Source organism: Triticum aestivum, chromosome 7B (genome assembly GCF_018294505.1).
Source record: "Triticum aestivum cultivar Chinese Spring chromosome 7B, IWGSC CS RefSeq v2.1, whole genome shotgun sequence".
Lineage (NCBI taxonomy): Eukaryota > Viridiplantae > Streptophyta > Magnoliopsida > Poales > Poaceae > Triticum > Triticum aestivum.
The window spans coordinates 43,191,243-43,479,600 of NC_057813.1; the positions used below are offsets into that span (position 1 = coordinate 43,191,243).

Genomic DNA, 288,358 nt, shown 5'->3' on the forward strand with positions numbered 1-288,358 from the left:
CAATCATCATATATTCTTCCATGATTGCTACTACTCAAAGCATATTCTTATAACAAATGGCATCCATCGAACACAGAGAAAGATAGGGGCTTAATATTTTGCCTCCCAACTTATTTATTATAGAGATAATTGTTAACAATTATAAGTCATGATCAAATATATTTGACTGGTCATATGTTCCTAGATCTTTCCCCACCACATGATGCTTGCTAACTAGAGAATAATTGAGATTGAAATGAGAATGCATACTATTGACTCTTTGCATAAAAGTAAATACTGAAAAGTAAAAGATAGGCCCTTCGCAGAGGGAGGTAGAGGTTGTCATGCGCTTTTTATTTGGATGCCCAAACTCTTAATTCAAATGAATGTCACGTTATATTGCCCCTTATGATAGCAACCTTTATTATGCAGTCCGTCGCTTTTATTACTTTGCCATCAGAAGTTCGTACAATGCTCAATTTCCCTCACAATAAAAGATCAAACATATTTAGGAGCAATTTTTATTGCTTTATGCACCGATGATAACTTACTTGAAGGATCTTATTCATTCCATAGGTAGGTATGGTGGACACTCATGGAAAGAAACTGGGTTTAAGTGTTTTTGGATGCATAAGTAGTATCTCTACTTAGTACAAATTTTTGGCTAGCAAATGATCCTAGGGAAACACCACATGTTGGACGATCCATGACAATACAACTTCAATGCAAATGTACACAACCATAACTCATTACGTTGTCTTCCTTGTCCAACTTCAACTAATTTTCTCAAGTTTGAAAATAATTAAGGGGTGTTCACAATCATAGAAGATGTCCAAGATAATATGTTTGCATGTGAAAGTTCTCTTCCTTATACTAATTATTCATGAATTGCTTGTATGATAAATACTATGATTGTCAAGCTTCAAAGGGTTTCACTTTATATACCCAATGTGAAGCTACAATTAGTAATGATATAATTTCGACTTCATGATATTCAGTTCATTCAACAATTCTCTCATCGGATATAAGTTAAGCACAAGAGTAAATGACAAGCTACTCCAAAAAGATATAAGTGAAGATCAAACGAGTAGTTAAGTAAATGGGTAGCTATCTGAGGACTCTCTCTTATTTAAAAACTTGCTGATCTAAGTATTTTATTAAAACAGCAAGAAAAAAAACAAAATGACATTCTAAGAATGGCACACATCATGTGAAGAAGCAAAAACTTAGGATCAACCGATACTAACCGATGATTGTTGATGAAGGTGGGATGCCTACCGGGGCATCCCCAAGCTTAGATGCTTGAGACTTCTTGAAATATTATCTTGGGATGCCTTGGGCATCCCCAAGATTGAGTTTTTATGTCTCCTTAATTCCTTTTATATCACGGTTTCCCTAAATTTGAAAAACTTCACCCACACAAAACTCAGCAAGAACTCGTGAGATACGTTAGTATAAATCAACGCAAAACCTTATCATTCTCTACTGTAGCAAATCAATAAATTATTATTTAAAATTGCATACTAAATGCCTCTCCATATTTAATACTCCTATCCACAAATAGAATCGCTAAACAAGCAAACATATGCAAACAATGCAACCATAACAGCAATTTGCCAAAACACTACAATCTCTAAAGAATGCAAGAAAAATCATACTTTTGTAACTCCAAAAATTCTAAAGATTTATCACACTGTAGAAAATTTATCAAAACTTATTTTTCAAAAAGTTTCAACATTTTATCACATTCTTACTTTTCTCGGGAATTTTTGCAATAGCGATAAACTTTCTGTTTCCAAACAGCCACATATAGACTTGCAAAATAAGCATGGGAAAGGCTATAATTGACTTTTCTATTGAACTAAAAGATGCAACACATTATTATAGATATCAGCAAACAAAATAAAACATAATAAAATGCCAAGAATAACTCATATCATGTGACGAATGAAAACATAGCTCGAAGTGAGGTTACCTATAATGTTGGAGACGAAAGAGGGGATGCCTTCCGGGGCACCCCCAAGCTTAATTGCTTGGATCTTCCATGGATATTAACTTGGGTTGCCTTGGGAATCCCCAAGCTTAGGGTCTTATCACTCCTTATTCTCATCATATTGACATCTCACCCAAAACTTGAAAACTTCAATCACACAAAACTTAACGGAACTTCGTGAGATAGGTTAGTATGATAAAGAGCAAACCATTTCACTTTGGTACTGTCAAAGACAAGATTCATATTCCTACTGTAGCATATCATTTCTACAATTTATATTGAGAAATATAAGCCATAGAAACTAGAAAACAAGCAAACTGTGCATTGAAAACAGAATCTGTCAAAAACAGAACTGTCTGTAGTAATCTGTACTCCAATCATTCTTCTGCTACTCCAAAAATTCTGAATCATTAGGACAACACAGGTAGTTTGTATATCTGTCACCTGTAAAAAATTCAGATCAAAAGCACGTTCTAGTGAATTTTTAAATTTCCTGGACTGAGTGCTAAAGTTTCTGTTTTTGCACAGAATCAAGTTAACTATCATCAACGCTATCCCAAAGGCTTTACTTGGCACTTTATTAAAACAAAAGCAATAAAACATGATTATTACAGTAGCATAATCATGTGAACACACAAAAACAGTAGGTAAACCTATTGGGTTGTCTCCCAACAAGCGCTTTTCTTTAGGGATAATTAATTTGGTGCCCTTAGTTGTGTCCCACTCGGCAGGTTTACCCCTAGTTTCCGAAAACACTTGTTCCTGCCCAAACCACTTTGCTCCTCTTATGCTTTTGCCCTTTGACTGTTTGACCAACACTTTGAAAACTTCATAAAAAATTCATACTAAATAAGAAAAAATCAAATAAGATATCAAAATGTTCAGAAAATCATCACCTATATGTGCATGTCATTTGCATTCATGAAAAAAGTGTTGGCCAATCCCCATCTCGGTTTTAGCTCATATGATCTTAGCATGATCAGTAAAATCTAAAAACATTCAAAAAATTCAAAAAAAACTGGTGGCAAACTTTGACCAATGTTTTGAGTGGTTGCCAAGTTTCATAAGGGAATCACATTCGTGGAAGTCGTGGTAAAAAATGAAATTTTGGAGCTTTTATTTTTGTTTTTTTTGCCACGACTTCCATGAATGTCATTCCCTTATGAAACTTGGCAAGCACGCAAAACATTGGTCAAAGTTTGCCACTGATTCTTTTTCAGAATTTTGAGAATTATTTTTAGATTTTACTGTTCATGCTAAGATCATATGAGCTAAAACTGAGATGGGGACTGGCCAACACTTTTTTCTTGAATGCAAATGACATGCACATATAGGTGATGCTTTTCTAAACATTTTGATATCTTCTTTGAATTTTTTTGAGTTAGTATGAATTTTTTATGAAGTTTTCAAAGTGATGGTCAAACGGTCAAAGGGCAAAAACATAAGAGGAGCAAAGTGGTTTGGGCAGGAACAAGTGTTTTCGAAAACTAGGGGTAAACCTGCCGAGTGTGACGCAACTAGGGGCATAAAATCAATTATCCCTTTTCTTTATTGCCTTTTAGCTAGGCATGATGATTTCAATAATGCTCGCATAGAAGTAAAGAACTGAAACATAACGAGAGCATCATGAAACACATTGCAAGCACATTTAAGTCTAACCCACTTCCTATGCATAGGGATTTTGTGAGGAAACAACTTATGGGAACAAGAATCAACTAGCATAGGAAGGCAAAACAAGTAAAACTTCAAGATTTTCAACACGTAGAGATGAAACTTGATATTATTGAGATATATAAAAGCATATCTTCCTCTCTCATAATATTTTTCAGTAGCATTATGAATGAATTCAATAATATAACTGTCACATAAAGCATTCTTTTCATGATCCACAAGCATAGAAATTTTATTACTCTCCACGTAAGAAAATTATCCTCAATGACAATGGTGGGAGCAAACTCAACAAAATAACTATCATGTGATTGAAAATTAAAATCATGATGAAAAGTTTCATGTTTATCATTATTCAATATAGCATACATGTCATCACCATAATCATCATAGATAGCAATCTTGTTCTCATAGTCAATTGAAACCTCATCCAAAATGGTGGATTCATCATTAAATAAAGTCATGACCTCTCTGAATCCACTTCCATCCTTATAATCATCATAAATAGGAGTGATGTCTGCTAGAACTACGTTGGTATTTCCCAAAAGAGGAAGGGATGATGTAGTATGGCGATGGTAGGTATTTCCCTCGGTGATGAGACCAAGGTTATCGAACCATTAGGAGAACCTCCTAACACCACGTAAACAACATCTGCACACAAATAACAAACACTCGCAACCCAACGTGTTAAAGGGGTTGTCAATCCCTTCGGGTACGGCGCCTCAAGATAGGAAAAATAACGTGAGGTAAAAGTGGTAGATAGGATAAATAGATCGCAGAAGAAATAAATTGCAACAAGGTATTTTTGTATTTTTTGGTTTAATAGATCTGAAAATAAATGCAAAGAAAAATAGATCGCAAAGGCAAATATGATGAAAAGAGACCCGGTGGCCGTAGGTTTCACTAGTGGGTTCTCTCGAGAAAAATAGCAAACAGTGGGAAAACAATTACTGTTGGGTAATTGATAGAACTTCAAATAATCATGATGATATCGAGGCAATGATCATTATATAAGCATCACGTACAAGATTAGTAGACCGACTCCTGCGTGCATCTAGTACTATTACTCCACACATGGACTGCCATCTGGCATGCATCTAGTGTATTAAGTTCATGGGAAAATGGAGTAATGCAATAAGAACGATGACATGATGTAGACGAGATCCGTTTATCTATTGCGGAGATATGGATATCATCTTGTTATCCTTAGTAGCAGTAATACATACGTGTCGGTTCCCTTCTATCACTGGGATCAAGCACCGTAAGATCGAACCCACTACAAAGAACCTCTTCCCATTGCAAGATAAATAGATCAAGTTTGCCAAACAAACCCCAAATATTGGAGAAGAAATACGAGACTATAAGCAGTCGTGCATATAAGAGATCAAGAAGACTCAAATAACTTTCATGGATAAAAACATAGATCTGATCATAAAGTCAAAGTTCATCGGATCCCAACAAACACACCGCAAAAAGACTTACATCATATGGATCTCCAAGAGACCATTGTATTGATAATCAAGAGAGAGAGGAAGTCATCTAGCTACTAACTATGGACCCGAAGGTCTACAAAGAATTACTCACACATCATTGAAGAGGCACCAATAGAAGTGGTGAACCCCTCCGTGATGGTGTCTAGATTGGATCTGGTTGTTCTGGACTCTACAGTGGCTGGAATTGATTTTCGTCGACTCCCCTAGGTTTCTGGAATATTGGGGTATTTATAGAGCAAAGAGGTGGTTCAGGGGGCACCCGAGGTGGGCATAACCCACCAGGGCGCGCCTGGGCCTACTAGCGTGCCCTGGTGGGTGCTGCTCCCCTCGGACCACCCCCAGGGGCTTGCTTAGCCTACTGGATGTCTTCTGGCCCAAAAAATCCTGCAGGAGTTTTGCTGCATTTGGACTCCGTTTGATATTGATTTCCCGCGATGTAAAAACATGCATAAAACAGCAACCAGCACTGGGCACTAGGTCAATAGGTTAGTACCAAAAAATGATATAAAATGACTATAAAATGATTGTAAAACATCCAAGAATGATAATATAATAGCATGGAACAATTAAAAATTATAGATACGTTGGAGACGTATCAAGGAGGCATGCAAACATTATAACAAATTTGCACATCAAATCTTGGGGGACTAAAAATATCATCTTCATCAAATATAGCATCCCCAAGCTTATGGCTTTGCATATCATTTGCAACATGGATATTCAAAGAATTCATACTAATAACTTCGCAATCATGCTCATCATTGATGCCAAACATATTATTGAATTCTTCTTCTATGAATTGAGCACATGTCAGGACCCCGATCCTAAGTCACACCGATCTAGCATGTAACACATCATATCACTTTGCGGCCTCACACACGGTATTCCCATGGGTGCCACCTTACCTGGCCCGGGACCGTTTGCGCCTTTCGGCTCACGTATATGATTGTGTCGCTAGCATCCATATGAAAGAGAACCCGGGCCGACATGACTAGTCGTAAACCCAAGGTGGCGCTAACTTACAGGAATAGGCATACATGACCCAGCAACGAACGTGTCGATAATCAACGTATGAACCCAAGTCGTAGCAAGCTACAAGGACTTAAAGAAACAATGCGTGACATTTCCTTGAAGGGATAGACACAAGAACGAAGAAGGACACATGCCGGCCAGCCTAAGTGTTGCGGAGCAGTAGCAAGCTACCATGGCTCAGCAGAAGCACTAGGAGACATTTCCCCATAAGAGAGGCTACCAAGAATAAACAACTAGGTTGTCAGATCCCACACATACCAAGCATTTCAAAATCATACACACAATATGCTCGATATGTGAAAATACAACATGGCATCACAACAAAACTCTACGACTCAAAGTAATTACTCAGAAGGCTCCGAAGAGTCATACATAGTAAGAATTACAATCATGGGTCACATGACCCAACATATAGAGCATAGAAGCAACGGAAGAATAACATGTCTGAGTACAGACAACTACAAATGAAAAAGGCTAAGAAGCCTGACTATCTACAAGACCCTCCCAAGGGTACAAGATCATAGCTGAGGTAACAAGCTAAAAGCTGAAGTCCACGCGGAACTACTAGTGAGACTGAAGTCTCTCTGCAAAAATATAAATTAAGCAAGGTGAGTACAAATGTACCTAGCAAGACTTACATTAGAACTAGCTACATATGTGTGGGTGGCGGGGTTTAACTTCAGCAAGCCAGCTTTGACTCAGTGGCTATCCTGAACTACGTCTACAAGTAACTCTTTTGAGGTGGCGCACATGAGTCCACATATTCACCATATCAATACACCACTATGGATCCACAACCGTCTCCCTACAAGAAGGCCATCCATAGCAATCACACTTATCTTGCACATTTTAGAGTATCCACTTTCACTTGTCTATGAACTCCATAAGCAACCCAGTAGTCCTTTACCGTGGACACTGCTATTCGAATAGATCATGTTAACCCTACAGGGGTGTACTTCTTCACACATGCTCTCACCACTTACCTCCATGTACACGTCATGTATCTCGCCAACCTTCAAGCGGAAGCCTGGCGAGGGTGTCGGCCACGACCTGAGTAACCATACAAGTCTATAGTCCAGGTTTATCACCTATTCGAGTTCCATCCGCAAGGAAATCCGGCCGGGGTTTCCACTACGGCCCCAAATGATGTGTATAGGGTTCCCAAGCCCACCAAACGGGAGACGCTTGGTACACTCGGCCACGGTGCCTAGTCTGCCCCAACCCCACCTATACCGGGTGCCACTTGGTAGACTACTAACACAACCTACAAACACGAGAAACTAGTTGTAACTCTTGGACATAGATCAGGTTGATTAATAAGTCGAGAGAGCTTGGAGTGCCCGGAGCCCAATGTGTGGTAGTAGCTGTCTTGGATCACAGACACAGAACTCAGTTCCTAAGGATGGTTTCAATGAGAGAACCCACCATGTACTCCTACATGCCCTCTCACCGCTACCTTTACCAAATCGTTTTCACACACTTAGGTCTCGACAGTAGGACATGTTCAAAACATTCCAATTCATCCCCGATGAATCAGACCTGACACAACTCTAAGCAATAGCAGGCATGACAAACAAGCATGAATGAGTAGGCACACCATGGCTCAAACAACTCCTACTCATGCTAGTGGGTTTCAACTATTTACTGTGGCAAAGACAGGTCATGCAGAGGAAAGGGGTTCAACTACTGCAGCATGTAACAGTTGAATCGTTGTTGTCCTAATGCAGTAAAAGAGAGAAAGAGCGAGAGAGTGAGATTGTATCGGAATGCTCAATGGGGGTTTGCTTGCCTGGCCCTTTTGAAGATAGTACTAGCTCTTCATCGGTGTCAACGATCACAACGTCGGAACAACATCCACTGAGAGGGACCAACACCGGCAAACAGGAAAATGAAGACATTCAATGCAATGCACAACCAAATGGATGACATGATAAGTTAATGTGCTGAATTAACCTAATGCAATAGTTAGTCATTTTAAGTGAAGTGGAATTCAAACATATAGCAAATTCCAACTCCAAAACTAGTGATCATAATTGCCCTAAACATGATTTGTCATATTCAGTGAGGTTAAGTTGCTCAAACACGCATGAAAGTGCCATAAACAGATTCTTCATATTTTTTTTTGATAATTTTTCATATATAAATTATTTCCATTGGAGTTACAGATTATTTTCTATGAATTTTAGAAGTTTTAAACATTTTTCGGAATTTTCTGAATCAGTTTTAATTCAGAAAATCCTTTACTGCATCAGCATGACCTCAGCGTGACATCGGCAAGTTAACAGGGCTGGTCCAGATCAAACTTGACCTGTGGGTCCCAATGGTGAGTGTCACACTTCTTGTTAGGGTCGCCGACATGTGGGCCCGGCCAACAGCCATGTCAGCACAGTCAAAGCTGACACCTGGGTCCATCTGGGTTATAAACTAACGTAAACAGAGATAAAGCCCGAGTTAATTAGGTGTGGGGCCCATCCGTCATTGGCATAGGGACTAACTAATGGTGTCATTAGTGCTAATTACACCAGGGTTAGGCCGACGGCTAATCACCGGCGAGACCAGAGGCGGCCGAGGAGCTCAAGATTGATCCCGCGACGGCCAAAACGACGGCCGAGGCCATAGGCGGGACGAGGGGACCCGTCTGCATCGAGTGGCCGTCGGGGCCGGGCCTGAGGTGGCCAGAGTTGACGTTGGCGAGCACGTGAGCGGCGGCCAGAGCTCGGGCCGGTGCGGGGTTGGTGCTACGACTTGCAAGTGAGTTGTCTGTCGTACTAGAGTTGCGCGACGGCTACGCACGGGACCATTTGGTCACCGGGGAATCACCGGCGACGAGCCTATGCGGTGGCGGCTGCTGTTAGCAAGGGGCCGGCGGCTACAGGATTCAAACGGAGGTGGGGTTAAGGGGGAAATGACCTGGGGCTCACAGCGTGTTGATTGAAGTACTCGGCGGGCTCGGGGAAGGCCTGCAGACAACGAAGCGAAGGTGGCGATTGCCAGATCCAGCGGAAGAAGATGGCGGTGTTCAGGATAAAGTAGGGCTTCCCGGCCCGCGCAGATCAGCGAGAAGGAAGAGGTAATCGAGGCGAAGCTCCTGGACTCGGGCGAAGGGCGAGGAGGTGGCTCTGGACGCGACATCAGCGAGCGGTGGTGACCACTGTGCTCGGGCACGAGTCGCGGAGCGAGAGAGAGGCGGGGAACAGGGACGAGAGTGAGAGGGTGGGGCTTGGGAACGTGTGTGGCATCCTTAGCCAGCTCAAGGCTGTCGGCGGCAAGCAGGAGGTGGCGAGGCGCGTGCTCACGTGCGTCGGCCATGCGCGCGCTGTCCTCCTGGAAGGAGGTAGGCGATGACTAGCCTGGGCCAACAGTGCTGGGCCAGCCAACTGGGCTGCCAGGTAAGCCCAGGTGAGGTTCCTCTCTTCTCTGTTTTTTTGTTACCTATTTATTCAGTTTATTTGATTTGGTTTAACTACCAATTCACTTTATAAACTTCTGTAATTCAGTATGTGGACTTAGGGAGCTAGTCGGGAGCCACATACAAACTTTCACAATTGTTGGACCAATATTTGATATATAATAATATAAGTCCAATGCAAATAATTATTGGATTAACTCAAATTCCCAAAATAAATATTTTTGAGATTCCAAAAAATACTGGTTTGGATTTTACCTCTTGCCAATATTCTCACAAAATAATAGGAACATTTTCTTGGACTATTGAGAGGATTTTAATGTTGATCATTTTTAAAAGGTTTCCGAGGCTTTGAAAATTCCCTCAATTCAAATTCCTTGAATATAAACATGATTCAACATGCAAATCTAACCCAAGTGCATTACTGAACTAGGGTTGTGACAACTCACCCCCACTAAACAAGAATCTCGTCCCGAGATTCAAGACGTGAGGTAAGAAGACAGAGGGGACACAAAGCTAACACAATCCTCTCGATCCAATTATACTTCATAGGAACGTTGATTCCTTGCTTCATGTTGTCTTGACGTCTTTGCTTTTGAGAACTTCATCCAACACGATGACGACAGAAAGAAACTCTACAGAAATCGATCTCCTAGAAGATCGAGCAGTCAAGAACAACTCATGGAGTGAGGTATTAAAAACATCTCTTGAGCTGAGAGACAATACAGGCATCAGGGGTGATGGAAAAGAAACAAATGACGAAGGTTCAAGTTGGTAGGCAACAATTCCACGTTGAAGTAAGATGGTGCACGGGTTTCAAAGTAGTGAGGAGTTAATTGCCACGATTCCATAATGAGGCACCTTAGAGGAGGTGACTCGTAGGATTATTCCCTTAAGTGGAAAAATGAATTACTTTTGATACAAAGATCATTGAAACTCTTTATACTAGCCTAAGGCAATCACAATCGAGCATTTGAAGGAGTTCGAAAGAATGACATACTCGGACAAGAATGGATGACATGTGGAATACCTTGTTGAAGAACACAATGGATGATTTTTGCTTATCATCGGGAAATGGATGGGACCCCTGGTAGGACCACTTTTGAAGATGATCTTGAAAAAACAATTACTAAGAAGGGCAGCCCATGGGAAATTGGCACAATGGCAGTGCAAGCTGGGAACAAAATGTAGATGCTGGGAATGATTCTGGTAACTGGGGAAAACTCAACATTAGAGACTGAATCCACTGTTCGAATGGTTATAGCATAACCAAACAAACTGGAAGCACAAGAATCCATAAGGAACAACTTCTAGAATAAGTCGCACCACATCCTCATGGATAAGATGGTCAAATTGCTCAGTCAAGATGCTACAATACTAGATCTTCCGGCTAGGTGTGTCGCCCAAAACATCAACCCTGCCGGAGCCTACATCATAGATCTTGGAAAAGTTCCAACCATCATATCTGCCTGAGATTCAGATCTCGTTGGTAATAGGATATTTCAGACAACATGTCTGGAAAAGAAAGTTTGCAACACAACCCGACGGGAAGACGTTGCGAGATTCTCGGGAAATGGACTATGGTAGTAATCCCCAAAACATGAGCGGGTTCTGCTACACACATGTGAATACGCTATCCCAGACAAGCATGACCACGTAGTAGTCTTATAATAAAACACTACCGAGTTCAGGTTGGGAACCATCATCGAGGATATCAAAGTCCTTATGCACTGATCGATGAACTTCTTATCCTTGAACAAATAAGTCAGTGGCTTGGTGTGCTAGGAAATACATATGAAATGGAGGTAATTAATCTACCAAACCATAGAATACATTCACACAGTTGCATGACTGACATGGAATGATTCCAGAGGAAGAAAAAACAATCCTTCTCGAATCCACGGAGGCAACTTGAATCTGATGCACATGAATTCTAGGAAGTCACTTCTTCCATCAAAGCATAAGCTTCATGAACAGGACACAAAGAAAATGCTTACACAAGTTTCCAACACTAACTTGATGTTCACCATGAATCATGAATGGGATAAAATGCTACTGATGGGCTTAGAAACAAGTCATCAAGATTTCCATATAGATGGAATTCCATAACTATGTGAACAAAACAATATCATTGGTTAGAACAAAAGACATAATGGTGTATGCTCGAGGAGCATCCACGAATAAGACAACATTATGAACATCATTGGTTCTGATTTGATTTGATGATAGCCCACACTCAAATCAATGTTTTGACAAGATAATAGATCCAACAATTGATCATGAGGACCAATCGATGAAGATATCATCTTTCTTGAACACACACGCAAAAATATCCCTTTAGAATGAACTAAGTTAGACAAAGCTTTTATCATCCAACTTTCCAAGTTATTGTTCAAGCTTAGCCAACAAGATCGGGGGTATCCAACACAGATTCCTGGAGAAGGGGTTGTTTATGGGAAAACCAACTTGATCGTGAACCCAACATAACGGTCAGGGGACAACCTGGTAATACTTCCGAGAAGATATTCAGAAAATCACGAACTGCCAATATGTTACTAAGCTCAAGAACAACCTTGCTTTTCGGGGCAAGACGATATGATCAAATAAACAAGGATTGACACAATCCTAACTCATTGATCAAAGAGTGCACCACAAATAAGTACTAGGTAGCACGATCAACCTTAGGGTGATGAGTCAATAATCAATATGCTAAGAATGAGGTTATTCTCCACTAACTACCAAGCAACGGAGTTGCTAGGAGTATTGATTTCAGACATCGCAGCTCACTTGTCGGCATTCCGGTTGCAACAACACGGGGACCAAGGAATGAACAACGATGGCGAGAAGTACCACTGCATCAAGAATTCATAAGAGATGGTGCAGTTCTCATGACAATCCTGACATAAAGGGGGTAATACTCCAAGGTAGAACCAAACAAAAGCTGGATTGGCATTTTGATCTGCGGATTACAACTGCTTTGAACCAATCCTAGATATGGATAAGGTACTGGAGTTTGTTTCTCTTAGTCATTCCAGAATAGAATGGCTCGACAGACCACAAGAATAGTAGGCATCGATGAACACGAATGCACACATACTCTTGACTATCAATTGATAGATGATGGTAGGAATACAGTTGAGGAAGGACAACTCAAAGGAACATGTAACTGTTCGAGTTGTGGGCGCATGGATTAGCATGTCGAGCAAAGTTCAACATGTTTCTTCCGAATAATCCATGCAGAGAGGTAGGACTGGCAGAGCCACAATATAGAATGTGGAACTCATCAAGAGCACTCTTATTGTGATCTTTTGGTTCAAGAACTTCTGCCATAAGCGGTTCATTGTATTTGGAAAAAAGAAATACCATGGACCTCGAGGACTATTGCAAAGGTTACTAGTATCCTAAGGAACTAGCAAACACTATCAACATGAATGAGTAGGGTGAATCTTGGGTTCAAAAACCCAGGGGTAGAATGCCTACTAACTATATGGCATCACAGGATGCTTTCAAGAATGACGGCCAAAATCATCACACCAGGAACACAAAACATGGCTAGATTACTAGGTGATTCCCTAAGACACCTAGGGTCATACTAATAGCTCCGACATATATGTCGAGGCAATAGAGTACCTCAACTCACCGATTAGTGTGGTTAAACTAGCCCAAAGGGACATCAGGAACGGAAAGAAGGGACTTGCAAATGCATCAGACTATCTAGAAACATGGGATGACTCGGACAGCATAACGACAGTAAATGATCAAAAAGATTTGAGACATCCTGCAAAATGATGGCATAACCACTTAACATCACAATATCAAGGTTCTGAGGCCAACTATGAACACACGGAAGTAGTAGGAACTGAACTGAGGCTTGAATCCATCAATCCTATAAGTCTACAAATTAGTAACACGTGATCCTGATAGAAAGAAGAGAAGCCTAGTTCTTAATCCCCGCAGTAAAAGAAGAGCGTGACCTAGATCAGAAGGACATAAGGTAAAGGAGTAAAAAGAGCCTTACGTTCCCTTGCACAATCAATTCCCTTATATACCTAAAGCATTTCTAGACTCAACTTCGACTAGTTTGGCTTGGTAATCCTATAGGCAATCAAGCTTTGCTACCAAAGCTGTTGGGACCCCGATCTTAACTCACACCGATCTAGCATGTAACACACCATATCACTTTACGGCCTACCACACGGTATTCCCGCGGGTGCCACCTTACCTGGCCCGGGACCGTTTGCGCCTTTTGGCTCACGTATATGATAGTGTTGCTAGCATCTATATGAAAGAGAACCCGGGCCGACATGACTAGTCATAAACCCAAGGTGGCGCTAACTTACAGGGACAGACATACATGACCCAACAACGAACGTGTCGATAATCAACGTATGAACCCAAGTCGTAGCAAGCTACAAGGACTTAGAGGAACAATGTGTGACATTTCCCTGAAGGGACAGACATAGGAATGAAGAAGGGCACATGCCGGTCAGCCTAAGTGTTCCGGAGCAGTAGCAAGCTACCATGGCTCAGTGGAAGCACTAGGAGACATTTCCCCATAAGAGAGGCTACCAAGAATAAACAACTAGGTTGTCGGATCCCACACATACCAAGCATTTCAAAATCATACACACAATATGCTCGATATGTGCAAATACAACATGACATCACAACAAAACTCTATGACTCAAAGTAATTATTTAGAAGGCTCAGAAGAGTCATACATAGTAAGAATTACAATCATGGGTCACATGACCCAACATACGGAGTATACAAGCAATGGAAGCATAACATGTATGAGTACAACACTACAAAAAAAAGACACATCCATGACATTTTGGGCCGAACAAAAAAATTTTATGTCATACTTATGCCACTTCTATGACGATAATTGTGACAAAACCCGATATCTTCATAGATGTGGTGGGCTCCTAATTCTATGACAAAAAATTATGACAAAAAATGGGCTTTTCGTCCTGGGCGGGCCGGAGACGCAGCTGCATGACATTTTTTGGGCTGTCCATGACAGAAAGAACCATGGTAGAAGCGAGGGCGAGGAAAATTTCGGGGAGTTCCTGGTTACGGTGGGTGGTCGGGGGCCAAGCGATGCATGTTTCTCTCGTACACGTATGCGCGTGTGTGCGAGGCGTTGGGCTGTGACTGAACCCAAGCAAGGCGTTGGGCTCTAACTAAACCCGAGCGATTGCACTGCAGGCTACGCGTTACTGAACCCAAGCGATCGATCGATGGCTGTTAACTGAACCCGATCGAGCGATTCCTTCACTACTGCTGCTAACTGAAGCCGATCAATGCTGCCTCTGGATGAACAGTGAGCGTTGCAAGGGGGGGGATTAGATGAACAGTGAGTGGTGGGGGTGGATGAACAGGACCCCGTGGTGTTGCCTCTGGATGAACAGGACCCCGATCGATCGAGCTGGTTGGGGCTGGATGAACATGATCCCGTGGAGGGTTGGATGAATAGGACGACCCCGTGGAGGGTTGGATGAACAGTAGAAGGTGGAGGGGTGGATGAACAGTAGCCCGTGGAGGGGTGGTTGAACAAGAGCCCGTGGAGAGGGGTGGTTGAACAGTAGCCGGTGGAGTAGCGCACGGTGGAGGATGGATGAACAGGAGCCTGTGGATGAACAGTCGCAGGTGGAGGCTGGAGGAGGTTGATGTTGGACGAACAGTAGCCCGTGGAGGCTAGAGGAGGTCGACGGTGGAGATGAACATTATCTCATGGAGTCCCGTTTTGCGGTACGCCACACCCTTCCTGATGAACATGACCCCCGTTTCGACCGTAGCGCTCCAACACAAGTCTGTTTCCTCCATTTTATGGTACGCCACACCCCTCCCGATCAATAGGACCCCTTTTCGACCGTAGGAGGTCCAACATAAGTCCGTTTCCTCTGTTTTGCGGTATGCCAGACCCCTCCCGATGAACAGGATCCTGTTTCAAACGTGGCCGGTCGAACACAAGGCCGTTTCCTCCACTATGCGGTACACCAGGCCTCATTTCCATCGCCTGTTCCGTCCCAGCCCTCCCGATGAACATGACAACACATTCCGTTCCGACCCAGCCGGTTGGCTCCCCATGAACACGACGACGATGTTGTTTCTCCATTTCGACCCAGCCATGTACATGAGCCCTGGCCGTACGTATGCACGAGTAGGCATTCGAGACCCCACCCGTATGTACGTACGTGGCCGTATTTACTTTCTTGCACCCTGGCCGCTGTACGTACATGTACATGCTACGTGCATGCCTCTACATCGACCAGTATGTGCGTACACGTTCACGACCAGAATAACAACACTACGTACGCTTCGACCAGGTGGGTCCCGACTGTCAGGCACTTCCTTGCATGCGAAGATGTAGCTGGTGGGTCCCAACAGTCACGGTGGCGAATTGTTTTTTTGCCCGGACGCACTTCCTTGCATGTGAAGATGTAGCTGGTGGGTCCCAGCAGTTAGGGGGGAAACATTTTTTTCGCGAAATGCGGTGGCCCGACCAGTGGGTCCCCGCTGTCAGGTGGAGAAATAATTATTTTGCGCGTAATAAGGAGGCACTTCCTTGCCGTCTGCCATGGACCCAGCTGTCAGCCTCTCCACGTATAGTACTCTTCTGATGGAAGTCGTTCCTTGACCACGTTGACCACACTGCACCGAGAGCACCAGGGCGGTGGACAACAGCGAGGCCTAGGAAGGGGACGACGCGGAGCCGGGGAAGACGCGGCAGTGGAAGCCCACGCAGAGAGGAGTGCGAGGGTTCACTGGTTCAGCTGCGGTGTGAGGCTGCCGTCGCCGCAGGGCCTGGCCAGCAGTGGGAATAGTAGGGGGTGGTGAGGCCTCTGCGGCAGCACAGCCGGCCACGGGAGGGAGGAGCATGCGGCACGACCAGCGCTGCTTTGCGTGGCTGGAGCAAGAAGACCAGAGGTTGAAGAAGCACTACGGCCAGCTTGAATCGTTCATATTAAGTAAGTTGACAAAGCCCTCCGTCCCCGTCAACTTAGTAGGCCCACAAGTCAGTCTCCCACCAAGGAGAGTCCCAGCTAGTAGGGGGAGTATTCATTTTTTTGTGCATAAGAAGGAGGCACTTCCGGTGGGTCCGAACTAACAGAGGGGGGTACGTTTTTGTCGTGAAATACGATGGCCCAACTGGTGGGTCCCCGCTGTCAGGTGGAGGAATAATTATTTTGCGCGTAATAAGGAGGCACTTCCTTGCGGCCGCGATGGACCCAGCTGTCAGCCTCTGCACGTACAGTACTCTTCCAATGGAAGTCGTTCCTTGACCACATTTACCACGCCGTGCCAAGAGCACCAGGGCGGTGGACGACGGTGAGGCCTAGGAAGGGGACGACGCGGAGCCAGGGAAGATGCGGCTGTGGAAGCCCGCGCAGAGAGGAGTACAAGGGTTCACTGGTTTTGCTGCGGTGTGAGGCTGCCATCGCCGCAGGGCCTGGCCAGTGGTGGGAATAGTAGGGGGTGGTGAGGCCTCCGCGACAGCACAGTCGGCCACGAGAGCAAGGAGCATGCGGCACAACTGGCGCTGCTTTGGGCGGTTGGAGCAAGAAGACAAGAGGTTGAAGAAGCACTACGGCCGTTGGATGGACATCGCACGGTCACTAGAGCTAGAATCATTCATATTGAGTAAGTTGACAAAGCCCTTCGTCCACGTCAACTGAGTAGGCCCACAAGTCAGCCTCCCACCAAGGAGGGTCCCAGCTAGCAGGGGGAGTATTCATTTTTTTGTGCGTAATAAGGAGGCACTTTCGGTGGGTCCGAGCTGACAGAGGGGGGAACATTTTTTTTCACCAAATATGGTGGCTCATCCGGTGGGTCCCAGCAGTCAGCGGGGAAACGTTTTTTTTCGTGAAATATGGTGGCCCGTCCGGTAGGTCCCTGCTGTCAGGTGGATGAATAATTATTTTGCGCGTAATAAGGAGGCACTTCCTTGCGGCTGCCGTGGACCCAGCTGTTAGGCTCTCCACGTACAGTACTCTTCCAATGGAAGTTGGTCGTTGACCACATTGACCACGCCGCCCCGAGAGTACCACGGCGGTGGACAACGGCGAGGCCTAGGAAGGGGATGACGCGAAGCTGGGGAATACGCGGCAGTGGAGGCCCACGCAGAGAGGAATACATGTCAATTTCTTTTGTTTAGGGTACGCGTCAACTTAGTAGGCCCGCAAGTGTGTGGCAGAGAACTTATAGCCCATTTCCGATTTATAAGAATGTACAACCCATTTTTGAATTCTAATAGAATTTACTACAACCCATTTATAGTATGTTAAAAGTACAATCCATTTTCTAGCTAGGACAACGATTAATAATTTCAACCAACCGTTCAAGCGAGAATTCAATAAAATCTCCCATATTTTGATGGGATCCGAAATATTTTTATCCCAAAATTTCTAGTCAGATTAAATATAAATTTGTATTACATAAAAATCTAACGAAACATTGCTCGCGCAACAATTAAAAAATAAGATTTTCAAAATCCATAAATAATATTTTAGAAACTAATTTCGTGTTTGGTGCATTTTTTTATAGTTATTGTCCAGTATTCATAATTACATCCCATTTAATATGTTTCAAAGCCCATTTTCCTGTTAGGCCTAATGCATCCCTCCTAGGAAAGATTTGCAGCTCAGCGGGGCGGAGAATAACAAGTTGGCCTTGCTTGGGTATTCCTCAAAAAAACTTATAGCTGGGCTAGCCATTTTCATCTTGAAAAAAAATAATATCTGGGTTGGATATCTGCACTGGGCTAGACGGGCCACAGCCCGCCCAGTTAATACCCTGCTCTCCTCTGAACAACAACAAAAGCATCACCAAGAAAAACTCTGCAGTGCTCACGCCTCAAAAACACAAATACTGCTCGAGCCGCTTGGTCCCAGCTGTCGGCCGCACCTTGTGCAATTTTCTCGTTTATATTGACTACATGGTTGACAATGGTGTGGGACCATCAGGAAACCAGGAGGAAGCAAAAAAAATATAGTTACATAATAAGGAGGCACTTGCGTACGTACGGCTATGGCACTAGTGGGTCCCTACTATCATCCAGTCAGAATAAAGTCATCTCCTGAATCCTCATATTCGTTGACCATGTTAACAATGCTGGGCGCTACGGCGAGTGCAACAACTCAGAGGACGACGGAGAGGGCCTCGTGGGCCCTATGGATGGTCTGATACAGCGCTCGCTGCTCATTCAGGAAGGCAGGATCATGGGGCACCTATGAGCACCTTCGAGAGACTGAGGCGGCATGAAACGGTAAGGCCGCGCTTGGGAGCTCTGGTTTATTTCACACCTGTATTAAGATACAAGTGTAATTTACTCTTATCAGAAACAACGCGTGAAATACAGGCGTAATGAAACCGAGGGCCCGAGGTCTGTAAGTCAAACCGGTGGGTTAGGCATGTAATTTGAGAGACCAGTGTATATTTTACTAGTCAAAATCGACCAACCAAGCACTTTGCCCAAGACCATCTACTTTTATTTACAAGTGTTAGTTTTACAAGCAGTTTTGGTCGGAACAACGATCCAATCACGGCCTAAGATGATGAGTTGATCAGAAGATCATATGGTTTCATGTCTAACCTACCCGACTTATCGTATAGGCTATGAATGAAACATAAGACTCTTAAGCACGGAAACAATAGAAGAGGATGATCTTCTTAACAAGCAAATCACTGGCATTAGATCGACATGCAAAACAATAGAAAGCATTATTCCCAGGAGGCACGGTGAACAACACATCATGCCGCATGCCACAACATTCCAAGCTCAACTTTGCAATCAAACATAAGGCCTGACATTACATAGACAATATTCAGAACAAACTCTTAACATAGGAATATCTCAGCAGAGTAACTATTTACTTCTAAACTGAACACATGAATAGGAAAAAACGATCAATGCTGCTCACAACAAAGGGCGTCCCACTCAAAAATATCAAATGCATGTCTTTTGGCTAACATCAATGAGCAAATTTTGACAAGGTTTCCCAATTCCAATATATTAAACTAATGTCTTCTTGCTAACATCAATTATTAAACTTTGACAAGCTTTTCCCATTCAAAATATGTAATACCTATGCTCGTGGAGTCCTATCACGGCTTCTTGTACTTGTTTGGGCACGTTTTGCCCAGTGCACTCCACCTGTTGTAGAGTTGCCTATGCTCTATGCAGACTAGTCATGTCACCGACGCCTAATAATACTCTGTAAAGCTTCTCGGTCAATCCTTCCGCAATGTAGTGCAAACAGTGACTGCTTCTTTCTGCAAAGTGGAACGACCAACTGGACCCAGTAATGCAGCAGTTTGCCTTGGACACATTGGCTCCTTTTGTGTAGTTCAACTAAAATCAAAGTCGGAATAAAACCGAGCTTTAATTTTGATATCCCTGTAAGCAACAATAGGTATAAGGGAAACAATTACTGAGAAATAACGGTTGATGACTTGTACTCCCAGATGAAAAGCATCTACTAATCTACCTTATCTGGGAAACAAAGCAGGAGAGCAGCAATTCTCCATCAGTGTGATTCATTCATATTGATTGAGACATTATCTTAACAATGCCTTGTTTCAACATGTATAAAGAACGACAAAGCAGAAAAGGACCATTCCTAAAACAATGCGACTGATTCATTTTAACAGAGACATTATCTTAACAATACCTTGGTTAAACATGTAGAAAGAACTACAAAGCAAGATAGTACCATTCCTAAAACAATGCGACTAATTTGTTTTAACAGAGGCAAAAAAGGAATCAATTACTGGCCAATAAAGGAGGATGAAACATGTGGCCACAAAAATGGTAATCCCACCAATCCCTAGCAAGTGTTGCAGTTTTGAACTAAGATTCACTAGTTAATTAATTTTGAGAGTGGCATTACTTAATTTTACCAGCAGCATTAGATTAACAAAAAGCATAAACAGTTCCAGGGGAGAGTGGGAGCAACAACAACTTGTGCTTACATCTACTTATAAAGGGGGTGATGCAGAGTTTGTTGTAACAAAGCAACAAGCATCATGTCTGGGTTGGTACCATTTTTGTTCACTACTTAATGGGAAAAGACAACAATACAATATCTTCATTTCAACATGTATTTAAAACAGTACCAATACAAGTAGCACAACATCTCAAAGCAGACTGCACAATCATATGGATGAAGGCCTGTACTGACCTTTCATGAGAAGACCACCAACATAAAATACGAATCTACCAACACAAATAGGAAATACAATCTCGTTTTGTGCAGTTGCACTGAAATCAAGCAAAGTGTTTCACGTAGCACAGCAAAATGTCGCAATAGCAACAAGTTGAATAGATATCCCTATTTAAACAGAGGCAAAAAAGAAATCAATTACTGGCTAATAAAGGAGGATGAAACATGTGGCCACAAAAATGGTAATCCCGCCAATCCCTAACAAGTGTTGCAGTTTTGAAATAAGATTCATTAGTTAATTTTGAGAGTGGCATTGCTTAATTTTACCAGCGGCATTAGATTAATGAAAAGCATAAATAGTTCCAGGGGAGAGTGGGCACAATAAAAATATGTGCTTCCATCTACTTATAAAGGGGGTGATGCAGAGTTTGTTGTAACAAAGCAACAAGCATCATGTCTGGGTTGGTCACATTTTTGTTCAGTACTTAATGGGAAAAGGCAGCAATACAATAGCTTCAATTCAACATTTATTTAAAACGGTACGAATACAAGTAGCACAACATCTCAAAGCACACTGCACAATCATGTGGATGAAGACGACCAGGATAAAATACGAATCTACCAACATGAATAGGAAATCCAATCTCGTTTTGTGCAGTTGTACTGAAATCAAGCAAAGTGTTTCGCGTAGCGAAGCAAAATGTCGCAACAGAAACAAGTTGAATAGATACCCCTGTTTTAACAGAGAAAAAAAGGAAACAATTACTTGCCGATAAAGGAGGATGAAACAAACGGTGACAGAAAGAAGCATCTAAATTATCTTGATGGAAAACAAAGTAGGATAGTAGCATTTCTAAAATGGTTGCATTGATTCATATTAACCGAGACATTCTCTTAAAACAACATTCGTTAAAAAATGTAATTTACTTTTAACAGTGGCATTGCTTCAATTTTCCGGATGCATTCTTAGATTAACAACAGAAAAATAGTTGTATGGGACATGCTAGCACCACGTGCATCCACACGTACAAATGGGTGATGCAGAGTATGTATCCAAGTAGCATATCTGCGTTGGTCCCATATTTGTTCTCTTTGAACCTTTTTCCTATGTGAGGGCAGCAAATCTAGTCCTACACAAACTAACCGACCCCCCTGTTTCTTTCCCTTTTCAACAAAGAGATCGGTTCCTTATAGATGTGTGTACCGGGTTACCCCCTTTTTCCCTTTTCGACCAATAAAGCGGCTGGATAGCCAGTCTATACTACTTTCTGTCCCTTTTCCTCATTGAACCGCGTCCTAGATTCATGCTCCACCCCACCGCACCCTTCTTTCCTCTTTGAACCAAGACCTAGATTCGACTATAGATCGAAAAAGATCCACATGCAGCTAGAGCAACGACGGTTTCAAAGAAACTTATACGTTAGGGTCGTTGGGATGTGGCAAGGCATGTGGCGGGAGGCCGTATCTGCCCACACTACATATGGCAGCGAGGAAGAAGGGGTCGGTGGCCCTCCCGCACAAGAGCTGGGTGAAAGAGAACAGCGCATCCGGCAGTGGATTGCCTCCCTCGCCGAAGGCGATAGAGTGAATGCTGCACCTCCTTCCCTTCCCGGTGCGATGGGATCCGGACGCCTCCTTCACTAGCTGTGAGGGAGGAGAGAGAGACAAGAGGCCAACGCAATCTTGTTTACATCTGGTGAAGAGAGGGTGAGAGACTGTGAATATAGCAAACCCTAGCAAAGGAACCTTGAGCCTCTAGTGTGTATATATATATATGCAATGCGGCGAGAGTGTGGAGAGTGCAAACCCTAGCGAACAAGCAATGAGGCTCCAGCTTATATATATATGTATGTATATATATATATATATATATATATATATATATATATATATATATATATATACTGTAGTATGGACTGAGATCCGGTGCCTTAACTGCACCTGCTTTTGGGTGTATGACAGGTGGGCCAGCCACATTTTGGGCCCACCTGTCATAAACCCAAAGGAAGGTGCACTAAAGTCAATGAAGCTGCGTCCCTATAATACTCATGTATATATGACTAATATATAGTGGAGTGGTTTTCTTATTCTCTCCATAACAATCATTTTAAATTGTGTAAGTACAAAACGAAACTCTTTATTTAACGTACCAGTGAAGAAAACTACTGCTCCCTCTGGCTCTAAATAATTTTCTTTCTAGAGATTTCAACAAATGACTACATACGTTGCAAAATGAGTGAATCTACACTGTAAAATATGTCTATATACATCTGTATGTGGTAGTCCATTTCAAACCACTGGAAAGACAAATATTTAGTAAGGGAGGGAGTACTTCCTATGAACTAACGATCGACGCGTCCTAGTCGCACTTCCTGTCCTTCACGTGCGGTACACTACCCTCCCTTGAGTGAACAACCACACATGCGCCAAATTATCGGAAACGTGTGAGAGTGTGTACAAATAAAGAATTTTAATTTCAATTAACGGAAATGTTTGAGAGTATGTACAGTTTGCCCTCTCTAATAATTATGGTTTGTTGTGTTCAGCCTAAACTTGGTCAAAGTTTACAAAGTTTGACTTCAGTCAAATCTAATATGCGGAGTAAATAAAAATGGAGGGATACTACATCCATCCGGGTTTTTAGTCCACACCATTCTTTTAATCAAAGTTAATAGATGGACAAATAAAATTACAGGGGAGCTGGAGACAAAGTTGTGAGAAGGCTTAGAAATCAATACAAAACTTATGCTCTTAGTACCAACGTTGATCCTTCTTCGAGGAAACATTTGGTTCATAGCCAGTTGTGTGATAAAATTGCACCAACGTGAAAGACGACTGCGTCTCCAACGCAACCAAGGTGAACTGACGAAGGATATCATCTTTGTGGGCAACAAGCAAAGAACACTAATGGGAGACAACTTGTTTTTCATTGAAAATCGATCAGCTTCGCCAGCCGACGCAACCATGAGGCGCGACCATGAGCATCGATAGGTCATCGTCGTAATGCATCATCCATTTGGCATCAAGTTTGGGTGAGGCTCCTATGAAGTTCGACAATTCCTCAATGTGGTCTGTTTCTTCTCAGTAATCAAGCTCGAGGAAGGAAGAACCACGTGGCAGAGGACAGTGAGGTGGAACAACAATGGCCATCCAATTTTGTGCAGTTCCACTAAAATTGAGGAATACATGCCCGGGTATGGAGATACGCATCGCTGTTTCCAAAAATATAAAAATGGGATATAGTGTTGTTACTTTGTTTTACAAGATTAACAACGACATCTCAATTTTCAGTAAGAATTAATGAAAAGTACACCAACAAACAGAAGCATCATGATTATCTTGATGGGAACTAAACCAGGATACCCGAGAAAAAAGCATTTCTTCATTTACCCAGTGATAGTATTAGATTAGCAGCAGTAATAGGAGCAGATGGACAATGACCGCACAACCACCATGTACTTTTTGTCGAAACAACATGTATACCTCCATCGAGGCATAAATCAGGACAACTTTTCGAGTGGCATTTCCTCTATAATAGTAGGTGATATTGGAACAACCGACGAACCCTAGCTACTATACATGGGGAGCTGGGGAGTAGTCGCATAGAAGAAAACCCGCATGCATCGACCCGGGGAGCTGGACCAGTACAAGAAGTTATACCTCAGGTGGGCAAGATGTCGCTTAGGAGGGCGGGCGGGATCTACCCACACGACGGCAGCGAACAAGGGTGCGGAGGACCTTCGTCCGTGCCAGCGCCGGCTCCAAGAGGAAGGTGCACATCAGCTTCCTGCATCGCCGATGGCGACAACGTCAATGCTGCACCTCCTCACCTCCTGCAGCGGACGGGATTCTGACGGATCTGTGACCATCGGCGAGGAGAGAGATAGAGTGGACATCGTCGTCTTGTTTTGATATGGAGAGGGTGAGAGGGCGAGACGCGAGAAACTCTATCAAACAAGAGGCTATAATGGAGTAAAAAAATCTCTCCATAGCAGTGGTTTTAAATAGAATACGCGCGTTCGCGGAAAAAAGAAACAAAAACTGGCGAACTATTTTTTAAAGTACCAAGAAAGAAAACTCGATCAAAAACATGCCCCCGCTTCCAGGTCGCGAGAGTCATCGCGCACACACACATAGACATAGACATGCATATCCGTGTTTACGTAAAATTCCATTTCCATCTCCATCTCCAATCATATTTGTCCAACTGGCACATTATTTACGTTGTTAATTGTATACGCAGCAATATTAACACACAACATCTCTTGTTTGCGGGCGTCCGGACCGCTGCCACGGTCGCTCCTGACCAACCCGAACCCTCTACATCACCCGCACGTGCTTCCCGCCTGAAACGGTCAGTGCCACATTCATGCCCGGCCAGAGCGGACGCGACCTCTCACTGGCACCGGCATTGAAGCGGCGCGCCGGCTGAGAGAGCGTCGCCCGCGCTGCTTCCTAGTGCACGCGACTGCTCCATGTTCAAAGGTCACAATAGCCGGTCACAACATGCATGTAAAAAGTTCTTGGGAGTCCGTGCTACAGCTAGCTGTCCTCCCCCAACTCATCAATCTCTTCCAGTAGTGCTAGTACTCCATGGCGCGATCCATCGACAAGCAGGCGGGAAAGTTATCGTATACTCGGTTTGCGGTGAGTGGCATGCCGAGCGACCATGTGGGGTCGAGCCGTGGAGGAGGGTGAGACACGAACGCGACAGACGTGATTTAAACGTTGGTTTTGCTCGATGGCGCGATCCAATGAAACGAAACGTTGGTTTCTCTCCGTTTCCATTTTTTTCTCCGAAAAAACGGAAAATTTCCACTCCATTTTAATTCCTACTCCAAGGTTGCCCCATTACAACATTCCATCAAATACAAAGCAAAACTAACACGCATGCTGATGCATCTCAATGATTCATAGATCATAGCCAATATTTACTTCACAGCTAAACACAAAAGTTGTGAGAGCGTGTACGAAAGAGAAACTACTGATGGGGTCACTATGACTTAAACCTAAACCCTACACAGGATTTAATTTCCTGGCTAGGTAGAACCTGTCGAAGGAAAGACGGCTGGCACCCTCGGATCATACGATGCTTTCGTTCAGTTCCACTAAAATTGAGCTGAGCATCCCTGATGGCAAAGATATTGAAGAAGTGTGATTTGAATAATAGTACTGGCACTAGTTCATGAGACATAAACTCATCACAAGTACGCAGAAGCCGGTAGAAGTAGAGAAAGATCGACATGGAGATGGAGCTACGTGGGGAGCTGCGGCAGTGGAGCAAGCCGGCTCCAAAAGGAAGATGCACTACCTGGGATGTCGGGCTGTAGCTAGAAGGGCGATTGGGATGCGGCATCGGCCCATACCGTGGTGACCCCCGATTGGGACGCACCGACTATGGGTTTTCTCCCTCGCCGATGTTGACCGCGTCTATGCAGGATATTGGTCCCTTCCCCCAGCCGCGGGATCAGGCCGGATATGTGTCCAGCGGTGTGGCCACCGTCGCTCTATGCTTGTGAAGAGAGCAACCCACGCAAGCAGGCTTTTAGCTTATGCTCCTGCTAGTGTATATAAAGTGGTTTTCTTTTTCTCTCCATATCAACCATTTTATATTGAGTACGTGTCATTCAAGAGTGAAATGATGGTTGCTTCTTCCGACTAACTTACTATGTGATTTGACTGCTCCTTAGTGGCCCCTACACGTACTCCCCCTATGTGTATGCAACAGTCACACGTACACATGGACGCAAAAATGCGCGCCACGCCCTTAATGCATGCATGTCCAAGCACACGATGGAACACACACGGTCACGCTCAAGTGCTCAACCTACACGTGCATGCACACACATACTCTGCCAGGGAGCTAGTGACCGTATAAACACATGAAAATGTATATATTGAGTGCTATGAGCGTATTATGAAGTCCATTGACCGTATTTTTACAAATATACAGTGACGGATAGTGTATTTATGTCGTTTGAAATTATTCCATATTAACCGGAGAGGAGGCAGTATGGACTAGCATTACTTTGCTCTGTCCTGTCAACTTTCCGAACGAGGAGAAGCTTGCAGGACAGGAGAAGCGTGTGCGCGGTGGCTCGCAGGACAAGGAGAAACTTTTGACTAACGCAAGCTCTCCCTTGCTCAGGCAGTGGCGTGCAACAGTTAATTCGGTGTCAGATTGCCAGCAACATACACTATACTAGTATTATTATTGTTCAACTTCCCAAAGAGGCGAACAGCCAAGCGCAAAGTTTACTAGTACTAGTACTACTACTATAGTCTACAACCAACCGGATGGAGGAGCGTCTGCACTCTTATTATATTTTTAAAATGTGATAAAGCAATCTTCAACACATTTGGTTCTCTTCGAGGGTTCTAGCATGTGATAATGGAAGTTGATTGCATGGAACACTCACCACAATTCTCGCTTAATTCTGGCTCATATCCTGTTACAAATAGGAGCGCTCGGTAATATTTCCTCTTTTTTTGTTATTCAGCATGTAAACAGGTCAGCAAACCTTGCAGCGCATCTTTGTGCGAACCGCGCTTGCTGCACTATGAATGTGGCCGAGAGCTGGCTTGATGAAACACCTCGCTTCCTACTTCTTTTGTTACGGGGTCCCTCGGTTCCTAGTGACCAGTGTCTTGGGTGATCGTCCTAAGAATGCTTATATATGAATAAAGCTCTCTCATTTACCCGCAAAAAAACATTAAGCCATATTAACCGGAAAGGAGGGAGTATGGACTAGCACTACTTTTTTGGTGTGTCCCGTCAACTCGCATAATGAGGAGAAGCTCGCTTACGCCTTTTGACTAATGCAACCTACCCTCGCCCAGGCGGTGGACATGCATCATATCATTCAGTGTCAGATTGTCAGAGGCATACACTGTAGTACCCAACATGCGGAGTACCATCATTGTTCGACTTCACGAAGAGGCAAAGAGCCAAGCACAAAGTTTGGTAGTACGAGTAGTTCTACTACTAGAACCGCATGGTGGAGTGTCTGTACTCTATTTTTTTAATCTCTGATAAAGTACACATTTATTCCGGAGAAGGGCAGAAAACGGAAGCCCAACATGTAATGATGATATCGATCAACCATGCTCGAATATATCTTGGCCTCCGTGCGAGCCCGTCTATGTGTTCTCGCTCCTCATCTCTCTCAAGGAACAGCGGGTCAACCATTTTGCCGTCAATTGAGATCGGTTTGCTCACACTCCGGTCCCACATGCCAGTGATATGCCAAGAGGATGTGCATTGACCGACTGGCCATAAGTGTACTTGGTTTTGCACCTTCATACTCCCTCCTTTCCGGTTTATAGGGCTCAATTCAAAAATCTCACCAACCAAGGTAGATGGTGAGTGGTGGAATACTTTTTGTAATTTGAAAAAGCACCCAATTAATGCTCTTGTTTTCCTCAAAAATTATGTCTACCAATATATTAATTGCAATGCATGCATGCATAAAGTACATGCATTGGTCAATTTTCTCTACTTTCATGCAATGATTTAATGCACATTGAAATCTGAACTTGTGATGGGGAACAACCAAATTGAGCCTTATAAAATGAAAAATTAAGATTTTTAGATAAGCCCTATAAACCGGAAAGGAGGGAGTACTACTCCTCCCTTTGTCACAGTTTATAGGGCGCGCTTCATTATGATGGATTTCTCTCAATGCATTTCCACCACCAGAGAGACTTTAGACGCGTTTGGTTTAATGCTCAATTAATTAGGGCATGGTAACCGCAATCAAGTCCACAATTTTCTCTCGATGTACTACTACAGAGTGAAGTAAGTGCATGCAAGTGTGTACCTGGGGTGGGAGCACTGCATGCATGTGTACGCATTATTTCCTCTAGTAATAGACGCCGTGCTATAACTACCAATGCTATTTTTCATGCCGATCGCTAGTCGCCTTGGTCCCAGAGATTTTTTCTTTTTCTGAAGTGCGCTCTATAAACAGTGACGGATGGAGTAGTATGAGCGTATTCAAAGAAGAGTGTATTGATGGTTGCTTCTTTAGAGCAACTTACAGTGGGAAAGGTGGGGCTTATGATTTGACTGCTCATTGCTCACTATTAATGCGGCGCAACGACCAGGCTGAGTCTCCCATGCGGTTGTGCACTACCCCCTCGGTTCTTAAATATAGTCTAGAGTATTTGTCTTTCTAGAGATTTCAATGAGTGACTACTCAAATATTTGTCTTTTTAGAGATTCAAATGGACTACTAGATACCGATGTATATAAAGATATTTTAGAGTGTAGATTCACTCATTTTGCTCCATATGTACTCACTTGTTGAAATCTCTAGAAAGACAAATATTTAGGAACGGAGGGAGTACACATACGAAGCAAAATGAGTGAATCTACACTCTAAAATATGCCCAATTGAAATTTGTAAAAAGACAAATATTTAGGAACGAAGGAGTATAATTTTGTGCATGGCACGTGGACCCGGATGCTAAAGAGGCTTCTGGCAATGCTATCAAGCTTCCAACATTTGTTTACATAATTGACGTACTATACAAATAAAAAACTAACTTCCTTGCCATTGATGCTCTTTCAGGAACAATAAAAAACTAACTTCCTTGCTAATGCATCTCAATTATTAGTAGATCAGAGCTAATATTACATCACAACTGAAGACAAAGTTGTGAGAAGGTGTTAAATTAAAATTAATCCTTGCTTTCATTGGCAGCAACGTCCCCCCAGCTCTGTCTAAATAAACAAGGCATGTTGAGAAAAAATGTAGCTATCTGGAGCATGCAACATTCCGATCATTTTTTGCAGTTCCACTAAAATAGAGCTGAGCGTCCCTGTTCCAAAGATATTAAGTGTGATTACGATAATAGAGGACTACTGATGAAAGGATAAACACACAAAAAGAAGCCGGTCACCTTTGTAGTCTCTCTTAAGACTAACTAGTTGGAGCAGATTAGGCTCGGAGTTGGATGGGGAGGATAGAGCAAAACAAATCTCCCTTTGTGCAGTCGCACTGAAATGTAGAGACGTTGCCCGTGTGACATTTTAGCACAACTGCACAAAACACTCTTAAGAAAAAAGTGATTTGTGCAGTTCACCAAAAGGTCGCAATAGAAACAAGGTGAAATGGATAGCCCTGTTTGCAAAAAATAGGTAGAAAGGAAACAATTATTGGCGAATAACAGTTGATGACACATGCGACGACAAAAAAGAAGCATATTCCTTGTCCTAAGGGAAGATAACAACACGGTTGTGTTTGTCTAAAACGGTGTGAGGACGAGATTGCAATATGGAAAGTACGCCGAACGAGCTACGTTTTGGGCAAAGAGCTGTGGAAGATCCACATGCAGCAACGTGGGAAGACGGGCAGTGGAGCAACGCCGGAGGGGATACTTGGAGGTCGTCAGGATGTAACTAGGTGAGCGGCGGCAGGCAGAATCTGCCCATACTGCTGCAGCGAGCAGGTGGCGTAGGCCCTACCACGCCGGAGCTTGGTAAGAGAGAATGGCATGTACCGCATATTAGGACGTGTTGCCTCGGCGCCGTCGAACGGAGAAACGATGCAGTTCCTCCCTTTCCGCCGGCGGACGGGATGCGGCTGGATCAGTGACCAACGGTGAGAGAGAGAGAGAGACCACCGCAGCCTTGTGTGAGATACTCTAAAGAGACACAAAACAGGCAGGCAGGCTCCATTGTATATAGTGGAGCGGACTACCTTTTTCTCCATAAAAATCATTTTATATTCTGTGTACGTGCCATTGAGCGATATAACTTTGTTTAAAAATAACGCGGCAATGCATCAAGTCAAACTTTGTTTCGTGCACGCGTGGTACACGACCACCGTAGGTAAAAAACCGCTACACATGTTCAAATTAGCACGTGGGCTGCCATTTTGTACAAAAATGAGCTCCACCGTGTACCCGCGCGGGTGTGGCTGGGCACGAAGCGTGAGTGCGTGCATGGTGCACATATTCTCTTCTTGTATACATACACGACCTACGCGGGGTTGTGTGAGAGAGGTAGAAACGTAGAGAGATAGAGTGTGTGGGTTCATGAGATTGTATTTTGTGTGTGTGTGTGTGGGGGGGGGGGGGTCAATCAAAAAATGTAACATATGCAATGTGTGTGAAATAGAGTCCGGGATATATCATATATATAGAGGGGCAATCCACGAGAAGAGAGTGGAGGTATCATCGGCTTGAGGTGTCCATGGAATCGAAGAGAGGGATGATGTGTGTGTGTGTGCGCGCATGATCGATAAAGAGGGGCATCACATTTTTGTGTGCCCACGTCAAAGATATAGAGTGGCTAGCCTACTGGAACGTGAGAGAGGACATGTGCAGTTTGTCTCTGTGGCATGGATACCTACCTACAACGCTCGACTATTGGTGTGGGGGGGGGGAGGGAGGCCTAATTAACTATAGAGGTACAATGGTTGGTATATGTGTGGAGGAGGAGAGAGGCCTACCTCATGTATTAAGGGAGATTGATCTACCTCATGTATTAAGGGAGATCGATCGGCGTCCATGCATATGTGTAGGAGAGGAATAAGGTTTGGAGATAGACAGAGCTAGAGTGTTGGAGGGATGGTAGTGGAGTTGCTTCTAACAAATGGTGGGGTAGGCTTGCTAGACAACCGGAGGGCACGCCTGCAATATCAATAAAAGAGGGGATGGCTGCCTATCTGTGCACGTGCGTGTGAGAGACGGGTCAGGAGGCATGCATGAATGATGAGGGGGGACGATATGGCTGTGGTAAGCAGACGTAACTACATAGGAAGATCAATCATCCTTTGTCAGAGAAAGGAGAGACATAACTTGTGAGGTACGTTGATCGCTGGGGGGGGGGCTAGTTAAATTCGACCTAGATATATGTTGGGAGATCAATCGGTATACATGCATGTGTGTGTTAGAAGCAAATGAGGCATGATGAGAAGGATAGAGAGAGAGGGATGCATCTAGGAGGTGGTGCGAAAGGCATACTATATCGCAGGGGAAGGAGTGTGCGAGTACGAGATCGATGAAAAGAGTGGTGGGAGTGAGGCATGGACGGTGATAAGAGAAGAGGGGAAGCTTGTGTTTGTGCTAGGCACACCTGGCTAGAGAGGCACATAGATCGATGTGAGCCGTAAAGGAGCTGGGGGCCTACACACATCATGGGTGAACGATCTAAAGTGAAAAGACGAATTTGCACGATGGAGCTAGAGAATGTTGAGGGAGGGTGAGAGGGATGCGGGCGTGTGCATGCACGAGAGAAAGTTAGTGCTAGCTATAAAGATAAGAGGATTGTGTGGGTGTAAAAGATGAATAAAGATCATACTTCATTATAAAAAGCGAATTCGGATATTTGAAGAATTTATCATAGTGTTTTAAACCGACGCATGTGTGAATATATATAACGGTGATACACATGGTGTGTTTATGAACATGTTATACTACATCTAATATATTTTATCTCTACCCTTATAAAAAACGGAGTTGTTGATGATGGTGTGCCTGCCATCCTGTATTCAAAAAATAGAATTCGAGTTCATGTAGTACACATAGTTCATATCTATCTCTATAGTAATGATGTGGTGTATTATTAAGGTAATACATGAATGATGGTTGAAGTTGGCAACAATCATGATTGTAGATTCTTATTGAAATAGAGGAACAAATTCAAATTCAGTTCGATTTGCAGTGGTAGTATAGACATTTGGAATGCACTAAAATATTGGTATGAGTAGGTTACATGCATTATACAGCAAGCAAAAAAAATTAATTGGACATAACAAGGATTCATACTCCCTCCTTCCATCTATATAGGGCGTAATGGCTTTCAAAAAAAATATAGGGCGTAATGAGTTTTTTAAGACCGCCTTTGACGATTGACAAGATTAATAGTACATGACATGCACAATGTGAAAATTATATCATTGAAAGAACCTTTCACAGACGAATTTAACGGTGTGCTTTGTGTAAGTTGGATGTCATATATTATTTGCTCTAATATTTGGTCAAAGTTAGCATCGAAAAACGCATTAGGCCCTCTATAGATGGAAGGAGGGAGTAGGTTTGAATAGCATTTGTATAGTAAAATGGGGCAAGACTCTCTCTTTGTGTGGTGTGAATAGTTTTATTTTTTTCGTTTTCTTTTTGGTTGAGGGAAGTGCGAATTGATTCGGTACGTACAAGTACAATATTACTACACATTAGGCTTGTCCCTAAAATTCAATCTGCGTCTTGTTATATCCCAAAAACTAGGATATCGTGCTCCCAAAACTGGCGCCTTCAGAACCCGTGCCTTGCTACCCTGAAATTACAACGCGCGCGAAAACTCCCTCTAGCTGCGAAATCCCGACATGCGAAATCCCCCTTCTAACCCTGAGCCAAAAGGGCCGCTAGTTCAAATCGGTGGGGGGTACTTTTGTAACACACCCTACATTTTGGACAAGCGCGTCCTTGAGTCATGGTTCACCCCCTCCCATCGCCCACTTTTCGCCATTCGAAATCCCAGGCCGCCATAACCTCTCCACTCCAGCCGCGAAACCCCACCCTCCTCCGTCCGCCACCTCACCGCTGCCCAGCCGGAGCCTCTTCCCCGACAATGTCGTCAACCGCAACAGCTCGACGTCCCTCGTCCACCTCCCCGGATGAGGATCCTCGTCCATCTCATCATCCCGCCGGTTCAGCTACCCCGTTCCTCACCTCCAAGGAGCTGCTCCGATGATTGCCTCGTCTATCACGGCTGCTCCATCCCCACAGTGCCGCTTAACCTGCTCCACAAAAACCGCAGCATCCTCACCGACTCCTCGGACGAAGCCGAGGCCTACTCGGCGCCACCAAAGAGGTTGTACACTCATCGCATTGCACCTTCTCCTTAACTCGACCTCCCAGTGCCGACGGTGCTCCATCCCGCACCCCCATGGAGCGGCTACCTTGAAGCCGACGCCACGGGCGACATCTCCACGACGGCTCTCCCCCAGTGCAAGGCCCCTTCGGCGGTGGCGTCCATACCAGCCGGATCTGCTGCTGCTGCTCTGGCTCTTGCTCGCACTGCTGTTGCTGCTCTGGCTCTCGCTCGATCGCTCACTCGCCCAGCTGATGCTACTGCGGCTCTCCCCCTTCCTTGTGCTGCTGCTCTGCTCCGATTTAGCTACACTTTAGTAGACTGAATCGACTCTTGGGTCAGTCGATTTTCAGGGGTTGGGTGGCTCACTGGAGTTAAGGAAGAACCACCTGCAGCGGGAACGGGGGCTCGCCGGGGAGTTATCCCACTATCTATCTTAGGGTTCAGGGAGGGGGACGGGGGGCCTAGAGGGCTGGCCGGGGCGGCGGTGGACCGGTGGTGGGGAGTTGTTTCGGGGTGGCGAGGCAGCGCTGGGGCCGGCGGTTCAGGCGGTGGTGGCTGGCGGCTCAGGGGGGTGCAGGTTGAAGATGAATTGCAGGCCCTCCCTAAACTACATGTCAAGTGCCTCTTTGCTATCATTGAGTTCAGTTTTGACAATAACATTCAGATTCCACAGTAAATTTCAGTTTCGACAGTTAAGTTCAGAGTCAACAATTTTTACCTCATCTGTTGTAGTCAGGTGGTTTTTGGTGATGTAAATGTTACATCTATTTTACATCATCTATTGGAGATGCTATTAGAATCCCACTTGAGATTGACGATGTCTATCTTGTGCTGCTTCAGCCTTGACGTCTTACGGCTCACTGGAGCTGCTCCAACAACTGAATGATCCATCACAACAGAGTAGTGCCCTATACGTTGTCTACAGATTCCTCAGATCTTCCTCTACACCTCCGACAGCCACCTCCACTACAAAAAAAAGACACATCCGTGACATTTTGGGCCGAACGAATTTTTTTTCTGTCATACATATGACACTTCTATGACGATAATTGTGACAAAACCCGGCATCATCATAGATGTGGTGGGCTCCTACTTCTATGACAAAAAATCATGACAGGAAATGGGATTTTTGTCCTGGGCGGGCCGGAGATGCAGCTGCATGACATTCTTTGGGCCGTCCATGACGAAAAAAACCATGGTATAAGCGAGGGGGAGGAAAATTTTGGGGAGTTGCCGGTTACGGTGGGAGGTTGGGGGCCGAGCGATGCGCGTTTCTCTCGTACACGTACGCGCGTGTGTGCGAGGCGTTGGCTCTAACTGAACCCGAGCGAGGCATTGGGCTCTAACTGAACCCGAGCGATTGCACTACAGGCTATGCGTTACTGAACCCAAGCGATCGATCGATGGCTGTTAACTGAACCCGATGGAGCAATTCCTTCACTACTGCTGCTAACTGAAGCCGATCGATTGGATGAACAGTGAGCGTTGCGGGGGGAGGGGGTTTGAATGAACAGTGAGCGGTGGCGTTGCCTCTGGATGAACAGGACCCCATGGTGTGGAGGGCTGGATGAATAGTAGACGATGGAGGGGTGGCCGTGGAGGGGTGGTTGAACAGGAACCCATGGTGTGGAGGGCTGGATGAATAGTAGACGGTGGAGGGCTGGATGAATAGTAGATGGTGGAGGTGTGGTTGAACAGTAGCCGGTGGAGTAGCGCGCGGTGGAGGCTGGATGAACAGGAGCCCGTGGAGGCTGGAGGAGGCCGACGGTAGCCCGTGGAGGCTGGAGGAGGTTGACGGTGGAGATGAACAGTATCCCGTGGAGTCCCGTTTTGCGGTACGCCACACACCTCCCGCTGAATAGGACCCCCGTTTCGACCGTAGCGCTCCAACACAAGTCTGTTTCGTTCATTTTGTGGTACGCCACACCCCTCCCAATCAACAGGACCCCCGTTTCGACCGTAGCGCTCCAACACAAGTCCGTTTCGTCCATTTTCCGGTACGCCACACCCATCCCGATCAACAGGACCCCCGTTTCGACTGTAGGAGGTCCGTTTCCTCCGTTTTGCGGTACGCCACACCCCTCTCGATCAACAGGACCCCGTTCCGAACATAGGAGGTCCGTTTCCTCCATTGTGTGGTACGCCAGGCCTCGTTTGCATCGCTTGTTCCGTCCAAGCCCTCCCGATGAATACGACAGTGCATTCCGTTCCGACCCAGCCGGTTGGCACCCCATGAACACGACGACGACGCTATTTCTCCGTTCCGACCCAGCCATGTACACGAGCCCTCACCGTACGTATGCGCGAGTAGGCGTTCGAGACCCCGCTCGTATGTACACATACGTGGCCGTATTTTATTTCTTGCACCCTGGCCGATGTACGTACGTGTACATGCTACGTGCGCGCCTCTACTACGACACGTGCGCGCCTCTACAACGACTAGTATGTACGTACACGTTCGCGACCAGAATGACAATGCTACGTACGCTTCGACCAGGTGGGTCCCGACTGTCAGGCACTTCCTTACGTGCGAAAATGTAGCTGGTGGGTCCCAGCAGTCAAAGGGGTGAATCGTTTTTTTGCCCGGACGCACTTCCTTGCGTGCGAAGATGTAGCTGGTGGGTCCCAGCAGTCAGGGGGGCGAATCATTTTTTTTTGCCTGGACGCACTTCCTTGCGTGCGAAGATGTAGCTGGTGGGTCCCAGCAGTCAGGGGGAAACGTTTTTTTTCGTGAAATACGGTGGCCCGTCCGGTGGGTCCCCGCTGTCAGGTGGAGGAATAATTATTTTGCACGTAATAAGGAGGCACTTCCTTGTTGCGGCTGTGGACCCAGCTGTCAGCCTCTCCACGTACAATCCACATCCGATGGAAGCCGTTCCTTGACCACGTTGACCACGCCGCGCCGAGAGCACCAGGGCGCTGGACAACAGCGAGGCCTAGGAAGGGGACGACGCGGTGCCGGGGAAGACGTGGCAGTGGATGCCCATGCGTAGAGGAGTAGGAGGGTTCACTGGTTTGCTGCGGTGTGAGGCTGTCGTCGCCGCAGAATAACAGGGGGTGTGGGTGAGTAGAGGGATGGCCTGGCCAGCGGTGGGAGTAGTAGGGGGCGGTGACGCCTCCGCCGCATCGCAGATGGCCACGGGGGGCAAGAGCACGAGGCACGACCGGCGCTGGTTTGGGCGGCTGGAGCAAGAAGACCAGAGGTTGAAGAAGCACTACGACCGTTGGATGGACATCGTACGGTCACTGGAGCTAGAATCGTGCATATTGACTAAGTTGACAAAGCCCTCCGTCCCTGTCAACTTAGTAGGCCCACAAGTCAGCTTGCCACTATACTGGGTCCCAGCTAACAGGGAGAGTATTCATTTTTTTGTGCGTAATAAGGAGGCACTTCCTTGCCTGGGAAGATATAGCTAGTGGGTCCGAGCTGTCAGCGGCGGTAACGTTTTTTTCGCGAAATACAGAGGCCCTTTCGGTGGGTCCCCGATGTCAGGTGGAGGAATCATTATTTTGCACGTAATAAGGAGGCATTTCCTTGCATGCGGCCATGGACCCAGCTGTCAGCCTCTCCACGTACAGTCCACTTCAAATGCATGTCGGTTGTTGACCACGTTGACTAGGCCGCACCGAGAGCACCAGGGCGGTGGACGACAGCGAGGCCTAGGAAGGGAACGACACAGAGTCAGGGAAGACTCGGTAGTTGTTTCCCACGCGGAGGGGAGTACGATTGTACGAGGGTTTACTGGTTCGTCTGCTGTCGCCGGAAAATAACAACAGGTGTGGGTGAGTAGAGGGATGGCTAGGCCAGCGATGGGAGTACGATGGGGCGGTGAGGGCTGCGCGGCAGCACAGCTGGCCGCGGGGAGGAGGGATCGGGCAGTCCCGCCGACGCTTGTTTGAGCAGCTGGAGCAGGAAGAGCAGAGATTGAAGAAGCACGACGGCCGTTGGATGGACATCGTATGGTCACTGGAGCTAGAATCATTCATATTGACTAAGTTGACAAAGCCCTCCGTCCCCGTCAACTTAGTATGCCCACAAGTCAGCCTCCCATGATGGTGGGTCCTAGCTAGCAGGGGTAGTATTCATTTTTCTGTGCGTAATAAGGAGGCACTTCCGGTGGGTCTGAGCTAACAGCGGGGGGAACGTTTTTTTCATGAAATACGATGGTCCGTACGGTGGGTCCCAGTAGTCAGGGGCAAACGTTTTTTTCACAAAATACGGTGGCCCATACGGTGGGTCCCAACAGTCAGGTGGGAAACGTTTTTTCCGTGAAATATTGGTGGCCCGTCCAATGGGTCCCTGCTGTTAGGTGGAGGAATAATTATTTTGCGCGTAATAAGGAGGCACTTCCTTGCAGCTGCCGTGGACCCAGCCGTCAGCCTCTCCACATACAGTACTCTTCTGATGGAAGTCGGTCGTTGACCACATTGACCACGCCGCGCCGAGAGCACCATGGTGGTGGACGACGGCGAGGCCTAGGAAGGGGACGACGCGGAGCTGGGGAAGACGCGGCAGTGGATGCCCATGCAGAGAGGAGCACGAGGGTTCACTGGTTCAGCTGCAGTGTGAGGCTGCTGTTGCCGTAGAATAACAAGGGGAGTGAGTGAGTGGAGGCATGGCCTGGCCAGCGGTGGGAGTAGTATGGGGACGGTGAGGCCTCTGCGGTAGCTCAGCCGGCCACGGGAGGCAGGAGCATGCGGCATGACCGGCGCTGCTTTGGTCGGCTGGGTCAAGAAGACCAGAGGTCGAAGAAGCACTACGGCCGTTGGATGGACATCGTTGACCACGCCACACCGAGAGCACAAGGGCGGTGGACGACGACGAGGCCTACAAAGGGAACGACGGGGAGCCGGGGAAGACACGGCAGTGGCTGCCCACGCGGTGGAGAGTACGAGGGTTGACTAGTTCGGCTACCGTCGCCGGAAAATAACAGGAGGTGTGGGTGAGTAGAGGGATAGACAAGCCAGGGATGCGAGTATGATGGGGCCGTGAGGCCTACCCGGCAGCACTGCCGGCCACGGGAGGCGGGAGCAGGCGGTTCCGACGGTGCTGGTTTGGGCGGCTGGGGCAGGAAGATCAGAGACTGAAGAAGCACGATTGTCATTAGATTGACATCTAACGGTCTGACGCTGGTAGAGTCGATTGTTGACTAAGTTACTTTTTTGTGAAACCTTGTGTACGCATGAACTTGGTAGGGCCACAAGTCAGCCACCAGATATGTGGCAGACAACATAAAGCCCATTTGCTATTTTTTATAATTTGCAGCCCATTTGCTAATTCTTATGTAATTTATTAAAACCTATTTTCTGCCCAGGACCACGGTCAAAAAATTCAACCTTATTTTGCATATTTCGGTGGAGTCCGAACTGTTGTAATCCCGAAATGATAAACATTTTTTAAGAACTTATTGATTGGCCAAAAAAAATCATTTTGTTTTTGTGAGAAAATAAGACGTGGGACAATTGAGTTGGTTTAAGGGAAAACCAGTGGTAAAAAAATCAGCGCTGGGTGGGAAAAAACAACAAAAATAAGGATGTAAATATGAAAAGGGAATTTCATGTGTTTTCAATATAATGATACGTGTATATGAACTAGTAAAACTATAGGTAGAGATTAGAAAACGGATGTAGGACATGCGTTTCAAGAGGAAAATAGAACTGGGCTGTGTGTTTGATTCAGTAAAAAAATTGCCTGCGGATGTTGTAAGACAAAATATAACTAACGCTGGAGGGCCAGAGGCCAGTAGATACCTGCTGGATCTTTGTGCCCCGTTGTTGTCATGGACTGGGCCTGTTAAAAACAAAACCAACCCTGGGCAGTCCGTAGCCTAATTGAAACTTGCTCGACTTGAAAAAACAATATACGTGCTCAATAAACGAGAGAATTCTGCAAGTACAGACTGATAACTGGGATGCATCACGAATATTATTTTTTTTATCGTGATAATAAGTGCATGCACTTGTTTCGAAAAAATTGGAGAACTGGGAATTCGAACGGCGGGTGCTTATGCTACCCATCAAATAAAAATCAGGTGCCTGAAAATTCGTTTCGAAACAAATGATTCAGCTTTATATCCACGCCGACCCTTGGCATGATGGTTGGAAGCAAATGCAAGTTCATACCAAAAGATCCTTAAGAACAATACCAACTTGCGGATGACAAGGTAGTACAACTACCAATACCTAACTAACTTATAATCTTTTTACTCCTGGCCCTAGTGTTCGTCTGGTAGAAAATCTTGCAGAGGACCAGTTCCCGCTCCTTCTCTTTCTCCAGGTCCCCGAGGTGGTACTGGTGCATCACCCAGTTGGTCTCTGCTGGTCGAAGTTCTTGTTGGTGTGCAGCACCAGAACCCTTTTTGCTGCCCGTCTGCCGGCCGTTAACCATCACCCGCAAGATATTTCCAGTCTTGTGCCACATCGCGTGCATGCCGCACTCCGACTGTATCTTGTGACACGTCCACGTGCCCCTTTTGAATGCCCTGGAATTGCGCTAGAAGAATTGCTTCCTTAGGCCACTCAGTGTGATACCTGCAGTATTGTGGAATATAGGTTTTAGTGTACGTAGTTGGCATTTTCATAACATCTTTGGCATGTTGCAGTCACTTGTTTCACTTTTTATTAACTGTCAAATTGAAATTGCTTCACCAGGTTTGTGTCTAAAAAGAAAAATAGAGCTATAAACAAAGGAATATGTTTGTGCAAGTAGACGGACGATCGGTGACTTACCTGGAAATTTCTCAGGTTGGGTGTAGCATATGCCATGCGCGCTGTCGATGGTTGGTATGAACAAATCGATGAGAGACTGAAATCTCGCGCTGTCAGCACTCACTTTGGCCTCAAGGTGCTCGATCAGCTCCTGATCCATGGGATCAAACTTGACGCCAGCCGACAGCACCGGCCAATCCTTCTTCGACTTGCATTGGTAATTCTAGTTATATGGTACTCAATGTATGATCAATCGACTATTTTAAGTGAATGATGAAAGATTTCGACAGATAAGTGGTACTCCAAATCTGAAGTCCAGAATACCCGAACACGCCACCGGGATTCTTATGTCACCTCACACGCAACGTGTTGTCACGTCAATTCAATGTTTGTACATGATGAATAATTTGACCGACGTATACTAGTACTGCTACTGTACTACTTACTAGTCGTATTTAGTGTCACAATTTATACATAGGTTTAACTAACAAGTACGCACTTGAAGCCTAACTGATATATCAGCACATCCTACGCAGGTGAGTTAGGATGCACTTGATCCCAGGAAGGTATCTATCCTTCAAACCAGAGGAATGCTTCAAACTAACAAGAGTACATAATATCCAACAAAGGAGGGTCGTGCTACAGCAGCAGAATACATGGTAGTCTAGATATCAACACGAATCAAGTTGTGCATATTTGCTGTTGGCATGAACCTCATCGCTGCATGTCGGGTTTGTAAACGCCATCCATCGCATGGAAGCTTGATTCCTTTCACACACTGAAGATTACTTGGCAACAAGCTGTGTCGACGAATCTCTGGATATGTTGATTCATGAAACCCATGGTATGATGTGTAAACACAACCCCCCCTCACGAATGGAAGTTGCATAGCACAGTAATCATCGTCGGTGATATGATTGATGATTGGTTGGATGATCGGATAATTGAGCTCGAGGAACAAGGAGTGGTTGCCGAGGTTGTAAACCCGCCTGCAGTTGAATACGCCTGGCCCAACGGAGCTGGGATCTTTCTCGAACACGAAGCAGCAATAGCCATCAATGTCACGAATGCCCCACACATTGTACTGCATGTGGTTTGATGTAATGGTTTGGTCAATTTGGTATGTGCGAATGAGCATCAAATGACCGCCATCAGCTGAACGAGCGATAAACCACCACCCATCGGCTGGTATGATTCCAGGTCCTGGAATCATGAAGGCCATCGCATTTGTGTCTGCTGCAACAATTCAAATTGGAGACCAAAAGGACAAAAATAAATAATCATGTTCAGAGTATGTGTGGAATTAAGATTATTATAACAGTGACACATATCATAGACAGAGAATTGCAATGCCGTGGTCATAATCATACCCAAAGTTAAAAAAATAAGCCAATGGCTTTCATATTCTAGCAACATGTCATGGTTCAAACATCATGTAACAATGAGAGGAAAACAGCTATGACAACGCCTACTCGTATTCTACCATAGCACTTACTACTACTGTTCTCATATCAACTCTAAGCAATAACATGCGTTGTTATAAAAATCTTGTAAACGAAAGTAACATATAGCAATCATGATGTTATGCTCATAATATGTATTCTAACAATCATTATATGCCAATTATTCTCATATCAACTCTAACAATAACATGTGTGGTCATAAAAATCTAGGAAATGAGAGGAACACATAGCAATGATGTGGTTATAGACATGCTATGCATTCTAAATTTGTAACAAATGAACAGCCAGTCGTATTCATAAGGTAAAGATGAGATGAGATAGAACAATTACACGACGATAGATTCCACCAGTATAGGCAGCCAATCTGTGCATCGACCGCATAAACGATGCCATCGTGCACTATAGCATTAGACAGAAATGTTGCGTCAACATGATTGATGATGAGCCATAACCATGTATGGCGACCGGATTCCAGATAGACTAATCCCATGTTGAACAAGGCAATGAGCTTGTAATCCATGTAGTTTTCTGATGGTGTGGGCACTTCGCAGAGGTCGAGCCAAAAGCTTGACGTGTCTCGTGCGTAGTAGGCAGGAGTGTCCGGCGGGCCGCGAGGCTCGATGTCGGCGGTATCCAACGGTGGAAGGGTGATCTCTCGCTGTGTGTATATATCCACGAGACGCCACAGACTACCGGTGTGGTGGATGAGGATGATACAGTTGGCCTTCATGCCCTCCCAATAGTGGTCGCGCGTGAAGGACAGGTGGACGGGTAGTGGTAGCATGTCGAGGGGCACCACGGCAACCTCCGTAGGATCGTCAAGTCGGTGTCTGGGCCACCTGCGAGGATCGGGCATCAGCAAGCAGGGTGTCTTGAAAAGAGCCGGCCGGTTGTAGACGAGTAGACGGTACAAAGACACCGAGCATGCGGCCAGACGGACGGTGATGAGTAGGTCCATACGACTACAGATCTGCTCCAAGAGAACATAGGGGAGGGAATTCCAATCGCGGCACTGCGTGTCAGTCGGTTCTGCCATTGGGGTTTTCAGTGCCTGCGAGCCAGCGGCGAAGTGGATTCGGGCGGGTGAGTGAAGAAGCTTCTCCTCGTGTGGCCGAGCAGTGAGTGGGGGGATATGGTACGCGCGAGCTACCAAGGAAGATGGCGCGGGCGGGCGAGCAGTGAGCGGGGGTAAATGGTGTGCGGCCGACGATGGGGAAGAGAGGAGGAAGAAGAAGAGAGGAGGAAGAAGAGTGGAAGATGGGGAAGAAAGTGCATTAAATCTCAATTCTACTAGTACTACTACCAGGATATACCGTCCTTCGGAGTGTAAATAGTTACACCGATGACATGTGGGTCTACCACAAGAGGGCCCATATGTCAGTTAATGGAGGATAGAGGTGCGTAGGCGTCTTTTTGGAAGCGTGCTCTACTGGCAAACATGATGGCAGTACTGGGTAAGGCTGATTTAGTAACAACAACACTCTGGTTCAGCTTATTAATTACGTCTCCCATCTACTGCAGCGTGTATTGTCACTTCACTGCGAAGACTAGTTGAATAGTTCTCTCTGACCGAGATGGGGGAATAATGGATTGCAAGAACTTCCTTTCTACAGTATCCCTATGCCTCTACGCTCACTTCACTCATTTTGATCCATACCTAGTCACTTGTTGAAATCTGTAGAAAGACAAATACTCCGTATTTGGGAACAGAGGGAGGCTTTACTCCGTACTATTTGGGAACAGAGGGAGTATCACCATATGGAGGGAACAGAGGAAGCTTGAAATATGAACATGTCAATGGCAGGGAGTAAGCCCCATGCATGCATGCATGCAAGCAACATGCAACACTCACACGTACACATGGATGCACGCAACACTCACACACCCATGCGGCACACAACACACGACGCAACACACACAGCTCACGCTCAAGTGCTCAACCTACTCCCTACGTCTGTGAAAGACTGTACATTTAGAGATTTACACATTGACTAGGGCATAATTAACGCCCAAAAGTAGCAGAATTATGTGTGCATGCGACCATTGAGATAAGAAGATTAAATGAAGGCTGTTGCATGCTGTAATTAAGGATAGACATGTAGCCTATACCTACAGCACAAGTTGGTGCATTAGTCAATCAATATCGATTTAGATTAAAGGCTAAATGCATTGGAAGTGTAGATGTACATTATGTACCACACTCTTTGTTTTATAGACGATGTACACTCTTTGTTGGAAGACCGACGGAGGACACGTGCATGCACTCACATACACAGCCAGGGCGGTTCACGCGCAAGGGTTGGACTCGTGTCGCGCCTGCGTAAAGTTTTGTTTAACTGATTTCTTTGCTCTGCCAACTAACAGGTGGGACCCAGAAACCAGGTGACAATTTAACCAGTCAACAAAGTGCCACGTCGACTATGTGGCCGGTCAGTAGGGTGCAATACGGTGCTCTACGGTGAGCTAGTGATCATATAATCACCGCAAAACTATATATAGTGACCGTAAAGAGCGTATTGTTACATACATTGACCGCCAGTGTATTTTTCTCGTTTCAAATTAAGCCATATTAATCGAAAAGGATGCAGTATGGACTACTACTAGTACTAGTACTCCTTTGATGTGTCCCGTCAACTCGCCGAACGAGGATAAGCTTGCTTTTTATGCCTCTCCCTCGCCCACGCGCGCGGTGGTTCGCAGGACGAGGAGAGGGTTTTGACTACAGCGCCCTCTCCCTCTCCCTCCCTCTCCCTCTCCCTCGCCCTCTCCCTCACCCTAGCGGTGGACGTGCAGCAGTTCAATCGGTGTCAGATTGCCAGAAGCATATTGTACTATAGTATCATCATTGTTGGACCTTCCGAAGAGGCAAATAGCCAAGTGCAAGGTTAACACGAGTACGAACCGTTGAACCTCCCGAAGAGGCAAAGAGTCAAGCACAAGGTTTTATAGGAGTTGTCGTCCTAGTAGGAGTGTACTACAACTATAGCGAACCATGCTACTGTATGATGCTGCCATGTCACGTATATCCAAAGTTGTGCCACCTTTCTTTCTCAAAGAGCATGTTGGAGCCCGTGCAATGCTACGTCTTGACCTTGCGTTGGTTTTCCTCGAAGAGGAGAGGGTGATGAAGCAAGTGTAGCGTAAGTATTTCCCTCAGTTTTGAGAACCAAGATATCAATCCAGTAGGAGGCTCCTCAAAAGTCCCACACACCTACACAAACAAATTGAGAACTCACAACCAACGCAATAAAGGGGTTGTCAATCCCTTCACGGCCACTTGCGAAAGTGAGATCTGATAGAGATAGTATAATAAGATAAATATATTTTTGGTATTTTATAATATAGATGCAAAAGGTAAAGATGCAAATAAAACTAGATTGGAAGAAAATATGATAGGGGATAGACCCCGGGGCCATAGGTTTCACTAGAGGCTTCTCTCGAGATAGCATAAGTATTACAGTGGGTGAACAAATTACTGTCGAGCAATTGATAGAAAAGCGCAGATTTATGAGATTATCTAGGCATGATCATGTATATAGGCATCACGTCCATAACAAGTAGACCGACTCCTACCTGCATCTACTACTATTACTCCACACATCGACCGACTCCTGCGTGCATCTAGAGTATTAAGTTCATAAGAACAGAGTAACGCATTAAGCAAGATGACATGATGTAGAGGGATAAACTCATGCAATATGATATAAACCCCATCTTGTTATCCTCGATGGCAACAGTACAATACGTGTCTTGCAACCCTTTCTGTCAATGGGTAAGAACACCGCAAGATTGAACCCAAAGCTAAGCACTTCTCCCATGGCAAGAAAGACCGATCTAGTAGGCCAAACCAAATTGATAATTCGAAGAGACTTGCAAAGATAACTCAATCATACATAAAAGAATTCAGAGAAGATTCAAATATTATTCATAGATAAACTTGATCATAAACCCACAATTCATCGGATCTCGACAAACACACTACAAAAAGAGATTACATCGAATAGATCTCCACGAGAGAGGGGGAGAACATTGTATTGAGATCCAAAAAGAGAGAAGAAGCCATCTAGCTAATAACTATGGACCCGTAGGTCTGTGGTAAACTACTCACAACTCATCGGAGGGGCAAGGATGTTGATGTAGAAGCCCTCCGTGGTTGATTCCCCCTCCGACAGAGTGCCGGTGAAGGCTCCAAGATGAGATCTCGCGGATACATAAGGTTAATGCGGTGGAAATTGTGTTTCGTGGTGCTCCTGGATGTTTTCGGGGTACGTAGGTATATATAGGAGGAAGAAGTACGTCGGTGGCCGCCCGAGGGTCCCACGAGATAGGGGGGGCGCCCTCCTGTCTTGTGGCTTCCTCGGCAGCTTCTTGACTTGCACTCCAAGCTCTCCGGATCACGTTCGTTCCAAAAATCACGCTCCCGAAGGTTTCATTCCGTTTGGACTCCGTTTGATATTCCTTTTCTTCGAAATACTGAAATAGGCAAAAAAACAGCAATATGGGCTGGGCCTTCGGTTAGTAGGTTAGTCCCAAAAATGATATAAATATGTAAAATAAAGCCCATAAACATCCAAAAGGGGTAATATAATAGCATGGAACAATAAAAAATTATAGATACGTTGGAGACGTATCAAGCATATCCAAGCTTAATTCCTGCTCGTCCTCGAGTAGGTAAATGATAAAAAGAGAATTTTTGATGTGGAATGCTACCTAGCATAATTCATAATGTAATTTTCTTTATTGTGGCATGAATCTTCAGATCCAAATGAATACAAAATAAAAGTTCATATTAACATAAGAAATAGTAATACTTCAAGCATACTAATCAAAGTAATCATGTCTTCTCAAAATAACATGGGTAAAGAAAGTTATCCCTACAAAATCATATAGTCTGGCTGTTGCTCTATCTTCATCACACAAAGTATTTAATCATGCACAACCCCGATGACAAGCCAAGCAATTGTTTCATACTTTAATAATATCAAACTCTTTCAACTTTGACGCAATACATGAGCGTGAGCCATGGACATAGCACTATATGTGGAATAGAATGGTGGTTGTGGAGAAGACAAAAAGGAGAAGATAGTCTCACATGAACTGGGCGTATCAACGACCTATGGAGATGCCCATTAATAGATATCAATGTGAGTGAGTAGGGATTGCCATGCAACGGATGCACTAGAGCTATAAATATATGAAAGCTCAACAAAAGAAACTAAGTGGGTGTGCATCCAACTCGCTTGCTCTCGAAGACCTAGGGCACTTTTGAGGAAGCCCATCATTGGAATATACAAGCCAAGTTCTATAATGAAAAATTCCCACTAGTATATGAAAGTGACAACATATGAGACTCTCTATCATGAAGATCATGGTGCTATTTTAAAGCACAAGTGTGGAAAAAGAGATAGTAGCATTGTCCCTTCTCTCTTTTTCTCTCATTTTATTTTTTTTCTTTTTCTCCTTTTTCTTCTTCTTTTCTTTGGCCTTCTTTTTTTCTTTCTTTTTGGCCTTTCTCCTTTTTTTTCTTTTTGTAAAGTCCGAAGTCTCATCCCAACTTGTGGGAGAATCATAGTCTTCATCATCCTTTCCTCACTAGGACAATTCTCTAATAATGAAGATCACCACACTTTTATGGATTTACAACTCAAAGCTAGAACAAGATATGACTCTATATGAATGCCTCCGGCGGTGTACCGGGATATGCAATGAATCAAGAGCGACATGTATGAAAATTATGAAGGTGTCCTTGCCACAAATACGATGTCAACTACATGATCATGCAAAAAGCAATATGACAATAGTCATGTGTGTCATATGAACAGAATGGTGGAAAGTTGCATGGCAATATATCTCGGAATGGCTATGGAAATGCCACAATAGGTAGGTATGGTGGCTGTTTTGAGGAAGGTAAATGGTGGGTGTATGGTACCGACGAAAGTTGCGCGGCAGAAGAGAGGCTAGCAATAATGGAAGGATGAGGTGCGTATAATCCATGGACTCAACATTAGTCAAAAGAACTCATATACTTATTGCAAAAATTTAGAAGTCATCAAAAACCAAAGTACTACGCGCATGCTCCTAGGGGGATAGATTGGTAGGAAAAGACCATCGCTCGTCCCCGACCGCCACTCATAAGGAAGACAATCAATAAATAAAATTGTGCTCCAACTTCATCACAAAGCGGTTCACCATACGTGCATGCTACGGGAATCACAAACATCAACATAAGCATTCTTTAAATCCATAATCACCCAACTAGCATAACTTTAATATCACTACCTCCATATCTCAAAACAATTATCAAGCATCAAATTGATCATAGCATCCAATTCACTTCCTATATAGTTTTTATTATACCCAACTTGGATGCTCATCATTCTAGGACCAACTTTATGATAATAGCAAATACCATGTTGTTCTAAAAGACTCTCAAAATAATATAAGTGAAGCATGAGAGACTAGCAATTTCTTCAAAATTAAGACACCACCGTGCTCTAAAAGATATAAGTGAAGCACTAGAGTAAAAACTATCAAGCTCAAAAGATATAAGTGAAGCACATAGAGTATTCTAGCAAATTCTAATCAAATAGGCTTCTCCCAAAAGGTGTGTATAACAAGGATGATTGTGGCAAACTAAAAAGCAAAGACTAATATAATACATGACGCTCCAAACAAAACACATGTCATGTGGTAAATAAAAATATAGCTCCAAGTAAAGTTACCAATGAACGAAGACGAAAGAGGGGATGCCTTCCCGGGGCATCCCCAAGCTTAGGATTTTGGCTATCCTTGAATATCTTGGGGTGCCATGGGCATCCCCAAGCTTAGGCTCTTGCCACCCTTTATTCCATAGTCCATAAAAGCTTTACCCAAAACTTGAAAACTTCACAACACAAAACTCAACAATAAATCTTATAAGCTCCATTAGTGAAAGAAAACAAAACCACCACATAAGGTACTGTGATGAACTAATTCTTTATTTAATTTGGTGTTAAACCTACTGTATTCCAACTTCCTTATGGTTTATAAACTAATTTACTATCCATAGATGCATTGAAATAAGCAAACAACACACGAAAAACAGAATCTGACAAAAACAGAACAGTCTGTAGCAATCTGTAACTAACGCAAACTTATGGAACTCTAAAAATCCTACCAAAATAGGAAGTCCTGGAAAATTTGTTTATTGAACATCAGCAAAAAGAATCAACGCAAAATCACGTTTCTATGATTTAACAAAATTATATTCGTGCGTGCAAAGTTTCTGTTTTTCAGCAGAATCAAATTAACTAACATCGTAGGTTATCCTATAGGTTCTACTTGGCACAAACACTAATTAAAAGATAAAAACACATCTAAACAGAAGGTAGATGCAAGAATTATTAAAAACAGCAAGGAAAAATATTGGGTTGTCTCCCAACAAGCGCTTTTCTTTAAAGCCTTTTTAGCTAGGCATTGAGATTTCAATGATGCTCACATGAAAGACAAGAATTGAAGGATAAACAGAGCATCATAAAATATGTGAAAAACACATCTAAGTCTAACATACTTCCTATGCATAGGAATATTATAATCAAACAAACTATTAAGGCAAGCAAAAACTAGCATATGCAAGGAAGAACAAAGAGATGATAGCAATCTCAACATGAAGAGAGGTAATTTTGTAACATGAAAATTTCTACAACCATATTTTCCTCTCTCATAATAATTACATGTGGGATCATACGAAAATTCAACAAAATAGCTATCACATAACATATTCTCAACACGATCCACATGCATGCAAAGTTGACACTCTTCCAAGATAGTGGTATTAACATTAACTAAAGTCATGACCTTTTCGAACCCACTTTTATCAAAAATATCATAAGATTGAACATACTCCAAATATGTGGGATATAAAGTTGACACTCTTCCAAACCCACTTTCAATATTATTGCAAACACTATTATCAATCTCATATTCATCATGGGGCTTAAATAAATATTCAAGGTTATAAGAAGAATCACCCCAATCATGATCATTGAAACAAGTAGTAGACATAGCAAAACTAGCATCCCCAAGCTTAGGGTTTTTCATATTATTAGCACAATTGACATCAAGAGAATTTATAGGAAAATCATTGCAATCATTCTTTTTATTCAAGGAGTTATCGTGAATCTCTTCATAAATTTCTTCATCATAATTTTCAGACTCACAAATTTTGAGCAAAGTTTCATAAAGATAATCTAGTGCACAAAACTCACTAGCAATTGGTTCATCATAATTGGATCTCTTAAAAAGATTAGCAAGCGGATGAGGATCCATAGATCTTAGGTTCTCTATTTAGCAATAAATAAGCATCTAATCCAACCAAACGAGCAAACGAAAGGGCAAAGAAAAGAGAGAGAGAAGAAGAGATTGGGAAAGAGAGGCGAATAAAACGGCAAGGGTGAAGTGGGGGAGAGGAAAACGAGAAGCAAATGGCAAATAATGTAAATGCGAGGGAGATGGGTTTGTGATGGGTACTTGGTATGTCTTGACTTGAGCGAAGACCTCCCCGGCAACGGCACCAGAAATCGCACGTTGGCGGGAGGTCGAATCTTGACTTGACTTGGTGGAAGCCTCCCCGGCAATAGGGCCAGAATCCATCTTGCTACGTCTTGACCTTGTGTTGGTTTTCCTCGAAGAGGAGAGGGTGATGCAGCAAGTGTAGCGTAAATATTTCCCTCCGTTTTGAGAACCAAGGTATCAATCCAGTAGGAGGCTCCTCAAAAGTCCCACGCACCTACACAAACGAACTGAGAACTCGCAACCAACGCAATAAAGGGGTTTTCAATCCCTTCACGGCCACTTGCGAAAGTGAGATCATATAGAGATAGTATAATAAGATAAATATATTTTTGGTATTTTATAATATAGATGCAAAAGGTAAAGATGCGAATAAAAGTAGATTGAAAGCAAATATGATAGGAGATAGACCCATGGGCCATAGGTTTCACTAGAGGCTTCTCTCGAGATAGCATAAGTATTACGGTGGGTGTACAAATTACTGTCGAGCAATTGATAGAAAAGCACATAGTTATGAGATTATCTAGGCATGATCATGTATATAGGCATCACGTCAATAAAAAGTAGACTGACTCCTTCCTGCATCTACTACTATTACTCCACACATCGACCGACTCCTGCGTGCATCTAGAGTATTAAGTTCATAAGAACAGAGTAAAGCATTAAGCAAGATGACATGATGTAGAGGGATAAACTCATGCAATATGATATAAACCCCATCTTGTTATCCTCGATGTCAACAATATGATACGTGTCTTGCGACCCTTTCTGTCACTGGGTAAGAACACCGCAAGATTGAACCCAAAGCTAAGAACTTTTCCCATGGCAAGAATGACCAATCTAGTAGGCCAAACCAAACTGATAATTCGAAGAGACTTGCAAAGATAACTCAATCATACATAAAAGAATTCAGAGAAGATTCAAATATTATTCCTAGATAAACTTGATCATAAACCCACAATTCATCGGATCTCGACAAACACACCGCAAAAAGAGATTACATCAAATAGATCTCCACAAGAGAGGGGGAGAACATTGTATTGAGATCCAAAAAGCGAGAAGAAGCCATCTAGCTAATAACTATGGACCCGTATGTTTGTGGTAAACTACTCTCAACTCATCGGAGGGGCAAGGATGTTGATGTAGAAGCCCTCCATGGTTGATTCCCCCTCCGGCAGAGTGCCGGCGAAGGCTCCAAGATGAGATCTCGCGGATACAGAAGGTTACGATGGTGGAAATTGTGTTTCGTGGTGCTCCTGGATGTTTTCGGGGTACGTATGTATATATAGGAGGAATAAGTACGTCGGTGGCCGCCCGAGGGGCCCACGAGATAGGGGGGCGCCCTACAGGGGGGGGGCGGCCTCCTATCTCGTGGCTTCCTCGGCAGCTTCTTGACTTGCACCCCAAGCTCTCCGGATCACGTTCGTTCCAAAAATCACACTCCCGAAGGTTTCATTCCGTTTGGACTCCGTTTGATATTCCTTTTCTTCGAAATACTGAAATAGGCAAAAAAACAACAATATGGGCTGGGCCTCTGGTTAGTAGGTTAGTCCCAAAAATGATATAAATGGGTAAAATAAAGCCCATAAACATCCAAAAGGGGTAATATAATAGCATGGAACAATCAAAAATTATAGATACGTTGGAGACGTATCATGCAATAACCACACAAGTTGCACATACACATAACACATTTACTAGTAATAAATACTAAAGGACAAATGCCAGTATGCCACACAAGTTCATCTCCAATTCATTTGATAAATTTGTGCACGACTAGTCTACATATATTCGCAGCGCTACTGTTCACAATTACCGTACTCCACTTACACATTATAGATGGGCTACATGCATGTCCTCCTCCAGGTTCCAGTCCCAGGTGTTCTTCTTGGATGGCACGATCCATAGCGGTGGGCAACGGGAATTATTGTCGCAGCTTTCTAGTCCGGTTCCACACGATGGAGACTCATCCAAGCTGAAGCAGCATAAATCAGGGATAGCGTGTCCCAGCATGTCGTTCATCCGGCGGTGCACAATGAAGACACAACCATGCTTCATGAACGGTAGGCCTTCTATGTCATGCACGAAAGGTGGCATCCGCTTCACAATGGGGTAGCTGTCCCCGATGAAAAGTGAGTACTCTCCAAGAGTGTTCCTCGGCACCCACGTAGCATCACGGGGGTCGAACTCGGCGCCGTTCATCTGGTACACGCGGCATCCTAGATCTGGACACATGGTGACGTACATAGTCAAGGTGCATGCATAATAATGTTGTGCTCAAATATGGCGGTCAGTAATACTGTGCAGCAAATAGTACTACTCCGGTATAGATGAAGTAAAATAACCGGCTTATTATATATAGCCACTCTTGGCTACATGGATGAGATAGTAAGACATGGAAAAACAAAAATGGTGGCAGCTAGTGGGTTCAAGTCTTCAAGGGCCTAGCTAGCTATACGCGTCCTCCAAGGTAAAAAGTACTCCTACTAGTACTACTAAGTATACTACTAGTACAACAATGAAAGAGAATGCGAGAGGGTTAAAAAAATGGAATACCTGGGTAGATGGTGACGGTCTGATCGTGGTAGATTGTGTGACCATGTTGCACATCAGTGGTACCATGGGTAACGACTGCTAAGATAGTTGATCCCAATATGCCAAAGTCAGCTACAAGGTTCCAGGTTAGACCAAATCGCAGATGCAAATGCACATCCAGGATCGGCGATCTTATTTTGATCGGGGGATGACTGGTCCCTGCAAAATAATGGAGTACCGTTAGGGATGAAAATGATGGTTTGTGCATTCCGTTTGTAATCTCCCGTATCATAGGATGGCAACCAGATGAAACAAGTCCCCTGGCTTGTCACTGCGAAGATGCGGCCTAGATGGCGCACGGCGTCTTGGAACGTGTAGGGGTACAAATCTGCCGTCGCCAACATGCACCAGCCTGTGCCATTACTGCGTCTTGCATTGATGGCAATCCTTATGTCGAACACCGCGATGAGATAGTAATCATTGTAGCCACGTCGTTTTGTCGGCGGGTCTTCAATTGCTATCTTCTTCAATTTCATGTAGTCATCATCATAGTATTCAAGGCCAGCCAGTCCGGAAGGCCGATCCCAATGGTGGAGAGGGGGTCTACCGGAACGGCCGCACTGCTGTGGATGTTGTGCAAAATGATGGTGGTATCCGGCCGGAGGTATGCAAGCCAATCTTCATTGGCACCGACCCAGACCTATATATAAGATGGTGGGTAGCGGAGAAATTACGGGATGGAAATGGAATGACTAAGTACTACATGATCAAACTCCATTACTGACCTGCTCATCGGACAAAATTCGACTACCTCTCAACGTCGGCAACTCTAGGGAGTCAACGTGCAACAATGGCCAGGGAGCGGTGGACTGTTCGAAGGATTGTCCCATAGAAGAACCTTATCCTCGAGGACACATGGAAGACCAACAAGCATGGCCTTTTCCCAAGCCTGTTTAAGCAGCGTCTTGAAAAAGTTGGTGCAGGAAGCACCGAGTCTTGCGGCGGTGAGGATGTCGGAGCGGCATGCGATTTCTCCCAGAGGATCGTCATCCAAGGTCTCCCAGCCCCGACGAGGAGGTGAACCGCCTGGCGAATCCATGGGAGCAGCGACGAACTGCCTTCTCTTCGGGGGGAGGGGAACTGGCGAGGAGGAGATAAGAGCGTAGTAACCGCAGGGCCTCGTCCCTTCCAACTGTAGATCGTTCCTCAACAAAGGGGTGAGGCTATTATTTACTACTAGTACTAGCATTATGGAACGTTATGGGATTGCATTATACTGTAAATAATAGCACTAGTAAGAAATTTTTGGCACTAGGTAGTAGTTTTTGGCATGGATTAAGAGATTTTGGGTATGTTTTTGCCATTTTTTGTACACGCCAACTAGTGTCAAAAAACGTCTTACATTATGTGACGGAGGAGTACGTACTCGTACTGTATCAGTACCAGTACTACTTTTCTCAACTAATAGTGTGATGTACTGTACTTCTAGTCTAGTCTAGTATAGTGCACCAGTTTTGAACTCTTGATTCTCAGGGCCAAGGAGCTACAGTTGGAAGTGAAGGGTACTACTGTTCTCTAGAACCATCGATGTACTATCAATGCAGGGGAAGTACACCTGCGTAGTGGCCTAGTGGGTACTCTCGGTGCTATATTCAGCCGCTCCTCTCACGTAGGAGTAGCTGGCCTACTCAGCCACTCCTCTCACGCACACACTAGCAGCCTGTTTATCATCGACGATTACTGCGGGGGCAGAACATTTGAGTTATTTGATACAACGAGACTAGGCTTTTCGCTTCCATTTGTGGAGGTGTAATGGATCTCGTCGAAGTTTGTTAGTAGTTCCTTCTTTATGAATAAGATGAAGCAAATCTTTTGCCTCCGTTTAAAAAAAACACGTCAAGAGGAATTTCTTTTATAGTAGAGCCGATAATGGAGTTAAGTCCATGCGTGCAACGCCACAAGCTACAGAGTAGTAGTAGAGCACTTTATGTACGGAGCCATATTGCACAGTTCCCAATGCCCCGCCAGGCTTTTCCGGCTCCTCGGGCTTAATTGGGAGGCGCTAGTTTAAATATGCTACTAGCTGATGAGGAAGCTGCAAGCAAGGTGCGGCTAGAGCGAGCACGCGAGCCACGGGATGCTGGGAAGGAAAACCCGTTCACGTGGCTAGGCTGTCTAGTGCACCCAGATTGTGGGGCCGCACATCCGTTCGACTTCAAAACTCAAACTACCCATGTAAAATATGGCTCGCAGCAAAGTGTAGTAGTACTATTTTTTTAAAAGGCTGCCGTGCGTTCGGCCGGGATCGAACCCACAAAACGAGGTATACACTCTCGCGACCACTTGTAGTGCTCGTTGGAGTACAACGCAACCTAGAATCGCCTTTGTCGCTAGTAGTACGTACATTGTTCCTTACAAGAAACCCCTAATAATGCAAGAAACCACTAAAATGCCAAGAAACTACTACCACTTGCATAAGTGGCAGACTTAAGATAAGACTACCTTATCAACCATTGTACATGCTCTTACCAACAAAAATCCTCGAGTGACCTCCTACCTCCAGCCCGTCCACCTAGTCATCCTCGGCCATGGGAAGCAGCTACCGCCGCCGGCAGAAGGCGAGGTCAAAACCGACGGCGGTGTGGAACTCCGTCCGGCGCTCGCGGCCGCTAGCTAGCCAAGATAGCTCCGTCCAGCTGCTTGTCTGCAAGGTTTGCTAGCTAGATTGGCACGGCAGCACGGCGGCTTGCTCGCGCGCGCCGCGCTCAGGCCAGCCATCTGGCTCGAGCGAAGGCCAGCGCGGCGACTTGCTCGCTCATGAGTCACGTTCGGGCCAGCCTGCCAACCCGTGCGGAGGCCAGCACGACGTCCGGCCCGTCCGGTGGAGCGACGGCCAACTCGCTCATCACTGGCACCACCGACGAACACGCATCAGTACTGATTGAAGTAATGTTGAAAAATAATGATTTGAGGGGAATAACTGGATAGAAGGTCAGATGTGGGTCCCTCGTGTCAACGGTCAAACATAATGTGTTGGTTTAAGCTGCCTCGTCAGCACGGACATGTGGGCTAACCCTGTCATAAATGGGTTTAAATGAACCTAATCGGTAGGAGTTCTATGTAGTAGTTTTTGGCGTGGATTAAGAAATTTTGGGTATGTTTTTGCTATTTTTTGTACAATAAATTCTTCCTAGGGCTGGTTGAAAGTGGTAGTTTTTTTGTTAAATACTCTACATATTGTAAGTAGGAGTGAAAGTTAAGCTTTGGAAGCCAATAAGCAAGGCTAGTTACATAGTGCATATGTGTACATGATTGAAAGTAAATATCAACCATGAGTGACTAATATCTTGATGGAAAACTCGAAACAATGGAATACTAGGAAAAAATGCATGGTTGAAAATACTAGCAATGTTCATGTCCGTTGCAATGAATCATAATTAGAATAATAGTTATTCACAAACTTGGTACAAAACACGCTAATTTTGATATACATATATTTCAATTAGAATATATTCCTTGGGCTGCTTTGGTGAGGTCAGGGAGGGATGTGGTTGGTTTTAAGATACTAATTATGGGTTTTTCTGTAAATTGGTAGACAAGTGGGATGTTCGTGAGAAAAGGAAACATCTTACCTCACAATCGTTAGATGTAGATCTAATGGTCAGAAACAACGGATGGCAGACACACCAGCATCACCAACTTAGTCTTGTGTAGGAGTACTAGCAAGATCCGTGCATTGCACAGAACATCAAGATGCATTTTTTTATAAAACACTTGTTGTGATTGACCCTTGCGGGAGTAATCCCATGTGTGAGAACTAATGATATCTCGAGAAATATGAGATAAGGTGAAGAGGAGTGGGGTGTGGTGGTGGTTGGTGGTCGGACTGAGCGGAGGCATGGGGATTGACGACGCCGGCAGCGGCCACCAGGCCAGTTTGTTCCAGAGGCTTCCTTTCTTAATTGCTCAACAATGAGGTTTGTTGGAGATAGGGATGAACGAGGGAAGGCCTTGTCTGCAAATGTGGAGAGGGGTGCGGTTATCTTTTAGTTTAATTTCCATCCATCAGATATAGATCAGACGGTCTATATTGCAAGATGGCACACGTACCATCATCACCACCTCGGTTTTTTATAAGAGAAGAAATATAAGTATGGAGATACAAACATATTATCGATACTTGCTTCCGTAAACTAGCATCTACATTCTATTCAACGCCTCGGCATGTGGGGCCTTAGCACAATGACTTCTCGACTGTGTAAAACAAAGATTTTCCCGTCGCCAACAAGGAGGGGGTGACGGCGGTGCGCTTTTTGGCTTGCTCTAGTCCTAGTAGTCATACTAGGTGGTCTAAGCACGTGTAGATTTATTCTTTTTCACGTCTCGTGTTCGCCGTACTGCCACGACTGTTGATGAATACACGGTAAGTTATTCACGGGGAAACCCTTGATGAGCATGTTTGTGTGTGAGAGAGAGAGAGACAGTGTGCGTGTGTGATATGTTAGAGACTGAGGCAATGATAACAGATTCTTTGTGTCTATGTGTGTGGAGGATAGAGAGAGACATGTACATGGGGCTTTGTGTTGTGTAACGTGGAGACACATATACATAATTAGAGAGTGAGTGTGTGAGATACACATGCGGACATGGGGAGAGATGAGGATCCAGATAAATGGGTGTTTGTGTGTGTTTGTGCACGCGTTTGTGTGTGAGAGGTAGAGAGTGTACGTGGAGTAGAGAGACCACTGATGATGTAAACCTAGTACTCCCTCCGTTTCTTTTTACTCCATGTATAAGTTTTGGTCAAAGTCAAACTACACAAAGTTTGACCAAATTTATATTAAAAAATATAAACATCTACAATACTTAAACTATATAATATGGAAATACATTTCACGGTGCATCTGAAAATGTTGATTTCATATTATGAATGTTGATATTTTTTAATATAAAGTTAGTAAAACTAAGCAAAGCTTGACTTTGACCAAACCTTATATGCAGACTAAAAAGAAACGGAGGGAGTATAAGGGAAGGGGGAATGGTGTGACATGTGTAGTAGCGGGATAGCACGGGTGCGAGCTGGGGGAGCAGACTATTTGGAAGAGACATCAAGTGTGTGTGTGTGGGAGAGGGGTGTGAGAGCGAGAGAAAGAGAGAGCTAGCGATGGAGAGAGAGAGGAAGAGAGGGGGCGAGAGGGGTCGTTTGTGTCCATAAATGGCGTATAAATAGGGAGACAATGTTGATGTTGTCCGAAATTGGCCTATGAACGGAGACACAAGGGAAGCGAGTCATCGTGTGTGTGATAGGGACTTCATGAGAGATCTAGAATAGATGGTGTAGAGAACAATGTGCGAAATTGAGAACGATTATACAGTAGGGAGCTATGCAAAGAGTCACGCCATATATGTATGCAGGGAAGGAGCTGGGGCTCCGCATGTGGGAGAGATAGAAAGAGGAGAGTGGTGCACAAGGAGACAAAGTGTGCTTGTTTGCAGTGGGGGTGGTGTGTGAGGTGAGTGCGCGAGAACCACATAACTAGGGAGATAGACATTTGGGGGCGACGTTTTGTGTGTATGGGAAATATACACTCTACATAGTGCGTGTGCTTGGGTAAGAGAGATAGCGGGAGACCTAGAGAGTGAGGAAAGAGATGTGTGCATGCCCGAGAGACAAAGTGATAGAGACCTATGTTGGGGTCCGGACTTTACAAGAGAGAGGGGTGTTAATGTGCTCGTGTGTTGGTGTTTCGGGGAGAGAACGACTTCTCTATGTGTGTGTGTGTGTGGTGGTGGTGGTGGGGGGGGGGTTCACTTCAGATAAAGAGTGAGGTGTCTATATTTGAGGGACTTTAGCGTACTTGAGATATTGTTGCTACATCTTGAGCTTGCATTGGTTTTCCTCGAAGAGGAGAGGGTGATGCAGCAAAGTGTAGTGTAAGTATTTCCCTCAGTTTTGAGAACCAAGGTATCAATCCAGTAGGAGGCTCCTCAAAAGTCCCACGCACCTACACAAACAAACTGAGAACTCGCAACCAACGCAATAAAGGGGTTGTCAATCCCTTCACGGCCACTTGCGAAAGTGAGATCTAATAAAGATAGTAAGGTAAGATAAATATATTTTTGGTATTTTGTAATATAGATGCAAAAAGTAAAGATGCAAATAAAAGTAGATTGAAAGCAAATATGATAAGAGATAGACCCGGGGGCCATAGGTTTCACTAGAGGCTTCTCTCAAGATAGCATAAGTATTACGGTGGGTGAACAAATTACTGTCGAGCAATTGATAGAAAAGCGCATAGTTATGAGATTATCTAGGCATGATCATGTATATAGGCATCACGTCCATAACAAGTAGACCGACTCCTGCTGCATCTACTACTATTACTCCACACATTGACCGCTATCCAGCATGCATCTAGAGTATTAAGTTCATAAGAACAGAGTAAAGCATTAAGCAAGATGACATGATGTAGAGGGATAAACTCATGCAATATGATATAAACCCCATCTTGTTATCCTCGATGGCAACAATACAATACGTGTCTTGCAACCCTTTCTGTCACTAGGTAAGAACACCGCAAGATTGAACCCAAAGCTAAGCACTTCACCCATTGCAAGAACTACCAATCTAGTTGGCCAAACCAAAAAGTATAATTCGAAGAGACTTGCAAAGATAACTCAATCATACATAAAAGAATTTAGAGAAGAATCAAATATTTTCCATAGATAATCTGAATCTTAAACCCACAATTCATCGGTCTCAACAAACACACCGCAAAAAGAAGATTACATCGAATAGTTCTCCACAAGAGAGGGGGAGAACATTGTATTGAGATCCAAAAATAGAGAAGAAGCCATCTAGCTACTAGCTATGGACCCGAAGGTCTGAAGTAAACTACTCACACTTCATCAGAGGGGCTATGGTGATGATGTAGAAGCCCTCCATGGTAGATGCCCCCTCCGGCGGAGCTCCGGAACATGCCCCAAGATGGGATCTCATGAATACAAAAAGTTGCGGCGGTGGAATTATGTTTTTGGCTCCTGTTCTGATCGTTCGGGGATACGTAGGTATATATAGGAGGAAGGAGTACGTCGGTGGAGCGTCGAGGGGCCCACGAGGTAGGGGGCGCGCCCAGGGGGGCGCCCTCCACCCTCGTGACCACCTCTGGCACTGCTTGGAGTAGGGTCCAAGTCTCCTGGATCACGTTCGGTCGGAAAATCACGGTCTCGAAGGTTTCATCCCGTTTGGACTCCGTTTGATATTCTGTTTCTTCGAAATACTAAAAAAGGCAAAAAACAGGGATTCTGGGTTGGGCCTCCGGTTAATAGGTTAGTCCCAAAAGTAATATAAAAGTGGAAAATAAATCCCAATATAGTCCAAAACAGTAGATAAAGTCGCATGGAGCAATAAAAAATTATAGATACGTTGGAGACGTATCAAGCATCCCCAAGCTTAATTCCTAGTCGTCCTCGAGTAGGTAAATGGTAAAAAAGAATTTTTGACGCGGAGTGATACTTTGGCATAATTTCAATGTAAAACTTCTTAATTGTGGAATGAATATTCAGATCTGAAAGATTCAAGACAAAAGTTCATATTGACATAAAATAATAATACTTCAAGCATACAAATCAATGCAATCATGTCTTCTCAAAAATAACATGGCAAAGAAAGTTCATCCCTACAAAATCATATAGTTGGCATGCTTCATTTTCTCACATAAGATGTTCCACTTCTATACTCCCATGACAAGCTAAGCATTGTTTCATACTTAATATCTCAAACTATTAACCCGCAATACATGACGTGAGCCATGGATAAGCACTATGGGTGGATGAATATGATGATGGACGTGTGGAGAAGATAAAAATAGGAGAAAGTCTCATGTTGCGAGCTAATCAACGGCTTGGAGATGCCCACATTGATGTCACATGAGGCAGTAGGGATTGCCTGCACGGATGCACTAGAGCTATGAATGCTCAACAGAAAACTAGTGGGTGTGCATCCACTGCTTCTCATGAAGACCTAGGTGAGGATGCCATCGGAGAATACAAGCCAGTTCTATAATGAAAATCCCACTAGTATAAAAAACTTATGAGACTCACTACATGAAGCAAGGTGCTACTTTGAAGGGCACAATATATAGACCTACAGCGAACAGGTCTACTTTGAAGCCAAGTGTGGAAAAATAAATAGAGCATTGCCCTTTTCTTTTCTTTTTTGGCTTTCTTTTTTAGCCTTTCTCTTTTTTTATTTTATTGGGCGCGGACACAGATTTATTCCACTCTCTAACGGCCTACCTTACCTTGCATGATCAAGGTGGCATATGCACCTGCCACATCGTCTATGATCATCTATGGAGGTCATAGAATCAAAAGGAAAACAACAGATAGATGTGGACATTAAGAGTTTATATCTGATGGGATCTCCGGGGCACCCTTTCACTCTTGTCGATGTAAGATACGCCTACCCTCTGTCCTGCTCGGTGTAGGGTGCAGGACTCTGGGCCTTATACCTAATGGGTTGTGATTGCGGCATAACAAGGAAGAACAGCCTCGCGAGGGTCTGTTCTTGGCTGGTGCGACGAACTACTAAGGGGATTTCAGTCGCTCTCTCGATCGATCGGTCCGTTGTGATCTCTCTCTCTGTTGTTGTCCCCCTATTGTTATCTCCTTTGTAGTGGCTAGTCCTATTTATAGGCAAAGGCCCTGGGCCTCCTCCCATATATTGAGCGGGAAGGGCGCCAACAATTGGCCATTTTGAAGGGGAACATCTAGTACACTTATCCTGACTAAAGTTGGTCCTCGCCTGCTAAAGGCTCTTGTGGTGACGCCGGCTTGGGCTCCACGATGACCTCCATCCTGTCATTCTGCTGGTCTTGATCTTGTTGCACCGAAAATGATGCCTTTGCTTGATGCTCTCGCCTACGCTTGCTCCCTTTGCACCAAATAGGAAAGGGAGGACACTGCGCGGCCTGGCGCCCGCCTGGTGCCCTTGGTCATCATGGCTTGCGTCATGGGCACCTCGTGAGGTACCCCGCGTTGATCTCTTCGCCTCCTCGCGAGCCAGCCTGACGAGGCCGTGCCTGAGGAAGCCTCCTGTCGTCCGCCCCGCGAGGCTTGGCCCCTCGCGAGGGTCTTGAGCTCGTGCTGATGAAGATGGGCCATGCTGGGCCGCCCCTTGAGCCACGCCACAGGCCGCAGGCAGGCAAGTCTGGGGACCCCCGTTCCCAGAACACCGACAGTAGCCCCTAGGCCCAAGGCACGCCCGGACTTGGCTGAGCAGAGAGGCGAGGGGGCAAGTGCGAAGCGCCGCGGGCCCTAACAGCCTGCTGCCTCGGGCGCTGCGTGGCGGTTGATTAGACGTGGGCGGCTCCGCAACTGCGTGATCAACAAAAGAGCTGCATCTGCCTAGGCTTTGCTTCCCTTGCTTTCTCCGGTCATTGCCCAAATCCCCTTTCTTGCGCTCTTCTTTTCTGCCTCCGAAATCTTCAGATCTACCTTGACCGCGCGCCCTAGCAAGACATGGCGCCTCGCCAGACCCCGGTCGAATCTTGGTACTCGCCCTCCTTGGACTCGCCGAACGTGTCGGAGGCGAGCCTTGCCTGGATGCGCCGGATGGTGGCGGCGCAAGGCATCAACGGGACGAAGGTGTTCAAGGCCGGCTCCGCCCTTCCTGAGGCCCGAGGGAGCACCTTCTATCCGCTCTTCATAAGCGCCATTGCTGTCGGTCTGGTGCCACCCTTTTCTAAGTTTTTCCTCTCTATCCTCCACCATTCGACCTACAAGCTCTGCATCTCCACCCAAACTCTGTTCTTATTCTGGCGATCTTCACCTACTATTGTGAGGCTCACGTCGGAGTGCAGCCCTCAGTGGCCTTGCTGCGCCACTACTTCTCCCTCCGGCCCTCTCGTGGTGCCATCTCCGCGTGCGCGAGCTTTTTCGCGTATGGCGGCTCCAACGCCATCTCGAAGCCCGGGAAGAGGATTGAGGGCTTCAGGAGCAAGTGGGTCATGGTAGATGCTGGGCGCATCCACCCTCGGCTGACTCTGCCCACGGGGCAGCCCACGAGCTCCGATGATTGGTCTCGCGCAGAACTCGTGGACCCCTGCGCGAAGCCGGTGTTGGAGAAGATGAAAGCCGATCTGAGGCTGGGAAACATGTCGGCGGCGAAGCTGACTGGTGCGTCGCTCCTGAGGGAGTTCCTGGAGCACCAGGTGGCCCCGCTTCGTAAGTACTCGCTTCCGCTGTGGAGGCCCCGCCTGAGCCCCGCAGTCTTGGCCGACGAAGACCTGGTCGCGGTCCTCCAACCTTTGGTCGGAGGAGACGTGGCGAGGCTGGAGGGCGCCCCTGTGCCCCTGTTTCTTCGAGATGATTGGGAGAAGGTGGTGGACTCCATGCCCGTCTTCAATGGGGACGGGCCCGTGCCCACGGAGGCTCCCGAGGACCCGGCGGCCCAGGCGACGGTGGACGTGTCCTCCGGCGACTCCAGCGAAGAGGAGGAAGAAGAGGAGCGGGAAGGGGAGCCTGACTCCGAGGCTACCGACGGGGAGTCGAGAGCGCCTCTCCCCCGGCGCAGGACGAGGATGATGACGAGCGGGGCGGCGGGAGCTTGCCCCCGATCTCGAAGAAGGCCAGGTCTGGGCTGGTCCCCCTCGGGTCTGCCCCGGCTCCGAGGCGATCCTCAGACGTGCCTCCTACTTTCGAGCCTCTCAGGATGATCCCAGCAGCCGGTTCTCGGGCTTCAAGTATGGCCGGAGGTTGCTCGAGCTCGCGAGTGGCGACCAGTAAGTGCTCGATTCTTGTTTTATTCCTTGCTTTGTCGTTGAGGCTTGATGTCTGTATCTCTTGGCTAGGCTGGTGCCTATGGCGAAGAAACTGAAGGGGGCTCCTAAGGCTCCATCCGGGGCAGCGCCTCTGCCCACGAAAGAAGGTGGCTGCAAGGCACAGGCCTCTCTTGCCCGGTCGTCCTTGAGAGGCCTAGTGGAGCTCGCTGGGCGAGCTCAGCCCCCATGGCCCAAGCGACTCCTGAAGTATCCTTTCCTGATGCCATCGCCACAGCTGTTGGGGAGCAGCAGGTACTGCCTCAGGATGCTGTGGTTACGCTGCCGTCCTCTCCTCCTACTCCACCAACTGTTGTCTCTCCGACTCCTTCCACCATCCTCGATCGCGCCGCTGCCAAACTCGACCTGCTGCGGCAAGATCTTCTGGGCGCCGACCCTCGCTTGGTGGCCGGGCGCTTGGAGCTGGCTTCTGGCTGGATTTGCTCTGACGTTTCGATTCGAGCGGTGCTGGTTCAGGCCTCGACGGCCTGCGATGAGGAGAAGCAGGCCGTCCTCGGGGCAAAGGCCGCTCGAGACGCCGCCTTGGGAGAGGCGGCTGATGCCCAAGGTCGCTGCAAGGCGCTGGAGAGCGAACTGGAGGGCCTGCGGGACCAGCTTGCCGAGGAGGTCCGCATCCGCCAAGAGAAGGAAGAAGACATGAAGGCTCGCGAGATGACCATCAAGGACCGAGACGCCAAGCTTAACAAGCGTCGTGACCGCCTGGGCGTACTTGAGCAGGAGTTGGAGGCGTGGAAGGCCGAGCTGGATGGCAAGGCGCGGGTCCTTGCCGAGCACCGCGAGGCCTTCACGGAGACGGAGGTGAAGGTTCGCGGCTTGCTGAAGTCGTTCTACGACGGCGGCCTGGAAAGCCCGCTGGCCGGCGCCGAGGACGGCCCCGCCAAGCTGCTCCCCTTCATGGCCCGTGCTCTTGAAGATGTCACCCTTGGCCTTGGCCCTACGACTGAGGCTGAGGCGCGCGTCCTATTTTCAGCAGCGCTGACGCTGGTCCTTACCCACGTCTACCTTCGCGACCCCAACGTCGACCTCGACAGCCTGCTGGAGCTAGCGAGCGGCGAGCTTGCCGCTGCCACTGCTGAGGCCGTGAAGGGTCGTGCGGAGGCTCTACTGTCGAAGTTCCGGGCCTTCAGCACCAATCCGAAGCGAGGTGCTACCGGTCCTGTGGCTCCACGAGGCGAACCCGCTCCGCGCAGCTCCGCCGCCAACAAATGACTCCGTCGTGGCTCCTGTCCTGCTTTTAGCTTCTGCAACATGCATCATGCCTCGGGGAGGCATTTAAACTTGTGTTTGGTGTCGTGATAACAGTTATGGACTGTAATATTTGCTTTTGAATTCCTTGAAATTTGCGCTCTTCCTACTTGCTTATGTTCTACGCCGGCAGAGCCCGGCCCCGCGCATACCTCAGCCGCCGTTAGCCCCGACCGGAAACCAGGACGGGACCAAGGAGTGAGGGGCTACGTGACAAGTTAGGCTCCTGAGTCGCGATGCTCAGGAGTCCCCCTTGGCGCACGAACAGCAAGTAGGGAGGTGAGATGTGTGGGTGAATCTACCATTCTACGTCTGCAGAGCCCGGCCCCGCGCATACCTCAACCGCCGTTAGCCTTTCGGAACTAAGGAGTGAGGGGCTACGTGACCAGTTAGGCTCCTGAGTCGCGATGCTCAGGAGTCCCCCTTGACGCTCAAATGGCCTTCGTACCTTGGCTCCGCTCGGGGAGAGACGCGCGACGAACCAGGCCCGAGGGGCCTGGCTGGGTGGCGTACGTCTTGGCGTGACCCAGGCGCAACCCCCGTGCCCAGCCCCCTCGCGCGACACTCCCGAGGGGAGGCGTTGCGATGAGACCAGACACTGAGCTCTGGGCTCCCTAAGGCTGATGCGGCCAAGGGCCAACCTCAGTTATTTATCACCAGCGCGGAGCATAGCGCTTCCGTATGTGTACGGGCATAGCCGCTCCTCGGCAGTGTCGTCAGCCAGCGCGGAGCATGGTGCTTCCACTGGTGCGTGGGAGGGGGCTCCCCTTCAGGAGGAGCCCCCGGGGCGTATACAGCCCCATCCTGACACGTGGCCGACACGGTAGGGCATGAGGAGGTGTATCTGGGCACCCGCGAGCCAGCGCAGGACTCACGGGGCCCTACCTCAAGGCGGGTTGCGCCTGGCACTGGGCTTTAACTTGTGCTGTGTTCCTGCAAATTTGGCCAGATGTCGATGCTCTACGTCCTCGGGTCCCGGCCCTCGAGCTGGTCTCAGCCGTCGCTGGTTTGCCGGGGCGCGATGCCGTGGGCAAAGCCAGAGGGTGAGGGCTGGAGAGCCGGTAGGAGCCCTGAGTCGTGATGCTCAGGCACCCCCCCTTTAACGCACAAGCTTGGTTAGATATCGACGCTCTACGTCCTCTGGTCCCGGCCCTCAAGCTGGTCTCAGCCGTCGCTGGTTTGCCGGGGCGTGATGCCGTGGGCAAAGCCAGAGGGTGAGGGCTGGAGAGCCGGTAGGAGCCCTGAGTCGTGATGCTCAGGCACCCCCCCTTTAACGCGCAAGCTTGGTTAGATGTCGACGCTCTACGTCCTCGGGTCCCGGCCCTCGAGCTGGTCTCAGCCGTCGCTGGTTTGCCGGGGTGTGATGCCGTGGGCAAAGCCAGAGGGTGAGGGCTGGAGAGCTGGTAGGATCCCTGAGTCGCGATGCTCAGGCACCTCCCCTTTAACGCGCAAGCTGCCGACATCAAGGAAGAAGAGGTGCCATGGACAGGCACCAAATAACAAGCATGATGGGTCGAATGCATGGCCCGAAAATAAACACAAGAGGGGTACATGTCGCCGGGTCTGACCCGAGCGACTTGGGGATGATGTAGCCTGAGGGGCTCCCCCAACAAAGTAAGCTAAAAACACAAGCAAAAGGGATACACGCCGCAGGGACGGACCCATGCGGCCTGGGAATGATGCAGCCCTGAGGGCGCTCCCAGCTGGAAACGAAACTTGAAAGATGTCACCTGATAATGTTGGCGACGAAGGGGTGTCGAAGTAGCATACGTAGCGGGCTGCGGGAGCCGATCTTCACGAGACCCCAGGCCCAGGAGCCTCGGGAGGCTCCGGAGGCGCTGGTGGCTCCTCACGAACCATCTCCATCTCCGCCTGGACTGCAGAACGCCTGGCCTCCTGAGCCTCCTGGATGTTCCTCATGAGGCGCTGGCGCACCGCAGCCACGTTCGGCAAGCCGTAGGGCATGCGAACGTAGCTATGGGGTGGGCCTCCGCAGCGCCACACACGTGAGGGCCAGAAGCGCTCCTGAGAGGCGACTCGGTTGAGCCCTGGGATATCGATGTAGACTCGCAGCCCGCCATCCTCACCTGGATGGGGAGCTGCAGCGGGTAAGCGGCGGCTGCCACTCATGACTCTTGACTCCTGCAACTCTTGTGTGATCTGACTGGCGAACTCCTAAGGGTTCCCTCCTTGCTTTGCTCCTTCCTGAGGGAAACGTGTTCTGAAACACGCCTCCAAGTGGTGCCCAAGCGCCTCCCTCGTGACCTTAGCAAGGTCGGTGGCCCTCCAGGTGGGAGCCCCCGAGCCCTGCTTGAGGAGGGCGCCGAGCGCGCCTCCCTATGCGACAGAAGGAGGTACCCCCTGAGCAGGCGCAGACCTTGAGGGGCCTGCCTCCTAAGGGGTCGGGCCTGGCGATGTCTTCTTCTTCTTGGGGGCGGTCTCAGGGAGCCTCCCGCTCCCGCGATCTGGGTCTTCAAGTGATGCGGCCTGAAAAGCTCGTTCCAGGGAGCACACTGCGTCTTTTTCTTCACAAGGCACCGTGATGACTCCACCGCTCCCTGGCATCTTGAGGATGTTGTAGCCGTGATGATTCACGGCCATGGACTTGGCAATAGCTGGGTAGCCGAGGATGGCGTTGCACGGCAGGCGAATGTGGGCGACGTCGAAGTCGATGAGCTCGCTGCGGTAGTTGTTGCGCGCCCCGAAGGTGACGGGGAGGCGGACCTGCCCAATTGGAACTGTGGAGCCGTCGGTGACTCCGGAGAAATGCTTGGTTGGCTGAAGCTGATCGTAAGGCACTTGGAGATTGTTGAACGTCTCTACGGACAGGACGTTGAGCCCTGCCCCACCATCGATGAGGGTCCTGGTGACTTGCACATTGCTGATGACCCTGGAGCAAAGCATTGGGAGGACTCCGGCTGTGGTCGCGCACTTGAGCTGATCCGCTGAGCTGAACGTGATGGCACATGCAGACCACGTGAGGGGGCGTGCGACTTCAAGCTTGGGGAGGACTGCATTCACTTCGCGGGCGAACAGCTTGAAGATGCGTTGAGAGGCTGGGGCTTGAGCTCCGCCCAGGATGCAGGCGATCGCGCGCGGCTCCTGGAAGCCCCCAGCCCCCTCGTCCTAATGATGGTCCTTATTTCTCCTTGGCTGCGGCGGCAGTGGAGGGAAGCCTGCGTTTCCTTGTGGGCGATCCTCACGAGGCCGATCCTTCCAGTCTCCCTCGCGAGGCTGATCCTGCCAGCGATCCTCGCGAGGTCGGTCGCGCCACCCTTGGCGAGGGCCGCGGTCTTCCCAGCGTCCTGCGTTCCTTCCTCCTCCTCGGCCATAGCCGCGATCGTTGCGGTCGGGGCGTCGGCCGACCCTTCCTTCTCGCACGGCTCGGAGCTCTTGGCATTCGTTGGTGTTGTGGGTGTGGAGGTCGTGGTACACACAGTACCGGCTGCCCTTGAAAGACTCGGGCTGATCTCTGCCCCGCTTGGTGTCTGGTTCTGCCGCGAGCACGGCAGCCCCCTTGCGCTTCACGTCCTTGGCCTTGGATTTCTTCTCTTCTGGGTCAGCGGCTGGCAGCTCGAGGAGGGAAAGGTGCCCTTCCTCAGCCCTGGCGCACTTGGTTGCCAAGTTGAACAGCTCCAAGGAAGTGCACAGATCTTCATGCATCGCCAGCTCCTCCTTCATCTTGACGTCGCGCACGCCGTCGGAGAAGGCTGAGATGATGGCCTCCTCGGCCACCTTGGGAATCTTGAGACGTGCATTGTTGAAGCGCTGGATGTACTTCTTCAGGGTCTCCCCTAGTTGCTGCTTGATGCGGCGCATGTCGCTCATGGCAGGTGGCCGGTCGCGAGTACCTTGGAAGTTGGCAATGAAACGGGTGCGCATCTCGTCCCAGGAGGAGATCGTGCCTGGCGCCAGGTTTAGGAGCCAGGTGCGGGCCCCGTCCTTGAGTGCCATGGGAAACCATTTCACCATGACCTTCTCGTCCCTGTTGGCGGCTTCGATGCCCAGCACGTAGAGCTGGAGGAACTCCACAGGGTCGGCCGTGCCTTCGTAGCAAGGAGGCAGGTCTGGCTTGAACTTGCAGGGCCAGACGACGCTGCGCAGCCCGACGGTGAAGGCGCGGCATCCTGCCTTGGCCATGGGAGGCCTCTAGTGACGAGGAGCTTGGTCTTGCGGGCCCCCATGCGCTGCAGCTGGGAGCAGCATGGGGTCTAGGCGCGCTGGGACAGGAGCGTGGTCGTGACGGACCGGAGCAGGGAGCACTCGGGCAGCTTCTTGGGGGCGAGGAACCTCTTGGCAGCTTCGCTCTTGATGCGCTGGCGCCGGACGGGGTGGGTTCCGTCCAGGGGCCACGCGCCTTGGGGCCAGGGCGCCTTCTTGAGGAGGAGGCGGCTGAGGCGCCCCCGCAGCTTCATTGCCCGCGCAGGGCGGGGCGCGGTGCAGCGAGAAGGACGGCGCAGGGGAGCCCCCTACGGCGTGGATGAGCTTGGCGACACGGTCGAGCCACTCTTCATAGACGTCGTCGACTGGGCAGTAGCGCAGGAGCTCATTTGCCGCCATGAGTGCAGCTCGAGCCTCCATGGCTGCGCGGGGCGCGCGGGACGAAGAACCAGCCGGGGCGAGCGAGGGAGTGGCAGTGCGGTCGTCTCACCTCATGGATGGATGCTAGGATGATGCTTGCTGCTTGTTCCCCGCCGGGCCGGTGGCGGCGTTGATGGCAGGCGACGGGGAACGGCAGGGGTGGCCACTGACAGGGGCCGTCTGGGCGATGCGGGAAGCAAGAGCAGCTCAACGCTCGGCGCGGGCCTGGCGAGCGTCTGACATGGACGCGATGGTCGGTGAAGAACAGGGCAGCGGAAGAAGAATTCCGGCACACCCCTACCTGGCGCGCCAAATGTCGGATTTTGGGTTCTGGCAGCAGACCCTCTAGGTTCGAACTCTGGGGTGCGCGCGGAGATTTCACCCACTGCCTACCTGCACCTCACTGCCTCGCTATGATCTAAGCAATCAAAGGAACAACACAAGAGACACAGAGTTTATGCTGGTTCGGGCCACCATTGTGGTGTAATACCCTACTCCAGTGTGTGGTGTGGTGGATTGCCTCTTGGGCTGATGATGAACAATACAAGGGAGAACAGCCTCGCGAGGGTATGTTCTTGGCTGGTGCGATGAACTACTAAGGGGAGTTCAGTCGCTCTCTCAATCGATCGGTCCGTTGTGATCTCTCTCTCTCTTTGTCGTCCCCCTATTGTTATCTCCTTTGTAGTGGCTAGTCCTATTTATAGGCAAAGGCCCTGGGCCTTCTCCCAAATATTGAGCGGGAAGGGTGCCAACAATTGGCCATTTTGAAGGGGAACATCTAGTACACTTATCCTGACTAAAGTTGGTCCTCGCCTGCTAAAGGCTCTGGTGATGACGCCGGCTTGGCCTCCACGATGACCTCCATCCTGCCGTTCTGCTGGTCTTGGTCTTGTTGCACCGAAATGGATGCCTTTGCTTAATGCTCTCGCCTGCGCTTGCTCCCTTGGCACCAAAGAGGAAAGGGAGGACACTGCGTGGCCTGGCACCCTTGGTCGTCATGGCTTGCGTCATGGGCACCTCGTGAGGTACCCCGCCTTGATCTCCCCGCCTCCTCACAAGCCAGCCTGACGAGGTCGTGCCTAAGGAAGCCTCCTGTCGTCCGCGCCGTGAGGGTCTTGAGCTCGTGCTGATGAAGATGGGACATGCTGGGCCGCCCCTTGAGCCACGACGCAGGCCGCAGGCAGGCAAGTCTGGGGACCCCTGTTCCCAGAACGCCGACACACATCAACTAGGCGTATCAACGGGCTATGGAGGTGCCCATTAATAGATATCAATGTGAGTGAGTAGGGATTGCCATGCAACGGATGCACTAGAGCTATAAATACATGAAAGCTCAACAAAAGAAAATAAGTGGGTGTGCATCCAACTCGCTTGCTCACGAAGACCTAGGGCACTTTTGAGGAAGCCCGTCATTGGAATATACAAGCTAAGTTCTATAGTGAAAAATTCGCACTAGTATATGAAAGTGACAACATATGAGACTCTCTATCATGAAGATCATGGTGCTATTTTGAAGCACAAGTGTGGAAAAAGAGATAGTAGCATTGTCCCTTCTCTCATTTTCTCTCATTTTCTTTTTTTCTTTTTTCTTTTTCTCTTTTTCTTTCTTTCTTTTTTTTGGCCTTCCCATATTCATAACTCCAACTCTTGCCTTTTCCGGAGATGCTATATGATATTTCCTTCATTGGGTTTTATCTATTGTTTGGCATTTTGTTCTTGTTATGCATCTCGTCTCATGTCATCATGCGCATTGCATCGGCATCGTTTTCATAAAACTTGCATCCGTTCGTGTTCCACCAGTTCTCTCCGTTGTCAGTTCTGAGCCCGACAACACTTGCACGCGCCCGCGGCACCTCCGAAATATTATTTTATAAGTGGCATAAAAATGTTCTCGGAATGGGTTGCAACTTTTTGTGTGGTCTTATTATAGTGTAGATAGATCGCCTGCCAAGTTTCGTCGCATTCGGAGTCCGTTTGATAGCCCAACTGTTAAAGTTACAGCCGCACTATAGCCGGTCTAGCGTCGGACGTTTTTGGTATCCGGAAGCTGCCACCGGGTCGCTCTGTTTCTCTCTCTTCTCAGCTCGAGGCATTCTACACAGCCCACCTGCAGCCACCTAGTCCCCCTCTCTGTCCGGAGCGCACGATCGCGATCCGGTCCAGAAACCCCTCCTAACCCCCAACCCTAGCCCCTTTTGCTTTATATAGAGCCCCCCTTGCCATTTTGGGCATCCCTAGCCTTCCCCTACCTCCCAGCCTCCCTCCCTCGGATATGGCGCTGCCAGCCCCGCCGCTGCCACTTGGCGCCACCCAATTGGCCAGCTGTCGTCACAGAAGCCTCCCTCGCCCACTCCTTGCTCGCCACCTGTTTCCCGCGCTCCCCCTCAGCGCCGCAGGGCCCGTCCGGCCCGAGACCACGCCACCGCAGCCCGCAAGGGCCTGAGCGCCCCGCGCCTCCCGCTCCCGATCTGGATCGAGGGGAGGAGCCCCTCGACCCCGAGCCCTCATCGCCCCAGCGCCTCCTCGTCCGCGTCGCCTTCCCCGTCGTCCTGCCGGAGCAGCAAGCCGCCGCCAGGCCAGCGCCTCGCCTCCTTCCTCCTCCTTCTTCCCTCCTCCCTCCCTCACAGCTCTCTCTCCCTCCTTGCCGTGAACAGGAGCGCCGCCATCGCCAGGAACCGTCTTGACCCGACGAGCCGCTGCCGGATCCGTCCCCTGCTTCCTCCCCCGCGTCCATTCCCGACCTCCACGCCCGTCGCCGTCGCCGAGAGGACCTCCTGCCGCCGGTCTTCTTCTGCGTTGGAGGGTGAACGAGGCAGCGCTCACTGCCGTTGACTGCGCCGCCGCCGTGCTGGTCAGCTGCGTGGGCTGCCAGCCGCGCCAAGCCCCAGCCCACAAGATCTGCCGGCCTGCCAGGCCTCTCCTCCGACTGGGCCTGGCCCATGGGTGAGCAGCCCCCCAGCGCCCTCTTGTTTTTTTTCACCTGTCGGGCCAGCTAGTTTCAGCCCGTTTTGTTTTTTTCCCTGCTGCTGCGATTTTAACATTATCCGAGGATATACAGATTTATAGAAAACCCCCTAGATTTCATGCATATAATAACTCCACAACTGTGCATCGGATTAAAATGATTTATATATGTAAAATGCTCAGAAAATTGTGTAGATTAATAATATGCCACTTTCATCTATGTTAAAAATGTTTAACATGTTGTTTGTGTTTATTTTGCATATGCCATGTTAAAATGATTTATTTCATAACTAAATAACCGTAGCTCCATTTTAAATAAACTTTATATGTATTTGGGGTGGAAAAATGCCTAGTTTAACATGGTCCACTTTATTTTCCTGTTTAACAAACATAAAACTGTGTTTAGGGCAGAACAGGACCAAATCTAAAATATGCACATGGGGATTTTCTGGAATTGTTGTTTGTTGTTCCGGCCTCATTTAAACTTGTCTAGATAGGTAGTTTTTCTCATGCTTCACCCCTTGCCATGTTTAATAACATTTAATATTGTTTGGTAGCTTAAACGAGAGAGAACTAAATATTTGATGTGGTGTTTTGTTAATATGCAACTCGTTGCATATTGATCTCCACTTAACTTGTAGTATTGTTTGGTTGCCTTTGCCATGCCATGCCTTATTAAAACGGACATGCATCATACTTGTTTGTGCATCATGCCATGTTCATGCTCGTGCATTTAGCATGTTGTTTGTTTCTTTCCGGTGTTGCTTCTTAGTTCCGGTAATGTTGCGATTGTGAGGATTCATTCGACTGCTCCCGTTCGTCTTCTTCATGGACTCGTTCTTCTTCCTTGCGGGATCTCAGGCAAGATGACCGCTACCCTGGATCTCACTACTATCATTGCTATGCTAGTTGCTTCATTCTATCGCTTTGCTGCGCTACCTATCACCTGTTTATCAAGCCATCCCAAATTGCCATGAACCTCTAACCTTTGACACCTTCCCTATGCAAACCATTGCTTGGCTATGTTACCGCTTTGCTCAACCCCTCTTATAGCGTTGCTAGTTGCAGGTGAAGTTGAAGATTGCTCCATGGTGGACAGGATTATGTTGGGATATCACAATATCTCTTATATTATTAATGCATCTATATACTTGGTAAAGGGTGGAAGGCTCGGCCTTATGCCTGGTGTTTTGTTCCACTCTTGCCGCCCTAGTTTCCGTCATACCGGTGTTATGTTCCCGGATTTTGCGTTCCTTACGCGGTCGGGTGATTTATGGGACCCCTTGACAGTTCGCTTTGAATAAAACTCCTCCAGCAAGGCCCAACCTTGGTTTTACCATTTGCCTCACCACCACCTATATTTCCCTTGGGAGTAATTAACCCAAGAGTCATCTTTGTTACAGCCCCCCCGGGCCAGTGCTTGTCTAAGTGTTGGTCCGAACTAGAGCCCTTTGCAGCGCCCCCTCAGGGAAACTTGAGGTCTGGTTTTAGTTGTACGGATTGCTCATCCGGTGTTGCCCTGAGAACGAGATATGTGCAGCTCCTATCGGGATTGTCGGTGCATCGGGCGGTCTTGTTGATCTTGTTTTACCATTGTTGAAATGTCTTGTAAACCGGGATTCGGAGTCTGATCGGGTCTTCCTGGGAGAAGGTCTATTCCTTCGTTGATCGCGAGAGCTTGTCATGGGCTAAGTTGGGACACCCCTGCAGGGTATAATCTTTCGAAAGCCGTGCCTACAGTTATAGGCAAATGGGAATTTGTTAATGTCCGGTTGTAGATAACTTGACACCAGATCCGAATTAAAACGCATCAACCGCGTGTGTAGTCGTGATGGTCTCTTTTCGGCGGAGTCCGGGAAGTGAACACGGTTTCTGGGTTATGTTTGACGTAAGTAGGAGTTCAGGATCACTTCTTGATCATTGCTAGTTGACGACCGTTCCGCTTGCTCTCTTCTCGCTCTTATTTGCGTATGTTAGCCACCATATATGCTTAGTCGCTGCTGCAACCTCACCACTTTACCCCTTCCTTTCCCATTAAGCTTTGCTAGTCTTGATACCCATGGTAATGGGATTGCTGAGTCCTCGTGGCTCACAGATTACTACAACAATAGTTGCAGGTACAAGTTATGCGATGATCATGACGCGAGAGCGATGTTTGCTTGTTTGAGTTCTTCTTCTGCTTCTTCTTTGATCAGGGGATAGGTTCCAGGTCGGCAGCCTGGGCTAGCAGGGTGGATGTCGTTTGAGTTTCTGTTTGTGATTCATCCGTAGTCGGATGATGCTCTTAGGTATTGTGATGTTGTATTCATGTGGCATTGTACGCCTTATGTATGTATCCCCATCTATTATGTAATGTTGATGTAATGATATCTACCTTGCAAAAGCGTTTCAATATGCGGGTCTATCCTTGGTGGAACCTTCGAGTTCCTTTTGGATAGGGTCGCATATTGGGCGTGACAAGTTGGTAATCAGAGCCTCGACCGACCTTAGGAGCCCCCTTGATTGTTGGCCGTTGTTGAGTCTAGAAGAAAATTATTTTGAGTCTTAGGATTATATATATCGGAGAGTAGGATTCTTTTTACTCCTCAGCCCCCTTCATCGCTCTGGTGAGGTCTCCTGACGTAGATGTTTTGTCTTTCCTCTCCTCAGATTTCACTAAAAAAAATTTAGGATCACGCGGGTATCTTGGAATCATTTCGATGGTTCTGTGACGAGAACATTGTTGTTGGTGCCTCCTGTCTATTTATGTGGATTTGACCCGGGGAGTCGAGCTCTGAGGTGTTGTCATCACAATTTTATCGTTGCAGTTCTGGAATACCTGAGATTTGCCGACATCGAAAATCTCTTTTATGCAGTTGTTGGTGAGATAACCCCGATAACCCAGTATTGGGGCGAGGTCGGGAGTATTGCCATAACTTGTATAACGGATGCTTTTCGAAGGTTGAGGTACACGATTTCCGAAGGTTTCTTGGTTATGTGTTGACGGATGGATACAACTTGGATGTAGGTATTGTTAGTTTGGGTGAGATATATATTGCTTCCCCTATATCCCCAACACCAGATTGCATAACCAGAAAGTTTCGGGAGTTTTATAAGTGGGAATTCAAGTAGCTCCTAGAATATCTTTTCGACAGATGCATGATCTGAGATTGGGGTTCGACGTCTAGTGGTCCGCCTTTCCACGGTCGTTTTTACAGTGGTCTCGTTGTGTCTTAAAGAACCCTTAGCTATGCTGGTTCGGGGACACTTCGTATGTCATGTGCACTGCCTTGTACATGATGGTGCTGTACACTCGAGCCCATGTGGGCCCCACCACGAAAACTTCGGACGAAATCTCTATCATATGTTTGTTCCGGCTTATTCTGTAAGCCAATCCTTTGTTTTGTTTTATTTGTGGTATTCGAGTTGCTTCGAAGTCAAGTGTTGAATCCATACCTTTCCTAAATGGTGTTCTCATATTTCTATGGGAGTGCTAATCCTTCTTGATCATTGAGGTTATCATGTCAACCCTTTTCCAACTGGTGTGTTTCTCTTCAAGTGGATCCGATCATTTCAACATCCGCAAGAGAAATTCTAAGTTTTCTCAACGGTATCCATTCCATCTCCCCAAGTTGCCTTTGTTTTCCTCCCTCCCACCCTTTTCTTCAAGGACTCAGATTTCTTAATCAAGTATCCATTTATTCATGTGAAGTCTCTTCATTCTTTTCAATCAATGTTCTTATCCGGTGATTCTCACGACGATACTAACGGAGCTTCAAGTTCATCATCCTTCCTTCTTTTTTTTCTTCTCCGGTGGATTTAAATCAAGCTTTCAGTGTTGATCATATTCCTTTCCTCGTGTCAAATGCTTTCTCATGTCGATGCACCTCTTAATTTTTCACCTCTCTCTATTCTTATCCGGAGTGCTCAAGATATCTCAGAAGACTCGTGTTTCCATTCTTAATCCGTTCAATCTATTTGGAGATCATTATCTCATTCAAGTCATTTAATTCAATCGGTGCAACCTCTCTTTAAAATCGTTCAACAGTGTATCTTTTAGTGGGCCCTAACCCACAGGTCTTTTCCCAGGATCTTACCTGACTCTTCTAATTATCCCGGAGCCATTCTTAAATTCTTTTCAAGTGTGACGTAAGAATGAATTATCATCAGTCATATGTCTTTCTCCAAGATCTTTCAAATTCTCTTCATCGTTGGCTCAAACCCCTTCGCTTTTCATTCTCCTGGAGTATCTCAACAATTCATGGTGGTGTTTCTCCTCATCTTGCTCAACATTTGTAGACCGAAGAAGAGTTTCTCTTAAATCTTGGTCCGTTCTCTTGAAGATTCATAGTTCTAGCTTATGTCATCCTCTCATAATTGTTTTCGATTGTGAGAATTCTTTTCAACCATCTGATGCATTTCAGGAGTTGCTTCCTTTCTTGATAATCCGAATGCCATCATTTCTGAATATTACTCATTCTCAACCTTCAACTCTTGTTCTCCAAATCTTACCGGTACACTGCTCAAGTATTCTCTAATCAGCTCGTGATCTCTTCGTTCTCTTGTATCAAATTCTCTCAAGTATCTTCATTCGTTTTCCAATTCTTCCCGGTGAATTGTGCCTTTGATAATCTCATTTTCAATTCTTACGGTGGTTCGTTCAAGATTTCACTTCCTTTGTTATCATATCAATTCATTCGTTGTTTCCAATCCCACCGGTGGTTCCATCAAGACCTTCTCAAGTTTGCGCCATATCTATCTTGATCCTTTTTATGAGAATAAGTAGTATGCCAAATCCGTTGTTTGTCATCAATTTAAATTGGTAAAGGATAGGCATGACATAATTCTTATTCTTGTTTCATCCAAGAGATTAATTCTTTTCTTCCGAAGATTGTTCATGATGAAGTAATTCTCGGTTCTAGTGTTCATCTTTTCTTTCCGGAGTTCCAAGTTTTCTCGGTTATATCATCGCAAAGCTCCATCTAAATTATTGCAAAGCTTCACCTTGTCTTTCCAACTTCTCTTTCTTTCTATCATGCTTTCATTACCGGAGTTCTTCATGGAGGCGCTACATGGTGGTTCATCAAGGATTCCTTTCATTCTCATTTTGTTCTTCAAGTTTTTCTCTCGAAGTTATGATCTGCTAAGCTTTACTCTAAAATAAACATGGTGCTCAACACATGTTTTGTTTTGAGGAGCTCAAGTATTCTTCTTTTGCATTTCGAAGTGCAATTCCTTCTACCTTATCTCTTGAGGTGGTGTTATGTCAGTCTTGACAATTTGAGTTCGTGTTTCATGATTCATATGTTGTCAAGAATGAGATATTTTAAAAACCATCATTTTTCTCTTCGATCATGAGGTATTTTAAATCCATCAATCCCTTTGTTGGAGTTATCTTGGGATATATTTCACCTAAAGCCTTCCATTGGGAATGTTGCTATTTGTGGTGCTTATCATTGATCCAAGCTTTCTCCATATCCTTCTCGGTGAAAGAGGTTTTTCATCTCTTCGTTGATCTCAAGCAAGTAATTATTTTCATTAGTGGCAGAATGTAATCTCATAGTCTTGCGATGTTTCCATAAGCCCACTACAAGCTTATTCTTTTCGTTGTTGGTTTTTCCAACAACTCCGTTATAACCTTCTTGGAAGGGTGCTTTCCAAGCTCAGTTGTGGCAGAAATTGTCATTTTCTTCTCCGCCCCTTTATCCTAACAATCTAGCTTCTATTCTTTCGTTCCGGAGGCATTGTGATGTTGCTCTTTTCACTCATCACCTCGATTTGAAGATCATGTTCTTCTCCTTGCTTCTCCATTTAACCGGAGTGTGGTGTCATCTCTTCAAGTTCTTTTCATATTATCAAGTTTTGCCTATCGTTTTAATCGGAGTGCTGTCTGAAATCCTTCTTACCCCTTGTGCCATTCCTTCAATAGTTCCGGAGGCAGTGTGTTGTTGATTTCATCAAGTATATTCCCATCTTCTCAAGTTCATGTTATATTCCTTCCATGTTCAACCGGAGTGCTGCCCAAATTCTTCCTCTCTCATCTTGTTTTAACTGGAGTGGTTTCGAATTCTATCTTGTCCATTAAACTCTTGATTCATGTCTTTGCAACCTTCAAGTTCCCGTTATGTTCCTCGTTCCTCTTTTCTAACGGATTGTTTGCAATCTCGTTCATCTCTAATTGCTCAACCTCTCAAGGTTCATGGTTTCACTCATTGGTCGAAGAAGCAACTTAGTTTTACCGCTTATCTTCCTCTTCCTTTTCCCTCCGGTGCCATCCTAGATCTCGGGACGAGATCCTCTCGTAGTGGTGGAGTGTTGTAACGCCCCAGATACAACTTTCCATATTCATAACTCCAACTCTTGCCTTTTCCGGAGATGCTATATGATATTTCCTTCATGGTTGGGTTTTATATGTTGTTTTGCATTTTGTTCTTGTTATGCATCTCGTCTCATGTCATGATGCGCATTGCATCAGCATCATTTTCATAAAACTTGCATCCGTTCGTGTTCCGCCGGTTCTCTCCATTGTCCGTTCTGAGCCCGACCACACTTGCACGCGCCCGCGGCACCTCCGAAATATTATTTTATAAGTGGCATAAAAATGTTCTCGGAATGGGTTGCAACTTGTCGTGCGGTCTTATTATAGTGTAGACAGGACGCCTGCCAAGTTTCGTCGCATTCGGAGTCCGTTTGATAGCCCAACCGTAAAAGTTACAGCCGCACTATAGCCGGTCTAGCGTCGGACATTTTCGGTATCCGGAAGCTGCCACCGGGTCGCTCTGTTTCTCTCTCTTCTCAGCTCGAGGCATTCTACACAGCCCACCTGCAGCCACCTAGTCCCCCTCTCTGTCCGGAGCGCATGATCGCGATCCGAGGGTCCCGAAACCCCTCCTAACCCCCAACCCTAGCCCCTTTTGCTTTATATAGAGCCCCCCTTGCCATTTTGGGTATCCCTAGCCTTCCCCTACCTCCCAGCCTCCCTCACTCGGATCTGGCGCTGCCAGCCCGTCGCTGCCACTTGGCGCCACCCAATTGGCCAGCCGTCGCCGCAGAAGCCTCCCTCGGCCACTCCTCGCTCGCCACCTGTTCCCCGCGCTCCCCCTCAGCGCCGCAGGGCCCGTGCGGCCCGAGACCGCGCCGCCGCAGCCCGCGAGGGCCTGAGCGCCCCGCGCCTCCTGCTCCCGATCTGGATCGAGGGGAGGAGCCCCTCGACCCCGAGCCCTCATCGCCCCAGCGCCTCCTCATCCGCGTCGCCTTCCCCGTCGTCCTGCCGGAGCAGCAAGCCGCCGCCAGGCCAGCGCCTCACCTCCTTCCTCCTCCTTCTTCCCTCCTCTCCTCCCTCACAGCTCTCTCTCTCCCTCCTTGCCGTGAACAGGAGCGCGGCCGTCGCCAGGAACCGTCTTGACCCGACGAGCCGCTGCCGGATCCGTCCTCTGCTCCCTCCCCCGCGTCCATTCCCGACCTCCACGCCCGTCGCCGTCGCCGAGAGGACCTCCTGCCGCCGGTCTTCTTTTGCGTTGGAGGGTGAACGAGGTAGCGCTCGCTGCCGTTGACCGCGCCGCCACCGTGCTGGTCAGCTGCGTGGGCTGCCAGCCGCGCCAAGCCCCAGCCCATCAGATCTGCCGGCCTGCCAGGCCTCTCCTCCGACTGGGCCTGGCCCATGGGTGAGCAGCCCCCCAGCGCCCCTCTTGTTTTTTTTCACCTGTCGGGCCAGCTAGTTTCAGCCCGTTTTGTTTTTTTCCCTACTGCTGCGATTTTAACATTATCCGAGGATTTACAGATTTACAGAAAACCCCCTAGATTTCATGCATATAATAACTCCACAACTGTGCATCGGATTAAAATGATTTATATATGTAAAATGCTCAGAAAATTGTGTAGATTAATAATATGCCACTTTCATCTATGTTAAAAATGTTTAACATGTTGTTTGTGTTTATTTTGCATATGCCATGTTAAAATGATTTATTTCATAACTAAATAACCGTAGCTCCATTTTAAATAAACTTTATATGTATTTGGGGTGGAAAAATGCCTAGTTTAACATGGTCCACTTTATTTTCCTGTTTAACAAACATAAAATTGTGTTTAGGGCAGAACAGGACCAAATCTAAAATATGCACATGGGGATTTTCCGGAATTGTTGTTTGTTGTTCCGGCCTCGTTTAAACTTGTCTAGATAGGTAGTTTTTCTCGTGCTTCACCTCTTGCCATGTTTAATAACATTTAATATTGTTTGGTAGCTTAAACGAGAGAGAACTAAATATTTGATGTGGTGTTTTGTTAATATGCAACTCGTTGCATATTGATCTCCACTTAACTTGTAGTATTGTTAGGTTGCCTTTGCCATGCCATGCCTTATTAAACCGGACATGCATCATACTTGTTTGTGCATCATGCCATGTTCATGCTCGAGCATTTACCATGTTGTTTGTTTCTTTCCGGTGTTGCTTCTTAGTTCCGGTAATGTTGCGATTGTGAGGATTCGTTCGACTGCTCCCGTTCGTCTTCTTCATGGACTCGTTCTTCTTCCTTGCGGGATCTCAGGCAAGATGACCGCTACCCTGGATCTCACTACTATCATTGCTATGCTAGTTGCTTCGTTCTATCGCTTTGCTGCGCTACCTATCACCTGTTTATCAAGCCATCCCAAATTGCCATGAACCTCTAACCTTTGACACCTTTCCTATGCAAACCATTGCTTGGCTATGTTACCGCTTTGCTCAGCCCCTCTTATAGCGTTGCTAGTTGCAGGTGAAGTTGAAGATTGCTCCATGGTGGACAGGATGATGTTGGGATATCACAATATCTCTTATATTATTAATGCATCCATATACTTGGTAAAGGGTGGAAGGCTCGGCCTTATGCCTGGTGTTTTGTTCCACTCTTGCCGCCCTAGTTTCCGTCATACCGGTGTTATGTTCCCGGATTTTGCGTTCCTTACGCGGTCGGGTGATTTATGGGACCCCCTTGACAGTTTGCTTTGAATAAAACTCCTCCAGCAAGGCCCAACCTTGGTTTTACCATTTGCCTCACCACCACCTATATTTCCCTTGGGAGTAATTAACCCAAGGGTCATCTTTATTACAGCCCCCCCGGGCCAGTGCTTGTCTAAGTGTTGGTCCGAACTAGAGCCCTTTGCAGCGCCCCCTCAGGGAAACTTGAGGTCTGGTTTTAGTTGTACGGATTGCTCATCCGGTGTTGCCCTGAGAATGAGATATGTGCAGCTCCTATCGGGATTGTTGGCGCATCGGGCGGTCTTGCTGGTCTTATTTTACCATTGTTGAAATGTCTTGTAAACCGGGATTCGGAGTCTGATCGGGTCTTCCTGGGAGAAGGTCTATTCCTTCGTTGATCGCGAGAGCTTGTCATGGGCTAAGTTGGGACACCCCTGCAGGATATAATCTTTCGAAAGCCGTGCCTGCAGTTATAGGAAAATGGGAATTTGTTAATGTCCGGTTGTAGATAACTTGACACCAGATCCGAATTAAAACGCATCAACCGCGTGTGTAGCCGTGATGGTCTCTTTTCGGCAGAGTCCGGGAAGTGAACACGGTTTCTGGGTTATGTTTGACGTAAGTAGGAGTTCAGGATCACTTCTTGATCATTGCTAGTTGACGACCGTTCCATTGCTTCTCTTCTCGCTCTTATTTGCGTATGTTAGCCACCATATATGCTTAGTCGCTGCTGCAACCTCACCACTTTACCCCTTCCTTTCCCATTAAGCTTTGCTAGTCTTGATACCCATGGTAATGGGATTGCTGAGTCCTCGTGGCTCACAGATTACTACCACAATAGTTGCAGGTACAAGTTATGCGATGATCATGACGCGAGAGCGATGTTTGCTTGTATTGGAGTTCTTCTTCTGCTTCTTCTTCGATCAGGGGATAGGTTCCAGGTCGGCATCCTGGGCTAGCAGGGTGGATGTTGTTTGAGTTTCTATTTGTGATTCATCCGTAGTCGGATGATGCTCTTATGTATTGTGATGTTGTATTCATGTGGCATTGTATGCCTTATGTATGTATCCCCATCTATTATGTAATGTTGATGTAATGATATCCACCTTGCAAAAGCGTTTCAATATGCGGGTCTATCCTTGGTGGAACCTTCGAGTTCCTTTTGGATAGTGTCGCATATTGGGCATGACATTCCCCCTTTTTTTCTTTCTTTTTGGCCTTTCTCATTTTTTTTCTTTTTCTTTTTGTAAAGTCTGAAGTCTCATCCCGACTTCTGGGGGAATCATAGTCTTCATCATCCTTTCCTCACTAGGACAATGCTCTAATAATGAAGATCATCACACTTTTATGCATTTACAACTCAAAGCTAGAACAATATATGACTCTATATGAATGCCTCCGGCGGTGTACCGGGATATGCAATGCATCAAGAGTGACATGTATGAAATTATGATGGTGGCCTTGCCACAAATACGATGTCAACTACATGATCATGCAAAAAGCAATATGACAAAAGTAATGTGTGTCATATGAACGGAACGGTGGAAAGTTGCATGGAAATATATCTCGGAATGGCTATGAAAATGCCATAATAGGTAGGTATGGTGGCTGTTTTGAGGAAGGTAAATGGTGGGTGTATGGTACCGGTGAAAGTTGCACGGCACAAGAGAGGCTAGCAATGATGTAAGGATGAAAGGGTGCGTATAATCCATGGACTCAACATTAATCAAAAGAACTCAAGTATATATTGCAAAAATTTAGAAGTCATCAAAAACCAAAGCACTATGCGCATGCTCCTAGGGGGATAGATTGGTAGGAAAAGACCATCGCTCGTCCCCGACCGCCACTCATAAGGAAGACAATCAATAAATAAAATTGTGCTCCAACTTCATCACAAAGCGGTTCACCATACGTGCATGCTACGGGAATCACAAACTTCAACACAAGCATTCTTTAAATTCATAATCACCCAACTAGAATTACTTTAATATCACTACCTCCATATCTCAAAACAATTATCAAGCATCAAATTGATCATAGCATCCAATTCACTTACTATGATAGTTTTTATTATACCCAACTTGGATGCTCATCATTCTAGGACCAACTTTATGATAATAGAAAATACCATGCTGTTCTAAAAGACTCTCAAAATAATATAAGTGAAGCATGAGAGACTAGCAATTTCTTCAAAATTAAGACACCACCGTGCTCTAAAAGATATAAGCGAAGCACTAGAGGTAAAAATTTCAAGCTAAAAAGATATAAGTGAAGCACATAGAGTATTCTAGCAAATTCTAATCAAATAGGCTTCTCCCAAAAGGTTTGTACATCAAGGATGATTGTGGTAAACTAAAAAGAAAATACTAATATAATACACGACGCTCCAAGCAAAACACATATCATGTGGCAAATAAAAATATAGCTCCAAGTAAAGTTACCAATGAACGAAGACGAAAGAGGGGATGCCTTCCTGGGGCATCCCCAAGCTTAGGCTTTTGGATATTCTTGAATGTATTGGGGTGCCATGGTAATCCCCAAGCTTAGGCTCTTGCCACCCTTTATTCCATAGTCCATAGAAGCTTTACCCGAAACTTGAAAACTTCACAACACAAAACTCGACAGGAAATCTTATAAGCTCCGTTAGTGAAAGAAAACAAAACCACCACATAAGGTACTGCAATGAACTCATTCTTTATTTAATTTGGTGTTAAACCTACTGTATTACAACTTATTTATGGTTCATAGACTGAATTACTAGCCATAGATGCATTGAAATAAGCAAACTACACACGAAAAACAGAATCTGTCAAAAACAGAACAGTCTGTAGCAATCTGTAACTAACGCAAACTTCTAGAACTCTAAAAATCCTACCAAAATAGGAAGTCCTAGAAAATTTGTTTGTTGAACAGAAGCAACAAGAATAAACGCCAAATCACGTTCCTGTAATTTAAAAAAATTATATTAGTGCGTGCAAAGTTTCCGCTTTTCAGCAGAATCAAATCAACTATCATCGTAGGTTATCCTATAGGTTCTACTTGGCACAAACACTAACTAAAAGATAAAAACACATCTAACCAGAAGGTAGATGGAATATTTATTACTAAAAAGGAGCAAGAACAAAAAACATAAAGAAAATTGGGTTTCCTCCCAACTAGCGCTATCGTTTAACGCCCCTAGCTAGGCATAAAAGGCAAAGATAGATCTAACGAGTGCCATCTTTGGCACTAAATTCATAAGTAGCACGCATGATAGATTCATAAGGTAATTTGACTTTCTTTCTTGGACAGTGCTCCATGCCTTTATTTAAGGGAAATTGGAATCTAATGTTCCCTTCCTTCATATCAATAATCGCACCAATCGTTCTAAGGAAAGGTCTACCAAGAATAATAGGGCAAGAAAGATTGCAATCTATATCAAGAACGATAAAATCTACGGGCACCAAATTTCTATTAGCAACAATAAGAACATCATTTATCCTTCCCATGGGCTTTCTAATGGTGGAATCCGCAAGGTGCAAATTTAAAGAGCAATCATCAAGATCATGGAAACCTAGAATATCACATAAAGTTTTGGGAATCGTGGAAACACTAGCACCCAAATCACACAAAGTGAAACACTCATAATCCTTAATTCTAATATTTATAGTAGGTTCCCACTCATCATTAAGTTTTCTAGGTATAGAAACTTCCAAATTAATTTTTTCATCGTAAGATTGCATCAAGGCATCAACAATATGTTTGGTAAAAGCTTTATTTTGACTATAAGCATAAGGAGAATTAACAACGGAATGCAACAAGGAAATACAACCTTTTAAAGAGCAATTATCATAATCAAATTCCTTGAAATCTGAGATAGTAGGTTCAATATTATTAGAAGTTGAAGATTCTCCAATCTCACTTTTACCAATTTTATCATTAAGATCTAAAGACTCCGGATTTTTGGGACGCCTTCTAGGCAAAGTTGATTCATCATCACTCCCATAATCATCAAAATTCATATTGCAAACCATAGATCTAATCGGAGACGTATCAATAACTTTAAGATCCTCATCATTGTTTTCATGTAATTTTTCTAGTTTAGCGGCCATCTTATTGACTAAGGTGGCTTGCTTGTCAGAAATTTTGGCTATAGCATTTTCAAGCCGGGTAATTTGAGCGTTAACACCATAGAATTCTTTGTTCATATCATCAAGCTCTTTGTACATAAATCCCAAAAAACTTCTTTGTTCCTTAAGCTATTTTCTAAAGAAATTATTATGCTCAAATTGCAAATTCATAAAGCTTCTAATATTAGATTCAATCTCATCCATCCTTTTGAGAAGGTGGTCAGGGCCCTTAGGCGCAGCCATAGGGTCAAATAAGCAAACAAGCACACACAAGAAGGCAAGCGAGAATAGAGAGGAGGAGATTGGGAAAGAGAGGGCGAATAAAACTGCAAGGGTGAAGTGGGGGAGAGGAAAATGAGAGGCAAATGGCAAATAATGTAAATGCGAGGGAGATGGGTTTGTGATGGGTACTTGGTATGTCTTGACTTGAGCGAAGACCTCCCTGGCAACGGCGCTAGAAATCCTTCTTGCTACGTCTTGAGCTGGCCTCATTGGTTTTCCTCAAAGAGGAGAGGGTGATGCAGCAAAGTGTAGCGTAAGTATTTCCCTCAGTTTTGAGAACCTAGGTATCAATCCAGTAGGAGGCTCCTCAAAAGTCCCACGCACCTACACAAACAAACTGAGAACTCGCAATCAACACAATAAAGGGGTTGTCAATCCCTTCACGGCCACTTGCGAAAGCGAGATCTAATAAAGATAGTAAGGTAAGATAAATATAGTTTTGGTATTTTGTAATATAGATGCAAAAAGTAAAGATGCAAATAAAAGTAGATTGAAAGCAAATATGATAAGAGATAGACCCGGGGGCCATAGGTTTCAGTAGAGGCTTCTCTCAAGATAGCATAAGTATTACGGTGGGTGAACAAATTAATGTCGAGCAATTGATAAAAAGCGCATAGTTATGAGATTATCTAGGCATGATCATGTATATAGGCATCACGTCCATAACAAGTAGACCGACTCCTGCGTGCATCTACTACTATTACTCCACACATCGACCGCTATCCAGCATGCATCTAGAGTATTAAGTTCATAAGAACAGAGTAACGCATTAAGCAAGATGACATGATGTAGAGGGATAAACTCATGAAATATGATGTAAACCCCATCTTGTTATCCTCGATGGCAACAATATAATACGTGTCTTGCAACCCTTTCTATCACTGGGTAAGAACACCGCAAGATTGAACGCAAAGCTAAGCACTTCTCCCATGGCAAGAAGAACCAATCTAGTAGGCCAAACCAAACTGATAATTCGAAGAGACTCGCAAAGATAACTCAATCATACATAAAAGAATTCAGAGAAGATTCAAATATTATTCATAGATAAACTTGGTTATAAACCCACAATTCATCGGATCTTGACAAACACACTGCAAAAAGAGATTACATCGAATAGATCTCCACAAGAGAGGGGGAGAACATTGTATTGAGATCCAAAAAGAGAGAAGAAGCCATCTATCTAATAACTATGGATCCGTAGGTCTGTGGTAAACCACTCACAACTCATCGGCGGGGCAAGGATGTTGATGTAGAAGCCCTCCATGGTCGATTCCCCCTCCGGCAGAGTGCCGGCGAAGGCTCCAAGATGGGATCTCGCGGATACAGAAGGTTACGGCGGTGGAAATTGTGTTTCGTGGTGCTCCTGGATGTTTTCAGGGTACGTAGGTATATATAGGAGGAAGAAGTACATCGGTGGCCGCCCGAGGAGCCCACGAGATAGGGGGCACGCTCTACAGGGGGAGGGCTCCTGTCTTGTGGCCTCCTCGGCAGCTTCTTGACTCGCACTCCAAGCCCTCTGGATCACGTTCGTTCCAAAAATCACGCTCCCAAAGGTTTCATTCCATTTGGACTCTGTTTGATATTCCTTTTCTTCGAAATACTGAAATGGGCAAAAAAACAGCAATATGGGCTGGGCCTCCGGTTAGTAGGTTAGTCCCAAAAATGATATAAATGTGTAAAACAAAGCCCATAAACATCCAAAAGGGGTAATATAATAGCATGGAACAATCAAAAATTATAGATACGTTGGAGACGTATCAATTGTGCACTCATCGTTGATCCATTTTTTTCACAGTTTGTACGATGAGATAACGATACTTTTGAATATGCGTGATATACCTTGATGTACCAGAATTACAAACCTAAGATTGGAATTTTGGAATTGGACTCCATCATTAGCTTTTGTAATTCATTTAAACGGAGGTACATTTTTTAAGCCGGGATTTCGTGATTTTGAATTCATATATCAAACCTAGAGATATACACATACGGGCTTGTTCAAACTTTATAATCATCAAATTTATTCATACACATACACATTTTTGCTTTTGTCCTCATATTTAGGATAAACACATTTGGAATTTCATTTGAATTGGACCGTATGATGGTATTTGCTTGTAGTAGATCAATGATCCATATTTGAATTGAATGGACAATCTAAGTTTCGAGTAGGAGACATTGATTTTCAAAACTTGCACATTTTTTTGCGTGCAAAACAAACAAATTGTCGGCCATGATATCGTAGTCGGCCATACGAGAGAAGAATACTTATAATTTTAGGCGCCAAAACCTTTCAAACTTCCCGCTCACATCGAAATATCACGCGCCCAAAAGTTTAGCCCTGGGATATTCCTGTTTTACCCCTGCCACATGAACGGAAAAGGGCTGCTTTGGTAACTCCATTGTTTTCCCCTCTTTGCCCCCAACATTCTTCCCAGAGCCCCTCCCTTCCCATCCCCGACCCCCCAACCACGGCAAGCCGCAGAATCTAGTCCTCCGCCGCAGCGGTGGACCTCACACCCCGCCGGATCTACCTTCCGCACCTTGGAACCCCTAACTGCCAACTCACCACTTCACCGGAGCCACTTCAGCGACTGGCTTGTCCACCGCTCCAGAGCTCCTTGACCGCCATCATGGTCCACCGCACCGGATCTGCTTAACCGACGCCCTCCACCACATCGTAGGCCCTACACTGACTCCCTCGCCCGCCCCTTCGCTGGTCCTTCATACAAGCCCTCGTCTGACGCAACAGATCCGCCTCACCGAAAGCACTATACAATGCGCCCGCCGAAGCCTTCGTCCACTGCACCGGACCCGCTCCACGGACGCCATATTCAACTCCACAGGCCCTACTTTACTGACGCCGCAGCCTCATCAGGTTATTTCGATTTGTACTCCTTCAGTTTTTCTCTTTTTCGTGCAACTGTTCACTTACCACAGATGAGCTTTCTTGTATGTCGACAGGCGCCGCAAACGTAGCATCGGAGCAGCTTCAGCGACGGTGATAGCCGGCCCAAACTCAACTACAACACGAGCACCATCGACGATCCTTAGCTATCAAGTATGACAATGATACCCATACGCCGCCGAGAATCAGGTACTATTATCCAACGGCCGGCGCCTACGTTCACTTTCCTAGCATAAGCACCGCACCTTTGAATTTCTTCAGGGCATCATTCAGTTTTTCATGAGACGCGTTATTCTGCTTGCACCTGTAGGGCCATACTTCTGGCAGTGAACATGTTACATGTGTTAAATTACATACTAGTGCACATATAGTTAATATGCTTTAGTTTTGTTCTGATGCCACCTGTTGGTTCCATCAGACTGCTTAATGTTCTCTATGCTTAATTACACATCAGCAAACTAGCATGTGGTTCCTCTGCTTTTTGTTTGTTTTACCCTACATTTTCTGATGCTAGCTATTACATCACTACTACGAGCCTCTGTTCATTACTTGTTTGTGTGTTCTTGATCTTCCCAAGTTGCATGACTAATTTGATGCTTCTATTAATTATGGAGCTACCAACCCCATCAAGCAAAATATTTGTTCCTTTGGTGTTGGCACCTCGAACAAGCATAAAAATAGAGGGAAGCAGATATATTGTCGTGTATGCACACACCCTTCTTTCATTAGTTTAGATGAACCATTGATGATCAATTGGGACCAGTGCATGCGATTAAAATTAATTTTACCTAAATAGATGGTGCAGAATAAATTACAACAACTAGATTTGCAACCATGGGATGCTGACGATATCTTCAAAGAACATTGCAACAGCAGCTAGGCTTCATAGCAACATATGGTAAGCCAGTGTGTTTTAGTACATGTTAAATGTAATGCGAGTGGGCTTCTTTCTTGGCTTGTGCCCTCAACGTGTAATCCTACCGAATTACAAATAGTTCAGTTGTCTGCTTTGCTGTATTGCTTGATTCGAATGCTTGTTCGTTGTTACGTTAACCTGAGTTGGCCAATATGTCAGCAGTGCCTGCTGTACTATCGTAAAGAAATGCATGCCTATTTCATTTGAGTCCTTAACTTTTCCTCTCAACTTCATCATAAGACTATCTTCGTAGTTTATATGAGGCCACACTGTTAAGTGCTTTCTCAGATTATTTCAACTGCTTAGATGCCTTGGCAACTTAAATATAGCGGTTGTACATTCCCTTTCAACTTTCATCTTACCATTTTAATTTCTTTTCGGCTGATGCTGCTTCGAACCATTTAAATATAGTTTGCCATGCTCGGCAATAATTCGTCCGTCATTTACCATGTAAGCTTACTGCCTGGATCATACGATAACTATCTCTTACTTATGTCCAGCGGAAACCTTTCAGGATGCCGTTCACACTAGGACACAATGTACAACCCCAGAATCTATTTGTGGAAGCAGTGCGCCATCCATGTTACTAGATGGTAGCAGTTCAGAGGCAACACCGCCGGAGAGCAGTCTGAGCACAGATATTATAGTGCTTGAGGCTCTACTAGAGGCAGAAAGAGATGGTGTGGCTGCCATGAATTAGGTAATATTTATCTTGAGGATGGAAATTACGGAATTAGCGGCACGCATTATGCAAGCAACCCAAGAATTGGAGGAAGTAAGAATGTTGCATTTGAAGACGGAGGAGGTCCTGCTATTTCTGCTATCTGAAGCCCAAGGTAATCCCGGTTCTTCTTTAGATACCAGTTGAAATTGTCATTAGATTATTGTACTTGCATGTTGTGTCATGTCTCTGAATGGATTATGTTGCAAGACCCCCTATGTTGTCCGGAATTCCATGTTGTCCATGTGTTGTAATGATCCGAATTTTTTAGGCGAGGTAATCCTCAGTACTTGTATGATTGACATAAGGTGAACTATTTTTCGTGTGAGCATATTGTATTGGATGAAATAACTGTTTGAATCAGAGTGTATCCAACCTACTGAATTCGAAGATCACGGCATTTCTAAATCATAATCATATATAAAGGTGGAATAAATCTTTGTTGTGGTTTTGAAGAAATAAAAAACAAAATGTATAATTATCTGTGGATATTCGTAATCGAATACAAATTGGATTTGAATATAGTTTGCCAGGTCCCATGGCAAATGTGAATGCTAATTCTCCCAAGTTTTGAACGAAGGGGCTAAACACCCACTATAATTTGTGGGCTGCCCGAAGCAAGTGTTTGCGAGATGGAAATTACTGTTTACCCCTGACACTTGACATCCTTATCGACCGGATTTACACTGCTGTCGATAGGGGTAGACTAGTAACTTCAATCAGACATGACACGATGGTCTCTGAGCCCATTCAGACACGGTGGGTGCCAAACGTGGGCGGCAAAACACATTTGATTGAAGCTTGTCCGAAAGACATGTGTCTCTTCCTCCATTTCCCTATTCATACACGGTGGGCAGCAAAACAAACTCTCCTCATCCGAAATCAATGTAGGCTAATATTTTAAATAGGGGCAGATGTGTAACTTCCATTAGACGTGACACAACCGCCCTACATGTCATCCCCGTTCATACACCATGGGTGCCAACCGTGGGCGGCAAAACACCCTCTCCTCGCCCGAAATAGTTACCGGCAAATACTTGGGAGATGCGAGATTACCGTCCTATCACCAACCGACGCGATGTCTGAAATTTTAAACGGGGGATAAGTTCGTAACTTTCCCCCATTTCAGAGAAGCGCGTCCCAAAGTTTGAGATCGCCCCCCCCCCCGATCCATTTCCCCATTCATACACAGTCGGCGGCACGACAACCTCCGCACTACGGCCAGCCTTCTCCGTCCGCCACCCCATCCTCCACCTTGCCGGAGCCGCTACCCCTACCCCGTCGTCCACTGCAAGAGATGGACGTCTCTCATCCACGGCGCTGGACCAGGATCCTTTCATCGCCTCCTCTCGCTTCATCAGCGTCGTCGTCCACCTTGTCGTTGCTGCTCCTATGACCGCCTCGTCCACGGCAACAGAATATATCCCCCGACCCGGCCATCTGCCGTCTAAAGTCTTCTTCCCCGCTGCTGACAGCCATCGCACCCGCAGCACCCTCAACGTATCAGCATAGGCCTACACGGCATCACAAGAGAGGTGGTACTCTTCCATATGTGCTAAAGTTATTGGTCTCACCCGGAAAATAGATCGTAATTTGTTTACTGTACTTTTCTTGTCCGTACCAAATCGTAGTGGCTAGTTGAAAGCAAACATTGATTGTGAAGTAGCTTTGTCCGGTTTGCACCTTTGGATCCGCCATGGCACGGGCACTATACTCGTAAATCTTATGGTTTCCCCCCTTTATATTCACTACCATCATCGTAGGTGCTTCGTGTCGTGCTAGCACTGCTCCTGAAGACCTCAACCCAAAGCTTACGTGTTCAAATACGAATCTGATATGATGCTCATATCACTAAAACAGAGAACGTTTAATTGGTCACCTAATGTTCCTATATTCGTTTCGAAAAGCATGTGCGCCACCCACTGGTCCAGCTAGTTCCACTTTCCTGATTTTTCTCTTGATGCTTAGGGTTTTCCCCTTTTATCTACTCTACTATGATCTCCGTAGGTGCTTTCTGTCGTACTAGCATTACTCCACCCTTCAAGCTAAACAACACAACACTCAGAATTCGAAAGCTTAGTTGTTCAAATATGATTGTGATATGATACTGATATTAGTTAACCGACACATTTAATTGGTTAGCTAAAGGTCCCACTTGAGTTTCCAAATGCATGTCGCGACATATAGAGAGACAGCATAATTGCATTTCTTTGTCACTTGTTGACCGTACTTTCTTGTCCATACCAAATCTTAGTTGTTATTTCAAAGCAAACATCGGTTGCTAACTACCCTTTGCACGGTTTGCAGCTTCAGATCTGCCATCCCACTGCCACGGTCAACACTGTACTGATCATGCTTATGTTTTCCCCATTTTATGATGACCACAATCAGCCTACGTGGTTCGTGTCGTAATAGCACTGCTCCACCCATCGAGCTAAACAAGCTTAGTTGTACAAATTCATATCTGATATTATTGCTGATATTAGTAAAACTGAGAGATGTTTAATTGGTTAGCTAAATGTTCCTACTTTAGTTTCGAAATGCATGTGAGCCACATATGGAGAGACCGGAAAGAATAGTATTTCTCTGTGCGCTCTGGTTCATCATGGGTGGCCAACCGACATTGTATTGAAACACTTGTAATATCTTCAATCTGCTTGCTCTTCTGCTCTTCTTTAAGATGATACTCTTCTCTTGCGGTCGACTGGTCAGGTCGAGTTGTTCTCCCTTAGTATATTTTGAATCTGTCAGGTCAGGTCGACTTGTTCTTCTTTACTATATGTTGAAGCTATCATCTGCGAAGTGTCATCACTTCTGGAGCTCTCATATTTTGAGTAGTAGGCCACATTATATTAATGCACACAACAAATTACAGCATGCATGGCATCTTTTAAAAGAATTGCAGAGATAGCACAAAGGGGTTTACAGGGAGGCAGTATTGGATTAGAATCACTTCTGCATTACAAAGAAAATCTCACTTGTTTTTATGTTTTCATGCATGTCAGATATTGAACATTATCAAAATGAATATGAGAATGGGCGCACGAGAGGAATATTGCGGAACGATCCACTGGCTAACAAACTTGGCATGGTGGAGGATGGCCTATCTTATTCACCCATCAAGGTGCTTGCTCTAACTTTGCAAAGTTGTATTGGTCGCACATATTTTGCATCTGACCTCTTGCATTTCTTCTACTTTGTTACACCATCTGCTTAGTTTAAGCATCATATATGAGTATATGCCATAACTATCCATTTTCTGTACCTATTCCATGTGTCGTCACACTATGTTTTTCCAGTCAAATGTTGTTCTTTCGTGATAGATGTCCAAAAGGAAGAGGGTGAGTGCAGATCCTCAAGGAGTACAAACTAGGTATTTGGAAAAGGTAGTGGTACCTGTTAAATCAGATAGATCAGCAGCCACAGAAAACACAGGCCCAACTGTACCACACTTTACCCCTACTCCAGTGGCCAAACCCCTATTAGAACTGCTGGGAGCCCAGCGTCAGGTACTGTCTATGATATCAATTCAAAATTTGAACTCCTAAATTTCTGCTTGTGCCTTACCTTCTCTCTTGTATGAAAACTAATTTCAGATGAATCTCCTTGCTCAAAGGATCATACGATCTCAAAACAATAATGGGCTCTGCATTGCTCTTGTCAGTACCTCTCTCCCTTTTGCCTTGTAACGCTGTACTTAATTAATTGCTATTTGATTATGTATCATCAGTCTGCACCTGAGCTTCATTATCCTCTGTTTCTTCCAATATTATTTGATCTATATTTACTCTTTGCAAAATGTAGAATAATGGCAACGCTTATAAAGAATTTTCTTTGGGGAATTTATTGAATTATCCTTCCATCAACATGGAGAAGGGCTTTGTCCAGCCCGTGTTAACATGTAATGTAAGTTCATCCTTCTCAAGCCTTCAAACTTTGTTCTAGTATAGATTTGGATAGGCATCATTGCCTCCACTGCTGTTTGCTTTGCTGTTTACATCTGATTGGATGTTTGCAACAACTACCAGTTTCAAATTGTAGTTGTAAAAACATGTTCCTTATGCAGAACAGATCCATTTATTTGCTTATATAATTGTGAAACCTGTTACGTGTCTCCTTGTTTCTCTTTCAGAGTCGTATCTCTTACGCCAGGCAGAACTTTAGGGAAGATAGTGAGCCAAACCATCTTGAGGACAGCGAGATGACCCCAAGGTCCTGTCTTGATGAAGACAGTGAGTTGAAGCTACTCACCAGCAGGTGTGAGACAACCTCTGTGCAGTCGCTGCCTCAATCAGTTCGACTTCTTCAATCTCAACTTAAAGCGGAAAGGCTTGCTTCAGCTCAGCTCCAACTTGAAGTCAAAGATGTAATGAAGATGTCAGAGGACTGCCGTGCGCACCATCATGCCTTAAATCTAGTGTTGATGCATCTATCGTTGACACAACTGAGGTCTACTCAGCTTCTTCAGCTGTTTGGGGGGGCCGACCTGGCCAGGCCTAGTGCCTTCTGAAGTGCTCTCAATTTTGTATATTCTTTTGTCGGCACGTTTATTTGCACTGGTGGTGAACTTTGATGCCCAGTGGATGTAATATGTGTGATAGCCGTGATAGCCTAGCCTAAGTTTCTTGCTTATTTATTTCCTTGTTGTCTTGTTTATTTGTTTGCTTGTAGTCATTGCAGTTCTTTTTCCGCGGTTTGCTAGTGGCTGCAATAACCTATTTTTTAAAACTAGGCCACAATAACCATGTGCTAATATTTACTGTAGCGACACTAGGCCTCCTACGGGCCGTAGAAACAGTGGGCCTTCTACGGGCCATAGAAACAATGGGCCTTCTACGGGCCGTACAAACAATGGGCCTTCTACGGGCCGTACAAACAATGGGCCTTCTACGGGCCGTATCATCAATGGGCCTTATACGGGCAGTATGATCAATTGGCCAAACATGGGCCAATAACAGGCCACATTATGGCTGTAAACGGGCTAGAGTTGGAATCGTCCATTCATGGGCCGACCATAACGGGCCATCGTTAATAGGCCGCATTTCATGACGCTATGAAAACGGCCCAACGTGTTAACGGACCACAAACGGGCCGACTGTAACCATGGGCTGAATTTGGCCCATAAGAAAAAAATGACAGTAATGGGCCGTAAGTAAACGAATGTTGGAAATGAGCCCAAGAATAAATGGGCCCTGAGAAGGCCGAAAGATAACATGGGCTGGAAATGGCCCAATGGAATAACGGGCCCTTAATGGGTATAAAGTGATACACTGTTCATTACGGGCCAGTTTCACCATGGGCCGTTAATGGGTGTAAAGTAATACATTGTTTATTACGGGCTAGTTTCACCACGGGCCGTTAATAGGCCAAGAGTTACATAGGGCCTCATATGGGCCGAAAGACGTCATCGGCCATACATGGGCCAGAAGTCAAAACGGGCTGGAATCATATTGGGTGGCCCAGATGACGCTACTGGGCCTAATTCGGATAGGGCGTAACGGGCCTTGGGTTAGCGGGCTGTAAATGGGCTATATGCGAACAGGCTGTTAATAGGCTTTACATGGGCCGGCCCGCCACCTTTTGACCAAGTCAAACGGGCTGGCCTTTTCACAGGAATGGGCCTCTGTTGGGCCGTTCCACATGTCGACGTATCATAGGCGCCTTCTGTCCAATGAGTGGATGATATCTGTCCCAACGGTGAGCCGATACGTGTTTCCTCCAGCCAATGATGATTTTACATGTGGAAAATCCCCATTGGTCGGGGCTGTTAACGGGTTATCGGATCCAAAACCCGACCCGATAGCTTAACGATGTTCCGTTATGGTGGATGCCACGTGCCGGTCACCCTTGACGAAAGCACTTCTGTGACGCGCGATTTATCGTCATGGAAGTGGACACTTCCGTGATGATAATTTTGGTAATGTCATGGAACACTTCTACAACAGCACAGGTATGACTATCTTGATTCTGTCATAAATTTGTCATGGATGTACATGCATGACAAAAAACACGACCTACTGTGACAAACACGTATCATCACGAAAGTGTATTTTTTTGTAGTGCTCTGACTCAACTGCTTCAGCGACCAACCCAATGATGCTGAGGTCGACACGGCTACGGCAAAGAGGTTGTACACTTGTTGCATCACTTATTACTATGCATTCATGTTGATCCATTAGGGCTATTTTGGTTCAACGAAAAAACATAGCAATAGGGAATTTTCTAATGGCACTCTACTACTCAATTATTCATGCATTTTGTTGAAAGGAATGAAGCAAAACATCCACCTGGACCTACTTTTCAAAATCCTATGCATGAAAACAAGACCAAGTGCATTAGTGGCAGAATAACATTCTAACTGTACACACTTTCATATGGTTTCACTTTATTTTGGCCAAGTTTCTTTGCATTCGTCTGCTCTTCCAATTCCTATAAACCAAACACCCAAGTTCACAGAAATCATGTGTTTACAAATTCTCTGTTTACCATGTGCATTCCTATCCTATTCTGGTGTTTTTCCTATCCTTGCGTTTTAAGAATCATGCAGGCCAAATGAGCCCTTACAGAGTTACTTTAGTTACAGGTAGGTGTCGAAGGGAACATTGTGTGGTTTGTCCTGCTCTTGCCGCGACGTCGTCCACCTCATCTGAGCTGCTCCATCGACAAAAGCATCCACCAAACCAGACATCACGACTCCTGACCATCTTTCGCCGCCTCAGATCTCCTTCCCTGCCGCTAGCACCCATCGCAACGGCATCACCATCCACCAAACCAGCATCATCGACTCAGCAGATGAACCTGAGGAGTACACGGGTCCACAAGAGAGGTCGCACTCTTTTGTTTCTGCTTATGTTATGCATTACCAAGTCAGGTCCAAATTAATGTTCAAACTTGAGTTCTAAATTAGTTGTGGGGCACATATCGAGGCAGCAATGAATAGTATGTCTGTCTAATATCTAGTTCACCTAGGGTATGCCTATGCTGTTCATCTTGGGTGGGAAACAAATAGTAAAGCAATCATCATCTGTCTTTTCATTAAATTAAAGCAATCATCAGCCTGCTATCATTATTTTTGGATCCTTCCACTGGTTGTTACCATCACTCTAAATTTCTGCATGCTCTCCTTACATAATCTCACCATATATTTTTCGTATGCATGTCAGATATTGTACACGGTCATGTTCAACATGTAGAGAAAAAGAGAAGAGTTTTGCGCGGCAATACAATGTCATGCAGACATTGCTCCATGGTGGGTTCAATGGCAAACCCTCCCCACCCCTCTCCAGATTGTAATCCAGAGGAAGATATCTGTTCTGAGGCAGATTCAGACGCCGCTGACCACTCCTATTTACCCCCCAAGGTGTTTTCTCTACCTTGGCATGATGATGTTAGTCATATCATGCATATGTTGCCTTGCAATGCCTACTTTTGACATCATATATGTCATCTTCTTAGTTTAGACATGTTGTGTAATGCCACATGTTTAGTTTCTATATCATATATGGGAATTATGCAGTCTCATGTCTTTTAGCCAGCCATAATATATGTGAAATGTGCTATGCCATCCTGTTTAACCAGGCATCATATATTTGAATGATATCTTGCACATCCTTTTCTTCATTACATTTCCATTTGTCGACAATGTTTGTACATTAAACTACTCTTCCTGTGAATCAGCCATTTGGGTGGGAGATGGAAAAATCTGGAGTGAAAACAAGGCCTTCGGAGTAGACAGTGCTACCTGTCGAAGCAGATCTCTTGTTGGGTCCCGATAGCTCCTCAGAGATGGACTCAGAGACATATGACCAGTCCTATTCAGTTTAGATAGACACGGTTATACTGCTCATATCATGCTTATGGTGTCTTGCATTGCACACTACTAGAAAAAGGGCTATAGATGGGATTGACACTAATGGCGCACCAGACAAGGGGTGCACCATTAGTATATACTAATGGCACACCACCTTCTGATACTCCATTAGAATTGAAACTACTAATGGCGCACCTGGCCCAAGGTGCGCCATTAGTATCAATTTTTTTTTGAACTAGTGCGCCTGTCCAAACATACTAATGGCGCATCCAGACTCAATGCGCCATTACTAGTTGTAACTAGTAATGGCGCACCTGTCGGAAAGTGCGCCACTAATGTTGTTTTTTTATTATATTTTTTATTCCTTTTTTTGCAATACTACTAATGGCGCACTGTTCAACCGTGCGCCATTACTAGTTTAAACTAGTAATGGCCCACTGTAGAACAGTGCGCCATTAGTATGTTTTTTTGCGAAACTACTAATGGCGCAGCGCCAGAAGGTGCGCCATTAGTAACCTGGATTTCTAATGGCGCATTTAGTGTTGGTGCGCCATTAGTAAGTGGGCAGCAACAAGATATTTTGGACAGCGTCTCCTACCCATACTCACTTTCTCCCCACTTCATTCTCTCCACCTCCTCCTTGTCTCGGGTGCCTCCTCTTTTTCACCTCATTTCCACCATAGATTCATTCAAATTAAGTGGTTAAATTACCTTGTTTTGATAGGTAAGTAAGGGGGGAAGCTATATTTATGTTGTTCTCCCTACAACAATGTGCACATGCACTTTTTATGGCATAGCTAGATCTATGTATGTTCATGGTGTTGCATATGTTTGTGGTGTTGCATATGTGTTTGTGTTTGGAGGTGTACCGATATTTGAAATGCGATAGTTGCCAATATTTTGCCGGAATGTTGATTCATTTCCGTTTCGGCGAGAATTTTGGCATTAAGCATTCTTTTTGGTCCTATTTTTAGGGAAAGTCATGCCAAATTTATTCTTGGTTCTAAAATATCGTTTTGCTCTACCCCGCAGGCGACCATGGTCCGCACGATGACCGAAGTCATCATGAATAGGTTTTTGAGGTCCGCGAAGGCCGAGATGCTTCAAAAGAACGAGACGGAGATAAGATGTCCGTGTCGAAGATGCAAGCTGAAGAGCCTTATTGCGGACCCGGATTCCAGGCAGGTGCGGGACCACCTGCTCTTGCGTGGTTTCATGGATGGCTATCGGTGGCAAGGTGATGAAGATAACTACGAAGTCGTCCATGGGGGCCGGGCAAGAAATGAGGAAGGGCAGCAAGACAACCACCGCGGCTCGGGCGGGCGAGAAGACAAAGAATCCCCAGGAGATGATCACGATGGTGATGTTGTACACAGTCATCATGTAGAAGATGCAGGACATGATGATGAGGAAGATGCCGGAGCAGACGACGGGCATGATCATGAAGATGATGATGCCGGTGGAGCAGACGACGCTGGACCATTGATGGGCTGGGTGTAGGACCCTCATATTCAAGAGCTGCTTCTCAAGCAGACGGATAACACAAGAGCTGCCGCCCGAGAGAAAGCCAAGATGGATCAACTTGAGTTAGTCGCGGTTACTCCATTGTATGAAGGATGCAGGCCCGAGGATACCCGCCTGAAAGTAACGCTCATGGCTCTGGAGATGAAGGTAAAACACAAAATGACCGACGCATGCTTCGACGAGAACATGTCATTCTGGCACGAACGTCTTCCCAAGGGGAACAAGTGCCCGACCAGTTTGGAGGAGGCGAAGAAAATCGTGTGTCCTCTGGATTTACCGCACATGAAATACCATGTGTGCATGAACAATTGCATCATTTATCAGGACGAGCACGCGGAGTCTACCATATGTCCGGTGTGCGGCGTCACTCGATACAAGAAGAGGAAGAAAGCTCCTCAAAAAGTGGTGTGGTACTTTCCGATCACTCCTCGTCTGCAGCGGTATTTCGCGGACCCTAAGGTAGCAAAGCTCCTGCGTTGGCACGCGGATAGGGAGGAGAAGAAGCGAGAAGATGATGCAAATGATCCGGAGATAGATAAAAAATACAAGATGCTGAGTCACCCTAAGGATGCGAGCCAGTGGCAAGCGTTGAACTTCGAAGACCCAGAATTTGGGAACGATCCAAGGAACATCATGCTGGGTGCGAGCACCGATGGAGTCAATCCGTTTGGCAGCCAGAGAAGCACACATAGCACCTGGCCTGTGTTTGTGTGGATGTACAACCTTCCCCCCTGGTTGTGCATGAAGAGGAAGTACATTCACATGAGTATGCTAATTGAAGGGCCGAAACAACCAGGGAACGACATCAATCTGTATCTGGGGCTGCTAAAAGAGGAGCTTGACACGCTGTGGAAAACGCCAGCCAATACGTGCGACGCCGCAGAGAAAGAATATTTCCCTATGAGAGCCGCACTGCTCACGACGGTGCACGACTATCTCGGTTACGGATATCTCGCGGGGCAGGTAGTCCACGGATTTTCTGGATGCGTAAGGTGCATGGATGACACAATGTATCGCCAGCTAGATAGAGATCCCGGGTCTTCGAAAACCGTGTTCATGGGACATCGAAGGTGGCTTCGCGATGATGACCCGTGGAGGAAACGCAAGGATCTGTTCGATGGTGAAACCGAACCCCGAAAACGCCCGTGTACGAGGAGCGGCGAGGAAATAGACAAGTTGTTGAAAAATTGGAAAGACTGCCCACTGCCGAGAAAGAAGTAAAAGGCGCCAGAGCCGGGAAAGAAGCAAAAGGCGCCAGAGCCGCTGCTGAAGGTATGGAAAACGAGGTCTGTTTTCTGGGACTTGCCGTACAACACATAGACGTGGTCGATCCTTGGGTGGTAGAGCACAAAACCTTTATTAAGAAGACGTACAATGACCGAGGCCAACAGAGGACGGACGGAGATATAATCAAAGTGCACAACTCATGTTTCACGCGTTGGTTCAAGCAGAAGCTTCTGTCGTACCCTTTACATGAGGATTCTTTCGCGGAAGAACAACTCATATTCGCCTTGTCACAGGGCGCCGAGCACAACTTGATGACCTATGAGGCGTACGATATCAACGGCTACACATTCTACACCGAGGCCAAGGACATGAAGAGTGATGGTTATCAGAACTTCGGGGTAACGATGGAATCCTACACCGGTAATGACAAGGACAGATACTACGGAAGGATCGAGGAGATCTGGGAGCTGAGCTACGCTGGAGAGAAGGTCCCGATGTTCCGTGTCAGATGGGTGAAGAGCGTCCTAAAAGAAGACCGGTATTTCACCACCATGGTTATATCCGAAGCCAAATCCAAGACCGCGGGTGCAAACGTCACCGCGAAAAATGAGCCATGGGTACTGGCTTCCCAAGTTGACCAATGCTTCTTCATTACCGACCCGTCAAAGCCCAGTCGTGTTGTCGTGAGGAGAGGCAAAAGGAAGATCATCGGAATGGATGGAGTAGCCAATGAGCAAGACTTCGACAAGTACGGCGACCCGAGGATCAAACATGACGACGATGATGAAGTAGCAGCATACACCTCAAGAAGAAGCAGGACCACCCTACCTAAAGGACGTCCGTTCCACAGAAGAACTCCATTTGCGAAAAAGAAGGGAAAGAAGATTGTGAACAGATAGCTAGCTAAGATCGATTGTATTTAAATCGTAGCCTTCATTTCTCGACTGTATTTCATGGGCACTTTTTGAACTATCATGAATATTTTTAAATTTCATGGACACTCGATCTCGATCCCCCTCCATCTCGATCGCTATCCCACCTCGCCAGATCCGGTCCCCCTCACCGCCGAGCACCCCCCCGGTCCACCGGCCGCCGCCGCCGACCCCCCGCACCCTCGATTCCCCTACTCAACCGCCGCCGCTGACCCCCCGCACCCCTCCCCTACTCAACCGCCGCTGCCGACCCCCACACCCCCCGCACCCTCGCCCGCTCCACCGGCATTACTGTTTGATGATATTTTTTAAAAAAATATTATTGTCTTATAAAAAAATATTACTGTTATGATTTAAACAAGTTTGAACATATTTAAACACAAATAAGTATCAAACAGCATTTTAAATGCATAAAAAATTTGTGGAGCCTGGGAATCGAACCCAGGACCTCCTGGTGTGAGAATTGGCTGCTGACCAGTCGAGCTAGTAGAGGGAGCTTGATGTGGATCAGGTCAGGTGGAAGATAACCTGTTGGCTCGAGCAGAAATCAAAAAAAAATACTAATGGCGCACCAGGGCGAGGTGCGCCATTAGTATGGATGTACTTATGGCGCACCGAGGTGTGGTGCGCCATTAGTATTGTGCCGCCATCCATACTTCCTCCCCGGCCCAAACCTATCCCCTCTCTCTTCCTCGCCCTCGCCCTCGATCCCCTTCCCCTCTCCTCTCCCAACGCCGCTGCCCCGCCACCTCGATGCTGCCCCGACGCCGCCTCGACGCCTCGACGCCCGCCCTGCTCCTCCTCCGACGCCTCTCCGCCCAGCCCAAGCCCAAGGCCGCTCCGCCTCCACCTCCTCCGCCTCCACCATCGGACGAGGGCGCCGCAGCGTGGGCCCGTTGCGCGGCCGTGCTCTCGCTGCTGGGGCTCACCGGCGCCATCGCCGCCAGCGCCTTCAGCGACCTCTCCGACCTCCGCGACGCCGCCCTCGACCTCTCCCTCCCGGAGCTCCTCCTCGACCACCTCCCCGGAGCTCGTTCTCTGCCCACCCAAGGTGAGCATGTGCTTTTTGTTTTTGTTTGAGAGAAGCCAAGTTGAGCATGTGCTGGATGTGGATGTGTGTGCAATTCAGCTTGTCTTGTTTGTGCATCCTGGGGCCAAACGCTTTGGCCAATGCTTCACAAATCACAATCCTGTGGCCAAACACTTTGGTCCAACTTGCTTGCATTAAGGAACCTGAACTTCATTTGCCGCCGGCTGCTAGCTGGGCTCTCTGATCCCCATATAGGTTTTGGCAGCAGGTGTATTCCATTGCTTTAATTTTGTCATTGGGTGAATTGAATTCCTGCTCATATTTTATCAGAAAGGCTACCGAACCCGAGACTTGCTGATGGTTTAGTAGGTTTTGGCTGACGGCAGGTGTAACCCCATATAGGTTTTGGCAGTAGGTGTATCTCTCAAGTACCAGGCTCGCCATAGCATTAGCAGGATTTTGTTGCGTGTGTCCGTGTCACAATTGTTCAGTAGGTTTTGGAGCCAGTCCACTCCAGTATACTGGAATACAGATCCCTTTGGCAACCTCCATTGCTTTCTCAATTCTTGGCCTAGTGCTCTGCTCTTTGTACTACAATCTTGTCGGTATTACAATCTCAAATGCAATATTACCCTCTGCAATTTCCAAATTTACACAGTACTAGTATGTTAATACTTGTTTTGAGGGTACTTTTACTTCTTCTTTCCTGAGTTTTATTAGTGTACTTTTACTGTCCTCTATAGGTGACGTGTGAACCGTTGCTTATGCCGATCGACTTACCGACTACCTATTTAATTGGTTTTCTTTTAAATCTTATAGTTCCCGTTGATTATAAACTGGCCGGCCGCGATCAATCAGTTGGTATTGATTTTGTCAGCAGACTTTGAGGTCAGTTTAACCTGTCATTTTTCAGCAGTACTCAACTATTTCAATCTATCGTTAATTAATGACGCCAAATTTTTGAGACTCGATTTTGCAAAGAATCACCTGATTGGATTCAACAGTTCTATGACGGTAGCCTAAGCGTGTACATGTACAAAAAAATTAGCGAAGGCTTAGACCCTGGAGTACATTCATTGATACTGAGCAAAGTTATAGACAGCAGTCTAAGTTAGCTAGTCGATCGATTCCATGTGGCCAGAGCTACAAGATTACTCAACAACATATCCTGGCAGCTAGAGGATGTTCGCGTGCATGACAAGGCTATAGGCATGCCGCATGCACCGGCCGTTAATTAGCACAAGCTGATCACGTCGTTGTATAACTCCTTTGTTATAGCTCAATTTGGTTCAGCTAGCTGTATCTAGGATTATCCATGCAACGAGTGGTCAAAACCAAGAAACTAAGAAAAACTGCACTTGCCAAACATCTCTATAGTTTTGCTAAAACTGAGAAAAACTACAGTTTTTAGAAACCAAAGTATTCGCTGCCCACACATTGGAATACCGAGGTTTTCAATTACCATGGTTTTGGAAAAACCATGTTGCCAAACTAGGCCTTAGCAGTTAAGTCTTAACGTGGTTTGCATTCATTTGCAATTACACTTGTTTTTGCCTCCACTTGATGGAGCCGACAGCTTCCGTTTACCTGAAACGAGTCTTGTTGTTTTGCGGTCCTCATTTTTTTCTAAGTGCACTGCAGTACTTGTTCCTTTGTGCATAATAAGTAAAACTAGCTAATTTTATGAAAATGTATCATGTCACTGTCCGTGACTCTCTCTTTTTAAGTCCACATTCTGTTGGTGGCTCGGTTAACTCCTAGGGTTTTAGCAGTTATGTATAAAAAACATTCTGATCCAGTATTGCTTGTAGTGGTTTGTCCAAAATGTTGAATGATACTGCTTGGAGATGCATATATTGTTTCACCTCTTCACATGCCAATGTATTTTCCATGTTGTGATGAAGGCCTTTTTTGCCTTGTCCACCCGAGAGGCCCTTGAGTTTGCTGGAATGTCGATTAACTTACGTTCTAGCAAATTCGGGTACTCCATATGTCCTATTTTCAGCAAAGGTCATGCTGAAATTTTCCATGAATTTTAGCATGACTTTGCTAAAAATAGGACATATGGGGTACTTGTGACTAATGCATGGGCTGGGGTACTTGTGACTAATGATGAAAGCTTAGGCTTTTAGGGTGCCTCGGCATCGAAAAACCCTCAATGATAAAAGCTTAGCTTTTAGGATGCCTCGGTGTTGACAAACCCTAAATGATGAGACCATGATCTTGTTCCTTGACAATAACCAACTTTTTGACCAAACTTTGTTCCTATTTAGAGAGAAACATGGCCAACAATGATCAGGCCGGGGGTTCGGGTGGCAAGGCATTCTAGGAGCTGTCCTAGGAGATGGAGGAACAACCTCACTTGTATGAGGACGCCGCCTTCCCCACCGATCCTGAGACCACTGATGGTACCGCCGAGGATGACCCCACTGATGCCACCACTGATGGTGCCACCGAGGATGCCACCACTGATGATGGCGGCGCACGCACAGATGGCAGCCAACCGAAGAGGCAATGGAAGGACCGGCGCCCGACCGTGCTCCGCACCCTCAAGGAGGAAGTTACTGAAGTGGACTCCGACGGGAATCCAACGGCGCCCGAATGAATAGTCAAGGGGTACTCGCTTCAGCTCGGGTGCATTCTCCGGAGCACCGTCTCGATCAACACCGAGAACCTGAGGCATCCTGACCGAGGGAATTTGCGCAACCTCCACTTCACGAAGCTACACGAACGATACAAGTTCCCTGCTGAATTTGAAAACAGAAGCCTCAAAGGGAATAAAGTGAACAATGCTGCCCTCACGAAGATGAGCAAGGTCCTGTCTACTTGGAAAAGCAATGTGAAGAGAATGATCGAGAAAGGTGAGAGTTATGAGAAGATCAAGGAGAAAAATCCTTCGATCACCGAAGATGACTACAACGACTTCAAGATCAATTGCTCGAGCACCGCAAACTCCGAATCAAGTCAGTGGGGGAAAGAAATGCGGGAGTTGAACTTAGGGGAACACAAACTTGGTCCCGGCGGTTACAGAGTGGCGGAGCCTATATGGGACAAGGAGGACGCGGAGTGTGCCGAGCAAGGCCTACCGCCCCGCTTCGAGAAATACAGCGGTAACAAGCAGACCACGAACTATGTCAGGGCCCGGTACAAGGAGGACCCGATAACAAAGGAGCTTACCACGGATCCGAAGACCGGGGCGCTTGAGCTTGTTCTGGTAAGGAATACACCCCCGCGTAATTAGCTCCATATGGTTGCATTCTAATTAATGAAGTCAAATTTCTAAATGGTTCACATTCCTTCTGCAGGCGACTGAAAGCAGTAGCGCGGGGTCGACTAAGAGCAACCCTTGGGACACCACTCTAAATAGGGCGTTGAATGTAATGAAGAACAAGGATAAGCTCAGTAAGCCGACGTCAGCTGGTCGTGTGGCTGGCAAAGGCTTGTCCACAAAATGGGGGTCATACTATACCGCTGGTGTGTGGAAGGAGAAAAAGACTAGCTCGGAAAGCCAGGCGCGCGAGGTTCAAGAACTCAAGGCACATGTGGCGCGGATTCCGGAGATTGTCCAAGAGCAAGTGCAACAACAACTCGGAGCGATGATCACCTCCATTGTGCCTACCTTGATCGAGGGGTTGAGTGCGTGGATTGCGGGCGGCCAACAGGGGCCGCCCCCGATTCCTAGCTTCACGGCCAGCAACTCGCATGCGATGGTGGGGCCATTGGTGTCTCCGGCGGAGGCGGCATTGGTGTCTCCGACGCCGGCACGGGAGCTTAATGCACCCGGGTGTACGCCGGCCGGCACCTCTGCAGCAAACGGCCCCTCCGTCAACTGCACGCCCGCCGTTGGCGGTGCCTCGACATTAGCCGAGCTCGACGCCATCATCACGGTAACTAATTAAGCCTCTCTCGGTCGAGGACTTCATCTCCTTGCCTTTGACTGGGCATCCCTGAGGCCCTACATGTTTTCGCAGGGCGCTGCCGATGTTCCGTGCACTCTCCTGCACTTCGTGAACAATGAGTTGGTCGATGTCACCAAGGGCAAAATCGTTCAACCGGGCAACCCCTTGTTCCACGATACCCAGATGCCACCCAACTTGTTTAGGGTTGAACTGGTTCAGGTGCTGCCAGGCTGCGACGAGTTGTTACCTCCGGTTCAACCCGTCAGGGCCGATGATGATGACGTGATGACCCTCAGCGCCTACCTGAGCTGGCCCCTGCTTTGGCCGAAGAGCCAGATTCGTTTGGGGGCGGGGGACACCACCCCAAAGACAACACCGCCAGTCGTGCCGGCGCCAAGTCAGCCCCATGGCAAGACCGCCGCAACGGTGCCGGACATCCCTATGCCACTGGATCCAAACTTGCATATGGCACAGGATCAGAACGACGACGACGACGATACATTTGGCAACGTCGATCAGTACTTTGCCGAACATGGGTACGATGGCGACTTCATGGGGCCTCCTTCTCAAGAACCCAACCCAACAAAAGATGTGCGCGATCTAGCTGGTACCGTGGAGAAGCCAAGTTGCAATAGGCGTCGTCTGCCGTTCAGCTCTCAGGAGACGCCTCCAGCTGCCGACTTCACCGAGCCTCAGATAGGCGAGGTGCAAAATATTATCAGCCCAAACACACTCAAGAAGGCGGTCTGTGAGCAGAACTCGGTCCCATTACAGGAGAAGAAGAAGGCACACAAAAGAAAGACTAACAAGGGTGCGAGCTAGCCGGCACCGGGTACGATCCATGCTCAGGACGGGCCACCTTCACCTGAGGATATCTCGAGGAGGGTGCATGTGGCGGGTAGGGCGATGCTACCGACAAATATGCTCAATGCTGCAACCGGTGCTATGCGGAGTCTGCATGACAGTGTTCTTTCTTTGGAGAAGCAGCGTCTCAGAGAGAAGGATGTGGCGTACCCGGTTTCTGCGGCCAAGGTGCCAGAGGGCAAGGGCTTTGTGGATAACTCCATCGGGCGTACGATTGTCCTGCGGTTTGATGACATCCACGCTATGTTGAACCTTCATTCGCTGCACTACACCTTCGTTCGGCTATTTTTGCTGAGTATGGAGATGCGGATCATTCGCGACAAGACCCCGGACATCGTGATAGTCCACCCCTTCTACATGCGTGCCAAGATCTTGGGCAGCGCTGGGGACCGGCAAGTCACGAGTTCTTACCTCGAAGGCGTCATTCTGGCAAACCAAGATAAGGATAACTTCCTCGTGCCTTACTTTCCCGAGTAAGTCCTCCCCTCAACCGGCCCGTAACATATGAATTCTTAGATTTCGATCGTTTTTCTTTAACATTCCGTGTTTTCTGCAGTGACACACATTGCACACTCATCCTCCTAAGCCCCAAATATTCCATGGCCACGTATTTCGACCCAGACAGTCAGTCGAACGTAGACTACACAAATGTCAAGAAGGTTCTTGATGATGTTCTCCCCGGCTACGCCAAATCTGGAGGCACCTTCACTAGGCCTATTCGTAAGTACGACAAGCACGTGTTCTCCCACAATACGACGTTCTACTGCGTCAAGCAGCCGCCTGGCGGTCAGAAGGGTGCCTACTACGCCATCCATCACATGCGGGCGATCGTACGGGGCCATCATCAACTTCTGCTACCGAGTAAACTCAAAGATTGGGCCGCGAGCGTGTCGGCAATCCAGGACACGGACATCAGACAAGAATTCTTTCGCATCCAGTCGGAGTTTGCGGAAATCATCCATCAAGATGTCCTTCGTACCTCGGGGCAGTTCTACCTCAGAAATCAACCGTCCAACAGTGACATCGACACGATGCTACAAATGCAGGCTGACAACGCCCGTTCTTTCATGACTCCCACTATAGACGGCGGCTTCATCCACGCTCCGGTCCCTTGAGTCGAGTCGAAAGCAGTGATGCTGTGTCTAGTTCTGAAACATCGATTGGCTCATGTTGTAATTAAACTTTAATGAACTTGTAGTATGTCTCTTTGGTTTCGAGAGTCGTTCAACTTAGATGTAATCGATGCTATTAATGTCTTGCTTTTCTCTTCCGATCATTCTGTTGCATACTTATATATTTCTTATGTATTGTCTGTGAATTGGTACTAACGTTTCGTTTGGCTAGTGCATAGCGATGCCGTCGTATGTCGTGTACAAGGGTAAGGTTCCCGGAGTCTACGACGACTGGGAGGAGTGTCGGAGACAGGTTCACCGATTCAGCGGTAACAGTTACAAAGGGTACACCACTAGGGCCGAGGCCGAATCTAGATACGCCCGCTATCTAGTGGGAGATGGGAGGGAGCATTGGAGGAACCGTATGAAGACGAGTTTCATTGTGATGATGCTCATCGTGATGACCGCAGCTCTCTTCTATGTGATGGTAGTTTAGATGATCGATATCGACTTGTAATGTGAAGACAAACTCGCTACTCGCGGTCTCGAGACTTGTAATATAATGTTCTATCTTTGTTTGGTCTTTTCAATTCGGAGACTAATATGATGAATTGTATTCAGAGACTAATATGATGAATTGTATTCAGAGACTAATATGATGAATTGTATTCAGAGACTAATCTTCTATTGTATTCGATGAATCTGTTGTTGATGTGTGATGTCTATATTTTGTCCAATTATACATTTTGTAACCTGTGCAAAAAACAGAAAATAAAAAAATAAAAAAACCTAATATTCATACTAATGGCGCATCACATCACAGTGCGCCATTAGTATGCCAAAGGATACTAATGGCGCATCATTAAACAGTGCGCCATTAGTATGCCGAAGTTACTAATGGCGCATCTTGTTGTTGTGCGCCATTAGTATGCCAAAGCACCTGGGTATACATGGCCCCCTGGGAGGCATACTAATGGCGCACTGTTGTATATACTAATGGCGCATCTGATGTCCGCCATTAGTATACCAGATACTAATGGCGCACCAGTGGTGCGCCATTAGTAAAATATACTAATGGCGTGGCACTAATGGCGCACCACTAATGCGCCATTAATGGCCAAATTAGGTGCGCCATTAGTAGGCCTTTTCCTAGTAGTGGCATAGTTTAGACATCATATACACAATATTCAACACCATGTTCTTAGTTCAGACATCATATCGAATGCCCTTTGTTTAGCATATAAATCACATATGTGAATTAAATGATGCAATCCTGATTACTTAGATAACATGTAGGTGAATTATGTCATACAATCCTGTTATGCTATGCTATCCAGTTTAGATAGACATCATATATGTGAAATTATGTCATGCTATCCGTTTTAGTTAAACAATATACATGTCAATTATTTCATGCCCTCTTTTTTCCACACTATCTATTGCATCTGTCTCTCATACAATGTCTATACATTCAACTATGTTTCCTGTTTATCAGCCATTTGAATTGGAGCGGGTGATGCCAGTATCTAGCAGACTAAAAACACGGTCCTCAAATAAAAGAGTGCTACCTCTTGGTGGGGATAGCACCCCGGTTGTACATGCACAAGAACCAGCCCTACAACACATAACCCAAACTCTCGTATATTGTACCCCTACTGCGATGGACAGAGAACTAGCTTCACCCAATCTAACCCCAACCCCAGTAGATAGTAACCCAATTCCTGTTGACACAGCACCATCTCCACCACAGAGCTCCCAAGCAAGAGCAGTTAGTAAGGCAGCTCCAGTGCCCAAAGGGCCAGTACTATCACGGTGAACCCCAACTCCACCAGTTAGTACGCCTATTCATGTGGAGGAAGCACAACCAGCTAGTCTTAGTTTAGCATCTATCGCATTTGATGTTGTTAAATCGTATGTGTGTATCTTCCCATCTTGGAAATATTATATTGAAGATGAAGGAAAATGCCAGTTGCAGGTGTTTGTCCAGGAGTTATGTGTAAGTAATGTTATTCATGGCAATTACCTTGCTTTGTACCATACATCATACCTCCATGATGGTTATAATACAACAAATTTTCCCATTTTTCTCTATGGAGAAGGACCGATTTGGAAACTCAGGATGAGGTAACCTGTGCTAATACCTCTGCTATCTTTAAGAATGCTTGGTGGCAGTATCGGAATTACCTAAAGAAAACGTACGTCACCGGCAAAGAAACTCATCAAATTCCCTTACGTTCGCCTGAGACACATTTACTGGACGATGACTGGGAATGCCTTGTTCTGTACTGGTAAGGTCTATGAGCTCATTTTCTATTTTTAAGTACTATATTCTTGCATCTTACTATACTCAGTTCATGTAGAACAAGTGCCTAAACCTGAAGAACAACTGTTCTAATTTAAGATTCCATTGCTATCATAGTTCAAAAAAGCGCTAGGCGTTAATTGTGTGTTTTGCCACCGCCTTGCGCTTTACCGACCAAAGCGCATGCTTATGCGCAGTTATGCACAGATTAAGCGTAGTTATGCGCAATGCGTTTTGCCAACGCCTAAAGCCTAGGAGCGCCTTTTTTAACTATGATTGCTATCGTGCATAATGCTTTGCTCTTGTATCACTGTATTTACTCATACAAACTTATTTTTAAATTAAAGGATCCAATCGAAACTCCAATGGCACAGTAGGTATGTTCACGCATGCTTCTTTAACAGGTTTGCTCTTATCAATAGCTCTGTTGATTTCAATTTCAATTGTGTATACAGTTGACTTCTCATATCACGCATATTACTAGCATCACAACAGAGCCAATAGTGTTGTTGTACATGTAGACCGGTGGTACCCATCTGAAATCTTGTTATGCCATGTAGTTTCCCACGCTTTGTATTCTTTCATTGCTGCTTTGTCTTGAACTGATATGATTTGAACCATGTCTCTATTTAGATTTGGCAAGACAATGTAGTGACCATAGGACATAGATATATGTTTGTTTGATGCTTTTATTATGTACTAGTACTTGGCAATAGAAGACTTGGTAGTTTAATCCTGTCCACCTTACTAATGAACTGGTTCACCGAAATGAGTTTCATATACTAGTACATGCTAAACCTGTTATTTGTCTGCTTGTTTCTTCTTTTAGAATGCTGACAGAATATTGGGGAAGAGTGCCTTATTAAGCAATGGTAAAGTAAGTAATGCAGATAAGGTTCATGATAGTGACACATCCTTGTTGGTCTCCAAAAAAGCTGATAAAACAGCTAAGGAAGACTATCTTGAAGATAGCGAGACAACCCCAAAGTCATGTCTTGGTTTAGTGTTCGAGTTACTGGCCACTACCGCTTGCACAAGCTATTCAAACTCACTGTCTGAATCAGTTCAGTTTCTTGAGTCTCAACTACAAGCTGAAAGACATCGATCAGCTATGCTGCGACAAGAAGCGGAAGGACTGCGTAAGTCCCTCGAGCAATCAGATGCATACTTTCTGGTGCAACAGCAAGCGTTGGAGGATTTTAGCGCCAAACAGGATAAAGCTAATAATCTTGCTAAGCTTATTGCCAACATGGTGGATACCCAGGATAGCGTTTCTTGAGCTCTTCTGAAGTTGTTTCAGTTACGCTCTTGTTTTGCTACTGTGTTTATTTGTGCTGGTGGCCAATTTTGACGGCCAGTGTATGTGATATGCTGCTTTGTTCCCTATATTTGCACTGGTGGCAAACTTTGATGCCCAGTGGATGTAATATGTGTAATAGCGGTAATAGGCTAGAGTTAATTGCTTGTTTATTTATTTCCTTATTGTCTTGTTTAGTTGTTTGCTTGTAGTCACTGCCGTTCTTTTTCTGTATTTTTTTAGTGGCCACAATAGCCTATTTTTTGTAACTAAGCCAAAATAATCATGGCAACACATGGACTGTTGTAACCATGGGCCTCCTGCGGGCCGTATGATCCATGGGCCTTCTACGGGCCGTAGGATCCATTGGCCTTCTACGGGCCAGAGGATCCATGGGCCTTCTACGGGTCGTACGATCCATGGGCCTTATACGGGCCGTATGATCCATGGGCCTTATATGGGCCGTATGATCCATGGGCCTTATACGGGCCGTAGGATCCATGGGCCTTCTACGGGGTGTATCAGCATTTCGCCAATCATGGGCCATACTATTCATGGATCATAACGGGCCATTAATAGGCCGTATTTGATAACTCTATGAAAACAGCCCAACAGGTTTTTTTGACATGAAAACAGCCCAATGTATTAACAGGCCACAAACGGGCCGACTATAACGATGGGCTGAATTTGGCCCACAAGCAGAAAATGACAGTAACGGGCCGTAAATAATCGAATGCTAGAAATGAGCCCAAGAATAAATGGGCCCTGAGAAGGCTGAAAGATAACTTGGGTTGGAAACGGCCCAATGGAATAATGGGTCGTTAGTGGGTATAAAGTGATACACTATTCATTACGGGCCAGTTTCACCATGGGTCGTTAATGGGCCAAGAGTTACAAAGGGCCTCATATGGGCCGAAGGAAGTCATGGGCCACACATGGGTCGGAAGTTAAAATGGGCTGGAATCATATTGGACGGCCTAGATGATGCTACTGGCCCTAATTCGGAGAGGTCGTAATGGGCCCTAGGTTAGCGGGCTGTAAATGGGCTATATGCGAACAGACCGTTAACAGGCTTTCCGTGGGCCGGCCTGCCACCTTTTGACAAAGTCAAACGGGCCGTCCTTTTCACAGGAATGGTCCTCTGTTGGGCTGTGCCATGTGTCGATGTATCATAGGTGCCTTGGGTCCAATGAGTGGATGACATATGTCCCAATGGTGAGCTGATACGTCTCCAACGTATCTATAATTTTTGATTGCTCCATGCTACTTTATCTACTGTTTTAGGCAATATTGGGCTTTATTATCCACTTTTATATTATTTTTGGGACTAACCTATTAACCGGAAGCCCAACCCAGATTTGTTGTTTTATGCCTATTTCAATGTTTCGAGGAAAAGGAATATCAGACGGAGTCAAAAAGGAACGAAATCAACTGGAGAAGTTATTTTTGGAAGGAAAGCAACCTGATGCACTTGGAGTGCACGTCAGGGGGGTCCCGGGCTGCCCACAAGGGTGGGGGCACCCCCCTGGGTGCGCCCCCTACCTCGTGAGCACCCCGGAGGTCCACCGATGTACCCCTTGCACCCATATATACCTATGTACCCTAAAACTTCCAGAACAGAAGATAGATCGGGAGTTCCGCCGCCGCAAGCCTCTGTAGCCACCAAAAACCAATCAGGACCCTGTTCCGGCACCCTGCCGGAGGGGGATCCCATCACCGGAGGCCATCTTCATCATCCCGGCGCTATCCATGACGAGGAGGGAGTAGTTCACCCTCGTGGCTGAGGGTATGTACCAGTAGCTATGTGTTTGATCTCTCTCTCTCTCGTGTTCCTCTATGGCACGATCTTGATGTATCCCGAGCTTTGCTATTGTAGTTGGATCTTATGATGTTTCTCCCCCTCTACTCTCTTGTGATGAATTGAGTTTCCCCTTTGAAGTTATCTTATTGGATTGAGTCTTTTATGAGAACACTTGATGTATGTCTTGCCATGATTATCTGTGGTGACAATGGGATATCATGTGCCACTTGATGTATGTTTGGGTGACCAACTTGCGGGTTCCGCCCATGAACCTATGCATAGGGGTTGGCACACATTCTTGACTCTCCGTAGTAGCTTTGGGGCACTCTTTGAAGTACTTTTATGTTGGTTGGATGAATCTGAGATTGTGTGACGCATATCGTATAATCATGCCCACGGATACTTGAGGTGACAATGGAGTATCTAGGTGACATTAGGGTTTTGGTTGATTTGTGTCTTAAGGTGTTATTCTAGTACGAACTCTTTTATAGATCGATCCGAACGAATAACTTTGAGGTGGTTTCGTACCCTACCATAATCTCTACATTTGTTCTCCGCTATTAGTGGCTTTGGAGTGACTCTTTGTTGCATGTTGAGGGCTTGTTATATGATCTATCTATGTTATTATTGTTGAGAGAACTTGCACTAGTGAAAGTATGAACCCTAGGCCTTGTTTCCTACCATTGCAATACCGTTTACGCTCACTTTTACTGTTTGTTACATTGCTGTTTTTATTATTTCAGTTTACAAAAACCTATATCTACTATCTATTTTGCACTTATATCTTCATCTCTTCGCCGAACTAGTGCACCTATACAATTTGCCATTGTATTGGGTGTGTTGGGGACACAAGAGACTCTTTGTTATTTGGTTGCAGGGTTGTTTGAGAGAGACCATCTTCATCCTATGCCTCCTACGGATTGATAAACCTTAGGTCATCCACTTGAGGGATATTTGCTACTGTCCTACAAACCTGTGCACTTGCAGGCCCAACAACATCTACAAGAAGAAGGTTGTGTAGTAGACATCAAGCTCTTTTCTAGCGCCGTTGCCGGGGAGGTTAGCGCTTGAAGGTATATCTTTAGATCTTGCAATCGAATCTTTTTGTTTCTTGTTTTAGCACTAGTTTATTTTATAAAAGAAAACTTCAAAAAAATGGAGTTGAGTTTGTCTCATATGCTTCATCTTTTTAATATCTTTCGTGAGTATGATGGAAAGGATAATTGTGCTCAAGTGCTAGAAGAAGAAATCTCTAAAATGTTTGGCACTAAACCTTTGAATGATGAGCATGATTGCAATGTTGTTAGTATGAATTCCTTGAATATCCATGATGCTAATGATATGCAAAGCCACAAGCTTGGGGAAGCTATGTTCGATGAAGATGATATTTTTTGTCCCCCAAGCTTTGATGAGCAAATTTACTATGATGAAAGCATGCCTCCTATCTATGATGATTAATGTGATGACACGTATGCTTTAAAGAATAATGATAACCGTGAAATGTGTCATCTTGATCTTAATTTTCAATTACATGATAGTTATTTTGTTGAGTTTGCTCCCACTACTATTTATGAGAAGAAATTTGCTTATGTTGAGAGTATTAAAAATTCTATGCTTGTAGATCATGAAAAGAATGCTTTAGGTGCTGGTTATATTGTTGAATTCATTCATGATGCTACTGAAAATTATTATGAGAGAGGAACATATGCTTGTAGGAATTGCAATAATGTCAAGTTTCCTCTCTATGTGCTTAAATTCTTGAAGCTATGCTTGTTTTGCCTTCCTATGCTAGTTGATTATTGTTCCCATAAGTTGTTTGCTCACAAAATCCCTATGCATAGGAAGTGGGTTAGACTTAAATGTGCTAGTCATATGCTTCATGATGCTCTCTTTATGTTTCAATTCTTATCTTTTATGTGAGCATCGTTGTCATCATCATGCCTAGCTAAAAAGGCATTAAAGAAAAGCGCTTGTTGGGAGAAAACCCAATATTTATCCTTACTGTTTTTGTGTGTCCACATGATTATGATACTGTAGTAATCATGTTTTATAGATTTTGTTTCAATATAGTGCCAGAACCTTTGGGAAGACTTGGGTGAAGTTTATGTGATCTTGCTGTGAAAAACAGAAACTTTAGCGCTCACGAGATTAGCTGCCATTCTTTACTGGAGAGTGATTTTAGGTTTATTCTTTTTGCAGATGATTAATAGACAAATTTCTCAGGTCCAGAAATTTATTTCATAATTTTTGGGGTTCCAAAAGTATACCTTTGATACAGATTACTACAGACTGTTCTGTTTTTGACAGATTCTGTTTTCTATGTGTTGTTTGCTTATTTTGATGCATCTATGGCTAGTATTAAGTGGTATGAACCATAGATAAGTTGGATTACAGTAGATATTAGACCAATATGAATTTAGAATGAGTTAATTACAGTACCTAAGTGGTGGTTTTATTTTCTTATACTAACGGAGCTTGCGAGTTTGGTGTTAAGTTTTGTGTGGTTGAAGTTTTCAAGTTTTGGGTAAGGATTAGATGGACTATGGAATAAGGAGTGGCAAGAGCCTAAGCTTGGAGATGCCCAAGGCACCCCAAGGTAATATTCAAGGACAACCAAGAGCCTAAGCTTGGGGATGCCCCGGAAGGCATCCCCTCTTTCGTCTTCGTTCATCGGTAACTTTACTTGGAGCTATATTTTTATTCACCACATGATATGTGTTTTGCTTGGAGCGTCTTGTATGATTTGAGTCTTTGCTTTTTAGTTTACCACAATCATCCTTGCTGTACACACCTTTTGGAGACACACATGAATCGGAATTTATTAGAATACTCTATGTGCTTCACTTATATCTTTTGAGCTAGATAATTTTGCTCTAGTACTTCACCTTTACCTTTTTAGAGCACGGCGGTGGTTTTATTTTATAGAAATTATTGATCTCTCATGCTTCACTTATATTATTTTGAGAGTCTTTTAGAACAGAATGGTAATTTGCTTAGGTTATGAATTTAGTCCTAATATGATGGGTATCCAAGAGGGATATAATAAAAACTTTCATATAAAGTGCATTGAATACTATGAGAAGTTTGATTCCTTATGATTGTTTTGAGATATGAAGATGGTGATATTAGAGTCATGCTAGTGAGTAGTTGTGAATTTGAGAGATACTTGTGTTAAAGTTTGTGATTCCTGTAGCATGCACGTATGGTGAACCGTTATGTAATGAAGTCGGAGCATGATTTATTTATTGATTGCTTCCTTATGAGTGGCGGTCGGGGACGAGCGATGGTGTTTTCCTACCAATCTATCCCCCAAGGAGCATGCGCATAGTACTTTGTTTTGATAACTAATAGAGTTTTGCAATAAGTATGTGAGTTCTTTATGACTAATGTTGATTCCATGGATTATACGCACTCTCACCCTTCCACCATTGCTAGCCTCTCTAATACCGTGCACCTTTCGCCGGTATCATATACCCACCATATATCTTCCTCAAAACAGCCACCATACATACCTATTATGGCATTTCCATAGCCATTCCGAGATATATTGCCATGCAACTTTCCACCGTTCCGTTTATTATGACACGCTCCACCATTGTCATATTGCTTTGCATGATCATGTAGTTGACATCGTATTTGTGGCAAAATCCATCATTCATAATTCTTTCATACATGCCGCTCTTGATTCATTGCATATTCCGGTACACCGCCGGAGGCATTCACATAGAGTCATATTTTGTCCTAAGTATCGAGTTGTAATTCTTGAGTTGTAAGTAAATAAAAGTGTGATGATCTTCATTATTAGAGCATTTTCCTAGTGAGGAAAGGATGATGGAGACTATGATTCCCCCACAAGTCGGGATGAGTCTCCGGACTTTATGAAAAATAAAAGAGGCCAATGAAGCCCAAATAAAAAAAGAGGCCAAAGAAGCCCACCCAAAAAAAGAAAAAAATTGAGAGAAAAAGAGAGAAGGGACAATGTTACTATCCTTTCACCACACTTGTGCTTCAAAGTAGCACCATGATCTTCATGATAGAGAGTCTCCTATGTTGTCACTTTCATATACTAGTGGGTATTTTTCATTATAGAACTTGTCTTGTATATTCCAATGATGGGCTTCCTCAAATTTCCCTCGGTCTTCATGAGCAAGAAAGTTGGATGCACACCCACTTAGTTTCTTTTGATGAGCTTTCATACACTTATAGCTCTAGATCCGTGGCATGGCAATCTCTACTCACTCACATTGATATCTATTGATGGGCATCTCCATAGCCCGTTGATACGCCTAGTTGATGTGAGACTATCTTCTGCCTTTTGTCTTCTCCAAAACCACCATTCTATTCCATCTAAAGTATTGCGTGAAGATTGAAAAAGTTTGAGAACATCAAAAGTATGAAACAATTGCTTGGCTTGTCATCGGGGTTGTTCATGATTTAAATATTTTGTGTGATGAAGATAGAGCATAGCCAGACTATATGATTTTGTAGGGATAGCTTGCTTTGGCCATCTTATTTTGAGAAAACATGATTGTTTTGTTAGTATGCTTGAAGTATTATTGTTTTCATGTCAACATTAAACTTTTGTATTGAATCTTATGGATCTGAATATTCTTGCCACAATAAAGAAGATTACATTGATAAATATGTTAGGTAGCATTCCACATCAAAAATTCTGTTTTTATCATTTACCTACTCGAGGACGAGCATGAATTAAGCTTGGGGATGCTTGATACGTCTCCAACGTATCTATAATTTTTGATTGTTCCATGCTATTATATTATCTATTTTGGATGATTAATGGGCTTTATTATACACTTTTATATTAATTTCGGCACTACCCTATTAACCGGAGGACCAGTCCAAATTGCTGTTTTTTACCTATTTTAGTGTTTCGCAGAAAAGGAATATCAAACGGAGTCCAAACGGAATGAAACCTTTGGGAGAGTTATTTTTGGAACAAACACAATCCAGGAGACTTGGAGTGAACGTCAAGAAAGAAACGAGGAGGCCACAAGAGCACCCTCGTGGGCCCCTCGTGGCTCCTGGCCCTGACCAACTTCTTTCACCTATATATACTCATATACCCTGAAAACATCCGAGAGCACCACGAAACCCTATTTCCACAGCCGCAACCTTCTATACCCGTGAGATCCCATCTTGGAGCCTTTTCCGGCACTCCGTCAGAGGGGGAATCGATCACGGAGGGCTTCTACATCAACACCATAGCCTCACCGATGAAGTGTGAGTAGTTTACTTCAGACCTTCGGGTCCATAGTTATTAGCTAGATGGCTTCTTCTCTCTCTTTGGATCTCTATACAAAGTTCTCCTCGATCTTCTTGGAGATCTATTCGATGTAATACTTTTTGTGGTGTGTTTGTCGAGATTCGATGAATTGTGGGTTTATGATCAAGATTATGTATGAACAATATTTGAATCTCCTCTGAATTCTTTTATGTATGATTTGTTATTTTTGCAAGTCTCTTAGAATTATCAGTTTGTTTTGGCCTACTAGATTGATCTTTCTTGCAATGGGAGAAGTGCTTAGCTTTGGGTTCAATCTTGTGGTGTCCTTTCCCAGTGACAGCAGGGGCAGCAAGGCATGTATTGTATTGTTGCAATCCAGGATAAAAAGATGGGGTTTATATCATATTGCTTGAGTTTATCCCTCTACATCATGTCATCTTGCCTAATGTGTTACTCTATTCTTATGAACTTAACACTCTAGATGCATGTTGAATAGCGGTCGATGTGTGGAGTAATAGTAGTAGATGCAGGCAGGAGTCGGTCTACTTGTCGCGGACGTGATGCCTATATACATGATCATGCCTAGATATTCTCATAACTATGCACTTCTCTATCAATTTGTCGACGGTAATTTGTTTACCCACCGTAATACTTATGCTATCTTGAGAGAAGCCACTAGTGAAACCTATGGCCCCGGGTCTATTGTCCATCATATAAGTTTCCGATCTATTTTATCTTGCAATCTTTACTTTTCAATCTATATCATAATAATACCAAAAATATTTATCTTATTATCTCTATCATATCTCACTTTTGCAAGTGGCCATGAACGGATTGTCAGCCCCTTTATCGCGTTGGTTGCAAGGTTCTTATTTGTTTGTGCAAGTACGAGGGATTTTAGTGTAGCCTCCTACTGGATTGATACCTTGGTTCTCAAAAACTGAGGGAAATACTTATGCTACTTTGCTGCATCACCCTTTCCTCTTCAAGGGAAAACCAACGCATGCTCAAGAGGTAGCACATATCTGCATATGCTAGGCTCGTCAGGTTTAACCAGAGTATTCTGCACGTGCAAAACTGGCTTGCACCCGTTGTATGTGAACATAGATCTTATCACACCCGATCATCAGGTGGTGTCTTGGCATGACGAAATGTAGCAACGGTGCATACTCAGGTAGAACACTTATACCTCAAGCAAAATAAGATGCATAAAAGATAAACGTCAAATACAATCAAAATATGTGACATGATATGGCCATCATCATCTTGTGCTCATGATCTCCATCACCGAAGAATCGTCATGATCTCCATCATCACCGGCTTGACACCTTGAGCTCCATCGCAGCATCGTTATCATCTCGCCAACTATTTCTACTACAACTATCGCTACCGCTTAGTGATAAAGTAAAGCAATTAGATGGTGATTGCATTTCATACAATAAAGCGACAACCATACGGCTCGTGCCAGTTGCCGATAAATTTGTTACAAAACATGATCATCTCATACAACAATTTATATCTCATCATGTCTTGACCATATCACATCACAACAAGCCCTGCAAAAACAAGTTAGACGTCCTCTACTTTGTTGTTGCAAGTTTTATGTGGCTACTACGGGCTTCTAGCAAGAACCGTTCTTACCTACGCATCAAAACCACAACGATTTTTCGTCAGTGTTCTGTTTTAACCTTCAACAAGGACCGGCCGTAGTCAAACTTGATTCAACTAAAGTTGGAGAAATAGACACCCGTCAGCCACCTATGTGCAAAGCACGTCGGTAGAACCAGTCTTAGGAATGCGGTCATGTAATGTCGCTCCGGGCCGCTTCATCCAACAATACCGCTGAATCAAAGTAAGATGTTGGTGGTAAGCAGTATGACTATTATCGCCCACAACTCTTTGTGTTCTACTCATGCATATAACATCTACACATAGACCTGGCTCGGATGCCACTGTTGGGGAACGTAGTAATTCAAAAAAAAATCCTACGATCACGCAAGATCAATCTAGGAGATGCATAGCAACCAGACGGGAGAGTGTGTCCACGTACACTCGTAGACCAAAAGCAAAAGCGTTTAGTAACACGGTTGATGTAGTCGAACATCTTCACGATCCAACCGATCCAAGTACCGAACGTACGGCACCTCCGTGTTCAGCACACGTTCAACACGATGACGTCCCTTGAGCTCTTGATCCAGTTGAGGATGAGGGAGAGTTCCGCCAGCACGACGGCGTGGCGACGGTTGCTACGTCTTGAGCTTGCGTTGGTTTTCCTTGAAGAGGAAAGGGTGATGCAGTAATAGTAGCGTAAGTATTTCCCTCAGTTTTTGAGAACCAAGGTATCAATCCAGTAGGATGCTCCTCACAAGTCCCACGCACCTACACAAACAAACAAGAACTCGCAACCAACGCAATAAAGGGGTCGTCAATCCCTTCACGACTACTTGCGAAAGTGAGATCTGATAGAGATAATATGATAATATAAATATATTTTTGGTATTTTATAATATTGATTGGAAAACTAAAGATGCAAATAAAAGTAGATTGAAAGCATATATGATAATAGATAGACCCGGGGGCCATAGGTTTCACTAGTGGCTTCTCTCAAGATAGAATAAGTATTATGGTGGGTGAACAAATTACTATCGAGCAATTGATAGAAAACCGAATAATTATGAGATTATCTAGGCATGATCATGTATATAGGCATCACGTCCGTGACAAGTGGACCGAAACGATTCTGCATCTACTACTATTACTCCACACATCGACCGCTATCCAACATGCATCTAGAGTATTAAGTTCATGAAGAACAGAGTAACGCATTAAGAAAGATGACATGATGTAGAGGGATAAACTCATGCAATATGATATAAACCCCATATTTTTATCCTCGATGGCAACAATACAATGCCTTGCTGCCCCTGTTGTCACTGGGAAAGGGCACCTCATGATTGAACCCAAAGCTAAGCACTTCTCCCATTGCAAGAAAGATTAATCTAGTAGGCCAAACCAAACTGATAATTCGAAGAGACTTGCAAAGATAACTTAATCACACATAAAAGAATGCAGAGGAGATTCAAATATTTCTCATAGATAAACTTGATCATCAACCCACAATTCATCGGATCTCGACAAACACACCGCAAAAAGAGTTACATCGAATAGATCTCCAAGAAGATCAAGCAAAACTTTGTATTGACATTCAAAGAGAGAGAAGAACCATCTACCAAATAACTATGGACCCGAAGGTCTGTGGTAAACTACTCACAACTCATCAGAAGGGCCTTGGAGATGATGTAGAGGCCCTCCGTGGTCGATTCCCCCTCCTGCGGAGCGCCGGCAAAGGCTCCAACATGGGATCTCGCGGATACAAAAGGTTACGCCGGTGGAAATAGTTTTTCATGGTCGCTTCTGATATTGTCGGGGTACATGGGTATATGTAGGAGGAAGAAGTAGGTCGGTGGACACTCGAGGGGCCCACGAGGGTGGGGGGCACGCCCACCTGTAGGGGGCGCACCGGGCACCCTCGTGGCCGCCTCCTTTGTTTCTTGACTTCCACTCCAAGTCCTCTGGATCACATTTGTTCCAAAAAGATCGCTCCCGAAGGTTTCATTCCGTTTGGACTCTATTTGATATTCCTTTTCTTCAAAACACTGAAATAGGCAAAAAAAACAGCAATTTGGACTGGGCCTCCGGTTAGTAGGTTAGTCCCAAAAATGATATAAAAGTGTAAAGTAAAGCCCATAAACATCCAAATAGGTAATATAATAGCATGGAACAATCAAAAATTATAGATATGTTGGAGACGTATCATGCATCCCCAAGATTAATTCCCGCTCGTCCTCTAGTAGGTAAATGATAAAAACAGAATTTTTGATGTGGAATGCTACCTCTCAATGTAATTTTATTTATTGTGGCATGATTGTTCAGATCCAAATGATTCAAGATAAAAGCTTATAAAACATAAAAATATTAATACTTGAAGCATACTAACAAATAATCATGTCTTATCAAAATAGCATAGCCAAAGAAAGCTTGTCCCTACAAAATCATATAGTTAGGCCATGCTTCATTTTCATTACACAAAATACTCCCATCATGCACAACCCCGATGGCGAGCCGAGCAATTGATTCATACTTTTTAACGCGCTTCAGCCTTTTCAACTCTTACACAATACATGAGCGCAAGCCATGGACATAGCACTATGGTGGTATATCATGGTGGTTGTGAAGACAAAAAGGGAGAAGATAGTCTGGCATCAACTAGGCGTATCAACGGGCTATGGAGATGCCCATTAATAGATATCAATGTGAGTGAGTAGGGATTGCCATGCAACGGATGCACTAGAGCTATAAATATATGAAAGCTCAACAAAAGAAACTAAGTGGGTGTGCATCTAACTTGCTTGCTCACGAAGACCTAGGGCGTTTTGAGGAAGCCCATCATTGGAATATACAATCCAAGTTCTATAATGAAAAATTCCCACTAGTATATGAAAGTGACAACATAGGAGACTCTCTATCATGAAGATCATGGTGCTACTTTGAAGCACAAGTGTGGAAAAGAGATAGTAGCATTGTCCCTTCTCTCTTTTCTCTCTTTTCATTTTTTCGGTGGGCTTCTTTGGCCTCTTTTTTATGGGCTTCTTTGGCCTCTTTTATTGTTATAAAGTCCGAAGTCTCATCCCGACTCGTGGGGGAATCATAGTCTTCATCATCCTTTCCTCACTTGGGACAATGCTCTAATAATGAAGATCATCACACTTTTATTGATTTACAACTCAAGAATTACAACTCAATACTTAGAACAAAATATGACTCTATGTGAATGCCTCCGGAGGTGTACCGAGATATGCAATGAATCAAGAGTGACATGTATGAAAAATATGAAGGTGGCCTTGCCACAATTACGATGTCAACTACATGATCATGCAAAGAGCAATATGACAATGATGGAGTGTGTCATAATAAACGGAACGGTGGAAAGTTGCATGGCAATATATCTCGGAATGGCTATGGAAATGCCATAATAGGTAGGTATGGTGGCTGTTTTGAGAAAGGTAGATAATGGGTGCAAGATACCGGCGAAAGTTGTGCGGCATAATAAAGGCTAGCAAAGTGGAAGGGTAAGTGTGCGTATATCCATGGACTCACATTAGTCATAAAGGACTCATATACTTATTACAAAAGTTTATTAGCCCTCGAAGCAAAGTACTACTACGCATGCCCCTAGAGGGATTGATTGGTAGGAAATGACCATCGCTCGTCCTCGACTGCCATTCATAAGGAAGACAATCAAAAGAGCACCTCATGCAACAAATTTGTGACACAACTTTTACCATACGTGCATGCTATGGGACTTGCCAACTTCAACACAAGTATTTCTCAATTTCATAATTACCCAACTAGCATGACTCTAGCATTACCACCTTTATATCTCAAAACAATTATCAAGAATCAAATTGATCATAGTTTTCAATGCACTTTCTATGATAGTTTTTATTATACCCAACTTGGATGCTCATCATTCTAAGACTAAACTTATAACCATAGAAAATACCATACTATTCTAAAGAACTCTCAAAATGATATAAGTGAAGCATGAGAGATCAATAATTTCTTCAAAATAAAGCCATGGTCGTGCTCTAAAAAATATAAGTGAAGCACATAGAGCAAACTATCTAGCTCAAAAGATATAAGTGAAGCACACAGAGTATTCTAATAAATTCCAATCAAGTGGGTTTCTCCCAAAAGGTGTGTACAGCAAGGATGATCATGGTAAACTAAAAATCAAAGACTAATATCATACAAGACGCTCCAAGCAAAACACATATCATGTGGCGAATAAAAATATAGCTCCAAGTCAAGTTACCGATAGACGAAGACGAAAGAGGGGATGCCTTCTGGGGCATCCCCAAGCTTAGGCTTTTGGTTATCTTTGAATATCTTGGGGTGCCATGGGCATCCCCAAGCTTAGGCTTTTTCCACTCCTTATTCCATAGTCCATCAAATCTTTACCCAAAACTTGAAAACTTCACAACACAAAACTCAACAGGAAATCTCATAAGCTCCGTTAGTGCAAGAAAGAAAAACCACCACATAAGGTACTGTAATGAACTCATTATTTATTTATATTGGTGTTAAACCTACTGTATTTCAACTTCTCTATGGTTCATACCCCTACATACTAGCCATAGATGCATCAAAATAAGCAAACAACACACGAAAAACAGAACAGTCTGTAGCAATCTGTCACTCTCGAATACTTCTGGAACTCTAAAAATCCTACAAAACTAGGAAGTCCTGGGCAATTTGTCTATTGATCTACATCAAAAAGAATCAACGCAAAATCACCTTTCTGTGGTTTACTAAAATTATTTTTGTGCGTGCAAATTTTCTGTTTTTCAGCAGAATCAAATTAACTATCACCATAGGTTATCCTATAGGTTCTACTTGGCACAAACACTAATTAAAACATGAAAACACATCTATACATAAGGTAGATGCAAAATTTATTACTAAACAGAAGCAAAAACAAAAAAGAAAAGTAAAATTGGGTTGCCTCCCAACTAGCGCTATGGTTTAACGCCCCTAGCTAGGCATAAAAGCGAGGATAGATCTAAGTGGTGCCATCTTGGGCACTTGATTCATAAGTAGCTCGCATGATAGATTCATAAGGTAATTTAACTTTATTTCTTGGAAAGTGCTCCGTGCCATTCCTTAATGGAAATTGGAATCTAATATTCCCTTCCTTCATATCAATAGTCGCACCAATCGTTCTAAGAAAAGGTCTACCAAGAATAATAGGACATGAAAGATTGCAATCTATGTCAAGAATGATAAAATCTACGGGCACATAGTTCCTATTTGCAACAATAAGTACATCATTGATCCTTCCCATAGGCTTTTTAATGGTGGAATCCACAAGGTGCAAATTTAAAGAACAATCATCAAGATCTTGGAAACCTAGAATATCACATAAAGTTTTCGGAATCGTGGAAACACTAGCACCCAAATCACACAAAGCATAACACTCATGATCTTTAATTTTAATTTTTATAGTAGTTTCCCACTCATCATTAAGTTTTCTAGGTATAGAAACTTCCAAATTAAGTTTTTCATCATAAGATTGCATCAAGGCATCAACAATATGTTTGGTAAAGGCTTTATTTTTACTATAAGCATGAGGAGAATTCAACGCGGGTTGCAACAAGGAAATACAATCTTCTAAAGAACAATTATCATAATTAAATTCCTTGAAATCCAAGATAGTGGGTTCGATGCTATTTAAAGTCTTGACCTCTCCAATCCCACTTTTACTAAATTTAGCATCAAGATCTAAGAACTCCGAATCATTGGGACGCCTTTTAACTAAAGTTGACTCATCTCCAGTCCCATAATTATTAAGATTCATATTGCAAAACAAAGATTTAATAGGGGACACATAAATAAATTTTAGATCTTCATCATTATTTTCATGGAAACTAGAAGAACACGCTTTCACAAAGCAATCTTTCTTAGCACGCAATCTAGCGGTTCTTTCTTTGCACTCATCAATGGAAATTCTCATAGATTTGAGAGACTCATTGATATCATGCTTAGGAGGAGTAGATTTAAGTTTCAAAGAATCAACATCAAGCGAAAGTCTATCAACATTCCTAGCCAAATCATCAACTTTAAGCAATTTTCTTCAAGCAAGGCATTAAAATTCTTTTGAGAGACCATAAATTCTTTCACACTATTTTCAAAATCAGAGGGCATCTTATTAAAATTTCCGTAAGAATTATTGTAGGAATTTCCATAATTATTAGAGGAATTACTAGGGAACGGTCTAGGGTTAAAATTTCCTCTATAAACATTATTACCAAAATTATTCCTACCAACAAAATTCACATCCATAGATTCATTATTATTCTCAATCAAAGTAGACAAAGGCATATCATTGGGATCAATGGAAGCACTCTTAGTAGCAAAAAATTTCATAAGTTCATCCATATTTCCACTTAAAACATTAATTTCTTCTATAGCATGCACTTTTTTACTAGTAGATCTTTTGGTGTGCCATTGAGAATAATTAGCCATAATATTATCAAGGAGTTTAGTAGCTTCTCCTAAGGTGATTTGCAAAAACGTGCCTCCCGCGGCCGAATCTAAAAGATTTCTAGAAGCAAAATTCAATCCGGCATAAAATTTTAGTATGATCATCCATAAATTCAAACCATGAGTAGGGCAATTGTGAATCATCAATTTCATTCTTTCCCAAGATTGGGCAACATGCTCATGATCAAGTTGTTTAAAATTCATAATATCGTTCCTAAGAGAGATGATCTTAGCAGGAGGAAAATACATAGATATAAAAGCATCTTTGCACTTATTCCATGAATCAATACTATTCTTAGGCAAAGACGAAAACCAAACTTTAGCACGATCTCTAAGTGAAAACGGAAATAACTTCAATTTAACAATATCACTATCCGTATCTTTCTTCTTTTGCATCTCACACAAATCAACAAATTTGTTTAGATGGGTAGTGGCATCTTCACTAGGAAGGCCAGAGAATTGATCTTTCATAACAAGATTTAGCAAAGCAGCATTGATTTCACAAGACTCAACATCATTAAGAGGAGCAATCGGAGTACTAAGGAAATCATTATTATTGGTATTGGAAAAGTCACACAATTTGGTATTGTCTTGCACCATCGCGACAAGCAATCCAACACACAAGCAATAAAAAAGGCAAGCGAAAGAGAGAGGAGATTGGGAAAGAGAGGGCGAATAAAACAACAAAGGTGAAGTGGGGGAGAGGAAAACGAGAGGCAAATGGCAAATAATGTAATGCGAGGGATATGAGTTTGTGATGGGTACTTGGTATGTCTTGACTTGAGCGAAGACCTCCCCAGCAACGGTGCCAGAAATCCTTCTTGCTACGTCTTGAGTTGCATTGGTTTTCCTTGAAGAGGAAAGGGTGATGCAGCATTAGTAGTGTAAGTATTTCCCTCAGTTTTTGAGAACCAAGGTATCAATCCAGTAGGAGGCTCCTCACAAGTCCCATGCACCTACACAAACAAACAAGAACTCGCAACAAACGCAATAAAGGGATTGTCAATCCCTTCACGGCCACTTGCGAAAGTGAGATCTGATAGAGATAATATGATAAGATAAATATATTTTTGGTATTTTATAATATTGATTGGAAAACTAAAGATGCAAATAAAAGTAGATTGAAAGCTTATATGATAAGAGATAGACCCGGGGGCCATAGGTTTCACTAGTGGCTTCTCTCAAGATAGCATAAGTATTACGGTGGGTGAACAAATTACTGTCGAGAAATTGATAGAAAAGCGAATAATTAAGAGATTATCTAGGCATGATCATGTATATAGGCATCACGTCCGTGACAAGTAGACCGAAACGATTCTGCATCAACTACTATTACTCCACACATCGACTGCTATCAAGCATGCATCTAGAGTATTAAGTTCATGAAGAACAGAGTAACGCATTAAGAAAGATGACATGATGTAGAGGGATAAACTCATGCAATATGATATAAACCCCATCTTTTTATCCTCGATGGAAACAATACAATACGTGCCTTGTTGCCCCTGCTATCACTGGGAAAGGACACCGCATGATTGAACCCAAAGCTAAGCACTTCTTCCATTGCAAGAAAGATCAATCTAGTAGGCCAAACCAAACTGATAATTCGAAGAGACTTGCAAAGATAACTTAATCACACATAAAGGAATTCAGAGGAGATTCAGATATTTCTCATAGATAAACTTGATCATAAACCCAAAATTCATCGGATCTCAACAAACACACCGCAAAAAGAGTTACATCGAATAGATCTCCAAGAAGATCAAGGAGAACTTTGTATTGAGATTCAAAGAGAGAGAAGAAGCCATCTAGCTAATAACTATGGACCCTAAGGTCTATGGTAAACTACTCACAACTCATCGGAAGGGCCTTGGAGATGATGTAGAGGCCCTCTGTGGTCGATTCCCCCTCCGGCGGAGCGCAGGCGAAGGCTCCAACATGGGATCTCGCGGATATAGAAGGTTACAGCGGTGGAAATAGTTTTTCGTGGTCGCTTCTGATATTTTCGGGGTACATGGGTATATGTAGGAGGAACAAGTAGGTCGGTGGATGCTCGAGGGGCCCACGAGGGTGGGGGGCGCGCCCACCTGTAGGGGGTACGCCGGGCACCCTCGTGGCCGCCTCCTTTCTTTCTTGACTTCCACTACAAGTCCTCTGGATCACGTTTGTTCCAAAAAGATTGATCCCGAAGGTTTCATTCCATTTGGACTCCATTTGATATTCCTTTTCTTCGAAACACTGAAATAGGCAAAAAAACAGCAATTCGGGTTGGGCCTCCAGTTAGTAGGTTAGTCCCAAAAATGATATAAAAGTGTAAAGTAAAGCCCATAAACATCCAAAATGGGTAATATAATAGCATGGAACAATCAAAAATTATAGATATGTTGGAGATGTATCAATGGTGATGATGAAGTTACCGGCGCAGGGCTTCGCCTAAGAACAACAACGATATGACTGAGGTGTTAAACTGTGGAGGGGGGCACCGCACACGGCTAAGAGATTTTCTGTTGTGCTTTGGGGTGCCCCCTGCCCCCTCCCCCTCCCCCACCCCACCCCCCCCCATACATAAAGGGAGAAGGGAGGAGGCCGGCGGCCTAGGAGGGGCGCTCCTATAGGTGGGGTCCAACTAGGATTCCCAATCCTAGTTGGAGTCCCCTTCCTTTTCCAAGAGGGGGAGAGAGGGAAGTAGTAGGAGAGAGAGAAGGAAAGAGGGGGGAGCCGCCCCCTCCCTAGTCCAATTCGGACATGCCATGGGGGGTGGCCACCCTGCGGCCCTCCTCTCCTTTCCACTAAAGCCCATTAAGGCCCACTACTTCCCCGGGGGGTTCCAGTAACCTCTCGGTACTCCGAAATATGTCCAAACTCTTCCGAAACCTTTCCGGTGTCCAAAAATAGCCTTCCAATATATCAATCTTTATGTCTCAAACATTTCGAGACTCCTCTTCATGTCCGTGATCTCATCCAGGACTCTGAACAAACTTCGATCATCAAATCACATAACTCATAATACAAATCGTCATCGAACATTAAGCATGCGGACCCTACGGATTCAAGAACTATGTAGACATGATCGAGACACATCTCCGATCAATAACCAATAGCGGATCCTGGATGCTCATATTGGCTCCTACATATTCTACGAAGATCTTTATCGGTCAAACCGCACAACAACATACGTTGTTCCCTTTATCATCGGTATCCTACTTGCCCGAGATTCGATCGTCGGTATCATAATACCATGTTCAATCTCATTACCGGCGAGTCTCTTTACTCGTTCTGTAATGCTTCATCCCATAACTAACTCATTATTCACATTGCTTGCAAGGCTTATAGTGATGAGCATTACCGAGACGGCCCAGAGGCTCTCCGATACACAGAGTGACAAATCCTAATCTTGATCTATGCCAACCCAACAAATACCTTCTGAGACGTATGTAGAGCATCTTTATAATCACCCAGTTATGTTGTGAAGTTTGATAGCACACAGGGTGTTCTCCGGTATTCGGGAGTTGCATAATCTCATAGTCTGAGGAACATGTATAAGTCATGAAGAAAGCAGTAGCAATAAAACTGTAACGATCATAATGCTAAGCTAACGGATGGGTCTTGTCCATCACATCATTCTCCTAATGATGTGATCCCATTCATCAAATGACAACACATGTCTATGGTTAGGAAACATAACCATCTTTGATTAATGAGCTAGTCAAGTAGAGGCATACTAGGGACACTATGTTTTGTCTATGTATTCACACATGTAGTAACTTTCTGGTTAATACAATTCTAGCATGAATAATAAACATTTATCATGATATAAGGAAATATAAATAACTACTTTATTATTGCCTCTAGGGCATATTTCCTTCATCGACCATGACCTTACTAACCACACAAGTCTCTAGTCCAGGTTTATCGCCTATTTGAGTTCCATCCACAAGGAAATCCGGCTGGGGTTTCCACTATGGCGCCAAACAATGTGTACAGGGTTCCCAAGCACACCAAACAGGCGACGCTTGGTACACCCGACCATGGTTCCTAGTCTATACCAAGCACACTTGTACTAGGTGCCACTTGGTAGACTACTAACACAACCTACAAACACCAGAAACTAGTTGCAACTCCTGGACAGAGATCGGGTTGATTAATAAGTCGAGAGAGCTTGGAGTGCCCGGAGCCCAATTTGTGGTAGTAGCTATCTTGGATCACACACACACACACAGAGAACTCAATTCCCGAGGACGGTTTCAATGAGACAACCAACCATGTACTCCTACATGGTCTCTCACCGCTACCTTTACCAAATCGTGTTCACACACTTAGCTCTCAACAGTAGGACATGTTCACAACATTCCAATTCATCCCCGATGAATCAGACCTGACACAACTCTAAGCAATAGCAGGCATGACAAACAAGCATGAATGAGTAGGCACAACATGGCTCAAACAACTCCTACTCATACTAGTGGGTTTCAACTATTTACTGTGGCAAAGACACGTCATGTAGAGGAAAGGGGTTCAACTACCGCAGCATGTAAAAGTTGAATCATTGTCGTCCTAATGCAGTAAAAGAGAGCAAGAGCAAGAGAGTGGGATTGTATTGGAATTCTCAATGGGAGTTTGCTTTCCTGGCACTTCTAAAGATAGTACTACCTCTTCATCGGTGTTACCGATCGCAACGTCGGAACAACGTCCACTGAGAGGGAACAACACCAGCAAACAGGAAAATGAACACATTCAATGCAATGCACAACCAAATGGATGACATGACAAGTTAAGGTGCTGAATTAACCTAATGCAATAGTTAGTCATTTTAAGTGAAGTGGAATTCAAACATATAGCAAATTCCAACTCCAAAACTAGTTATCATAATTTCTCTAAACATGATTTTTCCTATTCAGTGAGGTTTACTTGCTCAAACATGCATGAAAGTGCCATAAACAGATTCTTCATATTTTTATAATAATTTTTCATATATATATTATTTCCATTAGAGTTATAGATTATTTTCTATGAATTTTAGAAGTTTTAAACATTTTCCGGAATTTCCTGAATCAGTTTTAATTCAGAAAATCATTTACTGCATCAGCATGACGTCGGCGTGATGTTAGCAAGTCAACAGGGCCGATCCAGGTCAAACTTGACCTGTGGGTCCCATTGGTCAGTGTCACACTTCTTGTTAGGGTCGCCGACATGTGGGCCCGGCCAACACCCATGTCAGCAGAGTCAAAGCTAACGTGTGGGCCATCTGGGTTATAAACTAACCTAAACAGAGATAAAGCCCGAGTTAATTAGGCGTGGGGCCCATCTGTCAGTGGCACAGTGACTAACTAATGGCGTAATTAGTGCATATTACATCGGGGTTAGGCTGACGGCTAATCGCCGGTGAGACCAGAGGTGGCCGAGGAGCTCGAGATTGATCCTGCGGCAGCCAAACCGATGGCTGAGGCCATAGGCGGGATGAGGGGACCCGTCCGCATCGAGTGGTGGTTGGGGTCGGGCCTGAGGTGGCTGGAGTTGATGTCGGCGAGCTCGTGAGTAGTGGTCGGAGCTCGGGTGGGTGCGGGGTTGGTGCTGCGGCTTGCAAGTGAGTTGTCTATCGCGCTAGAGTTGCGCTACGGAACGTTTCAAGTGCAATGGATGCACGCGTGGGACCATTTGGTCACTAGGGTTTCCCTGGCGACGAACCCGTGCGGCGGCTGCTGCTGTTAGCAAGGGGCCGGCGGCTACAGCAATCAAACTGAGGCGGGGTTAGGGGGAAATGACCGGGGGCTCACAGCGCGTTGATTGAAGTACTCGGCGGGCTCGGGGAAGGCCTGCAGATGACGTAGCGACGACGGCGATTGCCGGATCCCATGGAAGAAGACGGCGGCGTTCAAGATGAAGCAGTGCTTCCCGACCCACGCGGCTCGGCGAGGAGGAATAGGTAATCGAGGCGGAGCTCCTGGACTCGGGCGGACGGCGAGGAGGTGGCTCTGGCCATGGCAGCAGTGAGCGGCGGTGACAGAAGTGCTCGGGCATGAGTTGCGGAGCAAGAGAGAGGTGGGGAACGGGGACGAGAGTGAGAGGGTGGGGCTTGGAAACGTGCGTAGCGTCCTTAGCCAGCTCCAGGCGGTCGGCGGCAAGCAGGGGGTGGCGAGGCACGTGCTCACGCGCGTCGGCCACACGCGCACTGTCCTCCTGGCAGGAGGTAGGTGATGACTGGCCTGGGCCAACAGTGATGGGCCAGCCAACTGGGCCGTCAGGTAAGCCCAGGTGAGGTTCCTATCTTTTCTGTTTTTCTATTTCCTATTAATTCAGTTTGTTTGATTTGGTTTAACTACCAAATCACTTTATAAACTTCTGAAATTCAGTATGTGGACTTAGGGAGCTTGTCCAGAGCCACATACAAACTTTCACAATTTTTGGACCAATATTTGATATATAATAAATATAAGTCCAATGCAAATAATTATTGGATTAACTCAAATTCCCAAAATAAATATTTTTGAGATTCCAAAAAATACTGGTTTGGATTTTACCTCTTGCTAATATTTTCACAAAATAACAGGAACATTTTCTTGGACTAATTTGAGAGGATTTTAATGTTGATCATTTTTAAAAGGTTTCTCAGGCTTTGAAAATTCCTTCAATTCAAATTCCTTGAATTTAAACATGATTCAACATGCAAGTCTAACCCAAGTGCATTACTGAACTAGGGTTGTGACAGCACAATTTTCCGATCCATCATTTTCACGAAAGACTTTATAAAGATGAATAATATGAGACCACCTCAATTCCATTTTTTTGTAATTTTCTTTTTATAAACCAAACTAGTGATAAAACAAGAAACTAAATGATTCAATTGCAAGATCTAAAGATATACCTTCAAGCACTCACCTCCCCGGCAATGGCGCCAGAAAAGAGCTTGATGTCTACTACACAACTTGTTCTTGTAGACTCGTATTGGGCCTCCAAGCACCGAGTTTTGTAGGATAGTAGCAAATTTCCCTCAAGTGGATGACCTAAAGTTTATCAATCCATGGGAGGCGTTGGATGAAGATGGTCTCTCTCAAACAACCCTGCAACCAAATAATAAAAAGTCTCTTGTGTCCCCAACACACCAAATACAATGGTCATTAGTATAGGTGCACTAGTTCGGCGAAGAGATGGTGATACAAGCGTAGTAATGATAGTATATATTGATTTTTGTAATAGGAACAATAGAAAACAGCAAGGTAGCAATTGATAAAACAGAGCACAAATGGTATTGCAATGCTTGAAAATGAGGCTTGCGGTCCGTACTTTTGCTAGTAAAATCTCTCAACAATGCTAATATAATTGGGTCATATAACCATCCCTCAATGTGCGATTAAGAATCACTCCAAAGTTCCTATCTAGAGGAGAACATAAGAAGAAATTTTTTGTAGCTATTCTTTCCGATCGATCTATCCAAGAGTTCGTACTAAAATAACACCAAGTTATTCTTTTCTGATCGATCTATCAAGAGTTCATACTAAAATAACACTAAATTATTCTTTCAGATCGATCTATCAAGAGTTCATACTAAAATAACACCAAAGAAAATTCATATTCATAATACTCAATCCAACACAAAGAACCTCACAGAGTGCCCCAATATTTCTATCGGAGAAAACAAAAGACGAGGACGTGCATCAATCCCTATGCATAGATTACCCAAATATCACCTCGGGAATCCGCGAGTTGAGTGGCAAAACACATATCAAGTGAATCAATATGATACCCCATTGTCACCATAGGTATTCATAGCAAGACATACATCACATGCTCTCAAAACCATAAAAGTATTCAATCCGATAAAACGAAATCTCAAAGGGAAAACTCAATTCACAACAAGATAGAGAGGGGAAAACACCATATGATTCGACTATATTAACAAAGCCCGCGATACACCAAGATCGTGACATCTCAAGAACACGAGAGAGAGAAAGAGAGATTAAACACATAGCTACTGGTACAAACCCCTAGCCCCGAGGGTGGACTACTCCCTCCTCATCGTGGTGGCCGCCGGGATGATGAACATGGCTACCGGTGATGATTCCCCCATCCAGCGGAGTGCCAGAACAGGCTCTAGATGGCGGAACTTCTGATCTACATTTTTTCCCCAGGTTTTTGGAATATTTGGTAATTTATAGGGCGAAGAGGCGGTGTGGGAGGCCACCGAGGGGGGGCATTACCCACATGGGCGTTCCTGGGTCTCCAGACGCGCCCTCGTGGGTTGTGCCCCCTCGAGGCACCCCTCTAGCACTTCTATGGCCCACTAGATTTCTTCTGGTCCCATAAAAAATCTCCAGAAAGTTTCACTGCGTTCGGACTCCGTTTGGTATTGATTTTCTGCAATGTAAAAAACAAGCAAAAAACCACCAACTATCACTGGGCACTATGTCAATAGGTTAGTCCCCAAAAATGATATAAAGTTTTTATGAAATGATTGTAAAACATCCAAGAATGATAATATAGCAGCATTAATACTTCATAAATTATAGATGCGTTGGAGACATATCAGGTCCTAACACAACTTCACCCCCTCACTGCTCCTCTCGTCGATGTAGCCCTAACAGAACCCACCCTCTCCATCCCTCAGATCTTGATCCACCGCCGCCCCCACCCCCACCATCGACGACCTTCACCGTAGACGAGATCAAGCTCCTCCTCCCCTCTCCCGTGCACCACCCTGCATGCTCTCCCTTCTAGCTTAGTGCAGGGCCAAGCCAACCTGATGCTCCAGCTCGGCCGCTACCGCACCTTCCAAGGCCTCCGCCCCACCCTCGTCCTCACCTGCCACGTCCTCTCCACCACCCCCACCACCACCCAGTGCCTGTTCCCCATGGCCGTCAGGGAGATCCCCTTTGTTCGTGCCGGCCTTACCTCCGTGCAGATCCGCGGCTCCCTCACTAGCTAGGGTTTTGCATCCCCTTTTGTTCGTCAAGATCCTCCATGGCAGGCCACGGCGAGGCCAAAGGTGACCGGATCCAGCATTTGTACGCCCCTGCCCCTCCTTCTTTGCCCACCATATCATCCTCACCTCACCTCAACTCATCTTCTCTTCCTTCTCGGCAGGTCGCCATGGGCGTGCCAATGACGGTGGTAGGAGGGGTGCACCTCCATGGTATGGGATGCCGCCATGGAGATGGATCCCCTTGTCCCATACCACGCACCGCCCCCATGTAGCCTCCCAGCGCCCCAAACCCTAGAGCAGAGGGAGGAGCTGCTCCTAGTACAACACGCCATGGAAGGTTCTATTTTTTGTTCTGTCTTTTTTTGCTATTTATCTTCTCAATCTAAACATGTTGAAGGCCCTTTTTCTCAACATGATTTATTCATCCCCCTTCCTCTGTTTTGTGCAGGTATCCAGCCCTCCCCTACATCCACCTCCAACCCCCATACATGATGAGCTCTAACTTCTCTTTCTATCCCTTGCAAATTTGATCTGAAGTGGACGTCAATCGCAATTGTCATGGACACAACATAACAGCAGGTATTGGTTCAGTTTTTGTGTGAAATTTGATTATCATTGTGCCATTTGATGCTTGCTTCAGAAAAACAAAATCATGGATAGATAGAAGATGGAAATAGTGAGCTTCCTTTCAAGTTAATAATACTAAAGATCATTTGCCTCATCAAGTTTTCATGTCTTGTGTTAAATCAGTTCCATTGCAATCTTGCCATGTATGGATGTTTGGTACAGTTTGCCATGGATGAGTATACGTACACATGTGCTCTGTAGTTTAAGTTCTTCTTGTGTTGCTGCACTTAGTCTAGAGATACAACACCATTAGTTAGGTCGATGGATGGATGGATCAACACATACAACTAGTAGTGCTAGAAACAACAACAAAAATAACCATGTGATTGATTCTGTTGACACTAGCATGCTCTGCTTGTTTTGGATCCCAACCATGGACTGTATGTACTAAGCTAGCTCAAGCACACACATAGCCAGCTTGATTGATGCCTGTAGATACTAGCAGTAGCACGTGTGGGTGTCTCCTATACTCGCTTGCTTAATTTCTGTACTAGATCAACAACACTATAGCTTTTACTTCTTTGTTTGATTCAGAGAAGTAGGCATCCTCCATGGACTATGACGACAACCAGGGCATCCACCGCCACGATGAAGCTCCACACATGGTCCAACTCGTCTACAACCTCCTCTACCGCTGGACGAAGACCGTGGCCGTGTGCGGCATCAGCTACAATCTCCTCTCATGTGAGTTCGTCTCCTACCTTCTAGCCTCCTCTCTTATGCTGCTATAGTAGCACCTTGCTCTGTTTCATGTGCATGAGTGATTTTGTTTATACTTTCCGGGCTTGTGTCATGGAAAAGATCATTCCTGTTTACAAGTGATGATAATTTAGAGTAGCACACTTGTTAAATTGTGCTCTTGTAGTAGACCCCATTTGTGGTTACTATGATGTGCATAGACTCAGCCTCCTAATATTGCAGATCATGCATGTTAATAATTTATAATGGCCTTTTTAGTTATTACAGCCAGGTTGTATTAACTGTTGGTGTTTAATCTAGCTAGCTTGTTTGTACCGTCAGGATTGCAGCAAATTACATTTAGCTAGCCTGTTTGAAATATGTTTTTTGCTTGGTATGTTGCTGGTTTGAATCTACTTACATGCTTGACTGAATTTAACTTGGTGCTAAAACAAGCACATGTGGTGTCTGAGCAAGCGAGTGAGTGTCTGTCTGTTGTGAACTTACTCTTTCATAGCCTTATTAAATAACTAGCCATGCATATTCATACTGTCTCTATTGTCTTGTATGAATATCTCATTTTAACTAGCTCGACAACAAAAAGCATGGTCCTAGCTGAAATTGTGTTTATCACTCTATAAAGAACTGTCCTTTACTCCTTTTTTAAACGGAATGTTCATATTATATTGGCTCCAATTTTTTTGATTCTTCTCAGTTGATTCATGTAACAGGTCGACCGTGGAAGGCATGTTGCCGTTCTGTTAGACCACTCCAGACTATGGCCGTCCAGTGAGTCTGGCATGTGATCGCTATCAAAGGAGCTCCATGCTGAAGAAAACACTTATAGAGCTTGTAACTGTGATTGCCATACTTGTACAGCTTGTGTCTAGCTATTACACTTGTAGAGCTTGTAAAGTATATGTAAGAGCTAGTATTACATGTAATTTTTTAGCAGGAGATCCATACTGAATCTTACTGCTTTATTTCAAGTATTGTGTGTTTTCTGTCTACCAATTTAAATAGTAGTTATTTTTGTATTGTCAAATTGAAATATGAAGAATATGAGCCTAAGACCTGGGACCCACTTATCAAAACCTGACAATAGGGACCCATTTGACTAGTGGACCCATTTTATAAAAAAAGAAAACAATTGGGCTTGGCCCATGTAGGTGGCAGAATTTGATAGAAACAAATAAATAAATGGGCTGAATTGTTGGGCTTGGCCCATATAGATGGCTGAACTAGACCGGGATGATTCAGATCAAAGACCAACTTATTTGGTCACAATTTTGCCATGCTAGATCTGAAGTGGTTTGGGCAGATTGCTAGTGACCAAATAATTGGTCGTGGAATGTATGACCTTTTGGCTAGTGCCAAGAAGGTCGTTAAGTTTCATTAAAGACGGTCAGCTTTTGACCAACTGTTTTTGGTCATAAAAGAGTCATAAATGAAGGAACAACGACCATCCGTCACCAATATGGAAGGTCAAAAGATAGCATATTTCTTGTAGTGTTACACTCTGTAGTGGTTGCGCACTTTACCCACACCATGGAGCTCCTGGCCTTGTTCTCCCATTCAGGTGGACTAGTGCTGCTCCAATAAAACTTGCCTATTGCTCAGCACTACTACGGTCCCACCAACAATCATACCCTCCAAGGGTCATGTCGTGGGCGGCCCCTGTGTCACTCCTGACACCTGTCACCGTCGTGGCCAAACAAATTGTCCCAAACGAGGACCCCGGGATAAACAAACAACTGGGTTCACAAGGTTATCGCCGCCTACCGGGCCAAGGTAACACGCACACATAACCTTCCCCATTTGGTGGTATAGATAAGAGGCAAGACAACAGACCAAGTTAGGGCCGTCCCATACCAGCAAATGTGGTTGCACTGATGAGCTTTGTTAGGTGGCACTATGACTCGATCCAGCCGATGGAGGAGGTTGTTATTATTAAGTCATCTTCTTTATTATTAAATTACAGTAATGATGCATGATGCACAACTATGAAAACATAACAACCTATCTCCATAACATAACAATGAGTCATTGGCGAAACAATGTCCACATGAAAAATTTATCACCTTACGAGTTTTAGCTGTAGGGCAACGACCATCCGAACCCTTGCGTGAAACAAGCAAATAAACCAGAAGCCACCAGAACGGTCTTCACAACTTAGATCTAGGACGTTACTAGAATAGCTCAACTACGACTCAAGACAGCTGAAAAGCAGCTCAGAGCATGACACAGTGTTGATAAAAAGAAAGTTGCAGTTCCTTAAGACGACCGAGGAATAGCTCAGAGAATAGGGTCACCGCTACAGAAAGAAATTTAACAGCTGCCCGAGACGGCCGAAAAGCAGCTCAGAACACGGGCTAGTGGTTGAGAAGAGAAATATAAAGTCAGCATCCACCCCGGACAGTCGAAAACAACACAGAGCACAGGCATGGTGCCGTCACCAGAGAAAGGCAAGCATGGGTTCATCAGAATCGTATGCAGTTAACTACTATGCACACGGGCACAAGAAAATTAATTAAACACAAAAGAAGAGCACAGAGCATTGCTTTAGGGCATATATCAGATGGTCGTCTTATCTGGGGGTGCAGGAATACTCCGGGAAGATGTGTGATCACTTCACGGAAGAATTCACCGGAAAAGCTTCTCTCTCGGAGGGGCTGATAAAGGACAAGGGAAACATCATTTTCAGAATGTGTAAACATTATGAAAATGGTACCATTGGAACGGTCTTGATGAACTGAAGATGTGAGCGTTGGTTTTACCAGAATCTAGATTACGGTTAAGAAGTTATGGTCGTTCGTTGTTGAGGCAGAAAATAAATAAAATGTATTCATTTTCACTCTAAACCAGTGTACATCCGCAATATAAGCCTTTCGGCCGCCGACTGGAAAAAGAAGACGCACTTTAGAACATACACTTTCAGTAAGTGAAAACATATTCTCAGCCACAAACACAATGAAAAACGGCTTCATTCAGTGAAAACGTATAGACACAAAGTGCGCTTCCACTTAATGCGCAGGCCCGGTGCAGCGGTGAATGACGAGTGGGGCCATGGGTTCCACACATCAGGAGGGGGGCCACCTGGCTTGGCTTCTTCTTCCTCCCGTCTCTCTCGACAGGAAGCGGAGGAGGGGCAGGGGAGGTCGCGGTCGGCGCTGGCCCTCGGTGCCTCCGGCCTCCTCCAGCCGAGGGGAGGGCACCATCGCGTGCAGGGAGGGCAGCGCTATAGAAGTGCATGCTCTAGCCAATGCAACCAAAAGACCGATCTAATGGAAGCGACTATGCAACACATTTATACGTCAACACGCCCTCTACGTGCGGCTCCGTCAGGCCTAAACATGGACTGAAAGTGAGCGGCTATTTAATTGCGCCAGCCGGATCTTGAACTCAAGACCTCTTGCCTCACTGCCTGGAGCTCTGGAAAGGTGGCGTGCAAGGCGCGGTGCCGACCTGACGATCGTCAGAGGGATGAGACAGCTCGAGTGGGGAAGAAGCCAACAGAGAGGAAGACAACGACATTCACGGGCGGAGTAGTACCGCGACGGCACTCGCCGTGGCGTGAGGAGGAAGGGAGGGAACGGGGAAGGTGTTGGAGAGGAGACACGCGGGTGCTGCGGATCCGTTGGACATGCCGGGACAAGCCATGGCTGGGTGGAGCTCACTGGCCGCCGTGGTTCATCGCGCAGAGCGCCGTTTTGGCATGGTGATACGTCTCCAACGTATCTATAATTTTTTATTGTTCCATGCTGTTATAATATCATTCTTGGATGATTTACAATCATTTTATAGTCATTTTACATCATTTTTGGTACTAACCTATTGGCATAGTGCCCAGTGCCAGTTATTGTTTTCTGCATGTTTTTTACATCGCAAGAAATCAATATCAGTCAGAGTCCAAACGCAACGAAACTCCTGGAGGATTTTTTTGGGCCAGAAGAAAGCCAGTGGGCCAAGGAAGCACCTGGGGGCTACTCGAGGGGAGCAGCACCCACCACGGCGTGCCCTGGTGAGTGTTGCCCACCTCTGGTGCCCCTCGAACCGCCTCTTTGCTCTATAAATACCCCAATATTCCAGAAACCCTAGGGGAGTCGACGAAAACCAATTCCAGCCGCCGCAGAGTCCAGAACCACTAGATCCAATCTAGACACCGTCATGGAGGGGTTCACCACTTCCATTGGTGCCTCTCCTATGATGTGTGAGTAGTTCTTTGTAGACCTACGGGTCCGTAGTTAGTAGCTAGATGGCTTCCTCTCTCTCTTGATTATCAATACAATGGTCTCTTGGAGATCCATATGATGTAAGTCTTTTAGCGGTGTGTTTGTTGGGATCTGATGAACTTTGAGTTTATGATCAGATCTATGTTTTTATTCATGAAAGTTATTTGAGTTTTTTTTATCTCTTATATGCATGATTGCTTATAGCCTCGTATTTCTTCTCCGATATTTGGGTTTTGTTTGGCTAACTTGATCTATTTATCTTGCAACGGGAAGAGGTGCTTTGTAGTGGGTTCGATCTTACGGTGCTTGATCCCAGTGACGGAAGGGGAACCGACACGTATGTATCATTGCTACTAAGGATAACAAGATGAGATCTATATCTCTGAAATAGATAAACGGATCTCGTCTACATCATGTCATCGTTCTTATTGCATTACTCCATTTTCTCATGAACTTAATACACTAGATGCATGCTGGATAGCGGTCGATGTGTGGAGTAATAGTAGTAGATGCAGGCAGGAGTCGGTCTACTAATCTTGGACGTGATGCCTATATAATGATCATTGCCTGCATATCGTCATGATTATTTGAAGTTCTATCAATTTCCCATAAGTAATTGTTTTCCCACCGTTTGCTATTTTTCTCGAGAGAAGCCACTAGTGAAACCTATGGCCCCCGAGTCTCTTTTCATCATATTTGCCTTTGTGAACTATTTTCCTTGCATTTATTTTCAGATCTGTTAAACCAAAAATACAAAAATACCCTGATGCAATTTATTTTTTCCGCGATCTATTTATCCTATCTACCACTTTTACCTCATGTTTTTTCCTATCTTGAGGCGCCGTACCCAGAAGGGATTGACAACCCCTTTAATACGTCGGGTTGCAAGTATTTGTTATTTGTGTGCATGTGTTGTTTACGTGGTGTGAGGAGGTTCTCCTAATGGTTCGATAACCTTGGTCTCATCACTGAGGGAAATACCTATCGTCGTTCTACTGCATCATTCCTCCTCTTTGGGGAAATATCGACGTAGTTCTAGTAGACACCAAAAGGAATTTCTGGCGCCGTTGCCGGGAAGGATCTTCACCATCAACCAGGTTCCTAATCACAAATCTCGTCTCCTCGCAATTTACATTATTTGCCATTTCCTCTCCCCCACTTCACTAAAAAATGCCGTTTTATTCGCCCTCTTTTTCGTTCGCCATTTTCTCGTCAGATCTATTCGTGTTCTTGTTTCATTATGGCTAGTTTGAATGCTCCTCCTTTCTTACCAGACTTTGAAGTTCTATACTTCAAACAAAAACAAGGAGAAAATTTGAAAGATGCTTGGTACAAGCTTATGTAATCTTACCGTGTTTGCAATCTAAAGGGAGATGCAAAAAAAATTCTTAGAAATTTTTACGTAGGATTGGCTTTGCATCATAGACAACTCTTGGATTTTGCCGCAAAAGGGAACTTTATTGAGCTTGATGTTAATGCCGCCTATGAAATTTTGGAAGGAATTTTGGGGGTGCCACCACAAAAGAAAGGGTTTTCTTTCACCCCAGAGGGAGTCCAAATTTTGGACAAACTCGGTGATTTGTATAAACATATGGTGGAATTACAAAAATATAATGAACCTCTCAAACATCTCAATGGTAGTATCAATCGTATGAATACTTTGATTTCTCTTTGCAATAAATGGTTGGATATTTTAGATCTCAAGATGGTTTCTTTTCCATAAAATTTAGGGATGTGCAAAGAGCCTCCCGGGTTTGAAAAGACCCTTACTAAAGTGGCAAAGATAATGGATGAGAAAACTTAGATCCTACGTGTTATGCCTAGATAGGGGCGTAAAACGATAACGCTTGTTGGGAGGCAACCCAATGAATAAAATTTATTTTTCCTTTTTTCTTTCTATTCTTGTGTGTTAGCACAATTATTCTACTGTTATGATTGTTTTTGTGTGTTTTAATTAGTGTTTGTGCCAAGGAAGGCCTTTGGGAAGACTTGGGTGAAAGTTTATTTGATCTTGCTGAAAAACAGAAACTTTTGCACTCACAATATTATTTGCCATTTTTAACAGAAGAGTGTTTTTAAGTTGATTCTTTTTGCAGAGGATTAATAGACAAATTCCTCACGTCCACAAATTTATTTAATAATTTTTGGAGTTACTGAAGTATTCTAAATTTTCAGATTGCTACAGACTGTTCTGTTTTTGACAGATTCTGTTTTCTTTGCGTTGTGTGCTTGTTTTGATGATTCTATGGTTTTCTTTTAAGAGTTTTTGCCATAGAAAAGTTGGAATATAGTAGATATAATGCAAAAACAAAATAAGAATAGGTTTTCTACAGTACTTATAGTAGTGGTTTGGTTTCTTATACTAACGGATCTCACGAAGGTTTTGTTTGAGTTTTATGTGATTGAAGTTTTCAAGTTTTGGGTTATCTTACGATGGACAAAGGAATAAGGACAAGCAAAATGCTAAGATTGGGGATGCCTGAGGCACCCCAAGATAATATTCAAAGAAGTAGCAAGTAACTAATCTTGGGGATGCCCCCGAGTGGCATCCCCGCTTTCTTCTAACGACCATCGGTATTTTACTTGAAACTCTTTTTTTATTCGTCACATGATATGAATTTTGCTTGGAGCGTCTTGTATGATATGAGTCTTTGCTTGTTTTCCTTTGTGTTCTAAGTGTGGAATCCTTGCTGGACACACCCTTTTGAGAGAGCCAAAAAAATATCCGATGCTTGCTCCTATGCTTCACCTAAATTTTGAGAGCCATGAATTTGCTCTAGTACTTCACTTATATCTTTTTGAGCATGGTGTGCTTTGTTAATTTTGAAGAAATGCTCTCATGCTTCACTTAGATTTATTTGGGAGTTTGTAATTTTTTTAGAAATTCTCTCTTAGTTCACTTAGATTATTTTGAGAGAAAGAAAAAATTATGCTCATGATCTTCACTTATATTTGTTTGACCTTATCAAAAGCAACATATAAAAATAGTCCCAAAGTGATAGATATCCAAGGAGGATATAATAAAAACTTTCATGAAGATAATTGGACAAAATAAACTTGATTCTTAGTAATGGTTTTGAGATATGACGATATGATATGTAGGTCATGTTGATGAGTAATTGTGCTTTAGTAAAAATATTGATGTTAAGGTTTGTGATTCCCTATGCAAGCACGTAAGTCAATAGTTATGCAATAAAATTTATATCCTACTTATGGTGCATTATTCGGTGTTACTTATGCTAAATGCTTGGGTACGAGATTTTTTCCTTTTTGGTTGGTCGCTTCTCAATCTTTTTGCTAGCCTTCATTTTGCACTAAGTATGATCACGACTTGTGCATCCAAAACCCTTTAAACCGGTTTTGCCATATGAGTCCACTATACCTACCTATATGCGGTATTTCCATGACGTTCTAAGAAAAATTGCATGTGCCATCTCTAATATTCAAAATAAATGTCTCTTTTGTGTGCTCTACTTCTCGCAAAGCAGTAAAGGGTAGCCAATATTTTCCATGCTAGAAGTGTTATTCTCACGATGAGTGTTTATTCACTTGTCATTGCACGAGAGTACGACAAAGGTACTAGGGATGCCCAGTCGCAAAATGAATAATGAATTTACTTTATGTTGTCAAATAATAAATTCCTTGGAAAGTGTTGGTATGGAGGGCACCCGTGGATACGGCTAGCCATGGAAAGTGAAAGTTATGGTGGAAAAAGGAATATACTTTGTTTTCTGTTTGGGAACCGCCTATGATGTATCTAGCATGGAAAGTGTTGGGATGCTCCAGGTCGTTTTCGTTGGTGGGAAAAGTATGCCTCTCAGAAATAATTTTTATCTCTCAATTTAAGCTTTGAGCTCTGGCACCTCTACAAATCACTACTTCCCTCTGCGAAGGGCCTTTCTTTTACTTATGCAATTTTTATTTTGAATTTGAGTCTCCATCTTCTCTTATACATCACCAACTAAGGGGCACTATGATCGTATTTGAGCATTGCGTGTAGCTAATATTCGAGTGTGTTTCATGAATGGATCAATGATTGAGCATGATGGGCTAGGGATAACTTGCTTTGGTGTTGATATTTTGAAAGACATGGTTGCTTGTTGGTATGCTTGAGTATTAAAGTCTTCATGTCAAAACTTTCAATCATATAAAATTCCATATGTCCATGCTATAAAGTAAAGAAATATGATGACCATGTTAGGCGGCATTCCACATCAAAAAATCTGTTTTTATCGTTTACCTACTCAAGGACGAGCAGGAATTAAGCTCGGGGATGCTGATACGTCTCCTATGTATCTATAATTTTTTATTGTTCCATGCCGTTATACTATCATTCTTGGATGTTTTACAATCATTTTATAGTCATTTTATATCATTTTTTGGTACTAACCTACTGGCATAGTGCCCAGTGCCAGTTGCTGTTTTCTGCATGTTTTTTACATCGCAGGAAATCAATATCAAACGGAGTCCAAACGCAACGAAACTTCTGGAGGATTTTTTTTGGCCAGAATAAAGCCAGTGGGACAAGCAAGCACCTGCAGGGCTGATCGAGGGGAGCAGCACCTACCACGGTGCGCCAGGAGGCCCAGGCATGCCCTAGTGGGTGCTGCCCACCTCGGGTGCCCCCCGAACCGCCTCTTTGCTCTATAAATACCCCAATATTCCAGAAACCCGAGGGGAGTCGACGAAAATCAATTCTAGCCGCCGTAGAGTCCAGAACCACCAGATCCAATCTAGACACTGTCATGGAGGGGTTCACCGTTTCCATTGGTGCCTCTCCTATGATGTGTGAGTAGTTCTTTGTAGACCTACGGGCCTGTAGTTAGTAGCTAGATGGCTTCCTCTCTCTCTCTCTCTTGATTATCAATACAATGGTCTCTTGGAGATCCATATGATGTAAGTCTTTTTGCGGTGTGTTTGTCGGGATCTGATGAACTTTGAGTTTATGATCAGATCTATGTTTTTATCCATGAAAGTTATTTGAGTCTTCTTTGATCTCTTATATGCATGATTGCTTATAGCCTCATATTTCTTCTCCGATATTTGGGTTTTGTTTGGCCACTTGATCTATTTATCTTGCAATGGGAAGAGGTGCTTTGTAGTGGGTTCAATCGTACGGTGCTTGATCCTAGTGAAAGAAGGGGAACCGACACGTATTATCGTTGCTACTAAGGATAACAAGATGAGATCTATATCTCCACAATAGATAAACGGATCTCGTCTACATCATGTCATCGTTCTTATTGCATTACTCCGTTTTCTCATGAACCTAATACACTAGATGCATGCTGGATAGCAGTCGATGTGTGGAGTAATAGTAGTAGATGCAGGAAGGAGTCGGTCTACTAATCTTGGGTGTGATGCCTATATAATGGTCATTGCCTGGATATCGTCATGATTATTTGAAGTTCTATCACTTGCCCAACAGTAATTATTTTCCCACTGTTTGCTATATTTCTCGAGAGAAGCCAATAGTGAAACCTATGGCCCCCTGGTCTCTTTTCATCATATTTGCCTTGATGATCTATTTTTCCTTGCATTTATTTTCATATCTATTAAATCAAAAATACAAAAATACCTTTCTGCAATTTATTTGTTCCGCGATCTATTTATCCTATCTACCACTTTTACCTCACGTTTTTTGCCTATATTGAGGCGTCGTACCCAGAAGGGATTGGCAACCCCTTTAACACGTCGGGTTGCGAGTATTTGTTATTTGGGTGCAGGTGTTGTTTATGTAGTGTGAGGAGGTTCTCCTACTGGTTCGATAATCTTGGTCTCATCACTAAGGGAAATACCTATCGTCGCTATACTGCATCATCCCTTCCTCTTTGGGGAAATACCGACGTAGTTCTAGCAGACATCAGATGGCTACCATGTGGTCACAATGCTCACAACATGTCCAGGGCACCAAATGGCCCTGGAACGTTTTCAATTGGACGTCTCATTGCTAAAATAGGCGAGCTAGATCACTGGATGGACCAATATGGCCCTAAAGTGGTTGAGCTGATCCAGAATAGTTTCTGAATAGAAACTTAGGGCAAGAACTGAGGTAAAATGGAGAGGTATTTGAAGCCGAGGCCTTGTCATATTGACATGAGGTAGGAAGGAGTAGATGCTGGCAAAGTTTGAAGCCATTTGGACCAAGTTTGATCATAGTTCCTTCACAACTGCCAAATCAGGTTCAGAAGCTTGAGTTTGAAGCCGCACTCCTCTTGCTTGATGAAATGAGTTAAATTTTGGTGGGGGCCAATGATTTAGGGAATATAATGAGCTTAGGGCTGGAAAAAAAGCTCGAAGCTCGCGAGCTAAACGAGTAGCTCGTGACTCGGCTTGAATCGACTCGAGCTCGAAGAATAACGAGTCGAGCTGAGCTTTAGTTTAAGATCGTTTATAGGCCAAGTTAAACGAGCCAATCTCACGAGTACTTGTGTAACTCGTTAGGCTCGGTACAAAAGATCGGCCACTCCCAATACAAAAAAAGATCAGCCACTCAGCACCCTATGTCCCAAGCGTACAACACAAGGCCCAACCATTGAAGGCCCAGTCGCCTAGGAAACTCATGCGTTACAAGGAAATTACAATTGTTTAGTGATATATGTGTTTAATATATACATAATCATTTTTATCATATTTGAGGGTTTTGTGTTCATATCGTTAATGAGCTTAACAAGCTAAACGAGCCAGCTCGCGAGTTATATGAGTCGAGCCAATCTTGGTTTTGAGCTCGTTAAAGTAACGAGTCGAGTCAAGCCAGATTGTTAACGAAACAAGCTCTGGCGAGTCGAGCCGGGCTGGCTCGACTCGGCTCGAATTCCAGCCCTATGAGCTGGTAAATTTCAGCTCATTTGGATATACCAAAGTGGTACTTCCTTCACAGAGCTTTCAAATGGGCATATACTTGAGAAAATTGTTGTGAGAAAATGGATAGACGGATTGAGCTGGTTTTTTGGTTTCCATGAGTGACTTGTCAATGTTAATCACCATGAAACATTTCAGCTCAAATAGATCAAGGGTTCAAGCACTTCCTTTGCAACTTGGAAATCTGGACAGAACTTGCAAATGGATGTTGTGCTCAAACTTTGAACTATGGGACTTTGGATGTTGATGGAAATGGTGAAGATATGGATTGAATAAGCCCCACAATTTATTTGGGATTTTTCCTAGCTACCAAAATGGTAGTTCTTTTAGAAAGTGCTCAAAATGCAATATTGGCTTTAAATAGGAAAATGCAATTTCCCCTATTTAATTATGGCCAATATTTTTATGGGAGCTCAATATGATCACAAAGAATATCTCCACAAGTTTCCATGAACTTTGGAGATGGATAGATATTTTCATGGATTTAATTCCTTTGTTTGGCAGAAAAAGGAATTAATTATAAATGAAAAATATTACAAACAACTTAGCAATATTTTTGCATATCCAGGGTTTACAAAGATAGGATGGTCACTAGGAAAAGTTTGGGAGTTAGCAGATCAAAGGAAATTAGGGTTCCTTTGTAACGGAAGAAATTAGGGTTTCCCTTTCGGTAACTCAGAAGGTAGGGTTTCGATGGCAAAGTTCGGAGAATAGATCTCAGGTGGCAAGGTTGGACTAGAGAGAATGTCTAATTGGATAGGAAAGGCAGGGCTAGATGACCATCTTCTTATACCCACAAGCGAGAGAAAATCCGATAACACCGAAAACAAGACGAGAGTCAAATCCCGCAAAGGAAAAATCTGGGAGTGAAAACCAGGGTGTTACATCATTGGCGCAGTGCCATGGAGCAAGAGTTTCAAGCACTACAAAGGAATGATACTTGGCGCTTGGCTCCTCCCGTGTCTGTTGTCGACATTATTGACTCCAAGTGGGTGTTTAAGGTAAAGAAGCATGTTGATTGTTCTATTGAGCGATACAAGGCACGACTTGTGGCCAAAGGTTTTAAACAACGGTATGGTCTTGATTATGAGGATACCTTCAATCCGGTTGTCAAACCTACCACCATTTGTCTATTTATGTCCTTGGTTGTTGCCAAAGGGTAGTATGTGTTTCAGCTTGATGTTCAGAATGCTTTTCGCCATGGGGTCTTGGAGGAAGAGGTTTACATGCGGCAACCTCCAGGTTTTGTTGATCCCGCTCTTCCACATCATTTATGTCGTCTTGTTAAGGCACTTTATGGACTTAGGAAGGCTCCTCGTGCATGGCATGCCCGACTTGGCTCGGTTCTTCGATGTCATGGATTTTCTTCGTCCACTGCTGACACGTCTCTGTTCCTGTTCCATCACCCTGAGGTTACTATGTACCTACTAGTTTATCTTGATGACATTATTCTTATCAGCTCCTCAGTGACTACCGCTGATCGTCTGTTGTCTGCTCTGAGTGGTCATTTTGCTGTCAAGGATCTGGGTGCTCTCCATTACTTCCTTGGGCTAGAGGTTTCACAGTCCCCTGCTGGCCTGACTCTCACTCAGCATAAGTATTCCTTGGACTTGCTGCGACGTGCTGGTATGTTGCAATGCAAGCATGCTTCACTCCTATGTCTGTGGCTGATCGGTTATCAGCCTTGGATGGTGCTTTGCTGCCTTCAGATGATGCTATAGAGTACCACAGTATTGTTGGTGGCTTGTAATACTTGCCTATCACACGGCCGGACATCTCCTATGCAGTAAACCGTGTGTGCCAGTATCTTCATGCTCCCTGGACTTCTCATTGGTCAGTTGTGAACCGTATACTGCATTATCTCTCTCATACTATCTCCTATGGGTTGCATCTTCGGTCTACCTCCTCGAGTGCTCTCTCGGCGTTCTCTGATGCGGATTGGGCTGGGAGCCTAGATGACTGACGATCAATGAGGGGCTATGATGTCTTCTTTGGTCGCAACTTGATCACATGGAGTGCGCGCAAGTAGGCCAAAGTGTCTCGGAGTAGCACTGAAGCAGAGTACAAGGCGGTTGCCAATGCCACAACTGAGCTCATTTGGATACAGTCTCCGTTGAGAGAGTTGGGAGTCTCTCAACAGTAGCCACCGGTTCCTTGGTGTGATAATATCGGTGGGACATATCTTTCGTCTAATCCAGTTTTCCATGCTCGTACCAAGCACATCGAAGTTGCCTATCACTTTGTGAGGGAACGTGTTGCACAGAAACTTCTTCATATCAAGTTTATCTCCTCAAAGATCAACTTGATGATATCTTCATGAAGCCACTTCCACAACCTCAGTTTGAAGGTTGTAGGCGCAATCTTAACTTGCTTTGTACTTCAGGCCATAGTTAAGATTGAGAGAAGGTGTGAGACTATATATTATATAGAGCTTCTGTATGTAACCGTATATTATATCTTTGTATGAAGGAAATATGCCCTAGAGGCAATAATAAAGTTATTATTTATTTCCTCATATCATGATAAATGTTTATTATTCATGCTAGAATTGTATTAACCGGAAACATGATACATGTGTGAATACATAGGCAAACTTAATGTCACTAGTATGCCTCTACTTGACTAGCACATTAATCAAAGATGGTTATTTTTCCTAACCATAGACATGAGTTGTCATTTGATTAACGGGATCACATCATTAGGAGAATGATGTGATTGACATGACCCATTCCGTTAGCTTAGCACTTGATCGTTTAGTATGTTGCTATTGCTTTCTTCATGACTTATACATGTTCCTACAACTATGAGATTATGCAACTCCCTTTTACCCGAAGGAACACTTTGTGTGCTACCAAACGTCACAACGTAACTGGGTGATTATAAAGGAGCTCTACAGGTGTCTCCAAAGGTACATGTTGAGTTGGCGTATTTCGAGATTAGGTTTTGTCACTCTGATTGTCGGAGAGGTATCTCTGGGCCCTCTCGGTAATGCACATCACTATAAGCCTTGCAATCAATGTAGCTAATGAGTTAGTTACGGAATGATGCATTATGTAACGAGTAAAGAGACTTGCCGGTAACGAGATTGAACTAGGTATTGAGATACCGACGATCGAATCTCGGGCAAGTAACATACCGATGACAAAGGGAACAACGTATGTTGTTATGCGGTTTGACCGACAAAAACCTTCGTAGAATATGTAGGAGCCAATATGGCATCCAGGTTCCGTTATTTGTTATTGACCAGAGAGATGTCTCGGTCATGTCTACATAGTTCTCGAACCCGTAGGGTCCGCACGCTTAACGTTCGTTGACGATATAGTATTATATGAGTTATGTATGTTGGTAACCGAATGTTGTTCGGAGTCCCGAATGAGATCACGAACATGACGAGGAACTCCGGAATGGTCCGGAGATGAAGTTTAATATATGGGATAATGTTGTTTGGTCTCCGGAAGGGTTCCGGAATTCACCGGAAGGGGTTCCGGATGTTTCCCGGAAGTTTGGGTACGAGAACACATTATTTGGGCCAAAGGGGAAAGCCCACAAGGTTTTTGGAAAGCGCAAAAGGAAGTTTTGTGGAGTCCAGGGGCCAGACGCCAGGGTCCCTGGCGTCTGGGTCCAGACGCCGGGAACCCTGGCGTCTAGCCCTGGAGTCCGAGAAGGACTCTTGCCTTTCGGGTGAAACCGACTTTGTGGAGGCTTTTACTCCAAGTTTCGACCCCAAGGCTCAACATATAAATAGAGGGGCAGGGCTAGCACCAAAGACACATCAAGAAACACCAAGCCGTGTGCCGGCAACCCCGTCCCCTCTAGTTTATCCTCCGTCATAGTTTCCGTAGTGCTTAGGCAAAGCCTTGCGGAGATTGTTCTTCACCAACACCGTCATCACGTTGTCGTGCTGCCAGAACTCATCTACTACTTCGCCCATCTTGCTGGATCGAGAAGGCGAGGACGTCATCGAGCTGAACGTGTGCAGAACTCGGAGGTGCCGTGCGTTCGGTACTTGGATCGGTCGGATCGTGAAGACGTACGACTACATCAACCGCGTTGATAAACGCTTCCGCTTAGCGATCTTCAAGGGTATGAAGATACACTCCCCCTCTCGTTGCTATGCATCACCATGATCTTGCGTGTGCGTAGGAAATTTTTGAAATTACTATGTTTCCCAACAGTGGCATCCGAGCCAAGTTTTATGCGTAGGTGTTATATGCACGAGTAGAACACAAGTGAGTTGTGGGCGATACAAGTCATACTGCTTACCAGCATGTCATACTTTGGTTCGGCGGTATTGTTGGATGAAGCGGCCCGGACCGACATTACGCGTACGCTTACGCGAGACTGGTTCTACCGACGTGCTTTGCACACAGGTGGCTGGCGGGTGTCTGTTTCTCCAACTTTAGTTGAACCGAGTGTGGCTACGCCCGGTCCTTGCGAAGGTTAAAACAGCACTAACTTGACGAACTATCGTTGTGGTTTTGATGCGTAGGTAAGAACGGTTCTTGCTCAGCCCGTAGCAGCCACGTAAAATTTGCAACAACAAAGTAGAGGACGTCTAACTTGTTTTTGCAGGGCATGTTGTGATGTGATATGGTCAAGACGTGATGCTATATTTTATTGTATGAGATGATCATGTTTTGTAACCGAAGTTATCGGCAACTGGCAGGAGCCATATGGTTGTCGCTTTATTGTATGAAATGCAAATGCCCTGTAATTGCTTTACTTTATCACTAAGCGGTAGCGATAGTCGTAGAAGCAATAGATGGCGTAAACGACAACGATGCTACGATGGAGATCAAGGTGTCGCGCCGGTGACGATGGTGATCATGACGGTGCTTCGGAGATGGAGATCACAAGCACAAGATGATGATGGCCATATCATATCACTTATATTGATTGCATGTGATGTTTATCCTTTATGCATCTTATCTTGCTTTGATTGACGGTAGCATTTTAAGATGATCTCTCACTAATTATCAAGAAGTGTTCTCCCTGAGTATGCACCATTGCGAAAGTTCTTCGTGCTGAGACACCACGTGATGATCGGGTGTGATAGGCTCTACGTTCAAATACAACGGGTGCAAAACAGTTGCACACGCGGAATACTCAGGTTAAACTTGACGAGCCTAGCATATATAGATATGGCCTCAGAACACGGAGACCGAAAGGTCGAACGTGAATCATATAGTAGATATGATCAACATAGTGATGTTCACCATTGAAAACTACTCCATCTCACGTGATGATCGGACATGGTTTAGTTGATTTGGATCACGTGATCACTTAGATGACTAGAGAGATGTCTGTCTAAGTGGGAGTTCTTAAGTAATATGATTAATTGAACTTAAATTTATCATGAACTTAGTACCTGATAGTATTTTGCTTGTCTATGTTTGTTGTAGATAGATGGCTCGTGTTGTTGTTCCGTTGAATTTTAATGCGTTCCTTGAGAAAGCTAAGTTGAAAGATGATGGTAGCAATTACACGGACTGGGTCCGTAACTTGAGGATTATCCTCATTGCTGCACAGAAGAATTACGTCCTCGAAGCACCGCTGGGTGCCAGGCCTGCTGCAGATGCAACTGACGACGTTAAGAACGTCTGGCAGAGCAAAGCTGATGACTACTCGATAGTTCAGTGTGACATGCTTTACGGCTTAGAACCGGGACTTCAACGACGTTTTGAACGTCATGGAGCATATGAGATGTTCCAGGAGTTGAAGTTAATATTTCAAGCAAATGCCCGGATTAAGAGATATGAAGTCTCCAATAAGTTCTATAGATGTAAGATGGAGAAGAATAGTTCTGTCAGTGAACATATACTCAAAATGTGTGGGTATAATAATCACTTGATTCAACTGGGAGTTAATCTTCCTGATGATAGTGTCATTGACAGAATTCTTCAATCACTGCCACCAAGCTACAAGAGCTTCGTGATGAACTATAATATGCAAGGGATGGACAAGACTATTCTCGAGCTCTTCGCAATGCTAAAGGCTGCGGGGGTAGAAATCAAGAAGGAGCATCAAGTGTTGATGGTCAATAAGACCACCAGTTTCAAGAAAAGGGTAAAGGGAAGAAGAAGGGGAACTTCAAGAAGAATAGCAAGCAAGTTGATGCTCAAGAGAAGAAACCCAAATCTGGACCTAAGCCTGAGACTGAGTGCTTCTACTGCAAGCAGACTAGACACTTGAAGCGGAACTGCCCCAAGTATTTGGCGGATAAGAAGGATGGCAAGGTGAACAAAGGTATATGTGATATACATGTTATTGATGTGTACCTTACTAATGCTCATAGTAGCACCTGGGTATTTGATACTGGTTCTGTTGCTAATGTTTGCTACTCGAAATAGGGACTACGGATTAAGCAAAGATTGGCTAAGGATGAGGTGACGATGCGCGTAGGAAATGGTTCCAAAGTCGATGTGATTGCGGTCGGCACGCTACCTCTACATCTACCATCGGGATTAGTTTTAGACCTGAATAATTGTTATTTGGTGCCAGCGTTGAGCATCAACATTATATCTGAATCTTGTTTGATGCGAGACGGTTATTCAGAGAATAATGGTTGTTCTATTTATATGATTAATATCTTTTATGGTCATGCACCCTTGAAGAGTGGTCTATTTTTATTAAATCTCGATAGTAGTGATACACATATTCATAATGTTGAAGCCAAAAGATGCAGAGTTGATAATGATAGTACAACTTATTTGTGGCGCTGTCGTTTGGGTCATATTAGTGTAAAGCGCATGAAGAAACTCCATACTGATGGACTTCTGGAATCACTTGATTATGAATCACTTGGTACTTGCGAACCGTGCCTCATGGGCAAGATGACTAAAACGCTGTTCTCCGGAACTATGGAGCGAGCAACTGATTTTTTGGAAATCATGCATACTGATGTATGTTGTCCAATGAATATTGAGGCTCGCGGCGGGTATCGTTATTTTCTCACCTTCACAGATGATTTGAGCAGATATGGGTATATCTACTTCATGAAACACAAGTCTGAAACATTTGAAAAGTTCAAAGAATTTCAGAGTGAAGTGGAAAATCATCGTAACAAGAAAATATAATTTCTATGATCTGATCGTGGAGGAGAATATTTGAGTTACGAGTTTGGTTTACATTTGAAGCAATGCGGAATAGTTTCACAACTCACGCCACTAGGATCCAAACGTCATAATAGTACTTTACTAGATATGGTGCGATCTATGATGTCTCTTACTGATTTACCGCTATCGTTTTGGGGTTATGCTTTAGAGACGGCCGCATTCATGTTAAATAGGGCACCATCAAAATCTGTTGAGATGACGCCTTATGAACTGTGGTTTGGCAAGAAACCAAAGTTGTCGTTTCTGAAAGTTTGGGGCTGCGATGCTTATGTGAAGAAACTTCAACCAGATAAGCTCGAACCCAAATCGGAGAAATGTGTCTTCATAGGATACCCAAAAGAGACTATTGGGTACACCTTCTATCACAGATTTGAGGGCAAGATTTTTTTTGCTAAATTCGGATCCTTTCAAGAGAAGGAGTTTCTCTCGAAAGAAGTGAGTGGGAGGAAAGTAGAACTTGATGAGGTAACTGTACCTGCTCCCTTATTGGAAAGTAGTTCATCACAAGAACCAGTTCCTCTAACAACTACACCAATCAGTTAAGAAGCTAATGATAATGATCATGAAACTTCAGATCAAGTTACTACTAAACCTCGTAGGTCAACCAGAGTAAGATCCGCACCAGAGTGGTACAGTAATCCTATTCTGGAAGTCATGTTACTTGACCATGGTGAACCTACGAACTATGAGGAAGCAATGATGAGCCCAGATTTCGCAAAATGCCTTGAGGCCATGAAATCTGAGATGGGATCCATGTATGAGAACAATGTATAGACTTTGGTTGACTGGCCCGATGATCGGCAAGCCATCGAGAATAAATGAATCTTCAAGAAGAAGACTAACGTTGATGGTAATCTAACTGTCTACAAAGCTCGACTTGTTGCGAAAGGTTTTCGACAAGTTCAAGGGGTTGACTACGATGAGACTTTCTCACCCGTAGAGATGCTTAAGTCTATCCGAATCATGTTAGCAATTGCGCATTTTATGATTATGAAATATGGCAAATGGATGTCAAAACTGCATTCCTGAATGGATTTCTGGAAGAAGAGTTGTATATGATGCAACCGGAAGGTTTTGTCGATCCAAAAGGTGCTAACAAAGTGTGCAAGCTCCAGCGATCCATTTATGGACTGGTGCAAGCCTCTCGGAGTTGGAATAAACGCTTTGATAGTGTGATCAAAGCATTTGGTTTTATACAGACTTTTGGAGAAGCCTGTATTTACAAGAAAGTTAGTGGGAGCTCTGTAGCATTTCTGATATTATATGTAGATGACATATTGTTAATTGGAAATGATATAGAATTTCTGGATAGCATAAAGGGATACTTGAATAAAAGTTTTTCGATGAAAGACCTCGGTGAAGCTGCTTACATATTGGGCATCAAGATCTATAGAGATGGATCAAGACGCTTAATTGGACTTTCACAAAGCACATACCTTGATAAAGTTTTGAAAAAGTTCAAAATGGATCAGGGAAAGAAAGGGTTCTTGCCTGTATTACAAGGTGTGAAGTTGAGTCAGACTCAATGCCCGACCACAGCAGAAGATAGAGAGAAAATGAAAGATGTTCACTATGCTTCAGCCATAGGCTCTATCATGTATACAATGATGTGTACCAGACCTGATGTATGCTTAGAAATAAGTTTAGCAGGGAGGTACCAAAGTAATCCAGGAGTGGATCACTGGACAGCGGTCAAGAATATCCTGAAATACCTGAAAAGGACTAAGGATATGTTTCTCGTTTATGGAGGTGACAAAGAGCTAGTCGTAAATGGTTACGTTGTTGCAAGCTTTGACACTGATCCAGACGATTCTAAATCGCAAACCGGATACGTGTTTATATTGAACCGTGAAGCTGTCAGTTGGTGCAGTTCTAAACAAAGCAACGTGGCGGGATCTACATGCGAAGCGGAGTACATAGCTGCTTAGGAAGCAGCAAATGAAGGAGTCTAGATGAAAGAGTTCATTTCCGATCTAGGTGTCATACCTAGTGCACCTGGACCAATGAAGATCTTCTGTGACAATACTGGTGCAATTTCCTTGGCAAAGGAATCTAGATTTCACAAGAGGACCAAGCACATCAAGAGACGCTTCAATTCCATCCGGGATCAAGTCCAGGTGGGAGACACAGAGATTTGCAAGATACATACGGATCTGAATGTTCCAGACCCATTGACTAAGCCTCTTCCATGAGCAAAACATGATCAACACCAAGACTCCATGGGTGTTAGAAACATTACTGTGTAATCTAGATTATTGACTCTAGTCAAAGTGGAAGACTGAAGGAAATATGCCCTAGAGGTAATAATAAAGTTATTATTTATTTCCTCATATCATGATAAATGTTTATTATTCATGCTAGAATTGTATTAACCGGAAACATGATACATGTGTGAATACATAGACAAACTTAATGTCACTAGTATGCCTCTACTTGACTAGCTCATTAATCAAAGATGATTATGTTTCCTAACCATAGACATGAGTTGTCATTTGATTAAAGGGATCACATCATCAGGAGAATGATGTGATTGACATGACCCATTCCGTTAGCTTAGCACTTGATCGTTTAGTATGTTGCTATTGCTTTCTTCATGACTTATACATGTTCCTACAACTATGAGATTATGCAAACTCCCGTTTACTGGAGGAACACTTTGTGTGCTATCAAACGTCACAACGTAACTGGGTGATTATAAAGGATCTCTACAGGTGTCTCCAAAGGTACATGTTGAGTTGGCGTATTTCGAGATTAGGTTTTGTCACTCCGATTGTCGGAGAGGTATCTCTAGGCCCTATCAGTAATGCACATCACTATAAGCCTTGCAAGCAATGTAACTAGTGAGTTAGTTACGGAATGATGCATTACATAACGAGTAAAGAGACTTGCCGTTAACGAGATTGAACTAGGTATTGAGATATCGACGATCGAATCTCGGGCAAGTAACATACCGATGACAAAGGGAACAACCTATGTTGTTATGCGGTTTGACCGATAAAGATCTTCGTAGAATATGTAGGAGCCAATATGGGCATCCAGGTTCCGCTATTGGTTATTGACCAAAGAGATGTCTCGGTCATGTCTACATTGTTCTCGAACCCGTAGGGTCCGCACGCTTAACATTCGTTGACGATATAGTATTATATGAGTTATGTATGTTGGTAACAGAATGTTGTTCGAAGTCCCGAATGAGATTACGAACATGACGAGGAACTCCGGAATGGTCCGGAGATGAAGTTTAATATATGGGATAATGTTTTTTGGTCTCCGGAAGGGTTCCGGAATTCATCAGAAGGGGTTCCGGATGTTTCCCGAAATGTTTGGGTGCGAGAACACATTATTTGGGCCAAAGGGGAAAACCCACAAGGTTTTTGGAAAGCGCAAAAGGAAGTTTTGCAGAGTCCAGGGGCCAGACGCCAGGGTCCCTGGCGTCTGGGTCCAGACGCCGGGAACCCTGGCGTGTGGCCCTGGAGTCCGAGAAGGACTCTTGCCTTTCGGGTGAAACCGACTTTGTGGAGGCTTTTACTCCAAGTTTCGACCCCAAGGCTCAACATATAAATAGAGGGGCAGGGCTAGCACCAAAGACACATCAAGAAACACCAAGCCGTGTGCCGGCAACCCCGTTCCCTCTAGTTTATCCTCCGTCGTAGTTTCTGTAGTGCTTAGGCGAAGCCCTGCGGAGATTGTTCTTCACCAACACCGTCATCACGTCGTCGTGCTACCGGAACTCATCTACTACTTTGCCCATCTTGCTGGATCGAGAAGGCGAGGACGTCATCGAGCTGAACGTGTGCAGAACTCGGAGGTGCCGTGCATTCGGTACTTGGATCGGTCGGATCGTGAAGACGTACGACTACATCAACCGCGTTGATAAACGCTTCCGCTTAGCGATCTTCAAGGGTATGAAGATACACTCCCCCTCTCGTTGCTATGCATCACCATGATCTTGCGTGTGCGTAGGAAAATTTTGAAATTACTATGTTCCCCAACAATGTACCCCTGTATAATATAAAGAGCCACACCCGTATTGGGTATCGGGCTGTTTCCTACAATACTATGTTTTACAGGCCATGGGTCAGCGGTCGTCCCATCCGGACGTACGACAAGACAACTCCCCAAGACGGGACATGCGCGGAAACTGTGTGCCACCTACTTGTGTTGATCGAGGCAAGCGTGGCTACAACGTCCCCCATACTGCTGACCTAGGCGGACAGCGACCGGGTGACGCGACACTGTAGCTAAACAGTGCCAACCACTCCATGACGCAAGATAAGGCCGGACGCAGTGCCTTGCAGCCGGCGGGACCCGCGCCCGTCGGATCCGGTGACACAGCAGGCCCCACCGCCGGCTCCTATACAATGACACCAGGGACCCGCTCCCGTGTAAGCTTACCATTGTAACCCCGTGGGGCCAGCCTATAAGACCCCTCCGGTGCCCCTGCATGCAAAGGGGTTAGGCGCTTAGTTCATCACACACCCACACTCATGAGAGGAAAGAGCGAAGACCTAGCTCCTTCTTCCTCCTCCACCAAACAGCTCCAGGAGCAACCACTACTAGGGAAAACCTTATACACAGAATCTTACCAGTAGCGTTTGTTAAAATGAGGCACTACTGCTACTTAGCAGTAGCGCGTCTGATAAAACGGCGCTACTGTTAGACGCTTAGCAGTAGCGCGGCAGGGGCAGAACGTGCTACTACTATAACTGCCACACCGTTCCCGACGTGCTAGGTATAGTAGTAGCGCCCTTCTAGAAACAGTGCTGGTACTACGGATTTAAGCAGCAGCGCATTTTGAGACTCCACGCTACTGTTATAGCTATTTTCACCTAACCCCCCGCGCGGCCTGATTCCCTCTCCTGATCTGCCTCCTCCCCCAATTCCCCACTCTCTCTTCTCCCCCTCGTCGCCTCTGCCTCGCCGCCATCTCGCTGTCGTCTCCCCCGACCCCGCCTCGCCGCCGTCTCCCCCGACCCCGCCTCGCCGCCGTCTCCCCCGGCCCTGCCTCGCCGCCGTCTCCCTCGACCCCGCCTCGCCACGCCTAGGTGCCGCTGTCTCCCCGGACCCCATCTCTCTCCCCGCCCTCTGTAAGCACTCTCCCCTTCCGATCCCTCTTGTTTGCTTAGTATGAACCCTAGCTATTTAGTGCTAGTTAATATGAACCCTAGGCTATTTTTAGTGCTAGTTAGTTAATTACAATTAGTATTAACCCTATTTAATTAGGTAGTACGAACCCTAGTTAAAAATGGATACTTATATGGTAATTAGGGTAGTAGTTCCTAGGTACTAATTACTCCCTCCGTTCCGATTTACTCGTCATGGTTTTAGTTCAAATTTGAACTAAAACCACGACGAGTAAATCGGAAGGGAGAGAGTAGTTAGTAAGAACTAGGTACTAATTAGGTACTAGAATATTTTTATTTATAGTAAGTTTATTTTTAGTAAGAACTAGTTGAATTAATAGAACTAGTTAGTAAGAACTTGTTGCTATTTTTTAGTTAAAGCAATTTTTCCCGCCTCGACGTGGACGATGCCTATCCTGCATCCTCGTCATCGAGTCGGCGGAGGACGACACCTGCTTGACCAGATCGGCCATGTCCGGGACTGGGCTTCACCGGGGTGGTACTGGGAGGCGCTACCTACCGGGGGGCGCAGGTTGGTGAGGAGCTAGCCTGTCGTTGACCCGAACCTTCTTTGGTGGCGGTCGCGTGGGCCAGTGATGATCCAGAGGCTTGAGGACTCCGCGGAGGTGGTGCGTCACCGTGTCAGTGAGGAGGATGCGCACGTCCGTCGCTACTTGTTTGCGTTGGAGCACAGGTCGTTGTCCAATACCTGGCAGGTTCTCCAGGGATCTCACTGGAGCTATGATCCCGTGATGGTTCCTTCTCTGTGGGTGTCCACCACCCGCGCCGATACCCGTCGTGTGCTAGGGTTTTAGTTGTATTAGTGATGTTATATGTATGACACTATTCGTGATATATTAGTGATAATATTCGACGATATACGAACGCATGAGATGATTTACTTTTGCTTATTGAATGCATGCTAATTTGAGTCCTATAAGATATTTTGAAATGTATATCTTGTGTTGCTCAATATCCAAGTGGCCGGTCATGTTTGCAGGTTACACCTTCGAGTGGCCTATGTTTTGCCGGAGTGTTGATTCATTTCCGTTCCGGCAAATTTCAGGCGCTCGATATGTCCTATTTTAGCAAAGGTCATGCCGGATTTTTTCCGTGAATTTTGGCATGACTTGTGCCAGAATATGTAGGAAATATCGAGTGCCCCGGATTTGTGTGTTGAGTATCCTGGTAGTTGTCTTCGATCAATTTTCAATTAATGTTTTAACTATGAACATAGGAAATGTCTGACGACGAAAAGGATTTCGGTATTTGCAAATACTGCGAAGACGAGCGCGGCCTATGCGACGGAATCTTCCTAGATGATGATAGGCGCTTCAGCATCAAGCTGGACGAGAACTTCGAAGTGGATACAGTAAGTCACAACGGCAAGTCTTTTTTTCGTAATTAAGCATGACATCTGCTTCATTTGCTTCAACTTATTTTTTTTTACTATTCTACTAGCGTATCCCCTGCCATGCAAGTGTTTTTGTATTGGATAAGATAGGTTTCAGTCATACTAGGGAGGAAAAGAAAGTTTACTTGAAGACCGAGCATGGTTATATTTTCCATGCAAAATTATACAATTCAGACGACTACACCTATTTTGGATGCAAAACATGGCGAGCACTATGCAAGACTTATGCATTTGAGCCTGATATGGTTATCACCTTTGATATTCGTCCGGAAGATGATATTGAAGGTAATACCGACATCCGGGTCGATGTGCCGACGCCTCCAGTTATACTATTATGTAAGTTTCTCAACCATATTTATGTCTTTGATATTGTGTATTCAAAAATAGTTGACAACTAATTTGTATTGTCAGCTTATTTCGGTGCAAGCAAACATGTCCAGCGCTTGGTAGACAGGACCGTATACTGTCCTGGGGCTGAACTCAACTGCGAGGAGCTCAGTCATTATGTTTCATGACTTGAGGATCTTGATACTGTCAAGACAAATTTTCTTCCTGCATTTAGAAATGTTAGTACTGAAAATGTGCGACCAATAGTGTTCGTAATGAACTACGGTCACATCTATTTAGGAAGGATGGTAAGATTCTTACTATTTATCCTCAGTGCATCTTTTCCATACATTATTTTTGAAGCTAAACTTCATTGCTAAGTATGTTACCATACGATGTTCTTCAACAGGGACTCCCGATGAATGTTGTGCCTTATGGGATCGAGACTAAAGGTACCATGAGTATTACCAGCTTACGGCCAAGATATCCTACAGATTACTTTAGTGCATTCAAGATTAGCGACGGATGCTTAATAGTGCAAGACTGGACCAAATATGTGATGGGGGAGCGCAGAGAAGTACTAGGGGGAAGCAAACAGATGCGCTACCCACGATTAGGAGATAGGTTCATCTGCATGCTCCAACTTGATCAAGAAGGAGAGCTATACATGTTTTATGTTATTTTACCTAAGAGAGAGCAGCAGGAGTGATTAGCTAGCTAGAAATGAGTTTGAGGATGATGATGTGCTACACTATTACTATGATGATAAAATAGCTAGTGTTGGTGGTAATGACTATGATGATTATTATTAGCTAGTGTTAGTGGTGATTAAATAAATACTGTTGGTTGTAATGACTATGATGATGACTAAATAGCTTGTGCTGGCAGATTAGATTCAAGTGGAGGCAACATGTTGTGCACATCGAAAGTACTACTAGTCCAAACTAGATCAAGTTTGGATTAGTAGTATACTTTTGACATGCACCACGTATTGCCTCCACTTGAACCTAATCCACCTTCATTTGACACACTGTTATGGACATAATGATGTAAACCTCATAACTGGTATTGTACCAATATTTGTACGATGGCGCATAAATACACTAAAAAATGAATACTAGTAGCGATGGACGAAAAACACACTGCCAGTAGTTACATTAGCAGTAGCGTGGGCTTGAACAAACGCTGCAGCTATTTGTCCTAGCAGTAGCGCGTGCGGGCCCGCGCTACTGCTAAGCAATAGCTGTAGCGCCTTATTAGTAGCGCGCCTGCCCGCGCTACTAATACACCTAAAATCTGCGCTGCTGCTAGCCTTTTTCCTAGTAGTGAACCTTGTAGCCCTTGCGCACATCATACCATATTTGGCAGGACTATTGGTGTTACCTCCTACAAAGGGCCCCGAACCTGCTTATGTCTTGTGTCCTGCACTTGCGTGTGCCAACCTCGCTTATGGAACCCACCGGCGTCCTCACGTAGCCCCCCACTTTTAGCCATCCAATGGCATCTGCCGTGAGATCAGCACGACACCCAGCATATAGGGAAATTCCAGCGGTGATAGTAATCAAACACAATAAATCATTTTTTTCTCGTATTATTATTCCAAAATATTCATGTTCTATCCAATCATTAAAATAGAGGCCCATGTGGATAAAGCCAAACATGTTGCTATCGCATATGTCATGGCTTACATACGCTAGTCTAAATTATTCTGTAGCAAACCAACCTGCATGCAGTTGGTGCATCCGTCACCGGAATAGCTGCATTGTCCTTGCGCATTGGAGTGTCCGCCTACGGCTTGTGCTTGGACATGCATGTTCTGCATCTTGGAGCTTTATTCTGTTATATAGATGTTCTGCCGGTGTTGTACTTGAACATGCATGTTCACCCTCGTCTGCCAATGCACTAGTACCAATTCCAAAGCCTGGCGTGACAATCGACAAGCTAGAAACACATTCTGGCCAGCCAGCCAGCCATCGATGGCCCCTTGCCGCCTCCTGCTCCTAACCGTGGCCGCCTCGCTCGGCGCAGCTAGTGCTGCTGCCTTTGCTGACTACACGCCGTATGTTCCCGCTTCCGTCTGCTCGACGGATAGCAACTACACTGACGGCAGCACGTACGAGATCAACCTCGACGCTCTTCTCCACGACTGTTAGACTATGTATAGCTTCTGTACCTATGTACGTATATGGTACATATTGTAACACAACCATTATATATAATGAGATAAGCCACCCCTAGAGGGTTGTGCTGGTTCCCCAAAACTTATTGTCTTACATGGTATCACGCTAGGTTACGATCGCTTCCGCACCGCCGCCGCCGCCTTCACCGCTGCCGCCGCGCCACCGATCGCGCCGCCGCCATGTCGAGCGCCGCCACCACCGGTTCCACTGCTGCGGGCTTCCTCCCGGCCTCTCTTGCGGCTCTGCTCAACCTCCCGCTCGATGCCGTCTCTGTTCCGGCTCCGATCGGGACAAGGAGCATCGGCTCCGTCTTCTCCACGCCGCCGGCGCGCTCGCTTGGGCGTGACCTCGTGGTCCACACCGCGGCGCCGTCGTCCGCTGCGGACTCTGCAGGCGTCGTCCCGCCGCTCCTGCCGCAAGCGGATCACACTGCCCCGCTGGCGGGGTTGGCGGCATCCGCCCCGGCCGCGGGCCTTGCGGCGTCCGCACCGGCCGCGAGCTTTGCGGCGCCCGCCCTGGCTGCGGTCCCGCCTCCTCCCGCATCGGCTTCGGTGCCTCCGGCTGCCTCCATGGTGTTTGCACCCCAGGCAGCCTCCTCGATGGGATTGTCTTCGCCACCGCCGTTTCACTTCGGTCATCTCATCACCATCAAGCTCTCCGCCGACAACTATATCTTCTGGCGTGCGCAGGTTCTCCCGCTCTTGGGGAGTCACTACCTGCTAGGCTACGTCGACGGATCGCTTCCCTGCCCATCCGCGCTGGTAGACAGCGTGCACGGTCCGGTCTACAATACGGCCCATCGCGTCTGGACGGGGCAGGACCAGGCGAACCTCTCCTCCATCCAGGGGTCGCTCTCGCCGGCAGTTGCCGGCCTTGTTGTCTTCGCGAAGACGTCTCATGAGGCCTGGACCATCCTTGAGCGCACCTTTGCAGCGCAGTCCCAGGCTCGTGTCTCTGCACTCCGTCGTCAGCTTGGAGAGTGTCAGAAGCTTGACTCCACTGCCACTGAGTTCTACAACAAGGTCAAGGGCCTCGCCGACACATTGGCCTCCATTGGACAGCCCCTCACCGACTCCGAGTTCAACTCGTTTATTGTCAATGGTCTTGATGAGGAGTATGATGCCTTAGTCGAGATCATCAACGAGCGGGGCAACTCGACACCCATGCTGGCACACGAGGTTTTCTCTCGGCTCCTTCTCACTGAGCAACGGGTCGAGACTCGCCGCACCAGGGGCACTGGCTCCCTCTCGGCCAACGCCGCCACCAAGGGTGGCCGCTCTTCTTCATCACCCCGGTCTCCCTTGGGGCTGCCACCGTCGCCCGCCTCGGCCCCCCCACCTACTGCGACCTTACCGGGGGCTGGCGGTCCACGTGTGTGTCAGCTTTGTGGCCGCGATGGGCACTGGGCCTCCAAGTGTCATAAGCGCTTCCAGCGAAGCTTCCTTGGTCTTGGCAATGACGGCAAAGATACACGCAACAATGCCCGTCAGGTCGCCATGGCTGATCGTCCCGCGCCGCAGAAGCAACAGGGACACATTCAGTCCTACTCCATCGATCCACACTGGTACATGGACTCTGGGGCGACAGAGCATCTAACCAGCGAGATGGGGAAGCTTCACACTCGTGAACCCTATCATGGCTCCGACAAGATCCACACCGCCAATGGAGCAGGTATGCACATCTCTCATATTGGTCAAGCATCTCTTCTCACTAGACATGCCAATAGGAGTCTTCAGCTTCGCAATGTTCTTCGAGTTCCATCTGTGACCCGTAATCTTCTTTCAGTTCCTAAACTCACACGTGATAATAATGTGCTTTGTGAATTTCACCCTTTTGATCTTTTTATTAAGGATCGGGGCACGAGGGACATTCTTCTTAGTGGGCGGTTGTGCCAGGGCCTCTACCATCTGGAGCATCCTGGTGTCGCTCGTGTTTTCAGTGGAGTTCGGATCTCTCCGTCACAGTGGCATGCTCGTCTTGGTCACCCGGCCACACCTATTGTCCGTCATATTTTGCGTCGTCATGAGCTTCCTAGTTTATCTAGTCATAAAGATGTAGCAGTGTGTGATGCTTGTCAGCAGGGGAAGAGTCATCAACTTCCTTTTTCGGAGTCCAGTCGTGAGGTGAAACATCCTTTAGAACTTGTGTTTTCAGATGTATGGGGTCCTGCTCAGACTTCTGTCAGTGGTCATAATTACTATATCAGTTTCGTTGATGCTTATAGTCGCTTTACCTGGCTTTACCTTATTAAACGCAAATCTGATGTGTTTGATATTTTTGTTCAGTTTCAAAAACATGTTGAACGTCTTCTCAAGCACAAAATTGTTCATGTCCAGTCAGACTGGGGGGGCGAGTATCGCAACCTCAACTCTTTCTTTCAGTCGCTTGGGATAGCTCATCGTTTAGCATGTCCACATACACATCAGCAGAATGGTTCAGTCGAACGTAAGCATCGTCATATTGTTGAAGCTGGTCTTACTCTTTTGGCCCATGCATCTGTTCCGTTTCGGTTTTGGAGTGATGCTTTCACCACTGCATGCTTTCTCATCAACCGTACTCCTACTCGTGTTTTAAACATGAAGACTCCCATTGAGGTTCTCCTTAATGAACAACCTGATTATACCTTTCTCAAGGTATTTGGGTGTGCTTGCTGGCCGCATCTTCATCCATATAACAAGCGCAAGCTTGAGTTTCGTTCTAAGAAGTGTGTTTTTCTTGGCTATAGCTCTCTTCATAAAGGTTACAAATGTCTTCATGTTCCCACTAATCGTGTCTTTATATCTCGGGACGTCGTGTTTGATGAGCATGTTTTTCCCTTTGCCAACCTTCCTGTGTCCACTGTCGAACCACCATCCCTGCATTCATCCTTTGTTGCTTCTGACCAATTTGATGGTGTTGCATACTCTCCTTTGCTGTTACCTAACCATGGTGCAGGAACCGGACGTGGAGCTCGTTTGGAGCTGTTGGAGGATTCACCATCATCATCGTCGTCTTCTGGTGGGCACGTCGATCGCCCTATGTTGCATGGCATCGATTCGCGTGCCCATGCATGGTCACCCGACGAGCCCGTCGCGCCGAGCATCTCCACTGCTCGGTCCGTTTCACCAGCGGCCGCCGAGTCGCCCGCGGCTCGGCCCGTCACGCCGTCTTCGCCTGCGGCTCGGCCCGTCACGCCGTCTTCGCCCGCGGCTCGGGTCCTCACGTCGCCTTCATCAGCGGATCGGCCCGCAACACCGGCCGCGCCACGGCCCACTATGCCGAGCTCGCCATCGGCCCGGTCTGTGATGCCGGAGTCGCCAGCTGCTTCGTCTGCTCTGCCGGTTTCGCCGGTGGGTCGGCCTTCTTCGCCAACCGAGTCCGAGGCTACCGTGACTGGCTCCTCGTCACCGGCTGACTCGTCAACGTCGCCGTCCTCCAGCCCGTTGCAGGCTGCTCCGTCGACCTCGGTGGTTCCTGTGTCCCGACCACATACACGCAGTCGCAGTGGCATTTTCAAACCTAAGGAACGTAAGGATGATACGGTTGCTTGGTTGGCTGCTTGTTTGGCTGCTGCTGTTGCGGATCCATCTTCTGAGCCTCGCTCATATCAGGCTGCCCTGCGCATTCCACATTGGCGAGAGGCTATGGAGCAGGAGTTTCATGCTCTTCTTCGTAACAAGACATGGACTCTCGTTCCTCCACCACCACGGGTAAATGTTATTGACTCAAAATGGGTATTCAAAGTGAAGAAGCATTCGGATGGATCTATTGAGCGTTACAAAGCGCGACTTGTTGCTCGCGGTTTTCGGCAGCGTCATGGTCTTGACTATGAGGACACCTTCAGTCCTGTCGTCAAGCCTACCACTATTCGGCTTCTTCTCTCCATTGCTGTTTCTCGTGGTTGGTCACTTCGTCAACTTGATGTGCAGAATGCTTTTCTACATGGATTTTTGGAGGAAGAGGTTTATATGAAACAGCCGCCTGGTTTCTCTGATCCTGATTGTCCTGACTATATCTGTCGTCTTTCCAAAGCACTATATGGTTTGAAGCAAGCTCCTCGTGCCTGGCATGCCCGCCTTGCCTCTGCCCTTCGTGCTCATGGGTTTGTGCCGTCTACTGCTGACACTTTGTTATTTCTTCTACAGAAGCCAGAAGTCACTATGTATCTTTTGGTATATGTCGATGATATTATCCTTGTCAGCTCTTCTCAGTATGCTGCTGATGCTCTTGTCTGCTCTCTTGGTGCTGATTTTGCGATCAAAGATCTTGGGAAGCTTCACTACTTTCTTGGAGTTGAGGTCACTTCTCGTGCTACTGGTCTTGTCCTTACGCAGAAGAAGTACTCCTTGGAGTTGTTACAGAGAGCTGGCATGCTGAAGTGCAAACCGACCACCACACCCATGTCGTCTACCGACAAGATAACAGCTGTTGATGGTGAGCTTTTGTCTCCTGCGGATGCCACAGAGTACAGGAGCATTGTTGGTGGACTTCAGTACTTGACGATCACGAGACCAGATATCTCTTATGCTGTTAACAGGGTTTGTCAGTATCTTCAGGCTCCCAGAGATACTCATTGGGCTGCTGTTAAACGCATTCTTCGTTATGTTCAGTTCACCCTGACATTTGGTATGCATATTCGGCCGACTTCCTCTCGGGTCCTTTCGGCCTTCTCTGATGCAGATTGGGCTGGTAGCCCAGATGACAGGCGATCCACGGGGGGTTATGCAGTATTCTTTGGCTCTAATTTGATCGCCTGGAGTGCTCGGAAACAGGCTACTGTGTCACGTAGCAATACTGAAGCTGAGTACAAGGCTGTGGCTAATGCTACTGCAGAGATTATTTGAGTGCAGTCTTTGCTTCAGGAGTTGGGTTTGTCTCAACCACAGCCTCCTATTCTTTGGTGTGATAACATCGGTGCTACATACCTTTCTGCAAATCCAGTATTTCATGCCCGAATGAAACACATTGAAGTTGACTATCACTTTGTACGGGAACGTGTATCATAGAAGCAACTCCAGATCAAGTTTATCTCATCTAAGGATCAACTTGCAGACATCTTCACTAAGCCTTACCGCTGCCACAGTTTGAGGCTTGTAGGCGCAATCTTACCCTTCTCAGTTCTTTAGAAAGTGGCTAAGATTGAGGAAGGGTGTTAGACTATGTATAGCTTCTGTACCTATGTACGTATATGGTACATATTGTAACACAACCATTATATATAATGAGATAAGCCACCCCTAAAGGGTTGTGCTGGTTCCCAAAACTTATTGTCTTACAACGACCTCCGCGACGGGGCAATTGGGAATGGCGGCTTCTTCCAGACCGTCGAGGGCGACGTCTGGCCCGACAAGATACGCGGCCAGGCCATGTGCTACGTCGACTGCGAGTGGCCAACGTGCAAGCTCTGCCTGCAGGTGGCACCGTCCTACGTGATGACCAAAGGATGCCCGAACAACAAAAGGGGCGCCATCATGTACGACTGCTGCTACCAACGCTACTCAAACTGGGAATTCTTCGGCCACGCCGACTTGTCCGAGTTTGTGTTCAACGTAGACAGTGGGAGCTACGTCGACGGCGTGGTCCCGTTGAACCAGACGAGGTGGGAGCTGGTGACCGGCCTCATGGCGGAAGCAGCCGGGTCGCCGCGGCGGTTCGCCAATGGGAGCCAGATATATAAGGACTCGAGAGGTAATTCGCAGGTGATGTACGGCCTGGTGCAGTGCGCCCAAAGCCTGCCGCCGAGCGAGTGCACCTACTGTCTTGCCACCACACTGGCGAGCATGCACGGAAATACCACCACTGCTAGATACAGGAGCTACGGCTGCTCCATCACCCACAAGCCCGATCCCATCGACATCGCCACGCCTCTGCAATCTGCAGGTGAGGTCCTTGTTCACGGTGATCTTCTTCATAGCCGTTGTAACTGCATTTTCGTTTGTGCATTGATCAGGAGATCCGCGCCGCCCAAACCGACGGCTCATTGTGGCGGTGTGTGCCGCTTCAGGTTCCGTCTTCCTGTTGATCTGCATAAGCATCTCGGTACGGCTGCTGTGCCGCCTAGAGAGAAGAACACACTCTCCCAGGGTGTCTAACAAAGATGACGCGGCCATGGAAGACAAGTTCAGGCAAGGGACTGGACCCAGGCGATTCCGCTACTGCGAGCTGGCAGCTGCCACGGACAACTTCTCGGAGGCCAAGAAGCTTGGGGAAGGTGGGATTGGCCCAGTGTACAGAGGGTTCTTGAAGGGCATGAGAATCGAGGTGGCTATCAAGAGTGTCAAAGAGCTCTAAGCAGGGGAGGAAGGAGTACGCCTCTGAGGTGAGTGTTATAAGCCGGCTTCGGCACCGCAACCTCGTCCAGATCATTGGCTGGTGCCACACCGGCGGCGAGCTCCTACTGGTCTATGAGCTGATGCCCAACGGCAGCCTCGATCTTCACCTTTACAGTGCGGACAATGTACTATGGTGGCCAGTCAGGTCAGGTGACCCTTCCTTATTGATAGTATACTTGTTCGGATTCTGATGCAATTGCGTCATATCTATACTTAATGGTTATTATGTTTCAGGCATAGGATCGTGCTGGGGATCGGCTCTGCACTTCTTTACCTGCATCAAGACTGGGAGCAGTGCGTCCTGCACAGAGACATCAAGACGAGCAATGTGATGCTGGACGCGTCATTCAACGCCAAGCTCGGTGACTTCGGGCTCGCCAGGCTCGTCGACCACGACAGAGGGTCGCACACGACGGAGCTCGCCGGCACGCTGGGGTACATGGGCCCCGAGTGCACCGTCACCGGCAGAGCCAGCACGGAGTCGGATGTCTACAGCTTCGGCGTCGTGTTGCTGGAGATCGCGTGCGGACGGCACGCTCACCCACCTGGCACAACGGGTGTCAGAGCTGCATGGGCAAGGGAGGATCCTCGACGCAGCCGACCCACGGCTGGATGGCAACTTCGATCTCCAAGAGATGGAGCGCGTGCTGGTCGTCGGCCTCTGGTGCGCGTGCCACGACCAGGGCCTAAGGCCGTCCATAAGGCAGGCTGTCAACGTGTTACGGCTGGAGGCGCCGCTCCCCGAGAGGATGCCGCCGGTTGGCCAAGCGGCCGGCCCTCTTCTCATGCCGGACTCCGATAGTACGGGTCACAGCTCCAGCTCCACTCAGCAGCTAATATGATGGATGTTACTGTGTGCTCGGTTGCATTTGCAATCACACGCTCGCTTCAGTTTGGATGCGTTGTACAAAAGAAAGGAGCATCTGTCCTTTTTTTGCAGTACAAACAGTCATCGTTCCCCGAGCACCCTCAGGAACACAAACAAGCTTGAACGTGCTTTCCTTTGGTCCGGATCAGACAATACAATGGGGTCAAGTGCAAGGTCAATTGGGATTTGGTTTGTCCTCCTTTTAGCGGGGAGGACTCGGCGTGCTCAACACTACTAAATTCGCAAGAGCGCTCTGCCTAAGATGGCTTTGGTTCGATGGACGGAACGCTCAAAATTATGGGTTAGTTTGGGCAATCCATGTGACAAACAAGATCATAACCTCTTCTATGCTTCGACAACTATCACCATTGAAAATGGTGCGAAGACCCCATTTTGGGATGCGCCATGGATAGATAACCGGAAGCCCAAGGACATTGCTCCCCTCTGGACATCGAGGAAAAATTGGATGATAAAGGAGGCTCTTTCTGATGAGGCTTGGGTGTCCAAGGTCAAGCTGTCAGCGAACTTCACCTTCGAGCACATCCGCCAATATGTGACCCTCTGGACAACCATCCATGGCTTTCAGCTTGACGCTCATGCCGAGATGAGATTGTGTGGAAGCACACAAAGGATGGGCATTACTCCGCGGCTTCCGCTTACACGGCCCAATTCATGGTCACCTTCTACACCCCATGGAGCATGCGGTGTGGAAATCCCCCCCCCCCCCTCAGAAGTCAAATTCTTCGCTTGGTCGGACAGTCAAGATAGGCTATAGGTTAGCCAAGCGAGGCTGGCCGAATTGGGGGCTTTGCCCTCTGTGCAAGCGAGAGCAGGAATCCGGTGCGCATCTTTTCTTCAAGTGTCGCTTCACTAAGCGGATTTGGAGCTTGGTTTCATTTAGTGAGCATCGGCACCGACAATTGGCATCTTGAGAGGTCCGTCAAGGACTGGTGGGTCAAGCAGTCAGACTCCTCCAACCCCGATAGGAAGGCAATGGCTTCCATCACCATGCTTGCGTGTTGGGACTATTTTGAACGAAAGAAATACACGGATTTTCCGCAACAAGAGTGTGCCGCTGCCGATTTTGCTATGCGCCTTAAAAGATGAAGCTCGGCTGTGGGTGACCGCGGGCGCAAAGAAATTAGGTGTCATCTTATCAAGAGAGTAATCACATTGTGTGTTGGGTCTTGTAATTTTCAAGAATTATCTCTCGCTTACAGCATCTAAATAACGGAACCCACATATCCTCCTCAAACGTCTGGGCGGCCTGCCCAGTCACTACCCAGATAGAAAAAACCGCCCAATCGGACCTGTCATACTTAGCCCAAATGCCCATGCTGACCGGCACCCCCATACCAAACCCATATGTGGGGCGGATATAGGCACGCCCTGACGCTCCCCCATATTGGACCCGACAGGCTGGGGCCATCCCTAATCGACTTCAGATTGACGAAGTCCACCAAATCGACTGGACCCCTCCTGTGTTTGTCCTCAATTTCCCGTGTCTACACCGCCTCGCTCCTCCGCCCTTGCTTCAGCATCGCATCGCTGCTCCTGTCTGCCATCGTATATGTCGCCGCCGAGCACCTTCTCCGCAATCGTCAGCATGTATGATGCCTTGGCGGAATTCATGGGGCTCCAGACCATAGCTACCAGTTGCAAGACAGAGAACGTTACCCGAAGGGACCACCGCCGAAAGCAGCGAGCATGAAGCTACAGGGAAGGTAGTAGTGGAGAGAGCTGGTGCGGAGATGGTCGCTGAAGAGATGGACCTGGGCGCGTCAGGTCTGGTGACTCAATCAATTTGTCTGTCATGTCCGCGGGAAGGAAGAATTCGTCAGCAGAGCCTCGCTCTATTCTGGCCTCCCAGTGATCGGGCATCTCTGATAGCTTTCTGAAAGACACTTACGGTGTATTACACCGGGGGTGGCCTCTCCAAGGGGAGCCCGACAGCAGGCCTACCACGGGGCCCAGAAGGCCCACCAAGGAGCTAGCGACAGGAAGTACGAGCCCAAAGAATCGTATATATTTCTGGAGACCATCTTGCCCCCAGGTCAAGATGATGGCGTCCAAGGTTGGATCTTGTAAAAACTCTAGACCCCACCGTGTATATAAGGTGGAGGCTATGGAGCTCTCAATACCATTTACTCTTGTAGCAGTAGCAAAACACATCTCCCCATTGTAATCCCTCGTAGAAGATATCCCACCATGAATACAAACACAAAGCAGGACATAGGGTGTTACTCCTCACCAAAGGCCCAAACCTGGGTAAATTGTGTGGGCGGTCTCCGCTTTGGTACTTTTCGCTGTGTTCGCCACCCTACTGCGGGTACTGACAAGTTTCCGCTCCTTCAGTTGGCACGCTAGGCACGGGCTACGCTGGCCGGAGAACAAATCCATATTGGAGAATTATACATGGCCGGTGACTTCTTGCCGAGCCAGACCTTCGCCCCCTCCCTCCATCAACTACATCGGATTTGGGAACATCGAGTTCCTGTTATTCAACGAGCACGACGACACGATGACCATCCATGTCTGTCCATCTCCAATGATGAAAAAAGTAGTGTCGATCTGGACCGATCTTGGGGTGGTTGGACCTTCATCAACCCGCTAGCCCACGCGAACAGGAAGAAGCTTTCTCTTCTATTGAACCCTTCAATGGCAAAAGTAGCAACTCTGGAAACAGCCGAGGGCCTCTTCCTTCTACCCTCCCGATGTCGCATGGAGGAGACACCGTGACTGGTTGCATCAACCCCCTATGTCCCCAACATGTTTGATGAAATGACCATAAGGTAAAAAAAACTTTCTTCGACTTTTTCATTCTTTGTCATGTGATTCTACATTACACAATTATGATGCGATGTGCATGTATGTTCTTCAAATTTGGTTTATGTAGTGTGGATGATCAGTCTTTTTTGGAGTTCACAAATGTTGCCTCTCAAGAATATGAAACACAAGATGAGCCCCTTCTTGACATGGATAATGAGAGTTTTCTTCATGCAACTCCAAAGGAAGACGTGGAAACTATGCTACCAAAGAGCATAAATTGTTGTGTGAAGCATGGAAGAAAATGAATCTTGATCCGGTCATCGGTGTAGAGCAAGCAATGTCAACATATTGGCACTGTATCATGAGTACTTCAATGCACACAACACTAGTGCCATCCATTGAAAGCAAGCTTCAATCCAACATCGATGGTCAACTACATCATCAGATTGTCAAAATTTGGCGGCTAGCTTGGCACACGTTCAACGTATGGACCAAAGTGGTACAAATGTCCAAGATAATGCGATTGCTTGTTCAAATTAAACAATCATTTCTTCATCTCTTGTATTCCTAACTTCTGCTCTCACTTGTGGTATGTAGGTGAAGATGCTCAAGAATTGTAGAAGGGGCAAGGAAAAAGGCACAAAGAAGATAGGCTAACCATTCACTTTGCACATTTGTTATTTCTAGCTTGAAAATGAGGAGAAGTGGAAGAACTATGAGTAAAACAAAGTTCCTTACAAGAAGGAAAAATCGATTGGAGATGCAACACAAGTTGGTCATGATGATGCATCAAGTGCCAAGGATGGAAAAAAGAAGCCCCACTCGCAACTCGGTTGCTCCTAAGAAGAGGCATTAGCACGATATCTATGTGCAACTGATGAGAAAAATTGGGACAAATAACATTGAAAAATAATATTTGTGAAAGAGAACAAGCAACCACATATGGCGTAGGATGACTATCAATCAAATACTAGCTACATCAAATTGGTGACTGACTACTCAGTAGTGGTATTGAGGATAAAGAAAAAAGATCATGTAATATCTTACTAAAATTTTAAGAGCTCATGGCAAAGAGTAGCAGTACTTGGTGTCAAAACAATTAAATACTAGTGAGTTGTATGTGCTTTGCACGTGAGGTATTAGTGCACTACAACAAGCCACAATATTTATATATGCATAATGAAAAATGCAGAGTTGTTCCTGATGATAGTTGAATTAATTTTAAGAAAGTAATTTCTACCCACATAGTGCACTGTACATAATATATTAAATGTATGGACCTTAAGAACAAAAATTCATGAGCATGCATAGTTGGTCTAGAACGCCCCATAAAAATAGCTAGTGTTGTGATATTTGGTAGAAACTATCTGAATGCTACATAGATTTCAAGAAGTGGTTGATAACAAGTCTTTCACCTTGGAAAAAAATTCACAGGGTAATCGCATAAATGACAACACTTGTATGCAAGAGAAGAAAAACTATTGGAGCAAGAGCATGCATGAAGAGTCTAGGATAAAGGAGTGCCCGAAGATAGTAGAAGGGGCAACTACACCGCATAATTGGTTTGGTGTCAAAAATGGGCAATGCCAATGTTTGGCATTGTGCCAAATGTTGGCTACTACTTGGTTGGTTACCGCGTTGTCTTGCTTATCTCACACAAAGTTGCCAATAGTTGGCAAAGATTGGTATTGCCAATATTTGGCAATGCCAGCAAACCAATCATGCATAATGTGTTTACATCATATTTTCTGTTCATTCATTGGAAACTTCTAGATATATACTAGTACACATGTCACAATCTAATGAACGAATAGGAAATCGAAGGGTCATCAATGTTGGGATTTGCCACCTCTCTGCCATCGGATCTAGTTCATCCAACGATCCTTATTCAAAGTTATTCCTACACTATTTAGGAGTATAGATATCTGATGTCACACGAAGAATAAAAAAGTGGTGTTGCATTACTTAGATTATAATCATGGTGGGATAAGACAAAAACATTTTTATAGGTTTTCTTGAGCCGTTTGAGGGTATTTTTTTAATCAAGCTCTCTCCAAACAAATTCCTTCACAAAGTGGTCGAAGACTTTTTTTTTGCCTTCACAAAGTGATCGAAGATTGGGGGGCAGTGCCCCCCCCCCCCTCAGGTGTCAATACAGGTGTATTATTAGTGCAGTTTGATACCACTGCTGTGTATTTTCGAGACGACATCCTACACTTGTGAGCAACCCAGCAAATATAAGTTGTCGTGCCGGAAATACAACAAGGTCGTGTTGTGGTCAGCACCTACGAGGTCAAGTTGAAGCCACCTTTTCTGTTTCATCTTTCGGTCTTTGGGCGCGCGTGGGAGTATCCCATGCTTGCCGACGATCTTCGACCCTTCACCGGCTTTGTGGAGCATGCTGTGCTGGCTGGACCTCGAGTCCTTGTAACCCCTTGCAGCGGTCGTGTCGAATAGCACCGCCACGCTCGCAGGGACGGGGACAGGCGTAGAGGAGGGACCAAGTGGACGACACAGGTGCTCGTGAGGAACACCTCCAGGGTAGAAAGAACGCCGACGGTCGGCCCGTGCTACATGAGCTCCCTAATGTCCGTCCTGCAAGCACACAACAACGACACGCGCAAGCACAAAGTAGAGCAAGGTGAACATCCATCCAACGAATTATTGCCACTTTGCTTAAAAACATTCATACAACAACTCAGGGGAAATTAAAGCTGGTGAAAGCTGGTCTTACCTCCTGCGTCGGCCGCTCCAGGCATGGAGATGGGCGGAGCTCCTGAATGGGACCTCCTATCTGCCGCATTCTGCGGCAGACTGGAGGGGCTTCGCATAGGGGGGTGCCTCGTTTGGGCCGGCCCACGAAGGAACAGCTATTGACGAAAAAAACAACGCAAAAAAGGCGGCTGGAGATTCAAACTCTAGACCTCCCGATTAGTACCCGCGTACACTACCATTGGACCACTGAGCGATCTTCACCAATATCAAGCAGCAAACATTATAAGAACATAATCCACGACAGATCTAAACTTTTTTAGAAGTTCGAACGCAGTTTATTATTTTTTTTCCAGGAAAAACGCAGTTCGTTTTCAAAACTTGTATCTTTTTTTGAACGCGGACAATTCCAAAAATAGCGAATAATTATTTTAAAATGTTGAACATTTTTTGACCTGTGAACAAATTTTTGAAAAACAGCAAAGTTTTTTTGTAATGTTGATTTTTTTTAAAGAACATTTCATAAAATTTTAAACCGAAAATAGAAAAAGCGAACATTTTTTAAAACTTGGAACAAAATTTGAAGAAAGCGAACATATTTTTTGGATCTGTGAACAATTTTTGAGAAAGGGAACATTTTTTGTAACTCTGAACAAAATTTGGCAATGCGAACATTATTTCGAATTTTGAACATTTTTTGAAAATGCGAACAAGATTGGAAACTATAACATTTTTTTAAACTTGGAACAAAATTTGAAGAAAGCAAACATATTTTTGGATCTGTGAACAATTTTTGAGAAAGGGAACATTTTTTGTAACTCTGAAAAAAATTTGGCAATGCGAACATTATTTCGAATTGTGAACATTTTTTGAAAATGCGAACAAGATTTGAAACTCAAACATTTTTTGAACTAATTTAAAAAAGATTACAAATGTGAACAAATTTTTTGAAAATCTGAACAAACAAACAAAAAAATCATGAACATTTTTCGAAAATTGTGAACAAAATTTTGTAAATGTGAACACTATTCCAGAAATATGAACAATTTTTGACAAAAAGAACATTTTTGAAAATTCTGAACCATATTTGAACTTTTCGAAAAGCTTACAAAGAAAAAGTAAAAAAAAATATTTAAAAAGAAAAACAAAGAAAACTAGGAAAAAGAAAGAACAGAATAAGACTGAAGAAAAAATAGTAGAAGAAACAAATGGTTTTTTCATCGCTTGTAGTTTCTTTAACATTGCTATTCTTACAGATTAACGAGCCAGTCGCGGTCCCTAGCACTATTGCTTTTTGCGGTTCATCTCGCGAGGCGAAACCACTCAATTTGGGCCGGCCTAGGGTGAGCTGCGCCCTATGCGAAGCGGAGACAATTTGTCGTAGTAAGCGGCAAATAGGGGATTCCCTCCTGAACTGCACACTCGCCTAGCTTGGCCTTGACTTGGGCCCTGTTTGTTTGGGCTTTTCCTTCTTCTTTTGCAGTTTTTTTTTACTTTGACTAAAAAAACCTAAAAACTCTTAAATAGGTGTTTTGAAGCTTTTATGGCTTTTGGAGCCACATATTGTTATATTGATTCATCGAAAGCCATAAAAGCTCCAAAAACACTTATTTAGGAGTTTTTATTGCATTTTGGTCAAAGTAGAAAAACTGTAAAAGTAGAAGCAAAAGTCCAAACAAACATGCATTGAGCACCTCTCGCATTCTCGCACAATTTTCTTCGAATTCTTCTCTACCCAGACCTGGGCGTGCTGGTATATATATACTCCCTCCGTCCCAAAATAAATGGCTCAAAAGTGACTCAACTTTATACTAAAGAACTCCCTCCGTCCCAAAATAAGTGGCTCAAAAGTGACTCAACTTTGTACTATTAGTACAAAGTTGAGTCACTTTTGAGCCACTTATTTTTGGACGGAGGGAGTACATGAGAGCATGCTCTACTCCAATAACTTGCGCCCGGTCAGGGTTGGCGCTCGAGATGCTAGTGCCCCACTACTAACCGCCCTAGCCTGTGTCCACACAAGTTTGGCTCCATTTCTGAATGTGGAAGATGTATACCATAAGAGCATCCCGACATGGCAAACCCGACCCCTCAAACGCCCATGGACGCGTCTAGGAGCGTCCGCGGACAGTGATTGGTCACGCATCAAAAAATGCATTTCACATACGGATACCTCAAACCCATATTATTACATGCAACACAGCTATCTTTGAACGGAGCTTCGTCCGGTTTCACTCCCCGCGCGCCCAGCTCCACTCTGGCCATGTCCGGCGGCCGGCTGCGCTGCTCCGAGTGTTGGCCCGATCTATAGTCATGGAGATGGACACGAGCCAGCTCACGGGACTCAAGGCGCCGCCACCTCCCATGCCCTGCTCTTCATCGTCGAAGCCCGGAACCTGAACGGTGCCCGTGGACGTCATATCGATGACGAACGAGCGGCGGACGTCCACCATGATGTGGTTGCGGCGCCCGGACTGATGCACCATAAGAATGAGCAGTGCATGTGCTGAAATGCTAGACTTGTTTTTTTTTTGTATGTGTGTGTGTAGCTCTCATTTAGTCATTTATCTCATCATGAAAATTTACACACGTGTACATCATGTCTCTGGGTATGCATGAATTTGTTTTTAAAAACTGTTAAACCTAAAATTATGAATTTTAAATTTCAAAAATCGTCCTCCATTGAGCTCGTCCTCCATTTGTCATTTTCAGGGATATTGGTTCAAATATCAGAAAGAGCCAGCTGCAAAGCAATTTCTGGTGCTGAATGCTCCTTTCTCATGCTCAACGAAACGTGTGACACAGTCCAACGAGTCGATTCCCACCGGTTTCCTAATTTTCTCGCTGAGTGTTTTTTCAGTCTTAATCCGGACAGTGGCGATATGAACACCATGCTTGGTGTCGGATGAAGGATATCCACCTTGCACCACAAAAAATATAAGGGAGAAGTATATTTTTCATCCCCGAATTCTTCCCAAAGTATAGAAATGGTCCCCAAATTCAAAACCGGTAAACATTGGTCCCTCAACTTTTCATACCGGATTAGTTTAGTCCCTTAAACTCAACAAAAGCGGTTTTGTGCTACCTTGGCATGTTTTTGACCGGTTTTCACCCACGTGACAAGCTTCTTCGTCAAATAGCTGGCACGCGCCGAGCAGTAGGAGAAGGAGGGAGGTGTTGAGCTTATGTGGCTTGGGCGGCGCACGCAGAGGGTGCAGGCGGCTGAGGAACTCTGGCACGGCGATGGCACGCTCAGTGAGCAGGAGTTTTCACTTTTCACCATCGTCGACGGCCTCTGCAGCGTTTCTCGCCGGCCGCGTCCACTTCGCACTACGTCAGACAACAACTCATCAATCTCGCACCTGATCTGCATATCGAATCGTGCCCATGCCGTCGGCAGCTGAAAATGCCCATGATTAGGTTAATCACGATTAGGTTAGTTTTGCCGGTTCGGACATGGCGACGTCGGTACTACTTGTGTGTAGGTGTGTGCTTTTTCATGAGGGAATGGATCTAGCAGGTCTGTACATGCGTATTTTCTTTCGGCAGAGCTTGCATTCACCTGCGAATACGATCGGGAGTTCAGGACCTTGTGCGAGCATCCACAAGTACGTGCGCCTTGCCAGCGACGCTAAACATCTCCTCGCCGGTTCAGGCGCCCAGGTCATGTTCGTCACCGACGTCGACGAGCTTGACCGCCCCAGCATCATCCTCTTGTAGAGCTTGAGTACGAGGCACTGGTCGCGCACGGCGAGCCTTTGCCAGAACTTGCATCGGACCGTCGGTTGGCCGGGTGTACCCAGCGTGGTCGCCGTGTCCGCGCAGCAGGAGCGTGACGACACAGGTTTGACGTGGTCCGCCCGACCGAGGGGATGCCTTTCGAGCCGGGCGTCCTGGTGTGCAAGATACAACACGGACGACCTCCGACCTTGGCACTTTGCCGCCTACATGCAGTGCACGACCTGGGAGCTGCTCGGCAATGCATCCATGGTGCTACAGGCTCGCCGCCAAGGCCAAGCCGCCACGCGCCCACGCCGCTGCTACCCATGATCACAATCCCACCTCGGCCAGTCGGCCCTGCTGGTCCCGTGAACCACACAAGCTTCACGCCTACCTCTGCTCCTCTTGTTCGGCGCGCGCCAACCGCTCGACCAAATGCCCAACAGAGTTAAAATGTGAAGGAAGAAGAAAATTGCCACATGGGCGAAGACTGGTCAAAACTATGCCAAGTCATCATAAAAACCACTTTTGTTGAGTGAGGGGACTAAACAAATCCGGTTTAAAAAGTTGAGGGACCAATGTTTGCCGGTTTCAAAGTTGAGGGACCATTTCTATACTTTGAAAAGAGTTCAGGGACAAAAAATATACTTTTCCCAAAATATAATGGCACCAGAGTCGTCTTTGCCAGTATAATCCAGGCACATCCTTTCCCCCTCCCAATCCATATAACATGAAAATGTCAGAAAGATCGGGTGGCTGAGCAACAGAGAGTTACCTTCCTCAAGTAGCTCATAAGCAGCAAGCCCTCCATCTTCACATGTGTAGATAAAGCCATCAGCAAACACACATCTGCCATTTAAAAGGGGCCTTTCAGACAAAGTGCTTGCCATGTGTAGTCAACAAAATCTATATGCATCGCAAGGCATGACAACACGCCATAGCTTGACACTGAGGTCAAACAAAAGACACGAACTTGTGACAGTATCATTAACTATGAATGAATCATCACCCAAGACTGCATATCCAGACAGCTTAACCTTCTTGTTCGCGAGATGAGACAGATCTATGCTGTAAGGTAACCACATGTGTTTGCGTACTACACAGGTGGAAAGCTTGGAGAGCATCTGTGATAGCAATATTCTTATGCCCAACTCGGATAGCCATAATGAAAGGATCAGCACTAGGCCGCCGTGAGCCCGGATCAAAAGCTGAACATTTGTTCCTCAAATCAATCAAGTGCCTGCCCTCTTTGATGCCTGAAATGACATATATGTATTCGTTGCCGCAAACGAAGTGCCACAGTGGAGGCGAGTGTTCTTCCAACATGTGACGAGAATCATCACCATCATCTGATGGTATAGAGTAACACAGTTTGAGAGCCTTCCCATCATCTCTTTCTAACCTTCCATCATCTTCTTCCATGATGCTAGTCTTGTAGACAAATGACTGTGAGTCTGTGAGCCAGCTTGGCAAATGATAAATAGATCGCCATAGCAGGCTGACTTGGGTAACTAGTTTCTTCAGTTAAGAGTTTCCACCTGCAACAATTAAGGACAAGGGAGACCGTGGCTATGTCGGAGCTGACTGGATCCTCTTCAGGTTCCAGCATTGCAGAGCGGTTCAACTCCTCATCTTTGTACGCCTGTAGAAAGCAGAATTGAGGGGTGTAAAGATGGGGCATGCTGGGCCTGGGCGAGATGTCTATCCGGCGGCAAGTGGAGTGCAAGACGCTGATTCCTCCTCCTTGAGCTGGGAGTTGGAAGGTCGTGACGATGGCGTGTAGGTTTTTACATGAGCACTTGAGCCTCACACTGATCCATACCGAGCACATGAGTCGGCCGCCGAGATGGGCGAGGAAGCCATAACCCTTGTCGTGCAAGAAAGGACAAACAAAGTCAATCTTGATAGGCGGCTCCAGATTGAGCCTGCGTTGATCTTCATCATAGTGGAGCTTGTATCTATAGATGGTGTTATCGCAGAGCATGTAGACATCATCATCTTCTTGTATATATACACCATGGCCCGGGATAGGTAAGTGGAAGTGGTACGGCCAGGAGGTTGGGCTGTTGGTGGATACCTTGGTCCAGCAGTGAGTGGAGCAATCGAAGGTGAAGAAAATGCCACAATCCTTGAGGGACGCCAGTATTAATGTGTGCATCCGTGCAGGTAGCGGCCATCCCATGCGCTGAACATGTCGTAAACGTCAGGGCCGACGAAGGGCTCGCCGACCTTCTCCCACCGGCCGGCGTCCTTGTCCAGGCGGTGCATCACGAGTCAAGGTGGACACGGTCCGGGCCGGTCTGGTCCCGGCCCGAACCGTCCTTTGGACAGTCCGCCGGCGGTCTGAGCCGGACCGGACTGAGAAGAGTGACAGTCCTGTTTTCAGGGACCGGACCGGCCATGGCGAAGCTCGGGCCGGACTGAGAGGACCGAGAGGACCGGCCATGGCGAAGCTCGGGCCGGACTGAGAGGACCGAGAGGACCGGCCAAGAGACAAGGCAGAGCACACACTGGAGCTCCGGCTGCGGCTGCTCATCGGGGATGCAGTGCTAGAGGAAGCACAACTCATCGGCGAGATGTCCGCAAGCTTCAGAAGAACTAGAGGAAGCTAGAGGAACAAAGAAGATCACCAATGGCTGCTCAACAGCGACGAATCTGGCACGACGGCCGGTGGACTGAGATGAAAGTGACGATGACCGATGCGGCGATGTAGGACCTCCCACGATGATTTCTTTATCTGAGACGACGAATCCGAGTCAGACGCATCCAATGGACAAGGTTTCCGGGGCCGGAGAGTCCAGTGGCCGCGCGGACGACGATGCCCCACGGTGGCGGACGGCGGCCCCGCGGTGGTGGACGTAGACGAGGAGGTTTCTTGCGCCCCGGCCATGCGTGGGTCGCCACGCCCCCGCCTTGCCGCCGGCACGCCCCAGCCACGCCCCACTCAATGCTCACCGTGCCGTCGCCATGCTCCCGCCACGGCGATGCAGTGTATTCTCGGTCCTGCGAGCTGGCTCGGTCAAAGACCGGACCAGACCGACAAACTTTCGGGCCCAAATCTGCAGCTCGGACCGGCTGTGTTTTTTACCGGGCCAGGACCGAGCCGGCCTGGACCAAGCGGGCCACGAGCCGGTCCGAAAGACCCCTCGTTTCGTCACGAGGGTGAACTCGCGAGACTCGAAATAATAGTCGGTGGAGGCAACCCGGGTGTGGCTGGCGGCGGAGACGGGCCAGCAAGGCACCCAAGGATCCAGCGGCAGGGGAGGCAACCCTAGAGTTAGGGTTTGCTCTGCTCTGCTCTGCTCGACTTCAGCCCCCGTGAGTCGATTTGATTTGATGTGATTTGAGGACAGAGATTCGTGTGAGTTCGTTTTTTGTGTGTTTAAAACCCGAGGGCATGTTGCACATGTTTTAGGGAGCTCCTATTCGGCGCGTTCGGCGCCGGGGAAGCGAACCGGCGCCTACTGGCAGCGCCAAGTGGGCCGGCCCACAGACGGAGCGAGCAGTAAACGGTGGCGTGAAAAAAGAAAGCAAAAATGTGGTAGTACCATGACTCGAACTCACAAAGCTAGGCAGGGGGATTTTTCAGCTAACCACTACAGCTTCTGATGACGAATGATTCAAATCAAACGCGAACTCTATAAGAACCAGAAGAGCCGCGCCATTTATTGCACAAAATAATACAGTTAACTCTATAACTTGTATTTTCGAATTTCTTAAATATTGTACGTTTTACTTTATAGCTTGAACAAAAGTTCATTGAATTTGAAAATAAGTTCATCAAATTTGAAAAAAGTTCATAGATTTAAAAAAAGTTCATTGAATTTGGAAAAAGTTCATAGATTTTGAAAAGAGTTCATCCCGTTTATGAAAAAAAATTCATCGCATTTGAAAAAAGGTTCACAAATTTGAAAAAAAGTTCATCAAATTTGAAAAAAGTTCATAGATTTAAAAAAAATTCATTGAATTTGGAAAAAGTTCATGGATTTTGAAAAGAGTTCATCCCGTTTATGAAAAAAAAATCATTGCATTTGAGAAAAGGTTCACAAATTTGAAAAAAAGTTCATCGGATTTGAGAAAGGTTCATTGATTTTAGAAAAAGTTCATCGATTTTGAAAAGAGTTCATCAGATTTGAAAAAAGTTCATCGATTTTTGAAAACAGTTCATCAAATTTGAAAAAAAGTTCATCAAATTTCGAAAAAAGTTCATCAGATTTGAAAAAAGTTCATCGAATTTTGAAAAAAAGGTTCATCGATTTTTAGAACAGTTCATCAGATTCAATAAAGTTCATCGAATGTGATAAAAAGTTCACAAATCTGAAAAAAGTTCATCGAACTTGGAAGAAGAAAAAGGAAAAAACAGAAAAAGGGAAGCAGAAAACGAAAAAGGGAAACAGAAAACAGAAAAAGGTAAAAAGGAAAAATGTAAAAGAAAGTAAAAGTTCATTTCAAACAAATAAGGTGTGTTGGCGTGTTGGTTGCACTTGCGATACTACGTGCGTGAGGTTCCTGGTTCGAATCACACCTAAACAGGTCTTTTTGCTTGATTAAAACAGAGAAGAAAAAACCTATTGGGGGGGCCCATCGCGCGAGCGCTGCAGGCGCCGATTCGCAAGCGGGCGCATATGCGCCAAATAGGAAATCCCCATGTTTTACGTTTGATGTCGGAGTAGTACATTTTTGTTCTTTTGTTGGGCTGTGGGAGTTTTCACATCCAGCATGGGCCGCGTGTGCGGCTTCTTTTTTCTCTGAGCCCTAAAAAAAAACATAGTGCTTGCTATTGTTGCTCAAAAAAAGAAAAACGTAGTGCTTGCTATTACGTTATTGAAAAACGTAGTATGCCCCTAAAAAACATAGTGCTTTCTAGGAGGGTGAGAACCGATAACGCAGCTTATATATCTTTATTTATTATTATATATGGGCGATGGTCTGCGCCGGCCGATAACAGAGAATAAAAAACCTATTGGGCCGGCCCATCGCGCGAGCGCTGCAGGGGCCGATTCGCAAGCGGGCGCATATGCGCCAAATAGGAAATCCCCATGTTTTACGTTTGATGTCGGAGTAGTACATTTTTGTTCTTTTGTTGGGCTGTGGGAGTTTTCACATCCAACATGGGCCGCGTGTGCGGCTTCTTTTTTCTCTGAGCCCTAAAAAAAAACATAGTGCTTGCTATTGTTGCTCAAAAAAAGAAAAACGTAGTGCTTGCTATTACGTTATTGAAAAACGTAGTATGCCCCTAAAAAACATAGTGCTTTCTAGGAGGGTGAGAACCGATAACGCAGCTTATATATCTTTATTTATTATTATATATGGGCGATGGTCTGCGCCGGCCGATAACAGAGAAGAAAAAACCTATTGGGCCGGCCCATCGCGCGAGCGCTGCAGGCGCCGATTCGCAAGCGGGCGCATATGCGCCAAATAGGAAATCCCCATGTTTTACGTTTGATGTCGGAGTAGTACATTTTTGTTCTTTTGTTGGGCTGTGGGAGTTTTCACATCCAACATGGGCCGCGTGTGCGGCTTCTTTTTTCTCTGAGCCCTAAAAAAAAACATAGTGCTTGCTATTGTTGCTCAAAAAAAGAAAAACGTAGTGCTTGCTATTACGTTATTGAAAAACGTAGTATGCCCCTAAAAAACATAGTGCTTTCTAGGAGGGTGAGAACCGATAACGCAGCTTATATATCTTTATTTATTATTATATATAGGCGATGGTCTGCGCCGGCCCGCCGGCCCAAAATTTGGGCCGGTCGCACCGCGGCCGCCCGATGCAGCGAGCTCTGTCGTTCGATTTCGCTCGCGTTGACTTGTCCATCTCCTTCTTTCCTTCCTCGCGCTGCGCATACTGCCCTCCCTCGCCTAGACGCCCTCCCGTCGCCGACCACCACCCCCTCACCTGGATCTCCTTCGTCCGCCCCCCACGTTGTTGGATGCGCTCGCTGTCCTCGTTACGGCCGGTCGCCGTTGCAACATCTGCTCTCGCCGGTGCAGCGGGAAATCCGCCGTCCTCTCGTAGCAAAAAGGACGTCGTTCTTGTAGCAGACCGACACCCTTCATCATTTCGGCACCTGCTGTCGTCGCTGCACTGTTGTGCCACCGGCCGCAGCTCTCATTGTTGCCTCTCGCGCCATTGGCGCGTCAGTTGAAACTTTTTCTCACACCGGTTGAAGCTTTTTTCATGTCGTTTGAAGCTTTTTCGCAGATTGAAGCTTTCTGCCGTGCCAATTGAAGCTGTTTTCATCTACGACTGAAGCTTGTTTAATAAACGGCTCCAAAATTATCATCTTGCAGTGCCCCGGTTGAAACTTTGTATATTTTTGGTTGAAGCTTTTTTCACCTAGAGTTGAAGCTTTTTTCGTCAGGTTGCAACTTTTTCAGTTTGATAGTGGCTGGTTGAAACTTCCCCTATTGATGGTTGAAGCTTTTACGATCTAGACTTGAATCTTTTTTGTTAATGGTTGCAAGACTGGCATCGATGGTTGTAGCTTTTTTTGTCTCTGGTTCCACCTTTTGCTGGTGCACTGTGGTCGGATGTAGCTTTCTACTCTTCGGTTGTAGCTTCCCACTTTGCTGGTATACGTAGTAGCGCTGCCCTCACCTTCGTTTCACGGCAGCCTTCCTGTTGAAGCAAAAAGAAGAGGTCGTCACTCATAGCGTCGCCGTCGGCTGCAGAATCCTGACAAGGAAGCTTGGATCATCGTTGGCCCTTAGGGTTTGGTTGTAGCAGGGGGAGGGGAGCGGTGGGGGAGAGCCTGGGATGTGGGCTGCGTGCTACAGAGAAGGGTGTGACGCCCCCGATTCAATCGTACACTAATTATGCATGCAAACGTGTACGATCAAGATCAGGGACTCACGGGAAGATATCACAACACAACTCTAAAAGTAAAATAAGTCATACAAGCATCATATTACAAGCCAGGGGCCTCAAGGGCTCGAATATAAGTGCTCGACATAAACGAGTCAGCGGAAGCAACAATATCTGAGTATAGACATAAGTTAAACAAGTTGCCATAAGATGGCTAGCACAAACTAAGATACAGATCGAAAGAGGCGCAGGCCTCCTGCCTGGGATCCTCCTAAACTACTCCTGGTCGTCGTCAGCGGCCTACACGTAGTAGGCACCTCCAGTGCGGTAGGAGTCGTCGTCGATGGTGGCGTCTGGCTCCTAGGCTTCAGCATCTGGTTGCGACAACCAGATAGAAGGGAAATGGGGAAAAGAGGGAGAAAAGCAACCGTGAGTACTCATCCAAAGTACTCGCAAGCAAGGATCTACACTACATATGCATGGGTATATGTGTAACGAGGCAATGTCGGTGGACTGAACTGCAGAATGCCAAAATAAGAGGGGGATAGCTAGTCCTAGCAAAGACTATGCTTCTGGCAGCCTTCATCTTGCAGCATATAGAAGAGAGTAGATTGAAGTCCTCCAAGTAGCATCGCATAGCATAATCCTACCCGGCGATCCTCCCCTCGTCGCTCTGTGGAAAAGCGATCACCGGGTTGTCTGTGGAACTTGTCTGGGTGTGTTTTAATAAGTATCCGGTTCTAGTTGTCATAAGGTCAAGGTACAACTCCGGGTCGTCCTTTTACCGAGGGACATGGCTATTCGAATAGATAAACTTCCCTGCAGGGGTGCACCACATAACCCAACACGCTCGATCCCATTTGGCCGGACACACTTTTCTGGGTCATGCCCGGCCTCGGAAGATCAACACGTCGCAGTCCCACCTAGGCACAACAGAGAGGTCAGCACACCGTTCTAACTCCTATGGCGCAGGGGTCTGGGCCCATCGCCCATTGCACACCTGCACGTTGCGAGGGCGGCTGAAAGCAGACCTAGCCTCCCTAATACAAGAGCAGGCGTTCTAGTCCAATCCGGCGTGCGCCGCTCCGTCGCTGACGTCAAGAAGGCTTCGGCTGATACCACGACGTCGAGTGCTCATAACTGTTCCCGCGTAGTTGGTTAGTGCGTATAGGCTAGTGGCCACACTCAGATCAAATACCAAGGTCTCGTTAAGCGTGTTATTATAAAGTAACCGCGGATGCCGACCAGGGCCAGGCCCACCTCTCGCCTAGGTGGTCTCAACCTGCCCTGTTGCTACGCCACATAGTAACAGTCGGGGGACGTCGGGAACCCAGGCCCACCTCTACCGGGATGGAGCCACCAGTCCTTTCAGCCCCCACCTCAGAATCACTTGCGGGTACTCAACGAGCCAACCCGACTTTAGTCACCATCTGTATAGTATGTATATATGTATAGTATATACCCGTGATCACCTCCCAAGTGATCACGACCCGATAGTATAGCACGGCAGACTGACAAGAATGTAGGGCCAATGATGATAAACTAGCATCCTATACTAAGCATTTAGGATTGCGGGTAAGGTATCAATGACTGTAGCAACAATGACAGGCTATGCAATAGAATAGGGGTAACCGAATAGTAACATGCTACACTACTCTAATGCAAGCAGTATAAAGAAGAATAGGCGATATCTGGTGATCAAGGGGGGGGGCTTTCCTGGTTGCTCTGGCAAGAAGGACGAGTCGTCAACACCGTAGTCGAACTGGGGGTCGCCGGCAGTCTCGGGGTTTATCGGAAAGAAGTAACAGAGAGGGAACACAATAAATAACAGAGCAATCAAAGCATCACAAAGCGTAACAAGGCAATACGCGGTGTTAGGGATGACCTAACGTAGTGGTAGGTGATACCGGTGAAGGGGGGAAACATCCGGGAAAGTATTTCCGGTGTTTCGCGTTTTCGGACAAACGGACCGGAGGGTGAAAGTTGCATGTTTGCTATGCTAGGGATGTGTGGCGGACGAACGGGCTGCGTATCCGGATTTGTCTCGTCGTTCTAAGCAACTTTCATGTACAAAGTTTTTCCATCCAAGCTACGGTTTATTTTATATGATTTTCTAAAGTTTTAAATCATTTTTAGAATTTATTTAATTAATTTAATTCAACATTATCCAGAACAGTGCATGCTGACGCAAGCATGACATCAGAGTGATGTCAGCGGGTCAACTAGTCGGTTGACCAGTCAAACCAGACAGGTGGGTCCATTGGGACCCACATGTCATTGTTAGGGGCACTAACAAGGGGTTTATACTAACTAAATGGGTTAATTAGCGGGTGGGGCCCAACAGTTAGTGACTATTTAGTTAAATAAATTAATTAATGAACTAATTAGCATTTACAAAAATGTTTTAAATTACGCGGGCCCGCATGTCAGTGCAGTAGCTGCCACATCAGCGCAGTTGACTTCGGTCAACGTGGCCAGTTGGGGCCCCAAGCCCACAGGCAGTGACCCAGGGGTGGGGCCCGCCTAACCACGTCGGTGGACGGAGCCGGAACGACGCCGGCGAGGCAAAACGCGGCGGCGGCGCACGGGAGGCCGCAGGATTTGGCTACAGGCCACCAAAATTGACACGAGGGGTTGCGTTCGAACCGGGAGTGGATGTCACGTCTACTAGGACCGGTGGCGTCGCCGGAGTTCATCGAAGCTGTCGGCGGCGAGCACCAAGGCGGATGCCGGAGCTCGGGTGTGGGCGGCTTCGGCGACGAGAGGCACAGCCGGGGACAGGGATAGGTCTGTTGGGGCCCTGGAGATGTGCTGAGAACGACGACGCGGTCGGACGCGAGCTACGCTTGCGGTGGCCGCGACGGAGAGCTCGACCGCGGCGGCGGGAGGGTGAGCGCGACGGGGGAGCGAGCTATGGGATGCAGTGAGCTAGGAGGGGAGGAGGAGGAGGTTCAGGGGCTCACGGACGTTGCAGAGAGGGCCCGGGGAAGACTCGATGTGCTCGGGGCGGCACGGATTCCGGCGATGGAGATGACGGAGTAGAGGAGGGAGACGAGGTCGCCGCGGTCACTGCAGGGGCTCCGAGTTCCAGCCCAAGGTGGCGGGAGGCGTAGGGGACGATGGCGGGGCTGTTGAGCACGTCGACGAGGTGAGGGAGGGTCGGTGGCCGCGTCGACGGCGAGCAGCGGCGACGAGCTCGAGCGACCGAGGTCGGGATCAAGCGTGAGGCGAGGGGAGAGGTGAGGTGGATCTGATGGGAGGGGGATCTGGCAGGGGCGAGTGGGGAGGGGAACCCGAGGAGGCGCGGGTGCGGCATCCTTATCCATCCGCCGTTGACGGCGAAGAGGTTCGACGGGGGCGCGCCCCTGTTTAGGCGCGGTCGATGGAATAGCGCACGGGGAAAGAAGACAACAAAGGGGGGCAGGGAGTGGGCTTGCGATGGTGGTCAGTCGGCTGGGCTGGCTGCCAGCTGGGCCGGTTGGCCCAGTGGGGGGGGGTCCTTTCCTTTTTTTTATTTTTTGTTAGATTTGTTTTGTTTTACTTTTCTTATTTTCTTCTGTTTTGGCTAATTGTTTGGGCACCAAATGAGTTTTGTAAAATATGAGAGTTGGCCCACAAATCACAACACTATAAATCCTACCACAAAAAACTAGTTTGGGTTAATTATCATTTCATATTTATTTTGTATTAATAAAAATGTTATTAAATAATGGTTTCAGCCACTGTTTGATTTTGTTTAAGTCACTTATTAAATTTCAATAATGTTGTTTACAATTTTATCATAGTCTCTGATTTATACTATTTATTGAACATTTTAGTTTTAATATTTGAAAACTTTTATTGTTTGCTTGATTTTGAATTTTGAATTATAATCAGTTTCGAACTAACGTGAGATTAGAAACAATAACCATGGTGACGTGGCATCGTTAACGTGGGATTACTGTAGCTTAATTATTCGAGCGTCACAATTCTCCTCCACTACAAGAAATCTCGTCCCGAGATTTAGGAGGGGAGTAAGGGGAAGGGATTTGGTTACGAATTTCTAACGGGTCTTCTCGGTCTTCGTTGTCCTTCTTGAAGAGGTCGATCCATTACGTTGATGTCTTCATTTCTCTGTTTCAGGTCATCATGATGAAGTCGGCATCCTTTCTTTGGGAACTCCATCGTACTTACGAAAGAATAAAGGGCGGGTATTTTGAGAGAACGGACCTCTGCAAGGTAGACTATCTGGTAGACAACAACGGGGAAGGATGCGGAAAGTAACTCTCGAATTGAAACTTAAAAAATTATCGAGAGCAAAGTAAGAAGGTGCAAAGTAGAAGTTTCAAGTGCATAGGCAATCGTTTGTTGCCTGATACAAAATGAGAAAGGGGTTTAGAGCAATGGGAATAAGTATTGCGTCTGATACCAGAATTGATGATCTCTCAGAAGGTGGCTCATGAATTATATACGAGGCCACGCGCGAGGAATAGCTTTGGAAATTGGGCGTGTACAGGAGAGTCAGGTTTCGATCCTGTGTAATTGTGGGTTATGGGCCCACCATGTGGTTTAAAGTAGAAAGGGGGGCTAACATCTTGCACGGTCATGGTAACAAGGCATGTTAGAGAGTAGCCTGTCAGTTATGTCGGCAACAACAGCGATAACAAGGGCGAGGGATGAAGAGAACCATTTTACTGCTCGTTGAACGAGGCGGACCAATAGGCAAAGTTCTCGTCCATCGGTGGCTACCGGGATGTCATCAACAATAGTAACAGGGTCTTACTGACAGAGTGGTACAACGAGGTGTTTACATAAGCAGGGAAATGTTACTCCTTATATTATATAGATCACAAGAAGGTTTAAACAAACCAATGGAAAGGAAAAGTGGTTATCAGGTTTAAACAGAACAGCGGAAAGGAAAATGTGTATACACACATATTTCAGGGGTATATCCTTCCCAAGGAGAAGCAGAGCATGATATCCATGACAGGATATAATGTAGAAAACCCTTTAGGTAAGGGGAGAGAAATTTCATGACATTACCCAGGCAATGACGCTTAGGTTAATTGAGCAAGAAACATTTAGCATTGGGCTTCAAATGTTCTTGTTGAAAAACGGAGTACCACAGACATGCTTCGAGATAGCATTGACATGGTCTTCAAGCAAATGTCAGACTTTGGATACACAAAGGATCCATTAGGAACAACTCATAATAAGTCTTACAATTTTCTCATGGAAGAATGGTTAACATTGCTAAAAGGAAGAACTATAACAATAGACCCTCCGGCCAGGTGTGCTAGGCATGACATCACCTTACCGGGTCACATCAAGACAATTGTTATAACTCTTGGAAATATGTTCCCACCATCATATCTGACCAAGATTCAGATTTGCTTGGTGTCAGGATACCTCAAACTCACGATGCTCGAGGAGAAAAGGCGCGACACAAATTGACGAGATGACATCGAAGATTCTCGGGAAATGAACTATGGAAGCGAGTTCTGAAACAAGAGTTCATCATTAAATCAAGAAGAGGATGAGGAGGTGGCTGATGGACTCAACGATAATTCAACAAGGTATCCAAAAAGATGGATCTCTACAATTATGTGGATAAGGAGATAAAATTTGTCAGATCAAATGATATAAGGAAGTATGCTCGAGGAAAACATACACAATTAAACATTGGTTGAAAGGTGCACCCAAAATATAGGTTGGGTTGCATGACCAATGTCAGAATGGTGATTCAATAATCAGTAGTCTAAGAATGAACGACCGACCATTACCTTCAAAGCAATAGGGTTGCTAGAAGCACAGAATCTAAGCAACACCGTTCACTTGTTGGTATCCTGGTTTGATTCAACACTGGGACCAATATATGAAAGGAGATGGCGACAAGTATTACTATATCAAGAATTCTTAAGAGGTGGAGCAATCCACACTACATCCTTGACATAAAAGATGGTAACGCTTCAAGGTAGAACATAACATAAGTTGGGTAGCAAGGAACTCGAGGTACAACACAGAACAAGAACAAGTTTGTGGAGAGAAGGCAATAATGTTGTCGATGATAACACAATTCATCGAGGGCCAAGGATGGTATTTCTCAACATGAATTCGATCCATATCCTTGAAGAGCTCAGAAAGTTGATGATGATTATGACAAATTTTTGCCGAGAGGTTTCATGAAGATGTAATTGATCAGCGACGACATCAAGCAAAAGCAATGGTGAAGCGAAGGGTTATTGGAACCATGGACACGACACAAACTTGGAATCAAGCTTGATGTTCGAGCTGAAATGATAAGACAAGGAACATCGACGTAAGCTTAGCTCATCGTCGAAAATTGTGCTCCAGGAAGAAGGACCAGGTAGCACAGTTATAATTAGCACGATAATGATGTAGCCGATCAGGCTAGGAATGATGTGATGGAGTATTAAACTTCTCAACAACAAAGTACTGGAAGTACTAAATCACGGTGTTGATTTGATTCACAAATCGGTGTTCTCGGTTGACGACAACCCAGAACCCGTGGAGTGACTATGACGGGGAAAGGTACTACTTCATCAGAAATTCATAAGATGTAGTGTAATGGCTTGATATCCTCGAGATACCATGGGGTAATACTCGACGAAAGATCAAAGTAAAGGTTGGACTGGTGTATTGATCCACAGAGGACAAGTGCTTAAACTTGTCCAGGAAATGGGATCTAAGAAGAACATAGGGTCGAAACCACGATTGCAAAGGATCAATTCACCAATTCGAAAGGATATTATATCAAGGAAATAGTTATTACTACAAGAAGCTTCCATGATTAGTTCCACATCAGGTCCATGGCCATGGACACAAAGTTCAAGGTCGACTCCCACTTCTCCAATGCATGACCTTCCATTCACTTCTCGTTTTTCTTAAATGACATTAGTTGTTGAAAGTTTTACCCGGTGCAATACCAGATAAGTATGACCCATGAAATCTTCCGGGTTCACACAGATTAGGGAAGGCGTTGGTTCAACCTATCAGGGCATCTTAGGAACATATACCACAAACTTCAGGAGCGAATAACTCAAGCTCGGGAGCAGAGCATTGTTGAAAAAAGCAGGGATACAATTTACCAAAGGCATATGTATCTGAGGAAAGGCTCACAAGGTTATCGAATATGAAGGACGGAGTCGGATAAAATCCAATAAAGGATCTGGTGGTCCATAAGGGATCTGATGTGAGCATCGGTACTCAACTAGAAGAAAGAATGCTAGGGGATCAGATGATAGAAACAACTGACTAACTCAAAGCTCAATTGCACAAGAATTACGAATTCCATGTCAAGGAATCAGAAGCAATGCTCTGATTAGGGATGGATAAGTTGAATAGTCAGCTGACGACAATTTGATTGGTCGAGAACCAGCTCCAATTAAAAATGAAGGCTGAGCCGGAAAGATAATTTATAAAGATCAACTGATGTTTGCGGGCATTTGCAACATAGTGAATCAACGGACTCAAAATGATAATGACAAAGGATGCTAATAAGATTACGAGACTTATGGGATTAACCATAATGCAAGCAAGCAAGAATTTCAGAAGCAATAGGCTGCTTAGGATTTTCGGAAGATCGAATGGTTTTCGAAGACTTTTGTGAAACACATGAAGAACTGGGAATTGAGCGGATACTCGATAAGTGTGAGGAATTATTCGTAGGGGGTATTCATGTGGCAAAGAACTGCAAGGCAGTAAGCTCAAGGATTCTTAAAAAGTTTGGAGAATAGTTCGATGCATCTTGTAATAACAAAAGCAACTGGGAATGAAAGTAAGACGACAGGTGCATGTAATTCTCCATAGGGATAACGGTTTTAGGGAATTGCAAAAGCAACGGGAACAATGTCTCGAGTGAACACTGGAGAGTATCTTCCGAATCTTGTGGTGTAGTTGGCGATCATCTGGACTGTAGGGGCTCTCCGGGAGAAAGTATTATCGAGAACCTAGAGTCAGAGTTAGTAAAATCGTTTAACCCGAATAGAAGAGATGTCAGAGTCCCAGAGTATAGGTCGAGGAATAAAAGATCCTACTACCACCCGATGGCGACGTGGGCCCATGAGCCACACAGCCATGTTAGTAAATATTTTGCAATGACTAGACTCAACTTCGGCCAAGGAGTTGGGAAGGGGGATTCCTATAGGCAGTCGGCTCTGATACCAACTTGTGACGCTCCCGATTCAATCGTACACTAATCATGCACGCAAACGTGTACGATCAAGATCAGGGACTCACGGGAGGATATCACAACACAACTCTAAAAGTAAAATAAGTCATACAAGCATCATATTACAAGCCAGGGGCCTCAAGGGCTCGAATACAAGTGCTCGACATAAACGAGTCAGCGGAAGCAACAATATCTGAGTACAGACATAAGTTAAACAAGTTGCCATAAGATGGCTAGCACAAACTGAGATACAGATCGAAAGAGGCGCAGGCTGCCTGGGATCCTCCTAAACTACTCCTGGTCGTCATCAGCGGCCTGCACGTAGTAGGCACCTCCAGTGCAGTAGGAGTCGTCGTCGACAGTGGCGTCTGGCTTCTGGGCTCCAACATCTGGTTGCGACAACCAGGTAGAAGGGAAATGGGGAAAAGAGGGAGAAAAGCAACAGTGAGTACTCATCCAAAGTACTCGCAAGCAAGGATCTACACTACATATGCATGGATATGTGTAAGGAGGCAATATCGGTGGATTGAACTGCAGAATGCCGGAATAAGAGAGGGATAGCTAATCCTACCGAAGACTACGCTTCTGGCAGCCTCCGTCTTGCAGCATATAGAAGAGAGTAGATTGAAGTCCTCCAGTTAGCATCGCATAGCATAATCCTACCCGGCGATCCTCCCCTCGTCGCCTGTGGAAAAGCGATCACCGGGTTGTCTGTGGAACTTGTCTGGGTGTGTTTTATTAAGTATCCGGTTCTGGTTGTCATAAGGTCAAGGTACAACTCCGGGCCGTCCTTTTACCGAGGGACACGGCTATTTGAATAGATAAACTTCCCTGCAGGGGTGCACCACATAACACAACACGCTCGATCCCATTTGGCCGGACACACTTTCCTGGGTCATGCCCGACCTTGGAAGATCAACACGTCGCAGCCCCACCTAGGCACAACAGAGAGGCAGCACGCCGGTCTAACTCCTATGGCGCAGGGGTCTGGGCCCATCGCCCGTTGCACACCTGCATGTTGCGAGGGCGACCGAAAGCAGACCTAGCCTCCCTAATACAAGAGCGGGCGTTCCAGTCCAATCCGGCGTGCGCCGCTCCGTCGCTGACGTCAAGAAGGCTTCGGCTGATACCACGACATCGAGTGCCCATAACTGTTCCCGCGTAGTTGGTTAGTGCGTATAGGCTAGTGGCCAGACTCAGATCAAATACAAAGGTCTCGTTAAGCGTGTTACTATGAAGTAACCGCAGACGCCGAGCAGGGCCAGTCCCACCTCTCGCCTAGGTGGTCTCAACCCGCCCTGTCGCTCCGCCACATAGTAACAGTTGGGGGCCGTCGGTAACCCAGGCCCACCTCTATCGGGATGGAGCCACCTGTCCTTTTAGCCCCCACCTCGGAATCACTTGCGGGTACTCAACGAGCCAACCCGACTTTAGTCACCATGTGGATAGTATGTATATATGTATCGTATATACCCGTGATCACCTCCCAAGTGATCACGGCCCGATAGTATAGCACGGCAGACTGACAAGAATGTGGGGCCAACGATGATAAACTAGCATCCTATACTAAGCATTTAGGATTGCGGGTAAGGTATCAATGACTGTAGCAACAATGATAGGCTATGCAACAGAATAGGGGTAACCGAATAGTAACATGCTACACTACTCTAATGCAAGCAGTATAGAGAAGAATAGGCGATATCTGGTGATCAGGGGGGGGGCTTGCCTGGTTTCTCTGGCAAGAAGGAGGAGTAGTCAACACCGTAGTCGAACTGGGGGTCGCCGGCAGTCTCGGGGTCTATCGGAAAGAAGTAACGGAGAGGGAACACAATAAATAACAGAGCAATCAAAGCATCACAAAGCATAACAAGGCAATACGCGGTGTTAGGGGTGACCTAACATAGTGGTAGGTGATACCGGTGAAGGGGGGAAACATCCGGGAAAGTATTTCCGGTGTTTCGCGTTTTCGGACAAACGGACCGGAGGGGGAAAGTTGCATGTTTGCTATGCTAGGGATGTGTGGCGGAAAAACGGGCTGCGTATTCGGATTCATCTCATCGTTCTGAGCAACTTTCATGTACAAAGTTTTTCCATCCGAGCTACGATTTATTTTATATGATTTTCTAAAGTTTTAAATCGTTTTTAGAATTTATCTAATTAATTTAATTCAACATTATCCAGAACAGTGCATGCTGACGCAAGCATGACATCAGAGTGATGTCAGCGGGTCAATTAGTCGGTTGACCAGTCAAACCAGACATGTGGGTCCATTGGGACCCACATGTCATTGTTAGGGGCACTAACAGGGGGTTTAGACTAACTAAATGGGTTAATTAGCGGGTGGGGCCCAGCAGCCAGTGACTATTAAGTTAACTAAATTAATTAATGAACTATTTAGCATTTACAAAATTGTTTTATACGACACGGGCCCGCATGTTAGTGGCAGTAGCTGCCACATCAGCGCAATTGACTTTGGTCAACGTGGCCAGTTGGGGCCCCAGGCCCACAGGCAGTGACCCAGGGGTGGGGCCCGCCTAACCACATCGGTGGACGGCGCCGGAACGACGCCGGCGAGGCAAAACGCAGCGGTGGCGCACGGGAGGCCGCGGGATTTGGCTACAGGCCACCAAAATTGACGCGGGGGGTTGCGTTCGAACGGGGAGTCGATGCCGCGTCTACTAGGACCGGTAGCGTCGCCGGAGTTCGTCGAAGCTGTCGGCGGCGAGCACCAAGGCGGATGCTGGAGCTCGGGCATGGGCGGCTACGGCGAGGAGAGGCACAGCCGGGGACAAGGATATGTGCGTTAGGGCCCTGGAGACGTGCTGAGAATGACGACGCGGTCGGACGCGAGCTACGCTTGCGGTGGCCGCGACGGAGAGGTCGACCGCGGCGGCGGGAGGGTGAGCGTGACGGGGGAGCGAGCTACGAGATGCGGTGAGCTAGGAGGGGAGGAGGACGAGGTTCAGGGGCTCACGGCCATTGCAGAGAGGGCCCGGGGAAGACTCGATGTGCTCGGGGCGGCGCGAATTCTGGCGATGGAGACGACGGAGCAGAGGAGGGAGACGAGGTCGCCGCGGTCGCTGCAGGGGCTCCGAGTTCCAGCCCGAGGTGGCGGGAGGTGTAGGGGACGACGGAGGGGCTGTTGAGCACGTCGATGAGGTGAGGGAGGGTCGGTGGCCGCGTCGACGGCGAGCAGCGGCGACGAGCTCGGGATCGAGCGTGAGGAGAGGGGAGAGGTGAGGTGGATCTGATGGGAGGGGGAGATCTGGCAGGGGGCGAGTGGGGAGGGGAACCCGAGGAGGCGCGGGTGCGGCATCCTTATCCACCCGCATTCGACGGCGAAGAGGTTCGATGGGGGCGTGCCCCTGTTTAGGCGCGGTCGGTGGAACAGCGCACGGGGAAAGAAGACGATAAAGGGGGGCGGGGAGTGGGCCTGCGACAGTGGTCAGTTGGCTGGGCTGGCTGCCAGCTGGGCCGGTTGGCCCAGTGGGGGGTCCTTTCCTTTTTTTATTTTTTGTTAGTTTTGTTTTGTTTTACTTTTCTTATTTTCTTCTGTTTTGGCTAATTGTTGGGGAACCAAATGAGTTTTGTAAAATATGAGAGCTGGCTCACAAATCACAGCACTATAAATCCTGCCACCAAAAACTAGTTTGGGTTAATTATCATTTCATATTTATTTTGTATTAATAAAAAGGTTATTAAATAATGTTTTCAGCCACTGTTTAAGGTTGTTTAAGTCACTTATTAAATTTCAATAATGTTATTTACAATTTTATCATAGTCTCTGATTTATCTACTATTTATTGAACATTTTAGTTTTAATATTTGGAAACTTTTATTGTTTGCTTGATTTTGAATTTTGAATTATAATCAGTTTCGAACTAACGCAAGATTAGAAACAATAACCGTGGTGACGTGACATCGTTAACATGGGATTACTGTAGCTTAATTATCCGGACGTCACAAAGGGGGGGAAGCGAAGGAGCAGCGGGCGCACAGGGGCATCAGCATGTGACGGGAAAAAAAGAGAGAGAAAGAAGATGCGGGAGGTGGAAGAAAGAGAAATAGGCAACAAAGATGGGCCCGCATTATACGCGTGTTGCCAATTGCTTCGCTGGAAGCATGCGCGCATGGATGCATCCGGCGGAACGATTCGACCGGCGCACGAGTGCGAAACGTTTTACAGAGAAGGGGGGAGAAGCAAAGGAGCAGCGGGCGCACAGGGGCAACTGCATGCGACGGGAAAAAAGAGAGAGAAAGAAGATGCAAAGGTGGAAGAAAGAGAAATAGGTAGCGTAGATGGGCCCGCATCATATGCGTGTTGCCAATTCCTTCGTTGGAAGCGCGTGCGCGTGGATGCATCCGGCGGAACGATTCGGATGGGACACGGGTGCGAAACATTTTCCTTATTATATACTCCCTCATTTTCGAGATACTCCCTATATTATAATATAAGAGTGTTTTAAACATTACACTAGTGTCAAAAACACTATTACATTACAGGACAAACAGTAGTGTCAAAAACGATCTTATATTATAGGACAAAGAGAGTATAAGATACTCTTGATTTTTCATTGTCATTCATGTACTACTTTCATCATTAATATACGGTAAAATTAAAAAAAAAACTGAAATTGGATTCTTAGACATGACAAATCTGACATTTTTCATGGCAATTTATATTGGCGCGATGATGACAAATTTATTGGAAGCATCGAAATTTTCTGATAAGAAAATGAACTGAGACAGATTTATCATGCTCGCCAACTAAATTTGCCATCCCCGATGAACATAATTTGCCATGGTAAAAAATCTGATGTCAGATTTATATATCAAAGTAAATAGATTGAACAAGTATAAAAGACATCATGGTGTTTGTCATGCAATTTTTCTATTTCATAAGCCTTTATACTCCCTCTGTTCATAAATATAAGTCCTTTTAGAGATTTCACAATAGACACTACATTCGGATGTATATAGATACCTGTCGGAGTAATGGGCCACGAGTAGGCTAACCCGAGCCCCAAAACCTTTCAAGACATTGGGATCAGTAGCACCGCTTATGCCGAGTCCCAGGGACGACTCCAAGATATGCCGAGTCCCAGGGACGACTCCAGGTTAAGCCGAGTCCCAGGGACGACTCCAAGACGAGCCGAGTCTCAGACGGCGACTCCAAGATAAGCCGACTCATGGCCGGTGACTTCTGAAGAGGCCGGCCATGGAGAGTCGGCCCGCGACTCCACCCTCGTCTCGAAGGGCGAGGCGGGGTACGACCACGACATGGCCACCCCCCTGCTTACGAGGGGCCGTCATGGCTACAGTAAGCCGTATCGCTGAAAATCTCCGGCGAGGCGCGGCACTGTTGCCATGCCTGCCCTGACCTCAGCCACAGTGGGCAGCGGACTATGCCCACTGTGCCTGCCTGTACGACCGAAGGACGGTGGGGCCGCCTGTCAGTGGGTAGACAGAAGACGGCACGAGCGCCCTGAAGCTGGACCCGTGGGAGTCGGGCCCCTGGAGTCGGCCGCCCCTCCCACGGGCCCCGCGCGCCATTAATCAGACAAGATAGGGAATGGCGACAGTGAACGCACGCCGGACGGCGGCGCTGTTGCCATGTCCATATGACCAAGCCAGCGTCATCAGGAGTACCGCTACAGTATCAGGCATGTCCGCGGGGCCCGCCAGTCGGCGGGCCCCAGTAGTCGGCAAAGAGGACGATGGCCTAAGAGACAGACGGCTGGGACCCGTGCCGAGCCAGATTACCCTTGTACCCCTGGGGGGTAGGCCTATATAAACCCCCCGGGAAGCCCATGCAAATGGTTCGGACCCAGATAGGAATAGATCTTAGATCATAGGAAGGGGAGAGCTAGCCTTGCCCTCTCCTACCTCCAGAAACAGCTCCAGGAGCACCATTGTAACCACTTTGCCATAGTGACCATGCGGAGACCCTGCAGAGCAGCAGTAGGGGTGTTATCTCCTCAGAGAGCCCTGAACCTGGGTAAGTTCCGCCGGCGTGCATGTCTTTGCCTCATCCCGCTTTCGGGCACCGGCGACGTTCTACTCGCTCCCACCATGATAAGCCATCCTTTGGCATATGTCGTACCCAACCCCCGACATTTGGCGCCCACCGTGGGGCGAGGTGCACCGTCGTCCGGAGACCTGCTCTGGACGGGAACCCTTTTCCTCCCTGGCGAGCGCAGCCAGCCCGGCACACCTGATGGAGTTTGCGCCGACGCGCTGCACGGCGCTGAGATCGCCTGCACGGCCAGCAGCCTCGCCGAGCTTATCGGTGATGTTCGCCTCTCCGACGAGCCTGCGTCCGATGCAGGCACGAGCGGCCCCGAGAGCCTCCTCGCGGGTCTCCTCGACCAACTCCACGTCGCCGGCGAGCCTGCCGTGGACCTGGAGTCCATAGGATCCACCGACCCGATGCTGGTCGACTCCGACCCGGTGTCGCTCGACGCATTTCCCACCAACGTGGTGGTCTACGACGAGCCGCTCCCTTGCGAGGGGAGCGGCGGGAGCACCGTCATGGAGGTTCTCGTCCTCGATCACGGTGAGCGTTCCGGTGAGGGAGCGCACGACCCGCTCGACGCGGCTCTGTGAGACCTCACCGCGCCGATTCCGGGAGATGCCGACGCCGAGACGCTGGAGGCACGCCGCCTTCAGCTTATCGAGGGTGCAAAGAAGCTGGCAAGCATGAGGCGCTTGTCAGAAGCCTACCAGCACGAGATGGATCACGCTGTGGGCAGCTCGCCGGCTCCGACTGGGCCTATCCGCCTAGGCGCGATCCTACAACGCGGCGCGACAATCGTCAATCTGTTCGGGGCTGATCGCCCTGTGTATGCCACGCCCGCGGAGAACATCCGCGCCGCCCAGGCGGCGACAGACGGGCTCGACAACTTTGAGGGCGATGAGCGCCGCATGATGACAGAGCGAGTTCAGCAGCTCCTCGACACGGCTGCCGCGCAGACCGAGGCCGGCTGCCGCACAGAGGCGCCGTAGCGACAAAACGATGACCCGCCACCCCGCCGAGACCAAGGCGTGACATCTCGGACGCCGACTGGCGGGGCCCGCGGAAAGAAGGACAAGGAGCCGGCTGTCAGCCACAGTCGGACTCGCATCACTATCGAGCGCCACCAAGACGGCCGTCCCAAGGCGGTGGAACGGCGGGCAACTATCTGCCTCCCCCTCCTCGCAGAGAAAGGCGAGTCGCCCCGCCGCCCATGGAACATCCGACTCTCGGCGACCGTCTTGGCCGCCGAGAGGGAGTCGGAGAGAACGATGCCCGCCACCGGATCGACCGACTCCACCGATCCTTGGCGCTGGAAGAAGAAGACGAGTTGGGTCCTCCCTGCTTTGGACCCCGCATCTGAGATGAGCCCTTCCCCAAAGGGTTCACGCTCCCCCGAGACACGCCCAAGTACACCGACACCGTGAAGTCGGAGGACTGGCTGATCGACTACTCCACAGCCGTCAATATAGCAAACGGCAACAAGCGCGTTGCCGTAAGATATGTCCCGCTCATGCTCCAGGGCTTGGCCCGGACATGGTTGAACAGTCTAAAGCCTCGCAGCATCAACAGCTGGGTCGACTTCACCGAGGCCTTCGTCCGCAACTTCACGAGCACGTACAAGCGACCTCCCAAGCCTTGCCAGCTCTCCTTGTGCGTGCAAGGCCCCAACGAATCCACTTGCGACTATCTCACGCGCTGGGGCGAGCTCCGGAACTCCTGCAAAGGCGTGCACAAGGTGCAGGCTATCGAGTACTTTACTGCCAGGTGCAGAGAAGGCACCCTCCTCAAGCACAAGCTTCTTTGTGACGAGCCGGAGACCCTCGATGAACTGCTGATCACGGCAGACAAGTACGCCACGGCCGACTCCTCCATGAAGGCGGAGATTCAAGTCAGCGCGACTGGCAAAGTCGCTCCTCAGGCTCCAAGAACTCCGGCTAGGGACACCAGTCGGCGGCAACAGCAGAACGACCACAAGCGCAAGGCCCCGCAGCCGGCTTCCAATAGCCGACAAGTGGTGACAGTCGAAGACCAACAGCCGGAGGGACCGCCTCCGGCGAAGCGGCAGAAGGGCGGCAAGTCCAATTGGTTGTCGGCTTTCTCCTACGAGCAGACCCTGGATGGCCCCTGCAAGTTCCACAGTGGCGCGAAGCCGTCAAACCACACCACCCGGAAATGCCACTGGCTGACCAGAATCGCCAAGGGAGACGGCCTACTCCCTCCCCTGCCTGCTGGGCCGCCTCCACCACAGCCGCCCCAGCAGCCGGCTGTCAGGCCAGTCGGCGCGATACAAGACGAGTTCCCATATGAGCACGGAGCCTATGTGGTGTTCACCAGTGTGGCAGACGATCGGCGCAGCAGGCGCCAACAGCAGCAAGAGGTGAATGCAGTCGCGTCAAGCACTCCAGAATTCATGCACTGGTCCGAAAGGCCCATCAGTTGGAGCAGAGCCGATCACCCAGAGGTGATGCTGAGTCCAGGCTCCTACGCCTTGGTCTTAGGCGCCACACTCGCCATAGATAGGCGGGCCGCTCGCGTCTCGCGAGTGCTGATAGACGGAGGCAGCAGTATCAACATCCTGTACAAGGATACGATGGAGAAGTTAGGAATCAAGCGAAGACAGCTTCAAAGCAGCCGGACTGTGTTCCACAGCATTGTCCCTGGCCTTTCCTGCTCACCAATCAGCAAGATTCTGATAGACGTCCTCTTTGGGGACAAAGATCATTTCCGCCGAGAGCCAATTTGGTTTGAGGTGGTGGACCTTGAAAGCCCGTACCATGCGTTGCTTGGCCGACCAGCGTTGGCCAAGTTCATGGCAGTCCCCCACTATGCCTACCTCAAGATGAAGATGCCGAGTTCTAAGGGAATCCTAACCGTAGCCGGTGACTACAGAAAGTCGTCTGCTTGCGCGGCCGAGAGCAGTCGACTGGCCGAGTCCTTGGTGATCGCGACTGAGAAACGGCTTCTTGATCGGGTCATGGCGATGGCCGGCAAGCAGCCTGAGTTATCGCCCGACCCCAAGGAGTCGGAAGCCGAAGGATCATTCAAGCCGGCCAGAGAAACAAAGAAGATACCTTTGGACCCGGAGCACCCAGAGAGGTACGCTGTCATGGGTACAAACCTTGACAGCAAATAGGAAGGCGAGCTCGTCGATTTCCTCCGTGAGAATCGAGACATCTTCGCATGGTCCCCTAAAGACATGCCTGGTGTACCGACGGAATTCGCCGAGCACAAATTACATGTCCGGTCTGATGTGAAACCCGTCAGTCAGCCCTTGCGCCGCCTGTCAGAAGAGAAGAGAAGAGTTGTTGGAGAAGAAATAGCCTGGCTCCTGGCAGCCGGCTTCATCATGGAAGTGTTTTTCCCAGAGTGGCTAGCAAACCCAGTACTAGTGCTGAAGAAGAATAAGCAGTGGCGGATGTGCATCAACTACACAAGTCTCAATAAAGCCTGCCCCAAGGACCCATTTGCTTTGCCAAGAATTGATCAGGTGATAGACTCCACAGCCGGATGCGAGCTGTTGAGTTTTTTGGATGCATACTCTGGATATCACCAGATCAAACTGGACCCGGCCGACCGACTGAAGACCGCCTTCATCATGCCGTTTGGTGCCTTCTGCTACCTGACCATGACATTTGGCTTGAGAAATGCCGGCGCCACCTTTCAGCGTTGCATGCAGAAGTGCCTCCTCAAGCAACTCGGCAGAAATGCCCACGTTTACGTAGATGACATGGTGGTGAAGACGGAGAAACGTGGGACTCTATTGGAAGACCTCAAGGAGACCTTCAAGAACCTGCGCCGATTCCAGATCAAGCTCAACCCCGAGAAGTGCGTCTTCGGAGTACCAGCCGGCTAGCTACTTGGTTTCCTGGTCTCCGAATGCGGCATAGAGTGCAACCCTGTGAAGATCAAGGCCATCAAGAGGATGGAAGCACCCAGAGAACTGTTAGATGTGCAGAAGTTCACCGGCTGTTTGGCGTCCATCAGCCGATTGATCAGTCGGCTGGGCGAGAAGGCTCTCCCCTTGTACCAGCTCATGAAGAAGACAACCTTTTTTGAGTGGACTCCCAAGGCGGACGAGGCCTTTCTCCAACTGAAGAAGATGTTGACTACTCCCCCTGTGCTGGCGGCTCTGACTCCCAAAGAGACCATGCTCCTATACATTGCCGCCACCAGCCGGGTAGTCAGCACAGTCATCGTAGTCGAGCGCAAGGAGGAAGGCAAGGCGCTACCTGTCCAGAGACCGGTATATTACCTGAGCGAGGTACTGTCGGCCTCCAAGCAGAACTACCCCCACTACCAGAAGATGTGCTATGGCGTGCATTTTGCCGCCAAGAAATTGAAGCCTTACTTCCAAGAGCATCCAATCACTGTGGTCTACACAGCCCCACTAGCCGAGATCATCGAAAGCCGAGATGCTTCTGGCCGAGTGGCCAAATGGGCCATCGACTTGGCTCCCTACACCATCTACTACGAGCCCTGCACCGCCATCAAGTCACAAGCGCTGGCCGACTTCCTCATCGATTGGGCCGAGACCCAGTATCTGCCGCCAGCGCCCGACTCCACCCATTGGCGGATGCACTTCGATGGCTCCAAGATGCGCACCGGCCTGGGAGCCGGCGTCGTCCTCACTTCCCCCAAGGGTGACAAGCTCAGATATGTGCTGCAGATCCATTTCACCGCCTCCAACAACGTGGCCGAGTACGAGGCGCTCATCCACGGGCTCCAGCTTGCCAAAGAACTCGGCATTCGCCGGATCCTGTGTTATGGCGACTCTGACTTGGTGGTCCAGCAATCATCTCGCGATTGGGACGCCAAGGACGCAAACGGCGAGCTACCGCTTCCTTGTGCAGCAACTCAGCGGATACTTCGAGGGGTGCGAGTTCCTCCACATGCCAAGGAACGACAACGACCAAGCAGACGCCTTGGCACGAATCGGCTCCACCCGCCAAGCAATACCATCCGGCATCGCCCTTCGGCGCCTCCTTAAGCCTTCTATCAAGCCGTCACCAGAATCAGACTCAATCTTTGTGCCGGCTCCACCCGAAGAAGTCGAATCCGACTCAAAGAAAGACACAGTCGAAGCCGGCCCAGGGACTTCAGAACCCGGCCCGGGGACTGCAGTGGAAAGATCGAAGACTCCAGAGCCCGGCCCGGGGACTGCTCCAGTCGGCCCGGGGACTTCGTCAAGTCAGCAAGCGGCTGCGGACTCCAACCCGCCGCCTCCCAGCCCAGCCGTCCTTATCCAAGTCACACTAGTAGCAATTGAAGAAATAGCAGCACCCTCATGGGCCCAGCCCATCCTCAAGTTCCTAGTAAACAGAGAGCTGCCAACTGATGAAATCTTGGCTCGGCAAGTGCAACGCCGAGTAGCAGCTTATACCATAGTCAATAGAGAGCTGGTCAGGCGCAGCGTCACTGGTGTCTACCAACGCTGCGTCGAGGCAGAACAAGGCCAAGCAATCCTCAGAGACGTCCACGAAGGCGAGTGCGGTCACCATGCGGCCTCAAGAGCACTCGTCGCCAAAGCTTTCCGACATGGTTTTTTCTGGGCGACTGCCCTAGAAGAGGCCAAGGAATTAGTCCAAAAGTGCAAGGGGTGCCAAATGTTCCATTCCAAGCCACTTCAGCCAACTTCCGCACTCAAGACTATCCCCATCGCCTGGCCCTTTGCAGTCTGGGGCCTGGACATGGTGGGACCATTCAAAACGGCATGAGGTGGCTTGACTCATCTACTTGTCGCAGTGGACAAGTTCACCAAGTGGATAGAAGTGAAACCCATCAAGAAGTTGAATGGTCCAACTGCAGTAACTTTCATCGCCGACATCACGACTCGGTACGGCATCCCGCACAGCATCATCACCGACAATGGCACAAATTTTGCCAAAGGCGCCTTGGCCCGTTTCTGCGCGACGCAGGGCATCCGACTGGACTTAGCGTCCGTTGCCCATCCGCAGTCAAACGGTCAGGTGGAGCGAGCAAACGGCCTCATCTTATCCGGCATCAAGCCTCGACTGGTCGTGCCACTGGAGCGATCGGCCGGCTGCTGGCTTGAGGAGCTGCCGGCCGTCCTCTGGAGTCTGCGCACGACTCCAAACAAGTCAACCGGCTTCACACCTTTCTTCCTCGTCTACGGCGCCGAAGCCGTCATCCCAACGGATATAGAGTTCGACTCCCCGCGAGTCACTATGTACACCGAGGAAGAAGCAGAAGAAGCACGTCAAGACGGCGTCGATCTGCTGGAAGAGGGCCGGCTGTTGGCACTCAGCCGGTCCAGCATCTACCAGCAGAGTCTGCGTCGATACTACAACAGGAAGGTCAGGCCAAGATCTTTCCAAGAGGGCGACCTTGTGCTCCGACTGATCCAGCGAACAGCCAACCAGCACAAGCTGTCGGCACCTTGGGATGGCCCCTTCGTCATCAGCAAGGTGCTGGGAAACGACTCCTACTACCTGATCGACGCCCAGAAGCCCCGAGCGCGCAAGAGGGACGACTCCGGCAAAGAAACAGAACGCCCGTGGAATGCAAATCTTCTCCGAAGATTTTACAGTTGATGCAGTATGTATCACGCTCCCCTTTTGTATTAAAGTACCAAGACTTTGCCCCCCCCCCGAGATGAGCTAGGGGACTGCCTTCTTTTGTTATCTGTATGATAAGAATTATGCCTTCGAGTATATTACTCTTCGTTAATGCCGCTTGGCACCGGGTCCGACCAGTCGGCCCGGGGACTTGCCGCCTCGCACTATGAGGAGCTTCCCGCAGTCAGACAAGTAGTGTGCGGTGCCTAATCCATCTCCTGATAAAGCCGCAGCTCGCAGAGCGACTGTTTGGTGGCCAGGAGTGAGGAAGAACGGGTGCCCACATGAAAAATGGCTAAGGACCCAAAGCATGAACATATCGTAAGACAGCTTCCAGCATCTCTGAAGCGAAAAGCCGACTCATGAGTAGTCAGCTTGCCGCTTCTACTAGCCTCTATTAAGGACAGCCGACTCTTGGGTAGTCGGCTTGCCGCTTTCTATCCGACTTGCTAAAAGAAACTCTAAAATGGCCGAGTACTTGCCTTCCCAAAGTAGCCAAGCATTTGATCCAGTGACAGTCCGCAGAGCGGTTGTCTGACTGGCAAGGCGGCGACTAAGGGAAGGCGGCAAAGGGAAAAGCCTAAAGAGCAATGATCAAGGAAAGATAGAACGCGGATTAATATTTACATAGGCCCTTGGCCGAATCTTCGAGTAGAAGTTCAAAATACACCCCGCGAGTGGAACTGTTCGAATTTAACAAAGTTTTTCAAAAGATTACTAAGACAGATAAAGCAGAGGTGAAAACGGCAGCCTAGGAGGCGGCATCTAGGATCGGAGGATCGGAGGAGATGGCGGTGTTAGGCGCCGGGGCGACCGGCTGGGCGGTCTCGGTTTGATCGCCTCCGACGGCAGTCGCCTTCTCTGGCCGCTGCTCGTTGCTGGAGGCGCGGTCAAGCTAAGGCTGGTCGCCCGCTCTGACTCCTGGCACCTCCGTCTCGCCTTCGTCCTCCGCCTCTCCTTCCTCCTCGGTGCTGGAGTCAATCACCTCCGCCGAGTCCTCGCCGAAGTCCGGGTTCATCTGGAACCACTCTGGCGGCACCTCCTCGCCGTCTGCAGCCCGCTCAGGGACGAAGACACTGGTGTCCGTGTAGTCGGCAATCGCCGCCGCACGCTCGACAAGGGCACCCTCCATTGCCACTAACTCTGCCTGGGCCTCTAACCGGAACGCGGCCAGCCGGTCCAGGTCCAGCCCTGGATACCACGCCTTGACGAATTCCAATGCCCGGCACGCTCCGGCCCGGGCCGAGGAACCCTTCCAAGCTTCAAGACGGCCAGCTGTGACCTCCAGCCAGTCGGCGGTCCGACCGGTGGTGCGCAGGGCTAGCATGTCTGGCCACAGAGCGGCAACCGCCTGGGCGCCGACACGCTGAAGCTGGCGCATCAGCCGATGGGCAGGACGAAGACGGGCCTCGATGCTCAGAAGCTGCTCATCGACGGTTCGGGGGGCGTTGGCGGCGATCTCCGCGCCGCTTGCCCTTCGCATCTCGCGATCAGCCTCGATGGCCTGAGTGACCGCCTGAGAGTGGCCAGGGAAGAAGTCTGCCAAGACAAGACAGAAGTGAGTCGAAAGAACCAGAAATCGGCCCGACCTATAGTCGGAAGCTCGAAGAAGAAAGGAAGAAAAGAAACTCACCATCGACGATATCTTCGATCTCATGGAAGCCGGAGGTCAGCATCGCCTCCCTATCAGTCCAGGAGGAGCGCTCGCTCTCGAACTCGGCCAGGAGAGCGGCCTCCTTCTTCTCGGCCTCGTCCTGCGCCTTCTTGAGCAGCTCCTTCTGCTCGGCCAGCTGCGCGGCCAGCAGGTCGCGCTCTGTGGCGAGTTTGCTGCACTCCTCCTCCTTGGCGCGCAAGGCGGTGTTGGCCTCGCCCAGCTGCTGCTGAAGGGTGGCGTTGGCCTCTGAAGAAGAAAAAAAGACGAAAGACGATGAGTCATCAACAAAGAAAGTCGCTGAGAAGATCCGGCCCGACTGCTCAGCAGTCGGCCCGAATCTCGGGGACTACAGCCCGCAGGTGCGCCAGCGCGCCCCCGCGAAAAAGAAGGACTCACCCCGGCTCTCCAACAAGTCGGCAGTCCGCCTGCCTAGCTCCTCAACATTGCGGTTGAAGGCGGTAGCACGGAGGTTGTGATACTCCTGCAATAAAGCATTTCAGACAAAGTTAATATTTGGAACTCGCCAGAGGGAGTTCCGAACTGCCTGCTCAGCAGCCGGCCCGAAACTCGGGGACTACACCCAGTGGGTGCGCTGGCGCGCCCCCGCAGAGAAAAACAAGAATCAAAAGATAGAGACATACTCGGACGGCCGTTCGCGCTGCCAGATGCGCCTTGGTGCAGGCTTGAAGGGCGTCACCTTCAGCTCGCAGCTTTGCCTAGACATCCAGAAGCGCTTGGTTTAGCGGCCTTGTGCCGCCTCCGCGCAACCACCCAATGGGCGCGGCGCTCGTCGCTTCGGCTTCTGGGATTGCCGAGCTGGCGACCCTAGTCTCCCGGGGTCGCGACGCCGAGGTCGCCCTCTCAAGACGACGGCGCACTGGCGAGGCGACTTGGAGAAGCAGCCTCGCCTCGGACTCGTCAGCAGTCGGCGGCACTGGCGGGCCCGCCGGCTGTTTGCCGTGCGCTCTCCCAGACGGCGGCGGAGGCGGCGGTGGCGGCACGAGCGTGTCCGACATGGAGGCCTCGCCGCTTTCCTTCTCCACGACGGGGTTCTCGGCGCCGGCTTCTCTAGTCTGCCCCATGAACTCCGGGGGCGGCGGCGCCGAGGACAGCGGGATGACGAGCAGCGCCGATTGGCGGTGAGCAGCCTCCTCGGCTTGCCGCCTTGCTGCTGCGGCGGTTTCGGCCTCTTCCAGTTTTTTCTGGGCGGAGGCCGCCGCCTTCTCGGCCTCCGCTTTCTCCAAACGGGCGGCCTCCTCCTCGTAGTGCTTCTCCCGCGCGTTTCGCTCCGTCTCCTTCCGGAGGTCGGCGGCAGGGTCAACCCGCGGAGTGGTGGCTGACGTCTCCGCCGACCCCATGACGGAGGGGACGGCGACCCTCTCAAGGGTGAGGGGAGCCCTGAAGCAAAAAAGGAATGAAAGGGAGAAACTCAGACGAGATTCACCAAAGAAAAATAGGGACAAAGGAGGAAACACTTACGCAGAGACTAGCGGCGACCTCTTCACTTCCTTGCGGAAGCGGTTGGCCCTCACGGCCGCCTCCTCCCGTCTTGTCACGGTGGCCACCCCCTTGAGCTTCTTTGGCTTGCCGCCGAGTGAACTCGGCCCAGCCTGGCGCCTCTTCAAGCCGCCTTGGCCGGCCAGGCCGGCGGAGGAACCCGCGCCCGATGAGCCGACCCTTGGCTGGTGGCGCGGGACGACTTCCCCTTCGGCGTCGTCATCAGGCCAGTCGGCGAAGGTGGCCGAGGGCCTAAGGCCGCCTCCCGCTCCTCCTCCCCCGCCTTCGGCGTCGGCTTCCATCGCCGCTGCCCCCAAGTCGGGGTCGTCAACGTCGCTCTCCGCTCGGTCGGGGACGAACTCGTGGGGCGGTCTCGTGATGCCGGCTGCGGGCTGCATGAGGGGATTCTAATTTAGAGAAGCCAATGAAAATCAGAAGTCGGAGTCGGCTATGAAGATGACAAAGCAACAAAGAGATGCGACTTACCTCTGAAGGGGGGTTGGCGCGCGAGTACGGCTCCTTGCCGAATTGCCAATCCTCCCCGAGCTCGCAGTTCGCGATGTGGTTCACCATGTTTGCCACCTCTGCGTGGGGCATTTCCCTGGTGCACATCCGACTCGGGTCTCGGTGGTCGCTCATCTGACTGATCAGATGAGGCCGGCCTTGAAGAGGGAGGACTCGGCACACCACAAAGGCGGCCAGCAAGTCGGCCCCAACGAGGCCCTCCGACTGCGTCAGAACTTGGAGCCGCGCCACGGCGGCGGCTCCGGCGGGAGTCAGCGTCTTGGCCTGATTAGACCAGCTGGGGAGCCTCCCAGCCGGCGGGCCAGCTTCATAAGGCGGCAGATTGACCCAGTCCCCGTCAGGGGCAACGCTCTTCACATAGAAGTACGACCGCTGCCACATCTTCACCGATTTGATTAACACGATGGCGGGAAACGGATTGTCGGTCATCGACCGCCGCATCGCGATGAAGGCGCCGCATTGAGCCGGCACACCGGCGACGTGCGTGCCAAGCTTGGAGGAGAAGAATTCTCCCCACAGCTCGATGGTGGGGAGGACGCCGAGGAAGCCTTCGCACAGGGTGGCGAAGGCAGACAGCAGCACCACCGTATTCGGGATGAGGTGGTGCAGCTGGAGACTGTGGAACTCCAGGAAGGAGCGGAAGAAGCCGCTCGCCGGCAGCCCCAGGCCGCGCATGAGGTGCGAGCGGAAGATGACCCGCTCGCCCTCCTCCGGCGCCGGCAATATCTCTCCTGCCGGCGCGGCGCGGGCGCGCACGAGGTCTGCGCTGGGGAGGCGGCGCGTCCTGCGGAGGAACTCGATGTGGTCGTCATCCACCTCCGAGCCGTCCCACACGCGGGAGCGCACTACGGGAGCCGCGGCGGCGGAGGAAGAGCTCATCGCTGTTGGAGTGGTGTGTTCCTGCTCGATGGTGACAAGAGGAAGGAAAGGAAGCAAGAGGAGGCGGGGGAGCAGGGAAGATGGGCGCGCGTGCTTGCCGCTCCAATCCCCCCCCCCCCCCCGCCTACTTATAGCCTTGAAGGCTGAGAAGCCGATGGGGCGGGTGTGGATTAACTACGCGCAAGACCCCACGACCCCCACGATTTACCCCACGAAGTTACTGCCTGCAGTAACGACGTGGGAAACCCAACCGTCTGCACGGCCACAACGGATCCGTTCGTGTGCCGAGGCGTGGTAGTGGCGGGCCCCGCCTGACGGCCCATCCCGTCGCGCGCGTGGATAGGCAGACTATCCTCGCCGCGTGGCACCACGCGATAGGACCGCGGCGGGCGGCCGCGGGGAAGTGTATCAGGCACGCCGCCTGGTCTCCCGCCACGACTTTCGAACTCTCTACGAAGCAAGACGGCCCTCTGCGAATCCGACTTTCGGACAGTCGGCCTGAAGGAAGACGGCATGCGAAGTCCTAAAGAATGAAACTGTTGAGGCCCCACGATGCAGTACCCATGGAGCCTCACCAGCTTCAGGGACTACTGTCGGAGTAATGGGCCACGGGTAGGCTAACCCGAGCCCCAGAACCTTTCAAGACATTGGGATCAGTAGCACTGCTTATGCCGAGTCCTAGGGACGACTCCAAGATATGCCGAGTCCCAGGGACGACTCCAGGTTAAGCCGAGTCCCAGGGACGACTCCAAGACGAGCCGAGTCTCAGACGGCGACTCCAAGATAAGCCGACTCATGGCCGGCGACTTCCGAAGAGGCCGGCTATGGAGAGTCGGCCCGCGACTCCACCCTCGTCTCGAAGGGCGAGGCGGGGTACGGCCACGACATGGCCACTCCCTGCTTACGAGGGGCCGGCGTGGCTACAGTAAGCCGTATCGCTGAAGATCTCCGGCGAGGCGCGGCACTGTTGCCATGCCTGCCCTGACCTCAGCCACAGTGGCAGCGCACTGTGCCCACTGCGCCTGCCTGTACGACCGAAGGACGGCGGGGCCGCCTGTCAGTGGGTAGACAGAAGACGACACGAGCGCCCTGAAGCCGGACCCGTGGGAGTCGGCCCCCTGAAGTCGGCCGCCCCTCCCACGGGCCCCGCGCGCCATTAATCAGACAAGATAGGGAATGGCGACAGTGAACGCACGCCGGACGGCGGCGCTGTTGCCATGTCCATATGACCAAGCCAGCGTCATCAGGAGTACCGCTACAGTATCAGGCCTGTCCGCGGGGCCAGCCAGTCGGCGGGCCCCAGTAGTCGGCAAAGAGGACGACGGCCTAAGAGATAGACAGCTGGGACCCGCGCCCAGCCAGATTACCCTTGTACCCCTGGGGGTAGGCCTATATAAACCCCCCGAGAAGCCCATGCAAAGGGTTCGGACCCAGATAGGAATAGATCTTAGATCATAGGAAGGGAGAGCTAGCCTTGCCCTCTCCTACCTCCAGAAACAGCTCCAGGAGCACCATTGTAACCACTTTGTCATAGTGACCATGCGGAGACCCCGCAGAGCAGCAGTAGGGGTGTTATCTCCTCAGAGAGCCCTGAAGCTGGGTAAGTTCCGCCGGCGTGCATGTCTTCGCCTCATCCCGCTTCCGGGCACCGGCGACGTTCTACTCGCTCCCACCATGATAAGCCATCCTTTGGCATATGTCGTACCCAACCCCCGACAATACCTTTTAGAGTATAGGTTCACTCATTTTCTCCGTGTATGTAGTCCATAGTGAAATATCTAAAAGAAATTATATTTAGGAAAGGGGAGTACAATATAGACATACAATAAATGAAAATCATAGTCAAAACTGTACGACAAAGACAAGAAAAATTCAACCAAGCCTTGTATTTTGGGAAGGAGGGTGTTCATTTTTGCTTTTTATTTTCCGGACATTTTAGTTCTTGAGCGTTTATTAAAGTTTGTGAACGTTAAGTGGCACAAACATTTTATATATTCACATTATTGTTTCTTGCAGGGTCACATTATTCCCGATTCATTACTATTTATTAAATACACAGATATTTCTTAAGTTCACGATTATTTTTGAAGTTTGTGGACATTTAAATTTGAAAACTTACTTGATTTCTGAATATTTATTAAATCCACAAATATATTTTAAATTCATGAACGTTATCTAAATTCCATAATTATTTAAATCTGTAATATTTTTAAAAATCCTTGAACATCCTTTAATTTATCTAACCCTTTAAAAAAAGATAGTCAATTTTTTTTCGAGCTAGCGTTGGGACGAATGAAAAAAGCTAAACGAGTGAGAGGAGCAGGGAGCCAAGCTGGGCAAGCAAGAGATTCATAGGCTGGCCGTGTGAGCGTTATAGTAGCAATTCCGCGGTTTCAACGTTGAATAGGAGCTCCCAAAAAGCTCAAACAACCACCGCTGGCTGACCCTGAGGTCGAAACATGTAAAGAAATCATAACCATGCAGCAAACAGCTCCACTCTCCTCCTGAAACAAATAATGTCAACACCAACGACCCGACACGATATACAGACGAATATGAACACCAACAGGACATAATTAAAACACAAACCACCCTTTCTCCTCTCCCCTTCTGGCGACAAGGGTTCCTTCCACTGCCACCCCTACTGATGTACATGTATTCATGCAAGCACAAAGCGCGTTCGTCTAGTGCATCGATTATAGGATCACGATTACATGCAAATAATAATTTGCAGCTATATTTTTATTTGAGATGATTGACAACTATAATTGTGCAAAGTATAACAAATCAGTATATGACACGCTGTTTCGACTCATGCACTGGTGCACACATATTTCGGTTTTCTGGTTAAGCACCAAATCGAACCGTTAAAATTTTGGGTAATAAGGTTCGATGGCAATTTTAATTCTGATTATTCTGGTTGTTATTTTATGAAAACCAAAAATTTAAAAAGAGTCTGTCTAGAACACATCTAGATGTAATATAGTTTTGTCACATCTAATCTGATGTCCACTCTGTTTGTGGTCTATTTTTTTCTATTTTTTTTTGTTTTTTATTGCTGCATTATATATTTGTGGATTAGAAAAACATATAGATGTGAATTAGACAAACTAATTAAAAAAACACAAATAAACCTAACCGGATTGACCATATGAACATCTCCGTGTGACGTCGATCGAGATCTCGGGGCACTCCGTCCGTGGTCGTCGGCGTCGAGTCGCCGATCGAGCGAGCATTCATGGCATCGGACTCAATCGAAGCCAACCATATTTCCTATTTTAATTGTACTGCGTTATTACTGGGAAGTAGAAGGCGCATGAGAGAGCGTGCAGCAGCAGCAAATTTCCAACCCCTCGCGACCTGCAATCCTGCTAACTTAATCCCACTCGCTCAACACATGACCTTCTCCTCGTTGACTTACTCCATGTGATGATCAGATCCATCCATCTCCGTGCGCGCAGATGCGCCGAGACTACGTGCTCGATCCGGCCCTGAGGCACAGATTACTTTAGCCTCGGCCGGCAGCTCGGGCCATGCACATGGCTGCTGCTGCTGCGCGCTTGCGTGCCGTTGCGCTCGCGGCCGCCTTCCTCGTCCTCGTGGTCTGCGTCTCCCATGCCCTACTCTTTCTCGTCGGAGCTGCCGCCTGCACGTCGCAGGGCGATGTGAGATCAGTGATGGATCCATGGATCCGTCGTGGTCGGAGGCCGACACATACACCATGATGTAGTTGCGGCACCCAGGGTTGTAGGCCATCCGTCTTGGCACTGGAGATTGCGTCTCCGCCTCGCCGGCATCTGTAGTGAGGGCACACGCGGCCTCATGCCCTCTGCCTTGCACGGTGGGTACACCGTGCCGTACCCTAGCGAATTGCCCATAGATGGCCTCGTTGGCGGCATGCGCACCAACGAAGGGGCTATGTGTCTGTCACGACGTTCGGACGCCGAACAGAGCGCACCGCCTCTGGCGAGGCAGCGACAACGTGCCTCACGCCGGATCCACACACCATATGTGGGCAGGCGCGATGGATTCCCTATGGATGGAATCCCACCGGCATTCTCCACACGGGGCGCGCTAGAGTGCGATGCGGACAGCCATCTCCTCCATGTTCCCATCTAGGATAAGGTCTCAATTCACATATGATTTGACGAAGGACTCGGATCCGCTGCATGCCATGCCATGCTCTACTTTGTGCTTGTGTCAGTCATTGGTGTGTGCTTGCATGACGGACATTAGGGAGTTGATGGAGCACGGGCCGTGTGTCGGCGTTCTTTTCACCCTAGTAGTGTTCCTAAATATAAACCACTAAAGCAAAAACTAAATGGGCACATGGAGGAGTCACATACCAAGCAACAAAATGCCCGAAACAGTTTCGGAAACGGAGCTTCGAGCAAAGACATCGAAATCTGTGGTTTTGGGAGCAAGAACACCAGAGAGAGTGTGGTAGTAATTTTTTCTGGGTGAATGGAGTGATGTGGGAAGAAGAAGTAAGTGAGGGGGCCCACGTGGGGACCACAACCCACTAGGGCGCGCCTGGGGGTCCTGGCGCGCCCAGGTGGGTTGTGCCCACCTGGTGCGCCTCCCTCTGATATTATTTGCACCAGAAATATTCAGAAAAAAATTGTATCAAATTTTCAGGGCATTCTGAGAACTTTTATTTTTGAGTCATTTTTTTATTGCACGGAAAACTCAGAATATAGAAAAAGCATGGCATTTTATTTTATTTAACTAATAAAAACAGAAAACAAAAGATAGGGACAGAAGGTAGTGCTTACTAAATTCATCAACTTCATACGTCTCAAAAATGATTCATTAATAAGGTTGATCAAGTCTTATTAACAACCACTTTCGATTAGCATGAAACCGAAGAACTTTCATAAATCACTAAGTTACCTCAATGGGGATATGAATCTCCCCAACAATAAGCATTTCATATTTCTTTTTAACAGTAGGTAGAAGTAGTTGAAAACTTCCAATAGTGATTGTCGGAGATTTTTCAATAACATTAATACCATTCACTTGGAATTGTTTTTTCGGAAAGTGCACCGTATGCTCATTACCATTGATATGAAAAGTTACATTGCTTTTATTGCAATCAATAACAGCCCCTGCAGTATTCAAGAACGGTCTACCAAGGATAATCGATATGTTTTCATCCTCGGGCATCTCAAGTATAACAAAGTCAGTCAAGATAGTAACATTAGCAACAACAACGGGCACATCCTCACAAATACCGATAGGTATGGCAGTTGATTTATCAGCCATTTGCAAAGATATTTCAGTAGGTGTGAGTTTATTCAAATCAAGTCTTTTATATAAAGAGAAAGGCATAACACTAACACCAGCTCCCAAGTCACATAAAGCAGTTTTCACATAATTCCTTTTAATGGAGAAAGGTATAGTTGGTATTCCTGGATCTCCAAATTTTTTAGGTACTCCATCTTTAAAAGTATAATTAGCAATCACAGTGGAGATTTCAGCTTCCGGTATTTTTCTCTTATTGGTGATGATGTCTTTCATATACTTTGCATAAGGAGGCATTTTTAAGATATCAGTTAAGCGAGTTCGCAGAAAAACTGGCCTCAACATTTCAGCAAAGCAATAAAATTCTTCATCATCTTTATTTTTAGTTGACTTAGGTGGAAAGGGCATAGGCTTCTGAACCCATGGCTCTCTTTCCTTTCCATGCTTTCTAGCAACAAAGTCTCTTTTATCATATCTTTTATGCTTAGGTTGTGAGTTATCAAGGTCAACAACTGGTTCTATCTCAACATCATTATCTGGTTCTTTATCATTTGGTTGAGTGTCTTCATGAACCCCATCATTATCTTTTTCATTATCAGAAGGTGAGTGTTCATTACTAGATCAATTTTTAGCATCAGAGATGGAAACTTCATTATCATTATCAGGAGGTTTTTCCACTTCAGGTTCACTAGAGGCATGCAAGATCCTATTATTTTTCTTCTTCTTTTTCCTTTTAGAAAAACTAGGTGCATCAGTGTTAATTCTTTGGGAGTCTTGTTCAATTCTCTTTGGGTGTCCCTCGGGATAAAGTGGTTCCTGAATCATTTTACCTCCTCTAGTTGCTACTCTAACAGCAAAGTCACTTATATTATTGTTCATTTCATCAAGTAACTCTCTTTGAGATTTAGCAACTTGTTCTAATTGAGTTTGAACCATAGAGGCATGCTTTTCTACACCTCTAACATCATTTGAGATTCTAAATAACAAGTCACTTAAGCGAGCAATCATATCAGAGTGGTATTTCAATTGTTTCATAACATTTGCATTGAAGTGATCTTGCTTTCTAATGTAATTGTCAAACTCATAAAGGCATTGACTAGGATGTTTGTTACGAGGATCATCACTATCATTGAATTTCATTAAAGATTTTACCTCTACCACCTTAGGTGGTGGTGGTGTTTCAAGCCCATGTATTTCTTCGATAGGTGGTAAATTTTTAACATCCTCGGCTTTAATACCTTTTTTCCTTCATAGATTTCTTTACCTCTTGCATATCTTCAGGATTGAGATATAAGATAACCCTCTTCTTCGTGGGTTTAATAAGTGTTTTAGGAGGAGTCCAATCATCATAATTTTTCAGTATGTTATTCAATAATTCTTCAGCTTGCCCAATAGTTCGTTCCCTGAAAACAAAACTACCACAACTATCTAGGAAATCCCTAGAAGCATCGGTTAGTCCATTATAGAAGATGTCAAGTATTTCATTTTTCTTAAGAGGATGATCAGGAAAAGCATTAAGCAGTTGGAGAAGCCTCCCTCAAGCTTGTGGGAGACTCTCCTTCAATTTGCACAAAGTTAAATATTTCCTGCAAGGCAGTTTGTTTCTTATGAACATGGAAATATTTTTCGGAGAAGTAATATATCACATCCTGGGGACTACGCACACAACCAAGAGCAAGAGTATTGTACCAAGCTTTAGCATCACCCTTTAATGGGAACAGAAATAACTTGTGAATATAATAGTAGCGAATTTTCTCATCATGAGCAAAAAGGGTGGCTATGTCATTCAACTTAGTAAGATGTGCCACAAGAGTTTCAGTTTCATAACCATGGAAAGGATCAGATTCTACCAAAGTAATTAACTCTGGGTCGACAGAGAATTCATAATCCTTATCATCAACAAAGATAGGTGAAGTAGCAAACTTAGGATCACATTTCATTTTAGCATTCAAAGATCTTTGTTTATACTTGCATAATAATTTCTCTCGATCATCTCTATCCTTACAAGCAAGAATATCTCTAGTTGCCTCCTCACTCATAGTATAACCTTCCGGTACATTTGGAAATTCATATCTAGGAGGACTAGTTCTAGTAGGTGTTTCAAGATTTTCAGTTTCAAGTTCATCTTCAGATTCAACAATATCATGTTGTCTTACTCTAGCAATTTGTTCATCAAGAAATTCACCTAGTGGCACACCATCATCAAGCAAGGTACTAGCATCATCATGAGTAGCATTCATAGCAGAAGTAGCATCATCAATAAATTGCAACATATCAGAATTAATAGAATGTTGTGGTGTTGCAAGTTTACTTATAACAGAAGGTGAATCTAAAGCGGAGTTGGATGGCAGTTCCTTACCTCCCCTCGTCTTTGAGGGAAAATTCTTAGTCTTAGCATCATTCAGATTCTTCATAATGATAATATGATAATAATCCCGAGTGACTCAACAAATATAGCTATGCTCCCCGGCAACTGCGCTAGAAAAAGGTCTTGATAACCCACAAGTATAGGGGATCGCAGCAGTTTTCGAGGGTAGAGTATTCAACCCAAATTTATAGAATCTACACAAGGGGAGCCAAAGAATATTTGAAGGTATTAGCAGCTGAGTTGTCAATTCAACCACACCTGGAGATTAATTATCTGTAGCAAAGTGATCAGTAGCAAAGTAGTATGATAGTTTTGATGATAGCAGCAGTAGCAATAGTAACGGTAACAGTGATAGCAGTGATATTGTAGCATTAATGATAGCAGTAGCAACAGTAGTAACTTAGCAGAAACAATACAAGATAAATTCGTAGGCATTGGATCGGTGACTCTTTGGATGATATACATCATGAGATAGTTATAACCTATGGCGATACGACACTAGCTCTAGTTCATAAATATAATGTAGGCATGTATTCCGTAAATAGTCATACGTGCTTATGGAAAGAACTTGCATGGCATCTTTTGTCCTACCCTCTCGTGGCTGCGGGGTCCTATTGGAAACAAAGGGATATTAAGGCCTCCTTTTTATAGAGAACCGAAACAAAGCATTAGCACACGACGAATACATGAACTCCTCAAACTACGGTCATCACCGGGAGTGGTCCCGATTGTTGTCATTCCGGGGTTGCTGGATCATAACACGTAGTAGGTGACTATAACTTGCAAGATCGGATCTAGAACATGGATATAATGGTGATAACATAAATGGTTCAGATCTGAAATCATGGCACCCGGGCCCAAAGTGACAAGAATTAAGCATGGCAAAGTCATAGCAACATCAATCTCAGACCATAGTAGATACTAGGGATCAACCCTAACAAAACTAACTCGATTACATGATGAATCTCATACAACTCCTCACCGACCAGCGAGCCTACGAAGGAATTACTCACTCTCGGTGGGGAGCATCATGGAATTGGCGATGAAGATGTGTTGCTGATGACGAAGATCGAAGATCCCCCTCTCTGGAGCCCCAAACGGACTCCAGATCTGGCTTCCCGATGAAGAACATGAGACAACAGCGGCTCCGTCTCGTGAAACGCGATAATTCTTTCTCCCTAATTTTTTCTGGAATAATGTGATTTTATGAAGGAAATATGCCAGAGGCAATAATAAAGTTGTTATTTATATTTCCTTATATCATGATAAATGTTTATTATTCATGCTAGAATTTTATTAATCGGAAACTTAGTACACGTGTGAATACATAGACAAAACAAAGTGTCCCTAGTATGCCTCTACTTGACTAGCTCATTAATCAAAGATGGTTATGTTTCCTGACCATAGACATGTGTTGTCATTTGATGAACGGGATCGCATCATTAGAGAATGATGTGATGGACAATACCCATCCGTTAGCTTAGCATAATGATCGTTACAGTTTTATTGCTACTGCTTTCTTCATGACTTATACATGTTCCTCTGACTATGATATTATGCAACTCCCGAATACCGGAGGAACACCTTGTGTGCTTCAAACGTCACAACGTAACTGGGTGATTATAAAGATGCTCTATAGGTGTCTCCGAAGGTGTTTGTTGGGTTCACATAGATCGAGATTAGGATTTGTCACTCTGTGTATCAGAGAGGTATCTCTGGGCCCTCTCGGTAATGCTCATCACTATAAGCCTTGCAAGCAATGTGACTAATGAGTTAGTTGTGGGATGAAGCATTACGGAACGAGTAAAGAGGCTTGCCGGTAACGAGGTTGAACTAGGTATAAAGATACCAACGATCGAATCTCGGGCAAGTAACATACCGATGACAAAGGGGACACCATATGTTGTTGTGCGATTTGACCGATAAAGACCTTTGTAGAATATGTAGGAGCCAATATGAGCATCCAGGTTCCGCTATTGGTTATTGATCGGAGATATGTCTCGATCATGTCTACATAGTTCTCTAACCCATAGGGTCTGCACGCTTAACATTCGATGACGATTTGTATTATTAGTTATGTGTTTTGGTAACCGAAGTTTGTTCGGAGTACCGGATGAGATCACGGACATGACGAGGAGTCTCGAAATGGTCGAGAGGTAAAGATTGATATATTGGAAGGTGGTATTCAGACACCAGAAGGGTTCCGGAGTGTATCGGGTACAAACCGGAGTGCCGGAAGGGTTACCGAAACCCCCGGTGGAAGATAAGGGCCTTATGGGCCATGGGAGGGAGGCTAACCAGCTGATACGTCCATTTTGCATCGTGCTTTTATATCAATATTTATTGCATTATGGGCTGTTATTACACGTTATGTCACAATACTTTTGGTTATTATCTCTTATTTTACAAGGTTTATCATGAAGAGGGAGAATGCCGACAGCTGGGATTCTGGGCTGGAAAAGGAGCAAATATTGGAAACCTATTCTGCACAGCTCCAAAAGTCCCGAAACTCCACGAAAGTCATTTTTGGAATTAATAAGAATTATTGAGCGAAAGAAGTACCAGAGGGGGCCCACACCCTGGCCACGAGGGTGGGGGGCGCGCCCACCCCTACTGGGCACGCCCCCCTGCCTCGTGGGCCCCCTGGGGGCCCTCTGGTGCACATCTTCTGCTATATGAAGTCTTCTACCATGGAAAAAATCATAAGCAAGCTTTTGGGATGAAACTCCACCGCCACGAGGCAGAACCTTGGCAGAACCAATCTAGGGCTCCGGCAGAGCTGTTCTGCCGGGGAAACTTCCCTCCGGGAGGGGGAGATCATCACCATCGTCATCACCAACGGTCCTCCATCGGGAGGGGGTCAATCTCCATCAACATCTTCACCAGCACTATCTCCTCTCAAACCCTAGTTCATCTCACGTATCCAATCTTTGTATCCAAACCTCAGATTGGTACCTGTGGGTTGCTAGTAGTGTTGATTACTCCTTGTAGTTGATGCTAATTGGTTTATTTGGTGGAAGATCATCAGATCCTTAATGCATATTAATACCCCTCTGATTATGAACATGAATATGCTTTGTTAGTAGTTACGTTTGTTCCTGGGGACATGGGTGAAGTCTTGCTATTAGTAATCATGTGAATTTGGTATTCGTTCGATATTTTGATGAGATGTATGTTGTCTCTCCTCTAGTGGTGTTATGTGAACATCGACCACATGACACTTCACCATTATTTGGGCCTAGAGTAAGGCATTGGGAAGTAATAAGTAGATGATGGGTTGCTAGAGTGACAGAAGCTTAAACCCTAGTTTATGCGTTGCTTCGTAAGGGGCTGATTTGGATCCACTAGTTTCATGGTATGGTTAGGTTTACCTTAATGCTTCTTTTGTAGTTGGGGATGCTTGCAATAGGGGTTAATCATAAGTGGTATGCTTGTCCAAGAAAGGGCAGTACCAAAGCACCGGTCCACCCGCATATCAAATTATCAAAGTAACGAACGCGAATCATATGAGCGTGCTGAAAACTAGCTTGACGATAATTCCCATGTGTCCTCGGGAGCGTTTTTCTCATTATAAGAATTTTTCCAGGCTTGTCCTTTGCTACAAAAAGGATTGTTCCACCTTTCTTCACCTTATTTACTTTCATTGCTTGTTATCCGTTACAAATTATCTTATTACAAAACTATCTGTTACCTACAATTTCAGTGCTTGCAGAGAATACCTTACTGAAAACCGCTTGTCATTTCCTTCTGCTCCTCGTTGGGTTCGACACTCTTACTTATCAAAAGTACTATGATAGATACCCTATACTTGTGGGTCATCAAGACTCTTTTCTGGTGCTGTTGCCAGGGAGTGAAGCGTCTTTGGTGAGTGGAACTTGGTAAGGAAACATTTATATAGTGTGCTGATATTTACTGTCACTTGTTACTATGGAAACTAATCCTTTGAGGGGCTTGTTCGGGGCATCTTCGCCCTGACCAGTAGAGCAAAGAGTTGCTCCTCAACCTACTTAACCTACTGAAAATGTTTACTTTGAGATTCCTTCTGGTATGATAGAGAAACTGCTAGCTAATCCCTTTGCAGGAGATGGAACATTGCATCCCGATTTACACCTTATCTATGTGGATGAAGTTTGTGGATTATTTAAGCTTGCAGGTATACCCAATGATATTGGTAAGAGGAAGGTCTTCCCTTTATCTTTGAAGGGAGACGCATTAACATGGTATAGGCTATGTGATGATACGGGATCTTGGGACTATAAACGATTGAAATTGGAATTTCATCAGAAGTTCTATCAAATGCATCTTGTTCATCGTGATTGTAATTATACATATAATTTTTGGCCTCGCGAAGGAGAAAGCATCGCTCAAGCTTGGGGGAGACTTAAGTCAATGTTATATTCATGCCCCAATCATGAGCTCTCAAGAGAAATGACTATTCAAAAAATTTATGCTCGGCTTTCTCTCAATGATCACACCATACTCGATACTTCCTGTGCTGGTTCTTATATGCTGAAGACTATTGAATTCAAGTGGGACTTATTGGAAAGAATTAAACACAACTCGGAAGATTGGGGTTCCGATGATGGTAAGGAGTCAGGTATGACACCTAAGTTTGATTGTGTTAAGTCTTTTATGGATACCAATGCTTTTCGTGGATTTAGCACTAAATATGGACTTGACTCTGAGATAGTAGCTTCTTTCTGTGAATCTTTTGCTACTCACGTTGATCTCCCTAAGGAGAAGTGGTTTAAATATAATCCTCCCATTGAAGTAAAAGTAGTTGCACCTGTTACAGTTGAAGAAAAGACTATCACTTATAATGATCCTATTGTTCCTACTACTTATGTTGAGAAACCACCTTTTCCTGTTAGGATAAAGGATCATGATAAAGCTTCAACTGTTATTCGTAAGAGTAATACTAGAACATATACACCTCCTGAGCAAATTAAAGTTGAACCTAGTATTGCTATGGTTAAAGATCTCTTGGCCGATAATATTGATGGGCATGTTATTTACTTCTGTGAGGAAGCTGCTAATATTGCTAAACCCGATGCTAAGATACATAGACCTGTTGTAGGCATGCCTGTTATTTCTGTCAAAATAGGAGATCATTGTTATCATGGCTTATGTGATATGGGTGCTAGTGCCAGTGCAATACCTATTTCCTTATATGAAGAAATTATGCATGATATTGCACCCGCTGAGTTAGAAGGTATTGATGTTACTATTAAACTTGCAAATAGAGATACTATTTCACCGACTGGGATTGTTAGAGATGTTGAAGTCTTGTGTGGGAAAGTCAAATATCCTGCTGATTTTCTTGTTCTTGGTTCCCCACAAGATAGCTTTTGTCCCATTATATTTGGTAGACCCTTCTTGAATACTGTCAATGCTAGGATTGATTGCAAAAAGGATGTTGTTACAATTGGCTTGGGGGATATGATAGATGAGTTTAATTTTGCTAAATTCCGTAGACAACCCCATGATAAAGAATTGCCTAGTAAGGATGAAATTATTGGTCTTGCTTCTATTTCCGTGCCTCCTACTGATCCTTTAGAACAATATTTTCTAGACCATGAAAATGATATGTTTATGAATGAAAGAAGGGAGATAGATGAAGTATTCTTTCAACAGGGTCCTATTCTGAAACACAACTTGCCTATTGAAATCTTAGGGGATCCTCCTCCACCCAAGGGTGATCCTGTGTTTGAGCTTAAACCTTTACCTGATAATCTTAAATATGCTTATCTTGATGAAAATAAGATATATCCTATTATTATTAGTGCTAACCTTTCAGAGCAGGAAGAGGAAAGATTATTGAAAACTCTGAAGAAGCACCGTTCTGCTATTGGATATACTCTCGATGATCTTAAGGGCATTAATCTCACTTTATGCCAACACAAAATTAAATTGGACGAAGATGCCAAACCAGTAAGAGATCATCAACGATGATTAAATCCTAAGATGAAAGAAGTGGTAAGAAAGGAGATACTAAAGCTCCTTGAGGCAGGTATAATTTATCCCGTTGCTGATAGTGATTGGGTAAGTCCTGTCCATTGCGTCCCTAAGAAGGGAGGTATTACTGTTGTTCCTAATGATAAAGATGAATTGATTCCGCAAAGAATTATTACAGGTTATAGGATGGTAATTGATTTCTGTAAATTAAATAAAGCTACTAAGAAAGATCATTACCCTTTACCTTTTATTGATCAAATGCTAGAAAGACTATCCAAACATACACATTTCTACTTTCTAGATGGTTATTCTGGTTTCTCTCAAATACCTGTGTGAGCGGATGATCAATCAAAAACTACTTTTACTTACCCTTTTGGTACTTTTGCTTATAGACGTATGCCTTTTGGCTTATGTAATGCACCTGCTACCTTTCAAAGATGTATGATGGCTATATTCTCTGACTTTTGTGAAAATATTTGTGAGATATTCATGGATGACTTCTCCGTTTATGGATCCTCTTTTGATGATTGCTTGAGCAACCTTGATCGAGTTTTGCAGAGATGTGAAGACACTAGTCTCGTCTTGAATTGGGAGAAGTGTCACTTTATGGTTAATGAAGGCATTGTCTTGGGGCATAAAATTTCTGAAAGAGGTATTGAAGTTGATAAAGCTAAGGTTGATGCTATTGAAAAGATGTCGTGTCCCAAGGACATTAAAGGTATAAGAAGTTTCCTTGGTCATGCCGGTTTTTATAGGAGATTCATTAAGGACTTTTCTAAAATCTCTAGGCCTCTGACTAATCTATTACAAAAAGATATTCCTTTTGTCTTTGATGATGATTATGTAGAAGCATTTGAAATACTTAATAAAGCATTGATCACTGCACCTATTGTTCAGCCACCTGATTGGAATTTACCCTTTGAAATTATGTGCAATGCTAGTGATTATGCCGTAGGTGCTGTTCTAGGGCGGAGAGTTGATAAGAAATTAAATGTTATTCAATATGCTAGTAAAACTCTAGACACTTCTCAGAGAAATTATGCTACTACTGAAAAAGAATTCTTAGCAGTTGTGTTTGCTTGTGATAAGTTTAGACCTTATATTGTTAATTCTAAAGTAACTATTCACACTGATCATGCTGCTATTAATATCTTATGGAAAAGAAAGATGCTAAACCTAGACTTATTAGATGGATTCTCTTGCTCCAAGAATTTGATTTGCATATTATTGATAGAAAGGGAGCTGAGAACCCCGTTGCAGACAACTTGTCTAGGTTAGAGAATGTTCTTGATAACCCACTACCTATTGATGATAGCTTTCCTGATGAACAATTAGCAGTCATTAATGCTTCTCGTACTGCTCCATGGTATGCTGATTAAGCTAATTACATTGTTGCTAAATTTATACCACCTAATTTCACATACCAGCAAAATAAAAAGTTCTTTTATGATTTAAGACATTACTTCTGGGATGACCCAAACCTTTATAAAGAAGGAGTAGATGGTGCTATTAGACGTTGTGTACCTGAGCATGAACAGGAACAGATCCTACGCAAGTGTCACTCTGAACCATATGGAGGACACCACGCTGGAGATAGAACTGCACATAAGGTATTGCAATCCGGTTTTTATTGGCCTACTCTCTTCAAAGATGCCCGTAAGTTTGTCTTGTCTTGTGATGAATGTCAAAGAATTGGTAATATTAGTAGACGTCAAGAAATGCCTATGAACTATTCTCTTGTTATTGAACCGTTTGATGTTTGGGGCTTTGACTATATGGGACCTTTTCCTGCCTCTAATGGATATACACATATTTTAGTTGATGTTGATTACGTTACTAAGTGGGTAGACGCTATTCCAACTAGTAGTGCTGATCATAACACCTCTATTAAGATGCTTAAAGAAATTATTTTGCGAGGTTTGGAGTCCCTAGATATTTAATGACTGATGGTGGTTCACATTTTATTCATCGTGCTTTTCGTAAAATGCTTGCTAAGTATGATGTTAATCATAGAATTGCATCCGCTTATCACCCGCAGTCTAGTGGTCAAGTAGAATTGAGTAATAGAGAGCTCAAATTAATTTTGCAAAAGACTGTTAATAGATCTAGAAAGAATTGGTCCAGAAAACTTGATGATGCATTATGGGCCTATAGAACTGCATATAAAAATCCTATGGGTATGTCTCCATATAAAATGGTTTATGGAAAAGCATGTCACTTACCTCTCAAACTTGAACATAAGGCATATTGGGCCATTAAAGAGCTCAATTATGATTTCAAACTTGCCAGTGAGAAGAGGTTATTTGACATTAGCTCACTTGATGAATGGAGAACCCAAGCCTATGAGAATGCCAAGTTGTTTAAAAAAAAGTTAAAAGATGGCATGACAAAAGGATACAAAAGTGTTTTTGCAGGAAAACTTCTCTCTAAATGGGAAGGCCCTTACGTTATCGAGGAGGTCTATCGTTCCGGTGCCATAAAAATCAACAACTTCGAAGGCACAAGTCCGAGGGTGGGGAACAGTCAAAGAATCAAACATTATATCTCAGGTAATCCTATAAATGTTGAAACTAATATTATTGAAACCGTAACCCCGGAGGAATACATAAGGGACACTTTCCAGAATGTTTCAGACTCCGAAAAGGAATAGGTATGTGGTATGGTAGGTAAACCGACTCCAAAACAGTTCTAATAGCATTTTTTTCTCTGTTTTGGAATATTTAAGAATTTAGGAAAATAAGAAGTAGTCCAGGAAGGACACGAGGCCTCCACGAGGGTGGAGGGCGCGCCCACCCTTACTGGGCGCGCCCCCTGCCTCGTGGGCACCTCATGTGCTCTCCGGACTCCGTTTTCTTGCACAATACTTCTTTTGGATGGTAAAAATTCATTATATAATCTCCCGAAGGTTTTGACCACCGTATGACGCAAAAATCTTCTGTCTTTGTTTCGAGCTATTTCTACCGCAGATTAGAGCAATATGTCGTCCCAGGATTCAGAGGGGGAAAGGTATGTGGCTGATTACCTTGCAGACCCTAAGGTCTACGGGGACTTGGAGCATTGTGGTTGGATAACTGAGGAAGAATAAGACTACGAACCTAAGAGAAAGGAGAAGACGAGCTCAGATGAAGATGAAGTTCCGTTACCTCAACCTAGGGACATGCACGTGGAGTTTAAAAAGGCAAGCCTGCGTGATAGGGCAAAGAAGCCCAAGATCGAGTTTATCCCTTTTCGTCTCTTGCAGGGAAACAAACAGGAACTATGCAAAAGGGTATTAAGCCTTGAGCAGGAGATCAATGATCTAAGGGAGCAAAATTCCATTCTCAAGCGCAAATTGAGGAGGAAACCTAGATCATCAACAACTCCTTCTTCACCACCTCCGAGGACATAATTACATGGGTATGGGCACTCCCCTTGGCAACTGCCAAGCTTGGGAGAGTTTCCCCGGTAACGTATCATCATCACACTCCTATCTTTACCGTTTTTCTTAGTTTGATCCTTTTGGTAATATCTTGATCTAGTAGAATAAAGTTTTGGTATGATTTAGTTTTGAGTTTTGTTTTGAGATCCCTTTATGTAATCGAGTCCGTGAGCTCTATATAATAAAGATTAGTGTTGAGTCAAGGGCTTTGCTATCTTGCTATGATCTTGAGAAAATAGAAAGAATAAAAATAAATAAAAGAGTTCATATTGATCTTATGGATAGTAATGACTTCACATAAAGAGTATGATACTTAAAAGTTGTTGAGAGTTGGCAAATATAGTTTTGGTCATCGTTGCAATTAATGGGAAGTAATAAAGAACGAGAGGTTTTCACATATAAATATACTATCATGGACATCTTTTATGATTGTGAGCACTCATTAAAGTATGACATGCTAAAGAGTTGAGGTTGGACAAGGAAGACAACGTAATGGGTTATGTTTTCTCACATCTCAGTTAAAGTATATAGTCATGGATCATCCAACATGTTGAGCTTGCCTTCCTTGCACCAAGTAGAGATACTACTTGTGCTTCCAAATATCCTTAAACCTAGTTTTGCCATGAGAGTCCACCATACCTACCTATGGATTGAGTAAGATCCTTCAAGTAAGTTGTCATGTTGCAAGCAATAAAAATTTCTCTCTAAATATGTATGACTTATTAGTGCAGAGAAAATAAGCTTTATACGATCGTGTGATATGGAAGTAATAAAAGCGATGGACTGCATAATAAATATTCATATCACAAGTGGCAATATAAAGTGACGTTCTTTTGCATTAAGATTTTGTGCATCCAACCCTAAAAGCATATGACAACCTCTGCTTCCCTCTGCGAAGGGCCTATCTTTTACTTTATGTCTTTTACATTATGCAAGAGTCAAGGTGATCTTCACCTTTCCCTTTTCATTTTATCCTTTGGCAAGCACCTCATGTTGGAAAGATCCCAATATATATATATATATCCAATTGGATGTAAGTTAGCATGAACTATTATTGTTGACATTACCCTTGAGGTAAGACATTGGGAGGCAACACTATAATCCCCTATATTTCTCTGTGTCCGATTAAAACTCCAGAAATATAAGTATTGCGTGACTGATAGCATTTGTAGAAGACTATATGATAGTTGAGTATGTGGACTTGCTGAAAAGCTCTATTCTTGACTCTTTCCGATGTTATGATAAATTGCAATTGCTTCAGTGACTGAGAAATCATATGATAGTTCTCAATGAAGTTCTCAATGAAGTTTCTGAACCATACTTGACATTGTGAATAGATTGTTACTTGAGCATGAGAAATCATATGACAATATATATATATATATATATATATATATATATATATATGTTGCTGTTACAAGAATGATCATGATGCCCTCATGTCCGTATTTTATTTTTATCGACACCTCTATCTCTAAACATGTGGACATATTTTTCGATATCGGCTTCCGCTTGAGGACAAGCGAGGTCTAAGCTTGGGGGAGTTGATACGTCCATTTTGCATCATGCTTTTATATCAATATTTATTGCATTATGGGCTGTTATTACACGTTATGTCACAATACTTATGGCTATCCTCTCTTATTTTACAAGGTTTATCATGAAAAGGGAGAATGCCGGCAGCTAGGATTCTGTGCTGGAAAAGGAGCAAATATTGGAAACCTATTCTGCACAGCTCCAAAAGTCCTGAAACTCCACGAAAGTCATTTTTGGAATTAATAAGAATTATTGAGCGAAAGAAGTACCAGAGGGGGCCCACATCCTGGCCATGAGGGTGGGGGCGCGCCCACCCCTACTGGGTGCGCCCCCTGCCTCGTGGGCCCTCTAGTGGCCCTTCGGTGCCCATCTTCTGCTATATGAAGTCTTCTACCCAGGAAAAAAAATCATAAGCATGCTTTCGGGATGAAACTCCGCCGCCATGAGGCGGAACCTTGGCGGAACCAATCTAGGGCTCAGGCGGAGCTGTTCTGCCGAGGAAACTTCCCTTTGGGAGGGGGAGATCATCACCATCGTCATCACCAACGATCCTCTCATCGGGAGGGGGTCAATCTCCATCAACATCTTCACCAGCACCATCTCCTCTCAAACCCTAGTTCATCTCTTGTATCCAATCTTTGTATCCAAACCTCAGATTGGTACCTGTGGGTTGCTAATAGTGTTGATTACTCCTTGTAGTTGATGCTAATTGGTTTATTTGGTGGAAGATCATATGTTCAGATCCTTAATGCATATTAATACCCCTCTGATTATGAACATGAATATGCTTTGTGAGTAGTTACGTTTGTTCCTGAGGACATGGGTGAAGTCTTGCTATTAGTAGTCATGTGAATTTGGCATTCGTTCGATATTTTGATGAGATGTATGTTGTCTCTCCTCTAGTGGTGTTATGTGAACATCGACTACATGACACTTCACCATTATTTGGGCCTAGAGGAAGGCATTGGGAAGTAATAAGTAGATGATGGGTTGCTAGAGTGATAGAAGCTTAAACCCTAGTTTATGCATTGCTTCGTAAGGGGCTGATTTGGATCCACTAGTTTCATGCTATGGTTAGGTTTACCTTAATACTTCTTTGGTAGTTGTGGATTCTTGCAATAGGGGTTAATCATAAGTGGGATGCTTGTCCAAGAAAGGGCAGTACCCAAGCACCGGTCCACCCACATATCAAATTATCAAAGTAACAAACGTGAATCATATGAGCGTGATGAAAACTAGCTTGACGATAATTCCCATGTGTCCTCGGGAGCGCTTTTCTCATTATAAGAATTTGTCCAGGCTTGTCCTTTGCTACAAAAAGGATTGGGCCACCTTGCTGCACCTTATTTACTTTCATTGCTTGTTACCCGTTACAAATTATCTTATCACAAAACTATTTGTTACCTACAATTTCAGTGCTTGCAGAGAATACCTTACTAAAATCCGCTTGTCATTTCCTTCTGCTCCACATTGGGTTCGACACTCTTACTTATCGAAAGGACTATGATAGATCCCCTATACTTGTGGGTCATCACCCGCCCACAAGGGGCTGGTGCGCCCCCCCACAAGGGAGGAGGCCGAATTGGACTAGGGAAAGGGTGCGCCACCCTCCTTCCTTCTCCTACTCCCTCTCCTTCCCCTTTCCACCTCCGTAAGAAGGAAAAAAAGAGGGAGGCCAAATCCTACTAGGAGTGGAGTCCTAGTAGGACCCCCCTCCCTTGGCGCGCCCCTGGTGGCCGGCCTCCTCCTCCCTCCTTTATATACGGGGGCAGGGGGCACCCCAAAGGCACAATATTGTCTTAGCCATGTGCGGTGCCCCCCTCCACCGTTTACTCCTCTGATAGTATCATCGTAGTGCTTAGGCAAAGCCCTACGCGGATCACATCATCAACATCATCACCACGCTGTCGTGCTGACAAAACTCTCCGTCGACCCTTTGCTGGATCAAGAGTTCGAGGGACTTCATCGAGCTGAACGTGTGCTAAACTCGGAGGTGCCGTACGTTCGGTGCTAGATCGGTTGGATCGTGAAGACGTTCGACTACATAAGCTGCGTTAACATAACATTTCCGATTTTCGTCTACGAGGGTACATGGACACACTCTCCCCCTCTCGTTGCTATGCATCTCCTAGATAGATCTTGCGTGATCGTAGGAATTTTTTTGAAATTGCGTGCTACGTTCCCCAACAGTGGCATCTGAGCCAGGTCTATGCGTAGATGATATGCACGAGTAGAACACAAAGAGTTGTGGGAGATAATAGTCATACTGCTTACCACCAATGTCTTACTTTGATTCAGCGGTATTGTTGGACCAAGCGACCCGGACCGACATTACGTGACCGCGTTCATGAGACTGGTTCTACCGATGTTCTTTGCACACAGGTGGCTGGCGTGTGTCTGTTTCTCCAACTTTAGTTGAATCGAGTTTCACTACGGGCGGTCCTTGTTGAAGGTTAAAACAACACACTTGACGAAAGATCGTTGTGGTTTTGATGCTAAGCAAGAACGGTTCTTGCTAGAAGCCCATAGTAACCACGTAAAACTTGCAACAACAAAGTAGATGAGGGCTAACTTGTTTTTGCAGGGCTTGTTGTGATGTGATATGGTCAAGACATGATGTGATATAAATTGTTGTATGAGATGATCATGTTTTGTAACAGAGTTATCGGCAACTGGCAGGAGCCATATGGTTGTCGCTTTATTTTATGAAATGCAATCGCCATGTAATTGCTTTACTTTATCACTAAGCGGTAGCAATAGTCGTAGTAGCAATAGGTGGAGAGACGACAACGATGCTATGATGGAGATCAAGATATCAAGCCGGTGATGATGGAGATCATGATGGTGCTTTGGAGATGGAGATGGAAGGCACAAGATGATGATGGCCATATCATGTCACATATTTTGATTGCATGTGATGTTTATCTTGTATGCATCTTATTTTGCTTAGTGCGATGGTAGAATTATAATACGATCCCTCACTAAATTTCAAGGTATAAGTGTTCTCCCTGAGTATGCACCGTTGCTATAGTTCGCCGTGCCGAGGCACCACATGATGATCGGGTGTGATAAGCTCTACGTTCACATACAACGGGTGCAAGCCAGTTTTGCACGTGCAGAATACTCGGGTTAAATTGACGAGCCTAGCATATGCAGATATGGCCTTGGAACACTGAGACCGAAAGGTTGAACGTGAATCATATAGTAGATATGATCAACATAGAGATGTTCACCATTGAAAACTACTCCATCTCACGTGATGATCGGACATGGTTTAGTTAATATGGATCACGTGATCATTTAGATGACTAGAGGGATGTCTATCTAAGTGGGAGTTCTTTAGTAATATGATTAATTGAACATTAATTTATCATGAACTTAGTCCTGATAGTATTTGCAAATTATGTTATAGATCAATAGCTCGCACTGTAGCTTCCCTATGTTTTTGATATGTTCCTAGAGAAAACTAAGTTGAAAGATGATAGTAGCAATGATGCGGACTGGGTCCGTGATCTGAGGTTTATCCTCATTGCTGCACAAAAGAATTATGTCCTTGATGCACTGCTAGGTGACAGACCTATTGCAGGAGCAGATGCAGTAGTTATGAACGTTTGGCTAGCTCAATATGATGACTACTTGATAGTTTAGTGAACCATGCTTTACGTCTTAGAATCGGGACTTCAAAAACGTTTTGAAACGCCACAGAGCATATGAGATGTTCCAAGAGCTGAAATTGGTATTTCAGACTCATGCCCGTGTCGAGAGGTATGAGATCTCTGACAAGTACTTCGCCTAAAAGGATGGAGGAGAATAGCTCAGCTAGTGAGCATGTGCTCAGAATGTCTGGGTACTACAATCGCTTGAATCAAGTGGGAGTTAATCTTCCAGATAAGATAGTGATTGACAGAGTTCTCTAGTCACCACCACCAAGTTACTGGAACTTAATAATCTCTACTCCTAATGCAGCAGTTGGTAGTCTCCGCCGGTCAATTTTTGTCCCACCACTTTCGTCCGGGTATTTTTGTAGGTTAACCTTCATAGATTTTTTTTCGCCCACCTCCGACCATCCCGTGCAAAACCAAAAAAAAATCATACCCCATCATCCGTCTCTCGATCCACCCGATGCGGCCGCCCTATCTCCCTCGTCTAGCGATGCAGCACCGCCCCAATCTCCTCGCTCCGCCGCCGCCACCCCAATATCCCCGCTCCGCCGCCGCCACCCCAATCTCCCCACTCCGCCGCCGCCGCCCCCCGCCTTCCACTATGACCCGCTCAGCCACCTCCACCCTCCTCTACATCACCGGAGGAACGGGCACACCTGGCGCGCCGCCTCGAGGCCACGCTTGAGCAGGTGAGGAGGGAATCGGTGCGGCAGGGCGCGGCGCTGGACGAGCTGAGGCGGCGGCTCGAGCGGCGGCGGGCGCGCGCGGACGAGCTCCTCATCGCCAGGCGGAGGGCCGCCGAGGGCGTCGAGCGCCGCAAGGAGCAGATGCAGGCGCAGATCGAGCGGGTGCTGCCGCTCTCCAGGGCCCTCGCCGCCGTGCACCGGCAAGTGCAGGTACCTGCCTGCCCGTTCGTTTCTTCCTCTCAACGCGAGACTGGAATGCTTTGGCTATTGTGGCTGCGTGCGTTTGGTCCAATAGCATCTGTGTATGTGTTGCGTTGTGTGCGTGTGTGCTCTGCGTATGGAGTGGATCCAGCAGCGGCCGCGTCCTGCATCGAAGATGCGGCTAGGAATCAGAGAGATGGGAGAAAGGAGGAAGGGACCGGGGATGGGCTCAGCGATGCGGCGACGCTTGCGGAGGCTGGCTGGCGGCTGAGTCACACGGCAATGGTGGTGCGTGTGTGGCATCCTCCCTGGTGGGGCGAGCAGGAAGGAGGAGGTGCACGGGAGGCGTAGGCGCTGTGGCCTATCTGCAGGTTAGTTAATCTTTGTTGTTATTATCCTTAGTGTGATTTCTACTAACTATTTCTCTGCTCTATTCTCTGGGCTTGAAGAGGTGGGCGACAGTAATAGGGGAACTGGAACAAGCACCGGAAGCGGCCCTGAACATAGATGCACAGTTCTGCGAGGAAGAAACCAGGGTGTACAGAGGAAGGGAGATCTTACCCAGGTCTCCGAGCTATTGACTGGGAAGATGAACCCCAGGCAGTCGGGCTGGACTGGTTTAAAAGTAACCCATAAAACTTACTGATTTTAATTCACTTGGTACACGTCATCAGTGATTCAGTACGTGATATCGGTATTGAGTGTACTAGCAGTCTACAGATAGATTTGCGTCTGTATGCTGAGCTTGTTCTGAGGATAATGATTTTTTTGATTGAATCCAATATAAGGTAACTAATAGAAATACAATAGTACTACTAATGACAGTCTCACTGTTGGGAAGTTTTTTGATGGATATTTAGTCAAGGCAGCTATTTCTACCATGGAATAATTGCAATTTAGCTATGTGACGCCGATGAATTATATAAAGTTTAGAAATGCAAGTATGTCAATTTAATTTAACGGACATGGTCTTTTATGTTGATTTCAGCTGAGCAGTAGGAAACATTTGTGCAGAGTAAGGATTGCATCAGCGGCACCATGCCCTTCTCGGGCGAAAACTCTTGATAAAGCGATAAGGGGATTCGCTGACTATCCAATACATAATGTGATTGTACCGGTGCTGGGGACAAGTTTTGACTCTTTATGAGAGAGACGTGTGGTTTTTACAACCTATTCTCTTGGGAGAAAGGTTTTGGGATCAGATATTGGAAAAGCAAGTCAATTGTTGAGAGGACAAAATTTAATTATGAAATAGTGTGTCGATATGTAGTGAGTTTTATTTCATTGCGACATATTTCAGTTTTTGGACAGTGTGTGGGTGTGTGTGAGTTGAGTTCTGAGAAGCATTTTTTCCCATGTTGAAAACATGCAGAGTGAAGCAGGTGTGTAGAACACACGATCTTGCCGATGTGAGTACCCTGCTCTAATAAATTGCTTAGATCAGAGCACAGGAGTTAAGAAGTACATGAGACTGCAGTTTGATAGTGAGTCTGAGGAGAACTATGTCGAGGAGATGACAAGAATTATACGCTGATTTTTTATGAAAGAAATACATAGTTGCTGTTGCGTGTGGATGTCATTTTTATTAGTAGAACTATTGAGTTTTACTAAATGATTTGCATCTAACTGTTACAGGGAAGACCACTAATGAGAGCTAACCTGGCCACTTGAATGGCATGCGATCAAGACATACACAAGGGCTATGTTTGACGAAAACTGGCTCTTGTATGAGTGTGGAGCATACCAAAGTTGAAGAGATTGAGAAACACAAGTCGTGTCCCGAAGGTATGATCTTGTGCGTTTTGCTCGCTATTTATGTGTATGCAGCAGAATATATCAGATTGTGTGAGAGAGTGAACTTACTTTAGTGATAAATAATGGCAGGTGCTCGACTTCATACATGTGAAGCAAATCCGTATGAAGAATATAATTAAGAGGTGGACAAAGGATGCTCACAACATAGGAACCATTGGCATATAATCCCTTCTCCTACATGCACTTCAGAATGTGCATAGAGCTTGTTCGGCTTGGGGACGCAAATTTTCATGTGTATGATTGGCTGGTTTATTTGTTGAAGGCAAATTTGGTGGACATGAAACCTTTTGCCAAGGTGAGAGATGGGCTTGGTTTGGAAGACCGGCTTGCTGAAAATGGAGTAGTTGTCAAGCTGTTGAGAATAATACATAATATGTGTAGATCGCAAAACTCAAGAGCATCCGGCAAATTCTGGTAGTGGTGACAATGTTTCAGTAATATACCAGGCAACAGGTTAGCATAACCATCAACGCCAGGCTGCCAACTACAAGGAAATAGATTGACTGGCCATTGACCAGCAGGGAGAACGCCCCTTAGGAAGGTTTGAGTACGAGGACAGTTTTCTACAGCATTTGTTGCCTCCATGGTCACAAAAGGACTACATGGACAGACAGAGGTGATGCTCCGAAACATCTTGCAAACCAGGCAGTGCAATAGCTATGGCATCAAGGGACACAAAAGGAACAATTTTTACCAAGCCCATAGAATTTAGATTGTCAGCGGAAACTAAAATGAGTGCAAATTATGAGACCCTTTTTTGGTTAGTAGTTAGTGTTACTTTATCAATACTCAAGTCAAGATTCTTTCTGATGGTGACCATGGGATCGAGAGAACTCTTTAGGTGACAGAGAAGTTTGATAAGAGCCTCTAAGGTACTCTTCTACCTAGCCGAAAATGATGGTCTTTTAGAGGTTATCCTGGCGGATCATAGGAATATTTATTTTGCTTTCTTTTTTAAGTTTAGAGGTTGACGATTCTGATGTTATTGGATTTTTGCTTCCAACTGAAATAATTCCTTTATATCTGAGTACTATTACTATGGAGATTGGCTGTGAACTTACTAGAACAGTATGAACTCAACTCCTTCTCTGAATTTAATTCTTCTATGATGCTTTCCAAAGCCGATGATGACCACGCTGTGGACCCACATGGTGGAGGAAGGGGATGCCCGAGACTAAGACGATGACGGTGCTCGCGACGCACAGCTGCGGGACTGGACAACAGAGCCAAACACTCCCTTGGATTCGTCGTGATTCTGGAACAGGAGGCAGGTCGTTGCAGGTTGTTGCCGCTACCGCCCATGAAGTTGACGATGATCACATGGCCATCGTGTGGCGGCGAGGTGGTGGTTGTGGAGGTGAAGAGGGAGGCGAGGGGAGACGCGCGGGTGAAAACTCGCACGGTGGAGGAAGGGGACGCCTCAGGTGGCGACGGTCATGACGGGCACTAGATTGTCATATGTTATTTGCATATAAATGATACAGGGGACCCTGGTGAGTTGTTTAGATTTCTCCGGTGAGTTGTTTAGATTTCTCCCCGCTCGTGTCTGAATGGTCGGTTTAGTTCATGAATTGTAGCTTCCTAGGTATGTTGGGTAATTTACAGTTGTACCCGTTTGATAGTGTATTGATGCCCTGACAACTATGTAACGAGTGCATGTTGTTCAAGTGCTGATCTTCACTGATCTTTTTCTGTTACCATTTGTCATGTAGGAATTCTTCATTTTGTAATTTGGAGTAGTGAATGAAATTGCTAGGGAATCACATGCACTATTTTTGTAGCTTGAATAATTCGCTATGTTCTAATTTGAAAATATGTTGGCCAATCGTTTGATATGCTGTCTGTTGCATATTGTTCGAAGATGGGTCGCATCTCTTTCTTAACTGCAAACAAGTGAAGAGCAATGGTATGCCTTGCTGCTGGAGGAAATCCGGAACAAGCTAACACAGTGGCGGCGCCAGGTGTCTTCCCTGGACTTCCATGGGATATCAAAGAATTGCTAATCCATTGGTATACTGCTGCTAGCTTGTTGTATATTTGTTGTTATATTGCTATAAAATTGCACAAATGAATACCAATGAAGAAATTCCTGGCACCGCCACTAAGCTAACAGAGTGTAATTTAGCGGATGACATCATGAGAAAAATTCTGAGGTTGTGGAGAAGGATAAGTTGCTCACTATTTGCTCAATTGTGGTGCTAGTGGCATGAACGTAACAAGGTGAACCATGGAGAACGACGGTGCAAGAATTTCAGGTCAATGTCAGGCGACATGTGGATGAGTGGCTTGAGTTCCTGAAACCCAAAGAAGTTGCTGCTACTACTACATATGTAGAAGTTGGGTGAAACCGTCACAAGAGTTTGTGAAGATAAACATTGATGCGTCCTTTATTGAGGACACCAGGGCAGGGGGGTGGGATTATATGCAGGGATGGCACTCCAATGACTTTGTTTGCGGTGGCTGGACATATAAACTCTCTGAATGATGCACTGCATGCTGAAGTATATGTGTTTATATGTTCACTTTAGATCTTCAGATGCTGCTTTGAAAATGTTGATTGACAAAGCTTCATAATATACTAGACTCAAAACTCGTCGAGTTTTACAAAATGAGAAGAGATGCATACAAATAATTATTCTTCTTTATATATTTCTTGCACATGATAATACAAATAGTGTATTTCTATATATTTCTATTTTTGCGGAGTATGAGAAGGAATCCATTAACAAGAATGTCGAGGAGATGTCGTTGAAAGAGACAAAAAATCATCGAGTTTTATACAACAATACATATGCACACACAATCAGAACAAAATTAAAGGCCCGTGGCAACGCACGGGCATTCTACTAGACTACGCATCACGAAGTGAATTTCAAAAGAAAATCTTATGGGCTATCATTTTTATACACATGACATTTGACATGCATTATGTTCATATATGCAACCAACAGTTTATGCATTCGGTGTGTATATTATTTTTTTGTATGTGACAATGCACAAGCATTGAACTAACTGTATGAAAGGAAACCATTTCAATTCCCCCTTTCCAAGAAGAAGGAATTCTTATGTATTGGAACACATACGCTTGGAGGACTTTAGGGGGAGAGAGCGACAATATTACTCGAATACGGATGTGCCAATTGCAAAGACTTTATGGTGATACAGAAGCATTCCTCTGTTTGTTAACTCAGATTCAGACTCTCTAATATATGCAGGCAGTATGATCAATAACTGTCAAAGAGTAATATCACATTCTCAAATTGCCAAGATATGCAGGAGACTTTGTAACAAAAGCTGCAATCTCTATGTAGCTATTTACTTCACTTGATGAATTCACTTCATGACAGGACATGGTGTGTCGTGCAAGATTGTTGTTTAATTTATTTACCTTGCTTTGTGGATTGATGTAATGTGAACATTTAATTCAAAAAAACTTTATCACAAATGAGAAATAAGATTGCTTTTCTTTAGCTTAATACATGTGTCTACTTCCTAATATCAAATTACACTTTAGTGTTATTGTATTCCAATGAAGAAACATGACCCTGCCCCATTGAACTTCATGTCCTACGGTCAAGATGGAGACTTTGTTCTCTCTTCATTTGGACCGTCTCATATAGAAGAAATTGCAGCATTGTGATATCAAATAATTATCCACTAATTGATCAATGAAATTGCTGAAGTGTATGATAGATCTGCAATTTAGAGTATGCATTATAGCCCGTAGCAACGCATGGGCGTTCTACTAGTGAACTATAATATGCAAGGGATGACAAAATCGATTCCCAAGCTCTTCGTGATGCTGAAATCAACGAAGGTAGAAATCAAGAAAAATATCAAGTGTTGATGATTAAACAAGATCACTAGTTTCAAGAAAAGGGCAAATGGAAAGAAATGTAACTTCAAAAAGAATGGCAAGCAAGTTGTCACTCCCGTGAGGAAGCCCAAAGATGGACCTAAGCCTGAAACTCGGTGCTTCTACTGCAAAGGATATGGTCACTGGAAGCGGAGTTACCCCAAATATTTGGTGGATAAGAAGGATGGCAAAGTGAACAAAGGTATATCTGATATATATGTTGTTGATGTGTACCATACTAGTGCTCATAGTAACCCCTGGGTATTTGATACTTGTTCAGTTGCTAAGATTAGTAACTCGAAACAGGAGTTGCAGAATAAATAGAGACTAGTTGGGGGTGAAGTGATGATGTATGTTGGAAGTGGTTCCAAGATTGATATGATCATCATCGCACACCCCCTATACTTTCGAGATTAGAGTTGAACCTAAATAAATGTTATTTGGTGTTTGTGTTAAAGCATGAATATGATTAGATCATGTTTATTGCAATACAGTTATTCATTTAAGACAGAGGATAATTGTTATTCTATTTACATGAATAAAACCTTCAATGGTCATACACCCAATGTTGATGGTTTATTGAATCTTGATCTTAGTGATACACATATTCATAATATTGATGCCAAAAGATGCAAAGTTGATAATGATAGTGCAACATACTTGTGGCACTGCCATTTAGGTCATATTGGTGTAAAGCGCATGAAGAAACTCCATGATGATGGGCTTTTGGAATCACTTAATTATGAATCATTTGATACTTGCAAACAGTGCCTTATGAGCAAGATGACTAAAACTCCGTTCTCCGAAACAATGGAACGAGCTAATGACTTATTGGAAATAATACATACCAATGTATGCGGTCTGATGAGTGTTGAGGCTCGTGGCAGGTATCATTATTTTCTGACCTTCACAGATGATTTGAGCAGATATGGGTATATCTACTTAATGAAACACAAGTCTGAAACATTTGAAAAGTTCAAACAATTTTAGAGTGAAGTGGAAGATCATTGTAACAAGAAAATAAAGTTTCTACGATCTAATCAAGGAGGTGAATATTTGAGTTATGAGTTTGGCCTTCGTTTAAAACAATGTGGAATAGTTTCACAGCTCACGCCACCTGGAACACCACAACATAATGGTGTGTCCGAACGTCATAACCGTACTTTATTAGCTATGGTGCGATATATGATGTCTCTTACTGATTTACCACTATAATTTCGGGATTATGCATTAGAAACAGTTGCATTCACGTTAAATAGGGCACCGTCAAAATCTGTTGAGACAACACCGTATGAACTGTGGTTTGGCAACAAACCTAAGCTATCGTTTCTTAATGTTTGGGGATGCGATGCTTATGTGAAAAATCTTCAACCTGATAAGCTCGAGCCCAAATCGGAGAAATGTGTCTACATAGAAAACCCAAAAGAAAACTTTTGGGTACACCTTCTATCACAGATCCGAAGGCAAGATATTCGTTGCTAAGAATGGATCCTTTCTAGAGAAGGAGTTTCTCTCGAAAGAAGTGAGTGGGAGGAAAGTAGAACTTGATGATGTAATTGTACCTTCTCCCGAATTGGAAAGTAGTTCATCATAGAAATCAGTTCCATTGATTCCTACACCAATTAGTGAAGAAGCTAATCATGATGATCATGAAACTTCAGATCAAGTTACTACCGAACCTCATAGGTCAACCAGAGTACGGTCCGCACCGGAGTGGTACGGTAATCCTATTCTGGAAGTCATGTTACTAGACCATGATGAACCTACGAACTATGCAGAAGCGATGATGAGCCCAGATTCCGCGAAATGGCTTGAGGCCATGAAATTTGAGATGGGGTCCATGTATGAGAACAAAGTGTGTACTTTGGTGGACTTGCCCGATGATCGACAAGCCATAGAAAATAAATGAATCTTCAAGAGGAAGACGGATGTTGATAGTAGTATTACTATCTACAAAGCTCGACTTATCGCAAAAGGTTTTCGACAAGTTCAAGGTGTTGACTACAATGACATTTTCTCAACTATAGCGATGCTTAAATCCGTCCGAATCATGTTAGCAATTGCCATATTTTATGAAATCTGGCTAATTGATGTCAAAATTGCATTCCTTAAATGGATATTTCTTAAAGAAGAGTTGTATATGATGCAACCAGAAGGTTTTTTCAATCCTAAAGGTACTAACAAGGTGTGCAAGCTCCAGGGATCCATCTATGGACTGGTGCAAGCATCTTGGAGTTGGAATATATGCTTTGATGAGTTGATCAAAGCATATAGTTTTATACAGACTTGCGGTGAAGCCTGTATTTACAAGAAAGTGAGTGGGAGCACTACAGCTTTTCTGATAAGTATATGTGAATGACGTATTGTTGATCGGAAATGATGTAGAATTTTCTGGAAAGCATAAAGGAGAGTTTGAAAGGAGATTTTCAAAGAAAGACTTTGGTGAAGCTGCTTACATATTGGGCATCAAGATCTATAGAGATAGATCAAGAGACTTGATAAGATTTTTCAATGAGTACATACCTTGACAAGATTTTGGAAGAGTTCAAAATGGATCAGTCAAAGAAGGAGTTCTTGCCTGTATTACAAGGTGTAAAGTTGAGTAAGACTCAAAGCCCGACCACGGCAGAAGATAGAAAGAGAATGAAAGTCGTTCCCTATGCCTCAGTCATAGGTTCTATAAAGTATGCCATGCTATGTACCAGACCAGTTGTGTGCCTTGCTATGAGTTTGGCAAGGGGGTATGATAGTGATCTAGGAGTGGATCACTGTACATCGATCAAAGTTATCCTTAGTTACCTAAGAGGACTTAGGAAGTATTTCTCGGTTATGGAGGTAATAAAGAGTTCGTCGTAAAGAGTTACGTCGATGTAAGCTTTACACCAATCCAAATGACTCTGAGTCTCAATCTGGATACATATTGAAAGTGGGAGTAATTAGCTAGAGTAGCTCCATGCAGAGCATTGTAGACATACAAAATTTGCAAAATACATACGGCTCTGAATTTAGCAGACCCGTTGACTAAACTTCTCTCACAAGAAAAACATGATCACACCTTAGTACTCTTTGGGTGTTAATCACATAGCGATGTGAACTAGATTATTGACTCTAGTAAACCCTTTGGTTGTTGGTCACATGGCGATGTGAACAATAGGTCTTAATCACATACCGATGTGAACTATTGGTGTTAAATCACATGGCGATGTGAACTAGATTATTGACTCTAGTGCAAGTGTGAGACTGAAGGAAATATGCCCTAGAGGCAATAATAAAGTTGTTGTTTATATTTCCTTATATCATGATAAATGTTTATTATTCATGCTAGAATTGTATTAACCGGAAACTTAGTACATGTGTGAATACATAGACAAAAGAAAGTGTCCCTAGTATGCCTCTACTTGACTAGCTCGTTAATCAAAGATGGTTATGTTTCCTCACCATAGGCATGTGTTGTCATTTGATGAACGGGATCACATCATTAGAGAATGATGTGATGGACAAGACCCATCCGTTAGCTTAGCATAATGGTTGTTATAGTTTTATTGCTGCTGTTTTCTTCATGACTTATACATGTTCCTCTAACTATGAGATTATGCAACTCCTGAATACCGGAGGAACACCTTGTGTTGAGGATATAGCTACTGAGTGTAAACCGCCCAGGACAGGCTGGTTCATGCTCAATTGTACTGAAGCCCATGAAGACAAAGATGGCGCTTCACTGATGAAGCTTAGAGGCCCAGAGCCCAAAGGCGGATTAGGGCCCATAGTTGTAAACCGCCATAGTTGTATAACTTGTATTGTAAGTTAGGGAAAGGGGGAGACCAAGCCGGACACTTGTATGAGCCGGCCTCGGGACTCCGTAAACCGGCCGGGCATCAACCTGTGTATTTAAAGGGACGACCCGGCGGCGGTTCAGGGGCAAGAAACAACAACTCGAGACCCAGGCAAAGCATATTCGCTCCCTGGTCATAGAAACCCAATCAATTCCATCACAACTAGACGTAGGCTTTTACCTTCATCGAAGGGGCCGAACTAGTATAAACTCTCGTGTCCCTTGTCCGGTTTAACCCCTTCAAGTTAATCTCGTTGCGATGGCTCCACGACTAAGTCCTTCCGTTAGGACATCTGACGTGTTATTTCCACGACAGTTGGCGCCCACCGTGGGGCTATCACACGATGGTTTCAAGTTCTTGAAGGGCAGCTTTGAAGGACTCAAGGGGTACGCAGTCGGCCGGATGACCAAGAGTCGTTGCGGCAAGCTCTACATCGATCATGCAGGATGAGGCCCTGAGGCCGGCTCAATCGAGTACGGGTACCGGGTCCCCTTTGGCGGAATTCACGTTTTCATCGGCAAGATCGGCGAACCGGGCCCTGAGCCGGACATCTCCACCGACCTCGTTGAAACGACTCAGCGTGCGAGTCCTGCCCGGGTTTAGCCTACCGTGAAGCGTGCATTCGTAGGATTCATCCATGGTGCAGAATACGAACCGGTGTCTGATGGTGAGATGGCCATCTACTCAGATGACGAGTCGTCCACTGGGGAAACTGAGTCGCTGTACCAATTGCAAGACGGCCGAGTTGGGGAATATTCCGATGGTAACAGTATTCCGGACCCCTTTCACTACAAAAAAAATACACTTCCGTGATGATACGTGTTTGTCATAGTAGGTCGCGTTTTTTGTCATGCATGTACATCTGTGACAAATTTATGACAGAATCAAGATAGTCATACCTGTGCTGTCGTAGAAGTGTTCCATGACATTACCAAAATTATCATCACGGAAGTGTCCACTTCCATGACGATAAATCGTGTGTCACAGAAGTGCTTTCGTCAAGGGTGACCGACACATGGAATCCACCATAACGGAACGTCGTTAAGCTATCGGGTCGGGTTTTGGATCCGATAACCCGTTAACATCCCCGACCAATGGGAAATTTCCACGTGTAAAATTCTTATTGACCGAACAAAACACGCGTCAGCTTGTTAGTGGGTCAGATAGGCGCCTATGATATGTCGACACGTGCCACGGCCCACCACTGGCCCATTTAGCTTACAAAGCCGGCCCGTTTGACTTGGTCAAAAGTTAACGGGCTGGCCCATGAAAAGCCTGTTAACGGTCAATTCGCAAATAGCCCATTTTACGGCCCGTTAGGCACAAAAGGAAATCGGCCCAACAACGTCATGTGGCCCGTCGAATATAACACCAGCCCATTTCACTTTCGGCCCATGTATGGCCCACGACGTCTTTCGGCCCATATGAGGCCTTCGTATCTTTCGGCCCTTTACAGGCCCACGGTGACTCTAGCCCATAATGAACAGTAATTTTCTTTGTACCCGTTAACGGCCCATGATTTACATGGGCCATTTCCAGCCCGTGTTAGCTTTCGGCCTATTGACGGCCCATACGTTCTTGGGCTCCTTTTCGGCCCTCGATTACTTCCGGCCCGTTACTGGCCTGTTCCCCTAATGTGCCAAATTCGGCCCATGGCAAGAGTCGGCCCGTTACTGGCATGTTCCCCAAATGGGCCAAATTCGGCCCATGGCAAGAGTCGACCCGTTACTGGTCTGTTACCCTAATGGGCCAAATTTGGCCCATGGCAAGAGTCGGGCCATTTCTGGCCAGGCCGTCCTATATTCTGGCCCATTAACGACGCGTTATGCCTGTGACAGAATTAAGCTTTTGCAGTCCTACGGCCTGTTAACGGCCCGTTAACGTGCTAGGCCGATACCAATTACGCCCGATTACGACCCATGTAGACCCATTTATCCGACGGCCCGAGGCCCATTTATCGACGGCCCGAGGCCCATCGATTACAGGCCCATTTATCGACGGCCCATAGGAGACCCATGGATCCTACGGCCCGTATATGGCCCATGGGTAGTTGCGGCCACTAGCAAACCAGGGAAAAAGAAGACTAGGAAATAAATAAGGCCCAAACTAACGCTAGGTTATTAAGGTGATTGCACAGATTACATCCACTCGGCATCAAGGATCGCCACCAGTGCAAATATAGGGAACACCCTACACTATACAAAAATGGCTTGCTATTTTATTCAGCCGGTGGCTGCACGTTAAGAATAAATTTTGTATCGCACCAAAACAAATTACAACTATATAACAAAAGGAAGGTTGGCATAAAACTTAACAGTCTAGCAGATAAATGCACCACCAGAAGTTCAGAAGCTCGGTTCATTTGACCTGGCTATTATGTTTTCATGTTGCATTGTCCGATGGAACACCATAACCCTCGCCTTCGTTTCCCCTAGGCGCCTGAACAACATAGCAAATGTTTGATAGTCTGGTTTCAAAACCATGCATATCTTGACGACTTTGAGCAATGTTTCTCCTTGTTTCACAAAAGGCCTCTGTTAGGGAATGGACTTGTGTCTGGAGCGCAGATACAACATTGCTTTGAGCTTGCATATCTTGATCATGAGGCAGTTTGGACGATATTGCCTTAACAACCAACCTAGTATTACGCAGGAACGTGCTTTTGGCACTATTAGTGGACAGGTACTGACCCACTGCAGCAAGAGCTGACATTGCGGTTATAGTTGCCTCGCCACCTTCAGAAGGTGGTGGTTCCATGATTTTTTCCATAGCTTGCTGAAAAGTTGAGGTTTTACATTAGTATTACCAGAACAGAAGATATTAAGGAGGCATCAAAACCAAACAAAATAGCTTTGGTCTATATACAGAACTTATTCTGGTGAACCCATGTAAAATATTAGTTGTATTTTATTGCAAAGTACATAATAAAACCAGGTTCCAAACATATGACCATGTACCATCGCTAATGTATTGTCTATTTCTTCACATTGTATTGAGGGCTAAGGATAAAGAGACAAAGTTTATAATACGGTAAGCATAGTATGACATCATTCATATCACAAAACAACTGAGAACAGACAAACAGACAATTGTAACGTTGTGTGGGCAAGTCCATCACGGAACTAGATTATGGGTCAAGTTCAAAGGAACATCACTCCCCCCTTTTAAACCTTGTAAGGTGCAATGATACGCTAAGACAATTGTGTAAAAAATTGAAAAGAGTAATAGACATTGGCTGCAAACCATGCAGTTCAAGGCACAAGTCAGAGTAAGTAGTAGTTAAAAGGCATGAGGATTAAGGACTTACAACAGCGGCTTTGACTGGTGTAGTCATGCCCCTCTTCTTGCTGGTGTGACAGTCCTTGAAGATTTCCACATCATTTGGTTCAGGTACTTTTTGGTCCTTGCGGGCTTTCCTCTACATTTCGAACAAGTCAATATAGATCTGATAATATGGTACAGCGAAAAGAGTGAAACAACAGCTAATTACAAGAGCCTTGCAGTGTGCAATATAGCTATGAGATCCTGTCGTCTATTGGAATTTCACTTTCGTACGGTTGGCCTTGTTCTTTGAACAGTTCACCTACAAGAAGATAGATTTGTGTGGCACATGCGTCAATAAGACTTCAACATGTGATCTGATAACATATATATAATGTACCTGATACTTCGGATCAGACTAGTGTTTAACAAGGCCCCTCCAGTCTTCATCCGATAATATTTTCCACTAGAGATGTTTGGGAAAGTTCACTGTTAGCCTTGACTTCAAAGTGAGTTTTCCTCAAGTTACACCGATACTGTCGCAGAGCAGACTTGAAAACATGGGTGCAAGCTTGTCTGGTTGCATCATTTTGGCTATCCAACTTGAACCTCATCTGTTGAAAATTATGGGAGTCTCATTATCAGCAACCTAGAAAGTATGGGACAGAGCAAGACGATATTACTAGTTTCCATACATAACCATACTTATCGATAAATGGTCGAGGAAGGTGTTGAACTGGGTTTCGTATTTGTCATTCCTGTACTAAATCCATGTTGGGAGGATACATACATGACACCTAACGGCAACTGCTGCCTCTGATACTAACTTGGTTAACTCTGTAGCATCACGTGGCCTTTTTAAACCTACCTCAAAATGGATCTCCATTCTTCCTCCTCTAGATTTAGTTAACCTATCAAGCATTATCCCTGATGTTTGTTTCCTCTTGCGCCTAGGTGCTAGTCCAACAACAAACATAGGAAGTGTTACTGTACATCAAACTGTGAGACTACATATAAAGAAGCATACAACTGTAACTTGACTCCAGCAACTACCTTCTTGCTGTTGAAGCTCACAAGGTTCATCTGATATTGCCAACTCGTCTTGTGTCAAGAGTGCTTGGGAAGTAGTGTCAGGTGGCAAGGGAGCTTGGGAACGTGCTGCTAGCTCAGTTGACGCACGAGTATGTCGTGCAGCTGGTAGTACTGTGGTAGGTGTTGCAAGAACTAGGGTTGTCTCTGCTTGTTTGGTGGCAGCTATTTGTTTCTATTTGGCTTTTTTTGCAGTTCATGTAGCATGGGATGCCGTGTTTGTAGAATTTTCCGCTGGACTTTCACCTTCTATTGCACCATTAGTACCAGCAGAATCTGCAGGATTCATCCGCTTCTCATTCCCTGCCATTCTCTGTTTCTTCCTCTTTCTCTGTGCCATGTTAAGTCAAGCCGACAAGAAAAATGAATAAAATTTAGTTCTTCAGAACAAATTGATGCGTGATGCAGACGAATGAAACTTTGATGTTAGACAACCACATGAGAGGAGGATGTAATATGTATGAAAAACAGGATGGAAGAGATAACCAGAACTATGATGTGTAAACTAAGAAGAAGACATTTCACCAAATTAGAAGCAATGCAATGGAAGGTAGACACCATATGAAAGATGCTACAAATATCGCTCTGCCAAGTTAACAGTGTCTCAGCATAAATGTCGTTTAAACAAATGTGAAGCAGTACAAGAAATAAATCATATGCAAGATGCAAACAACATCACACTACCATGTTAGAGGTCTCTCGTCATTAGTGCCATTGCATATTCACAGCATTGCATATTCATAGCTTATGATGTGTAAACCAAGGAGAAGGCATTTCAACAAATTAGTTGCAATGAAAGCTAGACACCATATGAAAGATGCAAATAATATCACTCTACCAAGTTAAAACTGTCTCGTCATAAGTGCCATTTCAACAAATTAGTAGTACAAGCTAGAAAAGAAAGTGAGATGTAACCTATATCACACTCCAAAGTCAAACGTGTCTTATGATAAGTGATTGTTGCAGGTTACACAACAGTAGTAATTTGATGTAAGAACATGGTGTGATAGACAGATATTGTATGTTCTAGAAATAGGAACACGTGTCTTATTCAAGTATAATGTGTAAAGTAAGCAGATGGAATTCAACAAAATTAGAAGCAATACAAGCTAGATATCACACATAACATGCAACCACATATAACAGTGCCAAGTTAGAGGGAGCACCAGTGATGCTGCACTAGGGGAGACGTGCTCATCATAAACACAGCTTTGTTGAGTGTCTATGCATGTGTTGTCTTGGAAATCATCTTGGGGGTGTGGAGGAGTAGAAACTGTAGAGGCCCTCCGTTTGGAAGGAGCACCTTTATCCGCTGCCTTGCTAACTTCATTCCACTTTATTGATTTTGAATTGTCAAGTAAAACTGACAAGAAAAAGCAATAAAATTCTCTCTTCAGAACTCATTCATGCATGATACTGACAATCACTACTTTGATGTAAGGCAAACTGTAACACCCCGGATACAAGTTTCCATATTCGTAACTCCAACTCTTGCCTTTTCCAGAGATGCGATATGTTATTTCCTCCGTGGTTGGGTTTTTGCCTTTCGTTTTGCATTTTGTTTCATGTCATGCATTTCATTATCGCATCATTCGCATTGCATCGGCACTCGTTGCTGTCATTGTTTTTAAAACTTGCATCCGCTTCGTAGTTGCTGCGTCCCCCCCTTGCTTTGGTTGACCGTTCTGAGACCAACCAGATTTTGTTTCCCTCTTGCCTGGCTTTCCTAACCTCTCTGCGCAACCACCTACCCCCTCTTGCGTGCGTCCGAAAACTTCCCGGACCGAACTCTAGCAGTCATGACCGTTGGATCCGGATCATCCCCAAACATCCGCAAAACATCTCCGTTTTCTTATTTGGACTCCCCTAAGCCATTTATTCACAACCGCTCGATTTTGATCGGAGGATCCAAATTAACTCTGCCCTAATCCCCTTGCTATATAAACTAGACCAATCCCTAAAACCTAGGCATCTTGTCCCATCCTTCCCATTCCGCCGCCGCCACACACCCACCTTCTCCTCGGGATCCCCTCGATCCATCCATCCAGTCGATCCACCCACCTCCTCGATTTGCAAACCGAGCCAACCACCTTCTCCTCTCGATCCATTGTCGCCTCCTCCCTGCCTTCTTCGCCAACCACCAGATCGAAGCCCGTGCTCCCCACCACCTCGTCCTCGCGAGCACGACCACCGGAGCGCCACCTCGCAGGACCTCTCGCGCGCTCGATGCTCGAGCTCCTCTGCCCGGGCGTCCCACGCACCTCAAGCCCCCGTCGCCCTTCGTCCTTGCAGCCGCCCTCATCTACAACCACACGAGCTCCTCCCGAGACCAGCCCCTGCTCGACCCTCGCCGTCTCAGATGAGCGCCGCCCTGGCCTCAGATCCGTTGGGTCCCGGCCAGCCCCGTCATTGCCGGACCTCCTCAGCTCACTCGTCCCTGAGCCCCGTGCTCCAGCCTCGACCTCCTCCTCGCCGGAGTCCCACACAAGCCGCCGCTGCGGGTCGTCCTCAGCGCCTTCCCCGCTTCCGGTCGCTCAGTGTCGGCGAGCCCAGTCACCGGTGAAGCTCCGCAGGTCGCCATGTGCCCCTGCTCCTCCTTCTGCTTTCCCCTCTTCCTCCCTGACCCTTTCTCGCACCCGTGTCCACAGGAGTGTGTCGCGCAGCCGCCGCAGGAGCTCCCTTGCAGCCGCCTAGTTCTGGAGTTTCGCCGGAGAACGTCGTCCTCGCCTGGATCCCATCGTCCTTGGTGCCCTTGCTCTTCCGCGCCAAGCTAAGCCGCCGCTGCCGGTGATGCCTCTGCTTCCCGCCTCTGCATCGAGCAGTGCTCGATCCGGTCGCACCCATTCACCGCGCACGTGCGCCCGTCCGCGTCAAAACTAGCAGCAACCAGCCCAGCAGCACGCTTCGTCCGCTTCAAGGCCCAGCCGCGCCAGATCCGCCAGCCCAAGCCGGCCTCCTCCACCGACCGAGCCAAGAGCCCAAGGGTGAGCAGCCCCCCAGCCCTTCCTGTGCACTGTTGGCCCAGCAGATTCGGCCCGTATATGTTTTTATTTGGTTTTGCGAATTTCCTAATTATCCAGAGATTGCCAGTTTTTCAGAAAACCCCTTAATGTTCATGCATCAATAGTTAATTAACCATGCATCGGATTAAAACAAATTATATATGTAAAGTGCTTAGAATTTCATCTAGTTTCATAATATGCCATTTTCATCCCATGTTAAAATGTTTAAAATGCTGTTTGCATTTAATTTGCTCAAATGCCATGTTAAAATGATTTATTTCATAACTAAATAACCGTAGCTCCATTTTAAATAAACTTTATATGTAAATGGGGTGGAAAAATGCCTAGTTTAACATGTTGCACTTAATTTTCCTGTTTAACAACTATAAAATATGTTTTAGGGCAGAACAGTACCAAATTCAAAATATGGACATGAGGATTTTCCGGAATTGTTGTTTGTTGTTCCGGCCTCATTTAAACTTGCCTAAATAGTTAGTTTCCATATGTTTCACCTCTTGCCATGCTTAACAACATTTAATATTGATGAGTAGCATAAACGAGAGTGAACTAAATACTTGAATGTGGTGTTTTGTCAATATGCAACTCGTTGCATACTGAGCTCCACTTAATTTGTAGTATTGTGTGTTGCAGTTTGCCATGCCATGCCTTATTAAACCGGACATGCATCATGCTTGTTTGTGCATCATGCCATGTTTATGATTATGCTTGTGTGTTTATCATGTTGTTTGTTTCTTTCCGGTGTTGCTTCTTAGTTCCGGTAATGTTGCGATTGTGAGGATTCGTTCGACTACTCCCGTTCGTCTTCTTCATGGACTCGTTCTTCTTCCTAGCGGGATTTCAGGCAAGATGACCGCTACCCTGGATCTCACTACTATCATTACTATGCTAGTTGTTTCGTTCTATCGCTATGTTGTGCTTCCTATCACCTGTTCTTCAAGCCTCCCCAAATTGCCATGAACCTCTAACCTTTGACACCATTCCTAGCAAACCGTTGCTTGGCTATGTTACCGCTTTGCTCAGCCCCTTTATAGCATTGCTAGTTGCAGGTGAAGTTGAAGATTGCTCCATGATGGACAGGATTATGTTGGGATATCACAATATCTCTTATTTAATTAAAGCATCTATATACTTGGTAAAGGGTGGAAGACTCGGCCTTATGCCTGGTGTTTTGTTCCACTCTTGCTGCCCTAGTTTCCGTCATACCAGTGTTATGTTCCCGGATTTTGCGTTCCTAACGCGGTTGGGTGATTTATGGGACCCCCTTCACAGTTCGCTTTGAATAAAACTCCTCCAGCAAGGCCCAACCTTGGTTTTACTATTTGCCTCACCACCACCTATATATACCCTTCCCTTGGGTCGGCCAACCTGAGGGTCATCTTTATTTTAGCCCCCCCGGGCTAGTGCTTCTCTAAGTGTTGCTCCGAACTGAGCTGCCTGCGGGGCCACCTCGGGGCAACTTGAGGGTTGGTTTTACTCGTAGCTAGTCTCATCCGGTGTTGCCCTGAGAACGAGATATGTGCAGCTCCTATCGGGATTTGTTGGCGCATCGGGCGGCTTTGCTGGTCTTGTTTTACCATTGTCGAAATGTCTTGTAAACCGGGATTCCGAGTCTGATCGGGTGTTCCTGGGAGAAGGTATATCCTTCATTGATCGCGAGAGCTTATCATGGGCTAAGTTTGGACACCCCTGCAGGGTATAAACTTTTGAAAGCCATGCCCGCGGTTATGTGGCAGATGGGAATTTGTTAATGTCCGGTTGTAGATAACTTAACACCAGATCCGAATTAAAACGCATCAACCGCGTGTGTAGCCGTGATGGTCTCTTTTCGGTGGAGTCCGGGAAGTGAACACGGTTTCTGGGTTACGTTTGACGTAAGTAGGAGTTCAGGATCACCTCTTGATCATTACTAGTTGACGACTGTTCCTTTTGCTCCTCTTCTCGCTCTTATTTGCGTATGTTAGCCACCATATATGCTTAGTCGCTGCTGCAACCTCACCACTTTACCCCTTCCTTTCCCCCTTAAACTTTGCTAGTCTTGTTACCCATGGTAATGGGATTGCTGAGTCCTCGTGGCTCACAGATTACTATAACAACAGTTGCAGGTACAGGTTACGCAATGATCATGACGCGAGAGCGATGTTTGCTTGTTTTGGAGTTCTTCTTCTGCTTCCTCTTTGATCAGGGGATAGGTTCCAAGTCGGCAGCCTGGGCTAGCAGGGTGGATGTCGTTTGAGTTTCTGTTTGTGTTTCATCCGTAGTCGGATGGTGCTCTTATGTATTGCGATGTTGTATTCGTGTGGCATTGTATGCCTTTTGTATGTATCCCCATCTATTTATGTAATGTTGATGTAAAGATATCCACCTTGCAAAAGCGTTTTAATATGCGGTTCTATCCTTGGTGGGACCTTCGAGTCTCTTTAGGATAGTATCGCATATTGGGCGTGGCAAGTTGGTATTAGAGCCTCGACCGACCATAGGAGCCCCCTTGATTGTTGGCCGTTGTTGAGTCTAGAAGAAAACTATTTTGTGTCTTAGGATTATATATATCGGAGAGTAGGATTCTTTTTACTCCTCAGCCCCTTCGTCGCTCTGGTGAGGTCTCCTGACGTAGATGTTTTGTCTTTCCTCTCCTGAAATTTCACTAAAAAAAATTTAGGATCACGCGGGTATCTTGGAATCGTTCCGATGGTTTTGTGACGATAACATTGTTCTTGGTGCCTCATGTCTTTTATGTGGTAGTGACCCGGGGAGTTGAGCTCTGAGGTGTTGTCGTCACAATTTTATCGTTGCAGTTCTGGAATACCTGAGTTTTGCCGACATCGAAAATCTCTTTTATGCAGTTGTTGGTGAGATAACCTCGACGCCACCCAGTACTGGGGTGGGAGTTCGTGAGTATTGCCATAGCTCGTATAACGGATGCTTTTCGAAGGTTGAGGTACACGATTTCCGGAGTTTTCTTGGTTATGTGTTGACGGGTGGATACAGCTGGATGTAGGGATTGTTAGTTTGGGTGAGATATATTGCTTCCCCTGTATCCCCAACACCAGATTGCATAACCAGAAAGTTTCGGGAGTTTATAGGTGGGAATTCAAGTAGCTCCTAGAATATCTTTCCTACAAATGCATGATATGGGATTGGGTAAATCTCTATCATATGTATTTGTTTCGGCTTATTCTGCAAGCCAAATCCTTTGTATTGTTCTATTTGTGGTATTCGAGTTGCTTCGAAGTCAAATGTTGAATCCATACCTTTCCTAAACGGTGTTCTCATATTGCTATGTGAATACTAATCCTTTTTTATCATTGAGGTTGTCGTGTTAATCCTTTTCCAACCGGTGCGCTTCTCTTCGAGATGATCCCATCATTCTCCCCATCCGCAAGATCAATTCTAAGTTTTCTCAACGGTGTTTGTTTCGTTCGTCCCAAGTTGCCTTTGTTTTTCCCGCCCTCCCACCCTTTTCTTCAAGGACTCAGATTTCTTAATCATGTATCCTTTTATTTGTGGGAAGTCTCTTCATTCTTTTCTTTCAATGTTCTTATTCGGTGATTTCCCATGGAGATGCTCAACAGTTTCAAGTTCATCATCCTTCATTGTTGTTCCTTCTCCGGTGGATCCAATTCAAACTTTCGATATTCATCATATTCCTTTCCTCGTTTCTAATGCTTTCTCATGCCGATGCACCTCTTAATCATTCACTTCTTCCTATTCATTTGTCCCGGAGTGCTGAAGATATTTCACAAGACTTGTGTTTCCATTCTCAATCCATTCAAAATATTTCGAGGTTGTTATCTCATTCAAGTCATTTAATTCAACCGGTGCAATTTCCCTTTAAAGTAAGTTTTCGAAGGTGTATCTTTTGAGTGGGCCCTAACCCACAGGTCTTTTCCCAGGATCTTACCTGACTCTTCTAATTATTTCGGAGCTATTCCCAAATTCTTTTCAAAGTGTGACGTAAGAATGGATTCCATCAGTCACATGCCTTCTCCAAGATCGTTTTCAAATTCTTTTCATTGTTAGCTCAACCTCTTCGCTTTTCATTCTTCCGGAGTGTCTCAACAACTTTTGGTGGTGTTTTCCGTCGCCATTTGAAGACCGAAGAAGAGTTTTTCCTCTAAATCTTGCCCATTCTCTCGAAGATTTGCGGTCCTAGTGTCATGCTACCCTCTCGAATTATTCCATTTGTCAGATATTGTTTTCTTACCCATCCGGAGTATGTCAGAAGTTGTTTTTCCATTTCTTTTCACCAGAGGCCATTATTCCAGTTATCGTTCTCTATTTATCCCGACGCTTCATTCAAATGTTCTTTAATCATCTCGAGTTCTTCCTGTTTCCTTGTATCAATATCCCCTCAAGCATATTTGTTCTTCTAATTCTTCCCGGTGATTCATTCTCTTTCATCAGTCATTTTCTAATGCTTACGGTGGTTTGTTCAAGATTCTTTCTGTTGTTATCGTATCTATTCATTTGTTCTTTCCAATCCTATCGGTGGTTCATGAAGACCTTCTCAAGTTTGCGCTATCTCTATCCTTAATCCCTCAGGAAGAATAAATAGTATGTCAAATCCGTTGCTTGTCATCAATTTAAATTGGTGAAGGATATGCATAATGTAATTCTTATTTTTGTTTAATCCAAGTGATCTAGTTTCTTCTTTCCAGAGTTGTTCATCATGTCACATTTCCCGGTTCGAGATGCTTCATCTTTTCTTTTCCGGAGTTCCAAGTTTTCCGCATTATCATCGCGAAGTTCCATCTAAATCATCGCAAGGCTTCACCTTGTGTTTTCAACTTCTCTTTCTTTTTATCATCCTTTTATTACCGGAGTTCTTCATGGAGGCTCTACATGATGGTTCATCAAGGATTCTTTTCATTCTTCAATTGTTCTTCAAGATTTCTCTTGAAGTTATGACCCGCCAAGCTACACTCTAAATAAACATGGTGCCCAACACATGTTTTGTTTTGAGGAGTTCAAGCATTCTTCATCTTGCATCCGAAGTGCAAGTATTCCTACCTTATCTTGTGAGATGGTGATATGTCACTCTTGACAATTTCCTTCATGTTTCATGATTCACATGTTGTCAAGAATGACGTATTTTAAATCCATCAATCTCTTCTTTGGAGTTACCTTGGTATAGATTTCACCTAAAGCCTTCCCTAAGGAATGTTGCTATTTGTGGTGCTTATCAATTTTCCGAGTTTTCTCCTAACCTCTTGGCGAAAGAAGTTTTCATCTCTTGTTTGATCTCAAACAAGCAATTGTTTTTCGTTAGTGGCAGAATTTCACCTCAAGTGTTGAGATGTTTCCATAAGCCCACTACAAGCTTATTCTTTTCGTTGTTGGTTTTCCAACAACTCCGTTCTAGCATTTCTTGTAAGCATGTTCTTTCAAGATCTTGTTTCCCTCCGTTCATTCCATTCCATTCTTTCATTTCTTCCGGAGGCACTGTGATGTTGCTCTGTTCGACCAATCATCTCATTTTCTCAAGATCATGTTCTTTTTCCTTGCTCATCCATTTAACAGGAGTGTCGTGTTTTCATTTGAGTTCTCTCATGTTATCAAGTTTTGCCTCCTTCCTCAACCGGAGAGCTGTCTGAAATCTTTCTTACCCCTTGTGCCATTCTTTCAATAGTTCCGGAGGTAGTGTGTTGTTGATTTCCTCAAGTATCATCCCATCTTCTCAAGTTCATGTTCTATTCCTTCCATGTTCAACCGGAGTGCTGCCCGAATTCTTCCTCTCTCATCTTGTTTTAACCGGAGTGGTTTCGAATACTATCTTGTCCATTAAACTCTTGATTCATGTCTTTGCAACCTTCAAGTTCTCGTAATGTTCCTTGTTCCTCTTTTCTAATGGATTGTTTGCAATCTCGTTCATCTCCGTTGTACTCTTTCTTTTAAATTGCTCAACCTCTCAAGGTTCATGGTTTCACTCATTCATCAAAGAAGCAACTTAGCTTTACCTCTTCTCTTCCTCTTCCGTTTCTCTCCGGTGCCATCCTAGATCTCAGGTCGAGATCCTCTCATAGTGGTGGAGTGTTGTAACACCCCGGATACAACTTTCCATATTCGTAACTCCAACTCTTGCCTTTTCCGGAGATGCGATATGTTATTTCCTCCGTGGTTGGGTTTTTGCCTTTTGTTTTGCATTTTGTTTCATGTCATGCATTTCATTATCGCATCATTCGCATTGCATCGGCACTCGTTGCCGTCATTGTTTTTAAAACTTGCATCCGCTTCGTAGTTGCTGCGTCCCCCCTTGCTTTGGTTGACCGTTCTGAGACCAACCAGATTTTGTTTCCCTCTTGCCTGGCTTTCCTAACCTCTCTGCGCAACCACCGACCCCCTCTTGCGTGCGTCCGAAAACTTCCCGGACCCAACTCTAGCAGTCATGACCGTTGGATCCGGATCATCCCCAAACATCCGCAAAACATCTCTGTTTTCTTATTTGGACTCCCCTAAGCCATTTATTCACAACCGCTCGATTTTGATCGGAGGATCCAAATTAACTCTGCCCTAATCCCCTTGCCATATAAACTAGACCAATCCCTAAAACCTAGGCATCTTGTCCCATCCTTCCCATTCCGCCGCCACACACCCACCTTCTCCTCGGGATCCCCTCGATCCATCCATCCAGTCGATCCACCCACCTCCTCGATTTGCAAACCGAGCCAACCACCTTCTCCTCTCGATCCATTGTCGCCTCCTCCCTGCCTTCTTCGCCAACCACCAGATCGAAGCCCGTGCTCCCCACCACCTCGTCCTCGCGAGCACGACCACCGGAGCGCCACCTCGCAGGACCTCTCGCGCGCTCGATGCTCGAGCTCCTCTGCCCGGGCATCCCACGCGCCTCAAGCCCCCATCGCCCTTCGTCCTCGCAGCCGCCCTCATCTACAACCACACGAGCTCCTCCCGAGACCAGCCCCTGCTCGACCCTCGCCGTCTCAGATGAGCGCCGCCCTGGCCTCGGATCCGTTGGGTCCTGGCCAGCCCCGTCATTGCCGGACCTCCTCAGCTCGCTCATCCCTGAGCCCCGCGCTCCAGCCGCGACCTCCTCCTCGCCGGAGTCCCGCACAAGCCGCCGTTGCGGGTCGTCCTCAGTGCCTTCCCCGCCTCCGGTCGCTTAGTGCCGGCGAGCCCAGTCACCGGTGAAGCCCCGCAGGTCGCCATGTGCCCCTGCTCCTCCTTCTCCTTTCCCCTCTTCCTCCCTGACCCTTTCTCGCACCCGTGTCCACAGGAGCGCGTCGTGCAGCCGCCGCAGGAGCTCCCTTGCAGCCGCCTGGATCTGGAGTCTCGCCAGAGAACGTCGTCCTCGCCCGAATCCCATCGTCCTCGGCGCCCTTGCTCTTCCGCGCCAAGCTAAGCCGCTGCCGCCGGTGATGCCTCTGCTTCCCGCCTATGCATCGAGCAGTGCTCGATCCGGTCGCACCCGTTGACCGCGCGCGTGCGCCCGTCCGCATCAAAACTAGCAGCAGCCAGCCCAGCAGCGCCCTTCGTCCGCTTCAAGGCCCAGCCGCGCCAGATCCGCCGCCCAAGCCGGCCTCCTCCACCGACCGGGCCAAGAGCCCAAGGGTGAGCAGCCGCCCAGCCCCTCCTATGCACTGTTGGCCCAGCAGATTCGGCCCGTATATGTTTTTTTTTGGTTTTGCGAATTTCCTAATTATCCAGAGATTGCCAGTTTTTCAGAAAACCCCTTAATGTTCATGCATCAATAGTTAATTAACCATGCATCGGATTAAAACAAATTATATATGTAAAGTGCTTAGAATTTCATCTAGTTTCATAATATGCCATTTTCATCCCATGTTAAAATGTTTAAAATGTTGTTTGCATCTAATTTGCTCAAATGCCATGTTAAAATGATTTATTTCATAACTAAATAACCGTAGCTCCATTTTAAATAAACTTTATATGTAAATGGGGTGGAAAAATGCCTAGTTTAACATGTTGCACATAATTTTCCTGTTTAACAACTATAAAATATGTTTTAGGGCAGAACAGTACCAAATTCAAAATATGGACATGAGGATTTTCCGGAATTGTTGTTTGTTGTTTCGGCCTCATTTAAACTTGCCTAAATAGTTAGTTTCCATATGCTTCACCTCTTGCCATGCTTAACAACATTTAATATTGATGAGTAGCATAAACGAGAGTGAACTAAATACTTGAATGTGGTGTTTTGTCAATATGCAACTCATTGCATACTGAGCTCCACTTAATTTGTAGTATTGTGTGTTGCAGTTTGCCATGCCATGCCTTATTAAACCGGACATGCATCATGCTTGTTTGTGCATCATGCCATGTTTATGATTATGCTTGTGTGTTTATCAAATTGTTTGTTTCTTTCCGGTGTTGCTTCTTAGTTCCGGTAATGTTGCGATTGTGAGGATTCGTTCGACTACTCCCGTTCGTCTTCTTCATGGACTCGTTCTTCTTCCTAGCGGGATTTCAGGCAAGATGACCGCTACCCTGGATCTCACTACTATCATTGCTATGCTAGTTGTTTCGTTCTATCGCTATGTTGCGCTTCCTATCACCTGTTCTTCAAGCCTCCCCAAATTGCCATGAACCTCTAACCTTTGACACCATTCCTAGCAAACCGTTGCTTGGCTATGTTACCGCTTTGCTCAGCCCCTCTTATAGCGTTGCTAGTTGCAGGTGAAGTTGAAGATTGCTCCATGATGGATAGTATTATTTTGGGATATCACAATATCTCTTATTTAATTAAAGCATCTATATACTTGGTAAAGGGTGGAAGACTCGGCCTTATGCCTGGTGTTTTGTTCTACTCTTGCCGCCCTAGTTTCCTTCATACCAGTGTTATGTTCCCGGATTTTGCGTTCCTTACGCGGTTGGGTGATTTATGGGACCCCCTTCACAGTTCGCTTTGAATAAAACTCCTCCAGCAAGGCCCAACCTTGGTTTTACCATTTGCCTCACCACCACCTATACCCTTCCCTTGGGTCGGTCAACCCAAGGGTCATCTTTATTTTAGCCCCCCCGGGCCAGTGCTTCTCTAAGTGTTGGTCCGAACTGAGCTGCCTGCGGGGCCACCTCGGGGCAACTTGAGGGTTGGTTTTACTCGTAGCTAGTCTCATCCGGTGTTGCCCTGAGAACGAGATATGTGCAGCTCCTATCGGGATTTGTCGGCGCATCGGGCGGCTTTGTTGGTCTTGTTTTACCATTGTCGAAATGTCTTGTAAACCGGGATTCCGAGTCTGATCGGGTGTTCCTGGGAGAAGGTATATCCTTCATTGATCGCGAGAGCTTATCATGGGCTAAGTTTGGACACCCCTGCAGGGTATAAACTTTTGAAAGCCATGCCCGCGGTTATGTGGCAGATGGGAATTTGTTAATGTCCGGTTGTAGATAACTTGACACCAGATCCGAATTAAAACGCATCAACCGCGTGTGTAGCCGTGATGGTCTCTTTTCGGTGGAGTCCGGGAAGTGAACACGGTTTCTGGGTTACGTTTGACGTAAGTAGGAGTTCAGGATCACCTCTTGATCATTACTAGTTGACGACTGTTCCTTTTGCTCCTCTTCTCGCTCTTATTTGCGTATGTTAGCCACCATATATGCTTAGTCGCTGCTGCAACCTCACCACTTTACCCCTTCCTTTCCCCCTTAAACTTTGCTAGTCTTGATACCCATGGTAATGGGATTGCTGAGTCCTCGTGGCTCACAGATTACTACAACAACAGTTGCAGGTACAGGTTATGCGATGATCATGATGCGAGAGCGATGTTTGCTTGTTTTGGAGTTCTTCTTCTGCTTCCTCTTCGATCAGGGAATAGGTTCCAGGTCGGCAGCCTGGGCTAGCAGGGTGGATGTCGTTTGAGTTTCTGTTTGTGTTTCATCCGTAGTCGGATGGTGCTCTTATGTATTGTGATGTTGTATTCGTGTGGCATTGTATGCCTTTTGTATGTATCCCCATCTATTTATGTAATGTTGATGTAATGATATCCACCTTGCAAAAGCGTTTCAATATGCGGTTCTATCCTTGATGGGACCTTCGAGTCTCTTTAGGATAGTATCGCATATTGGGCGTGGCACAAACACATGATACCAGGATGGAATATGTACGAAAAATAGGACGGCATGGCATGTTCACAACTATTTGTGTAAACTAAGCAGAAACCATTCCAGCAAATAAGAAGCAATGCAAGCTAGACACCACATGAAAGATGCAACCAATATGACTGCCAAGTTAAAAGCGTCCCATCATAAATGGAATTTCAACAAATTAGAAGCAACGCATGCTATAAATCATATGAAAGATGCAACTAATATCGCACTGCATATACTAAAGGTGTCTCGTCATGTTGATTGATGCGGGATACAAAAAAACAATAGTTTTATGTAAGGACATGCTTAATAGACAGATGTACTATGTACTAAATACAGGAAGGCATGTCACATTAACAGGTATAATGTCACATTTACAGGAGTATAAGCTAAGCAGACTAGCACATGCAGTTTAACCAGATTGGAAGAATTACAATCTAGACACCATATGCAACATGCAACCACCTATCACGCTGCCAAGTTAGAGCAAGCACCTGCAATGCTAGTGTAGGGGAAATGTTGTAATCAACTACAGAGCTACGTTCACTATCTTCGTCTAGCATTTCTGTTTCTTGAGAATCATGTCGGGAGGCTGATGCTGCATTCTTTAAATGAGGAGTAGTCCCCTTGCCTGCCTGCCTTGTCATAAGTGATTGATGAGGGATCCACAAGAACATTAGTTTGATGTAAGAACATGGTTAATACACAGATGTACTAGTATGTACCAAAAACAGAAAGGCATGTCATATTCAAAGGTATAATGTGTAAGCTAAGCAGATGCAATTTAACCAAATTGGAAGCAATACAAGCTAGACATCTGGCTGGAGTGGTGAACATGATCATCTAGGACCTAAGATCCTAGTGGGAGGCGGGCTGCTTCGCCACCATCGTGGCTTTTTAGTTGGCTTTCAGGTGATGCCTGTCTTTGATGGGCTTGTCACTGGCTCGGCCAGTGCCCTGACTAGCTATTTGTCTTCTGGTGCTCACGGGATGGTGGTTCATGTAAAAAATATCTTTCCTTATCTTAATAAAGACCGACTTCGGCCTTTCGAATACAAGCTAGACACCAACATGCAACCACATATGACACCGCGAAGTTAAAGCAAGCACCTGGGATGGTGGTTCATTGCGAGCGAGGTCATCAACTACAGAGCTACGTTTACCGTCTCCATCTGCTGACACTGCACCCTTTATAGCGTTGTAACGTGTCTTGCCTACCCGTATACCAAGCTGGAGCGACTTCTCTCTTTTCTTTGCTGCTTCTCTTTCGGCAGGAGAGTCTGAAATACCCTTGCATAAAAACACAATAGTGAGAGTATGGGTGAAGTGTGTGCAGAACTAGTGCACTGTAAAAGTAGCAGATAGCAGGTGGCTTAAAAATAAATGACAGGAGACATATGATAGCTCTACAACATTGCATGGCAAACAAAATTAGATTCTACTCCGTATGATTTTGTAATATATGAGCACAGGAAATGCAGGTACTCCTCCAGCACACCACCACATGTGGTCATATCTAAGATAACAGTCGACTGAAAATAAATAGGTCAGTCGATTTTTTTAATGAACCGTCCGATCTATAAGGAACGGGCAGATGGCCTTCGTCTACCTCCCGCCAGTCACTGTTGACGATCTTTCACGAACCGCCAGCGACCACCGGCCCAGACCCGTGCCTCCGCCGCCCCGCCCTCCCATCGACCTCACACCACCGCCGTGCTTGGCAGCGCCCCCAAGCCATCCCTTTAATCCCGGCCGACCTCCAGATCGGGCGCCAGTAGCTCTAGGCCGCAGACGCCCCTAAGATAAACACCAAGGCGCTGCTTCCCCGGCGTAATAGTCGTACTAGCGCCTGTTACGCCGGGGAATGCTTCCGTTAATTGGGAATCAACTGGCCAGAAATTGAAATTCAGGGGGGCGACGGACCTCTAGCTAAGGTGAAATAGTATATGAGGAGAAACCTTGTGCATCGCGAGTTACTAGGAACATCTAGTATCAAGAAGAAGCGGTCAACTAGTGTCTTCTGTGGGATGAATACCGTGCAAGCAGAGACGTAAGATTTGCACGAATAAGGGAAGAGGAGTACCTTCTTCGGTTGCCGGTGTGGTCACCTCCACATGTCGCGCCGATCTTCTTGTTTTTACCGGGGAAACCGATGTTCTGGAGGGTGCAGGCTTGGACGAACCCATGGCCAAATTGTTGACTGTGTTGCCGTGGCTGTATGTCGGCGGAGGGGAAGCAGATCCGAGGCGGCGAAGGACGGCGTAGCAGGAACAGCTCCGGTGCGGTGGAGGGTGGCGAAGTTGGAGCGGCAGCGGTGAGGCGCAGGACGGCGTGGTTGAACTGGCTCGGGTACGGACGGCTCGGCCTCGGCTTCAACTACTAGCCGTGGAGGGCGTTGCGGTTGAGGTTGCGGTGGACGACGACGTCGGGGTATCGGCTCCGGCGTGATGGAGGAGGGCGGCGGTTGATGGGTGGGATGGGGTGGCGGACGGAGGACGCCGGGGTTTCGCGGCTGGTGGAGAGGTAGTTTTGGCGCCCACGGAGTACGAATGGGGAATCGGACGGGTGGGGGGAACCATGTTTCGGTCTGGGACGCGCTTGTTTTTGGCTTTTTTAAACAGAAGATGGGACGCGCTTGTTTGAAATTTGGGGAAAGTACAAACTTTGCCCCCCTCTTAAATTTCGGACCTACTGCGGGTCGGGGGTAGGATGGTAATCCCAGGTGTCCCAAATAGTGGGCGGGAGCGATTTCGGCCGCGCGCATGTGTGCTTAGGCGGCCATTGTGTATGAATGTTTTTCGGAGGCGGTTGCGTGGCGTCTAGATGAAGCTACAAACCTACCCCGGTTTAGACCTTTGGACGTCGGGCCGGTAGGTTTCACAGGTCGGAGTTATTAGAAAAGTAATTTCCTTGTACTACCAAACATTGGTCTCACGCGGTTTCGGGCGAGTAGAGGCTCTTTTGGCGCTTCGTTCGAAATTTTGAAACACAAGCATTCACGTTTAGAGTACTCTTGAACTATGAGGATTGACCTAAATAGACAATGTTATATTTGACCTTGTATGTTTGAAAACCTCATTAAATTATCCGCTTCCTTTTGAATTTTGACACTTGAAAATCCTATAACTACGATTATTTTGGAATGGAGGAGCTAAATTTGAATCTATTTTGTACACGACTACATATGCTATTATGTACAAAATCAGAGCAAAGATTGGTACCCCCATAGTTTAGGTATGGTTTACAAATGCCATGATATCAAATTCAAATAATTGAATGGACTTCATGTTGAATTCGATTTTTTTAAACCACCTTAGGTTGAATTCAAATGTATACTAGTTCATAGGTAGCTATTTATAAATGTCCATTGTGTAACTTTCGTATGTATAATGTGCTTTACACACACAACATGAACTATACTCACGTTTATATTCGATTGCTAAAGCGATGCATTGTCTGGAGTTCAAAATACTAACTATGTGGATCAATTGTGTCGAATAATAACATAGACATGCTCAAATTCGATAGAATCTAGATGTCTGATGGATCAATGACCGCTCCTTACGCGAATTGCAAATATCATGATCCCATCCTAATATTTGGATACAATTTATATCTTTAATCAATGTGTAGAGCAGTCTTTTACGTGTAGTTTCACTCTCCATCGGTGGTCTCTCACACATGCTCACACACTCTCTCCCGAGGTGTCTTTCTCGCACACATTCTCTAGATATAACCCTCCCTCCCTCTCGTAACCATTTACAACTGTTTTCACTAACCTTTATCACAAGCACTCTTCCTCTCGCAAACATACACACGCACAATCCTCATCGACCCTTTCTATATACATGGACCTGCCTACGTGTCTCATGTACGCACATTATCTTTACGCCTGTCTCTCACGCATTATCTCACACCTCTCTTCCTAATCGACGAGTATGATTCTAGCAGAGCATTCTGTAGGATGCCCCTTAAAGTTAGGTTGGATGAATAGTAATATCAGAGATAGAGGGGTTACCTGAGTCCGAGAACCTAGGGTTACAAATCCTAGTCGGCTTTGGCAGTGGACACAGAGTCCTTCACAATTCTTCTATCTTTGTCTTGTACGACTAGTCATCCATGGGTCTTCCTAAATGTGTCATGGGCCGACCAATGTGGCGCAGGACGGAACCGAACAAAGGGCCTCACCTCGACCCGCCGGACCTCACGCGGTGACACACCCTCTGCCCCCACGTCTCATTATCTTCTCACACCCACACATACCAACACAAACACCACACACACAGAAAAATACTCCTGGTGCCTCTATTCCCTCCCCCCTTGCATATACACACTCAAGGGAATGGAATCTCTTGTCGTGACGTCATATTCGTCTCTGTCTCTCTAGACCACCCTCATTTCTCGTGCTATCTCTCCCCCCCCCCCCGTCGGCCCCTCTATCCATGCCTCTCTCGAATACGTAATACACACACATACCTCTCTAGGCCCCGCCAAATGCATCAACTACACATTCACACATGTTACATCACGTACCCCATTGATCTAAAAAGCCCTCTCTTCACGTTTATTTCGCATACAACATTCCTTTTGAATAAAGTGTGGCCAAAAAATTATTTTAGAGTTTCTACATATATACAACATTACAAAGTTATATGGAGGAGTACGAACGCTAATTTGCATTGCATTGTGCCCACAATGATATTTATTCCGCACTGTGAATTTGTATATTTTTATACTATATACAAAGTTAGTCATAATAAAGAGAAACGAAGAGCATCTCTCTCTCCATCGCATACCCCCCCCTGTACGCCCCTTTCACGTATGCACACAAAACTATCTCCATGTCCTCTAAAAGTAAGCCCCCAGAAAATTCATGCGTGTTTCATCTTTCTCTCGTGATATATGCAATGACGATCATTGTATTTGAAGTGAAAGCACGATACATACATTGGACTTCATAATCCACTCATTACGGTCACCGTTTACGTTTAGTGGTTATTATACAGTCACGGGCTCACCGTACAACTTTGTATTTGCTCATGACATGACTAGTTGACCAGTTGAACGCTCCACGTGGCACCTGATCTAGTGTTGCATCACATTATCTCACTAACATCGTGCCCACCTGTCGACTTGTATCTACTCTACATCTACACTATTATAAAATACATAAAATACACTCTTATAAAAAACAGAGTTGGTGATGATGGTGTGCCTGCCATCCTGCAATATAGGCCGTCCGATTTATATCTGACGGATAGGAAAGAAACTATGGCAGTTTTGCAAAAAGGTACCCACACACCTCTCCACATTTGCAAATAAGGCCTTCCCTCGTTCATCCTTTTCTCTCACAAGATAAACAAGTCATACAAATGCATCTTGATGTTACGTGCAACGCACGGGCATCTTGCTAGTAAGAATGAAAACAAACGACAAAAAAATATTTTGACGGTGGTGCGAAGTCATGACCGCGGGCACAGCGGACAAGGTGGCCTTGTATTGGTATGCTGAGCCGTCTGTTTTAACACACAGGAGCTGGTGTGGTGATTATACACACACGCACGCATGCACACGAACTCCATCCACGCAACACTCACACAAACACATGCACCCACGCACGCACGCAACACTCACACGTACACACGCAGCCACGCACGCACGCAACACTCACACGCACACACGCACGCATGCATGCACACACCAGTACACCACACGACCAACACACACTCTCACGCTCAAGTGCTCAACCTACACGTGCATGCGCACACATCAGGCCCTGACAGACACATACACAACCAGGTGATTCCCGCGCACGGGTTGGAGCCTTGTCGCGCCTGCGTAAATTTGTGTTTATCTGACCTTTTCCCTATGCGAACTGACAGGTGGGACCCACAAGGAACATGGTCAATTTAACTAGTCAACATGGCGCCACGCAGACTATTTGGCCGGTCAACAGAGTGCAATCCGATGCTGAACTGTGAGCAAGTGACCGGATAATCACCGCAAAACGTATATAGTGACCGTAATCAGCTTATTCTGAAGTTCGGTGACCGTACTACGCTTTTCTCTCTGTAGGCCCTCCAAAACTACATCTCTACACGTTCTCGCATGTTACATCTAACAACTATGCAATACAGCACTACTACTACACTCTAACACAATAAATCATATGTGTTTTTAGTTTTACTAGATATCATATTGTTACTTATAATTATTCAGTTTGCATACATTAAAATTGCCTTTGAAATGTATGGCCAGTATCATCTACCGCGCGGGAAAAATCCCGCCCTTTCCTGTTTAATCGGGTTTGTATCGATGGATCGTGCGAAACAGCAAAACTATAGTACTATACAGTACAAGTGACAGTTCACTGATCCGTCATGTCGTCTACTCCTCCGTCGTAAGAGTGGAGCGCTCGCTTTCATAAATCTTCTAGTCCCTTTCGCCGACATGTGGGACATCAAGCTACCGGGTCCACGTGCCATACCGGAATACAGTGCAGAGCAGCCGGGGTGAAGCACCCCAGTCATGGCGCCGGCGTAGTAATGAGCAATGAGGCGTCAAATCACAAAGCTGCACCTTTCCCGCAGTTAAGTTGGAGTTGGAGGGACGAAGCAACCATCATTTCACTCGTTGCTGAATCCGCTTCTCCCTCATCTTCTTCAACTTAACCACGTGTTGCTTCTGCCGTTGTTCTGCCTCATGTGGGACGCGGATCAGCTTGGTCGCTTCTCCCTCATCTTCTTCAACTTAACCACGTGTTGCTTCTGCCGTTGTTCTGCCTCATGTGGGACGCGGATCAGCTTGGTAAAGCACTGACACGTGGGACCGCATGTTAGCAAACCGCCAGGACAACGTCCTCCGAAAATAAGAAACCTCCCCCGCCATCCGCGCGGCAAAATCACCTCCTTTTTACTAATCTTTGATTCTATAATTTTTTAGATCAATATAATTGAGATTTGTATAGATAGCACACAGGAGCAAAACCAAGTGGTACGGTTAAGGGCATCCACAATGTGTAGCCAAATGTGAAAATAGCTTTTGGCATCGTGGGAACCATTGTGGACGGCGTTGCCAAAGCCAAAAAGATGGAACCGAAGCTCCCTGATTGATTGATTGAAGGAATAGAAAAATGCAACGTCTCTCCTCTTTCTCCCATGCTTGGACGCATGTAGGAGTAGTACAGTATAGAGCACAGAGTCTACTCCCCTGTCCCTTCTATCACAAATCACAAAGCAGTGAGGCGTCAAATCACAAAGCACGGACGAAGCAACTATCATTTCACTCTTCGCTGACTCCGCTTCTCCATCGTCTTCTTCGAGAAACCATCTCACCGCACTAGTACTCCTAGTAGTAGTACTAGTAAAGGACTTCCTGGATGCAAATAAGGCGGTTGTCTCGGCTTGCAGGCGGCACTTGCGAACGACTTACCGTGGTCTCCCTCAATGGTGTTCTCCGTCGAACGCACTTCGCCAAACCACAAAAAAAAGTCGTCGACGTCACCGCAATGGGCAAGGAATTCAAATATAGTTACTACCTCCATTTTTTTGTACACAAGGCCAGTATATCAAAATTACAATTTGCAAAGGGCCACTAACACTAATCGAGGCAAAATTGATGGGGTTAGCAACCAAGGACATTAATATCCCCTGCATGCATGCGGAAGTGAGAAGGTTCGTTTGCATGGCGCTGCATTAATCAAGCGATGAGGAGTGAGATGGTTAGCTCTTTGGTCTTTCGAGAAAAAAATACGCATTAATTGACACGTGAAACGAGGATTTGTATCGAAGGAAAACCCCGCCTTTCTTTTTTAACACTAGTACTCCTAGTACGTACTACCTCCGTCCTGGTTTATAGGTCCCTTTTATAGTTTGTGCCAAATTTTGACTAAAGATTTAACTAACAAAATGTTAATGCATGTCAAGAAAAATTATCTCATTGGATTCGTATTTGAACATAGTTTTGAAAAATATAATGTTTGGTGACATGCGTGAACATTTTCTTAGTTTAATCTATGGTCAAAATTTGGCACGAAATACAATGGGGACCAATAAACCCGGACAGAGGTAGTACGTACTTATCCTGTTTGGGTCTAGGCCTTGCATTGCCAAACTTCGCCACACATTTTTGCCAAGCTTGCCTAAAGTTTTCAAAATGAGAAGGAGGTACACTTGCGCACGGCTGTCGCGGTCGCACCGCACCCTCACACGGTCGCTCCTGCACGCCGCGGTCGCACCGCACCCTCACACTTCGCTCCTGCACGCCGCAAACCCAACCAAGGGAACGCACCCTCACTGACACGTGCTGTCGCATGTGAACAAACCAAACTCAGCCATCCTATCGCTGACACATAATTTTCGTTCATAGAGTATGTTTATCCAACCGGAGTATCCGTACGGCCCGTGCGGTGGTCTGTTGGGGAAGAAGAAGAGGTGAGGAAGAAGGAAAGAAGGGTTAGGAGACGTAGGATATTCATCCAACCGCCTGAAATGGTAGACTCAGGCGACTTGCATAACAAATAGTATGTTTTTACACAGCAAAAGATCCATAATAATAAAAACAACAACATAAAGAAAAACTATCACTGCTCGCGGAAAGAGACGGCCTCGTCGTCTTTGGCTGCCGGCGCGAACCAGCCGTCGCTGCCGACGTGTGTCTCCGCACCGTGGTTGTCCTCGGCCTCCAGCTACTCGTTCAAGCGGAGCGTGCGGGCGCTCTGCACGGACGAGAGCACAGCCCGGTTCAAGTCGAGGACGTCCGGTTCCGCCTGCAGGAGGGCCTCGATGGCAGCGGCATCCGCGCGCTCCGCGTCGAGTCGAGCCTCCGCTGCCCGGTTCAAGTCCAGGACTTCCGGTTCCGCCTGCAGGAGGGCGTCGATGAGAGCGGCATCCGCGCGCTCCGCGTCGAGTCGAGCCTCTGCCGCCCGGTTCAAGTCCAGGACTTCCGGTTCCGCCCGCAGGAGGGCGTCGATGAGAGCGGCATCCGCGCCCTCTGCGTCGAGTCGAGCCTCTGCCGCCCGGTTCATGTCCAGGACGTCCGGTTCCGCCTGCAGGAGGGCCTCGATGGCAGCGGCATCCGCGCGCTCCGCCTCAAGTTGAGCCTCCGCCGCCCGGTTCACATCCACGACATCCGGTTCCGCCTGCAAGAGAGCCTCGATGGCAGCGGCATGCGCGCGCTCCGCGTCGAGTTGAGCCTCTGCCTCCCGGTCCTCCTTTAGTATCGCCATGTTGAACCGCTGGTCCGCCTGCACCATGGGGGACTCGGACGCCGGCACGAAGTCGACGTCCATCGTCTCATACCCATCGGGGGCCTTCTGCGCCGCGACCTCCGCAGTGAACATTGGATCGGCTTCCTCCTCCTCGTAGCTTGGCTCCAGAGAACTCGGGGATTGGCCCGCCGCAAAGCGAGCTTGGGAACGGAGGTCTGTGGCGCCGACCGCCGCCGCGATTTCTGCGCGGCGCTCCGGCGTCAGCATCTTGTAGTAAGTGATCTTGCGGCGCACCATGGCTTTCCGGCGAACTAGGGGACGCTTGATGCGGGCTAGGGGATCGAAAGGTGGGGGAATGGGCTGGAGATTTGGTGTGGTTTTAGGGCAGTGGCTGGCGTAGGCCGAGCAGCGAAGGTTCTGGTGTGAATAGTGGTTCCGGTGACGACCGGTCAATCGGTTTTGACTGTACATCGCTCTTGTCGCGTTCGCGTTGCAGCCCGGCACGCTGGACCCTCCACGTCGCTCACCGAATGGAACGCGCTTCGTCTTGCGTTTTCGCTCGCTTGTGGGACCGCAGTTGAGAGCAAACCGACGTCCCTCCCCCTCCCCCGCCCGCGTCATTTATTATACCACTACTCCCTCCGTTTTATGCGGAGTAAATAAAAACAGAGGGAGTATACTACGGATGAGGATCCCCTGACGTGGCCGAACCCATTGAGTAACTGACATGCGGGGCCTAGCAAGCATGGGGTCCGCCAGTAAGTGACCGAAAGGGAGGGTAAGGCAGGGATACCTACGTCAGAGGATCCACTTCCACTATACTACTTTGACCAAATGTTAGAGTAATAATATATGACATGCAACTTACACAAATGTTAGAGTAATAATATATGACATGCAACTTACACAAAGCATACAGGGTCTAATGCGTTTTTCGAGGCTAACTTTGACCAAATGTTAGAGTAATAATATATGACATGCAACTTACACAAAGCATATGGTCAATTTCGTATGTGAAAGGAGTTTCCAATGATATAATTTTCACATTATACATCTCATGTACTCCCTCCGTCTAGGTGTGTAAGTCATCTTACGAAAACCAAATAATCCCAAAACACGTAGGCGCGGTGCATTAACTTCTACCTCGTTTCTTGTTTCTTGACATATGAACCAATAAGAGATGAGGGTGTGCATGCTTTTAATGACCTGAGACTATCAAACATGACATGCAGTGGTTAGTTCATTGCATGCAATACTATTAATTAGCAAATAAACATTAATGTCTCTCGTTTTCCCCTCCTCCTTGGTCACGGTGCACAGCCTAAGATGACTTACTCACCTATGTGAAAGGAGTACTATTAATCTTGTCAATAGTCAAATTGGAAACCATCTCGAGTACAAATCTAGGAGTACGTACGAATCTAACAATATTGATTGGGCGTTGTTGAATGTTGATACCTTTTTTATCATAGTAGAGATACTTTGACTACACATAAAACTTATATGTAAGGTAGAAAGGATAGGAGGGAGTATATTGTACGTTCAAAAACGAAACGAACATTGAATACCCTTTATATATGATTTGCGGATGCTATGATCACCGGTTCAAAATTTTGAATCCGCCTTAGGTATCACGTGCCCCCACTCGTTCCCTCTCGATTTCATCTCGGGGTCCGGAGATCTATTGAAAGAGGACTAGGGTGGGTACATGCGAATGATACTCGGCGGAATGTTCAAATGAGGCATGCGGGAGGATGGACTCGACTGGAGGGCGACATGATCGATGGAGAAGAGGGTTGGAGAGGAATGAGAAATAAGCAAACGCCACATGATTACACTTGAACGGCTCAAATAAACAATAAGTTGTCTCGCTTGGCCTACATAGTGAAAGGCCTAATGCGCAACGCGGAGCACTGACGCTCGAATATGGCCGGGAAAACAGGGAAACCGACATGTGGGGCACACCCGTCGGGACGATGTAGCGCAGACTAGTCCAATGGAGGAGCTGGCCCACGACCTCCTCGCCACCGACAACCGTTCATGTGGGTCTTTGGGGCCAACAACGGGGCGCAGCTCCAGCACCGCCTCTGGACACGGCAACCGTGGTGAGCAACACGCTCATATCGTCGATAGACACGGTCGGTTTCAGTGTGCTGAGGGTGGCGTTTGTGCTGTGGCATGACCAACGGTATGTTTGGCTTGTGCCCAAGGTTGCCCCATCAAAGCATTGGGTAGCCAAAATTTTGGTTGAGGTATTGGTTGCCCATGATTTGGCCGACATTGGCAAGAAAAATGAACTAGAGTTGCCTAGAGTTCATTGGCATGCCAAAGAAATGGCAACCATCCAAACAAAGACCAATCTTTGGGTCATGACCAAAATTTTGGTAAGGTGCACTTTGGCCACAATCCAAACACACCCCAACACGCGGCTCGTCACGGATGCACGAGGCGCCGTGACGCATCCACGGAGTGGTGTAGCACGGCCAACTGCATCCTCTGGACCTGAGACCATGCTGGGTCGTCTTGCTTTTTCAATGACATGCGGGGATCGCATTTGAGCAAAGGGCATCTCCAACGTTGCCACGACCGCAGCTGACTACCCTGGCACACGAAAGCCCTCGTCCCTCGCGCCGTCGCACGGTGCGTTCCCAGTCGGCGCCAGCTGCCCGCATTCATGTCGTCCGTTCGTATGTCGTCGTTAAGAGGCTCGGTGCCCGAGGAACCAACTCTGGAGACTTAATGACGCACCCGGACGCTTGGCCTCACCGGAATGCGCTACTTAAAGAGGCAACGCCCGGCTAACCTCCACACCATAGCGCATCATCCTCCTACCCGACACCACATCCGCCATGACTGCAAGTGCGAACGCTCTGCGGGAGAGATTGTCTTTGGGGATGAAGCTCGAGGTCGCCGCCCTCGCTCAACTCGCCTCTCGCTGGCGGCCGACGACGGGAGCACCGTCAGCCACGCGTCCTACTTGCCGCCGTCCAACATCCGGCACCGCCGAGGTCGGGGACTCCTCCGAGGATGAGTAGGGCATGGGAGGTGGCAGGGCATGGTGTGCCAACTGGCCGGTCCGTATCCCGTGTTCTACTCTTCCTCGATGGAGACCGCACCTTCACTTCACGGGTCTTGAACCCCACCCCCATACATAGAGATCGCAGATGGAGGACGTCGGTCGCCGCCATAGAATAGGTTTAGGGTCGGGTTTCTTTTATTTTTCTGTCTTATAAAAGTTTGAAATGTAATGAAAATCTGCCGTGTTTGCATTAATCTCGGCCAGTGTATATGAACTTTCACAATAATATACATATTGTATGAGTACTAGTGCACGGAAGATCAAGATCTTGTGGGAGAAAAGGATGAACGAGGGAAATCCTTATCTGCAAATGTGGAGAGGAGTGCGGGTAAATTGTCATAGTTTCCTTCCTATCCGTTAGATATAGATCGGACGGCCTATATTGTAGGATGACGGGCACACCATCATCACCAACTCTGCTTTTTATTGAACCGAGACAAATCTAAAAAACCCAACTAAGCCAACCTCCCAGCATATCGCGCGGGAAAAGACCCGGCCGCGCCGTTTTAGTCGGGATTACCGGATTACTAGTAGTAGTATCGATGGATCGCGCGAAGCAACATTTTTTTGAGGGGGCGAAGCACCTAGTTTAAAAGGAAAAAAGGCGGTACACTCACAGCACTCCTGTCGCGGTCGCATTGCACCCCACACACGTTCGGTCCTGCACACGGCTCACGCAAACGGAACGCGCTTCGGCTTGCCTCTTCACTGACACGTGGGACTGCACTTGGAGAAACCGACCATGCGCCAAACTCCCCCCGCCCACCGCGCGAAAATCCTCCCCCCCCCCACACACACAAAAATTCCCCCCAAATTCGATTCAACCGCCCTTCGGCCAAATATTCCCCAAACCCCCCTCCCCCCGTCCCCCCCCCTCCACTCCATTCGCTCCGCCAAAGCCGCCCTCCCCGCCGCGCCGATACGTCGGCGCCGCGGTTCGTCGAGGGGACGCACGGCGATCCTCTCGCTCCCACAGTACGCTCTCGTAGACTGCCGTCCTCTAGCCGCGCCGCCACCTCTGGCTACGTTCTTGTGGAGGCGCACGGCGGTCAGCGCCGCCACCGCTGGCGACGTTCGTGTGGAGACGCACGGCGGTCAGCTTCTCCCACGGTACGCGCATTCTAGACTGAGGCCCCGTTCATGTCGGTGTAGCGCTGAATGTTAGCTGATAGACGCTGTTAATCTCACTGTTTGCCGAAGTAGTTTACTGTCAATATGCTCTGCTTAAGAAGCTTCCTTGCCCTGTTCTGCACTCAATCTGCTTAGCTGAGATGGCATGCCAAGGCCGATTAGTTGCTAAAATATCCTGCCATATATTTATTGTGACGTAGATTGCCATGGTCTAGTAGCCAATCTGTTAGGTGAAATAGCTCTACACCGTTTTATACTCGATCTTTGTTGCTGCGATGGCCTTCGATAGTTCGATGGCTGTGTGCTCGGGCTCATTGACTGCTGAAACAGCCTGCCATAATTTAGCACTCAAATCTGTTTGCTGAATTAGCTTTACATATATTTCGTTACTTAGATCTGCTCGTCCAAATATCTTGCCATAGCTTTAGACATCGACCTAGGTATTTTTTTCTGGACTTCATAAAAAAGCATATATGTTTTTCCTGTAATATCTAGTAGAAGAACTAATTTGTATGTCTAACAGATGGACAGGACTTGGATAACTTCTGCTCGAAGATTCTCCGCTGCATATGTCGAGGGGGTTGAAAACTTCATGAACTTTATCAGAGCTGAGTACGGTGGTCCGAAATCAGATGTGCTCTGCCCGTGTAGCAGTTGTATGAATTCAGTTACAAGACCCCAGTCAACTGTGCAAAATCATCTACACTTGTATGGGATGTCGGTCACATATACTAGGTGGGTTCATCATGGTGAAGCTGTGAACGTCAATGTTATTGACTACGTGGAAGCAGCAGATCACCATCTTGATCTGCCTGATGCTCAGGTGGAAGAGGAGGAGGAGGTGGTGGTGGCGGAGCCAGTGAGTTTGACCAACATTGAAACAATGCTACGAAATGCTCGTGCATTCCGTGAACTTTCACCTGCAGAAGAAAAACGGTGGGCCCGCATGTTGGAACAATGCAACGTTGCTGTCACCCCAGGAAATAAGCTGTCAGTATTCTCAGCTATGGTCACCTTTCTTCAGGTGAAGACATCTGAGCGGATGACCAACAAATCATTCGATGCGATGTTGGCTGCTTTCCGCAAATCTTTCCCAGATGCGTCTGAGCTGCCACACACCTACAGTAAAATGAAGAATTTCCTTCGTGCAGTTGGAATTGGATATGATATGATCCATGTTTGTAAGAATAATTGTGTTCTGTTCCGGAAGGATTATGCCAACTTAAGTGAATGCCCGAAATGCAAATCATCAAGATGGAAAGATGGCGATGCTGTGAAGAGGGTTCCTCATAATGTTCTGAGACATTTTCCAATTACACCAAGATTGCAGAGGTTGTTTCATGATGCTGAAACAAGAGAGGATGTACTGTGGCATTCTAGGAACCAGGAGTACAGAGATCAGAATGTAATGAGCCATCCATCTCATGGTAGTGAGTGGAAAAGCTTCAATGATAAACACAAAGAGTTTGCTGCTGACCCGAGAAACATTAGACTTGGCTTAGCTTCAGATGGATTTAACCCATTTGGCCACCAGAGCGCCACATATAGCATGTGGCCAGTGCTTGTTATCCCTTACAACATGCCTCCAAATGTCTGCACCAAAGAATCAAACTACATGATGGCCTTGCTCATCCCAGGTCCAAAAAGTCCTGGAAAGGATTTTGATTTGTTCATGGAGCCTCTTGTGGAGGAACTTCAACAGCTATGGAAGGGTGTTCTCACTCGAGACCTATATAGCAGCCCACCAGCTGATTTCTTTCTGCGTGCTGTTGTAATTTGGTGCATCCATGATTATCCGGCTTTGGGCACTATGTCAGGGCGAACGACACATGGTTACAATGCATGTGTTCGCTGTGACAGGAATCCGCTGTCATACGCAATACTTAGCAAGATCTGTTACATTGGACACCGCCGTTTCCTTGCCAAGGACAAGCCGCATCCTAGAAAATACCGAAGACATGTGTTCAATGCAAAGCATGAAAACCGTGATGCGCCAAAGAGGCTCACCGCCGATGAGTTGCAAGTGGAATTAGAGAAGGTCAGGCATATTACACCAGGAAACCATCCTGGTAATGGTAGCGGGAAAAGGAAGCGTGGCACGGTAGAAGAGAGATTATTGTTTACCCGCAGGTCCACTTTGTGGGACTTGGAGTATTGGAAAGATTTGGATCTGCGGCATAATCTTGATGTGATGCACATCGAGAAAAATATATGTGACAGCATTATCGGCACACTTCTTAACATTGAAGGCAAGACGAAAGATACCTTAAAATCTAGGATTGATTTGACACACCTGGGTATCAGAAAGGATTTGCAGGTGCAAGATGAAGGTAAACCACGGGATATGGCACCAGCTGTGTACGTCTTGGACAAGGTAAAAAGAAAAGAATTCTGCGAGGTCCTGTCACGTGTGAGATTCCCACATGGATTTGCTTCCAACCCTGAAAGGAGAGTCAGTGCAGATGGAAACAAGGTACAAGGGTTGAAAACTCATGACTGCCACGTCCTACTTCAAAGGGTTTTACCTGTTATCCTTAGAGGATTGGGCCGCCCTGACTTATACAGAGCAGTTGCAGAGTTGGGACAATTCTTCAGGGAACTCTGCAGTAGAAATATCAGGATAGATGCTTTGGAGCGTCTTAGAGACAAGATACCAACTATCCTATGCGACCTTGAGAAGATATATCCTCCAGCCTTCTTTGATGTGATGGTGCATTTGGCTGTTCATCTACCTGATGAGGCACTACTTAGAGGTCCAGTACAGTATGGCTGGATGTACCCTATTGAAAGGCGGCTAGGCACTTTCAAGGGCTATGTTAGGAACAGAGCTAGACCCGAGGGTTCCATTGCAGAGGCCTACATTGCTACAGAAGCGTTGACATTCTGCTCAAAATACATTGAAACAGCTGATCAGCTTAGCAAAGAGGTGGGTGAAGACAATCCCGGGCTCAATGTTTTCGATTATTCTGTTCGAGTTACAGGGAAGAGTCGACAAGAGGACAAACCTAAAGATTTGGACAAAATGGTTTGGTATGTGTTGAATAACTGTCCTGAGATACTACCTTATATCAAGTAAGTGCAGTACTGCAGCTTATACATCGTAATCTACTAAACTTGCAGCACATTCTTATATATTTAGATGTTTGACGCGATCACTATGTTGTGCAGCATGTACAAAGAGGAGTTACTGCCGCAAAATCCAAGAAACATTGACAAACTGGTTATGGCAGGATTTGCGAAATGGTTCAAGAACCATGTAAGCTTTTGAAGTGCACTGTCAGTTTTTTTAATATATTGAGTACATAAGATGATCAGCTTGTCTATTTTCTAACCATAGGTTAAGAAGATGCGGGAGGATGGGCAGGCAGTTGATGATGCCCTTTACTCACTAGCAATGGGTCCTGATACTCGGGTAAGACATTATGAATCTTGCGTTGTTGGAGATGTGCGCTACAACACCCTTGCACGAGACGAAGGCAGGAAGACACAAAACAGTGCCATCATGAGCACGGATACGTATGACAAAGAGACAACTGAAATGTATGCTAACATAACAGACATTGTTCAGTTGCAGTATATCTCCAGTTTCGAGGATCATCGGTGTGTGGTTCTGTTGTGCTGTCGTTGGTATAACCTGTTTTCCAGGATCGCAAAACCCAGAGCTGATGATTATTTCAAATCCATCAATGTCAAGGCGGCGTACCAGACCAACGAGCCTTTTATTTTGGCAAATCAAGCAACACAGATATTTTTCTTGGAAGACACATTTGCACGTAGCGATGACTGGAGAGTATTGCAAAGGTTTGAGCAGAGGAATTCGTTTAATGAAGTTGCACAACAAGATGATGCTTACACTGCTCCTGATGTACAAGATAACACAGATGTTCCTAATATCTTTGAGAACCATCACGTCAATGACGCCGGCGAAAAGATTGCCTGTCGTGCTGTGGACATACAAGAGTTGATCAAGAAGAAGCCAACGTTCGAGGACGTTGAGGACGAAGAAGAAGATGACACCATGGGGAATTACGATTCAGACTGATACACATGGCGAAGATGTTGACGCTGCTGCTGCGGATGATGATTACATTGCTTTTGTCGTATTTGCCTGTCAGAAGACGTTTTTTATCTACTATGTGAAATTGTGTTTGCTATGACAACTGAAACCTGATGAACATGTTGTTTAGTATTTTGCTGTGAGAACATCACTTGTTATGTATGCTGATTTGTGTTTGGTGATTGTATGACAACTAAAACATGATGACATTGTTGTTTAGTTGTACTCATATTTGGCTGTGAAACTTGAATTTGATGACATAGTTTGCTGTTGGACTGCAATTTGCTCGACGTCTTCGAATGAGAACAAAGCTGACCCGACAGGGCCTCTGCTATCTATTTATTTATATGAGCAAAAGGGGATACCCCCTGATTTCCGTTAATAGAAATCATTAGATGTTCACAACACTACGCCCAGCCTGCTACACAGGTTTCATTCATTACTAGTTTCAGCAAAGTGCTCATGTCGTAGCCACTGAATACATCACGAGTGCTACATACACTGCAAATAAAGAGACAATCATCCTACAGAGCACATCGATTTTGCCCATTATCTTCACAAGCTCTTTCATCTCCTCATTGCTGTCAAGGCCGTTCAGCAGCTGTTGCTTGGCCATGATCAGAGGAACTGCGTCTTTAACCTTCTGCTCTGCATCTTCCTCTTCTGTCGTTCCTTCAGTTACTTGTCCAACACCCCAACCTGCTGGTATTGGGATTCCTCGGCTAACCAAATAATCAGCGTAGTTGCATTCCCCCACATCAGCAACTTCCCAGAAATACAAATCACACGAATCTTCCCTTTTCTGCACGAATCAAATTGGAAGATCATCAACCAAACTATTAAAAAATCAGCAACTGAAAGCAGCAGAACAACACTTAAACATATTATTACCCCATGATTCGGGCATTTGTAGAAGACTCGGCCAGGGTTGCGGATTGTGGTTGAGACGCGACGGATGACTCTGCGTGATTTGCAGCAGTGGCACCACACCAACGGCAGCGGGTTGCGATGAGCAATCGGCTGCGGTGCGCGTGCCGGCGGGGGTGTGATGAGACCCACAGGCGATGGTACGGGTGGCGACTTGGCGCATATCTGGTTGTTGCCTGCTGAAGAGCAGGTGGACGAGCAGCCAGCGGACATGGTTGCTGCGGCCAGAGCTTCTGATGCTAGGCAGAGTAAGTAGAGAAGAGGAGAAGCGAACGTTGGATATGTCAGTTTCATTACTTGCAGAGTAGCATAGCACCATATATAGTCATAGTCTAGGTTTGGATTCGAACCAGCTACAGGAGCACGTCTTTCTTTTTTCTAAAACTCGGCAACGTCTCTTTACTGGTACACTAGCTTGTTCTGTACGCCTTCCCAAGTCTTTGATTTTCTTTCCCTTTTTTTGCGAGGAAGGAAGGAGGATAAAATTGAGAGTTCCTCGGACTCAAACCCAAGACCCCTCGGTTGAAAACCAAGGGTGCTATTCACTTATGTGGCGAACGTTCCCAGTGAGGAGGACGGCAGACGAACGCATTTTCCTCGCAGTTTTCTTCCTATATATAAAAAAGTATGCTACTTGGTGTCCGCTTAGTCAAAAAACGACTGTGCCAACCTTGACCGTTCGATTGACATTCAACGTCTGTTGCGTTTCTTCAGTCTCTTCTTCCTCGAGCCGCCAAAGCCAAACCAGCATCGGCGGGACCGCCTGCTCCCGCCTCCCACGGCTAGCTGTGATCTTCCCCGGTGCCTCACCATCATCCTCCGCACTCGCCGCGGCGCCGCCCTCCGGTGTTGTCAACATGGTCAACAACTGAGAGGAATAAGGAGATGACTGTACATGGCGAGGATGACAGTAGGGACCCAACAGTGCGCGCAGTAATTTTGTTTATTCGGGACGGAGAAGGGTTTCGGGACGGAGAAGGGTATCAACTGGGTTGTGCGGGACCCGTGGCCCATCTAGCCTAGGCTTTTATTTCATATGTTTAGCACATGACCAGCCCAGTTTGTTTTTTTCCTTTCTGAAAAATGGCTAGCCAGCTATTTTGTCTTTTGCAGAATAACCAACATAGGCCTACTTGCTTTTCTACGCCCTGCTGGGCCGGAAATCTTTCTAGACGAGGAGGGATGCATTTTTCCCAGAAAATGGGCTATAAGTAATAATAAATGGGCTATAAGTAATAATAAATGGGCTGTAAAATGAAAAAAATACAGCAAACAGGCAATTAGTTCCCAAATACTGTTCTCTTTCGGATTTTGATATTTTAAATTTCATTGTTTTTGTGCGGGTAAAATTTCATTGAATTTAAATTAAGGTATATTTAGATTTAAAATTAATTTGAATCCGGCTAGAAATTTCGGGTTGTATGCTGTTTGGGACAGATTTGGAGGCTGACTTGTGGGTCTACTAGGTTGACGTGTACTTTGGCTTTGTCAACTTAGTCCACAAACGATTCTAACAGCAGTGACCGTTGGATGTTAATCCAACAGCCGTGCTGCTTCTTCAATATCCGATCTTCTTGCTCCAGCTGCCCAAACCAGCTCCGGTGGGACTGCCTCCTCCCGCCTCCCGTGGCCGGCTGTGCTGCCGCACAGGCCGCACCGCCCCATCCTACTTCATTGCTGGCCAGGCCATTCCTCTACTCACCCACACCTCCTGTTATTTTCCGGCGACGGCAGCCGGACCAGTAAACCCTCGTACTCCCCACCGCGTGGGCAACCATTGCTGAGTCTTCCCCGGCTCCATGTCGTTCCCTTCCTAGGCCTCGCCGTCGTCCACCGCCATGGTGCTCTCGGCGCGGCCTGGTCAACGTGGTTAACGAACGACATCCATCGGCCATGGACTATACGCGCAAAATAATGATTCCTCCACCTGACAGCTGGGACCCACCAGAAGGGCCTCTGTATTTCGTGAAAAAAACATTCCCCCCGCTGACATGTCGGACCCACCAGCTATATCTTCGCACTCAAGGAAGTGCCTCCTTATTACGCACAAAAAAAAATGAATACCCACCCTGCTAGATGGGACCCACCATAGTGGGAGGATGACTTGTGGGCCAACTAAGTTGACGGGGACGGAGGGCTTTGTCAACTTTGTCAATATGAACAATTCTAGCTCCAGTGACCGTATGATGTCCATCCAACGGCCATAGTGCTTCTTCAACCTCTGGTCTTCTTGCTCCAGATGCCCAAAGCAGCGTCGGTCGTGCCGCATGCTCCTGCCTCTCATGGCCGGCTGTGATCCCGTGGAGGCCTCGCTGCCCCCTACTACTCCAACCGCTGGCCCAGGGTATCCCTCTACTCACCCACACCCCCTGTTATTCTGCAGCGACGGCAGCCTCACGCCGCAGCCGAACCAGTGAACCCTCGTACTCCTCTCCGCGCGGGCTACCACTGATGCGTCTTCCCTGGCTCCGCGTCGTCCCCTTCCTAGGCCTCGCCGTCGTCCAGACCATCGCCCTGGTGCTCTTGGCGCGACGTGGTCAACGACCAACTTCCATCGGAAGAGTACTATACGTGGAGAGGCTGACAGTTGGGTCCAGGCGGCCGCAAGGAAGTGCCTCCTTATTACACGCAAAATAATTATTCCTCTACCTGACAGCAGGGACCCACCGGACGGGCCACCTTATTTCGTGAAAAAAACATTTCCCCCCTGACTGCTGGGACCCACTAGATGGGCCAGCGTATTTCGCGAAAAAAACGTTCCCCGCGCTGTCAGCTCGGACCCACCGGAAGTGCCTCCTTATTACGCACAAAAAAATGAATACTCCCCTTGCTAGTTGGGACCCACCATGGTGGGAGGCTGACTTGTGGGCCTACTAAGTTGACTGGGACGGGGGCCTTTGTCAACTTTAGTCAATATGAACAATTCTAGCTCTAGTGACCATACGATGTCCATCCAACGGTCGTACTGCTTCTTCAACCTCTGGTCTTCTTGCTCCAGCCGCCCAAAGCAGCGCCGGTCATGCCGCATGCTCCTGCCTCCCGTGGCCGGCTGTGCTGCCACGGAGGCCTCACCGCCCCCTACTATTCCCACCGCTGGCCAGGCACTGCGGCGACGGCAGCCTCACACCGCAGCCGAACCAGTGAACCCTCGTACTCCTCTCCGCGCGGGCTTCCACTGCCGCGTCTTCCCCGGCTCCCCGTCGTCCCCTTCCTAGGCCTCGCCGTCGTCCACCGCCCTGGTGCTCTCGACGCAGCGTGGTCAACGTGGTCAAGGAACGACTTCCATCGGAAGTGGACTGTACGTGGAGAGGCTGACAGCTGGGTCCACGGCCGCAGCAAGGAAGTGCCTCCTTATTACGCGGAAAATAATGATTCCTCCACCTGACAGCTGGGACCCACCGGACGGGCCACTGTATTTCACGAAAAAAACGTTTCCCCTTGACTGCTGGGACCCACCAGCTACGTCTTCGCACGCAAGGAAGTGCGTCCGGGCAAAAAAAAAACAAAACGATTCGCCCCCCTGACCGCTGGGACCCACCAGCGACACCTTCGCATGCAAGGAAGTGCGTTCGGGCAAAAAAAATATTCGCCCCCCCCCCCCGACTCCTGGGACCCACCAGCTACATATTCACAGGCCAGGAAGTGCGTCCGGGCAAAAAAAAACGATTCGCCCCCCTGACTGCTAGGACCCACCAGCTACATCTTCGCACGCAAGGAAGTGCCTGACAGTCGGGACCCACCTGGTCGAAGCGTACGTAGAGTTGTCATTTCGGTCGTGAACATGTACATACATATATACTGGTGGATGTAGAGGCGCGCACGTGTCGTAGTAGAGGCGCGCACGTAGCATGTACATGTACGTATAGCAGCGAGGGTGCAACAAAGAAAATACAGCCACGTACGTACATACGGGCAGGGTCTCTAACGCCTATCGTGCATACATACATGACTGGGTCGGAACAGAGAAACAGCATCGTCGCCGTGTTCATGGGGAGCCAACCGGCTGGGTCGGAACGGAATGCGTGGTCGTGTTCATCGGGAGGGCTTGGACGGAACCGGCGATGGAAACGAGGTCTGGCGTACCGCACAACGGAGGAAACGGCCTAGTGTTCGACCGGCCACGTTCGAAACGGGGTCCTGTTGATCGGGAGGGGCCTGGTGTACCGCAAAACGGAGGAAACAGACCTCCTACGATCGAAATGGGGGTCATGTTGATCGGGGGGGTGTGGCGTACCGCAAAATGGAGGAAACGGACCTCCTACGGTCGAAACGGGGGTCCTATTGATCGGGAGGGGTGTGGCGTACCGCAAAACGGACGAAATGGACCTCCTACGGTCGAAACGGGGGTCCTATTCATCGGGAGGGGTGTGGCGTACCACAAAACGGGACTCCATGGGATACTGTTCATCTCCACCGTCGACCTCCTCCAGCCTCCACGGGCTCCTGTTCATCCAATCTCCACCGCGCGCTACTCCACCGGCTACTGTTCAACCACCCCTCCACGGGCACCCCTCCACCGTCTACTGTTCATCCAGCCCTCCACACCACGGGATCCTGTTCAACCACCCCTCCACGGCCACCCCTCCACCGTCTACTGTTCATCCAGCCCTCCACACCACGGGTTCCTGTTCATCCAGAGGCAACGCCACCGCTCACTGTTCATCCACCCCCCCCCCCCCCGCAACACTCACTGTTCATCCCAGAGGCAGCATCGATCGGCTTCAGTTAGCAGCAGTAGCGAAGGAATCGCTCCATCAGGTTCAGTTAACAGCCATCGATCGATCGCTCGGGTTCAGTAATGCGTAGCCTGCAGTGCAATCGCTCGGGTTCAGTTAGAACCCAACGCCTCACTCGGCTTCAGTTAGAGCCAACGCCTCGCACACACGTGCGTACGTATGAGAGAAACGCGCATCGCTCCGCCCCCGACCTCCCACCATAACCGGCAACTCCCCGAAATTTTCCTCCCCCTCGCTTCTACCACGGTTTTTTCCGTCATGGACGGCCCAAAGAATGTCATGCAGTTGCGTCTCCGGCCCGCCCAGGACGAAAAGCCCATTTTCTGTTATGATTTTTTGTCATAGAAGTAGGAGCCCACCACATCTATGATGATACCGGGTTTTGTCACAATTATCGTCATAGAAGTGTCATATGTATGACAGAAAAAAATTCGTTCGGCCCAAAATGTTACGGATGTGTCTTTTTTTTGTAGTGTTTGAACCGCCAAATCGGGTTGCAGTTTTCATGGCCGGAACATAGCCCACCTTGCAATCTTCATCCACAACAGCAATGATGTCTGGATCAACAGCCGCGGCAGGAGGCCTGGCGCACCGGCCGGCTCAAGTTCTCTCCGGTTTGTTGGATGCTTGGGCGACCTTGTTAACCACGGCAGTTACCCCGGAGACACACGATCAGCATAATGCGGAGGTTACCAAGCTAAAAGACCAGATAACACAGGCTAAGAAGGACCTGGTAGCTGAGGAAGTTAGGATGGCTGAAGAACAGGCCGCTTTAGATGCCCAGTCGTAGCAGATCCAGGCGCAGAATTACCGGCTCATGTTGGATCAGAATGCGTCAAACGACGTGATGTGAAGGAAGTACCAGTCTCGTATGCCACCGGTCTTCGAAGGACTGAAACTCTTCAATACGCTGGGGGTTGGGCCAAGTAATCCGGCAGCCGTAAACCGGACCGAGGCACCTAGGGCAGCGCCGGATCAATTACGGATGACGGACCCGCCCCGACGCACGGATAATCCGCCGCAATACATATCAACACCACCGGGTCATTTTTCTAGCCCTTTGGATAACATGATTGCTGCAGCATCTCGCCTGGCAGCTATTCCAATGGAGGGTGATTCACTGGCGGCGGTTGAGACGCGGCGGGCCAGGGATCTTCTTCAAACTGCCGTTGTGCAGCAGCAGGCTTATTCCTATAGCCGAGAAAGAATTCATTCAACCCCTCGTCCGAGCAAAAGTTATAGGAGGCACATAGATGAACCAGAGGTGTCCAGCAGTGCGCGGCACTGTGATGCTCCTCAAGGGCCCAATCCGGCGCGCGGTGGGGCAAATGCTCAGGATGTGGTGGATAATGGCAGAGCATGAAGGGAGGCCGCATTAGCAGCACAGTACACGGGTCATCGTCAACCCGCCCCGGTTCAACCAGCAACGTCAGTAGAGCGAGGGAACAGACTTGCCTTCAGTTCCTGGGGAGTGCCGTGTCTCATTCCGGCCCTTCGTAATGTGTGATTGCCTAAGGATTTCAAGGGTCCATGTAAAGTGCCTAATTATACCGCCGATCAACCTCCTGGGGCGTGGGTTGAAAGTTATGAGATGGCAATGGAGATGCTGGATGTGGATGAAGCGACATGTGCGAAGTACTTTACCATGATGTTGGAAGGAACAGCCCGCACTTGGTTAAAGAGCCTGCCCCCAACTCCATCGGATCATGGGACGAATTGAAGGCCCGGTTTATAGCAAACTTCAAGGACACATGCAAGCATCCCATGTCCATTGTGGA

General features: G+C 46.2%; 1 pseudogene; it reads left to right on the top strand.

The window, feature by feature from the left end:
- Positions 1-164,734: 164,734 nt before the first annotated feature.
- LOC123156345 (L-type lectin-domain containing receptor kinase IX.1-like) lies at positions 164,735-172,091 on the top strand (annotated as a pseudogene).
- The last annotated feature ends 116,267 nt before the right edge of the window (positions 172,092-288,358 follow it).